General features: G+C 38.5%; 8 protein-coding genes across 30 annotated transcripts; 4 read left to right on the forward strand and 4 right to left on the reverse strand.

Moving 5' to 3' along the window:
- Positions 1–28,832: 28,832 nt before the first annotated feature.
- fnbp1b (formin binding protein 1b) lies at positions 28,833–91,025 on the reverse strand. 19 transcript variants are annotated; one of them, XM_030150064.1, is made up of 19 exons: positions 80,407–80,790; positions 71,088–71,203; positions 65,501–65,557; positions 65,258–65,405; positions 58,918–58,980; positions 56,802–56,906; positions 51,628–51,756; positions 50,735–50,881; positions 47,394–47,585; positions 45,670–45,858; positions 40,094–40,108; positions 39,769–39,804; positions 38,686–38,706; positions 37,754–37,863; positions 37,485–37,617; positions 35,900–36,021; positions 35,583–35,767; positions 33,883–34,041; positions 28,833–31,613 (listed from the first exon to the last, which is right to left on the reverse strand). In XM_030150064.1, the coding sequence occupies exons 1-19, from the start codon at positions 80,548–80,550 to the stop codon at positions 31,606–31,608; spliced, it is 2,079 nt and encodes a 692-aa protein (XP_030005924.1). In that variant the 5' UTR covers positions 80,551–80,790; the 3' UTR covers positions 28,833–31,605. The 19 variants fall into 19 exon arrangements, with proteins under 19 accessions (XP_030005924.1, XP_030005932.1, XP_030005931.1 ...); XM_030150072.1 differs by lacking the exons at positions 28,833–31,613; positions 80,407–80,790 and adding an exon at positions 90,580–91,025 and having other exon boundaries at positions 33,093–34,041; XM_030150071.1 differs by lacking the exon at positions 28,833–31,613 and having other exon boundaries at positions 33,093–34,041; positions 45,670–45,765; positions 80,407–80,791.
- Positions 91,026–97,340: 6,315 nt separating this feature from the next.
- Positions 97,341–114,149, forward strand: agpat2 (1-acylglycerol-3-phosphate O-acyltransferase 2 (lysophosphatidic acid acyltransferase, beta)). The gene is made up of 6 exons (XM_030149539.1): positions 97,341–97,757; positions 104,777–104,910; positions 108,877–109,052; positions 109,243–109,338; positions 110,686–110,758; positions 110,871–114,149. The coding sequence occupies exons 1-6, from the start codon at positions 97,582–97,584 to the stop codon at positions 111,026–111,028; spliced, it is 813 nt and encodes a 270-aa protein (XP_030005399.1). The 5' UTR covers positions 97,341–97,581; the 3' UTR covers positions 111,029–114,149.
- Positions 114,139–126,285, reverse strand: egfl7 (EGF-like-domain, multiple 7). Of its 3 annotated transcripts, XR_003936835.1 has the most exons (10): positions 126,083–126,285; positions 122,852–123,101; positions 122,065–122,187; positions 120,987–121,099; positions 120,365–120,460; positions 120,096–120,281; positions 117,607–117,683; positions 116,098–116,260; positions 114,745–114,836; positions 114,139–114,150 (listed from the first exon to the last, which is right to left on the reverse strand). XR_003936835.1 is itself a non-coding variant. In XM_030149537.1 (9 exons), exons 2-9 carry the CDS (start codon positions 122,929–122,931, stop codon positions 114,817–114,819), a joined length of 858 nt encoding a protein of 285 aa, XP_030005397.1. In that variant the 5' UTR covers positions 122,932–123,101; positions 126,083–126,285; the 3' UTR covers positions 114,354–114,816. The 3 variants fall into 3 exon arrangements, 2 of the variants coding, with proteins under 2 accessions (XP_030005397.1, XP_030005398.1); XM_030149537.1 differs by lacking the exon at positions 114,139–114,150 and having other exon boundaries at positions 114,354–114,836; XM_030149538.1 differs by lacking the exons at positions 114,139–114,150; positions 126,083–126,285 and adding an exon at positions 125,415–125,631 and having other exon boundaries at positions 114,354–114,836.
- Positions 126,286–163,402: 37,117 nt separating this feature from the next.
- On the forward strand, positions 163,403–169,030 carry tor1 (torsin family 1). Of its 2 annotated transcripts, none has more exons than XM_030148770.1 (5): positions 163,403–163,751; positions 164,660–164,925; positions 165,031–165,206; positions 167,389–167,516; positions 167,611–169,030. In XM_030148770.1, the coding sequence occupies exons 1-5, from the start codon at positions 163,553–163,555 to the stop codon at positions 167,853–167,855; spliced, it is 1,014 nt and encodes a 337-aa protein (XP_030004630.1). In that variant the 5' UTR covers positions 163,403–163,552; the 3' UTR covers positions 167,856–169,030. The 2 variants fall into 2 exon arrangements, with proteins under 2 accessions (XP_030004630.1, XP_030004631.1); XM_030148771.1 differs by lacking the exon at positions 163,403–163,751 and adding an exon at positions 163,999–164,319.
- Positions 169,031–171,310: 2,280 nt separating this feature from the next.
- On the reverse strand, positions 171,311–174,315 carry nsa2 (NSA2 ribosome biogenesis homolog (S. cerevisiae)). Its single transcript, XM_030148772.1, has 6 exons — positions 174,178–174,315; positions 173,334–173,521; positions 173,079–173,229; positions 172,715–172,894; positions 171,991–172,183; positions 171,311–171,610 (listed from the first exon to the last, which is right to left on the reverse strand). The coding sequence occupies exons 1-6, from the start codon at positions 174,178–174,180 to the stop codon at positions 171,543–171,545; spliced, it is 783 nt and encodes a 260-aa protein (XP_030004632.1). The 5' UTR covers positions 174,181–174,315; the 3' UTR covers positions 171,311–171,542.
- A 242-nt stretch (positions 174,316–174,557) lies between these two features.
- On the forward strand, positions 174,558–181,510 carry gfm2 (GTP dependent ribosome recycling factor mitochondrial 2). Its single transcript, XM_030148766.1, has 20 exons — positions 174,558–174,858; positions 174,946–175,030; positions 175,642–175,687; positions 175,777–175,874; positions 175,966–176,091; positions 176,169–176,257; positions 176,363–176,451; positions 176,552–176,612; positions 176,711–176,896; positions 177,000–177,080; positions 177,152–177,300; positions 178,370–178,510; positions 178,617–178,716; positions 178,800–178,986; positions 179,076–179,152; positions 179,245–179,383; positions 179,845–180,021; positions 180,824–180,939; positions 181,025–181,207; positions 181,298–181,510. The coding sequence occupies exons 1-20, from the start codon at positions 174,850–174,852 to the stop codon at positions 181,424–181,426; spliced, it is 2,268 nt and encodes a 755-aa protein (XP_030004626.1). The 5' UTR covers positions 174,558–174,849; the 3' UTR covers positions 181,427–181,510.
- Positions 181,511–182,719: 1,209 nt separating this feature from the next.
- On the reverse strand, positions 182,720–191,170 carry hexb (hexosaminidase B (beta polypeptide)). Of its 2 annotated transcripts, none has more exons than XM_030148767.1 (14): positions 190,841–191,170; positions 190,523–190,674; positions 188,530–188,595; positions 188,172–188,218; positions 187,968–188,078; positions 187,765–187,866; positions 187,030–187,162; positions 185,970–186,150; positions 185,793–185,879; positions 185,625–185,697; positions 184,148–184,328; positions 183,678–183,768; positions 183,120–183,224; positions 182,720–183,036 (listed from the first exon to the last, which is right to left on the reverse strand). In XM_030148767.1, exons 1-14 carry the CDS (start codon positions 191,098–191,100, stop codon positions 182,973–182,975), a joined length of 1,653 nt encoding a protein of 550 aa, XP_030004627.1. In that variant the 5' UTR covers positions 191,101–191,170; the 3' UTR covers positions 182,720–182,972. The 2 variants fall into 2 exon arrangements, with proteins under 2 accessions (XP_030004627.1, XP_030004629.1); XM_030148769.1 differs by lacking the exon at positions 184,148–184,328 and adding an exon at positions 184,693–184,867.
- An 8,629-nt stretch (positions 191,171–199,799) lies between these two features.
- Positions 199,800–213,392, forward strand: enc1 (ectodermal-neural cortex 1). Its single transcript, XM_030149727.1, has 3 exons — positions 199,800–200,178; positions 206,569–208,383; positions 211,377–213,392. Exon 2 carries the CDS (start codon positions 206,575–206,577, stop codon positions 208,348–208,350), a length of 1,776 nt encoding a protein of 591 aa, XP_030005587.1. The 5' UTR covers positions 199,800–200,178; positions 206,569–206,574; the 3' UTR covers positions 208,351–208,383; positions 211,377–213,392.
- Positions 213,393–288,358: the final 74,966 nt, after the last annotated feature.

Consider the following 288,358-nt stretch of genomic DNA (forward strand, 5'->3'; position numbering starts at 1 on the left):
TAATTCATTACAGATTACTTGTCACTGTTATTTAAAAGTAATTCTTTACATTACAATATTACTGTCTCAGAACTGTAATGCCTAACAGGACTCCTGTATTACATAGAAGATGCTCTTCATAATTAGCGCGTGCGCAGTAGAACCAAAATTCACTAGCATTTTAACATTTAATCTAATACTCCTGATACTCCTGACAACGTCTACAATTGTTTGGAAATGGTTCACATTACATTCAACTTACCTGAAATGAAGTGCTGACCGCAGACTTACACACGCTTTGTTCTTGGGTCCTCATAATCTGCCAAACTCGTCCTCTCTTCTGACCGCTTGAAGCCATTTTGTCGTCCTTTGTGGTTCCGTTTTATTATTTGGTAAAATGTAAAACTTTAATTGGTGATTTTTTTTGTTTGTTTGTTTGTTTGCGGTGCAAAAGGGCACACAGCTGCTCTTCCGCATTAAGGCTAATTGTACACACCTGTTTGTTTTCCCCTTCGGCTCCAACCGGATGTGACGTTTATGGGCGTTCCCGTTATTGCCGGCTGTATCAAGGTTTTTTTGTTGTTGTTTTGTTTTTGTTTTGTTTTTTTGTTTTGTTTTGGTTTTCATGTAAGTTCAAACAGGGGGCGCGGCACCAAAAACGCCGGTAGATAAGTCCGCAATTGATAAAGAATTTTAACTAGTCATAGAAACGTTAGCTTACCTTGTCATTGCTCATCACAGGGATCATGCTAATGCTAACTAGCTTCTGTAAAGCAGGGTTAGGCTTAGTGATGAGCATACGTCCATGTGGACAATGGACTGTCTCCTGCTGTCTGCACCCACTGGCTGAACACCAACAGGAAACAACTGTCCTGACGCATTTTTGATTCCTCAAAGTATTGCAGTATTGCTGTTTTTTTTTCTTCTTTTTTTTCATTTGAGCAATTACATTATGGGTGAAAAGTGTGCTGTAATGCAATCGCTGTTGAACATGTACAGAGTAAAATATTACTGGAAATTGATTAATAATGCCTAACACTACTGCGTTACAACAAAAAGTAATTTGTTACTGCAAGTCATTACTTTTGTAATGTGTTACTCCCAACACTGATCATAAACACACTCTCCTCTCATCCTTATCCTCTACTTTTATAAAGCCGGAAACCTAGTTATTTAATAATAATGCTGCGTTCCAGCCGTTTTTCAGCCCATAAGTAACGACTTCAAACCATGACCAACGACTTTGTAACATTCCAGGAAAGTCACACCAAACTGCCTGAGCACAAGGAATTGTGGTAGCTAGATGTGAACAAACCAGCATGGTGGACTGTTTGTGATGCTCATTTATAATCATTTCTATCGCCAAAGGTGCTGGCTCTTTGATTATTTGAGGAAAACAGAGGAGGAAAAACAGCACATAAGGCAAAAGGAGCTGTTCTACCTTTTATGTTACGTTATTTGTATATTTGGATGCGTATTTGGTATTAATTTATTAGTTTTAATAAACAATTTGCCGAAACACTGCATCCATTGGGGCCGCCATTGCTACGTGACCTCAGAACTCGGAACTGGGAGTACATCAGCCTAGTACGAGTTCACGGGTGTAAAGTCATGGGTTTGACTGCCATTCCAGTGCCTTTTCACCGTTAGAAAGTTGGAAAAATACAAGTTACAGGTTGCCTGGAATGCAGCATTAAGTATCAGTCATATTATAGTATAGATATGCTTAGACTAGGAAGGTTATTATTGTTATTAAGGAGAAAGGGTGAGAGTTTATAAGTTATACTTCTCACTCCTTTTCAAATATGTATTATGTGTCTTACGTTTAAGTGTTTTGTTTATTTATTTTCTTCTGTTTTGGCATTCATATTTGAAATAAATACATCAATCAATCAATCATTTATCTTTTAAATATTTAACCATGAAGTCAACTGAGAATAAATCCCTTTTTGAGGGATTCCTTGCCAAGAAGACACCCACAGTTTATGCAAAACTAAAACATGATAAAAATGTATAGAATATAATACAAATAAAAATGACAGACAAAAACAAAGATGGGAAAAGTTTTGTGGGACAAAATCCACCTAGGAATAGCAATTACACTCTTCAGTTATGTAGTTTCTTCATAAGGAAACTAAAGTATTTAGTTGCAGAATATTTTGAAGGTCATTCTGAGACTAAGGCACAAAATTAGAGAACACTGTCCTACCAAGTTCTGTTTAAAAACAAGACTCAAACTGCATAGAGGCTAGAGATACATGATAGGAAATTACATAAATAAGATTAGAGTAATGCTTTGTAAATAAAAACATACCGATGATGTTGTCTCCTAAAGCTCATCTTTGCTGGTTTCCACTGAACATAAACTGTGAAAAGTGACTTTAGTGGCTTCATTCATGACAATATGCTGCACTTGGTATCTCTGTCGTTGTTTTATTTACTCAATTCAAGACCATGAGCAGTTCACAATGGAATTTGATATTGGCCATATTAAAAACATAATAATAATAATAATAATAATAATAATAATAATAATAATAATAATAATAATAGTAGAAAGCGATTTGAGTAATAGATGAAAAAACTGAGCATTAAAACAGTGTGACTATAGCCAAAGGTACCAGAACAAAAAAGAAACACCACAGCTTAAATGTTGACTCATTTGTAAGTGTAACCAATACCATTAATAACAATGGCTGCATCACATCAGGGTTTATGATATATGTGAGTCAGGGACTGAACAAAAGCATCCTTAATGTCATTAGTTCCACATGTGCTCTTCATGCTTTTATTAAACTAATGTCTGTAACAAATGAACCAATAAAAACACTTGAAAATGTGGATCGTGTCCATGTACATCATAATATTTTTGATTGAAACAGACAAACTCGACAGTACATCACTGTGAGCTTGGCACATGACTCTTTTCAGAACTAGTTCACTGTGTTTAAAACAGCTGAGTACATCGATTTAACAACTAATCGCAGACTTTAATCAGATTACTCACTTTAGCCTTGAAGCTTAGGTTCCTAGCCCACCCACGTATATCATAGTCTGGCTCTGTAACTGATCCCCTTCTTCTATTTCTATAAAAAAAAAAAAAGTAGAAAAAAAACAAAACAAAAGACCTTATGAGGACACACAAATCTCAAAGCAAATGATGCCATCCAGCCCACAGACAATTGCTTTTTTCTGTTGTGATTAAAAATAAGACACAATCTTGGCTTTATTCCCTGTAAATCCAAATCCCCTCTCTGTTTCTTCTCTGCCGGGTGGTTTCACTACAAAGGCAGTGTGACGGATCTCCCATCTGAAGCTAATCTGCCCTGATCTGCGTGGCACCTTTGGGTGCTCTGTTGTACTCTGTTACAGCCCTAAATCAAATGAAGTTTTGCTATTCAATTGATTTCGTATATAATCTCTGATTCTATCTGACGCTAGGCTGCTTTCTCGTCCACAGTCACAGAGACGGCATAGAAAAAAGCAGAATCTCACCTGGATTTAGTTTCCTCAGAAAGTGAACAGAGAATTTGTGCAAAACCTTTTTCCTTAAACTTGGATCGTCATGCCATCAGATGGAGAAATCATTATGGTGCAGGGATGGAAGTAATAGATTAGATATACTGTCTATGCTGTAATGAACTAGAGTTTTTTCTGTACTTTATTGAGGCTTTTTTAAAACCTGTAATTTTCTTTTCTCTTTCAAGTGCCACTGAAACTATTTTTATTACACTGTAAGTATCTTTCACACTGGCACAGTATTAAGAAACCCAGACTTTTAAAAAGAACAGTCTGAAGTTAATTTACATTAAAGACACCGACGCCATCTGTGGCTAAACCGTTCAGTAACTTCTTAACCATTGATCATAGCAATCTGCTTTAATACTCGGGTAAAGTACAGTTTCTCAGTCTATCAGTGGTAAAACATACAGTAGTTCTTACTTGACATGGTGCAGAATTAAATCAGGGTTTATGATGTGTGTGAGTCACTGATGAAATGAGGAAATTACGATGAATTAATTCTTTAAATAAATAGAAATGTATTTATCTAAATTCTTTACATAAATACATTTCTATTTATTTAAAGAATTCATTCATTGCAATTTCCTCATTTGAGTCAATAAATACCTGTAACTAACTTAGGGAAGATTAGATAGGGGTAACACTTTAAAAACATCCGATTTTTTTTTTCTTATAAATTCATTCATTCTTAGACAAAGTAAATGTAAAATGAACTAGATGAAACTGAGGTTCTCCTGAATCAGACTGATAAGATAGAAAATGTAATAACCTAGTAAACGTCAGGTACCACAAGGGGGTGAAATGAGGGTCAGAATGAACTTATTCATCCAAGCCATCTGTGCAAAACTTTACCGATATGTACCAAATGTCGAAAAAACAGAAGTGCGTAAAGTTAGTTTTTCCATTAAATCACAAATGCGATGATTTGTTTATTTATTATCGCAAGATGACACAAGAAGTCATTCCATAAACATGGCAAAGAAAACAAATATCATGTGGATTTACAGATATATTCATTTTTATTATATATTACCCCATATCCTGTATTAAATAAAAAAAAGTAATTCTGCTCCCTGGTGTGTCCACACATGTTTCTTTTAAAACTCTACTTCGCTTGTTGTAACATCCGTCAACATCAATTTTTTTGTATTCACGTGACTCTAGTTGCAGAAAAAGGTCTTTCCATTGCAGTTTTGAGTGATATACCATTTGCATTACACCCAAAAAGACACCTCTTGCCAGCACAAAATCTTTTGATCAAAAAACGAGCTTTGGCGAAATTGTCATTTTTCCATTATGCTAATTTTTATGTGCAAGTTATATTTGCATAGTTTGAGGGTCAATGGGAAAGCGAGTAATGTAAAAAAAAAAAACTCTGAATAAAGGAGTATAAAAGAGCATAAGTTATCATAGCAGTTTTACAGTACATGAAAAGCAACTGAGTCTGTTACTTCATAAAATATTTCTCCACCGCGTCCTCATGTGTAAGTGATTCATGATGGACTGACATGATGCATCACAGTCAGTTTCTGGTGGCCCAAGACTAACGTAGGCGGGATGTAATGGACACAATATGCTTGTTTTATTGATGCAAATGTTCCCCTTCTGCACTTCTAAAGATACAGTGAAATTTTAGAATTTTTTTGAATTATTCCCCAGACCCCTTGTCAGTCATAGGCCCTCAGAGGTCCCACCAGAGCCACCAGGGTCCCGCCAAGACAGCATGTTCATGGCATGCAATCAAAATGAAATACCACAGAAGTGAGCTGGAGCTGCTTGTACAAGTAAATAAATCTGAACGGTCACATTTAACCCATAAAGACCCAGTGCTACTTTTGTGGTACCACCAAAATATGTTTTTCTATATTTAACGTCATTTATCACCATTTATTATAGTACTGTCCTCTATATTTTACATTTTTTAAGTGTAAATCATGTATATTTCTATATTTAATTTACTGATTATGTAGATTTTCATAAAAGCTCAGATTAAAGTTGATGATTATAATATCAGAAACAGAGAAAACTGAAGAAAAAGTGACTTTTTCAGCAACAATATCAATAACTGAACATTAAACAAGCGTATCCATCCACTGTCATTGATCCAACTCCATGGGTTTTACTGGTGAATCAATGTTGTAGAAGATGACGGTGTTTCCACGTTCACTACAGAGCCTCTGAACGTTCAAATGGGTCATATCTGATGACCATGAAGAGATGACAAATTGTATTTTACACCAATTATTTACATGTATTGATAGGATTAGTGGATCAACAGGTATTAACATCTTAGATCAGTAGATGCTTTTGGTCACCAGTGGATGTTTGGGTCTTTATGGGTTAAAGGAAAAATTCAAGCCAAGAAAGGCAGCGTTTTATTTTCAGTCTACAGATAGCGATGAAAGCAAAAGCAGTGCAATTTTAGGGATGTTTGAGACCATCATTAATGCATGGTGTTTGTGTAAAGCTGCTGCAAAATTAGCAAACATTGGTTCACTATAGTTTTATTTACTGAAGCTTGAGCTGCATCCATATGAGAGACATTACCTCTGATTTAATGCTGTGTTTATTTTTTCTCTACGTCCATCTTAGATTAGATCTGAGAGACCTTCACAGAGACTCCTCCATCTCCCACAACAACAACAACATAACACGCCCAGCAAATCCATTCGATATTTTACTTTGCATTCTGGAGGATGATAGTTCAGGGATAACTCAGTCAAATTTGAGAGACTTTTATTTGAAAAAAACTTTGAGATGTAGTGAGTTTCAGAAAATTGTCAACTGTGAGTTTGACCTTCCACCTTCCAAACTTGTAGCTTACCTTGAGTGGATTTTCAGTAGAGCTTTGACTGAGATATGAAGTCTTGATATTTTATTTATTTAGTTTCATTTCGTCCCATGTTAAAAAGAAATGTGATTTTTTTTCTAAATTTTGGAAAGTTTTCCTGCCCCAAATATAGCCATATGGAGTCAGTAACACACAAAAAATGACAATGATTTGTACAATAGTGTAGACGCTAGACCACAGGTGTCAAACATGCGGCCCGGGGGCCAAATCCGGCCCGCCAAACGGTCCAGTCTGGCCCTTGGGATGAATTTATGAAATGCAAAAATAGATATTAAGGAATTAACAATCATTTTAGTTCAGGTTCCACATTCAGACCAATTCAATCTCCAGTAGGTCAGACCAGTAAAATTATATCATAATAATCTATAAACACTCACAACTCCACATTTTTCTCTTTGTAAATGTAAATATTTTCATGTATTTACATTAAAACAAAGTACAATTTCACAAAAAATGTGAATAATCTGAACAAATATGAACAACTTGAAATGTTTTAAGAAACATAAGTGCAATTTTAACAATATTCTGCCTGTTACTAAATGTTATGTGTATTTGTAGATCCACTGTGATCTGTAAGTTATAATGAACATGTGGAAATGATAAACTGAGGCAGAGTATTGTTAAAATTACACTTATTCTTTCAGTTTGTTCATGTTATTCACATTGTTTGAAAGGACAGTTTGTAGATGTGAACATTTTCATTGTTGAATTTTACGGTTTTCACTGTATAATATAGAGAAAAGTTTGGAGTTGATATTATTTCTATATTATTATGTTATTATTTTACTGGTCCGGCCCACTGCAGATCAAATTAAGCTGAATGTGGCCCCTGAACTAAAATGAGTTTGACACCCCTGCGCTAGACTGTTGACAGACAGATTCCACAAAAAACATTATTTGAATTGATTTTTCCACAAATAAATCCACTTTTACTGAAGTACATTAACAATTACTACAGTAACTTCTGAATAAGTCCGCTGCGACTCAACCAATTGCATCAACCAAGAGCTGGCGAACATCCAGGGCACTTTGACCATATGTCCTCTAAGCAAACACAATCACAGCAAGCCCCATATAACTGATAGATTATCGAGAGGCCCTTTGAAACCCTTCCAAGCATTCTCAAGTAGCTGGTCTTGCTCCATTTAACACTTGACTGTATTTTTATATGGAAGAAATGCAGAAAAAAAACTATTGGTAAAATAAGAAACCAGCCATTCTGGTCTGTGACGCTTTTAAGACTTGAGCCAATATCAATAGTTCATATATTAACTTTTCCATGAGCAGAGACCTGAAGGGATGTCTCCTTTAAGAAGCCATTTGATTCACAAACATTTGTTCTACTCACATTGCACGCTATTCAGTTTGCATGTTGTTAGATTTCAACTTGAATCACATTTACCACATGCTGTAATTACCAGGGTACAATAGCTGCATTCATGAATGTTACAGTCCTGTGCTGGGAAAATTTCGTACCAGGTTAACCTAAGTGTGTTTCTACACCACATCACCTGTAGTAGTTTAAGAGAATGCTCACATTAGCCAAGCTCTCGTGAAATGTGTGAATGGAGATAAGCTTCCACAAGAAGAGATAATGAGGTTTTGTTTTTTTTTTCTAAATTCCTAACAGACAACAAAATAAAATATAGATCAGCTGCTGCTTTTGATATTCAAATACTTGGTCAAGACAGCCCACAGCTTTCTAGAAAATTGGCTGTCATGCTGAACAGGGGTATATCAAGTATTTGAAAAGTGTGGGGGGTGAGCTTTTGACATGAGAACCTTTTGTACCACTGAGCTTGAAAGGTAAGGGTATATTTGGCAAAGGATTGCTTAACAAGGAAGTTTGGATCAGGTTTATTGGGCTTATTTAAGTATTGACAGGTAACAACCACAGCAAAGTTCTCTGCTCCTCCTCCCTCTATCATTTCTTCATCCTCATCCTTTTTCTCAATCTGCACTTCTTCTGGTCTGCCTTCTTCTGGACCTTGTCTGCCCTCTTTTTCCTCCTCCTCATGTCTGTCCTTCTCATTTCTGGCCACATCCTGATATGCATCCTATCAAAACATTTAAAATGAAAAAGTGGACACACACACACATACACACACACACACACACACACACACACACACACTTTTTTATCACCTACATATTTCATAAATTTGACTGACAAAAACAAAACAAACATTACCCTTGGCCTATTCCATTTACCTTTGAGATTTCCTCAGACTTCTCTGATACTGAGGCCTCTGATACTGATGTCTCCTGCCTCTTCTAAACAAATGATTAATAAAGAAAAAATACTTTTCAATTCCAATCACTCACCCCAAATAATGTTTCATAATTTAAATTATCTTTCATGTGTAATGCTTTCAGCCTAATACCAAAATTTTCTAGTTAACTTACAGGGTATGTTGCAAAAAAGATGTCAATCTTCTCCTGCTTCTTCCTTTTCTGCATTCTGTAACACTGAGTATCCTATAAACAGGACAGAGCTGGTAATGGTGACGTTCCAGTAGGATTGTGACATGCTGTGACTCACTATAAACATGAATATTAGCCATATGAAAAAGACGTCAGAGTCTGAGTCTACAACATAACATCGTATTTTACGGCTCGTCAGTCGACTATAAATGAAGCTATCCTTTACATAGTAACCACGCCATGTATTTCGACATTCAAATATGAGCCAACAAACAACACATTTCTCAGTGACAGCAATTTTTGTGTCACTTCTCAAGTGTGATGTTGAGCTACCATGAGTACGCTCCTACTAGCCAAATCCTTCAGAGTCTCAAGGAGAGAGGTAAGTTGACTGCCCACACTGACGACAGTCAAACACTGTCACAGTGACAGTGTTGACAGTGTGACAGTGTCACTGGCTCTGCGCCGAGTCCAACAGGGGAATTTCCTGTGATTGGTTGATCGGTCTGTCACTCAAGCTGATCTGACCTATGTGTTTACTCTTTGTGCTTTGGGGTAGGTCCCTACTTAATTATTTGTTCTCTTTGGTTGATCCGTAGAATTTCAACATACTGGTAATTGGCTACTTTGGTTTATCTTGCGAAACGTGACGGAGATGAAATCGTCACTTGTAACACCCACATCCCCAACGTCTGTGATGCCCATGATGCTGAACATTCACAATCCAGTGCTTAATGTTTATAATCATTAGAAAATCCTTCACTGTTGGTTGCTTTACAGCAAGGCAAGGCAAGTTTATTTGTATAGCACATTTCAGCAACAAGGCGATTCAAGGTGCTTCACACAGGACATTGAAATACAACGACAAGGGAAAAAGAAACACATTTAAAACATTATAAAAGAAACATGTAAAAGGTGATTTAAAAACAGCAAGTAAGAAAACAACACATAAAACCCAAAAATATAAAAACACACACGTATTAAAGTAAGAGTTGCAGTGCAGAATTTCAAAAGAGAATATAAAATTTAAGTAAGTAAAAAGCCTTTTAGTCAAAGGCAGCAGTGAACAGGTGAGTATTTAACCTTGACTTAATAGAACTCAGACTCTCAGCAGACCTGATATTTTCTGGTAGTTTGTTCCAGATATATGGAGCATAGAAACTGAAGGCTGATACTCTTTAATGCACTTTCATGTGTTGTTTCATGTGTTTTTCCCTGTCTGTGCAAAAATGCTATCATGTTCATACACAGTCAGTACTGAAGGAAAAAACATGAACATTTCAGCACCTTAAATTATTAACTGAGGGGGAAAAATAGTGTCATTGCGGGAAAAAAATACAAGGCAAACTGCTCAAGTAAATATAATTCTTTGCATATGACATTCAACATGTCTGCTGGTGTGTGTTCTGCCTCCTCTTTATGGAAAAAAACAGCATGGAAACAGATGCAGAGATCCTGCGGCACATGAACTAAAGTTTGTTGAGACAGGAAAGTAATGTGCTCATATTTCCTACATTGCTGAGTAATCTCACAACACTGCTAAATCTTAAAGATGCTTGACATTTCTGACAGAGAAGACAATTCATCAAGAGGCACTTTGTTGAAGGATTCTGTAATATTAAAAAAAAAAGAAATAGTTTATCTCGGTCAGTAAAGAAGAGGAAACATATAATCCTGGAGATACTTCCCAGATGGAAAACTATGCATGTTTTGCGTGTGTTGTCTTTTAGCTGTCAGAAAAGAAATGTGGATCAAGCCTGCATAACCTCACCTGCATTAAAACCAAGGAGGCTGTCCTCTAGTCTATTCATGTCCAATATAAAGGCGCTGTGTGCTTGAGCTGTCTATTATAAGGTTTTACTCCAGTGAAAAAATAGTGTATCATCTGCATAAAAGCGGACATCATCCAAAGGAAATAAGAACAGCTATTTGGTCATGCCGACTTGGTTTGGCATTTTGTTGGTGTTTTATGCAAATCTACCCATAACAGGGGACAGTAAATGAATCACTGAAGGGGACATTTATTTTACAGGATGCCTGACAACAGCATTTTGTGACTATTAATTGTTACAGCAGGAAAGGTTTGGGTGCAATAACCATGACAGCTGCTTTCAGTAAAGGTGTCCCATGACATCTTTATTATTAAATACATCTGCACCCTCTCTGTTGTGGAAAAAGCCCTCTAAACAGTAAGTGTACACCGAGGACCTTAAGGCTGTGTTCACTTGTTTTCACTCATTCAGTTTAAATGTACACCAGACACATATTCAGTAGACGAGTGTACATGTGACTAATGCTCCTTTTTTCAGGATTTTCATGTTCACTTTATGTTTTACTAATGTGCTAACACAAATAGTTTATCAGGGTGCTTGAGCTTTATTCAAATGAAAATTCCAGACTTTTTCGAAACTGCTATCTTTCCCCCAAAACCTTGACTTTATGTACTTTTATACTTGTGTACTTGCTATTTTGGTTGAGATCATACCTGTTGCATGTAGTAGAAAAGTTAATTTTAATAAATGTATGAATGAATGAATGAATGAATGAATGAATGAATGCATAAGTCACAGTAAATTCTGTTTTACTGACAGAAACATTTTCAAAACATATGAAAATCTCAAAAGTGTAGGGTTATCACACAAACAAGTTTCACTAGAATCACTCCAGTAGCGACTGGTTAGAGAAATCATATCAGATTTTCTTCGTGCTTTCCTCGTGTATTTCTTTTCTTAGAATATTATGTACCTTTGAACACACTCTAAAATTCAACTAGGAGAGAAACCTTTTTTCCATATTTTATGAAGACTTTCACAAAAAATTCCAGACTTTTCAAAGTCTGGAAAACAGTGTTTCAAATTTCCACACTTTAAGGACTTTCAAGACCTGTGCAAGCACCCTGTTTATTTATGGCAACAACAGCACAAATAGAATTTACCTTTAATATGGTTTGTATTGTAAAGTTAGCACTTTTTTCCAGGAATCCCTTTGGTCTAAGTTTTTTTTATTTGGACCTCATAATAGATTAGCATTGGTCCATCTTTAAATGATTTTTCATTAATTTGGTTTTAGATAGAAGGCTTTAACCAAGCCAAAAGACAGTCAACATGCCCATTCAGTTTGATTTTCAAAGCTCCTGTTTATTGAATAAAACTTTTTCCCCCTGTTAGACAACTCTACTGTAATTTTGGTTCATGAATTTTAATAAGACTGCCAAATTAGTTTGTTATGTAATACTTAATGAAGTTTAATGCTCTACCATGTCAGAAAGTGTAGTGTCTTTGCTAGCATTTAGTATTAATTTACCCACCACCACTTGTGTTCCTACAGCTCCAAGAAAACAAAATGATGATACCCTCAAAACAAACTCCTGGCTTCAAAACAATAGTCCAAAACCAAGGGGAAACATCACAGCGGCTCTTTCTTCTTCTACACTACATTGTGCTACCATTAGCTAGTGTTAGCCACATGAGCTACTTTTCATTCTGACATGTCTTGTATGAAAACTGAGCTCTTACTAATATTATTTCCAGCCAAAGGCCAAGGATCTCAGCTCCAAGATGAAGTCAGTATGGAAGTATCATTAAACAACTGAGGGTCATTAGGGTTAGCTCTCATGACTGTAAAATTACTGCTACACAGTGCTTGATGAAATTTAATGCATTACAAAGTCAGTAAACTAGCATTTAGCATTAGCTCAACCATGACCCCTCAGATACTGTAGCTCTGGCCCCCTGCATTCCAGCAGCTCCTCTCTGTTTTTTGTTTGTTTGTTTGTTTTTTTTGGGTTTTTTTTTTTTGTCTTTTCTCTTTTTTGACCACTGTAACAGTACATACAAAATGGTAGAATTACAGTGCATACATTATACATTGCCTTTTATATCATTTTTTCCCCTTGCCCAAACCAATCTCAAGGCCCTCCAACAGGGGGCTAGAGCAGGAAAAACAGCATTGTAACAAAGTCTTTGTGCAGTAAAAAATCAATTAAGTACAAGCAGTAGCTCCTCCCCTTTTGTCCAAATATGATCACTTCCTTCTCCAAATGCCAACAGGGTGTTGCTAAGTGAGTCAAAAACCACTGGCTTTGAAACAGCAGTTCAGCCTTGAATAATATACAGTCTGTATTTCCAGCAAAGTAGACAGCCTTAGACGGACGAACATGTTCCTTATATTAAACACTTACCCAATTTTAGTCAGCCTCTAACAAGCTAAAGAGTTATCCTGTGTTTTCTTCAAGCTTGTGTCAAACGCCCGCACAAAGAGGAAGAGCAACAGCTGGCTTTTGATCCCAAGGTCAAGTTTTTACAGTGGGCTATTATAGCCTATATATCAAATCTCCACCCTCCATCTGACTCTCATACGGAACGGTAATAAGAAGCAAACCTTTATTTTAATGCATGTTCTCATTTGGTTTAAGCCGGGGTTTCATTAATAGTGCCCGGGGGGGAATCTAATCTATGATAGGTAATCAGCTCAGAAGCGAGACAAGCCCGGGGTAGAAAGTCATCCCGTGAATTAAGTGGAGAAGAAATGAGATTTGCTGTTCTACAGGCGCCTTGGGATTTCACTAGCGACAGGCGCTCTTAATTAAAGCTTGGTTTTTGGGTCATGTAGGGTGGAGGCCACCTCTCAGTAGGAAGTAGAGACTCCCTCAGAAGCTGGAGCATCCAGGTCGATCCAAGTGTGATTCATAACAGCAATCCTGAGTCATCTCGCAAAAACACCTATTTGGTCATGTCGCATTTTTGGTGTATATATATATATATATATATATATATATATATATATATATTTTTTTTTTTTTTTTTTTTTTTTTTTTTTTTTTTTTTTTTCTTCAACATAATTTCCCACAGGACACTATCCACCCAGCTTGTTAACTATGTTCTCAGAGGCAAAAAACAGAAATAATTGGAACATCTTGCACAAAATCAGAGAGGTGCTAACTTTATATTATATGTTCTACAAGTGCATGACTGTATATGATGGAATAGAACTGAGCTGTAAAGTTGTGTGTGTCTCCAGGGAGGTTTTTTCTATCTGTTTCCTATGGGTTGGGGAGGATTTTAATTATCCTGGGTTCATTGCTGGCTCCATATTTTTAATGTGGTGAGACTAACTCTGGTTGTGCGATGCGTTCTCTGTGGTATGGCTCTTTGGAGTCAGAGGTAGTCCGATGGTCTGGATGCTGGCCATGGCTGCAGTCACACCGGGTAGAATAAGACCTTATGAAATTGTCCAAAAATTACAAAAAGCAGCCGGGGTAACAGACGTTCCTTTGTCCTGTGGTGAAGGCATTCCTTACACTCATACACTGTGGTATTCACTGTGAATAACGTTTGTTTCCAAATGTCATTTTCCATGGCGGTATGTGTTTCTATGTGTGTGTGTGGGGGTGTGTGTGAGTGTGTGATTTATTGTGGGATCTAAAAGAGGATGATGACACTCTGTATGAACTGTCCCGCTGGTAAAAGTGTCACCCTGCAATCTGACCGTGTGGCTCAGAGCCACTGTTGAAACCAAATTACAACTCAGGTGGAGAGGTCAGCAGAGGAATGTCATTGTGGGCCAGTCTGTTCTTTTTTTTTTTTTTTTCCTGGTAGTGGGAGTGTCTTTAAAGGTGATGACTAGCTCACTGTCTCCCTCTTTCTCACAGGAACCTACATGTAAAAACTTCACAAAGAGGCCTTAACCCTTTAACCCCTGAGATATTATTCCAGGTAAACGTGCTTCTGTGAATTTGCGTCTGTGTCAGTGTCATAAAAGCTGCTGTGAGTATGTGTTTGTGTTCCTTTTCTTCAGTGGTTTTACTTTACTGTGTGTTTTAGAGTGAAAACAGGGTGGAATAACAGAAAAAGACAGATGAATTGAAGTTTGACAAGTTTTTGCAAAATAAAACACTCAGAATGTACATCAATAAGAGATTTAGGATGTTGAACATGAACTGAACTGGAACACATTTCAATTTTGGCCCAACAGTTTTTGAAGCTCTTTTTTTCTAAATCATCCAGCTGTTTTTTGACACCTGGTTAAACTCCAAAAAGCTGTTACAGGGTCAAAACTTGGTAAAAACACACACACACACAAAAAGAAAATTACAACAACACTGCAAACAATAAAGTAAACACAAAAAATCACAAGGAAAATGGTGTAAAAAAAAAAAAAAAAAGCCCAAACTCTATTGTTATAGTGAGTTGTTCTCACTCACTGCTCTGTATTTTACCCCTGTTACACAGGCAGTGGGGGGGTGCACTGAGCATGTTCAGATGTCTATAGAAAGAATAAGGTTTATTCTATCAGCATGTTTGGAAATTTCTCCTATTGAGCAAATGGTTGAATTTTTATGAATAAAATAAATCATACATTCCGAACGCTCACCATAGATTCATCAGGGGTTAAAGGGTTGTTATGACTTCTTTGTTGGTGTGTGAAAAGGAGACGTTAACCCGAAAATCAAAATGAAGATGGAGGCAGTGTAGGTGTGAAACAAACGGTAAAAGTTATTGAACAAAAAAAATTTACAAAGGATCACTAATGTGGAGGAGGAAGGGACAAGGGGGTTGTGCCAACCAAAATCCGATAAATACAATAAAACTGTGCGTAATCTGGTCCTACCCTGAAACCTGACTCCTGTCTAAAAAAAGAACTTAACCAAAAGATAAATACAGAAGTGGCACCAACCCTATAACCTGATGTGTCTAGACCACAGGTGTCAAACATGCGGCCCGGGGTCCAAAACTGGCCCTCCTAAGGTTCCAATCCGGCCCGCGGTATGATTTTATGGAGCGCAAAAATTACACTGAAGATATTAAAAGGTGTTGAACTGGTTTTAGCCCAATGTGATCTAAAGTAAAATACTAGTCTATTAACCCTACAATAAAATGTGAACAACCTGAAAATTAAGTACAATTTTAACAATACTCTGTCTGTTACTAAATGTTTTGTAGATCCGATTTGTAAGTTGTGTTAATAAGTTGACACATAATATTGTAGACATTCTTATTTTAGTGACACATTCCAAACTTCAAAATTTCAACAGTATTATGATTGTGTAACATTGTGTGTAATACACATGTACAAGGGATGAGTTGAGGCATAATATTGTTAAAATTTAGCATTTTTTTCTGGTTATTCACATCTTTTTGGTGAAAAGATAGTTTGTAAATGTAAATACAGGGTGGGGAAGCAAAATTTACAATGAACATTTAGTTGTTTTTTCTCAGCAGGCACTACGTCAATTGTTTTGAAACCAAACATATATTGATGTCATAATCATACCTAACACTATTATCCATACCTTTTCAGAAACTTTTGCCCATATGAGTAATCAGGAAAGCAAACGTCAAAGAGTGTGTGATTTGCTGAATGCACTCGTCACACCAAAGGAGATTTCAAAAATAGTTGGAGTGTCCATAAAGACTGTTTATAATGTAAAGAAGAGAATGACTATGAGCAAAACTATTACGAGAAAGTCTGGAAGATACTATTAAAGAAGAATGGGAGAAGTTGTCACCCGAATATTTGAGGAACACTTGCGCAAGTTTCAGGAAGCGTGTGAAGGCAGTTATTGAGAAAGAAGGACACATAGAATAAAAACATTTTCTATGATCTAAATTTTCTTGTGACAAATAAATTCTCATGACTTTCAATAAACTAATTGGTCATACACTGTCTTTCAATCCCTGCCTCAAAATATTGTAAATTTTGCTTCCCCACCCTATATTTGAATAATTTGTTTTTATTGCACTAAAATGAAGAGAAAAGCTTGGAGTTGTCATTATTTATACATTTTTAGGCTATTATCTTAATGGTTTTGTCCGCTTGAGATTGAATGAGGCTGAATGTGGCCCCTGAACTAAAATGAGTTTGACACCCCTGGTCTAGACAATAGTGATCTACGTGTAGGGAAGCATGTACAGGGTACCCCAACTTACCTATGCCCACAACCTCACGCCACACATCACTGATGTTAACTCTGTGTGACAAGCTGAACACCACAACCAACAGCTCCGACAGACAGACAGAGAGTGATCACTGCGGGCATGGTCCTTTTATAGGAGGGCCCTGGGATGTGATTGGCCACCAGCACTTTCCGCAGGTGCAGGCCAATCAGTCTGATGGCACCTGGAGAGCAGAGCAGACAGATTAGGGGAGAGAAAGGAGGAGGGAAAAACACCCACAAACATCCCTGCACTGCATCACTGCCTGGCACGTAACAGGGTTAAAGGTGACAACTAGCTCACTGTCTCTCTCTTTCTCACAGGAACCTACATGTAGGAACCTCCCAAAGAGGCCTTAAATATCCCGCCAGCTGTGAATGCTAATATGGAGATTATCAGGCTGGAAAATAAGCTTTCCTGAAATCCTAAAAACAGAAATGATTTAACATGAGGGGGGATTGTAATGGAATTGTAATCACTATATTAAGAGCCTCTGTCCCCTTTTGGTTCACATCCCACTTGCTGTAGCTACTTGTTAATCAAGTTGCTCCAGACCATTCAGAGAAATACTTTAAATTTCATGTGAACACAAATGCAGCAATGCTGAGCTTGCCACTCTGGAGGGGAGCTTTTCCGAGCTCAAGTTTTCCTTACTTAGTGGCAGCATATTTTCCACTATTGCGCCAAAGAATAAATGGGATCCATCATAATTTTTGCTGATGCCTGGGGAGAAAGAAAAAAATAAAGAAAAAAAAAAGGAAAATGAGACAGAGAAAGAGTGAGCGAGAGAGATTTTCTGCAAGGTTGTGAGGTGTTTTATGGTCTCTGACCTGCGGTTGTACGCCTTCATCTCTAATTAGCAACGACTAATTAAAGAGCAGAGATGAGTGGCTAGCAGCGGCCAGGCTCGCTGTGGGGAAAGTGAAAAGTATCTGCTGCCACGCCCCCCCGGGCTCAGTGTGTAAACATATAGCACACTTTGGTGGTGTCTTAACCTCCTGCTGTTACAGCTCCGAGAGAGTTATGACTGCTGAGATTAGTACGTGCCGTGAATCCAGTCAAGAGCATGTTCAAACTACCCTCAAGCTTATTTTTACTCACGGGCCAGATTCATCCTCCTTTATGATTTTTAAAATAGATATTTGTTGACAATATTTAGGAGTTTTTGCCAGATGGAAGGCTAACAGGGTCACTGTGCTGTTGACTTTCAGGGGTTTTATGTGCAGAATATTGTAGAAAACTGAGGCCCAGTCCAAGTATTATCTCAGCTCAGCCCACTTTCAACAGGACCCGGCCTGCTGACAGAATATCTATTCCAGATGGAGGGACCAGCTTCTCTCTGGCCTTTTTTTTTTTCCCCCTCCTCCATTTTTCATTTTTCTCACTTTGCACTAACCTTCTTTGCTCTACTGGCAACACTTGCATTCTGTTGGAAAATGTCATCACTAATGCCTGCTCGTGTTTTGCCGGAAATAATTCTGATGAGACGTTTTAATGGGAACGCACGTGACTGTGATGTGTAGTTAAGGAGAGCGGTCCAGTCCATCCGAGGGGCGGCTGAGTGCCGTTTGTTGACTGTGTCTTCCTTTCCCACTGTTCTCATACTTTTTGGACAGGATTCAACATATATTTGGCATTGAAAAGTTCAGCTAAGTTGAAGAACGTCCAGTGCAGGAGAAGGGGTTGCAGCAGGCCAGCAGCTGAGTGCTGTACAGTGTTGAAAGCTGTTTACTCATTCCAGGCAGGGCTGCCATTACAAAGACTCTGAATAATAACTTTGCTCATTTGTCCACCTGTACTGTATCTTTTCTGAAACTTCATTTGAGGATTTGGAAATGAGGTCCACAAGGCCCTCAGGGTCTTCTGGCTAACCCTAGAACATGATTAACATGCAGCCATATTGTTCTTTATCAATAATACTGTTTGATCAGATGCTATGAAAGTGACCTATTGATTAATGACAGATGTACAGTGTTGTGCAAGTTACTTCCAAATTGTAATCCATTACAGATTACTTGTTAATGTTATTTTCTTTCTTCTTTTAAACTGTTTTGCACTACGCACCGCTAATGAGTTGTATCTTTTAATTTTGTTGTACATATGTATAATGACAATAAAGGCATTCTATTCTATTCTTTAAAAGTAATTCCTCACCTTAAGACATTAGTCTCTGAATTGTAATACGTTACATAACTCCTGTATTACTTTTGAGTTACATGCAGTAACTTAAGTAACTCAGTAGAACCCCCCCCCCCCCCCCCCCCCCCCAGTACAAGAGATAGGAGAGCCTTGGGACGCCCAAATTTGCGCCCTGAAGTACATGTAGACGGATAGTTCAGTAAGTAACGCTACGGTCTACGATGTTTGAATCCCAGCAGGACCACTTGCATTTTTTTCAACATTTTGCATGTTCAAACAGGGGGTGCGACGCTGAGGACGCCGGTAGATAAATCCGAAATTGATAAAGAATTCTAACTAGTCCTTGAAACGTTAGCTTACCTTGTCATTGCTGATCACAGGGATCATGCTAACTAGCTTCTGTAAAGCAGGGTTAGGGTTAGTAATGAGCACACGTCCATGTGGACCACGTACAATTGTGCTCATAAGTTTACATACCCTAGCAGAATTTAGGATTCATTGGCCATTTTTCAGAGAATATGAATGATAATACAAAAACTTTTCTTTCACTCGTGGCTAGTAGTTGGGTGAATCCATTTATTATCAAACAAATGTGTTTGCTCTTTTGAACTGACAACAGAAACTATCCAAATGACCCTGATCCAAAGTTTCCATACCCTCGTTCTTAATCCTCTGTATTGGCCCTTTTAACATCAATGACAGCTTGAAGTCTTTTGTGGTAGTTGTGGATGAGGCACTTCATTTTCTCAGATGATAAAGCTGCCCATTCTTTTTGGCAAAACACCTTCAGTTCCTTTAAGATTTTGGGTTCTCTTGTATGAACTGCATGTTTCAGACCTCACCAAAGTGGCTCAATGACAATTAGGTCAGGAGACTGAGATAGCCACTCCTTCACCTTCACTTTTTTTCTGCTGTAACCAATGACAGGTGGACTTGGCCTTATGTTTTGGGTCTTTGTCATGTTGGAACATCCAAGACCGTCCCATGCGCATTCTGTCAGAGTACGTAAACTTATGAGCACAACTGTAGCATCTTCTGCCATCTTCACCCACTGGCTGAACACCATCAGGAAATAGAACTTTATTGCCGCATTTTTGATTCCTTAAGGCAGTGGTTGCCAACCTTCTTTGGCTCATGACCCCATTTTAACATCACAAATTTCTGGGGACCACAGACATTCAAAACTGAGACATGTTTTTTGCTAAAATTAATTTGTTTTTGATCATGTAATAGTTTGCTATATTATGTTGCAAATAAACATTAATTTTAGATGACATTTAGTCTATATAATGTGTATTATTATGGACGGAGGCAGAAAAGCCAGGTGTAGATTACTGCACAAAGTGAGAATTTTATTTTCCTTGGTCAGGATATGTACAGTCAGTCCAGCTTGGATTTACAAGGCTGACAATTAATACTGAACAAACAAGAACTCAAACTATGAATTGTGAAAGAGCTGCAGCATCTGAAACTGACCACAATGAACATTTGACAAATAAACAGAACCACAGTGCTGCAGTTTCAGACTCACAGTTTGTCGTGTCTTTTATGGATTGGGATTGTCTCTGTCAACTCACTATATATTTTTTATTAGCAAGTTTTTTTTGTTTAGTTTTGTTTTGGTTTTTTTTATCGATTACTAGAAATTTCAGGTGACCCCATTTGAATTCCAGGCGGTCCCACGTGGGGTCTGGACTCCAGCATTGAAAAACACTGCCTTAAGGTCTCATGGTCTTGCTGTTTGTTTGTTGTTGTTGTTTTTTTTTTCATTTGAGGAATTAAATTATGGGCGAAAACTGTGTTGTAACACAAGTGCTATTGAACATTTACCAAGAGAAATATAACTGTAATTTGATTAGTAATGCCTTACACTACTATGTTACAGCAAAAAGTAATCTGTTACTGTAATGCATCACCTTTGTAACGCGTTACTCCCAATACTGCAGACGCAGGACTAAAAAAACTGTTAGATTTATTGCAGGAAAACAACTTGCGCAGGGATCATACTTCTTCGCTACCATAACACACACATACAGGGCATGAGGTGACAGCCCTGATGCGTTTCGCAGACAGACGCCGGCCCCCACCGACCCTTAATGACGGCCCAGACCGGGCTGATCTCCAGAGGTGTGCTTTCCCCATCAGGCTGCCTCGCTCTCACACCAGCCCAGACAGGAACACACCAGTAATGGAACAGACAGAGAGCAGCAGGTAAAACACAGCGCCATGACCAGCCAAATAACAGGACGGTGACTCTATGCTCCATGTTTTATTGATTCTCTGAAAAAGCTCAACATTTTCAAGTATTAAAATAACTGACGTCAGGCATTTTGAGGTCTTCAAGTGCCAATGTGTTCCATCTATTTTTTGCTTGCCTAATGGGTTGTGGAAATTAAATAAAGGCAGTTGTAGGATGTTCTTTGAGTTTCTCCTTCAGCTTTAGGCCCATTTTAGGCCAGAATCACAGTGATGTCAGAGGACAGTGGTGGTGTTCAGTGTACCGTGAAGTCTCCAACTGTTTCAAAGAGCTTCATGAAGAACAGCCTGGAAGTCAAAGCAGAATACACCCCTGAATTTTAGACGTAGACTGCCAAACTGAGGAGCTGTCTCACTGGGGGCAACGCCGATATTTCAGAGTCAAAAAGTCATGTTTTTTTCACATAAACTAAGGCATTTTCACCTGAAAGTCAGAACCAAGGTCTGAACCAAGGATCATGTTTTTTTTTCTACAGTGGTTACAGTTGGTGTGTTTCAGTTGATTTGTGAGTGGACTTGAAATCCTTCCATCATCATATGGCATCTCCATTTATAGATGGGCATGTGTCCAGCACTGGCCTTCCATTCCATCTTTCATTTGCTTCTTTCTTCTTTTAATTTTGGTGACAATAGCCTCGTCATATCCAGGAGTGTTTCTACATTGTACATTTTTTGTCAGATCACACTGAAAAGACGGAATAAGGAAAGAATGAGGTGGGTGTAAAAGTGGCCTGTCTTTGACCCTTTTTGTTTAATGGTTCAGTGTGTGATATTAGGCGACATCTAAAGGTGAAGCTGCAGATTGATGACGCAAAAGACCTCATCTGTCGGAGCCAGGGTTTGTTTTGTCCATCCTGGACTTTTTAATAAAGAGGATTTTAACCCATAAAGAACCAGTGCTATTTTTGTGACAGTTCCCAAATCAATGTTTCTCTCAACTTAAGTGATTTTTCACCATTTATTCTAATATTATCCTTTGTATTTTGTGATTTTTCAGTGAAAATCAGGTATTTTTCTATATTCAATTTACTGATCATAAAATCTCACAGTACAGTTGAGGGTTATTATTATCAGAAACAGAGAAAACTGAAGACAAAGTGGCTTTTTTTTTTTTTTTTAAACAAAATATACTATTAACTGAACATAAACCAACTGTCTCCATCCACTGTCATTGATCCAACTCCATGGGTTTCACTGGTGAATCAATGTTGTAGAAGATGACAGTGTTTCCACGGTAATTATGATGCCTCTGAACATCCAAATGGGTCATATCTGATGACCATGAAAAGATGACAAACTGCATTTTACACTAATTATTTCATGGATTGATAGGATTCGTGGATCAGAAGTTATTAAACATTTTAGATCAGAGGATGATTTTGGTCGATGGCAGACGTTTGGGTCTTTATGGGTTAACTCTACAAATATAGTAGGTGATGGTAATGCTCCTTAACTCCATCCAAGTCCATTCTGAGCTGCTGCAGAAACTTGGCACTGTAACATGTCAGACTCTGTGAAAGTAACCTGCCTCATCTGTAGACATAAACTACACATTCTAAGGAAATAACAACCTAAATACTCTCATAATTATATGATTATACACAATTATTACCTCCACCAAGGAGGTTATGTTTTTGCCAGGGTTTGTTGGTTAGTTAGCAACATAACTGAAAAAGTTATGGACAGATTTGGGTGAAAATTTCAGGAAATGTTGATACTGGCACAAGGAACAAATGATTACATTTTGGTGGTGATCGGGCGGGGGACTGGAGGGGCAGATTTGATGAAATTTTCAAGAAATGTTGATACAGAAGGAACAAACGATTAAATTGGGGGGGGGGCTGATCTGCCTTGGTAGAGGTCTGCGCTCTCTGAGTGCTTTTCTAATATTATATTCCATTTCAGCAATTAGAATTAGAAGATTTAGTGCAATAGATTGGTGGCTCCCAAACATCTTGGGCTTTGACACTTGAAAATGCATTTATATGCTTCACTCTACGACTGATTCATTTTGATTATTTTTTATTAAAATTAGTATTTCATTTACAGAAAAAAACACATTTGGATGCAATCTTGACTTCAGGCAAAAATCTTTAATTTTAGATATTTAAGATTATTCCTCTCACTAGAAAAAAACAGTAAGTGATTTAATTAAATAACTAACTTCCACACATTTCAGTAGATCTTGCATCAACAGTACAATAAATCCCTCTTTAAGGAGGATCCATCGGCAGCTGAATGATAATCCCTCTTAAACCTGTAGAGATTGTTCTTTGACTTGTTTGGGTCTAATGACAGATGGAAGATTATTGTGAAGTAGGTTTAATCAATCTTCTGTGTGTGAAGCTGATAGCAGCGTCCTCTTTTTGCAGAATGGGTGTGTTGCTTTGGGACGACCGGTTCATCTTCAACATGACAAGTGTGCACTGAACAGCTCAATGTGTGGGATTAAAATGGAGCTGATGGGGTCTCATTCTGCCTGATGACCTGGTTTATGCGACCTGCTGTGGCATTTATCGCTAGTACCTTTAGAGCAGGGGTCTCAAACATGCAGCCCGTGGGCCAACTGCAGCCCGCCCAAGGTTCCAATCCGGCCCGTTGGAGGAATTTGCAGAGTGCAAAAATTCTTCAGTCAAGACTGTGGAACTCATTTTCGTTCAGGTTCCACATACAGACCGTGACTCCATATTTTCTTCTTGTTTGATGTAAAAAAAAAAATATTACACTATGCCTATAAATAATGACAGCTTCAAATATTTGTCTTTGGTTTAGTGCAAAAAATTACATTAAATTATGAAAATATTAACATTTACAAACTATCCTGTAACAATAAAATGTGAATAACCTGAACAAATATGAACAACCTGAAATGTCTAAAGAAAATGAAGCACAATGTTAACTGTTTTCTGCCTGTTACTAAGTGTTTAGTGTCTTTGTAGATCTGATCCATAATGCACATGTAGAAATGACCAGTTGAAACATAATATTGTCAAAATTGCACTTATTTTTCTTAAGAAAATTCTGTTTTTTCAGTTTATTCACATTTTTTTTTTTGTTTGGATAGCTCATAAAAGTAAGTATCTTCATCATTTAATGTGGGTTTTTGCACTAAAACAAAGACAAAAATTTGTAGTTGTCATTATTTATAGGTTATTAATGACAACTCCAAATTTTGTCTGTGTTTTAGTGCACAAACCCCCCATTAAATTATGAAAATATTTACTTCTATGAGCTATCCAAACAAAAAAATGTGAATAACCAGAAAAAAATGAAATTTCTTGAGAAAAAAAATGTGCAATTTTAACAATATTATACCTCAACTGGTCATTTATACATGTGTATTATGGATCAGATCTACAAAGACACTTAGTAACAGGCAGAACATAGTTAAAATTGTGCTTAATTTTCTTTAGACATTTCCCGTTGTTCATATTTGTTCAGGTTATTCACATTTTATTGTTACAGGATAGTTTGTAAATGTTAATATTTTCATAATTTAATGTTATTTTTTTGCACAAAAACAAAGACAAAAATTTGGAGTTATCATTATTTATAGGTTATTATGCAATTATTTTACTGGTGAAATTACCCTGAAGATATTAACCGTTAAGGGCATCAAACTCAAAAATAACAGCATAATAACCTAGAAATAATGACTCCAAATGTTCTTCTTGGTTTAATGTGAGAAAAATCATATGATATTATGCCTCTAAATAATGGCAACACCAAATTTTTCTCTTTGATTTATTGCAAAGAACATTAAATTGTGATATCCAAAATGTCAATGACCTGAACAAATATGAACAACCTGAAATGTCTAAAGAAAAATAAGTGTAATTTTAACAATATTCTGCCTGTTTTGTGTCTTGGTAGATCTGATCCATAATGCACATGTATAAATCATAAGTTGAGGCATAATATTGATCAAACTGTACTTATTTTTCTTCATAAATTTCATTTTTTTCCCCACTTATTCACATCTTTTTTTGTTTTGGATAGAAATAGTGTAATTTCATGTTATTTTTTGCACTAAAAAATTTGGAGTTGCCATTATTTATTGGTTATTATGCTATTATTTTACTGGTTTGGCCCACTGGAGATCAAATCGGGCTGAATGCGGCCCCTGAAAGAAAATGAGTTTGAGACCCCTGCTTTAGAGACTATGTCTGAGTATATCTCACTTGTTGATTTATGTGTTTAAATATATTCATGAAGTTTAAAAGCACCTTCGAGCAGTTCTAGCTTTTATCTAGAGACTCCAGGAAATAATATAAATGAGTAAGGCTCGTGCCACAGAACAAACTAATAAAATAAGTAAAGTGAAAGTAGCTCTAAATCACGCAGAAAGGAACAGTACTGTTGAGCACAACTGTTCATTTCTTAGAACTACAGTGTGGCTAAGGGTGCAAAGGCCAATTGGGTCTGTTTGAAAGTGCATTGTGGGAGGTGAGTGGCGCATCTGTCACACAGCATGCGCCTGCATTTTTCTACAAGGCAACTGATCACAGCTGCAGCTCAGGTCTGTCAAAGGGTCAGATCAATACATGTGGCTGCTGGGATCTTTGATGACCATCTAACAATAATAATATGCATGTAAAAACAACCAAGAGATAATATTTGTAACAATAATAATACTATGTGGTGTAATTTATTTATTTTTTTATTTATGTCTTGTCTCAGATGTTTTGTTCTGTTTTATATTGTGCAAAAATCTAAATTAAAAAGTTAAAAAACAAAAAAACAAAAACCAAGAGCTTTACTGAGGCTATAAGGGCATTATAAGTGAAAAGAGCAGCAATAGAGAGGATGTGGAATTTACAGAATTAAATATATCTGGACCCAGGACCGCCTATTATCTTAGTCCCTGCATTATTGCCAGAAAATAATTAAATAACACCAAGAAAAAACAGACAGGGAAAACCTCCTGGATAGTCCTTAGTATCCAGTTTCCCAAAGAAGCAACTTTTGATGGAACATGACTACCCTCTAGTGGCCAATAGGGGAAACTACAGTAAAGATCCTAAAAACATCCTTGTACTTACTGAGACCATAGACACTGAAACTATTAGGATTAGTATATTAGAGCTAGAAGCTGAATGTAATCATGAAACACAACAATACAATCTATTTTTACTGTATTTTCAGTAAGATTGCTGTTTGTGACAACTTTTTTTTTTTTTTTTTTTTTTGCAGGGTGCTGTAATAATATGTGGAAGCGTGGGTGTTATTTTTTTTGTTTGAAATAATCTTCTTGTGTGATCTTGTCGTCTCATGTGAAATAATCTCTGTATTAAAAATCACAAAGTTTCTTCATCATCAGGCTTTAAACTGTGATTTCAGAACAGTAGGAATAATTGTGGATAATTATAGTTAATTTATTATTAGTGGTGATTAGTGTCATGGGTTGGTTCTTGATTAGGGACTTGGTATTTGTTTTTGGGTTTTTTTTTTTTGTTTTTTTTTTTTTGGGGGGGGGGGTAATTCTGAATAAAGTGATCAACTGTTAACTAATGGGTGAAGTCAAGGGAAGGTTAACATCTAGTAAAAAAAATGAATAAATTACCATAATCTACACCAAACTTATATTTTTGGGTTGGTAATTACTTATATTTTCAGCAAAATGTATTTTGAAATGAGGAAAAATTTGTGAAAAAAAAAAAAAAAAAAAGAGGACAAAGTGACAAAGTTTTGTGCCGTCATTCTGGGTTCATCTTATAAACTCTCATAAATAAACTACATTTATTCCAAACATATTGATATTTGACTATTACATTATTTATGTCATATTCTAAGCACACAGTGTTTAAAATTAATAAATGCATATATCTATGTGAAATACATTTGAATATAATGTTTATTATTTGTTGTAAATATGTTAAATATATATATATATATGTATATGATACTGATAATTGAAATAAAAAATGTTTAATTTGATATTTACTTTTGTTGTCCATCTGTGACGCTGCCATTTGTCAAAACTCTTGCTATTTAGGTTTGATCAAATATTTTTTCCTCTAACCAATTATCAGGTTGTAAAATAGAGGGTTTATGGCATACAGTGAATACAGTTTAGGATGAAAATGTCAGAGGAACTTCACTTTTGAGAACTTTGTAATTCTTGCAAAAAATAGACGTTAATTTTTTGTCCATCCGTGACGCAGTAGTTTTTGATATTTTTCATTTAAAAATTTTACAAACTAAATTTTGCCCTTTGAGTATATTTAAGATGGCATTTAGACTTTTCCAATTACGTATATTTGTCTTAAACATGTCTGGTTCAAAAGCTATGAATCAAAAAGTAGTGGTCTGTCCATCTGTGAAGCCCTTGACCTCGCCCTAATATAGATTTGCATCAAAAATGAATATTTCAGAATAACTAAGGTGATTACCAAAGCGATGAAGAAAGTACAAGATTTCAGCGATGTTCCTGACTCGAAGGAATTGTAAGTAAGTACTTTAAGTCTGTTCTCATTTCTTTCTTTTGACTGTTAGGTATTGCAGCAGGCCCCACCAGGCTCCAAGTACAACATCTTACATTCATTTCTTATTGAATACAAGATGGAAAAAAAATTACAGCAAATAGTCGGGCTCTTCCACCAGGAAATCTTGAGCATCAAACACTTCATTTCCTGAATTCTGTTGAACTGAAACATCAATTTTTACCCTTCGTGTATCAGTTTCTGGTAGAAATTTTATGTAAAGTAGAAATCAGACACCAGTTGAAATTTTAAGATATAAAATAACCTTTCAGGGATTCTCTATCCTTCTATCTTCAACTCTTATTTAACTCTGCAGTCCACACACATGATTTACTCTTTTGTTCTAATCTTTCTAAACATGTGCTTTTCTTAATTTAATGCTATTTATAAACCTGAGATTTAATGTGTTCGATAAATGAATTTTTCAGGGTCGTACAGATTTTTCAAGGTCAAATTCAAGTACTTTTAAGGGTAATTTTCAAATTTTTCCAGCACAGCACCTTAACACTGGGGTAAAATACAAATCTCCAGGAATACATAAACTCATGATTATTTTTTTCACTTTTTATCCCATTGATGTACATTGTATTATGCTATAAACATATAAAATGATATTTCATAATAGCAAAAAGCTTAGAAATTAAAGAACACAAAGTTTTATCCAAAAAAAAAAGGGAAGTCACTGGGCATTTTTCAGACACACTCGCACTGAGCCAAAGGTTAAGATAAAAATGTACCTAGAATCAACCTGAGAGTACCTGGTAATTTTCTTTTTTGACATAAAGTTTTATTTTTCTAAATGTATCACCTCTCTGTAAGAAGCTTGGGCTTGTCATCTAACCTGGCAAAGTTAATATTAAAAATAAATAAATAAATCGCATCACAGGGTTATAATTTCAAGCACTTTAACTAAAATTCAAGCACTTTTCAGACCTTGAAAACACAAAGAAATTCCAGCATTTTCAAGGATTTCAAGCACCCGTATGAACCCTGATTTCTATATGTCACATACATACCTGTGTTTTGGGATGATGTTAGAATTACTGAAGCTGCTGTTTCATCCGTAACTGATAAAATATTGATGAAATCTATTAAGACAGAAAATGACACCTTATGAAACAACATTAAACACTCATATTGTGAATACTAATATCCCCTGCATCGGTCCCGAAACCTGTGCTTTTCATCATGACTATTCTTATGAGGAAACAACAACAAAACAAAGCAAAAATCAATCCATCACCATTTAGTTTCCAGGCATATTTAATTGGCACAGTAAACACAATACAAAGTATTCAGTGCTCTGAAACACAAGCATAGGCTACCAAATGGAACACAAACGAAAAAGTGCAAAAACACACCATTTGGTAGACCTCACAAAAGGAAAAGAAGTCTTACTTTGCAAAGCAGATAAAGTAATGGTAAGACTCTCAATAGTTAAAATAGATGTTTTCCTTTTTAAACTTTATTTATATATTCATATATATTCTCTCTAATTCCAACGCGTCGTTTCCACTGTCTGTACACGCAGGTTATTCTGGGGCATTGACTTAAAGGTTTGTGGTGGTCTCTGGCAGGTAGACTAGACACTATCACGCTACTGCTGCCTCGAAGCGGTGATCTGTGCCTCTTCAATATCAACTTATCGATGGTTTGAAGAAGAAAAAAAAAAAAATGTTGTTTGATATCTTGACATATCAAGAGATGGGTGGCATTAAAACAATCAGGGTTCGTCTTTAAAGTTTGATTACGATGCCACAGCAGGGATTTGGATCATTCCTTCCATCGAGAGTCCAGATGGTCATTATTTCTACCACTCCTTCATGTAAGAAGTGTTATAACATTTTGCATCGGATGAATATTTAACAATGGCTTCATCAACAACACAAAACAATGTAAATGTTATTCATATTTGCAGTCGGGGGTTTTGTTTTGTGTTTTTTTAGTCCCATTCAGGCAGAGTAGGCTACAACATAGATTTCCAGCTTTAAAAATAAACAAACAATAAAACAAACAAACAAACAAAGCAGAATCTCATCAACTTGTCAAATATAAAACAAAATTGTTAAAATCATGTATGTGCCATAGAGCAGGGGAATCAGTGGACATTATTTATGTCTAGTTTCACGATTATAAAACTCTGAAATTGCCCCGACGACTTGTAAGAAAATCACATCTTAATCCTTTTTCACATCAGCATCACTCTCTCATCTCTCAGTGGTTGAACAGAATAAAAAAAAAAAAAAACAAACCCAGTTAATAATAAGGCCCAAACAGGTTGTGTCGTTTCAGTCACAGACTCACAGGAAAATGTGGATCACAGTATATTTTCATATACAGTAGACAGGAAGTGGCCCGTCCCCACAGACATGAATGGTCGGTTTGATTTTCTGGGTGAACTTCTTGCTTGGACCGAGTGGTGTTGAACTGTAAACTAACATCGACTTGCATTAAAACACTCTGATCAACACATACGATAGTAACAAGTTTACATACATACCGTACTGTTTACTTACAGTATAACAAATGCACAAGACATCCGTGACCTACCTAGCATTCAGTAAAACAACATTTCGGGTCCCTATGTCGGCTTTTCTTGACAGTTTTTTTTTTTTTTTTTGCTTTTTCGGGGAACACTGTGAGGAGGAGGAGATCAGGGAATCATGCCATCTGAACCATCAACAGAAAAAAACATAAAGAACCACAGGCACTGAACCCAAACAGTGGCATTCAGGTTAATCCATATAGTCATGACCAGGCAATGAGAGTTAACTGAACAGAAAGGCTGGAGGAGGAGGCGTAAGCTGACCAAAACACCCCCCCGCGCCCTGCTCTGGGTAAGGGGGGAGGCGAGGAGGAAGACAGGGCAAGCATGCAGCACACACCACAACGCTGAGAGGCCCCCGGGCCCCCCGAGCTGTTGCAAAAAAGAGGGCTCAAAGCAGCCAAAGGGATAGATAGTCTGAGCTGCTTGAAGGTGGGTGGGTGGGGGGGTCAGGGAGGGGAGGGGAGGGTAAGTGAGAGGCAAGGAGGAAGGGGGAACGAGCGGTCAAGGGGGGGAGAGGGGTGTGGTCAGAGAGAGGATCAGACACCAGTGACAAACACAGGAAGAGTTGGATAAGAGTGATGGCGAGTGATCATCCTCCTTTTTTTTCCCTCCAGTTCTTCCTGGATATGTGGGAGTGGAGAAAAAAACACACGCACAAAAACACACACACACACACACACTGGAAACAAGACGAACAAACATGTATCAGATACGCAGATTTAGCACCTTCACTCTTCTCCGTTTCCAGTTGGGTTGCGACCTGCAAATATGGTTGTTTTAGTCAAGTCTCATGGGATTTATTCTGGGTCTGTGTTGTGCAGTCTGTGTTCATGACTCATACATATCAACACAGCGGCCGGATGGAGGTGGAGGAGGGAAGGGGGAGAGAGGGGGGTGAGGAGGAGAGGGCAACATGGCTTCCTCCAGCTGGTCATTTGTCGACGGCGCCCTCCCCTGTTGCTCCTGCTGGTTTCCGTCCTGTCTCTGACCACACCCTCTTCCATATGTGTGTGTGCAAAAGGGGCAAAGGTAAGGAGAAACAGGGCTGCTCAGAGCAAAAGGAAGCCAACAGCCACGTTCATGACGGCGCGTGGCGCAAGCGGAGTTAGTCACGTTAAAAAAAAAGCAAAGCAAAAAACAAAAAGCGAATTGTTTTTGTTGTCTTTGTGAGAGCTGTATGGGTGTTAAGAATGAAAAGGTTATGGGCACTACAATTTAGATGGATTTCTCTTATGGTTCACACCGTAGAGTTTCGAAGAGGAAGCGTTACGCTAATGATACGTGTTGTTTTTTTTTTTTTTTTTTTTGTTTTTTTACATAACGGTTTTTGGAAAATTGAGATGCGTTCTCTTTTAGATTCAGGTCATCTTTCACTTTGTCGCTCTGACTTTGTGAGCGTTTTGAGGAACACGGTGGGTTTTTTTCCTCCGAGGCTGCTTGCCCTGCCATTCCTCAGCCAGCCTCACACTTTTAGGAATCTGCAATTCAAAAAGGAAATACAAACAAACAAAAGGAAAAAAAAATGAAAAAAAGAAAAGTTAGATCGCTTTAATGGAGTGACAGACAGCAACCCAAATAATCAGATATGGAAGGGACACAGAAGTCACTACATATATAAAAGTAATTAACCCTTAAAGACCCAAACAACCACTGGTGACCAAAACCATCTACTGATCTAAACTGTTTAATACCTGTCGATCCATTAATCCTATCAATACATTTGGACGTTCAGAGGGTCCGTAGTGAACGTGGAAACATGGTCATCCTCTATAATACTGATTCACCAGTAAAACCCATGGATGGAGATGCTTGTTTTTATGTTCAGCTATTGGTATCTTTGCTGAAAAAGTCACTTTTTCTTCAGTTTTCTCTTGTTTTTGAAATAATAACCCTCAACTTTAATCTGAGCTTTTACAAACATCTATGTGATCAGTGAATTAATTCTAGGAAAACACCTGATTTACACTGAAAAAATGCAAAAATAAGGAGGAAAATATTACAATAAATGGTGATAAATCACTTAAGAAAAGTTAAAAATAGAGGAAAAACTTCTTTTTTCTACATTCACAGAAGTAGCACTGGGTCTTTATGGGTTAAAAATGACTCAAGACTGTGCTGTTTGTAATCTGCATATGTATGTATGTGTTGAACAATCTCTGGATGAGTATTTCAGCTTATTCTCCTGGTTTCCGTCTTGTATGAACGCGTGTTAAAATGCAGCTCTACTTTGCCAAATGCTGACATGACATGGACAAATCCCACCAATGCCACCGCATGCACCAAATGCTCTTCCATCACAATAAGAGGAGGCATGAAATGTATTGACGCAAAATGATATCCTGCACAACAAGAACACCATGCTGTGTCAGTAACGAGCCGTCAAAGCTGATTAGGATGTGTGAAAGGAGCTTCAACGGGCTTGTGTAATGACTTATGAAAGAGACGATTTGGGGCGACTGTCAATCTTAACACAAAGATCAGAAATTGGAGAAAGCACTGTAGAATCTTATTGTCTCTCTCTGGAGCGAAATGACACATAAGCCGTAAACACACCATGGTGCAAAGAAGACCCATGCATCAAACCACAAAGCTTTAACGTCAAGACCAGCTGCACATCTCAGCCCAGTCTCACCATAGAGCACAGTACAGCTAATTCTCAGTCCTTTATTCCTTTTACCACTGGCCTGGAAAAAAAGGACCAGAGTAGGCCAAAACTATCGTTATCAAAGGGTGGATAGAAAAGAAAAAAACATCTCAGGAAGTTTTATGTGTGTGTGTGTGTGTGTGTGTGTGTGAGTAGGTGGGGTGATGGTGGGGGTTGGGGGGTGTTACCTCCTAATTTTATCCACAATTTTATAAAAATGGACAAATATTACTTTCACATCCTGTTTCATGTTGTAACAGCACTAAGTTTATTTTACAGCATGCGACATTGGAGGGAAGCGGGGGCCATTTTTATTTTCATTTTATATTTTAACCTACAAAAATATCTTTCGTATGTATTCATATTTTACAGCAAATTTAAATTACATGTTCGGTTTGCATGATTGCACATGGAGCATGCTTTTAGGTACAACAAGTGACCAAAACACAATAACTGGTGCAATGTTTTGACTTTGCACTGAATGTTAATTGTCACTTCCGACGGCGCATACATTCACATCGAGAGTCTAGCGGTTTATCACCATACGGACTCGAGTATTTTATTCAGCATTTGGGTTCAGACTCTTAAATAAACGGTTTCGTCACTGGCTGAATAAAACCGGTTGAAAAAGAAGTGTGGTTATTTATTCATAACCTTAAAATCAAAGCAAAAACATGAAAATCAGTCAGCTACTGTGTGTTCAAATGTACAGGTGATCACCAATAATAGGAGAATGTTCCTATCATGCTGAGCTCTGAAGTACTTTCAATGGCCACTAGGCGGCACTGCGGTGAATAAGAGGTGTAAGACTGCAAACTGCTCTCCACCTCTTCTCACACATTCGCTTCTTGAACTCAACCCGGCTCAGCTTGCATTCAGTGCGATTTCCTAAAACATTTTTGTCCAAAAAAAAAGTGACTGTCCCAAATGTCTCGAGGCACACAGACAAATTTGATTGGTTCTTTCCTCCACTAGAGACAGGAAGTACTCTAAGGGTGTATTCTCTCGTCTGACCTAGAACAGCGACAGGCTTGTGAAGGGACGTTTCCTGTTACCCACGCTAACAAAAACACACTTGCTGAGTTAAATGTATGTCATAGCACCTTTGGCATTTGTTTCCAAAAAGACCTCAATGTAGGACGTTGGGACGTATCCCTCCTCGTCCTCGTTTCTGCGCACTCGTGTCCATCCGTCGCCTTTATCTTCTTCGATAACGTACAACAGCTCGCCTTCCACCACAGAGATAGTACCCTCGTTGTGACCTGCAGGAACAGAACAACTGAGTTTATTTCCATTTTGACTTTTGTTGACCTTCCTTCATGCAGATTATGGGGTTTGTATTTAAATGTTACATTTCCTCAAAAAAAAAAAAAAAAAAAAAAAAAAAAAGAGGAAACCAAACTGTCTCAACGTTGCATGAATCTTTGCACAAGTACACATAAGACTGGGTTCATGGATTTATTAATTGAGTTCATTCAGTGAAGTATGCTCAAGTTGATGCCTCTTTTGGAATTTGAAGAAACATCTGTGATGGAAACTATTAAAAAGTAATTCAGTGAAAATGGAATAACAACAAGAAACAGAATAAAACAGAAATAAAAGCAAGAGAAGGCGATTTGGGAAAACAGCATGGAAATAAAGCAATTAAAACAGCAAAAATTATTCAAATGAATCAGGTAAAACAGGAACAGCTGGAAGGAAAATGTGGAGAAAAGATTTTCATTTTGTTAAATATAAATGTTGAAATTGCCAATTTAAAGTTTTTTTGTTGTTTGCTGTTTTGCCGTTCCATGTTGCAAATGTAGAGCGATTAAAACTGACTTTACCAAAAGTCAGTAAAAACAACCAGCACCTGCAACAATAAAATCAGTGTGTGTTTAACAGGGGTCCATATTTAACCCATAAAGACCCAAACATTCACTGTCGACCAAAACCATCTACTGATGTAAATGTTTAATATCTGTTGATCCAGTAATCTTATCAATACATGTAGATAATTGGTATAAAATACAGTTTGTCATCTTTTCATGGTCACCAGATATGACCCATTTGGATGTTCAGAAGCTCTGTAGTTACCGTGGAAACACAGTCATCTTCTACAACATTGATTCACCAGTAAAATCCATGGAGTTGGATCAATGACAGCGGATGGAGACACTTGGTTTATGTTCAATAAATGATATATTTTACTGAAAAAGTCACTTTTTTCTTCAGTTTTCTCTGTTTTTAATATAATAACCGTCAACTTTACTCTGAGCTTTAATGAACACATACATGATGAGTAAATTAAATGGAGGAAAATACTTGGTTTTCACAGAAAAAGCAACAAAATACAGAGGATTATATTATAATAAATGGTGAAAAATCACTTAAGAAAGGTTAAATAGAGAGAAAATTTCACTTGGGAACTGCCACAAAAGTAGCACTGGGTCTTTATGGGTTAAAGAAAGAAACTAGGTGATGTAAATTCTGTATAAATACCTAAAATTACATTTAAAAAATTGCATAAAAACTGAAGGAGGACCACGCAGCTTTGGCACACAGTTCACACTGATGAGTAAGTCAATATGCACTGAAATAACTGCACAGAACAAACTGCTGGGACTGACTTAGGGTTAAAAAAATGCAGAGCTTTGAGTGATTACTACACTTGCACCTCTCCTCCTCCTCACATTTCTGTAGAAAATATCACACCCTGCTTCTCCCTGTTCAGAGAAATCAAATCCACCCACTCCACATCCACAACAGTCACACGCCTACTCACTAACTGATGCAATGTGAAGATCTGAACTTGTTGTCTTACCTTCAAATGGGTACAAGGCTTTACAGGTGCCGATGGTGGGCAGGGTCTCCTCGTCGTCAAACTCGTCATCGAACTCCGGCGTGGTGGACGTGGGGTTGGTGGGCGGGGTGGGGTTGGGGTTGGCTTTGACCTGAGTCTCTGAATTCTGCTCCTCTGTGTAGCTGCCATCCGGGCTGCTCAAAGGCCAACACACACACAGTAAACACACTGTGAAAACATAGTCTTACACACCCTCTGTTTTGGGATTTTTTATTATCCATGCAATGACGCTGATGTCTGACTGACTGAGAGTGTGTGTCTGGGTGAATATACCATACCTCTCTCTGTCCTGAGCACAATTGTTGCTCACTGTTGTGCTGTTCTGCGTCTCGTAGACTCCACTTCTTCTATGTGTATCGCTCTTGGATGGCATCCTTTCTTCTACTTCTGCTAACCAACCCTAAAACATCACACAATCATTAACCCTCGATCAGGAAATGACTATTTTTGGTAATTTCCACATATATTACAAGACAGTGACAGCAACAGTGAGGAAAGTGAGGCAACAATCTCAGGTCCAGTGTGGTCTCCAGGGCTTGTAAGGTCCACCACTGCATGAACAGTGAGTGTACCTGCTTTATTAGGTACCATGAAGTAATGGTACTAATGTAAGGAATGATGTTCAAAGGTGTTGGCAGGTGTCTGGATCAGCACTTATGTTATTGTAATGGTCTAAAAGTGATGTTCTAATGTTCTAAAATACATGTTCCTTTCACCTTACATGTGTTTTTCTTGTATTTTTCATATCAGAGTTTCTGCAGGTATCAGCAAATCTAACTTAATGCTTTTTAATGCCCTTTTCAATGCTACTTTAAACAAATTTAATGCCCACGTCCAGCTGCAGATACAGTTTTATATATAATTTTATGACCATCAACGGGCTTTAGCCAGGTTCTGAATAGCTCTTCCTCTAATCACTTCTGCTGAAACTTGCATTTTTCCAACATTTGCTAATATTCCCTCCATTCTTTTGCCACGGCATGAGCATGCTCACAGCACGTTGCATTCCACGTATCCGGTGTTGTGACTTCGTGTATCGGCCATAAACAATAGCCAATTAAAGGGTTCGACTTGTCAACCATCACACTATACTTCTGATCAAAATTATTAAATGTTTATATAATCAAAATAAATCGTGAATAAGAATGCTTTTTTTCCATCAAGTGTATTTAATTTTTGAATGCCTCTGGACATCATATTGAATGCTTTTTAATGCTATTTAAGGCCTTAATTTTCCATAAATCTATTTAATGGCTTTTAATGTTTTTTAACAGAAACCATGAATATAAACCTCTTAATTTTTTTTTTGTTGCCACTTATGGGTAAGGGACCCAATATGGTAACTTTATTGACCTTGATTTTCTCCATAACAATAAAAAATTTGGGAAAATTTCACAGAAGTAATAAAGTCTTGTTATGTCTTCCAAAAAGACACTAAAGCTGAAATTCTAAATTTCAGAGTATTTCTATGAATGCACTATAAAGGGTTAAGCATATGTTGGCTGCAGCTTTACTTTTTGTTTATCTCCCCATTCTCTGCATCAGTGAATCAGAAGTTGATGTTAGTATCTGGCACAGGATGAACTCCTCTGCCTCACACTTCATCACAGGTTGTCATTTATTTACAGGGTTAACCCAGGTCTTTTTTCTGGGACTTCTCTCCCCCTGGACCGAGCTGCCGCCAGCCCTGTCCAGCTGCACCGCATCTCTCCTAATATGGACGAATGGCGGGCCTCTTTGGCGTGACCCCAGCTGAAGACGTGTGTTTGAACCTCTGATTATTTACTGTCTCCAATAAACCAAGATAGCGTCGCCAACACTAACACTCACAGACATGAGAGCGCAGACCGGCATTAGACTGACCTCAAATTTCTGCACTTCAAACTGAAGCTTCTCGATGTTCTGTCCTATTTCTGATAGCCGGGGGTCTACGCTTGCCGGGTCTCCCATCTGAGGGTTCTTCACATACACGTCTTTCATCTTAGTTAGGGCGTCCCTGGAAGAGCAAATTATTAATGTCAGCACCAGTCTGAGACTAAGGTTGTAAATATTAAAGAGGCAAAAGCAAACCGTGTGTGCCTCCTTGATGCTAAATTTAACTTTTTTTATAGACTGAGGGGTGTTTCAGATACCTCTGGTCCATCTCTTTCTGAATGTCCTTATTCAGTTCATCTATCTTGCCCTGCAGTTTCTTCCTCCTCTGCTCAGGCGGCAGGTGGCTGAAGTCCTCTGGTCCGGATCCCTGAGAGATTAACCGAAGAAAACGACAGAGGAGTGGAGGAGAGAGAAGGAACAACCAAAATAGGGAAGAGATGAGAGAGAAACTGTTAGAAAAATAAAAGCGCCTCTTAATAATTTATTATTTATTGTTTTTGTGGTTTTTACTGGGACATTCACTACTTTGGTGCAGTATCTCCGTTAACTGTAAACCCTCTGAACTATGCTTCAGGGATAAATGGATAATAGCTCCACAAATGGAGCTCTTGTTCCAACACCATAATTCACCTGAAGGAGATACTGCAGCGGCTCTCTAGCACACATTTACTGAGAGCTGGGGTGTCTGTCTCTGGATAGACTTTCACCAATTCAGTCCCACGCCTAATCTACTACCCTCTGTGAATGCAACATAAATGTAATAAAGCGTTAGCTACATCCTATTACTGCTCCTATAGTGTTTCTGCTAATGCATCCGGGGATGTCTGACAGGAGTGTGTGCTGTTAAAAAGGAGACTGTGTGAGATGTTATTTTGGCAGGCTGTGGGGTCGGATTCCCTGATGAGGACATTTCCAGTCCGTAACACTGAACTGATGAGTCATATTGCTCAGCAGTCTATTTAACTTTCTGTATCAGTATGCTGTAACACTGTTTCTTTAGGCTTATTTCTTTATTATGCGTGGACTGGATGGGTCAAGGCCTGCAATTAGATCTCATTGAGATGGGTCACAGCTGCACCATGGGATAGATATACAGTACAATACTGCTGGATCTACACAGGCTTGAGGTCAGGATTCACTGCACATAAGCCAGGTCAAACATAGCAGCTGGTTACCACGGCAACCTTACCCTTTCTCCCTGCACACAACACTTACCGGGCATGCAACATAACAAACATCTGTCAGTCATCATGCAGGGACATGCACCTTTCTCACCGAGTACGTTTACATGCACAGTAATATTATTACTCCGAATATGGAAATGTTCTGTATTTGACACGTGTCATGTCAACATTTTCCATTTGGATATTCTGAACTAAGCTTTTTTCCGCTGGGAGCAATTTTCATCCAAGACGTGCGATATGCTGACATTACTCCAGTTTTCGGAGGATTCTTTGGAGAGGTAAACAGCATATTCATTTATGAGTTTTACAGCATTACTCCTGTTTATATTTCACTGGAGCAGAGACAAAGATCCTCTCAGGTAGAAATGTAAACAAGTCGACTTTTCTCGTCGAAAGGAGAAACACGTACTTTTACACATTATGAAAGACAGTATAAACAGATTTTTGGACATGAGCAAAAACCTTGACATTTTAATGCTGGTGTTTGAAGGAATTAAAGAGGGAGGATGTGTTCACACAGTGGAACACCTATATTAAACTGTGGTATGTGCCACTAAATATCAAAAAAAATGTTACGTGAATAGTCATTTTCGATACAGATGATGGCAACTTTCTCCTTTTTTTGAATTTAGCTTGAAAACTGAATATCACTGTGCATGTAAATGTAGTCAGTGACATATACAAACATCATGTATTAGTCTTTACATACTCTATGTAATCCAGGACAAATGAAAATACTATTATCTAAGTGAAATACAAAGTTAACCACAGACTAAACTATATCAATAACATCACATAATCTACAGTGTATTTGTCTAAGAATCGTTTTGCATCAAATCAAGCATAAATGTTCTAGTCAAATTCTAATAATTGTGTTTTGTTTTATACCATTTCATTCGGTTAGATTAGCAGGACACCACTCTACAAACATATATATATCAGCATGCAATGTGAGGACATGAGTGAGGAACTACTACAAAAGATTAGATTAGTACTTTTCTCACAAAGATATACAATTTGTCGAGACAAAGGACTACCAGACAAGACTACACAAACAGACAGGTAAAACATAGAGTAAATATGATCACCTCAATGAGATTCCGGACGTGGGAATTGAGTGTGATCTGCACCACAGAGACCACAGACACAGGTTGGGAGAGACAATTGACGAGAGCACAACCACAACATAAAAACAACAAACAATAAAACAACATAAAAAAAATATGAGACAACGACATGAATCTGAGGTCCATCGTTGTGTCACAGCAAAAACTGAATTAAAATAAAATTTCAAAAAGCACAACGAAAATATCACGGCGTACACAACGTTATTAACAATGTGTTACTGGGAGGACGTGACATGCGTGCTATGGTCATGCCGCTACGGTCGTGCGGTTATTCGGTCATGCTTACCAGCTTGAGAGAAAGCTTCATGGGGGGAGAGGAGAGAGAAATGGCGAAGAGCAGGAGAGAAGAAAGAGACAACAGACAAAAGTCAACATCCACAGAATAAAAAAAAAAGCCATTCTTCATTTTCCTACAGACAAATAATATATATATGTATATATAGATGGGTTTGATTTGTCAGACGTCACCATTTACAGAAAAGAGGGTATGTATGGTTTGTGCGTTGGCAGGTGGCATAAACAAGCAGCTTTCAGGAAAAAGTAATACAACGTGCCACTCTTTTCTAATGGTGAAGTCTAGCATTTCTAATGTAATGTATTAATGAAAGGTGGTAAATGTCTAGTTGGCAGAAACAGGCCAACCTATTGCAGAAGCATGAAGAAAAAGAATGGGAACAAAACGTTAAAGAGGGCAGATGAAAACTGAACTGGAGAGAGAAGTAGAGGGAAAGTGACAGGAACGGATGTACCCTTTACTTCTTCACCTCCCTCTGCTGCCAGTGCATTTACCTGAAGTGACAGCAGAGGGCGCCAGAAGCACGTGTGACATTGGCAGATCCACATGTTGACATGGAGGCGGATACTGAACACAGACAAGCTGGAGACAGGTTCTCTGACTGAACTCAACTGTCGGACAATAACACTGTAACTAGGAAATAACAACCCACATCCAAGCCTTTGATAGGTTTCATCTTAAAAAAAGGCCAAATGAAGAAAGAAACGTTAAAAAAAAAAAAAAAAAAAAAAGTATAGTAAGAGAAATCATCAACCATACGTAAAATAAAAGCAACAAAACAAAATATGTCAAAGCTCCTTTCAGGAATTTGCAATGTTCTTGAGAGGCTGTAGCGATTTTCTGAATACAAAGAACAGAACACAGAGCTGGTTAACAACCAATAGGTGGTAGAGCTGCAGCAGATGACTTATAATCCTGTTAGAGGCTCACAGGCTGGTGCACTGAGGAGTTCCACTTACTTTAGTCAACAATAAGCCAGGCCTCCACCTCCAATGGACACCTTATTATCACCTCGCTTCCCCTTGCTTTCCCACCTCCATTATTATTCACTGCACTTTGCATGTGTGAAGCATCACCCAAGGGGCAAAAAGTACCTTCATCTCACTTATCACTGAGGGAACTTCCCAAAAAAAAGATGAGAGCGCTTCGTAAACTCTGATCGAATCCAGCCTTAGGAAGACCGAAATTCTGACTTAATATTTTAAAGCAATATATGCAACATTTGAACTATTATATAATATTTTAGAATGCCTGACCTATGTTATATATTTCAGTGACTTTATGTATCATATTTTCTATACTAACATTGGCATTTGACACAAGTTGAGGCTATTTCATTATGAGATATAATTTAATGTGAACATCCGTCACTAAATTATACATTGGGTTTTGTGAATGTAACATTACCTCATCTGTAAGCATGATTTCTGCTTAGATTTCCATTGGCAATAGTGGTGAAAACGAATAAACTGATCCTGCGCTACTTCACGGCGTCATCTTTTAGTATGTCTTTTCTTATTTTTTGCTGATTGTTGGTATCGAAATAAAAATCTAACCCTTTCCACCCACTCAGACAAACACATATATACAGGTATATTATGGCTACAGTATGACACACCAGCACAAAGAAAGCCCTGAAGGGGTGAATTCTGGGTACAGTAGGCTGAACCCAGATCCAAAGTGTGACCAACACCTCACCTCATGTTACGTCCACCTGACAGCGAGTCGGAAATAGAGAGGAGGGGGATGGGATCGGTGGGATGAACAGCATCCTCACACCATTAACCCCCACCCTCCCTCCTCACTCTTCATCTCCCAGCCTCAGGTGCTTGTGACACTTTGTGAATTGACCCCCCATGAGAAAGCCCTGAAACAGCCGCAGGACACAGCGAGCAACAGGGAAACCTCAAGCTGATACATGTGATGTGGGATGAAGTCATCATCTTCTCCGATCATTCGTCCGGTTTCTAAACGTGTCAGAGCCATGTGATCATTACTGAGCCAGGCACAGACACTAGCCTCCTTTGTAGTGATTTTTTTTTTCTGTTTATAAAAAAACAAATGGTGCATTATTGATGACAAACAGTCTCCTCATAGAGACTGAATTTGTCACAAAAAAATATTATATCCTCTTTTGAAAAAACAAACCAAAAAAGAGGCGACTGTCTGCCTTTATCCATGGTCTTCACTTATCATACACCCACAGCATTCGATGTTTCATTCAGACTTCCAGGTCATAAAAAGCCACACCCCACGCGCACTCACTGCCCATCGCACACACTTACAACATATTGCCTCGCTTCGAAAGCATATGTGGGTCGGCCCAGAGTCCTCTTCATTAGCTCTTTGTGACAAATGAGCGAGCGTGGGGATTGCTGCTGTGGTGGTCGTCAGAGAGAATACAGCTTTGTCAATTAGAAAACACTACTGCCGTGTTAAAGCTCTTATACTCTTTATACTGCTAATTTGTCTGCAAAACACATCGGCTTTCTGTTTTTTTGTTTTCTCCCAGATAACACACATACAAGTGCACATACACAGTGGGTGCTGATGGATTGGACACATAATGTGCACTACACAGAGGCTCTGCAGGGGTAGACATCCCACTGCTGTGCAGAAAGACATGACACCCCACCTCCACAGGCAGCGCTAACCTAATCCCTAATGTAATACTGTGCTGTCCTTGCAGGATATGGGAGCATGCTTAAAAATTGAATATTATCTCTTGCTTTTTTTTTGTTAAATCTTTATAAGCAACCTTTCTTTCTCAAAATGAGCAAAGATACTGTTAAACTGGCGTTGCTAGTGAACAGGGACTGACCATATGGGTGCAGGCCTATTTGTAAAAGAGCTGGGGAATTGTTTTGACACTCTACCAGCAGCTGTTCAGAGACATTAGCCCAAACTGTCTGTGCCAGGGAGGCAGTGAGGATTGCTGGTGTCCCTGAAGAACTTCCTATTGGGTCTTTTTTTGTTTTGTTTTTACAAAATTAATTCTGTTTACTGGACAAAAGAAAAAGCAGCTACATCCCATAAAGACCCAAACATCCACTGTCAACCAAAAGCATCTATTGATCTAAACTGTTCATCCGCTAGTCCTATCAGTACATGTGAATAATTGGTGTCAAATGCAGTTTGCCATCTTTTCATAGTCATCAGATATGAACCATTTGGACGTTCAGACGCTCCGTAGTGAACATGGAAATGCCGTCATCTTCTAAAACATTGATTCACCAGTAAAACCCATGGAGTTGGATCAGTGACAGTGGATGGACACACTTGGTTTATGTTCAGTTAATGATACATTTTACTGAAAAAGTCACAATTTCTTCAGTTTTTTTTTTCTGTTTTGATATAATAATCTTTGACTTTACTCTCAGTCTTTATGAACATCTACATGCTCAGCCATTTAAATATAGGAAAATACACGATTTCTACTGGAAAAAATGCAAAATTCTGAGGATCATAGTACAATAAAAGATGATAAATCACTTCGGAGATGTTACATAGAGAGAAAAATTGATTTGGTAACTGCCACTGGGTCATACTGGGTCCTTATGGGATATTGCAGAAATCAACTCAAACATGTATATACATTAAAAACATAAACACATTATGAGACATGAAAAAGAATACAAACTAATTAATGCATTGTCATGAGATGCTAAAGGGACTACATGTGAATTAACAAAGGAGTCTTTGAATCTCAGCATTCCTTCTTCCTCTGCTTCAGTTGCTGAACTTTCACAACCGCCAAACTTTTGTTCAACCTTCTTTCTTTTGCCATGAAATGTTACAGTAAGGTCAAACTTCAATCGTTTTAATTTGTGTATAGCCGAACACAATGCATCTGATTTTACTCCACGTTTTTATCGCACTGCTCAAGAGCTGTTTCAGCACTTCCGCTTTCAAAAACGTGCACTTCCTGATAAATCAGTCCTGCTCTACAAAAAACATGCGCTTCCTCTTTCTGTCGGCCTTCGATCATTTCCTCTATGATACGCTTGCACACTGCACTGTGGTACTACATTGTTCTTTCGCTCTTTCAGACGTCATGTTAGCACCAATTCATTTGAATGTTTTATTTTTGAGAAAGCGCTGCCCTTTCAAAATATAAGTGTAAACAAAAACGGTACTTCCAGGGGTCCGGAAGGAACACGTGAGTTGCCACCCATTCCTGAGGTCAGGGAGAATCTGAGGGTGAAATGTGTTGCGGGAACAGCCTGACCTGCCCTGATGTCACACACTGGACATTAAATCAGGAATTGGTGATGACACCCACCAGGACTCCGGGGTGGTGCTGATAAGGCCGCTGTGTGAGGCCTCCAGGAAGCCTTTCTAAAATTACTCCAGGGGCCTCTCAGTCCTTATAGTATGACTCAGACACCCTGCTGCCATCTGTGATTCAAAAAGTAAGGCTTAATCATCATCTTTATATTCTTCTTCTGTTATGATATGCAAAAAAAAAAAAATAATAATAATACCCCAACTCAAAAACAAAACAGTCTGCCTCCAGCACAGACTGCAGAGTTATGTACGGGGAGCAACTGCAGTCTCCATGCCACTGCCAAGACTACTCAGGTATCTTGCTAATTTCTGTCAAAGAGGGGGCAGGTTGGTGAGAGGGGCTGTCACTGTGAGCAGAGTTAATATGAAGAATGAAGGGACAAGATGGACAGACTGCTAGTGAGTCAGACAAGTACCGTGGACTGATAGTTATGCGCTACAGAAGCATGCTAGAAGCAAAAAGGCTGAACACTGTATGAGTGAAGGGTATTTACTGATAAAGCTACCTAAGTCATAATACTAAGTTGAAAGGCAGCTCAGGAGAAAATATGAAAAAGAAGAGAACTTGTCTAATGCTGGTCTGTTTTTCTACCTATACAGTCACATTGCCTACATATAAATATACTGAGTAGGGTTGCAACGGTATGAGATTTTAACGGTAAGAGCATCATCTCGGCAAATATCATGTTTTTTAGCGTTATACAGTTTTAACTATCACTTACAGTAACCATTAATAAAATATTCTCTGGTTTCTTTCCTTCTCTATCAGGGTTTGAACCAAAGAAGACATTTGAGAACATCTTATTTTCTGCTGATTTGTGGAATAAACGAAAAGATAATCAACATGTTAATCAATAATTTAAATAAGAAAATGTTAGTTGCAGCCCTACAACAAAGACTTAATTAAAATGTAATCCATTTCGTATGTAAGGTCACCGTTTTCGTAATAAATATAATAAATAAGAAAAACAAAAAGTGTCTGAACAAAAAAGGTGCGTATGTGGCGTACATTTGAAAGTCTGACAAGAAGTTTTGAAATAAGAGTCACTTTTCTTTTTAATACTGATAGATATACCGCTGCAACCCTAATACTGAGTTACAAAGGTTAAGTTCAATCACTTGCTACAACAATAGTATGTAGGCATTATGACGTCTAGTACTGTGATGTGCAGACAGGTATTTGACCCCTCACCCATACAGTGGAGCAGGTATACAGCTTAGATACAGGTATACAAACACACATACATGCAAAGAGCCGCTGGGCACATATACACACTTACCCCTCGCCTCAGGCTCCGGAGGCAGTGCATTTTGGGTTTGGAGGTCATGAAGTCGTTGAGGCGGTGTGAGAGGGGCTCCTTTTGCTGCTTGGGAGACTGGGGGTCGTTGGGAACAGCAGAGGGTGAGGGCGGGGATGTGGCTGGGGGGGCAGGTGGGGGCTGGTGGGGGGACGTTAACAGGGACATAAGCTACCAGTAAGAGAGGGAGCCATGACAGGGAGGTCGAGGAAGAAGAGGAGGAGGAGGAGGAGGAGGAAGAGGAGGAAAAACATGAAAGAAAAAGAAGAAGGGAGCAAGAATCCAACATAAAAAAGGCAAAGGAGGAAAGGAGGAGGGAACACAAAACGAAATAAATAAGCCTCCTACAAATATTAAAAAATAAACACACAAAAGAAAACCCAAACATAACACAAAAGACAACTTAAAGAACACCAAAATCAAGTGTATCAGTAGTTATGAAAAACATCAAACACATAAAACATAAGAAAACAAATAAAAACTGTTAAAAAAAAAAGAAAGAAACAACAAGAGTGAGTAGGAAGCTGTAAATGTGTTAAAGCAAGCGGCTGCAACGAAGCAAACAGCAAAGACTTTCAGTCAAAGCGCATGCAGGCTTCCACTTTAAAATTAAGTGTTTCCCAATCTTATCACATGACAGCTAACCGGGACGAGATTTCACCAGATCCCCAAGGATACCAGCCGCTCAATTTGAGGTCATCATCAGAGAAATCTAACTCCTAATCGCTGCCCTAAAATATCTGACTGCATAATTTATTAACAAGTAGTGTTAGAGAGTGAAGCAGTGATGCGTTGAAGATACCCCGTAATGCGCATGCATGGCCAAGTGAGTCAGAAACCCTTCAGAGTCAACAAAGAGCTGCAACACTGAACCTTTTTTTTTAAAAACATCTTTTTGTGTGCTCCTGTTGCATGCATGTGTAAATACCTTTCTGTAGGGCTGTCTGAACTTCCAAAAGCTTGGTATGAAAACTTAATCCTGAGTGTTGACACTTTGTTCCAACTTTTCTCACCCACACAACACTGAATTACTCACTCCAGCTCTGATTCCAATCAGTGCCAACAGTGCAACCAGCCCATAAGACAGTCAGAGATCAGCTTTGTCACTCAGAAGCAGAAAACTGAAGGAGGCTAATGGAGGCTGATCACCAGTTGAGTTATTCGACAGAAGTAAATCTCATAGGGGAGTTATTCAGATCTGACGGAAAGTTAGTATGTTCCTGCCAGTTGAGTCCGTCCACAGATTGAAGGTACAGTGCAGTAGAAATGCATTAGTGTGTGTTATCATTATAGAAGGGAGGCTCCAAATCGGTGAGGGTGGTTGCCAGTAAATAACCAGCAAAGGGAGGAGGTATAGGGTGGCAAATAATAACAAGAAAAATGGCAATACTAACTGAAAATGTTTGGCTAAATAAAAAAGTCAACAAAAATAAACTAAATTATACTCCATTTATAACCAGTGCTAACAATGTCATTGCTTTACATACATAGACACTGAACACACACTTTACTATAGTGACTGAATTACAGTGACAAGACATTACAAACATGACACAGTGTTGATATGATAAAAAATTATCTCATCCCCTTCCATAAAAATCTTCCAAGTGAGGAGGACTTCTATAGATGACATAAAACCAGTCAGTGCTTTGCTGCACATTTGAGACCAAATGTGACTCTGAGTTAAGTGTGCTTTCATGTGTTACCTTGTTCTTGTTCTTAATGAAAGGCCACAGTTTGCCCTTGCTCTTGCTGGTGGACTTCTCTTTGACCTCTCTGGAGTTGGACAGGCTGCTTTCAGATGCCGTCCTCTTCATGGCCTGGCCGTAGTCCTCAAACTCCACATCTCCCGGGGGCTCGAACCCTGATTTGTAGGCTTCAACCACCTGCTTTGAGTCCTAGTGGAAGGGAAGAGTTTGGAGCAATCAGTGACAGGGTTACTTTACACTTATATGGAAATATCTAATAAGTAACAGATTGGGTTTTATGGGTCTCCTGTGTGTAGGAAATGCAGTATGTGACAAATACTACTATCACATACGTACATACATACATGCTGTGGATAACTCAGAGTTAGAGTATGTAAAAAACATCAGTACAAAGAACTTAATGCTTTTTACGTACTATAGATCAATCCCTATCGAGTTCTTGACACTCCTTTTAATGTTGTTTTTCTTATCGTTTTATGTAAATGTCTTCTAATGTGTTTTTAATGCTTCTTGTTTGGTTGTGAATGTAATGTGCTTGTCTGTATGCTTTTCTTTCATTCTTGAATTCTACACTCAAGGGCCAATTTATTAAGTACACCTGTTCAACTGCATGTTAATGTAAATATCTAAAAGGCAAACCAACAGAGCGGTGCAGTTCTCTGGGTGAAAATGCCTTGCTGATGCCAGAGGTCAGACGAGAAAGGCGAGACTAGCTCAAGCTGGTAGAGAAGCAACAGAAACTCAGAAGCAAAAGACGTGTTGTCCATTGAGAGATGCAGACATGACGCAACATGTCAAATATTGCAGCAACTGGGTTACAGCGGCAGCACTCAATGGCCACTGTATTAGGTACATTTGGTATTAGCTACTCTAATAAAGTGGCCAGTAACTGCATATTATTGCCTTTTATACACAAAAATTGTCAAAGTATTTCAATTAAATTCAACATATAAAATACCCATCTAAAATTTGTATCTCACAATACATGTTTTACATATAAATATTTTTGCTTTGAGTTTTTTGCTTTTGTTGGGGCATATCTGTCAATATCTGCAATAGTGTCATGTATACCTAGTGCATTTATTGTACATATAGATGCATTTCATATCAAAAGTATATATCATTTATTCATATATTCAAATTCAATGTTGCTATAAACACACATCGCATTTACGCATGGGAGTCAGGATGGATGTCTGGAGATAAGAAGCAACACAATAGTGGCCTGGTGACTCTGTTTGGACTTTTTCTCCAATAAGAGTTCATGAACGTGTCATAGAAGGAAAGGGAGGGCTATTCAGTTTGTGGGTCGCAGAAGAGAAAGGAAAAGACCTAAATCTGTCACGCAGAAGTTATGACAAAAACAGTGAGGTCAGGACACAGCCGGACTCATCAGACACAGGAAGAAGCACATTAATCAAGTGCATTGTGACTTGGCCTATCTGAGCCGATAAGGCCAGGGGTCTGGTTGGAGTTTGGATCAGGAGGTTGGGGATCTGCTCTTGTTCACTGTATACATGAGAGAAGAATGAGACAGGAAAGGAGAACGGGAGAGTGAGGAAAAAAAGAGAGGGAGCATGTAATGTGTTATATTCCCCTGCTGTTGTTTACTCCAGCAGCGAGTCACAGGCTGGAGTCATCTCCCTGGAGCTAGTCCATGCACACAGCGAAGACGTACACACAAACTACACATATGCAGTCCCTGGGGGTAGTCTTGATTTTTGTCATACGGCAGGCAGCCAACATGTGACATCTCAATATATCATACTACTTATCTTCTCTTTCACAAAGGGAAAAGCTGGCTGCTATTTTAGTGAAGTAAATAATGTTCTGATACTAAAGTGCACATCAGTGAGACAGAAGAAGAGTCTGAAAATGTCTCAGTGAATCTCAGGAGTTTAGACCAGTGTTTCCCAAACTTCCTTCTGGAGACCTACTTTATAAAATGACTAACCACCGTGACCCACTTCACAATAGGCCATATCTATAAATAGTGGGAAGAACAAGTATCTGCATAAATGAACGTTCGAGACCATTTTTACCACCACTTCTGCACCTTATAATATTATCTGGGATAAGTGAAACAGAGGAGATGTGTTGGAAAAATTGAACTATTGCTTTATAAATGTGTGGAATTAAAAACACAAAAATACACTGCACATCTGCTATGAATGAATACATGCATCCTGTTGTTGTTTCCTCTTGCTACTAAAATAGTTTAATTCACTGGAATGCACTGAAATGATTTTATACTGACCCAAATAAATTCTCCTACAACCCACCTATGGGACACAGTCTTTGGGAACTGACAGACTGTGGGAGGCACTTTGGTTAAGCTTGTTTCTTGGAAATGTATATGTATTAAACCTAATGGATCACAGCCACACCACAGTGGACATCCTTTGGTAGCAGGCTGGAGCTGAATTATTTTGAAGCTTTATAATGCATTACTCTGACGCCCCTACTCTCCAGTTCAAGAGAATATTTTCATTACAAAAGTAATAATTAGATTTGTGGAGTTTTTAGGTCAACAAGGAGACGCCCTTCCCAAATTAATCTGCAAATAGATGTTCGACTTTAGGAGCAGTAGGAGCAAGAAGAGCAGTGTGGATTTGTAATGTCTTTGTTTAATTCAATAGGTGGATTATTTTCTGCCTGTTAATCACTGCATAAGGTGACGTCATAGGTTGATCATTACATCTGAAATATTGATACGGCAACTTCCTGTTTCTTTTACTTGTTTTCTTTACACCTTAGCAGTGACTAAATGTTCAAGCACTTGCTACATGCAAACTGTGGATATTCTTTTTCCTCCCAGAAAAAATAAAAATGTATTCCATTTGTGGTGTCCACATGTGACCAGATTCACCATAATGGAAGTTAATGCCAGGTCTGGACAGGAATGATGTGTATGTTCAAGGATCAAGTTATTTGTGTAATCTTTTTTCTTACCATGTTCAGTGAGTATGAAAGGAGCTTTGGTGATTTTCTTTTCAGAAATATGAAGCCCTACAGCTGTACTTCATATGGGAAATCAAGCGTGTGGTGGTACCTTATTGATGTCTTACTATAAAAAAGGAGGCTGACACATAAATTGGATCATTTTGTTCAGCTTTTTACCCAGTTACAACAAAGTCCTCCTACAGATCTTTGCGGTTCCCAGGTAGCCTGTTTTTTCGTATATAAAGGCCCCCGAAGGGTAACAACTCACCAACACACTTGCTGCTCAAATTAAAGCCTAACAGGCAGGGTGTGGGTTGTGAGGGACACCATGGCTGAGTGAGTAATATGTCCCATGTGGCAGTGAGTACATATAGCATCTGAACGTGTCTACTCACAGACTTGGGCTCAATGGACTCTGAAGCTTTTGTCATTCCGTCTAAACATTTCCCCACGATGGGCAGCACCTGGCGGTCCACATCCGCAAACGTCTTCATGCACACACCTAACCTCTCGATTCTTTTCTCCTCCATGTCTTGAAGTTTCTGTAAGAAAACGCAAGCATATTTGTTTGTAAATACATGCTTCAAAGGTCTGTGAAAATGAAGGTTGGGTGAGCAAGGATTGGATTGAAAATAACACACTGTGAGCCTAAAATTATTAGGTTCGCGCTGCCAGAGCATCTTTCGATACTTAAATCTCTTACACACTTGTCATCAGTTTATGTATTTTTCCTTCATTTTGAAAAGGGACTACTAAAAAAGAGAAAACTTCGATCTTAGACATGTGAATCTGTCAAAACAGTCCACAAAATATTCCTTGGTTTGTTACCCTTGGTGTTTCCCACACATTGAAAATGTATCTTTAGTAGTTAACTGGTTTAACTATAACTACACAAATATACAAAACTGTGAGAGACATTGAAGTTAATGAGATCAAAGTTTTCAAAGAATCACATTTGCTTGTGTGTATATGTGTACATATACATATATATGTGTGTGTGTGTGTGTGTGTGTATGTATGTATGTGTCTGTACATGTGTCTGAAGGGGGTTTATATATTTTTGTACATAAGTATATTATGTCTTGCTGTACATAAATTTAACGAAGGTCCAGTACTTAGGGTGGGTGGGGTAGGTGGGAGGGCAGTTGGATAGGAACTGGACACAACAGTTTCATGTTCAAGCTGTATGTTTCTTGTTGTACATTTGAAAATTGAAAATCATTAAATGCAATACTAAGCTACATATAAATATAAAACTGAGGTACTGGATCAGTGAACTCATATTTACCTGAAATATGTTAGGGATAATCGTATAGTAATGTTCATTCTGCTCCTGGTTGAACTTTTGCAGGTAGGAGGAGTAATCGCCCTTACTGTCAGCAGCCATCTGGTGCCTCATCTGAGCTTGCTGTCGTGCCTGAAGAACGAAAACACACAAACATCACAGACACGTTCACCTCACTAAACCTCACAGCCCACTTATTAACACAGACATATGGGTTAATATGGGTTACAAACACACACACACGCACATAGCCAGAGTGTATAAACCTCTCAGGACACATCTGTGAGTACTTGAGCTCATGCATGCACATATACATACACATATTGAAAGCTTGTGAGTGCAAGGTCACAGGTGCAAGTATAAGTCAGGAAGCAGCAGCAGCAGCCACTAGTGTTAGACTACACAGTATATAGGTTAAAACAAACACGATAAAAGGGAGACAACAGCCTGCATGGGCTGTAGTAAGGATTTAGATTTGATTGCCCGCCCAGTCTGGCCTGACTCTAATGTCGATAATGTTGATTATTTTGAGCTAGTTCAGTCTCTGCAAGAAGAGGCAGGCAGTCAGAAACACAGCAGGAGCAGCCTATTACAGACCCACGGCAAGCAGATGGAGATGAGATTATCTCAGCTAGACAGCATGTGGGGTGTGTGTATGTGTGTTAGTGCAGCTAAGTACTCATATCTGTTTCCTCTTTCCATCACATCTAAGGCCTGTCCACCCACAAGGACAGTTTTTACTCAGTCATCTATAATAATGAGTCACCTTATGAACCTGTGATTATGAAAGCCGAAAGCAGAAAACTAACCTAACTGGCTGGGTGGGGCAGTAGAGGAAGCATTAGCCTTATACGTACATATTCCTGATGGGTGCATTTAAAAGATCTCATCCAGTTTTCACCCACACACCAAACTGAGGCATGACTTTAAGATTCCTGTCCCGGCCAATCTCTCACACTTTCACTCACACACATATGGGGAAGTAATAGATGACATAACCGCAGAAAAAGGGCGACATCAGAGCGGAGACACTCATCAGACACAAAGGTACGTTATTTCCAGCACATGGAGGGATGACAGATAATACCTCCCGGTGGAAAAAGATCTAGTCGCGGCCTACGAAAATAAAAGGAATGTGAAATCCAGAGAAAAGTTAAAAAGCAGTGACTCTGTGAGCATGCATTTACGGATGTGTGAGCTCTGCTGGTGTGAGTGCATGCAAAGCTTTGCCTATGAGTGTACTGAACGTGTTGTGAAATGATCACTATGACAACCTGACTATGTCTGTGGCCACATCACATCCTGCTGTCATTTACTGCAAATAACTGGCTTTGCACACACAGACAAATCTATCTATCTATCTATCTATCTATCTATCTATCTATCTATCTATCTATCTATCTATCTATCTATCTATCTATCTATCTATCTATCTATCTATCTATCTATCTATCTATTCTTTATTCAGATAAGGAACAAAAAGATGTCAGTGAAAGTTAGTATGAAAGCAACTGCCTTACGCAACATTTTCAACATTTCTCTTGTTTAATTGTTCTTACGTCACACATATTTAACCTCAGCATGAGAACGTGCTCAGCAAACAACAGCGAGACAAGCCACTGTACGGGAAGCAGATCACGGTCAGACAGGACAGGCGTGTGTTAACAGTGACCTGGTCGAGGTTGTGTGTGTGTCCCACTCTACGGGATTCAGAGGAGAATGAGTGTGTGTGAATCGAGACACAGGTTGAGACACAGTGTGTTCCCACAGATATAACAGACTCTCTGTCCACTGGACCTACCTTGTGGGAACTTCGCTTCAAGGCATGGCATAAAATAAATATACAAACACACACATAGAAAAAAAGGATTGTTAGCCGTTTCCAGCTAAACAAGAAGTTGCTATAGAAGCACTTCCTGGACCACCGGGCCTGTCATCACTCAAATGGGGAAGTTGGTATCACAGTAAACAAACAGAAACACCACCAAAACAGTGGTACTGTAAACTGCTGTTATATGCTGTTTAAGAGGGCAAAGCAGAAGAACTGGAGGGCACTGTGTGTGTTCTTTTCTGCTTTATAACCGAGGATCTCCTCAAAGCCTCGACCATGAGTATGTGTATATGAGTGCTGGGGGTCCCTTAAAGAACTGTAACAATCATTGTGGGTATCTGGGCTGTGAATCCAAACCCCAAATTGAGGCATTTGTTTGCCAGGAGGAGGAGAGGGAACAGTTAGAGGTTTGCTCCAGCTGTGGAGAAAACCACAAGACCTCAGCTCTACAAACGGCAGCTCTTTTGCATTACATGGAGAAACTGCAAAAACTTAAACTTGTCATAATATATAAATGTCATCTACTCTTTTTAATGCTTCTGACAGGCTACTTTGTTAAAATTGTGCAAACATCTTCCTCATTAGTAATTCAAAGGCAATTTTTAAATACAGACAGGACACTCATTTACAGAGAAACAAGCAACTTTGCTTACAAACATCCATCAAACTCTGCAGTTTCTTCTTCTCCTTTGTCTTTTTGATATGATTTACCCTTATAGAGCCATTTGTATGGCTTAGGCTAAGACAAAAATCCATGCAATACCCTAAAAAATAGTTCCTTACTGACAATGTTAAAACACACTACATGGAGTATAGATGCTTGATATGCTGCTGAGCTTAAGAGCTTTTCAAGCCAAGCGTTTGTCAGAGCACAAGTGTCTTAACCACAAGTTTCGCGCAACATTTACAGATACACAGGAAACCCCCCACACACACCCGGGCAAACACACTCACACATCGATATGCTCCTTCTGACATTCAACAAATTTTCCTGATTCTCGTTATGAAATCACAGTTGATATCACTTTTCACATCCGAATCATGGAAATGTGAGACGGTAAAATTAGGGCACTGACCATTGTGTGGCCTTATCATTTTTACTGTGAGCTATAGAGCTATGAGTAACTAAAGGGAATAAATGTTTCCCAGGAATCCAGCTCTGTGGTCAGAACAATACAGTAGGAAATGATGCATTATGTTTAATGGGGTATTAAAGTAACTGAGTAACCATTTGGATAGTTTGGTTGGTTTCCATCTTTCGACTGCACTTCTCATGCACTTAATCTAAACCTAATTCTTAAGCTTTTGGAAACTAGTGGTCATTACTAGGGATGAACAATGTGACATTTTCAACTCCACTACCAATTATCAACCTATGGATGATGGGCGGGTGGAGACCGGGGTCATTCTTTTATGTGTTAAGGATCATCAGGCTGGACATTACATATTTCTGTATATCTTCATAAAAAAATCTAATAAATATCTATGTATTGAAGCCATTGTCACAGCCAGTGCCAATAATACCAATGCAGCTGTTTGGGTCAGGATTGCACTACTACCTGACAATCATAACAGCTCAAAACATAATTCACATATTTCTTCAGGCTCTCCTTGTTCTCTCATTTTTGTGTTTTCCTCATGAGACATTTACCTGAGAGCAAAATATGCTGTATTCATCAGATAACAGGAAATAGATACTAGAATAATTATGTGCATGTACACAATCCTGACACTGGGATATCAGGATAGGATTAGAATATGTAATAATGTAAATGTTTACATGTAGAATCAAGTTGAAATCACTTTTTTGACGCACTGCAGCGCAACTGAACATTTTTCTTTGTGCAACCAGTGATACAATTCAGATTCAAATGAACTTAATTGATCCCAGAGGAAATTCACGAAAGCCTGCTAGCAGAGTTTTATTTCTTCATACTAAACTCTGTAATATGTCTTATATGCTTACATAAATTGCATAACTGTAATCAGAAACAAGCCCACTCTTGTTTCCAGACTAGTTTCTTTAACTGCTATGCCCAGTCTTTCCAGCTGAGTTCAGTGTTAGCCTAAGCTCATTGTGGCCCTTTTGGCTGTAGGTCCAGAATGCAGAAAGGCTCTTTATTCCAGCCTATATTTGCATAATAATCGGCTCTGAACTGTGTCAACTCCGAGCCTGAGATTTGTGCCAACAGCTGATGAAGCAGCAGGACCACGCGCTGCTGACCCATGATGCCTTGCGGCCGTGGGAGCTGTGTGGGTTAAAGGCTGGGACGCTGAAGGTTATTTTAATTGGTCGTGACAACAGGAAATGACATCAGCAACAGGCCAAGGAGCGATCTGGTTTACAAGTCCTGAGAATGAGATGATAGCTGGATGTGTATTATGGAGGATATATAATCACAGAAACCTAACCCTATAACACCAAACGTATCATATTTGATACATGAGTTTTGAAGCCCTCTACATCATCAGTGTATTTTCTTTCTTGAAAAACCTGATGGATACAATTAGATACCTGCAATACACGGATAATCCACCAGGGGGGAGGAATTCGTTCACGAGAGGCCTTTTCAGTGAAACTACAAGACTGTCATTAATGAGGAAGGAGGCAGAACTTTGCCAGTTTTGAAAAGGAATTACCAATTTGTAAGACATGTTTGTGTTACATTATGTTTTTGTTTGTTCAAAAATAATATTTCAGCACTGAGACCCAATGTGTCAAATATGACACAAAATTGAAACCCATACATGGAAACTGATATTTGAAAAGGACCAGAAGGACCGATAAAGGCTCCAGTTTCAAAGAACTGGAATTTTCTGTCAGTGATTTAATGGTTTTGGCTATACAGGGCTAACTATATATTTATTTCCATGACTATGAAAGGCCAACACAAGTCTGTGTTTATGCTAACACACAAAAACACATGCAAGCACCAACATGGACACACACTGTCCACTGTTGCTAAAGCTCATACACAGTGCAATGTGTTTGGTGGCTGCTTTACACTGATAATGAGCACACTGTCCTCCTATCAGCTTTGTTTAGCAGCACATCACTGTGGTGTTCGGACAATGCCAGCCTTTACACGCAGCTTCACGTCTCACATACACGCACGCACACACACACACACACACACACACAGTCACAGGATTTTTGCTGTCTTTCGATCTCAGTGGAATGACGAGTCAGGACTGGGGGGCATGGAAATGAAGAAGAGCAGTGCTAGGTGGGAGAGTGGTGAACAAGGCCAGGCAACTGACAGGTAAAGCTGTGTCTTAAGCATCGATGGTATGGCACAGGCTCGCGTGATTGGTGGTTGCTGCACAGGCATGAGATAACACATACCTTTTCCACATCTGCTTTAGTCACATTAATGTCAGCGTCCATCTTCTCAAAGTATTGCTGTGCTCTGTCCGCCTCTTTACAGTCTCTCTCAAACCTTCTTTTACACTGAAAAGAAAAAAAAAATCAAATTTCATTCATTCAATCACATACATTACACCAATAAGCAGTAAGCAGAAGACAGTGAATAAAATATGGACATCCTCCGCCGTCTTTGTAACTTGACCTTTAAAGAAAGCATTATAATGGACGTCACAACATGTACGTATGCGTCATATACATTTCAGTCACAGCGCTGTGTGCGACAGAGGTCAGTATTTGTCACTGACACAGCAATGGGGGTCTGTCAAAGTCTGCAGCCTGCAGATTAAACAAATGTTCATAGTGGTCATTTGTGAACAGAAAAACAAGCATTCATCCAGCCCTCTTTCGACCCTTCTAACTGAACAATCAGTGTTTGTTGGACAAACGTGCACTCTGAACTATGCCTATCTTCCTCACATACAATGGGATCATTGAACATGCAGAAAAGTTGAGGAGGACAAGGCAGTTTTGCTTCTCTCTCACAGTCTTTCTCTTCCCAGTCAAAGGGGCCAGGCGGAGATAAGAGGTAGTGTTCTGTTCAGTCTCTCTTTTAGCTCCTTCACTAAACAAATTAAACACACTCCAGGAGGTAGTCTTAACTTGCTTTGGGTAAAACATAGCAGAGTTATGGTACGTGCAACTGTATATCTTAAAACTTTGATTAATACAGTTGTGTAATAATGGCTATTACACACAACTAAGTTGCTGTAGGAGTGTATTCAGATCTTTGTGTTTTCTGTAATAAAATTATTGATGTTCATTATCTATTTCACACTCAGCAATAATTTGATATAGTAAATAATTTCACTCATCACTTACTTTGAGCTTAATGTTTACTTCAACAGTCACCCAATTATTATAAAAGCCAAAATAGCTTATTTATGGCAATGCCTATCTTTTAGTTTGTTTTTTTTATTTATTTGGAAGAAGTTCATGATACCACCTGATTAATGGGCAAATAGTTTTTTTCTGCTCAAGGCTATTACATCAGCCTTTAAAAATGGTTCAAGTTCTGTTTTTCAGCCCTGTGCTGCAGTGCTGGGGATTACCCCAAATAAAGACGAATTTCACAACATGGTAATATAAACTCTAAATATGATACAGAGGAAAATAGAACAATTTACCATAGAAAAATAAGTGTAATATTTTAGTTAATGTTCTTGACACTTACTGGTAAAGTGATCTGAATGTGATCTGAAGTTGTTCAAAGTCTGCTGTCATAGCTTTATAGTGTGTGGAAAACAAGTACACAAACTCCTGTAAACCTTTTTAATGCTAATAGAACTCTGTCATTGGCCTTGAAGTTGCTAGTTTAAAAACTTCAATGTTGGAAACAGCCCACTATATAGCACTCTCTGTATCCCAGTAAATTTGAATGGAACCCCTCCATCCCCTGATAGAGACAATGCAACTCTGTGGGAAACACTGTATCTGTTTTGTACAATTATCATACTTATAAGCTCTTTACAGTGTGTAAACAAGCTCAAAAAAATGTCACATTGTCACAAGTGATAAAAATAAGACGAGGTCCCTTAGGGCTCTTTACAGCGTCCTCTGATGACTTTTTTTTTCTTTCAGAAACCGACATTTTGATGCCTCTTGTAAATCCATTTTATATGACTGCAGTTTACAGATGCCTGATGCAGCATGAGCTTTGGCATCATGTGGGACTAATGAGATTGACCAGTCATCATGTTTAGTGTCACTCATTATTATGCCTGGAGAAATTTAGGTCAATCGACCATCTCTGGGTCATTTTGAATAAATAGGTCATGTTTTTATCCAATCAATCTGAAATGGGAAGCTTTGGTATAGAATGGATATTCCTATAGTACCTGACACAACATGTAACAAATGTAGAGGTTCCTTAATTTGAGACTCTTGTTATGAGTAAATAATTACACTACAATCCATTAATGAATACAATACAATAATAGTTGCATGTCATCCATACAGCAAAATTGCATTGTCTCTTGTATAAAAACTGCTCCATACACATACACACACATCCTTCCACTTTAATGGGGTCACTCACCGATTCCAGCTGCTTCCACGAGCTTTCAATGTGCTGCTGTGCCTTACGCCCATCATGGAAGTGCTGTAAAAAAAAAGAAGAGAAGAATGACATTATCAGCTATTTATCAAAAATCTTATGCATGTAAAAACAGGAGGCCTTGACCTTGACATACCAGGGTTGATAAATTATGCACAGTTGGAGTTTCAACCATATTACTATACTCCTACTATGACAGGAAAGTATTAATGAGAACTGTAAATGTAGGGCGAATTCCAATAGACACTACAGGAACATTAAATATTATGACGGCGTACCCCACTGGCTTAAATCTCAGAGATTTATACGAGCTGAAGCAGATGGCTGTAAGTCTATTTGATTAAAGAGCAACTAGATTGGATCCCTCCAGCTTCAGCACAGGTGCACCAATACTTTGCAGCTCAAAAGAAATGGTGTAATTTCAACAAAACAATACAGAAATACAGCTTTAAAAAATGAAGCGTTGAACTGAGCAGAGATTTCATCGAATTAAAAGGTCAAATACAATATAGTCAAGTGACCACTAATAGTGAAGCACAGCAGAACAGATGCTGCTTTTATAAAACTGCAGTCACATGTCATGTACTGAGCACTGTGCTAATAACACGGTTTGTTAAAAATTTTCAGCTGCATCATTTTGCCAATATGATACTGATTTATGAACAGAGTATGTGAAACAAGGAATATTTAAACAGTACCTGACAGCTTTGCAAATAGCGAGATAAATGTGGTCAGCCCTGTAAAGTAATGAGGCTTACTGACTCAACACACCACGAGATAAAACTCTGAATAGCCAGATTCTCTAATCTGGGGGGGACAGACAGGCCGAGATGGATTTTGGCACTCCTGTGGGTGGCATATTGAACAAAGTTAAGCGGCAGCTGCTGGTCTAAACTCCTACATCACATACGCTGTGTGTTGTTGTAAAAGGCCTCACTTAGCCTATCCCGCTGCAGGGAACTTGGCCCCAAAGGAGGATCTCATCTCTTTACAGATCTCCATGACATTCAGAGCCAGACGCCTGGAAGTGATTCCCTACCCAATCTAATCTTCTGCTAGTTTTAAATGAGTTTGCGATACCTTGTGGCCACATTTGTAGGGCAGGCAAATAAATTTTTTGCATGAAATCGAGGTGTTCTATAAAAGATTTACTTCAGATGAAAACAGCAGAGAGGCTAGACTATCAATGGGGTATCCCTGGTTACGCAGGCTGCGGAAGCTGAGGTCAGTAGCTGAGCTGAATATCGATGTTGTCCACTGCCATTCAATAACAAAACCAGGCTATTATAAAGAACAGAGAGCCGTTGCTTGTACTTTTCTGGCATTTCAAGCCTTTGGACAACACAAGGAAGTTCTCAATACTCTCAGCCAAGCAGGAGATGTGAAATTAAGGCCGTTAACATGCATTTCACCTGAACAACAATAGACGTGAGTATTTAGTGAGAATGTGGGCTGGCCTGCCTCAGGTAGTAACACTTCCCATTTTCCAAAGTTTCTAGAGAAGCTCAGTAAAATAAGGAAGTGATTCAGTGTTTCAGGGGAAGTATTGAAGCACTAACAGAAAATGGGACACTGTGGAGTTGCTGAAGTGGTGTCAGTGTGTAAGTGTGCATCTTGGTTTTTCAACTGTGACATTTAAATATTCGTTAGACAAGAACCTAAAAAAACCAAACAAAAAAACCCCAGCAAAAATATTAGAATTTCCACAAAGAGATACAATCTTTTTCACAACACACAACAGACTGAGTGACATCATTGTTACTGTGGAGCATTCTTCAAGCCAAATATTTGTCTCCATAACAACATTTCAGAAAAATATCCACATGTTGTCTGTTATCAACAAATCTTCCATCACTATTAAGATAAATCATGCTGACAACACTCTCTAAACAGCTCCAAGGTGTTTATAAAATCTAGCTGGGGAATGACCATTTACTGATCATAATTTTTGTTGTTTTTTACCAAATGAAGACGAGATGAAAGAGCTGATTCACTTTCAAACATTAGAAAAAATAGATAAATACAATTGATTAATAATAAAAAGAGAAACACATCCTTGTTTATGACTAAACATCATCTGTGATGCAGGTTTTTGGTATTGAAATTCACAGATCAGATCGCAGTGATATGGAATCCATGAGATACGCCTTGTTTTCCCTCCACACATCTCTCTCAGAAACATCATGTGAGACATCATGGGCTATTGCACAGATTTCTGACTAGACACTGCCATTCCCATTTGCCCAGATATTTAAAACAGATTCTGAACCCTCTAGACTAACTGAAACTATGTCAATATATTAAGTTTTATAAGAGTGGGACTGGAAAATATTATCACTGCCACATCTACATAATTCATTTTCATAGTCTGCGCTCTTATGCATCTCCTGGTGCAACACATAGAATCAGACTCCCACTGGATAACATAAATCGTGAAGCACAGCCAAGTCAAGGAAAGAAAAAAGGACGACAGTGGTTACTATTTACTCTCTCCTTTATCTGTTTCTGCTTTAGAGTGTCATCCTTGTAGCAGACACCACTCTGAGATAAAACAGACATGCTCTGTGTGACTCACATGTTGTCACATCCACCTCTGGGCCTGGTACGCATTACATTCACAGACTGCGCAATAAGCTTTGAGCAAAACAAAACAAAGACACAAGCCAAAAAGAAGGAAAAATCAACAAACAGGCAGAGGAAAATCGGCAAACACCAGCACAGTGTTTGCTCTTTTGACTGTGATGAGGTGCACTGGCACATCTGCATACACAGCTTTAACTGATCTGTAAGTCATTCATTGAGATGACTTGCTTCATAGGAATGTGCACCTGCAGTCCTGTGCAGTTGTCAACACATATATAATCATCATAAACTCTAAATAGCACAAAGGAGATCCAGGGAGTGGAGACATCTCCTAAAAGATTCCATTAAGACAAGTTCAGATCATCAAACAAGGGTGATAGAATTAGGCCTGTCATAACTATTGCATAATCGCCTCATTGTAATTATTACGCTAACGGTGCTAACAGTGATTAGTTTGCATAATCCTGATAACCATCTCCCTTCACCTGTATGATGGCAGTTGGGTGAAACTAACAGATATGACTTGATTTATTAATCATTTCCGTATGATATAATCAATTTCTATGACGTTTGCTGTAGTCGTCAATTTCAATACAGTCAAATCATCAAATCAAATTTTATTTATATAGCACCAAATCAAAACAAAAGTTATCGCATGACATTTTACATATGGAGCCGGTCCAAACCAGACTCTCAAGCCAATTTACAGAAACCCAACAGAATCCTCCAGGGGCACACACTTGTGACTGGTGACAGTGGTGAGGGAAGACTTCCTTTTAACAGGCAGAAACCTTGAGCAGACCCTGAGTCCTGCAAGATGGTTGTCTGCCTTGACCAGCTGGGGTAAAAGAGAGAGGGTAAAGGAAGAGAAAAGAGAGAGAGAGCTAGAGAGACTGGGGGAGAAGGGGGGAAGTAGGGGGAGACACATGGATGCAATTGACGCACAGATAACTGAACTAGAACTGTCAAAAAGTAGATCAGCTGGTGTTAGTATAATTACTAGAAACCAGAACAAAGATCCATGACTGTTAATACTACTACTACATAAAAGTATTAACAATGGATGTACTACTACTACGACAGTTAGTACAAATAATAGAAACCTCCACCATCTATGGAACTATATGATAAACACTATCACAACTATATGGATTGGTGAGTGATGACAGTGACAGTCACTACGGATTGAGACGTACATGATGTCACTGAAGGAAGATCCTCTAATCCATTCCGCCTGTCCGTTGCCTATTTGTCTTTCCCTTCAGCTCAAGAAGGGATGTGAGGCCACTCCAGAGACACACTGTTCTTACACAGTTACTAACGTCTTTCCCCTTTGCCTCTAAGAGATAAATGGGGTGAGTATCGTCTGCCAAACCCACCTAAAGAGGTTTTATAGCGCATTATGGTTTTCAGCTGACTTCTCTGTAAATGTTCTGATTATTTCCCAACCCTGCCAGCTGAATTAGATGTCTCTTTTTTCATTTTCTGGCTGGATGAAGTTGTCACATTGTAACAGGATAAGACAAGCAGAACTTCCTCCAGCAATGAAACACATTATCATACGTGCTGTAATGTGGTTTTATTTGGAGACACACTGATCTAATGCGACTGGACATCAAAAATGCATCTAAATGTTCAAAGTGGTGTATAAAAAAGCAAACTGAAGTGTTTCAGGGTATTTATCAAGCCTCATTACAGAACCTAAGCCCTGTGATCAGATGCTTGACAGAATACCAAACTTGATTCCTCAGCAAAATCACAGCCGAGATAGAATTAGGCTCCTGATCCCATATTAACCTAGCCTAGTATTTGTAATCGTATATTATAACTACTAAGTAATAAACAAAGGGGAAGACAGTTTATTATTTGATACATTACTGCCATTCCTTTATCATTTATATCTGATGTGTTGTCCTAACTTGATTGACCTACAACACTTTGGTACTAAAAAAACAACCTGCCTGCTGGTAAAATCCGTTAAGACAACATTCTTGGCCTCACCTCCCATGTTACCCTGTGTTGAGCTTGGCATGGGGGTCACTCAGGGAAACAGCAGAGGGAGGTGGGAGACTTACAAAACAACCCCACCGGAGAAACTAATAAGGTATTATTTCTTTCTCCTTCTGGGTCTGTACTGTGGATTTCACCTGTCCAATACAGTAGGCCCCTCACCCAGTCAGGAGGGGCGGGTTCTGACCCTCCTCTAATCCCACTGTCTGGGTCTGTCGGCACAGCTTTGTCTGACATAGACACAAATCAAAAAGCTACAACACAGACAACACTGAGTGGTGCTTAAATATTCATGTGAATGAAACCAGAGAGAAGACAAATGATGGGAAGCTGTGGAAGTCACGAGGGATGATTACTTTACAATTACAATATCACTAAACACTTTCACATGTATAAAAACGCAGGATTTTTTAACTATAAAAAATGCTTTAAACTAAAAAACAATGGGAACAAAAGGAGTTTAATGGGATACATTTACCCTCTGAGGGCACTGTTCTGACTGCAGCTGAGAAAGCATTTGCTCAGTGCTTTCAGATAAAATGATCTTCTGTTCTCGAGAGATACAGAACGTTATGAGGGGAAAACCCCCCGTGCTGGGGACACATGACAAGCTAGTCATAATATCTGCTGCAAAAAGAGATGCTGAAAAGAAAAAAACATTGTATGCTCTGGTTGTGGAAGAGGGGAGATAATGTGAGAGGCAGAAGAGAAAAAGAGATAAACTAATCTAATTAAAATAGAGAATAAATACAGGAAACACAGAATAGGGAAAGGGAAAAGTAAGAGGAAGGAGGCACATGGGTGTCAAAGTACCATCCTGCAGCCGGGTAAAGGCCTGACCAAGGACAATCCATGACAGGGGCCAAATTCAAAATATTTCAGAGACCATTGCCATGGCAAACTGAAGCCAAAAGAGCAAACATCTCTAGGGGAGCAGGATGATTCCCCTTCCGGTACGCTGGAAATCCCCCAACTCTGTGTAAGTGTGCGTGTCTGCTACTGCCCCAAATCAAATCGGATGCTGAATAACACAAGCTGGGACTTCCTGTATCAATGTAATGAACACAGCATCAATGGGGTCAGCAGTTGCACACATGAGCATATAGTCTAAAAACATCACTGTGCCTCTGACTAACCCTCTGGTTTTGGTTTTCCACTCCAGTTCCCTCAGCTGTACTTCCGTGACACAAGAGACCATGACAGAATTTTCAGAAAGTACTTTTTTCCAGCTGGGTAGCTCTCTCTTTGCTCCTCCACAGCTCTATAGATTTAATGGGCACCACACTGTTATCTGTGAATCATGCGCTGCAGGTCCATTGCTGTTCCAGATCACTTTATAATGGTGAGGAAAAAAGTGACTTCAGCAGTTAAGAATAGAGTGTGGTGCACCAATCTTTGTTAGTTGCTTTAAAAGAGAGAAATAAGCCTGTAATGATAGAGAGGCAATGACTTTGTTCCATAAAAAGGACTCAGCCAATTGCATTCTGCACTTCTGGCAAGCCTTTAGGTGTATCTATATTTATTCAGCAATGACCTCAGCTCATGGACCATGGAGTATGCTGGAGTATGCTCTTCTAGGCCAGTGTGTCTTTTCACCATTTTCTACACTAAGTAAATGTTTAATTTAAAGATGATGTGGATCGAGCAGCAAAAAGCCACCTATCTTTTTCTTTATACACACAGAAGCCTCACAGCTCAACATGATTGAAAAATATAAGCGATGTCTCACTGATTTTCTCTCGGACTTGAGCTCCTGCAGGTAGCGTGACAGCTCGCTGATGATTTGAGCCGTCAGGTTCTCGGCTATAACCTCGTGTTGACCCGCGTAGTCATTTAACTCATTAAGTGTCGTCAAGAAGGCTCGACAGAAGGTGTACCTGGCGAGACACGGGAAGTGAGTCAGAGCAAAAAGGACCTCAACAAGGCAATTGCATGGAAAGTGTAATGATCACACAACAGATCTGAAACTTACTTGCTCTCTTCCTCTTCTCTTGAGTTCTTCTTGGGTTGATACTTCTTTGATAAATTCCTGTAAGAATTGAGCAAGGTCAGTTAGTTGGGTTTTTTTCCAACACATTTCCTAAGAGCACAAAGATGGGTAGCACTGCCCCCATTTCCATTATATTTTCCTGACACTGCCCTTATGGACCTGCCAACGGATCATCCAGCACAGCATTCAATTCTGCAGAGTGCTTTCCACTCCTTCTACTACATCCCCATCCCTCTCTTCAGGTCATAAATCATCGCCTAAGGAGTATGCATGCAGCAGAGCCAGTCACCAGAAACAAGCATGCTTTTCTTTTGCTGCCATTGCCCTTGTTTTGACTGCAGCTGCATGGAGGTGGCACGAGATGGTTGCACAGTGGACAGAAAGAAACACGTGTATGGCAGAGAATATATCACTATAAGTGCGGTTAGAAACCATGCTGTGCCTTTTAACATCTGGCTCTACCACTTGTTTTTGTTGTATGACAAGGTACAGGACATGTCACGATCATTTCATGATGACAATGCGACACACTCACCAACTGACTGTGCTGCTGGTCTCTCTGATGAACACTCTGTCAGCACAACATAATAACATGTACTATGCTCTGATGGGTTTGGATGTACGTGGTATGCCTCAGCCTTTATAAATGCTTTGTCTAATTTAAGAGTATTGTTGTCAAGTTAAAAACTAACAAGTAAATGGTACACACAAGCAGCAACCAAAACAAATCTCATGAATTGTTTTAAATTTAAAGGGGTCATATTTTGCTAAACCCATTTTTATTAGTCTTTGGTTCATTTATTTGTGTATTTGGACCCTAATAGCTCAAAAAGTTTGAATTTGAACCCTCCAGGTGCTGCAAAGCTATCTTTATATTCATTTTGGCAAAATTTATTGTGGATTTCTACAACCTGTTTTAATTCCTTCTTAATTTGTTACGTCTATAACTAGTTACGTGACGACATTTGCACATATAAGGTCAAGACTCCCGACGAACATTTTGCCAAGTACGCCATAATTGTTTGTCAGCAGCAGCGGTTGTAGTCCACACTGAAAATATGTCCAAACTTCGAGCCAATTACCTAAAATGTTCAGTTGTTGGGTGAATGGGACAGAGCAACACAGCCAACAACCTGGAGGGGGCGGGGCGTGAAGTGGCTCATGTGCATTTAAAGGGCCAGCAATCAAAATGACCTTTCTGGTGTCATTACTCAGAAATAAGGTTGAAGATGTACCTGTGGAGTTGAATTAATGAAGAATTCAGACCCAAGCAGAGCATTTACAGTTCATGTAGACCACAGGGAAATGCTTTAAAATGCATAATTCCATTTTTAAAAAAAAAAAGCAAAATATCACCATTAAAAGACACAACAAATCACAAAGCAAGTGACTTAAACTGTTCTCATTCTGCTATCATTTACGGTTGCATTAGTAATTTTGCTCATATTTTAGATTAATTTCCAGTATTGTTGCAAACTTTTCTGTCAGATGAGCTATATGTAATATTTCTTAAGTGAAATATTGAGAAATTACCTAAAATTACAGTGGAGTTTTGGAATAAACAGTTCTAATGTTATGCAAAAGGTTTTAATTTATTGCCAAGATACATTCTGAATTTTTTCACAGCCAAGAGCAATGCAAAAAACCCAGAATGAAATATGAAGTTTAATTCCAAAATCAAAGCTTTTCTTTTGTGCTGGTGATTTTCATAATGAGGCTTATGAAAGTATAAAGTTATTACATAATTAGCTTTGCTAAGTTTCCATTTGTTGATCCACAGTTGAGACTAAACTGTGACAATTCTGACCTTGTTTGGACGATTTCAAACAGACCTTTAGTTCAGCTATTGACAACACAAACCGTAGAGAAAACAAAGGTTATTTGTGGTTTTACTGCTGCTGTTTTCTGACTAAAACAGAGCTAAGCTAACAGAACTATAATGTAAACTATCAGCTGATGCAGCAAGTGAAGAATATAAGACACTGTTATTTTCACTGACTGTCTGAGCTTTGTTTTGAATGACAAAATTTGATAATAACATAATAGAAATTTATGTAGAAAATTTGCTTAACACTGTATTGACTGAGTGATACAGTCTGTGGAGATGTAGCGTTGTTTTGGTAGCTGTCAGTGTGTTCTGGCATGCTACTTTTCCTTGATGTTGACATTTTGGTATATCAATACAACATCAATTGGAATTATTATTTTTAAGGCACACATTGCATTCACTCAGAAGAATTTTAGGGATTAATGACATTGTGCTCTTTGGTGAGATTATTCATTTCACATTTTTCTTGTTTCTGAGTGCAACATGAAAATCTACAACCTGTATCCTTAAAAAATGTATTGTGTTGATAATAGTTTAAACTTGTGTTTAAATACGTCAATAAGATAAGATCAAATTGTCAATGTCATTCGAATACACCTGCCCACTTCTACTGATTATACATTTAGTCAGGAAGTGGTATGTGCCCTACTTTTAAGATTATAGCACTGTGCTAAATGCCTTTGCTTGCACATGCTGTTAAAGAGCATGCTTAATTCCTGCTAAAGTAAATAATGCATGTGTTGAGGAAAAATACTACATGTAATATGTGTGTGCACTAAATCCAGCTTGCACTGTCCACATCCCCCACGCCTCTCCTCCCTAGTGGTGTTTGCACTGTTGCTAGGCAGATCAGTCTGTCTATCGCTCTCCTTGTCCTTCTCACCCCATCTCTAATTATAGCAGGAGCTCCCACTCACTCATTCATTCACTTGCAGCCAGATGTCATTTGTCACATTGTATTTGTCCACTCACCTCTATGGCACATTTAACTCATATGACAACATTTTGGTAGGGGCTTGCACTTAATTACAAGGATTAAACAAGCACAAAGAGATATCAGTTTGAACATATATGTGCATATGCTTCAGTCTATGTCTCTGTAAGATAACACTAGATACTGCAGAAACCTTGGTGTTTGTGTATATGTTTGTAAGCTACAGGAGAAGCAAGAAAGACAGACACTTTTTTCACCCTTATCCAGTCTCTTTTGTTCGCAGGGCTTTATTCCCACTGTGTTATGGATTATACCAGACTGGAATTTGGGGGAGGAGGCGGCATTAATGCATTGCCCTGCAATGACTAGACTGGAGCATTGTGCATGTTTACACCATTGCATTTGGAGAGGATTATTCATGGATTAGTGCTGTGTGTAGTTTAGTATGGTGCAAAAAAACGTTAAAAAGTAGAGTAATAGCCAAAGAAGACCATCAATAATCGAGGAATGTGGGAATGTTTGTATTCCATACAAATCCTCTACAAATCTTATGTTGCTCAATAAAAATGCAGAATGTCATTTACACAGCTGGTGATCAATAATATGTATTATCCTCCAACAAGACTGGCTCTACAGGCATTTTAAACGGTATTAAATGTTGACTTGTAATGTAAGAAAAAGCACCAGTGTAAAACCAAAACATTTAATTACCATCTAAAAAAGCCAGTATTAACAATAAAGGATCAGTGAACTAGCATATAATTATTTGAAATACAGTTTTTATTAATGTAATTTATTACATCTGTGAATTTCCTGTTAATACATGTTCGAAAAGGCCCCAAAAGACAGGAAAAAACTGAAGCCCAAAATCTGACAACACAAGAGGACAGATGACAGAAGAGGACACTAGATCAAAGGGCCAATTCCATTAGTTTATTAGATCTTACAGACCTGTATTGCCTTTGGTTTGAGCTTGCCTAATAGATTAAACCTGATTCTTGTGTTAAGTTGATTATAGGATAATTAGTCCTTAGATATAGTCAAGTAACACCATAACAAAGGCACACAGTGTGTTGAAAACCTAGAAAAACCTTATGACTCACACCATCCTCTCCTGATTGCCTCATTCCTGCTTCCTCTAACAAGTGTGCCAGTGTGCACGTGCATGTGTGTCTACTAGAACTACTAGAAGAAGCCCAATCTAACACTGGAGCCTCTGTACAAGCAAAGTGATATAAAACATCCACACTATATGCTGAAACAGAGACAGACGACTTGCTATGCTTCTGTCTACAACAATGTAAACCGATGCAGAATAATTGGATTACTAGATATCTACATATGTATGATATTGTATGTCAGGCTACTGGGGCATAGCCTATGTGTCCAAGATGATGGTTAGAAACCACAAAATACCAGCTGGAGCAGTTTGTATGAATCTGAAACGTTACAAAACATGTAGATATTTTCCATTTTAAAGATCTTAGTGCAACCTGCCAGGCTTTGGGGAAAACCTGTGGAGAGGGCATCAAAACCAATTGAATGACTAAGCTTGAATGGCAGATGCACTGACTGTAGTTGGTCTCAAGTGGGCTATTTTAACAGTTTTTTTTAAGTTTCTTTCCAAATCTTTGGACACACATATGCTAATAGTCCACAATGATGTGATGTTACACTATTTTATTGAAAACTGTAAAATTCTCCATGTAAAAACATGTGCACGAGTCTTCCACAAACTCAAGACAAATTAAAGCACATAGTAAATAAATGTATATGAGGGTCTATGATCCATTTCATATTTTAGCAAATATCCTCCTGAGACCCAGCAATGCATTTTTGTCCTCTGGAATGGACAAGAGTTTCACAGCTTAACTTAACATTTCTGTTAAATGTGAAAAGTTCAGGGGTGCCGGCATGTAAACACAGACAGCTAGTCCTATTATCTCAAGCTGACTTTAGTCTCCAAAAGAGGAGTGCTTAAGTCTCTGTGGGGTCTGTTGCTATGGGAATAATGGATTGGTATTGGTTAATCAGTATGAAATTGGGGGTTGGGGTGACTGCTTAAAGCATTAGCTATACTGCTGGGGTTCTTTAAGGATGAGGATTGTGGATTTTGGCTGGGTATCGCCTACTTAGTGGGTATCCAGAGGGCCTTAGGAGATGATGGCCTCAGTACAGGACTGCTCACGCTCCCACCACTGCCTTTGAAAATCACTGAGTGCATCAAAACAGTGAGTGTATTGAGGAAGGAGGGGAGGGGGGGAAACTGGGTCAGACCTGGGGTTGATAAAGCTGATACCTACTCGTCTCTATGGGAACACAAGCTCCACCCCCTCCCCCTTCAACCTGACTTCCTTTTGCCTGAAGCACAAGTCAGCAACAACAGCAGAGAGCCATGCATGAGGAGGGAGTCTAATAGCACAAAAGGAGAGAAAGACGGAGGGAGGGACGAGACATCCCTCCAGGTCAACAGCCTGCTTATCTAGTTGTGTATCTGCATGAAGCAAACCTGCTCCTCCCAAGAAAAATAACAGAGCAACTACCAAAATATGTGCACATTCCAATAATTAATATGACCATGTGGAGCATCCCCTGTGGGAGTTCTTGTCAATTTCGCCTTCCACAGGGAGGTCAGAGGTCAGGGTCAGCTACATAATGAGCTAGTAGATATTCAATCTCTCAATTCAAGGACACTTCAATAGGTCAAATCTTGTTTTTTTTCCCTCTTGAGCCATCTGGATGGAAAACAGTCAACCTAATTACACCCCCCAGCCGTATATGGATCACAAGTCAGTTTAGGTACTCACCTAATTTGTTTTGCATAGTTGATTTCGATCTCAGATCTCTCCTTGACAAATTTGGTGTACTTCTCAACAAATTCGATCCCCCACTGTGTATGTTTCTCCAAGTTGTCAAACTGATCCTGCAGGAAACAAAAGGACAGAAAATCAAACCAGATGACTCAATCGACAGTACACAAAAAGCGCAATGAAAAATGTGACCTACAACTGAGCAGATACCGTTATTGATTAGTACAATGAAAAAAAATACTGACAATCATGTCAAACAATCCAATGTACTAGGGCTATGCTGTTTACAGAGACTAGTAAATGTTGCAAATTTTGTTTTTAAGACTTCTGCTAATAATAGGTCTCATTTCCAGTGGGAGTATTACCCATCTGGCTCCCCTCAACCACACTATTTGTCCAAATTCGTGTTTGTTCTCAGTGACTGTTCAGGCAGAAGTATCTTGTTGTCCACTTCCAAAGATACAAGAAGATATTACAAACACACAATGAAATGAGTGATGCTTTCTGCATCACAGACAGATATGACCCTTTTGCAATTATTTTAATGTGCTGATGTGATAAAGTGAGTTCTGATACAGAAATGCATCGGGTATCCTTATGTGAGGTCTTTCGAAGCGGGTTAAGAGCAGTTCATTGTAAAAACAGGCACTTACAGCCTACATACTGATAACCAAATACAGCTGTTCAGACTGAACTCATTATTCAAGATTTGCTCATGACTTGTGAGGAAAAAATGAGCCACTAGTTGGCTGAGGTCACTTCTTTTTTGAAATTCATCAGGTCACGTTAACTTAAAGGAACAGCTATGATGATAGAACGGATGACAGAAACAAGCCACAAGCTATATTTACTGCTGTAGCTATATTTTAGAAACATTTCAAAGAAGAAACAAATGTGACCTTAGTGCAGCTCCAACAGGCTCCCATATTCTCCTCTACCATGTCTGGAGTCTTCTGGCTAATAGTTTCTTCAGCATGACATACAAAACCTTTCTAGTGTCTGCTCGCAAATGTTCATCTGACTCACTAAGCCATACGTACAGACATCTTCAAGCATCTCTGCACCAAATTCATTTAAATATGAAAGACACAGGAAGCGGTTGTGGTGACGAAAAGTTTGAGAGTTGTTCATATAGAGCTGTTGAGGCCTTTCAGGTACTTTTTTTTTAGTGTGGTGTTGTGGTTCAAGTTTGATAATGCTAAAAAGATTATTATAATATACTATTGTTGCTTTACTGCAGCCACACTATGACGTATATGAAGAGTGATGCAATCTTTTGAACACCTTTGAAATGCAAATTATTGTGTTCTCAAAGTGAGTGATTCTCACTTGAAGTACTCAGAGAAAACAATAGAGAGTGCTTTGAGTGAGAGGGACTTTCCAGTTTGCATTGTTAGTCAGTTTCAATGAGTGATCATTCATGAACAAAGCGTTGAGTGGAGGAGATAAAAGAAAACAATTAATGAACTAATGAATCAGCTTCTAAGTCTCATCACTGGCTTTTGTCTTTGCTCTCAGTTTCTCTGTCAGCAGAAACCTACTCTGTTAGTTTTGGCATAAGATGCTTCCCATCTCCTTGATGCCTAAGAGGAAACTCACTCTTACACCCATGTGCCAATTAATCCAACAAAAAAAAAAAGAACATCTGCAGTTATCACCACGCAGCAACAAAACAATCAGTGTACGTCATCGCAGCTCCATCATGTACATAAAACCCTCCCCTTTCATGCACACTCCTCCGCACACATAACTCAGATTACCCTTTTCTGCAGGGGCACCATCTTATCCACTCTATCCCCGTGTGGACTGTGTGTTTTGTTAACACATCCAAATCCAAAAAATGTGTATCCAACTTGTCCTCCTCCAGAGCAGCACAACAAAGGCTGAGGTTAGGTTAGTGAAGGCATCCGCAAGAACGTTTCCCAGGTATCCAAGCAGAGCAAGTGGCGATTACTGAGAGCGTGGCTGAGATGGGAACAATGTCCCCTGACCTCAGTCCCACGCAAGAACAAAGAAAATGGCCCAAAAAATGTAGCAAGCGATTCCAGACTGTCCAAAAAGGAGCGAGAATTCCAGAGAGCACGGGAGGAACTGACGCGGCGCTGGCTCGCTCGCAAATGCACAGTGAATCTGAGGCCACGGCTGCCCACAGCATTCAGGCTGAATGCTCCATCAGGCGTAAGGTGGAATAAGTGGGATGTGAGAGGAGGATAGTGAGAGAGTGCACAGACAGAGGGAGGGGACTTTGAAAGGGGTAGAAATGACAGAGGAGGCGGGATTACATGGAAGGGGATTAGATTTATGAGGTGGGTTGTTGGTGGTAGTGGTGGTGGTGGTGGTGGGGTGGCCCATAAACCCCAATTAATGGGTTATTTATCAAAATCTATTAAGAATTGTAAAAAAACAAAAACAAATGTGGTTTAAATGTGCAACATGATGAGTCATTCTGAAGTCATGAATGTTTACTGAGTATGAAAAGCCAGGTATAAAATGGAAAATTCATCAACAGAGCTTTTCCCCCAGCTACAATACGAAGAGCAAATTAATAAATTATGAGGTGAAGTGTGTGAGTGGGAAATATCAAAGAAAACAGCACATTACATGAAAGCGTGTCAGAAGAGTCTGGCAGTGTAAATCCAACTTAAATTACCCTGATGACCTTACACTTCTGAGAAAAAAACAAATTTACAACTTGTCTTTTAAAATGATAGTGATCAGAAAAACTACAACACTGAACCTTTTCCAGAGGTTGGTACTATACTGTTCAGACTGTAACATAATCGCCGATTATTGCTTTTTTTATGCAATCATAATAATAATCTCCAACCAGCTAAATGAAAAGAACAATAATGTCTTATTTGCTCAATAATCCCACAACAGACGCTTTGATATATTGGCCAAACATTGGGTATTTAACATTATTCATATGTGCTGATATTAGTCAATATAGTCAAATATATTTCACAGTTTGTCCTGTTTTTTTCATGAATTTCTATTTTTGAAGATAATATGATAAAGTGCTGAATCTTCACAAAGAAGATTTCTTTGTTGGGGAGGCTAAATAACAACAAAAACAAAAAGAAACAGAAATTAACATTGGTGTTGGCATTTTCTATCAGCCAATATTTTTGCAATATATGCATCCCAATTTCCCCATCATTTTCTCCTTTTCACCTTTTCAAGTATATTTTCGTAAAGGGGTGTGTATTTTTATGTTATTTATGAACAGTATGTGCATTAAATTAAATATTCCATTGTTACTTATATCACACTAGTACAGGGGTCACCAACCCTGATCCTCGAGGGCTACTATCCTGCATGTTTTAGATGTATCCCTCTTCCAACACACCCGATTCAAGTGATAAGCCTATCATCAGGCTTTGCAGAAGCTTGATAATAACCGTCAGGTGTGCTGGAAGAGGGAAACATCTAAAACATGCAGGATAGTAGCCCTTGAGGACCAGGGTTGGTGACCCCTGCACTAGTATAATAAAACGGACAGAAAAAAACAGTAATACCTTGATCTGAATTTATTTATTATATAGCCTAATACGATCAACTAAAACTTCATTATTGTAACAACCCTATTTTATACAAGTTTTTGTTTGATGCATAATTCAGGGTAGTGATTATGTTTGTATGCAAATCCTCCATCATGAGTTATCCTATCCACACAGTTGGCTGAACAGTTACTTCACTCATAATTTAGTCTGCACAGGACTTTTTTTAAACCTCCCCTTATGGCCCCTGCATACAATGGACTAATAACGCTTCCTCCTTCCTGTGCTTCCATTCTGTCATCTACTGCCTCTGACACCTGACCTGGTTCCTGCAGGAGGGAACAAGCAGGGGTCCCATCAGGAGACAAACGACCCCAACTCTGGATGTTATTTTTAGGGAGCTCTCTATGATGAACTATTGTGGTAGTACATGAAGAAAATAAATATAACTGTGCAGCTAAATGTTTTTTTTTTCTTCGTATTCAGGAAATGGGGAACTGGTTCAAACGCAGAACAAAGGAAACATTTAACAGTTACTAAATATATGTGGGTTCCCCATGTGCACTAAGAAAACAAATACATGCTTGTTTTAGCTTGAGCCTCCTGACCTCCAACCTGGTGAGTGGGATTATGGTGTATTTTAATGTGTTGAACTGCCAGTTAATCTGTGCTTATACACATAATTGAACGACAATACCAGATCAGCTGACAGCCCAGTAACCTGCATCACAACCATACTGACCGGTTTTACATGATCTTAGTCAAGATGAGTATCTACTACGCTGCATTAAAGATGAAGTGAGTTATTTCAGCTCATAACATAAAGACTATTAACCTAATTTACTTTTTATCTGTACTAAATATTCAAAGATTCTTTATTGTCGATTCACTAGATGCACAGAACATACAGAGAACTGAGATATTACTGTTTCTTTCTCACCGTGTTAAATGTCATGCATTTTTTTAAAAAAAGAGGTAAAAATAGAATAAGAATAAATAAGCAGTATAAAGAATAAACTACAGCAGAATATAAAATGTACATATCAATCTAAATATGATTTAATATGAAGACAAGGATCAATACCCTAAAGAGTCTGAGTACAACAGTAAATGTGAGCTCATTCCTATCTAGCATCCTGTTCTTCTTGTTTGAGCCACAAAAGGCAGTAGAGAGTAACTGCGGTCCTGTTACTGTCTTCAGAGGGTAAACCCAGCAGGGAAAATAGTATGCACATGAGTTATTATTTGTATTCTTTTCACACAACAAGGTAGACAAAAAAAGCAGACAATGGTATTTTTAATATCAGTTGGTTTTAAACTAAACATGGTGAGAGACTTACGTAACCATAACCTCAGTAGGGTCAGGTTCACATAAACCCCAGAACTAAGATGAATCGACAGACACAGCAGTAAATAAGAGCTGCTTGACTTTGCCGTTTCTCTTTTTAAGAGAAAAAAGACTAAGAGCACATCATGAAATCATCGACCAGGAACTTGAAAAGCAGACAGAGCCTTTGTTATTCTGCCAAACACACAGAACACCTGGCAGGTGGTGACTCCTCAACATGGTCAATGCCAGCAAAGATAATACGACTGCGCTGCAAAGTATTAAGACCAAAAAGCTCCTGGGGACACTTCTTGTTTGATTACAGCCTCGCCACCTCTGCAGAGGTTGGTTTCTTCTCTCTTTGACGATCACAGCAAAAATCAACGAAACACAGGAGGCGAACAAGAGCTGTGTCTTTGCTCAACTGAGCGGAATGAACAAATAGAAAAAATAAGATGAATTAACCATAAGCCATCATTCCTGCACACACACACACAATGCATGCACTGTTAAAAAATGATAAGAGGAAATACTTCCTCATCTCTCTGAAAGTCAGTTTTCAGAAATGGATAGACGGACAGCACAAGGCTTTTACTTGTTAGTCTACAGAATTTGCTATATGTGAATGCCACTAATATGTATTTTCCACACCCATACAACATTTCTGATTTTTTCAAATCAGAAATGTTATACCCCTTCATAATTATGCAAAATATTTGCAACTGTTTATCTTGAAAATCCATGACGATGATTAAAAGAAAACAGATCAGTAAAGAAGGTAATTACAAAAATCAGCAGTTGAGTTTTTAATGTTATATAATCATTGAATAAATTAATGCTGTTTGTAAACTACACACATGATGGCTCATAGTCTTCCTGTAGCTGCTGAAAATGACAAGAGTCTTCCTGTGACAAGTAACAGGAAGAAAAAACTCAGCATGTTTCAGCTTTTTCAGTTGGGTTTCATACTTCCGAACTTTATTCTGTACCTGTGGTCTATGAGTCTGTGCAGACTGTTATAGGAAACAGGCTGAAAGAAGCCAGGCGTCATGGCAGAGTGAGCCTAATCCACACAGACTGAGGGGACAGATGTTCTTCTGGACGGAGGACAAAGGACAAGAGGCCCTTAGATGCTTTTGTCTTTTTTAAGTGTTAACCAAGCAGGAGGAGACTCAGTGTTTCAGGATCTCTGATGGCAGTACTGATGTTGGTAAATCCAGGCTTCTGTCTGTTTAGTGTGATGACTAAGACAGAAGATGCTTTTGAGTGCAGCCTTTCATGTCACATGTCTACTTGAGCTTTCACAGTAAAAATTAATGAGTTATTTTTAGGAATCTCATTACCTTACCAAACTCACTGCAGTGAGAATGAAAGGGGTGAGCAGGGAGGTGCAATCATTTAGAACTGAATTGCCAATTCAGATATAAACAAACAGCCAAATTGTTCAAGCAAAAGTAGCCCTGCCTCATCAAAGACAAACGAAAAATGTGTAATGCTCTGGTTTCTATCTAGAGAAAATCCATAATTATTGCTTCTTACTGACCAATCAAGGCAGGACACAAATCACAGAGATGACTTAAATGAGCACCAGAGAGACACCAAATGCTGCTGTCGTCCATGAGTTGTCATGCTCGCGACAGTGGGCGTCCAGCAGCGAGGACAAATATTTAGGGGCGATGCCAAACCATCTCTGAAACACACATGAGGCTTTGTCCAAGAAAGCGTGGTTGGAACAATGTCTCCATAGCCCTTTGTAACCTCTGTGTCAGAGAGTAGTCAGAGGAAAAGGGACAGTGTAGCCTCACACACATAAACACACATATGCACACCCATAAACAAAGGCAGCAACTGACCATCATGTGCTGCTGAAAAGCTGCCCTCAGCTTTTACTCTTTGGGTTATTAAAGTTTGAGAGGGACTTATGAAGGCCCTCTGCCCGCCCACTGTAAGCGGGGATTTAACACTTGAATGCACACTATTTTCTCCTACGACAACAAGCAAATAAACATTTCACTTTTCCAGTTTGATATTCTGTTTTCCAGATTTTAAATAGTGTACATTTTTTCCTAAAAGCTGGACACACATCAGTCAGGTTTCCATCAAACTTTAACAACACTGAGACTGTTACAAAAATATTCATGAAGATAAACAGGTGTATATTTTACTGTTGATTTGAGCAAAACAGTTGGACTAAAAAACTAAGTAGTCATGTCATGCTATGTCAAGATTCATCATGACCTTTATGGGTGATAAAATAATCTTACTGTAACATAAAGTAAGAGTTAAGTGGCTGTGTAACTAGTTAGATGCAGCTTTTCATATAGCAATGTTCTACCTGATCTACCCCAGAAGTCTGATCCTGAATTTCATTCATTTAATAGGTTCTGTTTAGATTTTAGCATTTTTACCTTAGTTTGTGTAAGTTTCAGGCACATGTATGGGGAGGTTAGGGGGCCCTACAACAAGAAAAAGTCTATTTTTAAATAATAAATAGGGATACACCAATACCACTTTTTTCCAGACTGAGTACAAGTACAAGTACGAGTACTTACATTTGAGTACTTGCTGATACTGAGTACCGATACGCGTACTTAATAATCCCATTCCAGTTCTTAGTTCCTTTTGTAAATGTGCTTTATTGTCGTTGTCATTAGTCTGACTAGAAAAAAGTGCTGCTACTGACATTTAATGTGTTGGAATGAGCGTTTCTCAATTAATCCACCGGGGGCGCCGCTCTTAATTAACCATACTGGACAAATACCACAAAGAAGAGTAAAGTTTTTTTAGAAGAAGAAGAAGAAAGTCAGTAATAACAAACATGGAGACGACAGAGGTAACACTAATGTGATACTAATGCTGCAGCGTTTTCACTGGTAAGGTTTAAAAGCTTAGCTTCAGCAGGTAGAGAAAAGACAAATGAGCCGTAAGTTTTGTTTTCACTTCTGCTGGCGGCACGGTCCGCACCGCTCCGTACTCCTGCTGGTATTCTCATTCTGTTTACGCATCCACGAGCACCTGGAAAACGGATGGAATGTACGCAGACGACGGACAGAACGATGCGTCCGTATCTGTCTGTGTCTTTAATGTTACTTGCAGTCAGTGTTACTTTTATCACCGTCATTTATGTTGAAAAATCTCCACACTCTTCACACTCCCCACACATTATTCCACCGCTGCGTACCTGCTGCACTGAACTGTGAATGTCACATGGCCGTAAGTGGTATTGGTGCATTTGTATCGGATTACTTTTACAAGTACGAGTACACACACTGAGTATCGGAGCTGATGCCGATACTCGTATCGTTATCGGTGCATCCCTAATAATAAAGATAGAATTTGGCGTAAATTTGGAACGTTATCAGCATATTTACAAGCAAAAATGTGGAAAAGCTGGAACAGACCAAAAATAGACGGAATTTAAAAAAAAAACAACTCAATTCGGTGCTGCTCCTGAGCCTTATAATAGTCAAGAAAATGGTGAAATCTGAAACAATGCCCTTGAACTACTGATAGATTTCACACATAGTACTTAGCCAATGCCTTGCCTTCACATTCATCTTTGCAGTTCTTAACACATGATGGCATCCTTTTCACTATCTATTTGTTTGTTAAATCAAGAGTCATGCAGTCGCCTCATTAATGCAAACATTACACACATTTAATCATCTTCAGTCATTGTTTTTTTTTCACTGAATCCATTGCACCCTTTTATTGATACATGCATGTCTGTCTCTTTCAAGACTACAAATGTGCATAAGTTGAAACTCTTCATAAAACAGCTTGACAGAAACACACTTTATGACTGACTTTCACTATCACTGCTAACTATCAGCTGCCTGATGGAAAACATCCACATGGAAGAACATACACTCACATTCACATACAAACACACAGAAATATGAGCAGCTGTTTGGGGCACTGGGTGACCTTATGTGTAAAAGCTCTTGTTTGCATGCCATGTAGGTATTTTTAGAAATAACGCCTGTGTGTTGGTGTATGCACACGCGTATCATACCTCTGCACTCACAAAACATTTCTTCTGTCTGCCTGCTGGTGGATAACCCCTCTGCTATTCAGGGCCTCTGCCTCTTTCAATATCACTGAATAGTCTTAAACAGTATCATGTCTGAGTAGTGAGTTGACTCAATAAAATATACAAACGCTCTTGTGGTGGTGAAGCAACAGGAAATTGCTGCCTGTCAGTTATGAGTCACAGTAACTGGAAGGGTGGTCAACTCATTCATGAACTTTTACTGCAGCGATCGTTAAAGCCCTGCCCTTGTAAATGTCCAGTAAGTTGGCATCTTAGGATTTCTCAGTTTTACAGGGATGAGGAAATTCCTTTTATGTAATACTCAGACATTTCATGCCTCTAAGTTGTATTGTTCACTCTCTTTCTTTTGCCTGAATATAGCAGCCTATACATACAAGGTAGTGCTGCCCATTATTACATTAAGTTCATATCCCATTTACTTCAGTGCTCACTTACAGCACTGGTCATCTTCATCTGCAGCAGCACCTGCAGATATTCTTCATAAGGGCTCAGCGGCTCTTCCTTTTCCTCTTCCTTTTCTGATATTGTGGAGAAACTACTGTCCAAGAAAACAAAAAAATCACTTCTTCTTCGCAACATAGTCACGCTCTTAAAAACCAACAACACAGCCAGAAACAGACTCCCGGATAAAGTTAATCCATCAAACTTCTCTGATGCACAACAGAAAAATTAGTCTAGATCAAGCACAGGTCTTGTTAAAAGCTTGACAATTGAAGAGTTCATCCAAACACATCATATAGGCTGGTAGGGCCCAATCCAAAAACAGATTCATCTGATGAAGTAGCAGTAAAAACAGATGTTTTACCCAGAGGGACCAACAGAAATGTAAGCAGCACCAGACTTTGATGAAGTAACAGTTATTAATCTGATTACTTCACCTCACTTGTAACTACCTTCATCATCCAATAGGACTCTGCTATTTTGTGGATTATTTCTGCTAGGCCAAAAAATACACATCAGCCTTTGTTCCTGTTGAGCTGTTTTTGTTCTTTTTGGACGATAAAGCTCTTTAACGCTTATGTAACACATTCTCTGGATTAAAAGAAACGTAGAATATGCCTGTAATGAGAGGTCTGCTGCGACACAAGGCATTGGTTTCATTTACTAAAGGAGCCCACATGGCTGACAGCAGTATATGGATAAGAACACATGAAACAGGTGAAAATTAGTATAAGAAAATGGTCAAAAATGCACTGATTGTAAAAATATTCATATCAGTCAATATTAACCTTAATAAGTAGGCCTATCATGATATATACCGAGCTCAATTTTAGCCAGGAGTGAAAGTTAAAGAAAAAAATCAAACACTTTCTAAACCTCAGAACATTTCAAAACTCTATAAGTAAAAGAATCAAAGAAATTATAACGATAAAATGTGTAGTGTTAGAAAAAACATCGCATTGATGTAACTATCATTTTATTACCCTTCCCAACCTCTAGTTTACTAAAAATTTCCGCTGATAAAGTTGGTTTGCAACTTGCACTGAACAACCAACTTAAAGGAAGGTAAAACACACCACTCTAAATGATGAATTATGGTAGAGATGCCTCACCCTGTTAGTCAAATTCTCCAGATGTAAGGGAACATGCTATTTTAGTGCAAAAATCATATTATCGTCATCATCAAAACGAAACACAACAATTTCCAATAAAATCATGCATGACTCATAGCAATCACAGTATCAGTGAAATGAATTGCTATATGATTTTTACACATCCCTCAGCCCTATTTATATTTTTGTCACTGGGGATTAATGAAGCGAATCTGTATTGGTGTTTGCGAGTTCAGGCAGTAAATACTCACGCACAGCATGAAATATGTTAAGGGGCCAAATGCCATGAGTTAAAACTGACTTCAGTGTTACTGTAAAAGGCGCCGCTTCTCAGCTGTCCACTCAGAGCGTCGATGTTATATATGGTTCAGGTACTTCTCATGCCAAGGCATTCTAACTCTATGCTGCCAGGACATGTCTCATGTCTCAAGAACTACCATGACTTGTAATAACTACATGTCATAACAGTACCTCAATGATTACTATATTTCCTTGCCAGTAGGTGTCAGCCTTAAAATGTAATGACTGCCTCCATGGATCTTGTAGAGTGAGAAAAAAATAACATAAAAACAAACAGCACAAACATGTAATTAAGAGTTCCTGGAAGTGCATAAGAAACTTAATAAAAACACTCACATTCAGCTGAGTGTCTGCTCACAGTTTCAGTTCATAAATAGATCCCTAGGTCATTTTCTGTAAAAGTCTTGTGTGGCTTCTCTTCTTACGGTCAATCTTTACAGACTACAGCTACAGTTTAACAACTACGGTTTGCAAATGACAGGAGTCACTCATTTGTAGATTAGTATCAGACCATGTTCATCCGGCTCTGTGCCAACCTTGTACTACATTTATCTTTTGAACCACAGGCCACTTGTTTTTTCCAAACCCTCCACCTCTTCAGTTCAGCAGTCTTGTTGGAGTATTTATCCACTTAAAGGCTCATTTAGCTTAGACCAGGGGTCACCAACCCTGGTCTTCGAGAGCTACTATCCTGCATGTTTTAGATGCTTCCCTCTTCCAGCACACCTGACGGTCGTTATCAGGTTTCTGCAGAGCTTGATAATAAGCTTTTCATTTGAATCAGGTGTGTTGGAAGGGGGGACACATCTAAAACATGCAGGATAGTAGCTCTCAAGAGCCAGGGTTGGTGACCCCTGGCTTAGACAGTGCACAAAAGCAGCATAAAATGAGATTAGCCATTCAAGACCACTATGGCTAGTGTATGCAATGAGCAGGTGTGCTATTTTTACAGCATAGCTGCGGTACTTCTACTCAGTGTGAGTTGAAAATCCTTCCTGTAAATTAGTTATTACATCATCATTATCAGAAGGGAATGTATATGTCAGGTTTACTGGTGGATATTATCTCTAACACCAACTTGCTACTAGAAGTCCTCTGTTGTTTTTGTTTAACTGGTAAAAAAAGAGAAACACTTAATCTGCTAACAGCTCTAAACTGCCAACCATAGCTCTATTCACTCCCGCAAACAACAAAAGGATTTTATGCTGATGCTAAAATATTTACATTAGTTGTACTGGGCAGAAGAGGTTCCTCAGAGGATTTAGGATCCTTAAGTGCTTTCGAATCTATCATTAAATTTTGCTGAAATCTCAAGTTGGTTGCTTTTGCTGACAGTTATTCTGGCACATTCTCCAAATTGTGTGGCAGGACGTTCACTTCATGCTGCCATGCCACATCTCACTATGAGTAAAGATAACACAGCTAAAGAGACTGCCTGGCATGGAGAGGTGGTTACTCGTCTTGCTCCTGCAGTGGGTTTAATGCAGGTGTGTGACAGTTGCAGCCAGTGTTTTCTGTGCAGACATACAGTATATTGACAGGTAGCATCAACACAGAGGTATATCTGAACTTGTTATGTTAACGATGCATTGCTGTGTCAGTGAATGAGGCTACACCTCACAAGGCTACAGGAAATGATGGATAAAGTTTCAAATGCCAAAACAATTTACTGAAGCAGAAAACAACCTCCACTCCTATGCTAGATTTTTATTCTGAAATAGATATCCCACAAAGAACAAAACATTTGATACTGTATCCTACAGACTGGAGAGCATTAACACACAGGCACCATGGTAAATGTGGAGGAGAGCCTCCCAAATAATCACTGAAATGTGACATATGTCTTTGTAAGATGGAAAATCCAGTGTGAAAAAGCACAACCGTCTTCGTTGCAAAAACTCTGCTTTGAAGTAATATATATGACTACATCCATTAACATCAGTATCAGAGAGTCAGCTCATAGAGAGTACACACTAAATGAAAAACAGAGTAGAAAACAAAAAGAAGAATATGTAAGGGAAAGGATGAGATCTAACCTATCTCAAACAGGCTCTTAGCAGCAGGAGATGAATGTATGGTTAAGTGGCTAGAAGAGGTGGTTTATCATTTCACATTAAGCAGCATTTAAGTGCCTATTGAAAGGTTCACATGGCCCAAACCAGCAACGCTGAGCACATGTGGACTCTCGAAAATATAAACATATCAGGAAGCTAAGAAACAGTGGCAGCAGTCCTGCTGTTTTTGGGCCTCAGAAACATCCCCCGGCTTCATTGCCACACACGAACACAGATGGAGAACTGAGATAGCAGCAGCAATAAAATTTACACCAGCATCTTAAGCACCCTGGAACACATACAACATGAAATCTGTGTGTTTGCCTGCTTGTCTGTGCAAACATCTACACTGTCTATTCTAGTTGCTCTTTGGAGTTAATAAAACCAGTCCTCAAAAACTCTTTAGATTTTGAACACAGGTTTAGGTCTAAAGGTACTGCACTGACTGTAATGTAGGACATATAGTGTAATGCACTTGTCATAAGAGGATTTTTTGTTTCTACAGAAAAAAACCTGTTTTTTTCCTGCAAAGATGATTGCATGAAAAAAGGCCCAAACATCTTTGTTGCAGTCAGAAATGAAGTGATGCCAAATTAAACGCTTTCAGCATATGACTCTTTTTAATCAAGAGAGAAAACTGGATATGTGCCAGCTGCTCAGCTGAAAACATTTTGTTTCAGTCTAAAATGAGGGACTTGAAATGGTGAGCAGATTCAGAGCAGCAGATGTAACCTTCACAGTTCTCCACCTTAGAAAAATGCTATTCCATTAGTTTGAGAGAAACTCTACCCTTGTCAGAATAAAGTACAAGCATGCTAACACTATGTAGTACAATCCAGCAGTATTAGTACAAGACTCAGGTGGCAATATGTCAGAGCTCATGTGACTGAGGCCCAACAGCACCACAGTGTAATTTCTCTGGTCCCCCCAGTGATTAAAGGTTGACTGCAAATAACAGAAGAGGCCGTGAGGAGGCTGAAGATTAGAAGCTCCAACCGTCTGTGGCGGGAACAACTGAGTCACCTTCTCATGGACAAAATGACAAAACAGCTCTGACCTCCTGTATCCAAGACTACGGAAATGAAAAAATACCCTTGCAGACCAAAGACATTCCTGTGACATAACAGTATACTGAAAACAACAGAACATCTCAAACCACAGTCAACAGGAGACCTTTCCCACGTGAAAAGCAATTACATCCCTACCGCAAAGCTATGCACTAAAGACAATTTACTGGCATTCACCTGCACACTGCTGATTTGAATGTGTTTCATTGCCCTTTTTCTGCTCTCCACTCCCTGGGGTCCAGTCTGGAGTGGTATCACTGAGTCAGCAAGTGGGTGGTGACGAGTGAGTCAAAGTGGGGGTGCGGGGATGTCTGTTGCAGTCTCCCTAAGGTTTCAGTCTCTTGACCCTTCCACCCCCTCCCCGACTGACAGAAGGAAACAAACTAGCTCAGGTTTCTGTCCTGGAAGTGCCCTGAATGTCAAGCAAGCAGCAGGGGTGTTGGCTTGGGCCCCAAAGGGTGTCTGAACCCAGATGAGATACTACATATGACACTGGAGGAAATTCAGTCTAACACCAGGCTGCTTGGAGCTTGACATAAAACTACCAGGAGATCAGCGCTGAAATCTTGCTGCCCTGAATGCACGACTGAAATCCACACAAACAAGAACATGAGGTTTTAATTGAACTTTTCGGTCTGTGCCCCTCTGGGAAAGTCTGGAGCACCACTTAAATGGCATGAGAGAAAAAAGTTCAAAACCCGTCTCTTGACAGTGCCACGATCCCTTCTCAATTACACTCCAAGGTTGAGGGTCGACAGATATTCATGTGCCAACAATTACGAACCCTTGACAAACTGGAGCATTTGCATCTCAGGCTGTCCCCAATGGCAAGACAACTGCAATGTATTGACACCTTGACAAGACTGAACAAACAGAGACAGACCCTTACAATAAAGTAGGTTCAGGAAAGACCACACATGGCAGTACTGGCCTAAATGGTCATGATTCCCTTCTATCTTAACTTACCTTCAGCTGCTGCTCTTTGAGTAGAGTTTCTACCTTGTCCATGTTGTTTAATCAGTAACATGTAGGTTGGTGAATAGTTAGTGCAAGTATGAAAAAGGTAGCACTATTTCATTTCCCATATAAGCCACACAGGAGAAGTGAGAGACATAGCGAGTCATACAGAAAAGGTGTACTAGCTCCTCGTTTGACATGAAGTCACCGCCTTAAGTTCATCTTTTGCTTCTGTTAAGTCTGATTTTGCTGTGTGTAGTAAAAACAACTGTCTGTCTTATCCTACTTGTCACATACAATTGACCTGGTTAATGGCAACCTGCTCTCAAACTGCTAGCCCCATACATCTTGACACTCAAGCCCCAAACGGAAATACTGCTGAAATGTTGCGGTCTTTTTTTCAGACTTCCTACATTAGATCAAGCACAGCTAACTTGATTTGAAATGGCTTAGTTGATGTCTAACATCTCTATAGTTAGTAAAACAAAGGCCGTTTATAATTTCATTATTTTTTTTCTGACCCCTGTTCCACTGAGGAACAGTCACATGTTTCACCACATCTGACTTCCCTCTTCCTTGTTGCAGATGCACATAAAGCCACTTTTGGAGACAGAGCTGTGTGATTTTCAGTGCATGCTCATGATGCTGGTCCATTTACCATTTATGTAATGCTCTGAACAAAACCCAAAAAAGGTCTTCCCAAGTCATATAAGTAAAAATTAGAACTGGGCCAATTTGGTTATTTTAGTTCACTATTTTAACAATCAAGTAAATGTTTAAAGTGGAAAAAATGCAATATAGATTTTTAACTAGTTTAAGACATTCTAAAGTGGTAATCAATAAAAGGTAGAAAACAAAATAATCAGATCATTATTGCTGGCTATTTACAATCCCTATTAAAAAGATTTTTGCAATCAATAGTTAAAAAACAGTAGCGCACAACTGAACTCAGCTCTGTGTCACAAGAGTCCCAATGCAAGAACTGCATTTACACCATCTCCTTTGTTGATCATGTAACAAACAGAAGACAAGGCTGGTCAAAATGTTCATGCAGCATACATTCCAGAGAGGCTACCATTAGGAAAACAGTGAAGACTGTAATCAGTATTATGATACTTCACCAAAAGAATTCAGTATTTTGCAGAATATCAACTACCTGTGGCGCTTTGCTCATGATGACTCTCAGAGCAGGTTCACCATAATTACTCCTGTTTATTTACCTTATTTCATTGTCTGATTATGGATGCTATTTTAAATCACCTGAATAATACATTTTGATTGAGAAGAGCTCACTCTCAGCTTGTCTCTTCCTCTACCAAAGACTAACATGGGACTGAGGGGAGAATATCACCACATGGTCTCTTTGTGCTACTCCACCACTGTCATGTTCATGAGAAGTTGAGAAACCCTGCTTGCTTGCCTGTGACTTCACTTCCTGAAATATCACTTACTTTCCTGTTCACAGTGAGAAACAACAGGATAAGCTTGATAAAACATGTGGTGCCCTGTCCCTCATCTTTAATGTTGCAACTAACTTGCGTCAAAGATCAGAAACACTATAATTATCTTGTCCAAATTATTAGATATTGCCCTTTAGCAAGATCAGAAGATTCAGATTTGCCTGCTTTCATACAGGTATGCATGGGTTGTCACATAAACCACAACATCCTGCTTTTGCTCTGCATACAAGTGAGGGTGCTGCTGCCAGAGTTGAAGTGTTACGGTTTACTGTTTGATCTGGTTTGGGGAGAATATGAAAATAAGCTTTTAGCATGCTTCAGTGGCAATAACCACCTGTAGAGGAGTGCTGCACTGCTGCATGGAAAAGAAACAAGTGTCTGGATTGCATTCAGCCTGTTAAGGAAAAAGGAACGCATCTGGTTATAATACATTATTCTCTGCAAAAGCTCAGTCTCTGTTTAAAAAACTTGCAAATGTTTTCCAGACTTAAGATACACATGAAAGCCTGTACGTAAAAATGCCTGGAGGCTATGTTCGTTTTGCATGACTACCACGGCAGCAGTTTCTTAGTCAAGCGTCACAGTAGTAAAGCAGTAATACACTGACATCACTGCAAACAAAAAAAATGTGGAGTACTGGTGCTTTTTTCTGTGAACTTTGGACCAGGTAAATTACTGGAGAATTTAGAGGAGTGCCTCCCCCTCACTTTTTTTTTTTTTTCCTCCAAGCAAAAACACATCCCTAGTTTTAACTATCTCCAGACCCCCTTTGCTGCTTTGTGAAGAAGAAAAGTAACTCATAATATTGACTTTAGACTTCAGGTTTTTATCAGGGCCAAAAAAGGGCTCCATGCAAATATTCTGCGCAATCTGTGGCTGCAAAAGATAAATGCTAGAAGTGAGAAATGTTATGACGTTCAGATTTGGCTATAGATCTGTCTATGTATAGAAGGAATTAAAGGATGTATGTATGTATGTACACATAATTCCTTTGATTAAATTGCTCTAAACTGCAATGTTTGTTATTTCCTCTAATCCAGTGGTTCTCAAACTGTGGGACGGGCCCCCTAGGGGGGGCATGAAGGTTTGCCAGGGGGGGTATGGGATCACTCCTGGGGTTTTTTTTTCTTCAGGTTAGAACATGTAGCAGGTGGAACTAATGTTTTAGCGTTGGAGCACTCTGGACTCATTTTAGGGACGTACAACAAACAAATCTGATTACCTAAAATGTTCAGTTGTTGGTTGTATTAACAAACACAAGAGGCTGAACGGGACAGAGCAGCACAGCTTTGCATTTAAAGGGACAGCGCTCAAAACGACCTTTCTGGTGTCATTACTCCGAAATAGGTTTGAAGATGGACCTGTGGAGTTGAATTAATGAAGAATCCAAACCCAAGCATAGCATTTACAATTTATGTAGACCACAGGGAAATGTTTTAAAATGCATAATTCCATTTAAAAAAGCAAAATATCACTCCTTTAATGCTCTGAGATGCGCAATGTAAATGGGCTTGTTGCAGCCACTGATACTGTTCAAATGTTTATTTTTTTTTTAACCAAAATTTGTTTGTTCTAAAAAAAAAAAAAAGAGTAACTTTATTGTCATAGTTGTAAGATAATTGTGCATTTCCCTATTTTTATTTGGAAAAATACTGTCTCAGGGAGCAGTCTTGTTGAGTTTATTTGTACTGTTCAAGCAAAAATCTAAGTTTTTTAAAAATTTGAACAACAAATTATTCAAGGAAAAGCAAAAAGTATCATTACGATATTGATGTTTCTTTCAATAAAAGTTATAATTGTACAATTATTACAATGGTATGGTATGGTATTGCATGCCTTTATTTGTACAGGGACAGTGCACAACAATACATTGACCTAAACAGAGTCAGAGGAAATATGCTTGGTGCCAGTTTACAGCATAAGCGCTAATTTACACCTGTAGTAACTGGACAGGTTGATGGTTAAAAATAAATAAATAATGACAGAGTTTGGTGTATGTAAATTACAAGACCAATTACTAACTTACCACAGAACAAGGTTACATATGTGTCATATCAATCAAACAGTTTGTTGTTGGGGTTGAGGGGGGCCCAAAGGGGGAGGCCCACAGAAAAATATTGAGAACTAGTGCCCTAATGCAAAAAGCCATCCTTACACTAAAAGAAATACAGCAAGAGTGAAAGTAAACACAATGTGACCCTTCTCACAGGTTCAAATGCCATCTCCATGTAAAAACATGCAGGCAGACGCATGCATGTTTGCCCTGACACACACACACACACACACACACACACACACACACACACACACACAACACCACCATTCACACAAAATGTACAGTGAATCCTCCAACAACAGTCAGCACACATGCATCAGAATGACGGCTTTCCCACAACAAAGTAAAAACATGCGATCCCCTGAACAAAAAAACCCCCAACAACAGGAATTCCACTGCCTCAACCGCTTATTATCAGGTCGTAAAAATAGCTTGACACGGTCCTGTAATCATCATCACTATTACAATGCCATAGTTTGGATGTAACAGCATGAGTTTGTGCGTGGATATCTTCGCATACCAACTGATAAAACGTGCAGCTCGATACGGCGACTACCAGGTTTGTCTGCAAAGTGACATCATGGCAGAGGAATTTATTAAACAGCAGTGTTTTAGCACGCTTTGTGTGGAGCTCAATAGCACGAATTAACCTCGTTTGCTTCCTCTCTAATAAGCCCTGCTGTGTGTGCTCCATGTCATTTACCAGTTTCTTACACAATGCCACTTACAGAAAACAAGTGCCACTGGCTGCAACATGATGACACCCCCCCTCTACTGTCTGTACAACTTGGCACCGCAGGAATAAATAATTGGTGGTTATATTTTGAGGGGGTGTGTGCAAAGCGTGGCTTGAAATGCACAAATATGAAGGAAAATGGAGGGTGGCAGCTGCGGGGTTACACTCCCTCCTTTAGCAGCACCTTACATAGATGTATCATAGCAGAAATAGCCCAGCTTCAGTGATTATCCGTTGCAAATTAGCCCCCAGTTGGCTAACGTCACTGAGGCTGAACATCCACAAAGCGGCGCATACTCAAACGTCGTTTTAGCGGCAAATATGGAGCCGTTTGCGCCTGGTAGACACGGGTGTTTATTTAATGTGAGAACCGTTATGTCCATAGTGAGATATTTGAGTGGAGATACAAGTGTGTTGAGACTTACCCATAGCTCTGACCCCCAGCTCATGGTTTCAGTGCGATGTCCTCGGAATAATCCACAACTCGTATGAGGTGTTTTCACTAGCCACCGACGCAGACGTGATTTTTTTTTTTTTTTTTTTTTTTTTTTTTTTGTTGCCTTTGCAGTGTTCGCCTGTCAGGAACACTGCTCCCAAGGGTAAATAAAAAAAATAAAATAAAACGCCCGTCCAGCCCCTGTAGTTTTTCTACCGTTTCATCGTTGCTGATACAAGATGGCTATGAGCTGCGGCATAATCTTCAAACAGGATAGTCTCGCTATATGCAGCGCGCGGGCACCCGCCTCGACCCACTGACAGCTGCTCCTGCGCGCGCACAAGCAAGCTACAGAAGAAGAAGGAGAAGAAGGAGGAGGAGAAGAACAAGAAGAAGAAGAAAGCCTGGTGGGGGGTGTTCAATGCAGAGTTGTCCACTAAAGCCTCCACCAAAAACCTCCGCTCACTATCTCATATGAGCCCAGTTCTGAAATGAATAGTGGCGCAACATGGGGGTGGTGGGAGGTTCACAGAGGTCACCACCCATGGCAGATGTTTCATTGAAACCCCCCTTAGGGTTTTATTCTAACCTCTGGGCAAGCAGCCCCACTTTCTCCTGCTGTCTTTGACTAACCCATAAAGACCCAGTGCTACTTTTTGTTGAGTTTGTCTCTATATTTAACCATTTTTAAGTGATTTATCACCATTTATGTTAATATTATCCTCTGTATTTTGCATTTTTCAATGTAAATCATATGTTTTTCTATATTTAACTCATAAAGGCCCAGTGCTACTTTTTGTAGAGTTTGTCTCTATACTTAACCATTTTTAAGTGATTTATCACCATTTATGTCCCCATCATCCTCTCTATTTTGCATTTTTCAATGTAAATCATGTTTTTCTATATTTAACCCATAAAGACCCGGTGCTACTTTTTGTTGAGTTTGTCTCTATACTTAACCATTTTTAAGTGATTTATCACCATTTATGTTCCTATCATCCTCTCTATTTTGCATTTTTCAATGTAAATCATGTTTTTCTATATTTAACCTATCATCCTCTCTATTTTGCATTTTTCAATGTAAATCATGTTTTTCTATATTTAACCCGTAAAGACCCAGTGCGACTTTTTGTTGAGTTTGTCTCTATATTTAACCATTTTTAAGTGATTTATCACCATTTATGTTCCTATCATCCTCTCTATTTTGCATTTTTCAATGTAAATCATGTTTTTCTATGTTTAACCCATAAAGGTCCAGTGCTACTTTTTGTTGAGTTTGTCTCTCTCTATATTTAACCATTTTTAAGGGATTTATCACTATTTATGTTAATATTATCCTCTGTATTTTGCATTTTTCAATGTAAATAATATGTTTTTCTATATTTAACTCATAAAGGCCCAGTGCTACTTTTGTGGCAGTCCCCAAATGAACTTTTCCCTACTTTTGACCTTTCTTAAGTGGTTTGTCACCATTTCTTCTAATATTATGCTCTGTAGTTTGCATTTTCAAGTGAAAATTAAGTATTTTATTTTATTTAATTCACTGGTCATGTAGATGTTCATAAAAGTTCAAATTAGAGTTGAGGATTATTATATCAAAAACAGAGAAAACTGAAGAAAAAGTGACTTTTTCAGTAAAAGATATCAGTAACTGAACATAAAAACAAGTGTGTCCATCTACTGTCATTGATCAAACTTAATGGGTTTTACTGGTGAATCAGTGTTGTAGAAGATGACGGTGTTTCTACATTCACTACAGAGCCTCTGAACGTCCAAATGGGTTATATCTGATGACCATGAAAAGATGACACACTGTATTTTACACCAATTATTTACATGTATTGATAGGATTAGTGGATCAACAGGTATTAAACTGTTTAGATCAGTAGATGCTTTTGACTGTTTGGGTCTTTATGGGTTAAGTAATCATGCAGGAAGTTGACAACACCCCAGCGCCATGAGTTTAAACAGGGATGGATGAAGTTTTGAAGCTTGGAAAGCAATGTGACGAACAAAATAACCATAAGGGGAAAATTCTGCGTGTCACTACTATCCAAATAACTATCCTCCTCTTCATAACTGTAAAACGGATTTATAAATCGGTGTATCTTGTTGATTTTGTATGGCTGCTACCTTGTCCAGGTCTCCCTTGCAAAAGAAATTTCTGATCTCAATGAGACTACTGGTTAAAAAAATAAAAATCAAAATTATTCTTTCTGTTTTGATGATTGTATAGCCTTTGATCTAAAACAAACTTCTTCTAAAACCGATAGTGGCAGATTTGATTATATTTATAATGTCCTGGTAGACTTTTATACAGTGACACAGAGAAAGTAGATTTATACTGCAAATAGAATGGAATTGCTTGGGGAATTTCATCCTAGTAGATTTATTGACTCTTCACAGAAGATTAATAATTACTTCCAGACATACTGTGCAGGATTAAATGGGGTCACTTGCTGAAATAAAAAAAAATTGCTAATTTCATCAGTTACACCTGTCGCTTTCCTGTAGTGGTAAGTGACTTTACCTGCTGTGGAAGCACCCTAAAATAGGTTTGGAGAATAATTGACTCCAAAAAAAAAAAAAAAATCTGCAAAGAGCATTTGGTTGTGGTTATTTTCCCCAGTGGTTAATATAGTATTGGTTTTCACAATGCAAGGCAATCATGTATTTAATCATGTTTTTAGACACTACAATATCAACACTAACCAGCATCTGCTCCAGGTCTAAACATTTGAGGATATCAGCATTTACTAATATTATTATTGTTGTTAAAGGGTAATGAATTGTGTGAATGGATGCAACAACCACAAGCTTCCTACTGAGCATATTTAATGGTTAAAAAAAAAAAGTATATTACATTATGAATACTTTGGCAACACTGCCATCTAGTGGTACTTTATATATAAGACAGAGAGAAACCAGATGAATGACATGAAGTGCAGTCAATTTTGTAACTGTAAAAAGTTTCATAAAGTAATGCTGAGAAAGTACATTTATAAAAATTGCCTGTCATTGATTTGTGTCTTTCATCCTTGTAGATATATTAACTTTTCCAACACAGGGGATTAATAATTCTTTTCAGGCATAATATGCAGGAGTAAATGAGGGCACTTGCTGAAACTTAAAAGTAAAGCTTCAATGAACTTTCACTTGTAGCAGAATAACTTTCACTGCATGCTTTACTACTTTTACTGAAGGAAATGATCTGAACACTTCTAACTCTACTGTTTTGGGATATGTAGCTCAGTTCAGGACCAAAATCCATTCACACTGGAGTCTGATATTGGCCAGATTAAATAAATAAATAAATAAATAAATAAATAAATAAATAAATAAATAAATAAATAAATAAATAAAGTGAACAGACAAACAACACAACTAATTTTAGCAGAAAATTAGAAATGAGTGATGAGGCCAGAAGTGTGAATGTAGTCTGACACACCATCAACCAGTGAAACTTCTGGTCATTCTTTAGCTCATTTTCTATAAAGCTGTATTTAACATTCCTGCTGACCACTTACCAAAGTGAGCCACTGAGATTTTCTAAGCTTTTTCTCGCTTTTGCTCACCCAAAAACAATATAAAAAATAATTTAGAAAGGGACTTTAACATGTGTACTATGTGAATATAAATGCCCATTAAGTTACATAACTGATGTGTAATGATGCATTGCAGAGTTTCCTAATCAATGGGTATTGCATTATCACATAACTGTAAAATGGCTTGGAAACAACTGAGCTTGCATTTTAATCTCAGATTGAGAAATGTCACAACCTTGAAGAGTAACAGCCTATTTCACCAACAGAGGGCGCACAAAGACCTTTCCTGCTAGTGTTAAACACCCTTGAAATTTGCAAAATGCTCAATAAAATCAATGTTTTAGGACAGAAGCATTAAGAAAAACCAAAGAATATATTTACTAGTAATCACCTAGCTTATCAGTGTCAGTGATTTGAGTTTAAGATAGTCTTGGCTCACTCTCATCAGGGCAGTAAATGCCACCACATGAGATACCAAACGTCATTTCAGCAATTTTACCACCTGCTTGTAGATTTCCAGATGAGATCATTAGCCTCATTATAGCCTTACATCTCTCATACTGGCAGATGGTGATCAGTTGACAGCTCTGCCTCTATTCACCCAAGTGACGGACTGATAGAGGAAAGCAAATTCTGCATCATCCTTTGGTATGAAGTTTTTCAGTGGTTCACAGCATGGGTCCAGAAGGCTATGTAGTAATTTATACCTCTGTTAGAAGTGTATACACACCCCAGATGGTGGAGTTACACAGAGTCATGGATGTCACCCAAACATCTCAATCACTTGGAAGAACATTGAAACCCTTCCAACAGCATAAGCCCCATTTCATATTTAGACTGTCACTAAAGTCCTAATGTTTCACTCAACAACAACTCCTTGCTTACTTCTTTAGGCCCATTAATTTTAATGAGATTTTAGTAGCTGCATATTTTTAATAGAGGCAAAATCAGTAATTAAAATTAAAAACAAAATAAGCAATGACAGATCTGGAATTAAGAGTATCTTAGTTGTACTGCTAGTAAGAGTTCTCTAAAACCCTAAAATAAGCACCATATAAGAGTCTAAAAGATTTCTTTTGTGATTTATGCAATTTTTAATGAATGCAAAATGCTAGTCTACTTTTTCAAAGCATTTGTTTTGACAGGTTTTATTTTGCGGCTGAAGGAGCAGAAGTGAAATAGTGATGTGAAAGTCCAGTGCAATAAAAAAAAAAAAAAAAAAGAAAAAAAAAAAAAAGAAAAATTAGATATATGAAAGCTAACACCAGAAAATACACTTGACCAGGTACATGTGTGGTTTTCTCTGTCTGCATAAAATCCAATGTTTTTTATGTGATAACTATAAGGAATAACAAAAATACGCATACTCATACACACACACACACACACACACACACACAAGCAAATATGTATTTAATTTAAGGTAGGGTATAATGTCATTCCACAAAAGTCACAAAATACTTAATTAAATATCCCATGACCTCAACAGTGGGTAAAGTCATTACATTCATCCAAAATCTTAAGGGTTGCACCCGATATTAACAAAATCTGTGTGCCGAAAGGGTAGAATTGGGGGAACTTTGGCTCTATGACTCAAGCAAAAATATAAAATTAAGAAAAAAAACTAAACTAAACTAAATTACAGCAATTGTAAAATCCAGCAATTTTGGTGATAATCTCCAAATAATATTCTGCTGCTATAGTTTAAATTGGGAGGCAAAGTATAACATGTACCTCCCATCAGTGCTACCGCTAAACTACCTTTGAGCAAGTGAAGTGAATTCTGTGAAAATACATCTTGTCTTATTTACTAATCTTTCACATGTACAGGCCAATAAACAACGAAGTAACCACAAATCTATAGATTGTCTTGAAGTATTTGAGCTTCCATGAAAGATGATGGTTTGTTAACATACTACAATTTCACTAGCATGGCAGAGCACCAGTTTAAACACAAACAGATCTGACTCTCCTGCAGTCATTGTAATTTAAAGCTGAAATCAGTAGGCTGTAAACATGGTAATAGAGCTTTTCTCAATTAACATAAGATTATGTTGCATTAAGCAAGTGTTCCATGCAAATATATTCACTACAAAGCCCCACCACCCACTCCTATAATGCTAAATCTGCAGCCCATAAGTATTATCCACTTTTCTGTATTTATTTATTCACTTATTATTATTACTATTGTTTCTTCCTGGTGTCCACACAACAAGGCACACATTCATACATTACTGACAACAACCGACAATAACTGAAAAGTGCAATATTTCGTTCACAATTAATTATGGTATCACTTAAAACAAGCCAAACAACAACAGTTTCAATACAATAAGTAATTAATACTTGATACAGTGATGCTATTGCAATTTTTTAACCAAAATAAATCCCTTTTGCATAACAATCATATGTGGCCTCTTTCTGAATAAGACTGGTTGTATTCACACAGCCAAAAGGACAAAAAAGCATTATGTCATTCTTCATAGGTATTTATCAACATTTGCTGTAAGAATGAGATTGTAGCTGTGCAGTAGTAATACTCCACTTTCCTAAACACCATCCTTTCATCTTTGTCTAAATGCTTTTTAGTAAGGTTAGTAAAAAGCATCCAGTCAGAATGAGGGATTCCTGACTCTGACTGAATAAAAGGCTGTCCACTTTCAGACAATGATTAGGATCACTGTACATATTAAATCAGGATTAATGACTGACTGATCCTAATCTTCAAAATCATGTCAAGTAGAGCTCCTCAACATGGTTGAAACTTCATAGTAAAGGCCACTGGACAGTGTCAGATTATAGCCAAGGACTGGATTATCACAACTAATCCAATTATGTGTGTTTGCTGTAATCGGCTGTCAAACTGGCTCATTCTAAGGATAACCCTCTGCTGAGAGTGAATCCCCACTGCTTCATTATGATAGACTAAAAATAAAAGAATTAAATTAAATCAAAAAGACTAAAGTGGAAATAAAGGACAGATAAAGCTCAGATCAAGTGTCCTGAAAAAACCCTGATTTAATAAATAAATAAATAAATAAATAAATAAATTCATGCCTGTAATGCAAGGGGGTCAATGCTCTCGTTTTATTTTGTATAAAAATAGATCTGACCAAAACTGACTGTTTTTACATGGTAGCCTATCAGAAATGTAGTGGTCCAACAACCGGAAATGGCAAAAAACAACCAATGACGCTTTGACTCCACCTCATGATGCCATTTAGCAACAGATGAGCAGCGATACATGCATGTACATTTTGGTCAGCCAGGGACACGCATTACCGTCGCTGGTGTTCCTTTAGGAATACTTCTGAGTGTGTAATGTTTGTGTGGGTCGCGGTGCAGCCTCTTTTTGTTGCACCGTAGCCGGGGTCAGTGGGTTAGAGGCTTCCTGATCCACACCGCGTGTGTTATTGCTGGCACTGACTTTCAGCGGTGGAATCGCTATGGTTGTGCTATGGATGGTACCGCTGCTGCTGATACCACTCCTGATGTGGACCAGCAGCACGTTTGTTTTTTATTTCAAAAAGTGCTTTTACGTCGCCTGGATGATGGTACTGGCCTTGGTTGCAATTCCCCTGTGTATACTGAAAAGCGGCGGTAGAGACATTGAAAATATGAGGTGAGTTTGCTTGCGTAATAAATGTAGCTCACAGCGCCGTCTGACAGCTAGCCACCGTTAGCAAGCTAGCTGGCTAGCAGCCGTAGTTGATATTAAACAATCATAACGTTTGCTAGAAACATCACCGTTTTTGCTTTAACACTGGTTTATGTCAATGGCATGCTTTAGTCCAACAACAGTAAGCTTTAGCCCAACCACTATTCAAATAACCCAATGCAAAACGGGGCTTTAAATAAAAACTTGATGCATATTTAATCATGCATATGCTAACATTAGCCCCACTTGACACACAAGCAGTGAAAACACGTTAGCTGAAAGCGAGGATGCTAACTAACATTTAACGTTACGTCCATATTTAGTGCTCGCTGAGCCAAGTCACGACACGTTGTTAATCATGTTATTTACCATCATGAGAAAACAACACGAGTCTTTGATAACGGTAATTATTTTGGTCTTATTTTCAACAGGAATGTCTGTCGTCTTCCCTCCAATCAAATGCCACGGCGTTAGCAGGCTGTGGTGAACACATACCAGAAGTTGGCAGACTTAAAACACAGGGTTACTGTGTGATTTCTTTTAGAGCTGCTCATTTGGGCTGAAACGAGGGGAAATGATACAGGTTGAATCATTCCTATGCTTTTACTCTAAGTGGCAACAAACGTGAGTTTAGCCACACAACTCGAACTCTGAATTTGCAACTCAGCATTAAAGCATTGGCAGCACTAAAAATAAAAAGTGTATATTGAAAAAAGTTCAAATATTTACGTTTTTATTCCAGATTGCCACCTCTACCAAGACTGGAATGTGTATACCTTATGGCTTTCAGTGTATTGCAGTCTAAAACAATGCTTCTGTCAGTAACATTCCTCTAGTACACTACTGTAACGTTGACCCCTTACTTCACCACTGGAAGAGTTACCCTTATGTTCTACATGACCCACTGACCAGGTCATCTGACGCCTGCTTGTGGTGCATCTTTGGTGTCTGTGTCCACTTTGTAGAGAGGATGAGTTAAGTCATGTCCATTTAGACTGGACACAAATGACTGCATCCTCGTAATTACATCAGCGAAACAGATGCCAAATGGTAAGGTCTAGATTAGAAGTTGGATAGTGAATAGTTTATTAGACCCATCCTTGGTGCTGTGAACAGCTCACCTCTTGCTTGGCGTCGATTTGCTGACGGCAGCCCTGTCCGTTACAACAGCAAAGCTTATGCCTCACTGCTCTAGGAATAACTGTTTCACAGTCACATTAGCCATGGTGGTGGTGTCATGTTGCACCAGTGTGCCATTCAGTCAGCTCAAAGGTTATCTGGACCTGTTGACTGTTACAAAGTGACAGAATTGGGGTCAGACCTTGGTGTGAACAGAGTTTTGGATGCACATTTTACAGAGTCGCCAGTGCTGGCAAAAAGAACTCAATGATTCATCAATGACCACACAGTCTGTCACAAGCATTGCTTGTCAGACAAGCACACAAAGGCTGGATTCTGAGCTTGAATATACTTGATTCACAGCTGAACTGGATGACTTGAATGGAACACTGTTACAATAACATGTACCAGAACAGGTCTTTATAGTACACATGTCATTAGAATAGAGCTCAAATTACCATTAAAGCTTCAGTAAGTGATTGTTTTGATACGTCATCGGACAAAACTTCTATAACTATCTGTCAGTATATTGTGCTGGACTTCTGCTCTTCTTCATGATTCTGTTAACAGGCTGTTGAAAATCTACCATGTAATGCAAGATTTTTTTTGCAGCTGGCATGTTTTCAGAGGGAGTTAAAGATGTGATTGATTGCTGTTGAGATTCTGCAAACACGACTCAACTTGCAGAGGAAACATGGCATCTCCCATAACCAGAATATTTTGGCTTCACTTTTCCATTGTGGCAGGAAACAATGTCAAGTTATCTGCCTCTGCAGAATATTTAATAATTTGATTTGAAAAGGGAAGAGATGCAGAAAGAATGTGTGTATTTTCATATTCTGGTGATTTTCCTGGCTCATGCTTTTTTTTGTGTGTGTGTATTTGTTATAAATTAACTTTAATTCCAACACCAAGAAAAGGAAAAGACAGTTTTGCCTGTCACATCTTGCTACCATTGGCAGCAGATCCAGCATTAATTATGAGGCGGGATCTCATGACAACAGCTAAAGGACAGAGGCTGGTTTTCTCTCACAATTGCTTGAGCTCAGGTTCCTTACTGTGTAAAGGCTTCTTACATTCCCAGTACCAGTGTTTCTGACGGTGCAGAAATGTTGTCAGTCAAACCTGGGCGACTGACCTTTTAAAACCTATAGCTGAAACAACAGTTTGTCTTGTCCCAGCTTCTCTGAGTGAATGAATCTTTCTCTATGTCGTAATAATCTTGAAACTGTCAACCTGTCTTGAGCAACCTCCTGATCTTCAGCACCTGAGTCTTTGTGCGTACAGTGTTTTTAGGGGCACCAGGTCAGGCTTCCCGAATTTATCTGAGAGCAGCCAGGTTTCATAGAACAAGTAGTGGAATCAGAACATCCTAAATGTCACTACACAGGGACAGGTTTAATATTAACTAATTTAGAGTCTGTCAATGAAATGAAGTGAAAGAAAAGCTGAGTAGATTGGCCATAAAAAGAATTCTGCCAAGGCCATTTCATTCCCCTTGAACAATGTTACAATTGCTACAGCACTGACAGAGTTGTTGCATAACCAGTGCCTTTTGCACTAGGTTAAGTGTGTTATCACTGTACCATTGTGTTGACAGATAACTTGAAGACTGTATTCCAGTGTTAAGATTATCGGTGAAGCATTTATGTCCACATTTGGCTTCATGTGACACAGTAAGATGGCATATGGAACAAACAAGTTTGTAGAAGTTTCTGTTTTCTCTTTTTCTAACTTACCTACATTGCTTAATCCCAGAGAAAACTGAAGTGTCACAGCAATGAGCTGGGTCCAAAAACAGGACAAAAGCTCCCAGTCTTCATGTGCCAACCCTAAACTGCAGGTGAGGCCACTTTAGAAGATCATGCACATTCTGTGAAACATCCACTCCAGGAACATTTGACATGTTATGTGTGTGGTTTAACCAAAGTTTTAGAGTACTGAAATCATCATATATTAATGTATATGATGTTTACACTGCAAGATATTTGGTAGAGAAGTGGCTATTAGGTGTATTATTTAGATTTCCAAGCCCTTCACACAGGCACAAGTACATAAATTCAGTCCTGGTATCAAATGTTTATATTTTCGGCTGATGTATAGTTGGGAAATGCATATGTTTATTCAAGGGGTACATTTAGAAATGGTCTCCCCCACTTTGAAATATTGCATGAATATACTGAAAGCTCAGATGTCCTAGTTTTCCACTGTCATTTAAATGCAGCATGCATTTGTGGATCTGTGTGAAGCTGTGTGTGAAGACTCTCAAAAGTCCACACAAAAATGTGACCTGATACGGACTTATCAGGCGATCAGTTCACTCACATTTGCAATTCATAAATAAATGCAAAAAGGATCACACATATTTTCAGACGTTCTTATACTGAAAATGATGGCATGGATCAGCGCATGCATTTGTGAGCATCTTAAATTCTACACAAATCATCACAAGATAAACTTTTCTAAATATTTTTTCTCAGCTGTAGAACATACACTTAATAGATTTGAGACCACGCTGGGGCTTGTTGTTGTTGTTGTTTTTTTTTTTTTTTTTTTTTTTTTTTTTTTTTTTTTTTTTTGTTCAAATAGAAGTCATGCTCAGTGTTACCTCAGCCAGATAGCAATCACACTTTCAGGTCAAAGAACTCTGCACACAACAACACCTGAGCTGAACAGACCAGAGTAACCAGGAATGCTCTACATATTACAGTAGTGTTGTATAGTTTCCCCTATCACTGACTGATCTAATACCAATAGGAAGGCAACTCATTTTGAGTTTGTGAAAGGCAGAGATGTATTGTTATATTTACCATCTTAAGTCAACTGCACTCAATAGGAATGTATATATTTAGAGAAGTGTTAAGACAAGATAAGACTTTACTGATCCCACTATGGGGAAATTTAATGTAGGGGTTTGTTTAAATAATTCATGAGAAGGCACTTTTCTTTTTACCTAAATTGTTGCAAGCTTCCCCTTAATTTCTTTCAAATCGTTAATGTTATTTGCGCTCCAGTCAGCTGTAACCACTCAGGGCATCCTCAGATGTAAGCTGTTATTTAATGAGCCGTTGTTTCAGCCATATCTAAACTCTACAGGACCATCTGAAGGAAAGTGAAGTGTGACGTTTGTTTATTAGTGAAAAATCAGTTTCTTTACCCAAAACAGCCAAGATAAACCCATGAATTTCCCCTCTCCTTTTGTCCAGTTTATTTTCTAAAAGTGTTAATGACCAGTAAAGGCTTTCCTCGAGCTATTTATCCTCTGCAAAAGGGGGAAACGATTATTAACTGTGACATCAGGATAAATAATGACTATTGACATCCATTTAATGGGTTGCGCAGTCGTATGATTATCACGAGCATTACAGCAGCCTCAGTCACTTTGTTTCTTTCCTTCTTTAAGTATTGGAAATGATTATTAGAACAGTGATTACTGTTGTCTTCCACTGTTCACTGTTGGTACTAATCTCGGAGCCAATTATTCCCTTCATTATTTTCAGGAGGAGGTAGCTGAATGTATAATGTAGGCAGTTAGGGCTTTGCGTAAAGTTTAGGTCAATGAAAGATTAATTAAGCCTCAGTAGTTAGATTACTAACTTTAAAACAAAGCAGAACCAGGTGAGGTGAGCTTTGTTGTCACAGACAGTAATTATCGGTGGAGTATACTATTAAGAAAATGAGGGCAATTTAAGACCACAACATAAAGAATAACAGGGAGAGAGAGGATATGATTTGGTGATGCAGAATGGATGCTGTACTTTTTATTTATTTATTTATTTATTTTTTGAGATCATGATTTATCTGGCTGAGACAGAAGATGGAGAGTGACTCTGCTGTTTTCCCTGCGAGGGAAGGTCATTCAAGTTGGTGCAACAGAAGCCAAATACATGAGTTTGTGTGTGTTGCACAGGGAAAGAGCCTTGTTTATTCTCCAAAAGTATAGGTCCAGTTTTGCATGAACCATTACCTGAAAAAGGCCACAGTTTTGGACAATGTGTTATGGCTATGGGAACATTACCTGTGCTATATCCGTTACAATTCTGAAATAAGGATGATAATTTTACTGCTGGCTTACCACACTGCTCCAAAAGAACAAGAGGCAGGTTGTTAGATGATGTACTGGTAATGGCATGAAATGGCAAACAGCCTCATACACTCATGATTAGTTGAATTAGAGGCAGATTTATTAGTTTAAATATCAAAAAGTACAATAATAATACAATATTGGTGCTACTTTTAGGTTGTATGGTAGCCTGTGAAATTAGCCAAAAAGTTGTCAGATTACCATGATATGAATGAATGAATATTTTGTGTCATACATTTATGTGCCCAGCCCATATAGGCTTATAAGACACTACACAGGAAAAACTGCTGAGCATTTTTTCCAGAGTCAAAAGTTTTTTCCTCAAAAAGAGTAAATTTGGCTCTATATTGAGTAAATTTGGCTCTATATTGAGTTAGGAGAGCTCTACCCAAAGAGTAACCTTTATTCTTTCTAGAGAGGGACCAAATGTTATCTGAATAGAGTAAAGATTTTTTTCAATTTGAGTAAATTTTACTTAGGCAAATTTCCTCTGTATTGACTTCAAAACAGGAAAATGACCAACATATAAAGCATATACTCATCCCACCAAAAGTTATTTCAAACAAGGTCATTTTAGTTCGGAATACAGAGTTCTATATCTGAGTTTCCATGCACTCTCCAAAAATCTTGCCAGACTATAGCTATATTTCATTTCAAATAACCAACTCAACATATCCCCGTCAGGCATCCAAAACAAATTAGGCTTTTTATATTGAATTTTCTCAAACATAACAGTTCTGATATGATATAAAGGACAATAAAACAGAAAATGCCATTCATCCTCAACAACCCTTAAACCACATAAAACACATAACCTGATAATTGCTTTCTCTGCCACTTAAACATACACACAGTTTACTAGTGTGGACCTGTGCTTTACCTGGTCCGGTCTTTCCCGGAAGTTTGCCTGAGTGACAAACCAAGATGCAGTTGTCCGTTTGGTGCAACATAAGAAAACGTCACCCTACATGACCGAGTTGTGATGTAGATCATAGGTCGTAGCAGGTTGTTTAGTCACATTACAGCCTTTCCAAGTCAAGGCAGAGGTCATATGTCTTGTCGCAAATGTCTTCAGTTCAGAAACATTATCTCTGTGTCTGCGAAGGTCAACTTTAATCACTCAAGAAAGATAAACCATGAGTCAACGGCACTCTGAACAGTAAATTGTCCGACAACTATCACTGGATATTTTATTTATCAGGTTGAATAATGTTTATTTTGTACCTGATCACAGTTCACCTCACCCATTTCAACTGATTTGATATTGACCCGAATAACAAACTGCTGTACTGTGGCTCCCTACGTTCCTAGATGATGGTCGGATGAATCTATGCATTCACTTAATTTGACTCGTCTTAACCACAGATTGTCTCTGTTTACACTGAGATGTCGTACCTTCAGTTGCTCCTTTTCTTTCTGATATCAGAGGAAAACAGATGGGATATTCTCCTCAAAGCTTATTGGAGCATTGTAATTACAGAACCAGAGGCGATCCTTTAACTAACCACAAAACAAACAAAGCAAATGGAGATGTTGCACTTGGTTAATCCACCAGATGTCTTGTAGATTTAAGACTGTCTTGATGATATTTTGCCTCATAAACACAAGTCCTCTTGCAATATCTGAGCAATATTAGACCCAAACATTTAGCGGCTATGTACATTCCGCTCATACTTGAAGCTTTTCAGATTGGCTTGTATTTATAATAAGTAACTTAACGCTGTAATACGTCCAGTGACCTGTACACGTTCATGACTGTAATGAACCTTTTCCCCCTCAGGGTTGTCCGCTTCTTGGTTCGACACGTGAAGTACTTCCTGGGTTTACGATTCGAGGTCAGCGGATGGGAGCACCTGCAGACACAAGGACCCTACGTCATCATCTCCAACCACCAGAGCTCCTTGGACGTATTGGGTGGGTGTACTGTTTGATGTACAAATTGTGAAATTCTTGGCTGATGCTGATACTGAAATGTGTAATTTGCCGATAGCTGATACCAGTGTTATTATATTATTTGTTTTTGTTGTCATTTATCTGTCCATTTGTGCCAGGAAAACAAAGAAATTTTCTTTTAATATACCTTCATCACACTGTCTTTGAATGAGCGCTAATTCAGTCTTGCAAATTAATGATCCAACCTTTAATATAACATGATAAACAAATACTGTGTCTTCCACTGCCCAAGGTGAAATGACATCTTGTATGCAGGTAGCTGATATTGGCCAAAACCGATGTTTGACCAGATTTATTGTAATGACACTACACTCTCCAACTGTTTGATGTTATTTTCTATCCAGCTAGCAGATATATTGTAGTTTGTACCCACTGTTAAGACAGTTGGTGCATATCCGTCTATTTTTTTCTTTTTAAGTGCATTTTCAGTTTGCAAATAAAAATACCTCTGTGGAAACAATGAAACTTTGAGGGAAAAAAATGGTAATATGGAGAATTATTTAGTGTCTAATTATGTATGTCTGCCTTTGTGGTCCAGTAAAAATATGGCAATATTCACTGAATTAATAGAAGAATATAAATGACATTTTAGATGAAAACTGCAGTGAAATGCCACCATGTATGATGAGATGTACAAAGGCTTTGATAGGACCTGGACAATGTTACCCTGTCCAGACTTTTTGTTTGGGTGACTGGCAAAGTTATAAACCCTAAGGTGAGGAAGAACCAGCCCATAATAATTGCAATACTGTAGTGGGGTAAACTTGCATATATTTCATAGATTTTCTGAACATTCTGTTAAAATATGTAGTGCACTTGAATGGAAACACTGGTGATGCCTTTTATACTCTTTACTCCCACATGTTAGAATCAGAATTTAACCCACTGACACTAAAGCCCTGACCTTCAGGTTTACTTTGTGCAAGTTTACATGTCAGTGTACCCTGTCATTGTCCTTCTGAGCTTTTTAGAATGGAAGGGCAAAGCTACAACTTACATTATTCAGACGTATTAAAAGTGAAAGTCAGCTCTTTAAAATGACATATTTGGGTAAATGTCAACATAATTTGAATACATTTGTGCATCATTTGTTTAAAAGACTTTACCACTACATGATGTATCCTCAGCAACCTTAGAACAGTCTTAACCTTAACCTTTTATAATGTACTTTTTAATAATATCTGTTGTGCATTTACTCCAAAGATTGGGTTCAGCTGTACTGCCTTCAAGCAGGTCAGCCTGAGCTGTTTCACTCAAGAAGGTTTTTGACATTTTTGGCTGGGAAACAGCATTTCTCTGCATGACGGTGCATACAGACAGACTACCACAGGAGATGATGAGGGCAGCTTCTGAATTCCCTCACTGGTTTATGTGGAGCAGATAAAATGGACAAGTTGCACCTGCTCGGTGGAACGAACAAGAATTACTCATTTTCTGCTGCTCTTCATGTAAACCTGGCGAGGCGAGTCTCTGCAGGACAGTGTCCACATCAGAGTTTTTTAGAGTTAGACAGGTGTTGGAGCTGTCACAGTAGCCCAATCGGTTACATGATCACAGAAAATAAAAAAGATATGTATTAAGTAGAGGTCAGTGGGTAGGGGAGTTTTAAAGTCGAATAAAATAACCATAGTTTGGAGCAGGAAAAGGCAGAATAATCCATCTGTCAGCCCAAGAAAAACACTGACAGGAAGAAATAAACAATGTTTGACTTCATTAGAAACTGGATGACAATTGAACTGAACTCAAAGTAATGACTACTATGGAACCAGGGTTGGCATTTTTAATTTCAGAGATGAATTGTGATGGCCAGAATCCTAATGTAATCAAACCAGGGAAGCTCTACAGCTCTACTCTGCAAATGTCTTTATATTTTGTTTTTTGTAATGCTTATGTAGGTCACACAGACACTGGTATTGAAAAGATGCAGGTCTTATATTATAGATTTTTATGTTGTTGTTTTTTTTTTTTTTTAAAGCACTTTCTAAATAAAAGGGAACTCAGTTTTCTGCATTGCTTGTCAACCATGTGCAGTAATATAGAAAAATGAAAGATACTGAGAATCACTGCACAGTTGAATTGTCGACAGGTGAATTGTAATTGAATCAGTCAAGGCAGAAATGGGGCAATGTCATTTGCCGTAAAAGGTCACGACTAGCTCATTAGTCGCTCACTTGAGACGGTGTCTAATTTGATGAGGACTTGGACACATACTTTTGACATCATAGAGATGAAGGACTCTTTAATTGAATCACCTTTGGAGTTTGATGACTCTTGTGCTGACAGCCCATCTTACACCCACTGCTCAGACACCTGTCTGACCACAGAGCGCAGCCGTGCATCTGTCATGTTCCTGGAGGATGGTCGCTAACACGACGCAACCTCAGACACAGGCCGCTGAAATACAGGCAGAACATGAGGAAACTGATGACAAAAATTAAGAGTTAAGGGTCAACACTAACAAAGAGTCAAAAAGCTGAAGCTGGAAACACAGGACTGATTTTAGTGCGCTAGTTGCTGACCTGAATGAGCTCACTGACATCATGATACAGGAAACTGTCACTCCAAACTTAGGCAGCAAGGATGAAGCTGGTGACCTGAATATGTTTTACTGTAGGTTTGATAGATAGATGGTCCTGACCTGCTTCAGTCATCATGTACTGCTCACAGAAGTGTGTGTCAAAACATGAAAAGAAGTCCTGTCAGATATTTGATGCCCTGACCTGAAACCGAGAGGTATATTTAAAGGATACCTGTAGTGAATTTTCATTGCTATCTAATGTGATTTCAAAAGACCACGTATAATTCTAGTGGTTTCATCAGGTAACTTGCGTTATAGCCCGTTGTCAAGTACGTGTCAGTACCACGTCACTGCTTTGTCAGTCAGTCATGGTCAGCAACATGTTGCCTCCGTCATGAACTGTTCCAGGACTCCGTCTTTAGTACGATGGCGGAGTGCAAAGCTTACAAATGCACAAACAAGCGTGAACACATGCTTTCAACTCAATGTCGCAGTTGATCACCCGGAATCAATGATGCTACGTCACTTCTGGCCGGCAATGGCTGTTCCCCATAGGTTCTGCCCCCGCCCATAATTCACATAATTAAAAGGGCTTGTGTGGTTCATTTATGGTGATTTTATTTTTTTACTGAACTTGTGCCTCAGTTGCTTATAAGTAATACACAAACCACAATCAATGTCGTAAGTATGACCACTACAGATACACTTTAATACTTTGAATGTTAGGATCCATATAAAATCCCATAAATAGGACAGAAAATTGTTGTTTCTATCTTTGTTGCTTTGTATTTTGGAAGAGTGGACCTGTTTTTTTTTTAACATAGCCAGTCCTCAGCACCTTAAATCTCAGTGCTGTGGTACACTAATTTATCAGGGGTATGTTTTCTCTCCATCAGTGCCCAGGAGAGACTGTTTTTCAGGGCCAGTGAGTGATGAGGGCAGGCTCGAGGCCAGGGTAGTGACAGCAGGGGAAGAGCGAGGCATCTAATTAGCGCTGAGAAAACTCGGCATGAGTCTGATTTGGCGTCCAAGTTGCTATGCCGACTGCTACACCCAGCCATTTATAGCTGCTCATCCTAGAGCTGATGTTATCACATCTAGTGCTACAGCTGGGTTCATGCACTCTTTTCTATTAGTTTTTGCTTCCCTTTGCTCTGCTTTGTTTTTCCTGCCTCGATAAAGACAGATCTTCTGCTGTTTTCCACCTTAATAAACACACTTCGATTTCCTATCTATGAACATCTGCATATTTGTTATTTTTCATTATACTGTCACTGCATTATTACTATCACATAGAAATAGCAAAGCTCTTCCCAAACTATTAATTAGATGCAATTAATATTAGTTTGTTTCTGTTGGGTATTTTTTTTCAGGCTCTAACCAATGATTGCTTCTCTGTTTCCCCCTAGGCCTGATGGAGATCTTACCGGACCGCTGCACCATGATCGCCAAGAAGGAGCTGATCTACGCTGGCACAGTCGGCCTCATCTGCTGGCTGGGCGGCATCGTCTTTATCAACCGCAAGAAGACGAGCGATGCCAAAAGTGTCATGGCTGAAGCTGCCAAAACCATGTTGGACGACCAGGTAATCTGCAGCACTTATCAGCAGACATCGCACATTTTGTCAAGTGGTGAGAGACAAGGCCTGTTTTTATTATTACACTTTTTGTATCCACGGAATAGTATAAAAAGGTACACTATAAGTCACTTTAGTTTGACTCGTGGGCTTTTTTTGTGCATCATGTGGGATAATCCTTACTTTTTGACCTCCGTAGATTCGTCTGTGGGTGTTCCCAGAAGGTACGCGGAACCAGAGAGGTGACCTGCTGCCCTTCAAAAAAGGCGCTTTCCATCTGGCAGTGCAGGCGCAAGTGAGACTTTTACCTTTTTTTGTTACTATATACAGAATAGAATGAGTGAAGACAGTCCTACAATATACATTACACGTTTTAAGTCAGCTTCTCATATTCTGCCGTTGTGATTTATTCAATTAGTCCTGCTGGTAAAATGGTGCTGAAGACACTGGCTATATTCCAGCTCTTTCCTGTTTGCTAACAGTGCCTGGGGTCATGTTGCCGGCACTGTGCTGACTTTAGACACATGGGGGAGCTAGCAACCTTAAATAGTTCATAACCTCATGATTTAACCTTACTGTATGTGCAAATGATGGCATGCATGATCAGACTGAATCAGGCACATTTATTTGCAAGAAAGTAGGCAGAATAGTTAAGTCAGCTTTCACTGAGAATTGAAGTCCACTTGCATTATGTCATGTGGAGATTTTTATGACACAGCTCCTCATGCTACATTACTGAAGTGAGGGAGGGGCTAATTGCTGAAGTCGACTCACATGCGTGCAGGTGGGAGGTCTCTTTCCTCGAGCTGCTGACTCGTAGCATAGACTCGCAGTTCAAGCAGGTGGAATGAATTAAAAAAAACATTTTTGTTGATTGAATTCTGGCCAGAAACCACGACTCGGTCCACTGCAGGCGAAAAAAAACATTGTGGTGTGTGTGCTTGTATGTATGAGCTCATTTCTTTTCTTTTTTTTTTTTTTTTGGTTACTTGCTGTTAAAGATTGATATCAGTTTGAGTCCGTTAGGCACTGGAGCTGAGAGTTTACAAAAATAAAACCCTGCTGCTCCTAATTAGCAACAAACAGTACCTGTGCAGACTCTAACCCTGCTTGTTATGTTACACAAATAGTATTTGATGTAATTAGGAGAACTTTATTGTGTGTGTGTTGGCGTGAGGTGGAGGAATGGGTTTTATTTGCTGTCTGGAGAATAAATAGAATCAGTGTTTTGGCTTTTCCTGTTGGCTGTTCTTTACACATGAGACTATTTCTGTGTGGACATAGACTATTTCTATCTCTGTGTGCTTCTGCTGAGTTATAGTGCAGCCTCTTCCTTTGTACCCAGCCGACCAGATTGAGTGGAAGCAGGACAGCCCCCAGGGGGAGCCACGTTTGGCTCAGCCAGTCCTGTTGAAGGGCCACTTGGGGCCTCGAGAGAGCCACTCGGCCTCTATTAGCTGCAGAGGAGATGGAGATCACTTGTGTCGTGCTGATTTGGAGTGCATGAGTGTGATATATTTGTTCTGACGAGCGTTTCAGTCTGTTTTTCAGATTTTGTTGTGCTCAAATGTAACAAAACAGTCAGATGAGGTTAATAAGTCTTTGCTCTTTGGGCTCTATTGCTTCCTCTTCTGTTTTCCAGGTTCCCATCATACCTGTTGTGTTCTCCTCCTACAGCAACTTCTATCTACGGAAAGAAAAGCAGTTCAAATCAGGTAACTCAGTTTGACTATTCCCAATTTTCTTCATTTTTCAGTGAATATGACTCATGCAAATGTACTTTGGGTTGCATGAGATGTCTGACAATGAAGTTTTGTGCCTCTTCAGGGACCATCAGATTGAAGATCCTCCCAAAGATTGAGACGAAGGGCATGACGTCAGACGACGTGTCATCCCTTTGTGACAAATCCTTCGACCTGATGCGCTTGGCCTTCCTGGGCATCTCTGACTCCGTGACCCAGAGCAACGGGCCTTTGAGCCACTGAACACTCATCGTACTCATCCTCTTTTTCTCCAATGTCCCTGTCTGAGACCCATTCCTCCCCTAGACCTCCCCGCAGCCCCCAGGTTGTCCCATTACCTGGCCAGGAAACAACATGACACAGGTCTCTTGTCATGATATCTCTTCTTGTCTAGTTGACGCCTGGTCCAGTCCGCCTCTGGCCTGACCACACAGCACAGTCAGTCCCGACCCTCACTGTGTCTGCAGCAGCACCTGCAGTAGCACTGCTCTGCACGCCGTGAGCGGAGTGACGGACGGCAAGCCGAACAGTACGGATGTGTGTTGTTCTTCATGCATGCCTTTTGGATGGCTTTGTCCACCTTCATCCTTGCTTTGGAAGCCGTTGGCTTTGTTGTTGTCTTACTTTGTTGTTGTTCTTTTTTTTTTTTTTTGTACTTTTTTTGGCCTTCTCTGCTTTTTTTTCCTTCTGCCTTCTGTTTGGAAGATAAACCATGGCATTTTCTCTCTCTTCTGTTCATAAATGTCTGTGGATATTTATGTGTTCTTCTCATGCTGGCTTTGTTTTAGTTATCTTTGGATGCTTACACACACATTCAAAGTGGCCTACCCCATCTCCTTCCTTCCTTTCCTTTCAGTGTGCTCTTTCCCTTTTTGCATTCCAGTCTCTTGCCTAAAGACAAAAGGAGCGGGGTCTCCACATGCAGTACGGAGTGTGTGGAGGCGACACTGATTTCTCAGTTTTGGTCGCAATGAATTAAACTCTGTATCCATATTGGCTTCACAAAACTATGACCAATAGCTCCATGACATACTCCATGATGTCAAACAGCAAGGAATTCAAGGTTACAAGACACAGTGTATAACAATAGCACCCATCTGTACTGAATTAATGGACTTTTAAGTGGACTGATCAGTTTTCAGTGTTGTGCATTGTTGGTGTATCATTGTGCATTCTTTCAGTTTGTCTCTCCAAAAGATTAGAAGTAATCTGCTTTCAGCTACGAGCAAATGTCTTCTTGCTGTATTCTGTATATTTGCTCTATTTATTTCTGCATCGGACGATCTTGTTTTTGTTGTTTTTAAGGAGGGAAAAAAAAAAACGTGCTCACAGTTTTTCGCTCCTCGGAATGGATTCACAAGTGAACCTATCCAAGACGTGTCAAAAAGGTGATTTCATAAAGTGCAATGTCCAGCTCTTTTAGCATTACTGTTCCAAAGTGCAAAGCTTCCTGCTGTGCCAAGACAAAAGTGTTTTTTGGGAAGTTTCCGATGTAAACCCATTGTTATCTTAGAATGACCTGCTTAATGAGTCATCCACCGACAGATTTCACGTAACCCCAGTATCTAAAGTAGTTCTCAGCTGTAGGATGGAGGGTTAAACTTGTAAAGTTGTACAAATGATTTCTGCTTCTGTTAGACTGACATTGTTTTTCTTTTTTTATCTGTTCTGATTACCTTACAAATGTACTAATTACTAAAAACCAATAATACTCAAGTCTATTTACTTTAATGTACTCGCTGATTGGAAATGTGAATGGTCATCCCTATTTCAAGTAACGAAACTGGCTAACATTACTGTGATTCAGTCATTAGTATTTGATCTTGTACAAAGTATGGAAATTTTGGCCTTAAAAGATTGATTTGTTGTTGTTGTTGTTGCACTTTGGATTATGCAGATAGTTATACTTTTGTTAGTTTTTATTTTTATGTACGTACTGACAATGACCTCTAACCAGATAGAACTGATTTACCTGTTTTTATTTCACACCCAGGTCTTACATTTCATGGTATTCACTGCCTTTACTTGTTTTCAAACTGACTCGGCTCATCCAACACCATCGGAGAATGTATTTCCGCATTCAGGATACCTGTGTACTACTAATGCATCTTACTGATTTTATTTTTATTTTATTTTATTTTAAGTTACTGTATTAATGGACCAGTGTGTGGGATTTATTGGCATTAAGTGGTGAGGTCGGAGGTTGCTGTTGGTGAGTGAGGGTAAGAGAGCCCATAGTTGATGTAAAAAATGTGAAAGGCCTTCTTTAGAGCCAATGTTGATGATGAAATGGCAGACCTGGTAGGCAATGTGGCATCAAGCAACACAATACGAGGACTCTGCTCACTATGTAAATACAGAGGGCTCATCCTCATTCTCATTCTCAGCCCATTAGCAACTACTTTCAATACGATGACGAATATTTGATTTGTGTAGATCCTCCTAAATCCTACACACTGGTCTCTAAAATGGGATGTTGCCGTGTATACAGTTGTCATCAAATTCAGACGTATTTATTTGCGCATAAAATTTTACAGTACATTGATACTCAGACTGACTTGTTCTGCACAAAGAATTAACACATCGGTCTGATGTCTGTAAACTGCTGTTCATAGATGAGTGCGACAGTACTTGAACCTACTCTGGGCTTCAAACATATATTGGTCATTTATAGTGTGAAATACAAGCCCCTACTAATATAAATTATCTAATTTTTTCCTTTTTAAATTTTAATATATATTGAATTTTTCTCCTGTCTGTTCAAAAAAATTTAATTTTGCCTTTGCAGCAAGTGGCTTGAATGTTAAAAAGTAACTTCCAAATTGGTTTCTTCCAAAATATGAATTAAAGTATATTATACATTTTGCTAAATGAGTGTTTTATCCATCTATTTCCAGTTCATTTCTCAGTTCTTTTGTAATACAGATGTCTGATTTGTAAGCGTTGTGTCATGAGTTCCATCCGGTGGCTCTGCAACAACAGTCCTGCTGGTTGATTTCTGGGCTCTTGTTTACGAAATAAAACCGACCGTAAAAGGAAAAATTCAAAGCATCGTGAACCTTAATAAAGCACTTTTCCTGCTGAGTTTGGGTGGAATAATTGAAAAAAAATGGACTGATTTTCACCAAAGCTATTAAAAGTGTAATAGGTGGTAGCTTTAGATGGATATGAGAAACACAGCTGACATCCTACAGAGCCTTGTACGTGTGTGGTCCCTCCATATGTGTGTACATATGCACACATGGTATACGCCCATTATACTATCTAGTTAATATTGATGATGTAGTATTCTTGATTTCACCTATTCTGGGTAAACGTGAATGCCTTGCAAAAGAATACATACAAATAAATTCTCTTTTTCTTACCTGGTTGTGCGCCACAATGCCTGCTCTTTTCTTCCTCTGATTTTTAATAAAGCACATACTGTCCATGTATAACAGGGATCAACAGGAGTTGTTCAGTGTTGTGTTAACTTTGCAGACTCATCTTATGGAAAATTTGCTCCTCTCGTACATCGGGGAGGATTATTCAGCAATCACTTTATATCAGTGAGACACCAGGCATTTCCGATTGAGGTTTTTTATTACAAAATGTTACAAAACTAGGTAAAAATGTCTATTGGCGCATTGAGAAATAACTACAAGTAATCATAATTTAAATAGATAAATACAGATGTCCACGTCTGCCCTGGGGCTCAGACAGAGGACACAGCTGCACCGATGTAAAACACACAAGAAAAACAAAGTGGCTTATTTGACCTTTGACCCTCTGGGGGTTTGTTTCAGATTTAGGGATGATGTAATAGCAAAACGAACCCTGCCTCAGGTATTGTTACAGAAAAAAAATTAAGATTTTGACAGTGATTCAACAAGAGAAGAAAATGAACCTTTTGGGAATGGTGGAGGGAAAAAAAAAAATCACAGATTTGTGCGATGAGTGTGTCACAGCATAAGAAGTACACACGCCAGCGTAGAGTCTGTCATGTACTTGATAGGAGATGTCTCTGAAATGATTTGGGCCTCGTTCAGCGGTTAATTCTCCTGGCAAGAACCTGCAGGAAAGGAGATGTAAGAGGGTTACTGCAATGTACCGTTTTTGTGTGAGGATTGAAATCTGTTGTATACATAGTGGTAGCAAGTACAGAGAACGGACAGTTTGATTGTTGATTCATTGTTCCAATACCTGTCACAATTATTATATAACTATCGTACTGCAATTATTGGAGCTAACCACAATGATATTGCATAATTGTCAAAATCATCTCCATTCATCTGTATAAGCAGCTGGTTTTCACTATCAGAAATGTCGTATTTCCAACACTATTTCCACATCATTTTCAGTATTGGCATTTTCATTGAATAATACATTTATATGAGCTCTGTCTGATGTAATTTACGTCTAAAAAGCAAACACAAATGCAACTTTTATGTATTCAATAACATTAAACTGCATCGAAACTAGCGATATGTAAAATTCACAGAAAAATACCATTATTCCTGTTAAAGAATTTTTGTTCTTTTAATCACAATCCATTAAAATTCCCTCATCTCGACCATCCTAACTATCCCATCTTCCATCATTTTAGGAATTGACATTTTCAGAATTTTCCACTGTTGTTGAACTTTTATGATTACACGTCCTTCATGTAATTATTGACCTTAACACAATAAAACCAAATGTGATAAAGGTCATAATGTAATAAAATCTTATGCCTGCAACCAACAAAAATCCTTTGGGTCAACTCAGAGTATGCAAAATGGGGAGTTTAGAAAATTCTTGACATTGATTTTATATTTTGACATTTAGAGGAAACACACAGTGAGATGCTGCCTTCAGACGTCTACTTTATACTGCCCAGTGTATCAGTTTTCTGCTCCAGTGAGTACGACTACAGGGAGCAGTATTTAGTGAACCAAATAATCATTTGTTATATAATAATACAATGGAGAGAATTTGGAGAGTCACTGAAATGTAAGCTGGCTCCAATTATAACTGGAATAATAGCATCTTAAAATAAAGTTGATTCCTTCACTCATAGTCTGATCTGCCCTGATTTTAAAGTCACAGCCAAATATTATTATATTACAGACAGAAGATTTTATTATGTAATTGGATTTTTATTTTATGGCTTTAATAAATCGGATTTTATTACATTAAGTATTTGTTACTTTTGGACATTCTATTAGGTGTCTGATCAGTCTGAAGAATCTCAAGTCTGTTGCTGCTTTCCAGGGACAAAAACTGTCGAGTGTCCTTTAACTAAACTTCTATTGGACTTTGTTTTCGTCTCAGGTCAGCCTTCGGTCACTCACATGTCCCGAGTCGCTCCTCCAGGAAGCCGATCTGCTCGCTCAGGGAGTCGATGCGGTCTAGCTGCTGGAAGGAGTGGGACAACAAGGTGGTTTTCTCTGACAGGCCTTCATCGAGAGAAAGAGGGAAAAAGCTGTGGAAGGGAGCCAATGCCAGCTGCAGCTTCTGCACAGAGGAAAAGACAGGAAATAGAAAGGAAAGAAATTAGGAACAGAAAATAACTAAATGACTAACCTGGAGCATCATTTCCCTCATGTTGAAGCTAATCTTTACATACTCTTTATTTACCTCTGAGGCAGAATTCTAATAAAACCCTGAGAAAAAGTGCAAAAGCCACTGTGCAGGTCCAGCATTTCAAATAATCTGTGATTTTAGCTACTTTTGGAAAAGCTGGGGATTACATACAGGGTTCCTACAGGCTTCTACAAGTTAAATTTAAGACTTTTTAAGACTACTTAGAAGAGAATTTAATGCCTAATTCACAGCCATACTGGCAAAAATTTGTGACTCCTAGAATTCAGCAAAATATGTTTATTTACTCCAATGCCTTGATTCCCATCATTCTGAGTCATTTCTCACCGGGGGCTGCGAAGTTAGTGATAACTGGTTCCCAATTTCAATAGAAATTGTAGAATACAGTTATTTTATTTGCAGCTTGGACATTTCCTACATTTAAACACAGTACAGCGAACAAGTTTATGCCAACATAACTTAACACCTACCATATCAAATTTAATACATTTTAAAGACTTTTTAAGGTATTAAATGCAGATCTGTATAGTCAAGACTTTTAAAAGTCTTTCACATTTTTTGGGACTGTGCTAAGATTGTACCCTACTGGTCATTGGTGATAAAGATAATCTACAATATAATAGGAACAGACTTACCATTTGATTTTATCATGAATTACTTGGGTAACCTACCACACGAGATGAGGAAATCTGACCGATATCTTTTGTTAATATTATTAGCAGGGGCAAAAAAAAAGCCATAACTCGAAAATGGTTGTGCGAAAATCCCCCAACACTTCTGGACTGGACAACTGTTGTGAATGAAATTTATGACATAGAAAGACTGACCTTCTTTTTAAGACTCACTACTGATACATGTAAAAAAAAATTTGGGGGAAAAATGGAATGTGTATGTTAATCAAAGAAATCCTTGAACCTGTATAATCTTATCCTAATTTGTCCTGAACTGTGTATTTTGTTTATCTGGAGTTTGAACCTGGATGCTCAAATTGTTGTGGTCTGTCATTTTTTGGTTTATTTTGTCTATCATAAAATATGGAGATAAAAATAAAGTATGAAAAAAAAGACTTTTAAGACTTTTTAAGACCCCGTGGGAACCCTATATACAGCAACTTTTTAATATTCTACCAGCATACGAGGAGGAGAGGTGCTCCTGGTGAGCGAACCTGGGTGGTATCAGGGTAGGTGGCTTTTATATGTGTGTGTTTATATGTGTGTGTTTTACATTTGCGTTCATGTGTTTTGAGGCATCCCAGGTACCTTTTCCAGGAGCTCTACTCTGTTTCTCAGGCTCTGCACTTCCTCTGTCACATTCTCCACCAGGTTGAACCGTTCATCTGCACAAAAACCACACAAAAACAGACTCATCAAACTGGTGATAAAAACAAGTTCATGGAAGTAAAGGTAAAGTTGGTACAGATGGATTGAAAGACATGGTTGTTTTTTAATCCCTTTCCTCAGATCTAAAGTCTGTATCTCAGAGGATTCTTTCAAGCATCCTGCTCTCATCAATCCCTCTCTTAGGATGATTCATAGCCACTGCAAGGGTTCTAGAATACAAACCGGGAAGAGGTCTGTAGAACTGCAGGGAGGCCAGGGGGAATTTAGGGCACAGGGGGGAATCAGAGATATGGGAACGGCCAAAAAAGCTGATACACAAGCTGAAAGAGAGGTCACTAGAAATAGACGAGCGCCCCTTCATCCCCCCCTGCGAACACGAGTCGTCGCTTACAGGGGGAATAAAAGCGCACTGGATGTGACCCAGCATGTCACCGAGAACAGTCCAGGTCCTCGGAGCAGGATGCAAAAAAATCAGGAGCCTCTATTCTCTTTCTATGCTCTCGGCAGACAAGGCTAAGAATGGCTCAATCTCTCCCAGATGTGGTCCATTACTGAGACAAGTATGAGTTGAGAAACAGACTGAAGAGGAGGAGGAGAAGTGGGGGAACTGGCGATGACCCCCAGCAGACAGGGTTGATGAAGCTGGAATGAGAAGACTCAGCCAAGAGCAGAATGAAAAAAGGGAGGAAGAAAAAAAAAAAAAGATGAAGATGGAGAGACAGAAATCTGGTCCAGAACTCCTCCATGGCAGCTTTGGCAGAGGGTCAGAGCGATGGTCGAACTTCTTGGACCAATCAGAGCATTTGAAATGTGTTTATATTCGTAATCTCCATCAGCATACCTCTGACGTGTTCGCATGAACAGATAATGGAATGCAGCAAAACAAAAATCTCCACCGGCCTTGCATTTTAAGTGTGTGAGAGCTCAAGTCGAAACTGAACGCGCTCAAACAAATAACCCACTGTCACTTCCACTAAGGACAGAGATCTGTCATCTTTTGGCTGTTTTCCTCAAGGTTTTTTTTTCTTCTCTGCTTCTTCTTTGCTGATTCAGTACTACTTGCAAGGTCCACCAAAATCCATACTATGTAAAGTTAAGAAGTCAATAGTTTAATTCTGTGTGAGAAGTTTCATTTTGTGCTGATGTGATTTTTTTTGTCTCTGCAAAAAGGTGATTAACCCATTAAGACCCAAACAGCTACTGGCAACCAAAACCATCTACTGATGTAAAATGTTTAATAACTTCTGAACCACTAAACCTGTTAATATATTGAAATAATTGGTGTAAAATGCAGTTTGTCATCTTTTCATGGTCATCAGATATGACCAGAGGCTCTGTAGTGAACGTGGAAACACTGTCATCTTCTACAACATTGATGCACCAGTAAAACCCATGGAGTTGGATCAATGACAGTGGATGGACACATTTAATTTATGTTCAGTGTAATGATAGATTTTTGTGAAAAAGTCCTTTTTTCTTCAGTTTTCTCTGTTTATGATATAACCCTGAACTTTACTGTGAGCTTTAATGAACATCTACATGGCCAGTGAATTAAATACAGGAAAATACATTATTTTCACTGAAAAAAAAATGCAAAATAAAGAGGATAATATAATAATAAACTGTGATAAATCACTGAAGAAAGGTTAAATATAGAGAAAAATCCATTTAGGAACTAACAGAAAAGTAGCGTTGGGTCTTTATGAGTTAATAGGGAGGAGTTTGGAGCAGGGGCCAAACTCAGATTTACACTAAGATATTTCTTTTTCCAAACATTACTTGAACATGTAGATGTACACTTCGCTGACTCACTAAAATCCCCACAAGAGGACAGATTTTGTGAGAAGGTAAGTCTTCTTAAATGATGCACACATTCCCAAGTGAACAATAAACCTGACATAAAATAGGAATATAAAAAAGTGTCCCAGGGTTAACACAAACACTTGAGACATGAGGAGGAGGGGGGGGGGGGGTGTTTTGTTGCTAAGATACAGGAGGCACACACAAATGAAAATCAATTTTTTTTTTTTTTACAGCAACAATTTTAGGCAAGTAATGGAGTGTGCAGGATAGAAACAGGTCTCTATTAGCATGGGAGCTCTATTGCAATCAGATGTTTGCCTTGCTCATAGGACCCGTAGGAGTCATTATCAAAATCCAACCAGTCCCAGTCGCACCACACAAGGCCAGACCGCTAGACATCTGTCTGGAGTCAGCACCAGTCGCAGTGCATTATTACTCACGGTACGAGTTGAGAGTGGCATAGCGCGTACCAAAAGTAATAATGGGCCGCAAAGCTGGCTGTGTTCCTGTCTTCTGTCTGTACTCCAGACACTTAGCTGCAAGACAAAAATTATACTGTATGAACAAACGCAGACATATACTACATTTCTGTGCTGCGCATTTACCCGCATCAGTGTGACCACCCACTGTAGCCTGGGTGGAAGAGGGAGGAGGAGGAGGAGGAGGAAGGCTTTGACAGGAACGGCCGTCTCCTGCGAGCCTGAAGCCGTCCCTGCACGTACAACGATAGCTGCCAGCTGTGTTCACACACTCCTGGGCGCACGGCCGCCGCTCACTGCACTCGTCCACATCTGACACAGAGGAAAGACGTGAAAGTACAGTTTCAAAACACGCACGAGAATGTAGATGTGTGAGTGTTTGTTTCTGTGAATACCTGTTTGACACTGGAGTCCTGTCCAGCCTAGCAGGCAAGCGCACTGGTTGGGTTTTAAGCAGGTACCTCCGTTCACACAGGCTTGTCCACACACAGCTATGACAGACACATTTAATACATGGGAGCAGATATTTCAGTAATCTTCCCTTCTACAGACCCCTAAATCCTAAATATTTACCAGGGAAATATAGTATATGGCTGGGTAGTATCCTCATGAGACCCAGGAAGGTAAAAGTTTTGGCTTTTTTACATTAAATAATTGATTGCAAACAGTTTTTTCAGGTACATTTTTTCTTTTCATTTGCAGTGGGCAGCTTTTTTTTTTTTTAGTAAAGCTGTGAATCTCATGTCCACTAAAAAGGGTAAAAATGCATCTCAGGAGGATATTGCCCATAAGCCCTAGTCAACTAGACATTGTAACTTTAATTGTTGGGTGATGTTTCTAAGAACGTCCTATTTTCCTTGCTATTAAGTTATCACAAATCAAACCTAGTTATAACTTCAGCTGTAATTTCTCTGTTTTTGCCAGGGGTAATATGCTGTAATTTACCATTTATGTTAGGGGTAAATACTTACCAATAAGGGGAGTGTAAAATGAAGGGTGAGATTTATTTCAGCTTACCTTGGTTGCAGTTTTGAGAGTGAAATCTCCGCCAACCCGGGCAGCACTCTGGGTAAAAATGCGAAGGAGGCACCACTCTGCTCACCTGCCTGTACGCCACCGAATACACAGTCCTGTAGAGACAAAACACAGACACCCACAGTTAAGAGGGAATCCTGCTTATTAATAATGTTGTCATCGCCCCCATTTTTTAAGCGTGGTTCAGCCGGCTCGGTTTTCTCCTTGATGTGTCAGACTGCGAGATGAGAAAATGGGAATTTGGTGGAATATTGAAACCACGGACTGCTGACTTCCAAGAGTGTGTCAGAGACGAGATAGGAACGGAGGGAGGGAAAGTAGATGAGATGCAAAGTCGGATCATAAGTCTGAGATTTTCACTGGTTGCTGCCGTCTGAGGTACAGGAATGTATTTTGTGAAAGCTAAAGGAGCAAACTGCAAACAGCAACTATGAGGCCTGTAGCTGTCAAAGTGCATTAAATTTTGTGGTAAAAAGGAATGAAAAAAAGCCAAAGGGTGAAGTATATTTTGACGGCGAGGTAAGAGTTAAAAGAGAAAAAAAAAAAGATTAAAATGGAGGGAATGTAAGGGGGGGAGGGGGGCAAGAGAGCATCAGAGTTGGAGAGAGAATGGGAGTGCGTAAGTTTGGAGGGAGACGCAGTCCAAAATAAACACAACTGCGGTCTCTGTGGGCAGGCAGTTCATTTCCCGTAGTTACACAAAGTACTCGATATTTAGATTCCACCCAAATATGTGCCACCATGACCCAGTTCTATGGAAGATGTGTATTTATACATGTATGTGTGTGTGGGAGAAAGTCTAGATCTATTTATGACATGATCCACTTCTACTCCTTTCCCCTCCAAAACATGTCAGACATTGTTTACGCCTTAATGAAACAAACTTGTTGTAATTAGAGCACTGATGTGACAGTTACGACCTGCACCCGCCAGTAAATGCTCGACGGCAGACACACAGTTCAGCTGGTGCTTGCTAAGCAGGTTTTACTTTTTTTTTTTTTGGTTTTTTTTTTTTGTGATGAGTGTGTTTTGTGCTGCCGGGTTTGAGAGTCAGTCTTACTTGTAAGTGCTACAGAGGCGATGCCCCTGACACAGGGTGATGTAGGGCTTGTGCACCGGCTGGACGTATGACTCTGTTGCCATGACAACGTTGTGACTGAGTGCTTGGCCACACACTCTCCTCCTGTAGAAAGGAAAAACAGAAGGGAAAAAAAAACAGGGGACAACATTGAAAGTCACCTGAAGTATACACTTTTGGCTTGAAAAGCATTTAAAGTGTTAGTTAAGCTGAGTTGAGTAATTTCTTAAACATTTGAACATTTTCAGGCCTTAAGTGATCCTGTTCTGACTAAGAAAGCTTGAAATACTCCAGATTAGACCCTCAAGGGACTGTGTTAGTCACAGAAAAGTTGGCGTGAAGGCTAATTGCTACTGACTGACCCAGTGTAATCATTCTAGAAAGTGTCAGAGTTAAGACATGATCTTTGACCTGTTGGGTTCCACTTGACCTTTCTCGTGCCTTTCAGTTTATTTTGGTCTTTGTGCAAATCAATTGAAAATGACAAGATGAGCCTGCAGACTTCCTCATGCTGGCTTATGTCTAATAAATGGAGACAGAAGGGTAGAGCTTTAGTACTGAGTGAGCACTCTTAAATGTTTAAATGTCATTTGACCAATTTGTGTACTTTCGCAGTGGGTGAGACTGTCGAGTTCGGCTAAAACAAACAGGTCTGAGTGACAGCTGAAGTAGATATGTGAAGCTGAAGTCACTTTGCAGCTACTGAGGACTGGACTGACCTAATGACATGCCATAATAAACACAGGAAGTGTATTAAGTGAGCCGTTACCCGTGGTGAGCAAAGAACTGGGGAGTGCCCATCACATGAAGGATGAAGAGGGAGGAGGAGAGGAACAGCGTTTGGTACATTGTCTTCTTCTTTCCCACGTTCCTTTGCTCTGTCTCTCACACTCTTCTCTTCCAGTTGGTGCCAGTTGGGGTGGAGGGGGGAGAGGAGAGGAGGATGAATGGGTGGGGTCGAGGATCGCAGCCCTCACACTGAATGTGTCCGTTTTCACTGGGAGGATGACTCCAGCTACCTGCACAGAGAGAAACATGCATGCATGAGATGATTATTACCACATATTCAACAGATATGCAGCTCTGGTTTTTATCAAGCACTGTGAAGCAATACTGGGCTAAAAAAGAGAGGTGAACGAGGGGAAACATGAATGGAGTACAGTTCATTCCTCCGCAGCCTCAGGTCAGATGTACTTCCTTTGAAGAGTTGGGGAGAGAGGACACAGTAATAGCCAGTGTTGTCAACGTCAGCTGTGCCATGTCTGTGAGAGTAGATTCCACTGCAGAATCTTCCACAGGAACCCACACCGGCATTAGTGCCCATTAAATGAGCGTGAAAACCACCGCCCATCTATAGAAGTGCTGCCATTTACCATTAGAGGCTGGCAAAGGCAGATAAGGTAAAAGAGAGACAGCAGACCAGGTGCTCTTGAACTCTATAAATGAAAAAGGTGGAAGTCCTAACATCACCCTGAGAAATGAAAAACTGGCTAAAACTGCAAAGCGCTCATATTTTTATGCCAGGAAAGAACTTGAGCCGAGCAGTATAGCTCTATAAAAAGGAAAGACACTCTCCTGTCCTGGGTTTGGAAGGTCACAAACAAGTGGAGAAAAGATTACACTAGTCATACATTTCATTTTAATTAAAATGTCAGCCAACAATGAATTTTATGTAGACATTTTTCATGCTTTGGTCTTGTTTAGTTTTTTATGAATTACTAAACTGACATTTTAAAAGGTTCCCCAGAAATCAAATAGTTATTTTCACATTCCTGTGCTTTATCTCCTCAAGTATATTGCTTTGCTGGTGAGTGATTTCTTAATGGGTCGCAAAATGTAGTTGAGAACATTTTCACAACCAGCAGTAAAAGTGCGACCTTCACTGTTTGTGTTTTAACCTAAAGGTTTAGCCTCTCTTCAGCCTGTGATTTGTGTGGTAATGTTTTTTCCTAGGAAGCTAAAGTTCCCTACAACATTTTTGAGAGAGTGCAGGACTCCAACAGCAGCAGAAATATAAGGCAGATGTAAAAACACTACAAAACCTGAGCAGGCTTTACATGGAAGCAGCAAGACTTGGCATCTGTTGACGTCTGACAAAAGAGAAGCTGGACTATGGACTGGTTTCAGTGGTATTACCGCTGAACTTTACTGAACCACAAAGACCACACAAACACAGAAACAACCTCATATCTATGCATCAGTGTGTGTACACCGACTTGAGCAGTTACGGACCAAAGCAGGCTGCACTCTCACTGACCTGTGTCTACAGGACAAACACGCCTCTCTTCACAGAAATCCTCACTTATCACCTCGCACCATGAAAGATTATTGCATACTGTACAGGATTAGAGGAGATTCTGAGGCATCGTTCTACAGGGGAGCAATTACAAGGTGCAGCAGCTGTCTAGACCATCAGCCTGGACCTTCTCCTGGTCTGATGCTGGAGCCTACAGACACAGCTTTAACAGACCTGATACTAAACCCTTTGGGAAATCTCTAATGGGGCATTAAAGCAAGCCAGGTGTGATCACAGGTTAGCGGGACTGCAGAAGACTACTCAGTCATCCAGGTGGTGATGCTAAGCCCCGGCTGACAACGTGCATGTCTGTCTGATCTCCTGCTGGCTCGACGCCCAGAGGCAGGACACGCATATCCTATAAAACCTGTGTTCATTCACAAATCACAGCACCGAGCGGTGACTCTCAGTACAGCAAGGGGACACTTTAAAGATAAAATGTGCATATTTTTGCACACATGTGACAAGCAAAGATCATTAAATGTGACATGAGAAATGAAACAATAACTGGGCAGGGCTTGGGAATTCTTGCTGGATTTGAGTGTACAGGTGTCCATAATAATGCTTAGGATAGTTAAAAGACATAATTCTTTCATTTGGCTGCATAATGCATGATATGAAACAAGAAAAAACACGTTTAAATTTACAAATAACATCTTTGACCTCAGGTGCATGTATTCTTCTGTGTATCCTGGTGTGTTTTGAGGGCATTATTATCTGGCCTGTTGACATATTGGGGTAACTTGACACATTTTACACGTTCACCATGAGAGGGCGCTGTTTTACAGCACTGTACATATCTGGAGCAGTCTGATTGAAATTCTACATCCTACTCATAGCACCATCTCCGTCTCTCTCTCTAATGTATTTTCACTTCACACTTACATGTTACAGAAGACTAGTGAGTTTCATAATTAACAAGTAAATGCAAAAGAAAACATTTCCTAATACTGTGCAAAAAGCAGTGATGCTGGACACGCACCAAGAAGCCAAACCAACATCCAGGGCGCATGCATACATACAAATAATCACAAACCGTGCAATGGAAACTCAGCTTTCCTAAGATCAGTGTCCCAGAAACACAGATCCTACTGTCTAGTGCAGGGAGCGGAGAAACGACTCGACCACAGCTTAGTCCTGTTTTATCCCGTTCGAGAGTAAAAAAAAAAAGTCCAGTTATAAAAAAGTCCGCTACTAGTCAACTCAGGTTTGTCCTGGAGCTCAGACTGTCAGAGAGCATGGGGGGTGATGTAGGACCTCCTCCCTACTCCTCCATCTGGGTGTCCCGCAGCTCAGACAGCCTGGACTGGGGGGGACCCTCCCGTGACGTCAGTGTACAGACTAAAGGCTACAGACTTGTCCTTTTTCATTCATAACCTACTGATACCCTTCAGTCAACGGGCGGACTGCACACTGACGGACACGGCGGATCATGCTGACTCACCAGCCGTGATTTATGGAGGGAGCTGAATTAAGCAGACGTGTTCTGTTGGAGGAAAACTGCGGGAAACATGAGCTAGGTAATGGATGACGGAGGAAAAACAACATACATGACATGGCACAACAGAAAAACCAACACGAATTAAAAATAATACATACAAAGGAAATGAGCTTATTTTTTTCTGCGTCTTCACAAACATAAAAATAAAAAAAAATCATTTGTGTTAAATAATAGCAAATACTAAATGTCCCGGCATGCCTTACCCTCTCTGTATGGGGTCATCAGGTGCGTGTACGCGCGCGGACTGAGCGGCAGCCATGAGCGCGAGCCGCCAGGCCGGTGGGTTAGAGGACTCTTCCATGGTGCCAATGTCTTTTAAAGCTCGGGTTTGTGCTTTCAATAAAAAACCCCGCGGTTTAATTCTCGGTGCTCCCTGTGTGTCGACTGGCGACAAATGAAATGTCTTTGGGCGTTTTTCAGTTGCTTTTTATGCTGGGCTTCCTGTGGAACGCAGGAATTGGACGGACAATCCCAAACCGGAAATCCTGTGAGTGTTTGACGCTGATAAAACCTCTCTCCTGCACAAACACTCTCCATCCTGCTCAGACTTCTTTGGCGAATCTGATTTTGAAGCATTTTTATGTCCAAATTGTGCTACAGACGTCTGGAAGGAGCGGAGGGGGGTCAGAGTCCTGGTCCTCCTCACCCCATGGCCTGGTGCTGCTGTGGTAGTCCAGAGGAAAACCAGGGGCCAGCACCACTGAGGCCTCCAACCTACCAGTGCACTGGAACAAACCTAAATATCACCAAGTGTATCTTTACTCATTTTTAGTTAAAATATCTCATCACATGACTCATTACACAGCCCAACACAACAGAACCCCATGTGCTGTCAAATCTGCCTTGCAGACCAACTCCACTCCTGTCTTCTTTTGGTTTAATTCGTTATGCCTGATGAGTGTCATACCTGCTAATATTATTGCCTCTACATGTTTTTCTCTTTTTTTTCCCCTTTGTTTTGCTTATTTATTTATTTAATCTTAGATGGGGATGCATTGCCTGGGACTCTGTAGGGTGGGGGGAGGGATGGGGTGGGTATTGTTTTTTGTTATATAGAAAATCTAAAAGTATTGTTTTTTCTTGTAAGACTGCCACTTTGGTCTACCTTGACTTCAATATAAAGAATGTTTTTTTTTAAAAAAAAAAAAAAACCTCATCACACTTAAAATAAGACATAATCACCTAAAGAATAACTTTTCAGTGAGATGTAAGAACTTATATTTAGACAATAGATTTTTAAAATCTTATTTCAAGAAATCTTACAAGATAATTTTCACTTGTTCCATTGGCAGATTGTTTTTTTTTTAATTCAAGACTTTTTGGCTTAATTCAAGCAAAACAAAAAATGGAACAACTGAAAATATCCTATACTTGGTAAGATTTAGATTTTTTCCAGTGTACGATCTAACTAAAGCACTCATAGGCCCGTTGTGGCTGCAGGCACTGCTCATATAGGCTCCTGTTTACAGTAAGGTCACTCTCAGATCAAATCTGTAAAATTGCAGCTATACCCAAACAGCTGCAAGATAAGGAAGTCTGTCTTTCCTTCTGTAGTTTTGGACATTTTTGAATTATGTCACTAAACCTCCACTTATGTGTCTCTTGTCTGTTCTGTAGTAAAAAAAAAAACCTTTACATCTGCTACTGGATGAAAAACATGTGGCTAAATCAGGCACGCTGATTCCAAATCTGACATCAGTTTTTCCAGCGTGTCAGGATTGTAGGTTATGTGACCATGTTAAAAACACTAATATTCCAATCTTGTTACAGTGGCTTTTTTGTGTTTTTTCCAATATGAAAATAATATGCACTAAACTTCACTTAACCCATAAAGACCCAGTGCTACTTTTGTGGCATTTCCCAAATGAATTTTTTTCTATATTTAACCATTCCTAAGCGATATATCAACATTTATTATAATATTATCCTCCGTTTTTTCAGTGAAAGTCAGGTATTTTCCTATATTTACTAGTTCACTGATCATATAGGTGTTCATAAAAACCCAGTGTAAGGTTGAGGGATATTATATCAAAAACAGAGAAAAAGTGATGAAAAAGTGACTTTTCCAGCAAAGTTATCAATAACTGAACAGAAAACAAGTATTTCCATCCACTGTCATTGATCCAACTCCATTGGTTTTACTGGTGAATCAGTGTTGTAGACGAAGACAGTGTTTCCACGTTCACTACGGAGCCTCTGAACATCCAAATTAATCATATCTGATGACCATGAAAAGATGGCACACTGCATTTTACAACAATTATTTCATTGTATTAATAGATTTAGTGGTTCATTAGTTATTAAACATTATAGATCAGTAGATGGTTTTGGTTGCCCGTGGCTGTTTGGGTCTTTATGGGTTAAACATGAAGCCCAGTGAAGAGTAGACCTAAGTAGCAGAGCCCATTACCTTGCTATAAAGTTGTTCAGAAATGTTTCCGTCTCTTATGGGTTGTGACAGTTTCTTGCTGGAGGAACAGTGATCAGCATCATGTTTGGTTTGAAGTCCCTTGGTATCTGGTTTCCATTTCAGAAATATTTTGATGCCGTTTGCCGTGCTCATCACACACACCACCCAAACTGGGAAGGAAAAACATGGTACAAGAGGAGGAAATCTTTTGGGAGCTATTCTTCAACCCATCTGTTCATGTGCTTTTAGCATGTTCTCAACTAGTTTATCATGATTAGGTGTTAATTGTAGTGAGCTGAGCTTTGAGTGGAATATAGGATTGCGAATGAGTTCTTGAATCTGGGATCCAGCTTTCAGTTTTGCATCCCTTTGGTCTGCACCAAATTTTTCGTTCAGGATTTGAAAGACATCTGAAATAAGATCACTTAGAATTTATAACTAAAATGCTGGATTCATACATGGCTAATGCCTATTTTGTCTTGTGCATGACTTGAAATGATGTGGAGACATTTCAGATTCGGAATCAGTGAATCTGATTTGGGTAATAGCAGGTATTTTTCTCAATAGCAAAGTCATTGCTGAGCTTTTGAAGTTTGTGTCTCAGTCGTGTAGCTGTTTGCAGTTTGTATGTGGTTATGATGGGGTCTGTACCTAGTAATGGTTGCCGACACCATGTATTAAAGACAGACTGCTGCTCCTCTGCCTTGGAGCTGACTAACGTTAGTCTGACAACCAGGACGCATTTGTCATTCTAAGTATGTGCAAAACCAAACCACATACTCACAAAGTTGATTGTGCATGCAGACGTCTCCACACACGGGCATGTTCTGTGTGCACTTGTGTGTGCATGGCTGGGTGTTTTAGCTATCAGGAGAGTGGACTAGAGCTCCACTCAGATGAAACAAAGCATGGAATACTCCTCAGTTAACATTTCATTTTTAGAATCATAGTTTGAAGACATATTGCATGATTTATAGTCACATTTCACATCCCAGTTGGTTTCTGTTTGTTATGCACTGATGATACTGAACAGAATTTTGTGGTTTAGTCATTTTTATTGTTCATTTAATGCACAATATGACCCTCCCTGCAAACAAAAACCTATTTTCACTCCGATAACAAAGAGCCTACGTGCTGAGGCACCATGGGAACATTTTACATTGGGTGATGCAGGTGACCACGCATCAACACACATACCTTCAAGGCTGATCGCTCAGAGGGGTGCATTAAAATATAGGATGCAATATCGGCACAGGATTGTTTATGATTGTGGTTATATGTGTGCAAGAGAAATCAAAGTGGGAGGGTATCACTTTTTAAGGAAATCTTTTCATTCTTTGAAATCAAGACTTGGCCCACACAAGTAAAGTTTTGCTGTCCGTGTTCCAGATTTGGCCCAGAGAAGATGTGGGAGGGGAGAAAAACCGAGGCATAGCCGCACTTCCTCTTTAGGAGGAAACAGGAAAAGGCTGGAGGAGTGAGATTCTAGAGCCTGCTCCCTTGGAACAATAAAAATCTCACTTTGACAGGAAACGGATCTGCGTCAAAGAGGCCTGACAGATTTTGCTAAAGGGCAGTAGCAGTGACCCTAGATGGGGCATGAACAAGAGGGCAGCTGTGCCCAGAAATTGGCTTCAAAAGTAAAAGTTTTCATTTAAAGCCGTTAAACATAAACCAGCGCAAAAGAGGCACTTGTATTAATCCGCAGAAGAGGAGTGATGTAAAATGCTGTAATGAAAAATCAATGCCCAGTGAACATGGATGATAAAATGGGTGGTTGTAAAAAAAAAAAAAAAAAAAAAAAAAAAAAAAAGGAAAAAAAAGGAAAGAAAGTATATTTGAGCACAAGCAGGCCACTTGATGTTTTTTTTTAATTATACACCTTTGGCTTTTGTTTGTAGCTGTAGTATATGTTTGTGCAGGTTTGTGTGTGTGTCCATGTCTACATTGTGAATGCTATGATTTGTCACTCCCACTTAGTTTTTTGGTCCAGTGAATGCACAGCCACGGACCATAGTACATAGATCACTGTGCAACCCTTTGTGTTATTGTCTGTGTCATCACTTAATTCTTTCGTTTGCATCCCTCTGTAGATTGCACAGTCCAGAAAAATATTTAGCTCAAACTACAGATCACAAAGTTTCATTATTGTGCATTGAAATGTGTTTTTGTTGTAGAATAAACCATTGCTATTGACAAAGGGAATGGGTCACCGTTGATGGAGTCTACCATGTTTCTACTGAAGCTCAGGATGGATTTCCTCTTTTAATTTTTTTATGCTTTAGTGGGTGGCATCCAGTGTTAAGGTGCAGTGTGATCGTCATCCGTTATGTTTGGAGACCGAGGTTGTGAACAGGCAAAACAAAAAGCTGGCTGTAACTAGGGGTGTTAGAAAATATCGGTTCTGCAATATATACATCCCCCCCCCCCCCCACACACACACAAATATATATATATATATATATATATATATATATATATATATATATATACATATATATATATATATATATATATATACATATATATATATATACACAGGGTGGGGAAGCAAAATTTACAATATTTTGAGGCAGGGATTGAAAGACAGTGTATGACCAATTAGTTTATTGGAAGTCATGAGAATTTATTTGCCACAAGAAAATGTACATAATAGAAAATGTTTTTATTCTATGTGTCCTCCTTCTTTCTCAATAACTGCCTTCACATGCTTCCTGAAACTTGCGCAAGTGTTCCTCAAATATTCGGGTGACAACTTCTCCCATTCTTCTTTAATAGTATCTTTAAGAAAGTCGACATTGCTGTGTGATGTTCTATTGGTAGTATGTTCTAAAACGCCCCAAATAGCAGAATCCAGAGGGTTTAGATCTGGGCTAGAAGGCGGCCATAAACATGATTCCCAAAAATTGCTAAAGTTGGATTTGTTGCTGTTGTCAACAAGTGCTTTGGTGTTCTTGTGTAAGATTTTAACTTCAAATCATATTTTACTGCATTTCTAATGGTCTTGTTGTCTACCTCAAGTTCAATTGCCATTTTTCTCATGGATTTGGTTGGATCCTTTAGGATTTTGGATTTGAGAGCTTTAATAAAAGCTTTGGTACGTTTTTTGTTGCTTCCTCCACTTCCAGACTTTCTCGTAATAGTTTTGCTCATAGTCATTCTCTTCTTTACATTATAAACAGTCTTTATGGACACTCCAACTATTTTTGAAATCTCCTTTGGTGTGACGAATCACACACTCTTTGATGTTTGCTTTCCTGATTACTCATATGGGCCAAAGTTTCTGAAAAGGTATGGATAATAGTGTTAGGTATGATTATGACATCAATATATGTTTGGTTTCAAAACAACTGACGTAGTGCCTGCTGAGAAAAAACAACTAAATGTTCATTGTAAATTTTGCTTCCCCACCCTGTGTGTGTATATATATATATGTATATATATATGTATATATATATATATATATATATATATATATATATATATATATATATATATACATATATATATATATATATATATGTCAGGGTAGAGACTGCGATCTGGTAGGATCGGCGATTCTACCAGTAGAGACTCCGATCGTAGTCTCTACCAGTAGAAACTCCGATCAGAGTCTCTACTGGTAGAAACTCCAATCCGAACCCTAACTCCTAACCCTAACCCTAACCCTTCTACTGGCAGGATCGGAGTTTCTACCAGTAGAGACTCTGATCGGAGTTTCTACCAGTAGAGACTCTGATCGGAGTTTCTACTGGTAGAGACTACGATCGGAGTCTCTACTGGTAGAATCGCCAATCCTACCAGATCGCAGTCTCTACCCTTACATATATATATATATATATATATATATATAGATATAGATATAGATATAGATATATTTCATTTCACAATACTGTATCGATATTAAAAAGTGCTGTATCGATATTTTTAGGTATTTATTCAAATGCAGATATGGCGGAGGTTCATTTTTGGGTTTTTTCTTTATTGTTTATATCTTATTTATTATCATTTAACACTGTTTTATTAAATAATGGTTATTGGAGCATCCTAAAAGCACTTTTTTACTGAGAGGCAGATGTTAGTTCCTTTGTTGGGATTGTACAAAAATAATGTTAAGATGTTAGTTATGAACTAATAGAATATGAACATTTCAAGGTCAAGGTAAACTTTATTATCCCCGAGGGGCAATTTGTTCTACAGCCAGCAGTTTCACACGGACAACAAACCAACAATAAATACAATAAATTTGAACAGGATCTTAATCTGTAATGTCAGTAAAACATAATTGAAGTTTTAACACAGGAAAATTTAGAAATGTATTTAGTATTTGCGTATATTTCTGGTGTAATTCAATTCTTCCTGGAAATAATCATTATTTTAAAAAATTGTCTTTTTAATGGTATCATGATATATCGTGATATATCATATCATGATCCTAGTATTGGGATTTGTATTGTATCACCAGATTCTTGCCAGTTCTCACCCCTAGCTGTAACACTGTACTTAGTGTTTTTTGTGGCCACTGTAGATGAGGGAGACAGGGTTATTGAGTTGGTTGCAGTATACAACTTAACCATGAGATGTCATTAAATATTACATAGTGAAAAAGAAACTCTCCTTAATGTTTGTGAATAAGTCCTACTCATTATTATCATTTAATAAGATTGCAATTGAAATGTCAGTTGATCTGCTTCATCTGGACCATGTTTTGTAGTTTGAGAAGTTGTAGCACCACAAGCAAGCAACTGCAAAGTCATTTTTCTGATTCTTATTAACCAATTGTAGGGCTGTCATGATTTTGTATTTTGAGATTCAATTTTTTGTTGACAAATAATTGCAAATAACAATGTCATAGTAATTATGAGTCTATAACTGTACACATATACCCAATGAAGAAGACTCACAGCTTTAACTCACACCTGAAGAATAATGGGATACATCGAGATAATAGTACAAATAATGGTGAACAATGTGGAAATATTGATAAAATATGTGTTTCTCTTAACGTCATCTTTTTTACACGGATGAATTGGAGAGGAATATCATAAATCTTTCAAATAATTATGATATGATGATTATGTAAAAATCTGACAGACCTAATTGTAGTTGTTGCACTAATGTTTATGGCATTACTCTTTGCATTGCTGAGCCAAAAAGACTAACAAGAGCATAAACAAGATAACACAGGCACATTGCGAGACATTTGTAAGAAATCTTATGAATTTTTTTAATTAGTGAAGATGTTGTGTAATTAAGTGTTACTTTTTTCGACATAAAGTATGAAAGAAACTGCTAGAAACATTAAGAAAGCAACAGAGAGTTAAAATGTTTGGATTCAGTGTGGAGTGAGAGTGCTTAATGGTCACAGATTAGTCATCACCACTAATGGAAAAATGTACTGTAAGTGAAACGAATGAGCAGAGTTTTACTTAACTGCAGCTTTTAGAGATTCGATACTTTAATATGATGATGACATGCAGAGAAGTGAAGCCAGATCTGACTCTGTGTCAGGGGTGTCAAACATATGGCCCGCGGGCCAAAACCAGCCCTCCAGAAGGTTCAATGCGGCCCACAGGATGAATTTGTAAAGTGCAAAAATTACACAAAAGACATTTACAGTCAAGAGTGTCACTGAGTATTATTATTGTGATTTCAAATGTTTAAATTTTATGTTCTCATCCTGGTTTTTATCCCAGACTGTTTTTATCTTCTCTGGGTTTTCATTGTGTTTTATTGTTTTTATTTATTTGATCTTATTTATTCATTTTATTCTTTTACTTATCTATGCTGCTATACTGATGAATGGTGGAACACTGAGTACTTTTTGTCCTGTCTGGAAGCTCGATCAAGTACCTGCCTAACAGGTTCAATGTATGTCTTGCTGTGATGCCACAAGCAATCACTTCATCTGCAAACCAAATCTACCCACGGGTACAAATAAAGTAACCTTGAACCTTGAGTCTTGACAAGTTGTATTGATCCTAAAGTTAAATGCAATATTTTCTCTGTTACTAAATGTTTTGTGTATTTGTAGATCCACCATGATGTGTAAATGATAAACTGAGACATAAAATGGTTAAAACTGCACTTATTTTTCTGGTTGTTCATGTTATTTTTGTTTTTTGTTTAAGGATAGCTTATAAATTTCAGACTGCAGTTTTACTTTTTTTGCACTAACACAAATGAAAAAAATTAGACTTGTCATTATTTCTAAGTTATTACACGACTATTTTACTGATCCAACCCATTTGAGATTAAAGTGGGCTGAATGTGGCCCCTGAACTAAAATGAGTTTGACACCCCTGCTCTATGTGATTGTCTTTTTAGGGTTGTACTATAACACATTTGACAAATCCTCTCCAGTGTGTTGATGTTATGTTGAAAAGATAGTCGACTGCTGTGTTGCACTTCGACTTTGCTGATTCACATGTGACTGCGTTCCAACTAGTGTGGCAACGTGTGTCTGTGCTCTGCAAGATTTCCATGCTGAATGGCCAAACAGGACATCCTGTTGTCCAAGGCCTTCCACCACTACCATCTCCCCCTGTCACTCTCAGTATCACACTAAGCTGAAGCACACACTCCTCCAGAGTCCTCCTGGAAATAAAAGGTTCTGCACTGGTGGTTCCAGCACTTCCTGTAGTCCACTTCTTATAATTCAAAGCTGATGCTGTTCAATTTTAAGAGACCCTAACCAAACCAAATAATATCGTTGACTTATGTTGTCCTGTGTGCGTTTTAGTATGTGTGTACATGTTGTAATGTCCCTTTAATGGCCTCTCTTTCCGTTCTTCGGCTGCCAGCGCTCCTTGTCAGTCTGTCATCAACAGTGTGGAGAGATTAGGGAGTTTATACACATTCCACTGAACTCTGCATCTCAAAAACACATGTGACTCCTGATTGGCTTATTTACAATAGTAATCAAATTCTCACAGTCTGAGATAAATGTTTGGAGCAGTGACTATTTCCAGTGTGGTCCAGTGTCTCCACAAGATTTGTTCAGTGAGGTTGCAGGGGTGTTAAAAGTGGCTGCAGTAATACTGAAATATTTTCTCTGCCTTGTTCCAAAGTGCTTTAATGTTCGGTTCCCTCACAAATATTTATTGCCTAGACGCTGAAATGTCGCAGTAAGGAGCACTGTAACATGAAGAGCAATATCATATTCCTTGGCTATGATTCGTCTGTATGTTGGCAGCTTGTCGGATGGCTCGTCAGCAGCTTTATTTGGCATTCTGTTATTTTTTATGTTGGGTCCATAAGGGGTATACTTAGATTTCCATCTGGATCAGTATCCAACTTTTGCAAAAAAAAAAAAACTAGACAAAATGTGGAAGTGAGAGTGAGAGTGACATGACAATTATTACATTTCAAGAAAGATTAAAACATAAAACAATTTATGTTTTTAATATATTAAGACTCACCATTGAATTATGCTCAATATAAACAAAGTGCTCTGGATTTCAAAAGGAGTTTGTTGTGGGAATCTGATGGTTTAACCCCATAAAGACCCAATGCTACTTTTGTGGCAGTTCCCACATAAAATTTTCTCTCTTATTTAACTTTTCTTGAATGATATAACACCATTCGTTATAATATTGACTGCTGAATTTTGTGTTTTTTCAGTGTAAATCAGGTATTTTCCTATATTGAATTCACTGATCATGTAGATGTTCATAAAAGCTCGGATTAAAGTTGAGTGTTATTATGTCAAAGACAGAGAAAACCAAAGAAAAAGTGACTTATTCAGTGAAATATATCACTAGCTGAACATAAACCAAGTGTGTCCATCCACTGTCATTGATCCAACTCCATGGGTTTTACTGGTGAATCAATGTTGTAGAAGATGATGGTGTTTCCACATTCACTACAAAGCCTCTGAACATCCAAATGGGTCATATCTGTTGACCATGAAAAGATGACAAACTGCATTTTACACCAGTTATTTTCATGTATTGATAGGATTAATGGCTCAACAGGTATTAAACATTTTAGATCAGTAGATGAATTTGGTTGCCAGTAGCTCTTTGGGTCTTTATGGGTTAAGAAGCAGGGTCCACATGCCAAAGCAAGAACTGCAAAGCTGCGTCATTTGTGGTGACTTGGTTTAAAGTAAGCCAAGGAAAACTTTACTCCATAGTTTGGTTTAAAGAATTTCTTCTCAAAGATTAACAGTTGAAATGACTACAATATTATCAGCAAAGGGCCATAAATTAAAAAAAAAAGAATTTACATAATTAGGTGACTCGACTGCCTGGTGCCGTTGTTTTTGCCAAGCTGATAAACAAGCAGCATTTTCAGTTATAAATGATTCAGTACATGTTCTCAAACCCTTAATTCATTTCTCCCTCATTAACACTGTTTTGAGTAAAAGATATTTTGTCACTAAAAGATTTTTAACTAAAAGAAAAAAAAATCTGAAATGGTTAAACATTTGTACTGTTTTTTTTTTTTTGGTCGGTCACTTTTATAGATTATTGATGTGTGCCAGTCCACATCAAAACACTGAGCAGGGTGAAGCAAAGAGCAGGGGGTTACCGCTCTGCAGGGCAGCCATCTGTTCCTGAGCTGTCCACTGGGAGACAAAAATACTGAAATACTCCATTAACACTAAGACCACCCAACACATCCACAACTTTGTCCCAAGAATGGAGACTCAGCAACTTATAAACTGAAACGAAAACTGTTTTTGTCGAACTGAAATGGAAAACAGACAAAACAGAGCTAATAAGTACATAGTTAAACTAGAGACAAATGGGCTTAAGCAGTGGCGTAGGGCAGAAAAACACATTTTGAAAGGTCTGTAAGAAGAGGAGTGGTTGTATTTTTTTTCTTAGTCTTCATTTACTACATCCTAAATCAAATAAGGTTATGCCAAAACAATTATAAATACATAAAGGCTTATTTAATAAAATTAAAACTGCATCATGACCACAGGTTTGACATTATGGCTGACATGTACTAATAAAATAAACTAATATATCGTCCATTAAAATGAATAGCTGAGATGCACAAATCTAGACAAAACACCTAACATGAAAACAAAAAGGAATAAGGAAAAACAGCTTTTCATTGACTTCTTACTGCAGAATACAGATGGTCTTCAGCGGGCTATGGTCTATCTGATTTGACCTGTCTAGGTCTACGTATGGTTACACTCCTGGACGGCACTTATTCCCTGTATATTTGTAGCTCTAACAAGCCAGTTATCAGGTCAAAACATTTACGTGGTTTTTTATTTTCAAGTTTAATTTTAAGGAACTGTGACTGTCTTACTCAGTTTTCCCTCCCTTCAGATCTTGGCATTTTTTTGGCCTCCTCTCATATGGCTGTGCTGTCTAAGAAGAAAAAGAGTGTATTTAATGGAGCGCTGAGGAGTGGAGGTTATGAGTGAACTTGCTGTCAGACGAGCAGCGTGAGTCCATGTGATAATGAGAGGTTTATGAGAATTCAGCCCTGTGTGGGAGACCCCACCCTACCTTTTCAGTTAGGATGTACAGTAACTTGATTCTTATTGATGTGGTAAATTGATTTTTTTTTTTTTTTTTTGCTTGACTTGCACAGCTTGTGTGTAGAGCTGCATCTTGTAGAGTATCTCTTCTATAATGAAGCGTAATGCTGTTTGAATAGTGGTACATTATTTAGGGAGCCATGAAATACCAAGCCAGTGCCGTTACTTTCTCCTAAAGTCTTAATGATGGGTTCATTAAAAAGGTATCTTGCTCTGTAACCAAGCACAGATGGCCAAGAAGCCGTTATGGTATATCAGACAGAAACTCTGGAAGAGATTTATGTTAAACCACAGCTGAACCCCAGGAACCCTGTGCAACAGTCTCAACATTACAGCCATTTGATCTTCTGTCTGTCTTTGGTTTTACATGAGATCCAAAGCACCACTGTCCTTGACATCCATTTAGTATAAATGCGATTATTCAGTGTAGCTATGGAGAGCAAATCAAAGCAAATCACAACTGACAGCTTGTTTGGCATTTGTCTAAATGTGCCTATTGAACTGAGGGGTAAGACACAAGGGACATTAGATGTCTCCACTGACTGGAAGCAGTCACAAAAATATACTCATAACTTTAGTTTCTCTCCTAACAGTGTCAGTCATTCTAATGAGAGAGCATGGAAGTAGGAATCATGACCTCTCAGCCTCAGATGAGCCCAGCATGCACAGCAGCAAAATGTTCCAATAACGGGCCTGACAAATGGACCTCTCTCTGATGGGGCTCACAGCTACTACATGCTGCTGCACACACACTTTATGAGGCAAGGCGCTCTCATAACTATGTCAAAGACATTAGCAAAAGGGCCCTAATGTGCCTGTAAAGTGCGAGTGGCACTGCCCCATCAACAAGCTGTCTCCAGTTCAACATCTCTGATGGCACCGAGGAGGCAAGCAACAAGGGAAAGTCAGAGCAGCCTGGCATTAAGAAAGAACGGGAGGCAAAGGATGGAGAAAAAACAAGGGAAGATGGACTGTATATGAACCTGCATGACGGACACCAAAGGCATCTTCATTTAAATGTCTTTTTCATAGAAGTGACCCCTAATATGAAAATGTTACATAAATGAAAACACATTCAATGCTTTAGGTAACACTGTTGGGAGTAATGCGTTACAAAAGTAAAGCATTACAGTAACAGATTACTTTTTGCTGTAACACAGTAGTGTAAGGCATTACTAATCAATTTTCAGTAATTACTCATTACAAGTTCAATAGTGCTTGTGTTACAACACACTTTTAACTCATAATTTAATTGCTCAAATAAAACAAACAAAAAAAACAGCTAGACTGTGAGACTTTAAGGAATCAGAAATGTGGCAGGAATGTCCTATTTCCTATTTGTGTTCAGCCAGTGGGTGAAGACAGCAGAAGACAGTCCATTGTACAAGACAGTACATGGACGTATGCTCATTACTAACCCTAACCCTGCTTTACAGAAGCTAGTTAGCATGATCTCTGTGATCAGCAATGACATGGTAAGCTAACGTTTCTATGACTACTCTGAATTCTTTATCAATTGCAGATTTATCTATCAGCGTGCTTGGTGCTGCACCCCCTGTTTGAACATTAAAAATGTTGAAAAAAATGCAAGCGTTCCTGCTGAGGTTGTAGACCATAGAGTTACTTACCAAACTATCCGTCCACATGAACTTTGGGGCACAAATTTATGTGTCCCAAGGCTCTCCTATCTCTTGTATTGGGGGAGTTATTATTTGACTTTGAGGGGGTTGGGTACTACAGAGCATGCACCATTTATGACAAGAGTCTGTATGTAAATCAAAAGTAATACAGGTGCCCCTTAACGCACTACAATTCTGAGACAGTAATATTGTAAGGTAAGGAATTACTTTTAAATAACAGTAACAAGTAAAAAAAATGTGCATGCATTTTTTAAAATCCTCTAAAAACTGTTCAAGTGAAACAACTGGAAGAAGCAAAATTGCTGCATTATCCAGCATTTCACAACTTATTGACCTATGTACCTTTTGATGAGTCTTTCCATGTAGACATATTTTATGTAAATAATGTAACAAGGCCTAAATGTTAGGAATTCATGCAGAAAAACGAAAAGTTGTGAAACAGGAATCGGAAAGACATTGCTGTGTTCCACTGAAATCCCTCTGCTGCTGACTGTAGTTTCCTAGAGAGTCATTAGTGGGACCGAGGTCTTTGCTGGAGAAAAGCAGTGGATTTCCGGATGTCTGTGTGCAGAGAACTGGGCATCATTGACACGTCCCTTGAGATATACCCACATGCTAATAAAAGCCTGTAGACATACTGTTGGTGAGCAATGTATAACTGACATCCTGTCTTCACTAAAACAACACAATGGCTCTCCCAGGTGTTTGTGGCTGTGGGAACCCATTTGTCAAGCCAAATGTGGTATATTTTATGTTTATTCATATGTGACTCTTATATGTTACATATAAAGTGCATAGTACATCATTGTACAAAGTGCACACATACTCATACACACAGACACTGTTTAAGGGTTAGTGTTTATGTCAGTGCGCTGGGTTTTGGTACTGAATGCCTTTGGACCCTGGCCCGACACAAGGACAATCCTGCCACAGGATGTGAGGAGGGTGTGGTGCAGCTTTCTCATTCTCCCACAGACTCCGAGACACACACAGGACATACAACACATGCAGTTATGAATGGGGATCATGATTATAACTATTATAACTATAGAAAACTGGATTAAAGTGGACTAAAGTAGCTACAGAATCATAAGCCTGTTTTCTTGTTGATTGTCTTTTAACAAACTCATTCATTCACAAACACACACTACACACACTACACTACACACACAATCCTTTCCCACTTTAGCGCTCCCCTACGCAGAGGTTAATGAACTTGTTTTGAATTCTTTCACCCCTTGACAGGAACTACATTCCAAGCCTTGAAAATAGCGGCTAAAACAAAGAGAGGAAGTGATGTGAGAACACTTCCCATCGACTCCCCTCTGAATTTATCTCAATCCTGCAGGCTGGCTCACCCGCTCCTCCTGACCGGCCCCACCCTGACACGACTGAAGAAAATGCTTGAAGGCAGATTTGCTGCACAACGAGGTCAACCTTTATCCACACAGATCATTTCAGTTAACCCCAACATTTAACATCAAGCAAGAAACATCTTCCAATTGTTCCCTTCCTTTGATCCATGTCATCAGAGCCTTCAGTCATTCCTTCATTCAAAACCAACCTGGTTGTGATTATCTACCCTGCTCGGACCAACCTTTCTCCACAGTCCTGCCAAGTCTGTTGACATGAATTTATTGTTGGTGAGAAGTGGAGGATACATCTGTAACATTTGTCAGGGTGTATTTTGTGCTTGATTTAATGCAAACCTGCTGTGACCTCTGACCCCTGATTCATATGGCATTCAGCTGCAGGGATTAAGGTGGGCAACGGCATTGAGCAAATTGTCTTTGGCAGAGCTAAAGGAGAATATCATGTGTTGGGTTTGCTGCTCACAAAGCCTCTACTTTGCTGACTGTTGATTTGGTCACGATTCATTTGATTGTGACAAATGTTCATCATGCAAAAGACTTCTTTTAGCTAAATATGCAAACCTTGGCTGTTGTTTGCATTGTGGAAAATTGAATTTCTTCCATCCCAGCCACTGTGCATGTACAGTTAGATAACTATATAATGTATTTCCATTGTTGGTTACATAAGCATACAGTTCACATCTATAGTTTTAATGGATAGAAATAATTTGGCGAGGCTATAGCATGAACCTTTTAATGTTGATGTAATGGTTCGTCGGGCAACATTAGAAGGGGAATAAGGGGTGGGGGACAGGAAGCGTCATTTAGTTACTGGCCCAATCTCCAGAAGCAGATCTTCCGGTCGACGGGTGCTTCCCTGCGTTAACGTTACAATAATATATGACTCACGTTGCGGGCTGATAGATGAGGAGATGAACAGGAGGAAAGGGTACACTCAGATGGGTATACAAACCTGTGGTGTGCAGCAGCAGTGGAATTAGAAATCTATGATGTGCAAGAGCGACGAGGCCAAGAGGGTGGTCTGTTTAGACAGTAACATTGCCTAATTTGTAGCTAGCTCTAAAAACAGAGAAACTGTGTATAAGAGATACCTTCTATTGTGATTTCTGCAGGGGGGGAAAGTTTGCAAATGGACTTGCATTTGTAAGGTGCATTGTGAAGCCCTCCCAAAGAGTGAAACAGTGTTAATAGGTACAATACTCCTGACTCACTGCCTGCGTTGCTCCACAGGAGGTACATGAATGTGCTGTTGAACCCCACCATTCGTTTATTTTTGAAAATAACTCAAGAAAAATAAATTCAATTCCTCCTCAGTCTCCCTGGGTCTGGATTGAGTTGCATTCAAGGACACAAAACAAGCACGATGACTAGGTTTTCTGCTCCACGGATGCAAATATTCACATTTCTGTCTCTCCACCTCTTAATCATCCTCTCGGGTCATTGGCACCATCTGTGCCATTTCCCATCAGGTAATGCATACACTGAAAAACAAACCTCATAAGCAGCAAAACCTGCAATAAAGAGCCAGATGAAGTGCTGACATCCCATACAAGGGAAACCCCCTTTTAGTAGTTCAGGTTTCCCTCTCAGAAACTATTGGAATAGATGTTGCAGTTTTTGACTGGGAGTATGATTTAAAGATTGTTAATGTGAGGGATGATGACCCCACACTCTGCTCCTGCCCAAAGGACCATGGTTAGGTTCTCTTTTAACAAGTCTCTGCAGGCTCGTCCGTCTTCCCTGAGAGCCTGTCAGTCTGTGCTCAGGGATTTATCAGGCTGAAAAATGAACCAGCTCTTACATGAAAAGGCGCCATGTGAGGCCGGTAGTCACAAAGGAGCATAACATGACTGGAGATTCGCCATCATAGAAATGCTGCTCAGCTGTTGATTTACTTGAATTAATCATTTGAACTATATGTGAATCAAGGTTATTATCGTTAAAGAAAACTAACGAAAAGATGAAAACTAGAATTCTAAAAACATTTTCGTTAACTGGAATAAATAAAAAATAGAATTAAAAGATAAAAAAGATAACTAACTGAAATTGTATTGTGTGCTTACAAAACTAACTAAAGCATATAAAAATTATGGAAAAAAATTCCCTTTGTTTTTGTCTTTGTCAACGTCGGATTGATACGAAATCCAATCCAATCCAACTTTATTTGTAAAGCACTTTAAAACAACTGCAGTAGACCAAAGTTCTGTACAGAAGAAAAATTAAAACCAAAATAGAAGTATAAAATACAGAATAGATTTAAAGACATAGAAACTGTACAAAAAAAAAGTGCTATACAGAAGAATAAATAAAACCCAAATAAAAAGAATAAAATACAAGAGTAGATGAAAGAGCCATACGATTAAAAACAACAATATAAATGAAATAAACAAATAAATAGAACAGATAAATAAGAACAATAAATCGATGTATTTCCCTCAAGCAGTTTTAGCTGCTGGTACCATATGATATTTAATAGTCCATCACTTCTCGTCACTTGTCGTTTAGAGTCAGGTTTTCATCCCCACTCTACCTGGAAACATGGAGACTAAAGTTGGGAGAAAGCAGCAGAGCCCTGTATGGGATTTATTTGAATTCAATGGCAAAAAAGATAAAAGATATAAAAAAAACAAAAACTAAACTAAAACTAAACTAAAACTAAGCATTTAGAAAATAATGAAATCTAATAAAAACTAGCAAACCTGCTCTAAAAACTAATTAAAACTAACTGAATTAGAGAAAAAAAAAGTCAAAACTAAATAAAACTAAACTATAATGAAAAATCCAAAACTATTATAACCTTGACGTGAATCTACATTGAAGGATAAAACAGCCTAAGTTGGTGACACTTGTCCAACCAACCTATAGCTTCCAACTTTACTGAATATTATATGTGTGGAATGGTTTGTGTTACAGCAGTGAGGGGGATGGTGAGTTTAAACAGGAGCACAAACATCCAGACACACACTTAGACAGATGGTGTTTGACCATTGATCACCAGTTTGAGCAGAAGCTCTTATCAGTATCGCGGTCTGTTAGCAGTCTGCACTGACTCACTTTCACAGTTCAATCAAGACTCTGTGTTTGTGATTCTTTCTCTGTGTGTAAGCATGTACTATCTCGGTTTGTGTGTGTGTGTTTGTGTGTGGCTAAGGGAAAGGAGGGGGTCAAAGAGCAACAGAGGGAGTGTAAATGAAAAGGATTCCAGGAGTTGTAAAGTGTATAGGTTGCAAATGGCTTCAGCGACCTCTCACTCTCCATCTTCGTTGGGAAAGTCAGTGCATTTAACTCTTATCTGCAGCTGAAGCATTGGTGCGCCAACTGAATCCATGAGTGCGTCTTCACAGCTTTTAGTAGGATAGTGATGCACTGTGGGTACTGAGAGCACTTATCTGTCTCGGCCAGTTCCTCCACTTGGGCAGACGGTGTGAAAATCCTCTTTGGTTTTGTTGTTAATGTGATATTTACCTCCGTGAATGAGGTAATGTTTTTGTTACCCTTTTTGGTTTGTTTGTCTGTTCGCCTCTGTCAGCAAAAGTACTGCACTGATTTGCATTAAACTCATAAAGATAGGGCATGTGCCAAGGCTGAACCCATTACATTTTTAAGCAGAGCCATTAAAAGAAGCAGGTCTTGGATAAAGTGGAGTCAAATATAAACATGAACGTCACACAGGTTATCAATAGGTAAAGTGATCAAGACAACTAATTCTGAATCCGTGCGTTTACATGACAACTTTTATTCCTGGTTTAATCTGAATAAACACTAGATCCAATTTCAGATGCCCATGTAAACACCTTATTCCAGTTGAAAAAGAATAGTTTGGATTAAATTTAAATCCGAATAAAGTCACTGGTTTAATCCCCTTTTTATTCATCCATCCATCCATTATCTTCCGCTTTATCCGGGTCTGGGTTGCGGGGGCAACAGTCTAAGCAGGGACGCCCAGACTTCCCTCTCCCCAGACACCTCCTCCAGCTCTTCTGGGGGGACCCCGAGGTGTTCCCAGGCCAGCCAAGAGACATAGTCTCTCCAATGTATCCTGGGTCTTCCCCGAGGTCTCCTCCCGGTGGGACATGCCTGGAACACCTCCCCAGGGAGGCGTCCAGGAGGCATCCGAAACAGATGCCCGAGCCACCTCAGCTGGCCCCTCTCGACGCGGAGGAGCAGCGGCTCTACTTCGAGCTCCTCCCTGGTGGCTGAGCTCCTCACCCTATCCCTAAGGGTGCGCCCAGCCACCCTGCGGAGGAAACTCATTTCGACCACTTGTATCCGGGATCTTGTCCTTTCGGTCATGACCCAAAGCTCATGACCATAGGTGAGGGTAGGAACGTAGATTGACCTGTAAATCGAGAGCTTCGCCTCTTGGCTCAGCTCCTTCTTATCCCCTTTTTATTCCGAACTAAATTCTTCCTCGGACATGTAAACCCTTTATTCTGTTTGGACTTCATTCCTGCCATTCTGCACATGCTCGTTGTCTTGTCCTGTCGCAATGACACACACATTCTGCGCTGGCGGAAGAATATGCAATGCAGTCTAGTCAACCCAAACCGTTCCAGTGGGCTATTCTGATGGGATCTACCAGCCTCTAAAACCCTGAAGGAAGAGTTCATCACCTGTTTTTTTATTCATTCATTTGTCATGCACTAATGAGTTTGATAAGTGGGCAAATCAGTTTGCACTGCAGTGCACCGATTGCCTTGTTCTCGCAGCCCTTCCGTTAGCTTAGCTTAGCCTAGCTTAGCATAATCGCTTCATTCCTATGGTCAGATGTAGACAGGCTTTTATGGGTGGTCTGTAGTATTTTATGAGTGATTTTGTGAAATTCAGTCCTCCCTAATCATTAGTTTAGTCCGGTGGGGTCAATACGAACACAAATTGAGGCTCAAATCATGGCGATGTGACTTACGGCACTAATAAAATCTTGGGAAATAAAAACTAATGCAAAGCCAAAACGGTAAAGGAAGGGCTGCGAGAACAAGGCGACATGAGCACTGCAGCGCAAACCCTTTTGTTCACTTATCTACCTCATTAATACCTCATGTAAACCTTTATTCGGGTTTAACATTTCCATGTAAACAGAAGAGAAATACTTTAGTTCCAAATTAATTTCTTCTGGAAAAATAAATCGGATTTAAAAAACATCATGTAACCATACCCAATGAATAGTTATCATGAAATAATATTAGTTACCAGTAGGAAACTAGATATTAGTGTGTTTTTATTTGATTTAAACATTATTAATGTACGCTCACCCATTTACACACTGTTCTCAAACCTTCTGACCTCACTCATTTAGACAGGAAGTGCACCATCCTCATTATATGCAAGACGTTTCACTGAAGGATGCACTCATGAAGTGGCCTCCTAGTGCCTTTTGGTTTTAAGTTTTCGATATGTACAAAACAAGTTAAACTGGATGGAGTATGAGTAATTTTTTTTTTTTGTCTGTAAAATGCTTATTAATTTTAATGAATGTATTAATGAACCATGGTTCTGAAGATATATTTGCTTAAAGAATAGATTTAACCTGAAAATTAATTCATGTGCAATATGCTACATTTTGCATAAGTTATGAGTTAGTCTGCAGATTATTATTTCATACAAAACAAAACAAAATGATGATTCTTTTTTTACTCGTACTTTGAACAAAACCACATTATACTTTTAGCATACCTCAGTGATTATACAGCAGCCAATGATCATGGTGAAGTCACCTCTTAATGTTCAATCTTACTATTTTTCCCCCTTGGTTGAGTGCAATGACAATAGATCTAAAGTGAAGGACAGCAAAACCAAAACATCAATTAGAGACGTTAAAAGAAATGACGGATATTAAGTTGTTTTTATAAATATAATACTTGTATTCTTAATGAAGGGATTGAATGGGATGTTAAAAAGTGATCACAGCAGCTGTAAGTAATACATCTGCTTTAAAGAATCGCAGAAAAACACTCGGAAAGACATGTGATACAATGGTTATTTCATCAACTTGCCAGTTGTCAAAGCCCGCTCTGTTCTGTTAGTGGCAGATAAAGGACAGCCGATGAAGCAGGTTGGTGTAAAACTAGCCCTGCGTTTATTTGTTTTTCACCCCCACCTGCTGCGTCTTCCTCCTTTAATTTATTTTGCGTTTCCTTTTTTCATCTGTCACTCCTGTCTTTGGCAGGTTGTTCTCAAGCCCCCCTCACAGCAGGGATTCACAGATGGTAGATAGATAATCCACTCTGCTATCATATCTGTATTTCAGCTATACCCATTCAAAATGATCATTTTGACATAATTCGGTCATGCAGTTCGGTTTTGGCTGCAAAAGCATGTTTTTATATCCTTTTTTAAACAGGGAATTAAATGGGGTTGTGCCAAGACACCTGTTGGAAGACTCTTTGACCTCAATTTAGCGTGTGTTTATTTAGCTTTTAGACCCTGAAGGACGCTCACACACATTCACACACCCGAGTAAACAGACTGAAAGGCCAGTTACCTTGAAGGTTACCACAGGTGTGTTTGTCTGTTCCTGTCCTTTCACTGTTGCTTCTCCGTACAAACAGCTTTTTTTTTTTTTTTGTCTCAGCTGCCACTTTGAAATACTCAGCGGTCTTTGTTTGGTCATGTGACCCTGCAGCTCATTCAAATAATCAAACATATTAATAATCTCTATTATACTTTCCTGCCATGTAGCTTTTAAAACCACCATCAGTCTTGTTTTATGTGCCTGTAATGCCTTTACTCCTTTTTTTTTTTTTTTTATTGCAGTTACAGCCAAATGATTTTTAGTCCCATTTGTCATGCTTTCAGGCTCTTTAAAAATAATAAATAATTCCACCGTTCAGCCCCACTGCTTTCACAAATGTACTGGATTGATTAGCTCACACCAACTTGAGACTCATTTTGGAGCTCTGCCTCTCGATGTGGGAATGGAGAAGTGATTAATTTTCCTCCATAAACATAATATTACGTCCCAGAAGTGTTGTTCTGAGAAAAGTGGCCGTTCTTGTATTTGTTTTTAATAAAAGCTACAACTATAATTGATTATATGGTCCTTTACATTGATGAAAACCTTTTATCTTCTTATCATTTCTGTTCTTTCTTTTCCCTCTGTCTTAGATTATATTGATTTTCTCATTGTGTATTGCTTTCTCTATGTACAGATGTTATTTAGATATTTGTAGGGGTGTTTGAATACAGTATGATAAAAGGATTTTGGCTCCAGCCCAACCTGGATCTCATGGCCTCGTTTTTAGTATTTTGCAACTGTCAACCAAGCATGCCCCTTTTTTTTCATTTGCTTCTCACTCCCTGCAGGTTCCTTGGCATAGTTTCATATTTGCTCTGTTGTAATGTATCACTTATCATGAGACTGATAATGTTTGGGTTGTCACGATAAAATCACCTTTAAAGAAAATAGACTAAAACAAAGACCAAGACTTTGTTCTTCATACAGTGATATAAGATAAGTTGCAAAGCTTATTTCAAGAAAAGTTCGGACATTTTTCTAAAACAAAACATAGATTTTGATGCCTCTACACCAGGGGTCTCAAATTCATTTTCTTTCAGGGGCCACATTCAGCCCAATTTGATCTGAAGTGGGCCGGACCAGTCAAATAATAGCATAATAACCTATAAATAATGACAACTCCAAATTTTTGTCTTCATTTTAGTGCAAAAATCCCTATTAAATTATGAAAACACTTCCTTTTATGAACTTATCAAACAAAAAAAGATGTGAATAACCTGAAAAAACTGAAATTTCTTTAGAAAAATAAGTGCAGCTTTAACAATATTATGCCTCAACTTATCATTTATACATGTGCATTTTGGAACCGAACTACAAAAACACTAAACACTTAGTAACAGGCAGAAAATTGTTAAAATTGTGCTTAATTTTCTTTAGACATTTCAGGTTGTTCATATTTGTTCAGGTTATTCACATTTTATTGTTACAGGATAGTTTGTAAATGTAAATATTTTCATAATTTAATGTTATTTTTTGCACTAAAACAAAGACAAAAATTTGAAGTTGTCATTATTTATAGACATAATGTAATATTTTTTTCACATCAAACTGAGAAGAAAATGGAGTCATTCTTTTTTGTAGGTTATTCTGCTGTTATTATTTTACCGTAGATCATATTGGTCTGTGTGTGGAACCTGAACTAAAATGAGTTACACAGCCTTGACTGTGGAATTTTTGCACTTTACAAATTCGGCTGGATTGGAACCTTTGGTGGGCCGCATTTGGCCCCCGGGCCGCATGTTTGAGACCCCTGATCTACACTCAAAAAAGTGAGACAGATTATTGAATAGACAAGTAACACTATGAAAATTTAAAGGTTATCTCACTTCATTATCCCCATAGGGAAATTCTGTCTCTGCATTTTCCCCATTGTTAATTACACATGGCACCTAGCATTAGCGATTAGCATTAACACTTAGCACATTATGAGCAGTGCACAGGACGGACATGGTAAAACACTATACCGCCATGTTGCCTTGTTCTGTCTGATTCCATATTTATCAGATTAATTGGTAACAGGTGAGTGGATCATGATTGGATGTAGACGGAGCGTCAACCCAAGGATTAATCTTTGCAAGAATTGGCCGTGGTTCAACATTTTGTACTAAACTTTGTGAGAGAACTGTCAGTCAGTTCAAACAGAATATTTTTCAATGCAACTCTTTTACTGTTTCACAATCCACAGTATATACTTTTGTGGAAGGATTAGTAGAGTCTGAGGAAATTGCAATGTGTAATGTGCAATGTGTATGACCTTTGGCCTTCAGGCAGCTTTGCACGAGAAACCGTGGATTTACCATGATGAATATAGACACATTGGCTCAGGAAAACTTTGGAAAAATGTTGTCATTTAATATAATCCACCACTGCATCCAGACATGCAACCTAAAACTGTATTACACAAACAGGAAGAACTCTAGCAATTCTGTGCAGAAACACTGAGTTTTCTGATCTCATGCACTGTCTCACAATGCAAGTGGAAATATGTGCTGTGGTCAGATGACTCCATATTTCAACTTGTTCTCAGGAAAAGCAGATTGTATGTTTGAGGTGTCATAGATGAAAAAGACCGCCGAGACCATTAACAGTGAATGGTGTATAAGCGGCATCTGTGATGTTAGATAAGGGTGAGTGTGTTACCTTGCTGACATGTTTCAACTACGTCTGCAGTCTTCCTCCGAGCGTCATCTGATATGTGAACATGTGTCTTTTTATCAGGTGACCTAACAGATCTGTCAGAAACTGTCAGGCCAACCATGCCCACGTCATCTGGTGGTCTCTGGAGGATGGAGTCCCAGGTGTGTAAGAGAGTGTCAACCCCCCTGGTTCATAGAATTGTTGGCCCGCTTCCTGATCTCAATTGCCTCTTTTATCCACCTCTTGTGTTTGTTGTGTGAGAAAGACTGCAAACGTAGTCGAAACATGTCAGCAAGGTAAAACACTCACCCTTACTCACTTTGTCGTAAAGAATTGCTAATCTAATCTGACTATAATGCACGTTCTGTGTCCGTCTGGTGTCCCGTGTCCGATCGATGTTGCAGCACAGGAGGGCGTTTGTACGGGTTTTCCTCAGCCTTCGCAGGCCTGATTGCCGCCAAACTCGCCAAATGAATAGAAACATTACCTAACTATCTACTAGGCACAATTTTATGTTTGTATTCAAATGTTGTGAGGTACGCTGGGCAATTTTAACAGGGTCCCAGCTCACCTCGGACCAAGTCCCAGCTCACCACAGACTTTCACAGGCCTGATCGCCGCCAAATTCGCCAAATGAATAGAAACATTACCTGACTATCTACTAGGCACAGTTTTATGTCTGTATTCAAATGTTGTGAGGTATGCTGGGCAATTTTAGCCTCTCATGCTATTGTACAATGGCACCACGGGTACAATGTCGATAGTATGAGAAAATGACAAAAATGAACATAATCAATCTTCTAGCATCTGTGATGGTGTGGGTTTGCATAAGTGTCCTCATGACTGACCTGCATATGTGTGACGAAAGCACTGATGTGAAGCCATAGTTTAGATTTTTACAAATACATATAATGGTGCTATCAAATTCATCTATGATTTCTTCAGCCACGCCTCATTCTGCATTAGTTCCACTTCCATTTGTTCCATTAGTTCCTGCATTAGTTTAGACTAATGCAGGAACGAAGACTAAGATGCTTTACATTTTATAGGCAGTGGGGATGAAACATCGTGGTAATGAGAAAGATAATCAAACAATAGTCAGCACAGAATGTAAAGCAGCTGAAGTTGTATAAACTGCAAAAATGGGCAAAAAATGTGTTTCTTTAAGTGCAATAATGAGTTTCCTTACTTCACAAAGAACTAAAAAGTGTCATAAAAAGGAAGCAATGTAACACAAATATAAAGATGTCAGTGTTCCATTTTTTTCCTAAATGTGTTTCAGGAACCAAAATCTAAATTTGATATTTATGAAATACGAATAAGTTTAACAACATTGTTGAAGCAAATCATGAAATCACAGACTTAACCTTTTAAAGTATTTAAGAAAATGCCCCAACTCCTCTGGAAACGGAGTTTGTATAATAGTAATGAAACCAACAAATAAGCACATACTGGGCACGTGTAAAGTATGACTCCAGTTGGAAAGAATTGTACTCACTACAAAAGACAAAATTTAATTAAGTTAATTTTCACTTGTTCCATTGGCAGATTTATTTATTTATTTATTTATTTGCTTAATTCAAGATTTTTTTTTTTGCTTACTTCAAGCAAAAAAAAAAAAAAAATCTGCCAATGGAACTAACTAGTGAAAATTATCTTGATAAGATTTCTTGAAATAAGATTTTAAAGATCTGTTGTCTAAAAATAAGTTCTTATATCTCACTTACAAGTTACTCTTTCAGTGATTATGTCTTATTTTAAGTGTGATGAGATATTTAGATTAGAAATGAGAAAAATACACTTAGTAAGATTTTCATTTTTGCAGAGCTTAAGTTGTACTGATCCAGTCCTGGCCTCCCATGTCTCCTTTACCCTCTTATTTAGGCCGGTGGGACAGTGGGGTTTGGTAGGGCATGGGGGGGGGGGGAGTCGTCTGTGGGGCTCTCAAATGCCGGGAACATTCACCACCTGAGAGAGGAAGACTGTTGCGGATGTCAGGCATGAAATCACTTCCTGCCCAAGGTCTGAATATAGTCATGATTAGGTACAGAGGGGATGTTTACATGGTGGACTACAGGGGCTCCTGACACAATGGGGACAGCTCAGAGCATGTTTGTTGGATGACGGCAAGCATTGTACTGCACAAATGTATTCTCTGTCAGCGTCCAAGAAGAGGTCCAGTCAGTCCTTTGTTGGCCTGTATTGTCCTGCCACATGCTGCGATATGTGTGTTCCTATTTAGCTCTGGTTTCTGCTGGGTGCCGCAGGAAAACCACTTGTAGAACGAGCATTGCTTTTGTCATCATGTCACATCTGTAGCTGGAACAAGAACTTAAATACAACACGCTATCATTTCTCTTCAGACACTGGCAGCCTGATATTTACTTGGCTGCCTGCGGAAATTCATTCAGACAGACATTCATCTTGGCTCACGTTGTAATGTAAATGTACGCAGAGTGTTTTTCAATTACTTTCAGGCTAGTGCAGTTCAGCACAGACCTGAAAGCAGGTGTTCCAGGTTATCTGTGGCAATTGAACGCTTCCCCTCTCTCACTGATATGTCTGCTTGTATGACGGACTCATTTATTCATTTGTTCCAGAGTTCATAGCAGGCCTCTCATATGTCTGTCTGCAATGAAAAAAACCCCAGTGATGACAGAATAAAACCATACAGGAGCAGGGTTGGAATCACTGAGAAGAGGGATTTTATTACACTGGATATTTTGGGTGATTTCTACTATGCTTCTGCTAGTTTATAGATCATTTCTTGTTTTTGTGGCGTAGATAGATTAGTAAGCAAAACAGTCAGACCAGTACCTCATACAAACCAAAATGTACAACAGCACTTTTTGAAACAATATTTATTATAGGCTTTATATGTACTCTCACCCTGTCTTTATATTTTATGATTTAAAATGCTTAAAATCATGTAATGTTTTTTTTTGTTTTTTTTGTTTTTTGTATGTCAGGAGATTATTTTTCATTTCTGCTTATTGATCCACACAGCATCAAAAAATGGCATAGAAACCCGAAAAACATCGCATAAAAGAATTCCCCACCTGTCTTCTTGGGTAAGGGTCTGTCTCTCCAGCACTTTTCACATTCTGGTGTTCTTTTTGTCAACTACTTAATGCTACATACACTTAAAAAAAATCACATATTCATGTAAAAGCCACAATTTGAAGCGAAGACTAACAGTAAGAGAGACATGGACATATACACTCTTAGAAACTAGAAGCACTGGGAGAGCGCAGATCAGTGCCCCGGATTTGGATGAAAATTTCAGGAAATGTTGATACTGGCACAATGAACAAATGATTAGATTTTGGTGGTGATCGGGGGTGGGGGGGCCACTGATCTGCCTTGCGCTGTCTTTTCTAGAAAAGCACTCGTAGAGCGCAGACCTCCGCCAAGGCAGATCAGTGGCTCCCCCCACCCCATCCCTGATCACCACCAAAATTTAATCATTTGTTCCTTGTGCCAGTATCAACATTTCCTGAAATTTTCATCCAAATCCGTCCATAACTTTTTGAGTTATCTTGCACACAGACAGACAAACAGAAAATACAGACAAACCAACGCCGACAAAAACATAACCTCCTTGGCGGAGGTAATAAAGGCTCCAAAAGTGAACTCTCTTGTTCCTGAACAACCTGAGGAACCTGCTTTTTTTCTTTTGAAGAAGTCATGAAAGCATTGGTGTTAAAAGCTTCCCACGCTCTAATGTGCAATATTACAAATATTGAAGAACTGCTATGCATCATATCTAGCTGATCCATATTATTTTTTGTTTCTGTTTTTCATATTTCTTTATGTGAATGTGAATACAGTACAGTTTGTGATGACCTTTGTGTTGACTGTGATGGATATAATACACTGCCAAGAGTCGTGTCTGAGTCCATGAAACCATTACCCCCTACCTCATCGACCTATTTCAGCCCTGTGCCCCCTCCCGCACCCTTCTATCTTCCTCTGCTCACCTCCTCGCCCCACCATTCAAAGCCAAGCACCAAACCTGGGGGGACAGAGCTTTTTTCATCGCTGCTCCAACCCTCTGGAACTCCCTCCCACCTTCTATCCAACACTGCTCCGACCTCAACACCTTTAACTCCCTTTAAAAAACTCATTTATTACCTCTGCCAAGTGAGACGATGGAGGTTATGTTTTCATCGGGGTTTGTCTGTCTGTCTGTTTGTTTGTCTGTCTGTAAGCAAGATTACTCAAAAAGTTATGGACAGATTTTCAGGAAATTTTCAGGAAATGTTGATACTGGCACAAGGAACAAATGCTTAAATTTTGGTGGTGATGGGGGGGGGGGGGGCAGATTTATTGTTTGTTTGTCTGTCTGTTAGCAATATAACTCAAAAACTTCTGGACAGATTTGGATGAACTTTTCAGGAAATGTTGATTCTGGCACAAAGAACAAATGATACAATTGTGGTGGGGAACGGAGGGGGAAAGCAGATTCTGATGAAATTTTCAGGAAATGTTGATTCTGGCACAAAGAACAAATGATAAAATTTTGGTGGGGAACGGGGGGGAGCTGATCTGCCTTGGCATGGAGGTCTGCGCTCTCTGAGTGCTTTTCTAGTTTAAGATTGCTTTTAATGTTTAATTTTAATGTTTAATTGTTTTATATTCGTATACCTGCCTTTTGCACCTGCTTTTTATCTGTTTTAATGTGTTTTGGTTCTGTTTTTATCTCCTGTTTGTAAAGTGTCTTTGAGTTCTATGGAAAGCGCTATATAAATCAAATGTATTATTATTATTATTATTATTATTATTATTATTATTATTATTATTATTATTATTATTATTATTATTATACCTCAGAAGTGTCCTCAGTTGAGTCTGTGGTGTGAAGGTGTAGGTGGAAACTTTCACTGATAGTTCAGGGTTCTCTTATGGGAATAATCTTGTTGAAGTTTGTACTTTTATTTCCAAGAGTGTAGAGGAGAGGTTGGGTCGACATAAGAATGGATTTAGAGATCACAGCTTCATCATGGTTTAAAATGAAAGTATCCAGCCAATGAGACAAAAGCTGTGAGCCCCACCTGCTGGTGTAAGGAGGCAACACAATTCTAACTAACAACTGCACAGTCTTTAACAGTGTTTTCACCTTAATCCAGTTCCATATGTTGCTTTTATCCATTTGTTCCCCAAATCAACAATCTGCTCCTCTCTAAATATTCTCCCAGGAGTTCCTTCCATTGTTGACATCCCAGGAATGTGCTTTCACTGTGATCGGGTTCTTTAAGTGGCAGTGCAGCCTGAGGGTGGGGGTTAAGGCAAGGGTTAGATGAGGTGAACAGAGGGTGATTGGGGGTGAGACTGTGGTGGCAGTGCCTTCTCTTTATAGTGAGATTAGAGGCTGACCTACCTTCTCTGTTTTCCTCAAATGCCTCCTCAAGCGCTCACTTGTGTTAACGCTGAGTGAAGCAGCACTGGAGAAATTAACTTGAGTAACAGAGGGAGAAACGCTTATCAGTCACTCCACTTTAACCCACTAATTGTGCCTTTTGATGATAGATGATGAAACATTAACTATCAGATGCTGAGATGTCAGAGTCGCACCTGGTAACAGCTAGCTTTAAAACAAGATGGAGGATCCTTTTTTTTTTGTTATTGAACTAGTGAAAATTACAAACTCTCAACAAGGATAATAGTACAGTAATACAAATGAACATACATAAAATAAAGTACAAAAAATCATGAGGATATGTAAGGCAAGAGCAAAAATACATTGAAATACAATACAGTGCAATTCATTAGGCGTTTTAAATTAACGTATAAGAGCAGAGATGCAACAGAGAAGATTCTTTAACCTCCTGACCCAGAAAATGTCAGCAAAGTTCAAGCTTTTATGTTTTTTATTAAATAAGTGCCTATATTGGAAACATCATGATGCAACAGTTTTTTCAGATGCAGTTTTTAAAATTTTTATGGAATGTCCTTTGTGGTGGACAGTTTTCTTTTCTTTTCTTTTTTTTTTTTGTATAAAGTTGTGAAACTCTTGTCCACAAATGTGGACAGTGGGTTTTAGGAGGTTAAGTTAAAACAATAAATAACGAGCAATGTTCTGGCTTATTTTCATTGTAGTTTTGTTTTTTTTCTAATTTTCTTAGGGACAAGACAAATGTTTTAAATTCATTTGTAAATCCAAAGAAGGAGGGCTTGTTACTTCTCCATTTCGCACAGTGGATATGATATTTACCCAATAATAAAATTATGTTAATGATATCTGAAACAGATGAGGCCAAATTATCCATATAAAAAATAATATAATATCATTCAAAACATGGAATATCATTAATTTTTAGTGAAATCCAATTTTTTTTTATGTCTGACCAAAAACAGTGTGATGCAGGACATAAGAAAAGAGGATCCACATTTAAACCTGCAAGAGATTGTTCTGCCGTGGTTTTGAGAACATGCCCAGTCTTCCTAAAGTGAAGATACAGTCACTGAAAAAATGATTAGACCACTCTTGTTTTCTTCAATTTCTTGTTCATTTTAATGCCTGGTACAACTAAAGATACATTTGTTTGGACAAATATAATGAAAACAACAAAAATAGCTCATAATAATTTAATTTCAGAGCTGATATTTAGCCATTTTCCATGTTTTCTTGATGATAACCAATATCACTTCAGTTCTTACATCAATCGCTGTGACATTGTACTGCCAAAAACAGTGCTTTTAGGCATTCCATGTTTTCTGTCTGTTTTAGTCACATGATACACACAGGTGTTAGTACTTGATTGCATAACCATTGTTTATGATGACCTTTGTACATAGGAAATATTATGCAGAGGTCTCTCAGACTGTAAGTATAAAAGATTAAAATGTACAATTAAAATAGATGTCAGAGATAACCAGTATAAAAGCATAATAAAAGTAGTATAAAAACAATTAAAAGACAGTTGCACAGTGACTTGTAATAAATATCTAAAAACAAATATCATCCACAAATTGCACTTATGGATATTGCACATGAGAACATTGCACATTCCCTTTCCCTTTATAAGTGTAGAAAAAGCCTGCAGTATAATGCTAGCCTAAAATACATAATACAATTTAAAAAGCTGTGTATCCTTTTAATATCGCGTTTCATTTTCACATTATAGAGACTTTATGCTATTTGTTTTTGAAGTACCACTGAGCCTCAGGGCTATATGAGTTAGTCTGCTCTGTGCCTCGAGAAAAGTCCATTATTGTGTCATTTTAGTCAGACTTATATTTTCACACGCTTGCATTTTGCAGCGAGTTAGCATGCCTGATCTTGGGCATTGTTCACTCAAGTTTTCTTAGCAAACAATAATGTAATATGCAGAAATAATGTAATGCAGGGGTGTCAAAAATATGGCCTGTGGGCCAAAACCGGCCTGCCAAAGGTTCCAGTCTAGCCCGCAGGATGAATGTGCAAAGTACAAAAATGATACTGAAGATATTACCAGTCAAGGGGTCACATACAGTCAGGGGTCACATACAGACTAATGTGATCTCAAGTAAAATAACAGCATAATATCCTATAAATAACAACTCCAAATTTTCTTCTTGGTTTAGTGCAAAAAATAACATTACATTGTAAAATTGTTTACACAAACAATCTATCCAAAATGTGAAGAGCCTGAACAAATGTGTCCAAAAAATTAGTACAATTCTAGCAATATTCTGCCTGTTACTAAATGTTTTGTGCCGTTGTAGATCTGATCCGTAATGCATATGTATAAATGATAAGTTGAGGCATAATATTGTTAAAATTGCACTTATTTTTCTTACTTATTTTTCATAATTTCCATTTTTTCCAGGTTATACACATCTTTTTTGCTTGGATACTTTGTAAATGTATATATTTTCATTATTTAATGTTTTGGGTTTTTTTTGTTTTTTTGCATTGAAACAAAAAATTGGAGTGTTCACTATTTACAGGCTGCCATGCTAATATTTTGAGACCAAACTGGCTGAATGCGGCCCCAACATCCCTGATGTAATGCAACAATTTTTCATATTCCATAGCCTAGTCTTATTGAAAATGTGACTTACAAAAAATATAAGATGTCAATTCATTGGTTGATAACAAGAATGAAAAGTGACTTTTCTAAGTAGCTTTTGGCTTATGCAGAGGCTGAAAGAACCCAGTGTGGGGGTGTTTGAAGCTTTTCTTGCCTTTGTTTTTCACAGCTTTTCAGGCTGTTATCAAAGGATGCTCAAATCCCTCCTTTCCCTCTTCTTTATCTTGGGGCCTGGGCTTCATCAGGAGCCGTGACCCTGCCAATGTACCGCGTTCCCCTCCCTGAGGAGCCCCCCAGCGGAACATATAAGGAAGCTAGAGCTCTGATCCCACGGCACAGGGGACACCATCCACATGCTGCCACAATGACAGGCTGAAGGAGAGGTAGCAAAACACCAGCAACAGCAGAAAATGTATTTCTTTTTGTTTGCATTTTATATTGTGAAAACTTGTCTGTTGTTTTTTTATGACCTGGGAGGATTGGATCCCAGATATGATTCTCTAGTGCTGTATTTGTCACTGCTCTGTTCTTCACTCCTACTTATTTATCCCTGTAAAGTCCTTAGTTTGCAACATTATAAGATTGATCAATTTGTGTTATTTTGCAGCAAAGGTGTTTTTCATATATTCCCCTCTACATCAAGGCTTTAAGACAACAGAGAACAAACTGAACCCTGATGGAAACTCACACTGTGATCACATGTAGAAAACAAAAAAAAAGGAAAAACACTTGGAGCCAAATGACTAAAAGAGGAAGTGGAGCTGACTGAATTCTCAGAAAGTCTCTGTGGAGCATTCTCCATTTGACCTTGTGCCCATGTGGAGGATATCAGCAGGCCTTCTCCAGTGTGGCATCTCTCTTACACGGAATGAAACGGCTGATGAGAGAACACAATGGCTACTGGATGAAAAAATAATAAGATTGGAACGCAATCCTTTGTAACTGATTAAGGCCTTTTATATCTGATCACAATGCAAGTCTTCAAGACAGTTTTGTTTTCCAGACAGCCTCTGTACCATAAGTTAAAGATACATTGGGTATCTGTTTAATTTTTATTTATTTTGGGTTAGGGCTGCACAATATATTAAAAAGATATCATTATCGCGATAATGAAGTGTGCAATATTCATATCGCAAAGATGTGCAATAATTTTTTTTTCTTTTTTTCATGAACTTTCTGTTTTACACACCATGGGGTACCAGAGTGATTTTCTCTATTACTCTAACATGCTAGTTTTTCTGGCAAAAAACCTAAAGTAATGCTACTGCTGCTGGTTGAATGCAAGTTTACATGTTATTCATGTTGAAAAGATGTGAATATTTTCAGAGCACAACTTTGGGCAAGGCCTGAACTCTTATATTTAAAGATTTTTTTTTTTTTTTTTAATGCAGTATTTACCAAACCAGGCCAGCAATGGAATAGTGTTTTGTTAAAGCTCTTACATGGCAGTACTCTGGTACTTTTGTTATTATAAAATACATCCATGTCATTTACACATTGTTATATGTGAATAAAATGACTAAATATTCGACCATGTTTGTGTCTGAAGGTCTATGGTAGCAGCATCACCAGGTTCTTGGACAGAACTGTGTAACTGATTGTAGTAGTACAGTATTTTGTCTTAAATTATAAATAATTGAGTCAACATACAAATAACTGGCTCATTTTAACATTGTTAAGGAACATTTTTCTTTGTAGATGAAATTGGTATTTCTTTAGGTGAACGAGAAATATCACAATATTATCATTATCGCAATGCTGTACAACCCATATCGCATAGCACTAGTTTGGGCAATATTGTGCAGCCCTATTTATTTATTTTTTTTGCATGGGTTTTGCTCATCTTAAATAAACAATCACCAATGAAACTGAACTGAGCAATATTTATTAAGTCATTTATCTTTGGTGCTCCCTTTGAGCGGACTATTGTAAAGTGAAATATATCTAGAGAGCTTCGTGTGGAATCAAATTCAGGATAATACCAAACCATACCAACCTGGAAATCCAGTCAGTGGTTGATGCTGATAAAAAAAAAACAAAAAAACAATCTCTTGCACAAAAACTCTCCCAGATCTTTTGTGTGAATCTAATTTTGAAGCATTTTTCTGTCCAGACTTTGGTATAGACATCTTAAAGGGGTTCAGTCAGAGCTCATATAGGCTCCTGTTTTCTGTGGGTAAGGTCACGGTGAGATTAAATCTGTAAAATTGCAGCTTGTTATAGCCAGCTCGGTACATTTGTATGATAAGGAAGACATTTATTTTTCCTGCTGTAGCTTGTGTGTTTCTGTTTTAACTTTGAAGGAGGACTGGTCATTTATTGAATAATGTCAACCAAAAGACTTAAACTTAATGTCATATATGTTAGGCCTATATCAATTATTCTTAGTAGTAGTATTTTACACAAACGAATCTTAATCTCTAAATTCATTGTTTTACCTGAACAGAGTGTTTTCATGTACATCTGTCCTTCTATTATATCATAAGAATAACACTCCTCACTTTGCTGACAGTATATGTTTTCAGTCCTTCCAAACTTCTGGTGAATGATAACAAAAATGTGCTTTGTAGTGTACTTTTTTTTTTTTTTTTTTTTTTACAAAGGTTCTGTAACAATAGACTAGACTAGAATAGAATAGAATAGAATAGAATAGAATAGAATAGAATAGAATAGATCTTTATTGTCACTGTCACAGGAACAATGAAAATCAATTTAGTTTAGCAGCTCAGTTCAGTTTAGCAGCAAAACACTTAGTGCCAAAGATACTGTGTAAGAAAAAAATAAGAAAATAAAATAAAAATAAAAATCACACAGAGTATTAAAGAAAAAGCAGGACTGTGCAAAGTCTTCAGGATAAAATATCAATACACATATGCAACTAAAGTACTACTATAACTTCTGAGATGAACAAAATATGCCAAAATAATATACAAAAGCTAATGCTATATTACAGATGAGAGATTTGTACCCCAAATAGAATATATATACGGGCAGTAGTAAGAAGTAGTTACCGTTTTCTTCATGGTGTCTTTTATAAGACAATGAGACTGGGACACTGGGTCTAATTATGCTCTGTGATTTTCATGGATTACTTATATGTATAAACTGTGGCTTGGAAGTTACAACAGCTTTAAGTGTGATGTAGTTGCAGTGCTTCCATTTGATTATATTTCACTATGTCTTCTTATATAAACTTCCTAATTCTGCCTGGACTATAACAGTGAAATGTACACAGTTGGACCACCTTTAGCTGTGACTGGCATGTATTCCCCATTACTTTGCTCCAATAAACGAATGTTAAATCATAACATTTTTTCTGCCATTAATTGGGCGTAGATCTAATTAGCCGAAGCAGCCCCAGATCATAACATTGGCACAACAGGCTTATACTGTCGACGCTAGGCATGATGGGTAATCACTACATACACCTTTCTTCTCATCCTGGAACAGGGTCAGTCAGGACTCATCAGACCACATGACCTTTTTCCACTGAAACACAGCCCAGTCTGTATGCTCTCTATCAAACTGATGGTTATTTAAGAAATTAGAAGCTACTCATTGCATGTTAGAGTCAAAGAACGTCTTGGGGCTGAAATATTTTGATCACTGCGGTACCTATCAAATGGAAAGTTATTTTAGCTATTTAGTTAAATCTGCAGGGAAACTTTTTCAACCTGTGTATGGACAGCAAGTTCCTCTCTTGACCATTTAGCAACTCAGTGGGTGGATAGAAACTGCCCTCTAGTGGCAGCATTTCAATACAATTTAATAAGGGACAAGGCACTAGTGCAGGGGTGTCACACTCATTTTAGTTCAGGGGCCACATTCCCCCTAATATGATCTCTTGTGGGCTGGACCAGTAAAATAATAACAGTGAAAAACGTAAATTTATATTATTATAATGTTTACATCTACAAAGTTTCCGTAAAAATATGAACAACTTGAAATGTCTTAAGAATAACAAGTGCAATTTTAATAATGTTCTGCCTCAGTTTATCAGTTTATCATTTACACATGTGCGTTATAACTTACATTACTATTACAAATACACAAAACATTTAGTAACAGGCACAGTATTGGTAAAATTGCATATACTGTGCTTCTCTTAAGATATTTTCAGGTTGTTCATATTTGTTCAGGTTATTCACATTTTCTGTAAAAAGGATAGTTTGTTAATATAAACATTTTCATGTAATTTCACTTTTTTACACTAAAGCAAAGAGAAAATTTGTAGTTGTCATTTTTTTTATAAGTTATTACCTCTGCCAGGAGATATTGTGATTGCTTTGCTTTGTGTGTTTGTTTGTTAGCAAGATAACTCAAAAAGTTATGGACGGATTTTCATGAAATTTTCAGGAAATGTTGATACTGGCACAAGGAAGAAATGATAAAATTTTGGTGATGGGGGGGGAGCAGATCTGTCTTGTCAGAGGTCTGCGCTCTCCGAGTGCTTTTCATGTTCTAATAGTATTTTAACACCATTGATTGATAATATCTTCAGTGTAATTTTTGCATTTCACAAATTCATCCCACGGGTCGGATTGGACCCCGTGATGGTCCGCATTTGGTCCCCAGGCCACAGGTTTGACACCTTTGCACTAGTGGGATTTTTTTTTTGGTTTGTTTGTTTTTGGACAAAATTATATTGAAGATTAAACTTAATTGATATGTGTTTATTTATTATTATTATTATTATTATTATTATTATTTTAAAAAATATTCACACCTATATTTATTTTTCTCTAAAAATGTTTAGACCTAAAAAATGTCTTTTTTTTGGGTTTTGTTTTGTTTTGTTTTGTTTTGCCCAGGTTTGGTCTCTATGCTGGGGTTTAGGTTCAAGGTTTTATTTTATTTTGCTTATTTATTTATTGTGATTTTTTTTTTTGCTTTTGGACAAAATTATACTGAAGATTAAACTTAATTAATATGCATTTGATTATTATTATTATTATTATTATTATTATTACTGTTGTTGTTATTATTATTATTATTAAAATGGTCCACACCTATATTTATTTTTCTCTAAAAATGTTTAGACCTAAAAGATGTCGTTGTTTTGTTTAGTTTTGCCCAGGTTTGGTATCTATGCTGGTGTTTAGGTTCCAGGTTTTATTTTTGGGGGGTTTGTTTATTTAAGGACAAAATTATACTTAAGATTAAGCTTAATTAATATGCGTTTTTATTATCATTATTATTATCATTATTATTATTACTGTTGTTGTTATTATTATTAAAATTATTCACACCTATATTTGTTTTTGTCTAAAAATGTTTCGATGTCTTTTTTTTGTTTTGTTTTGCCCAGGTGTGGTCTCTATGCTGGGGTTTAGGTCCCAGGTTTTATTTAATTTTATTTATTTATTTCTGTTTTGGGGGTAGGTCCCAGGTGAACGTCGTCACCTTTGGACTCTTACGTCACCGGACGCCGTACGCATGACAACAGCGGCGTATCCGGCAGGAGCTGAACCCGCTGTATTATTTACTTAGCCTGCTTTGACAAACAGTTAGAAACGCTCAGGGACACGACACGACTGGAGGCATTCCTGTAAGAGGGGACAGGCGACAGGAGTGAAATGAAACCCCGAAAGCAGCACGTCGTCCTGCTGTGGATGCTCATCTGCTCCGGCCTGACAGAAGGGATCGAGCCCATCAGTACCAGCATAGCGGTGGGCATGGCTGCGGCTCTGACCGGCTTCTTAGCTAGCTACCCAAATATTCTGTACTACTTCCACGAGTGCTGTCGACCCGAGTGGATCTCATTCAACAAAACAGGTAACCGCAAACAAGGGTTAGCATTGACACATAGCTGTCTGTTTAATCAGATAACGCGATATTGTGTCGTTTGCTAAACATTGTCGGAGTGGCTGCATCCTACGTTAGTTATAGAAGTTCGTAAATCTGTCAACGTAACGGTAACTTGAACACACTGTCATTATTTTGCATCTTTTGTCTACTTTCCGAACTTGTTGTGCATGGTATGTACAGAGGATGTTGAACCAACCGAACCCCGCTTGTTTGTCACATGTTTATGACGTATGCGGAAGTACAGTTAGCAACCGTTAGGCTGTTAGCATGGTGAATTACTGAGGTGTTACCGTGGTTTTATTATTGTTTTTACGTGTAATAACTACTTATGCCAAGAAGTAATTGTTTTGGACGATGAAGGTTGCACGCATATATTTGTTGTTGCATGTAATTTTGACAGCCAGTGTCCTGGTAAACACGTTTGATCCGATCACAACAACCGTGGTGGTGGGAATAGGCGCTACATTAGGGCGAACGATCTACAAATATTTTAAAGAAAGTTGTAATCCACAGTGGATAGCCTTCAATGCAACAGGTAAGGATAAAGGATATGCTAATATGTCAAACTTCTGCTTTGTGGTTGTAACGTAACTCGTAACAAACCGTCGGAATCGTTCACGTGAACCAGAATAAAACCGAAATCATTAAAGCTAGAGGAGAGCAGAAAAACGGTGTCAGAGTATTCGAATGAAAACAATGCTTTGCTTCTCGCGCCACTATTAGATACGTTCAGTTGAATGCACTGCGATGGAAAGCCCTCTGATCCCAGATAAAGAGCATCTGCCGTATTTGATATTGGCATAGCTTTTGTGTTAATTGTAATAGGTATATGGATGCTCTGATGCTTGGAATGTTTTTCATTGTCTACATTTCAGGTCTGCAGAAAGACCTTGACAGCAAACTGTTCGGGCAGCACATCGCATCACGCATCGTCCTGAAAGCTGTGAATGGATTCATGAACAACGACAACCCAAAGAAACCTCTGGTCCTCTCTCTGCACGGATGGACCGGCACAGGGAAGAACTTCGTCAGTAAGCTGATTGCTGAAAACATCTACAAAGAGGGAATGGACAGCAGCTTTGTCCATGTCTTCACATCTGAACTCCACTTTCCACATGCAAGTGAAATTGAAACCTACAAGGTAAAATGTTGCATAAGTATTATTAATTTGATTCTTATTAGCTTGAGTTGAACTAGTGCATTTATTTGCATTTTTTTCATGCACATATGCTGTGCTTCTGTTTAGTCTCAGTTACAGCAGTGGATCAAAGGCAACGTCACCAACTGTGCACACTCCATGTTCATCTTTGATGAGATGGACAAGATGCACCCTGGCTTGATCGACAGCATTAAACCATATTTGGACTATTATGACAAGCTGGATGGAGTTTCCTATAGGAAGGCCATGTTCATTTTCCTCAGGTGAGACACTGAATGCATGCTGAGTGTGACATGGTGTTAGTTGTGTTGAAGCTTCCTTGTATATTCAGGCCTGTCTCTACATTTTCTGAGAGCAGTGCCAGTGCTGGTATCATTCTGGCACTATTCATTATCATTTTGAAATAGGGGGGAAAGGTTCTGGGTTATTTGGCTAGTTTGTATTCCTATAGACTAGGGGTCACCAACCTTTTGTCTTCTGTGAGCTACTTTTACCTAATGAAGTTGCTGGAGGGCTACTCTAATTTAGCAACATTTATTTACATAGCTAATTTTCGTACATATGCATATTTTGTATAATACGTTTGTAACATTGTGTTCTGTATTTATTTTGTTTGTTTATATATCTTTGTTTTAACATTTGCAACACTTAAAAAGTGTTAATATAAACTATTATTTTACTTTAAGAAAATCAAAAGTAGAAAAAAAAACAAATACAAGCATTTGCATGTTGTATTCCTAAATATTTTAATATTATGTCAAAAATCCTGAAATGGAATAATCCCGTCTATTTTTGTAGAATTATTAAAAACAAATAATACACACCTGTATGTGCATTTTTAATACTTCGAAATTGTGAAAAGGCATGTTGTCACTCACACAATAAAACTTCACCAGCATGTGCTGCTGTATTTCTGAAGGATTTGACCTTTTCTAAATTCACATATGCGGTCAAAACATATCAGTTAAAAACAGAACTTTGTGTACATAAATCCACCATCCCCGTCACTTCTACAGAGTCATCACACTGGAGTCAAACACAGAGGCACCTGTTCAGGTCTGACTCCAGCTGTCTGAGCGTATGCGCAGATAGTGTACATATGTTTGCGCTTGTCCAGGATGTGACCCACTTTAATGATGCCTCTGTTGAACTGGTCAGTTTAATAAACATGGACTGTTGGTTTTGGACTTTAGTTTTCAGCTCTTTTACCTTCTCTTCACGGAGGCTGATTCCCACTGGGGAATCTCCAGAAAAGTTGCTGAGATCTTTGATGAAGTTCCACTCCACATTGCATCTTTTACTGACTTCCAGAACGCGCCACAGATCAGACACACACACACCCATCTTTCACATTTGTCAAACAGAAGTCCGTGCCTCATTGTTGGTGAAAATAACTCCCTGACTATATTCAGCCGACATCGTTGCGGGGCTAAACCCACTACCTACCTGGCATCTGGCTCATCCTGGGCCCCGCCCCTCTCCAATGACAGGCAGCAAACCAGCGCTAAAGTTTGATTGACAGCTAGTTGACCGTTTCATCTCGGGAGGGGGACAGGACGTTTGTAATTTTGATTGGGTGGAAATTTAGACCTGTCCTACCAAATGATGATAATGAAATTTGTGTTCTTATATTAGTGACCCTTGGAGAGCCACCGGTAGATCGCGAGCAACGTGTTGGAGAACCCTGAACTAGTTCTATTTTTAGAACAGGCCTGCGGGCGACTCGCGTGGTCCCTGCGGGCGACCTGGTGCCCGCGGGCACTGTGTTGGTGAGCCCTGCTATAGACATATCACACTTACTGTGGGTGATGGTAATTGCAGGAGGCAGCAACAGGATGTTTGCTAAATGTTGTCCAGGAAAAACTGGTTTGGTGAAACATTTGTGTCCAGGGAAATCAGTCACAGTATTAAAAAGACTACATCCATGCAGAAGACAAGGCCACATAAAGATGTGTCTTTGTTAAAACTCAATTTCATTGCTGCATGGAGGTTGTCACTCTTCAACATAGTGAGGGGGATTTTTAAAATGGTAACAGATTTTGGAGGGAAGGAGAATGCTGACATAAATGATTACCAAGTAGAGGGCAGTACTCAGATACTACTGTTGGCAAAATACAACTGTGTTAACTGTGACCAATTTAAAACAGATGGTATTTTTGTGGAACAATAAATGAAGAAATATCTAAGACCAGTTTTCAGCCTTTTAAGTGTTTTCCCTCCACTTACTGCAAGGACTGAAAATCTGGACTTCACAGATGATTAAGCAAAAGAGAATAAATGATACTGAAATATTCTTCTGCTCTGAATAAACATCAGTAATGAGGTTATTTATATAATCAAATGTCTTACTACCAGCACACTTATAGTGTATTAGTAATTGGTTTGATAATTGGTAATAATCTGAGACAAAGGCTAATGTGGGTTTTTTTTTTGTTTTTGTCACAGCAATGCTGGAGGGGAGAGCATCATACAGACAGCTTTAGATTTTTGGAGAGATGGACGGGATCGAAATGAAATTGAGCTTCATGACCTAGAAACTGCACTCTCTTTATCTGTGTTTAACAACAAGAAAAGTAAGTAGACTGTACCTACTGTGTCACCTCTAGTTGATATTGAACCATCTATTCTATTAAAAAAAACTAATGAAACTCTCTTCCTTTGTCGTAGGCGGTTTGTGGCACACCAGCCTGATTGACAAGAATTTGGTGGATTTCTTCGTCCCGTTTCTTCCGCTGGAGTACAAACATGTCGTCCAGTGTGCCATGGCTGAGATGGAAGCCAGAGGATTTGACCCAGACAAAGATGTGGCAGACCAGGTCGCCAAAGATGTAATCTACTTCCCCAAAACAGAGCGAGTGTTCTCTGTCAAAGGCTGTAAGACGATAGAGAGCAAACTGGACTACTACATATGAAGCTAGTCTCCAGTGGAAACTACGTGTGATCACTATGTGCACTTTCAAAACAAAAAAAAAAAATAAATGCAAGACACTTTGGGCCAAATGACTTTAAGAGGAAGTCGAACTGGCTGAACTCTGAGAAAGTCTTTGTGGAGGTTTGTCTGTCTGACCTTGTGTCCATGTGGAGAATATCAGCAGGCCTTCTCCAATGTTGCATCTCACTTACACTGAATGAAGCGGCTGATGAGAGCACAGTGGCTGCTGGATGAAAAAATAATAAGATTGGAATGCTATCCTTTGTAACTGATCAAGGCCTTTTATATGTCAACACAATGCAAGTCTTTAAGACAGTTTTGTTTTCCTGAGAGCTCCTGCACCATACGCTAAAGACTAACAGTGTTGGGCAATCAGTACACGTTTTAGCCTTGTTTTTTTTAAGCTGTACTCATCGGTTTCCTGGAAGCACCTGCCTTAAATTCTTCTAATTTCATATCTTATTGTAGATCTACAGTCACACGTGTACATGCATTTCTTTACAGTCAGATTATTAGTGTCAGAGGCTGAGGGGGAGTCACCAAAACAGCTGTCACACTATTCAGATACACTGTAAAATGTTGTATATTGAAATTCATCTTGTTAAAATGCACATTTGCCATGTTTATCTTCGGATTTAGTACTGTACAAGTTGTATAGAGTACTATTATGTTATGACTGCACTACGATGAGTGTGTGGTTTAGTCTGAAAGCTACATGAAATCACAAGAGTTCATGCAAAAAAAAATGGTAAAGAAAAAAGTGGATTTTTATTCTTAAATTGTCATACCTTACAGAATACAGTTTTAAATTGGATTGCTGAAAGGTTGATCTTCATATTTGATTTTGTAAAAAAAAAAAAAAAAAAAAGACTCCCTCAAAGCAATCATCTGTACTGTATTTGTTTTTTTAAGTGAAAAGAACATCTTAAAGGGTCTGGTCTTAACTTCATGGAAAAATGTTTTTTTTTTTTTTTGTTTAAAATTTGACAAGACAGTTTTTAAAATCATTGCCATAAAACCCAAACTCTTTTCTACAGTGACTTAAAAGTGGATTGTGAAATAACAGTTTGGTGTGCTGTACAGCTAACACATGCAAGATCCTCTGCTGTAATCCCACACCAGAATAACAAAATCACAAATAAAATGTAAAATTTCTATGGTGTTACTGTGTCTAATGCTCACTGATGTTATGTCAAACAGAAAGGAGGCAACATTTCTGATATGACAATGATTTTGAAGCTCACTTAAGATGATTATTTGTAGACACTGTGCAAAGCAGTGTGCATCTGGACGATACAACTGCACAAAGAAGAAAAATTAACAGTGATCACTGGCCTTGATCAAAGTCTGAATAAAGCAACTGCTCTTTCCATGTTCAATAATTAGATAGCGTAGGCTTATTATTTATTCAAGATAACTGAGGTAATACTGTCAGAAATACGTGCATTCTAATATTTAATTTGTAAGCTGACGTGTATTTGCATAGTAGTCTGACTGAATTTATGCAGACAGTCCTTAGCCTATTTTAACAGTCTCCTCTTTTAAAGGGGTCGTATTTTGCTAAACCCACTTTTATTAGTCTTTGGAATATTTAGTTGTGTATTTGTGGACTAATAATTCCAAAAGTTTGAATTTGAATCCTCAAGGTGCTGCAAAGCTATCTTTATATTCACTTTGGCAAAAATCAAGTGGATTTCTACAACCTGTTTCAATTCCTTCTTAATTTGTTTCGTTTTATAACTAGTTATGCCATGACATTTGCACATATAAGGTCAAGACTTCTGAGGAGCATTTCTCCATGTACGCCATAACTGTTTGTCAGCAGCATCGGTTGTGGTAAAAACTGAATATATGTCCAAACTTAGAGCCGACTACCTAAAATGTTCAGTTGTTGGTTGTATTAAACTCAGTTGGCTGAAAGGGACAGATCCCATGGTCACCAACCTGGAAAGGGTGGCGTCATTTGCATTTAAAAGGCCAGCACTCAAAATGACCTTTCTCATGTCATTACTCAAAATAGTGTTGAACATGGACCTGTGGAATTGAATTTATGAATTCAGACCCAAGCATAGCATTTACAGTTTATATAGACCACAGGGAAATGTTTTTAAATGCAAAATTCCATTTAAAAATGTAAAATATCACTCCGTTAAAACTGATCATTCAGCTGCATCTTCCCTTTGCGCTCCAAATCAGTTAGGCAACGATCAAATGAATTGCAAAACACTTTTTGGAGGTGTGATCTGAACACAAACTCTTGCATCATGTGGTTGCTACATGTGGCAGGCAGAGAAAACATGAGGCTGAAATAGGTTTATAAACTACCGAAGTGTCTGAGGAGTGGAGTTGACTAGAAATCTGTAAAAATACTGTCACAGCACTGAGCATCAACAGACTATATTATTAAAGCCATGTGGCCTCTGTGTGTGTGTGTGTGTGTCTGGGGATCAGAGGTGGGTTATCCCAGCTCCATAGAGTAAAAGTCCTGCCATGTATTTGTTCCACCCATTCACCCACTGAACCAGCCCATTTTGATGAGCACAACTCCTCATCCAGGTCGATGGATAATTAGTGGAATCACCTGTGTTAAGTGAACAGGCAGAACCAATACATGGCAGGACTTTTACTCTATGGAGCTGGGATTACCCACCTCTGCTGGGGATTCACACAAACACGTTGCTACAATCACGTTGCTATGGCCAGAATGCTTTGGTGGTGACTGCTGGACAAATGCAGTACAGCATGCAAGAATACACAGCATAAAAACTACCACATCTAGAACCCATGGATCCCCACAGGTCAAAGCACTAGTGTGTCTTGCTTTGTCAAATGAGTTATCTTCACTTTAATCTGTCGACTGTGAGATTTTAACGTATATTTAACCTGCTGGGGTTCCAGGTCCATCTGTAATTATCCATCAAATCCAGAAACGCATCTGAAGAATCATATATAATGTAGGTCAAATCTCTGAGCAGTTTCCTGTTGAAAGTTGGAGAACAAAAAAAACTGTGCACCAACAGCTCTTTATGGATGAAGCTACTTTATGTTTACTTTTTCAATTTCAAGTAATGGGAGTCCTGCTTAATGAACTGATCCCATCATTTCTATGGACCAGTCTTTCTGCTCACTTGGTCCAACCTTTTCAACACTGCATTTATTGCATGTCTAGTAGTTTTAGATCTTTACACCCCTCAATAGTCTGATTGGGTTCATACTATCTACTGAAATTATAAAGATTTCCTTTTCTTTTTGTCAGACAGATGAAAAAAAGTTGATTTTTACCATGACATGTTTTGACCTTACACCCCTATATTCAGATTTTATGTAGAGCTACTGTTTCCATCAGTAAATGTCTAGTGTTTCAGCAAAACAACAAGTTATAGTAGTAAGTTAAGTTTTGTATTACATGTTTTATAAAGAACATAGAAAACCATGTGTGATGTCAAGTTTATTCATATCAAAGTTTACACAGTTATCAGCCCGTTTCTTTTTGCGTTCTTCTGGTACAACACCTGTAAGCCGCAAAGTACAATAACAGAAATCTTCCCGACGATTCCGTGATCCGAAGTCCATCGCTTTATGCATCTTCTCTGCTCCTTGTTGTATTCAGCACTTCTCATGTATGTTGGCAGTAATCAGTCACAGTCTTTTTTGAAGATCAACAGTCTTATACTAGTAGAACAGCATTAATGCAGCCATCATTCTCTGGGTTATTCGTCACCTGGGCATATTTACCTGTAAAGTAGAGAAACTGTGTTATTCACAACATCAGCATGTTTCATACAGGTATATATTACATTTATATTGAACTACTGACACTTAAAATATTCAACACAATACTAAATCTACTATATTTAACCATGAATATAGGCCTTAAAATCTAAACTGAACAGTGTAATTCCATTCCTAATCTATTCCTTTCATTTTAACATTACATGAGCTACTGTAAAACCATGTACAGCCATAAAATCAACTGTATTAAAAAAAATTACATGAACTCAAACTCATAGTTGTAAACATTGCTGACTTATTTCTAAAAAAACTAAACACCAATTACCTGGGTGTGTAATTACTGTCACTATATGGATTTGTGGAATCATAAAGACTGGACTCACCCCAGACGACTTTTCCTCCTTGTGTAACTAAGCCGAGCTCACTGACGTTGACCTCTACGACTGTTCCTTTTGTGATGACTCCCAGAGAGGTGTAGAGGGGTGAAGAAGGGTTCTTCTTTACTCCGAGGATGGGGAGGCAGAATGTGGCTTTCAGTTCTGGATGCGTGACATGAGCCTTCTTAAATCGCAAACCCTGAAGTAAAAAAAAAAAACATAAGAAAAAGAAATTACTTCAGTCTCAGAAGCTAAGGACATCCCTCAACATCAGCAACAACCAATTACTCTTGATTGAATATATACATTTTTATTGGATCAGAACAGGATCTAATGCTAAATAAAAAACTTTCCTCTGTAAAAAGTTAGTGCAACATCACAATACTACTTTTGTAGGATAAAAACAACAGAGCAAAAAATCCATGAGACTATAGAAATAAAAGAGCAAAATACGCATGTGAATATAGAAATAAGAGCAAAATAACCATATAAATATTTAAAGAGCTTGATAAACAAACAAGCAAAACAAAAAACAAAAATGAATCTCCGCCATGTCTGCATTTAAATAAATACCTAAAGATAACGATACAGTATCGTGAAATGAAATATTGTGATATATTGCAGAATCGATATTTTCTTACACCCCAATAATAAAGACATGGATAATAGATAAAAGATGACAAAGATCAACTGGAGCTCATACCTTACTGTCAAAAGAGTGTAATCTTACCATGGGTCTGATGAAACGCTCGTACTTTGGCGGTTTGCGGGTGAATCCATCGCCAACAAAGCAAACTTTTGTGACCATTCTTTTCCAAGCCTTCTTCTGTCTCTTTCCAGTTTTGATGACTTTGAGCACTTCTGTCTCCCCCTGGGCACGGACTTTTGGCAAAGGCACTTCCCATTTGCCCTAAAAGGTTAAACAACATTGCACAAAAACATGTAATTTCTACATTATTAATCCTACTGTTGAAATAAAAAGCAAAATGTCTTCAGTAAAGCTAGAAATCTTCACAATGCAGCAACAGAAAATCCAGACAGTCAAATCTATGACCTGGAATAGTGGATAACAGGGGATTCTAGTCAGTACTTACGGCTTTTTCTTTCCTTTTCTGTTTGATCATGTTGGAGAGGACCTTGGCACGAGACTGTCCTTCTCTGTCCAACAGGTACGCTGGCACTGCTCCCTCTGGGGTCTTATCGTCATTCTTCTGCTTGGTCTTCCTCTGTTCATGCATTTTGATGCTGCAAAGATACACATATTAGTTATTCTATCTATTTTGGCACACTTGCTTTTAAACTCAATTAAAAGAGACACACTTAATTTTCTTCTCTCCTTCTGTACTTACGTCTTCTTCATCTGGATCTTCTCAGCATGTCTCTGTTTGTGGTACAATTTGGCCTTCAAACCAATCATCTTTCTGGCTTTGTGGGACCTCTCATGGGCCTCACGACTCTCCTTCTTTCTTTTCCTCTCATGGTGATCCAGGCGGTACCCATGCCGCTTGCGGTGTAACTCAATGTGCTCGTTCTGAGGCTAAAGGATAGAAACATAACATGCAAATTAAGGCTGCACAATTTGACGAAAAAAAACTGTTGAATGTTGTGAAGAATACTTTAATTTGCAATTGCGATTGCAGTCTCGTTGGTACTTATCAAGAAAAATGCATGGATTAATGTTCATTTTTACAAGTGTGTATTTTTTCCGACCCCTACAAAAACTAGCCTGAAAATACACAAAAACTAAGCAAGTGACAATTTTGTTTGGTACAAAAACAAGTTTTACTTTCACGATAATAGCTACAAATAAGAGTCGTAAGTCCCCTGAACACTAATCTTAACAATTTATCAGTAATGTCAAACCAGCCAAACGTCAATAACGCTACCTAAACAATCGCATGTCTTATCTCGAGTCACCAATCTTCATGCAATCAAACATTAAGACAGCTAGCTCTGAGAAGCAGCACATATGGATAGTAAATAAATAAAGCATAGGGTAAACTTTATCCATCGTACACTTTATTTTAATTACATGGCTGTGAAATGGCTTTTAAAGGCTAGTTTTCCAACAACAGAGCATAGCAGCACGTCACCACGCCACATGTGAACTACAGCTAAAGCTAGCACAATATGCTAACAAGTTAAACAACCAAAAAAAGCCATACACTCACAGTATTAATGTTGGTTACTTACCATTTTTGTGTTTTAACGGTCAGGTGTTACAGGCAATACTCCACCAATGGTAAAAGTTGGCGAAGACGTGTAGTATTTGATGTTTTATCTCGAGGCTCGGGCTGTTCAGATGTTGTTTTCCCGAAGCCGATACTTAGAGGAAGTACGTCACTCTGACGTAGAGGGTTGTCCGTTGGCTTAATGTGAACGTCTTTGTGTTACGAAAGATTTAGCGCGACTGTGGTCAATATTATAGGACATTTTCACGATATATTATAATGTATTGTGTTCATAAATTATATGTAATATTATACGTAATAACATATATATTTTTTATTTTCACCAACATGGATGCTAGATGTGTATTTTTCGCAGGAGGAACTATAAATCAACACTGACGTATCCAGAGGATATGTTTTGAAGCTACGCCAAATGAAAGCGTGACATTTGACAGTTTCGTGGATTGTCCTGTTTTGAGGGTCATTTTTGTACGTTTAAAACCAACTTCAAAGTGTAGGTCTTTTTTTCAGTGTTAGCCATAAGAATGAGCTGACAATGATCCGGCCAACCTTTGTTTTGGATGTAATATTTCTCCATTATGGCTCACCTGAAGTCTCTTCTAATTCGGATGTATGAGCTTAGAAGATAAGGAGGTTACAGATACCTCACAGAGGTGTTTGAAAATTTAACAGGATGATTTGGGTAAGGTGCCATGGACCAAACTATGAGCAAATAGCGATAAGTTAAATTACATTGCACATTCATGAACGGGGTTGTTGTCATTCACAGGGAAGGTATGTGTTAGCTGTTGGGCGCCAGTTCTGCAGATGCAGAGTGAGCAGTCATATAAAAAGACAGTACAGCTTTCTCCCAGGTATGTTCTCATTCCAAATAATGGCAATGTGCACGATGTGAAGAAAAAAGTTAAATGGGTCAGTGAGCTAAAGTATAAAAAATGCTGAACTCAATCAAATGCATGCAGATGTACAGTCGTAACAATAACAGTGGTTATGCAATCAAGTAGTAATTCCTGTGTGTATCATGTGATTAAAACAGACAGAAAAGAAAACATGAAATGCCTAAAAGCACTGTTTTTGGCAGTACAATGCCATAGATATTGATGTAAGAACTGAAGTGATTGGGGTTATTATCAAGAAAACATGCAAAATGGCTAGATATCAGCTCTGAAATTAAACTCTTATGAGCTATTTTTATTGTTCTCATTATATTTGTCCAAAAAATATGCCTTTAGTTGTACCAGGTATTAAAATGACCAAGAAATTGAAGAAAACAAAGGGTGATCTAATAATTTTTTTCCGCAACTGTATATAGCTTTTTTGTTTATTAAGGCTGAACTTATTTTGTAAAATTTTGTGGAGCCGCTTTTAAGATTGGCCCATTTCACATTGTCAAATAGTATGTTGATGTTTCATTCAGATTCATATTTTTACTCCTCATTCTTTTACTCCATCCACATGTTAATAGATGAAGTCAAATCACTGCGGACTGTGGTCAACCCTGACATATCCAAGTAAGTAATAGTCCTCTGCCACTGTTTAAAGTAATTATTCTTTACCTTCAGGTGATTCTAAGATGTTAAAATTCACACTCTATCTGCAGGATTCGAAACATTGGCATCATGGCTCACATTGATGCGGGAAAGACAACAACCACAGAGAGGATGCTGTATTACTCTGGTTATATAAGGGCACTAGGAGGTGTGTAGAATGATACAAATGACCTGCGGACATGCTATAGGTTTATATTTATCATTCACTATGTATTTCTGTTCATCACCATTGCTTTCAGATGTAGATGATGGGGATACAGTCACAGATTTCATGGCTCAAGAGAGGGAGCGAGGCATCACCATACAGTCAGCAGCAGTCACCTTTGATTGGAAAAGTCACAGAATAAACCTCATAGATACTCCAGGTGTGTGTAATCTTTAAAATAATGGAAATCAGAGGCTGAATTCAAGCTAACAAGATTTTCAATGTGTGTTATTCCAGGACATGTTGACTTCACTCTTGAAGTAGAGAGGGCCCTTCGTGTACTTGATGGTGCTGTTGCAGTGTTCGATGCGTCTGCTGGTGTTGAGGTTTGGCCACTGGTTTTTAAATTGTTCTGTTTATTGATTTTTAAAATATGATTTTCTATGGAATTAATGCCTTATAATAACAGTTATATCTGTTGGCACCACCAGGCTCAGACTCTGACTGTTTGGAGACAAGCAGAAAAGCACCATGTTCCCTGTATCTGTTTCCTCAATAAGATGGACAAGTCAACGGCAGAGTATGTGACTCCAAACTTCACTTCTACACAACACAATTTTAGTTTTTTAACACTTTTGTTTTTTGTTCTCTTTTGTCCTCTTTTTTGTTTCTTATTGTAGCTTAGGTTTTTCCATTCAAAGCATAAGAGACAAATTGAAAGCCAACCCAGTTCTACTCCAGGTAGGCCTTTATTATGATAAGTGTATTTCATGATATTTATTTACATGTTTATGTCACCATGTAATTTTTTTTTTCTTTGAATGAATCCTGTTTTATAGACTCCTATCGGCAGTGGCAAGAACTTCACAGGCGTGGTTGACTTGATAACCAACCAGAAGTTGATATGGAAGCAGAAATCAGTGGGAGACGACGGACGTGCATATGAAGTCAAACCACTGAATGAGTTAGACGACGCAGCTGTCCTGCAGGAGGCCAAAGGGGCCAGATCAGCTTTAATCGAGCAGGTGCATACTGTAATATTTTTATCAAAGGTGACAAATTTAAATGTGGTTATGTGTGGATGTCGCTGATTTTCTCACCAATTTATGCTTCTGTTCCCATTCACAGGTTGCTGACTTAGATGATGAGTTTGCTGAGCTGTTGCTTAATGACTTCATTGAGAATTTGGATGCAGTTCCCTCCATCAAAGTAAGTATAATTTCATGACACCAAAATAAACCATATGAACACAGACTAAACGCTGTTGTGTTTGTCCTCAGCTTCAAGCCGCTGTGCGTCGAGTGACTCTGGCTCGTAAAGGCGTCCCAGTGCTCTTAGGAAGCTCTTTAAAAAACAAAGGTGTTCAGCCTCTTTTAGATGCCATCACCGCCTACCTTCCTGCCCCCAATGAGCGGCACCACGACCTTGTGTGAGTAAATTCTTCAAAACTAAACTTGGTGGTAAAAGGATTCATTACAGACAACGGCGTGGCATCTAGAAGTGAGAAAATAGAATGCAACCAAATTAATACCCCTCACTTTGGCTCCTGAAGACCTTTATTAGAGGCAGTGGGATATTAACTCTGGTCCACACTTAAATATAGTTGGTGATGGTAATGCATTTTAATGCTAGATTTGCTGGCCATAAAACAGAAATGAAAAACTGTGACTATAGAAACATGACGATGTAACACATGGAGCTGATGAGTTCTTCTGTGCATATTAACAGTTCATTCTAAGGTAACAAAAACATAACAATTATTCATATTTGGGTATACACAGGAGAAACTATTAACTATTTTCATCAATTTAAATGATCAATCACTTAGTCAAATTTTATTTACATAATACTACATCATAACAAAAGTTATCTCATGACACTTTACGTTTAGAGCTGGGCTAAACCAGGCTCTTAATGTTTGTTTAAGAGTGTTATACTCCAGCTCTGCAATTAGATCATTTTAAAGACCTCAAAATCACACACAGAACCATTAAACCATTGTCAAGGGACTACAAAAGGGATTTAGTAGGGACTACTAAAAAACACATGTCTTTGTTGACTAATCTGGGATTATACATATAATCTGCTATTCTTAAACTGGTTTTTAACTTTTTATGTTGCGGTAATTGTATGTAAGTTTTATATTCTGTTTGTTCATTTGTATTGTACTTATGTGCCTCTTGGTCAGATCTCCCTCAAAAAAGAGATTTTATTTCATGGGACTTCCTGGTTAAATAAAATAAATACAGAACCAAAAAGGATGTTCAGTTTTTGTAGTAAGTTTGAGAATAGGACACCAGATTGAATCAGACTTCACACCATTAGGGGATTTTTTATTCATATTGCCTTCAAAATTCAAATTAAGTTTGATTTGTAAAGGTCATTGTCATCATCAGTACACTCTGTCATGCAGTTATTTAAATAAACCAATACATTTGATAATTGCCCCACTGTTTGCTTTGGTCCTGTAAGCGCTGTTTGTCTTTATCACCCCACAGACAATGGTACAAGGACGACTTATGTGCTCTGGCCTTCAAGGTCCTCCATGACAAGCAGCGTGGTCCTTTGGTGTTTCTTAGAATATACTCTGGAACTTTGAAAGCACAGACAGCCGTCCATAATATCAACAGGAACAGCATGTATGTGGTTTTCGTTATATCTTGTTGTAATTCTGACCAATTCTGTGAGTCAAATTAAACTCACATGGTATTTACAACTGTTTTTTTTACTCCATGTTCTCTATAGTGAGAGGATGAGCAGGCTGTTGGTGCCGTTTGCTGATCAGCATGTAGAAATCCCCTCAATGCCGGCGGGAAACATCGCCTTGACTGTTGGCCTCAAGCAGGTAGAACATGACTTATACCTCATTTACTATTTTGAAGATTCTCCCGTTAGGAAGGTGATTCATGTTCTCTGTTTTCACTCAAGACAGTCACAGGAGACACCATAGTTTTATCCAAGGCTTCAGCAGCAGCCGCAGCTCGCAGGGCTCAAAATAAAGCAGACACAGGAAAAAAGCGTGGAGAACATGCAAGTGTTATTCTCTCTGGAGTGGAAGTGCCTGATCCTGTTTTTTTCTGCACCATCGAACCACCGACTATGGCCAAACAGGCTGGTCAGTAATGGTGATTATAGTTTTATATGTATTCATTATTGCTGGGCTGTGCTCCGTTAATCTTCACATACTCTTTTTTTTCTTGTCAGATCTAGAGAATGCTCTTAACTGCCTCCAGAGAGAAGACCCCAGCCTTAAAGTCAGGGTTGACCCTGATTCTGGGCAGGTAAGACCATCATTGGATTATCCACCACTTCTCTTTAGTCGGAGCATATGCTGCTGTGGGTCAACTTAATGTGTTGTACTTTCCTTCCTCAGACCGTTCTGTGTGGGATGGGGGAACTACACATTGAGATTATCCATGATCGAATAAGGAGAGAGTATGGCATTGAGACTCACCTTGGCCCATTGCAGGTGGCTTATAGAGAGACTATTGTCCAGCATGTTTCGACCACAGGTGTGACAACAAACAATAGTTTCACATAACATTTTTCAAGCCGTATATTGACTTATGAAGGGAATTCATTCAAAAAGTTCATACTCAATGTATTGGATCTATATAACCGTGCAGTGGCTACTTTTTCATTCATTAATTGATGAAAATTGAGAGATCTCCTCTGCTTTTTATTAAAAAAGTGCCTTAAAGTTCAGAATACAGCAGTCCAGGACATAATCAGATCCATATTTTCAATATTAGTAACTGGGTGTTCCACCTCAGAGTGAAACAGTTTAATATTTTTGCAGTGCATTCCAATTGGAGGTGTTAATATAATATTCACTGACCTCAAAATTGGATTCAATTTGATAATGATGCCCATATCATGATGCATCTTTGAACTGAGAAATATCCACACTTCTGTTAATTCTACTTTGTTTAGTTGTCTTGTGATGGATTTTTCTGTTTTGTGTGTGTTGCAGACACCCTGGACCGAACAATTGGGGAAAAAAGACATGTTGTGACAGTAGAACTGTCTGTCAGACCTGCTGCAGATGCGGGGGGTTCTTGTCAAGTGGAATTTGAAGAGCAAACAGTAGAGCTGTCACCAGAAATGAAAGAGGCAGTGGAGAATGGAGTGCACAGCTCGTATCTCCAAGGTACTTTAGAATTAAAGATTGTATGTGATCTTAAATTTAATGTTTTCTTGATTAACCCTGGTAGAAATGCAGGCATACAGCACCTTAAAGGGATCATATTTTGTTCAACCTACTTTTATTAGTCTTTGGTACATTTATTTGTGTATTTGGACCCTAATAGTTCATAAAGTTCGAATTTGAACCCTCCAGGTGCTGCAAAGCTATCTTTATATTCATTCTGGCAGTTGAGTGGATTTCTACAACCTGTTTCAATTCCTGCTTAAGTTGTGACGTCTATAACTAGTTATGCCATGACATTTGCTCATATAAGGTCAAGACTTCTGACAAACATTTCTCAGAGTATGCCATAATTGTTTGTCAGCAGCAGTGGTTGTCGTCCATACTGAAAATATGTCCAAACTTTGAGCTGATTTCCTAAAATGTTCAGTTGTTGGTTGAACAGGACAGAGCAGCACAGCCAACAACCTGGAAGGGGGTGGGGTCATGTGCATTTAAAGGGCCAGCGCTCAAAATGACCTTTCTCATGTCATTAGTCAGAAATGAGGTTGAAGATGGACGTGTGGAGTTTGATTAATGAAGAATTCAGACCCAAGCAGAGCATTTACACTTTATGTAGACTACAGGGAAATGTTTTGAAATGCATAATTTCATTTAAAAAAGCAAAATATCACTCCTTTAAACAACACATGCAAAACACACAATATGTAATCACAAAGAACTTAACACAAGAATAATGACATTGTAGTGGAAGAGTATAATTTAAGTGTTCTCTGATGCATTCATTTTCACTTTCCACATCCAGGTCCGTTGCTAGGTTACCCACTACAGGATGTCTCTACACTGATCCAAAGTGTCCATGTAGAATCAGGAACATCTCTGGCCATGGTGTCAGCCTGCGTGTCCCGCTGCATGCTCAAGGTAAACATGAAAAGGTTCCTCTGCCCTCGCTTTAAACCACATGGTTATCCGGACTTAAGCTACAGCTCTGTTTCTTCAAATGCAGGCCTTGAAGTTAGCTGGGGGTCAGGTACTGGAGCCTGTGATGTCACTAGAGGTGACTGTCGGAGAGGATTACCTCGGTTCTGTGCTGGGGGACTTAGCCCAGAGACGAGGAACTGTCAGGGACATCCAGAGTCGTCATGACAACAAAGTACTGCTTGCAACTGTGCCCCTGGCTGAGATGATGGTGAGTTAACAATCACATGAAAATAAAATATTTCAATATATTTTGACTGGAATGTCTTGCTTTACTATTTAAACCCATTTCCTTGTTAAGGGCTACTCCACCATCCTGCGAACACTGACATCAGGCAACGCTACCTTCTCCCTTGAGCTGGACTCGTATGAAGCTATGAACCTCCAGGACCAGAACACCCTCCTAAAAAGAATGTCTGGTCTGCTGTGATGTGTGGAGTACTGGGACTAGTAGCTTTGTGAAACTAATACCTGAACAGGCCTTTTCAGGATTTAGACAAAAAGTAAAAGTAAGGTAAGGTAATAAGTGAGTAAGGTAATAAGTGTAAATATAGACATTCTGGTGTATAATGTACATTACTGTCAGGTTTGAGCAAAGTTATAATGACCATCCATATGCAGGGAATCCATATAGCCCCAGTATATAGAGGATATGGCAAAACAGCATTAAAAATTATCAGGGATAGACAGGAGTGGCAAGGATTTGGTGTGTGCTCCATTTGTATTTTACATGTCTGGAACTCTTGAGCAGATGAGAGATTTACTGCACTGATCTTCAGCTGTTTTTTTTTTTTTTTTTTTAACAACTTCAAAGATAGGGTAGGAGATGTTTTCCTGGAGCATTTTTTTTTACTATATTGGTTAAAATCCCCTTCACACCCCTATTGCAACCAATTAATTAAATGCTCCAACACAAAAATCAAAAAAATTTCTGTGGAATGGACAGGACTGTAAAAAAACACCATCCAATCATTTTAACCGGCCCATTGAAATGATTGAATGGTGATATGTCTATCAAATTCAACTGCCATTTGTCCCTCCCCCTCCATGTGTACAATCAGTACAATGGAGGCATGGCTTCAGGGGGAAGTCTGAAGAAAGGGGTTTGGACTTTTGAATTTTGTGTATTCAAAATGTAGCTTGTTCAAACCGTTTTTCCAGGATCTCCTACCCTACCTTTAATTCAACACGTTTCTTATTGTTTGGGCTATATTTTGTTGCAGGGAATAGAGGTCACACTAAATACTGACCTTCATCTGTACAATCTATTTATTCAGATTTTTGACTGTGGTTTAATTCTGTTGACCCATTGCCTGTAAGTCAGGTGGTAAGTAGGGCAGTCATGGCTGTCTGATTGTTTGTACCATAAGTCAATAACAAGTAGAGTTAAGGTGATCAAACTCAGCAGTAACCCAGACTATGACCTGCCCCTTATTACCAAGTAATTTTGGGTCACGAGGTCAGAGTTCAAGGTCAGAGGAAGAAAAAAAAAAAATCATATTTTGTTGTGCATTTGTGGTCTTAAGGATGTTAATTTTCTTAACAGGTACCAGATGTGGGTCAGCAGCTCTTGAAGGCAGTCTAACTTTATCTGAATCAAGCCACTGATTATATACACTTATTATAACCTTGCTAAAAAACAATACTGAATCATTCAAAATAAATTATTTCTTGTACAGTTCTTAATTTTTTTTTGAGTTTCAAGCATCAGAGCTGCACACAGTCAAATCTCAACAATTTTATTCACAATCAGATACAAACATCCATTAAAAAAAGCAGTGCATTCATAAATTCAAAACAGTAAAATGTGATTGGTACGTCTACTGCAGATGATGTAAGAATGATGAGTTAAAATCTCTATGAAGGCAGTTTAGAACTCAGGTTGAAGTACATGCATGGAGATGTGTTTGCTTCCCTTTTTGTGCTGCTGCTTCCTCTTCCAGCGTTGCAGTTGTGTGTGTGTGGGTTTTTTTTTTTTAGACACCTTTGTATTCATGAGGACAGTAGCTGGAAAACAGCGGCTCAGCTGGGATGTCTCGCCTTTGATGAGGAAAGATAATGAGATGAGGAATATGCGTTTTCCAGAGTTGAATCTATGGTTCAAACACAGCGCAGATACTCACTCCACCATACGGCAGCGGTGTGCAGACAGTCTGTTGAAGGCGTCACTGATATCCGTCACATCCTTGGCACTCCACAAGCGCTCTGCCACAGCACTGGCACGAGGCCTGAGAGTGAACGTATAAAAGTTAAACCACTGGCTGACGTAACGGGTCAAAGTTCACAACAATGACCCAATTTAAAAACGAAGACAAAAATCCAGGCATTCACTTGGGGAAAATTTGAAATTGTAAAAAGCCTTTATTTCATGAGGGCATGTTTATCAATTCTTTGGGGCTGGAGTTAAAAACACACCGATGTGTGTCGGCATGAGCCTGAGGACCCTGACCCTGAAGAAGACTCATGCTGACACGCATTGTTGTGTTTTTAGGCCCTTATGAAATAAAGGCTTTTTACAATTTATAATTTTTCCCAACCAAGTGAGTGCCTGGATTTTTGTCTTTTTCTATTATTCACGCCCTCTTCATAGGCACCTCTGGTTTGTCTAATACCAGTAGCTCCCTGTGAAATAGTTTTTTGTGTTAATGATACATTTTTACTTCTGATAAAAGTTTACATACCAGAGTCTGGGTGTCAGGTTGGTAGCATCCACATACTCGCCCCATAAACAGGCCTCTCCACCGATCACAAGCTTCTTCTGCTCCTCAGTTCCTATTTTAAATACCAAAATTTAACATTTAATAAAAATAAGGAAATTGCAAACCTCATTAAATAGAAGAATAGGGAAAATTCAGTGTAAATATGAATGCTGATTCGTCTTAAATTCTAGAGTTCTGTTCATTCAACAGGCTTACACGTATTTGCACAGAGGTGACTAAAGATCTGCAACCAATGGGAAAACAAGGTTTGTGAACATCACAATATTATATACATAGTCAGAAGGCCCACTAAAAAGAAAATAATAATAAAGTCAAAGGCAGGGCTGCAGCAGAATGGTTGAAAAAAAAAACAATATTGCAACGGATTTGCCAAAATGAGCAGTATCAGTTTTTTCTCGCACTACAAATATATCAATCATGCAGACACAAACCCTTGAAATCCTGTGGATCGGCCTTGTAAAAGCCCTGCCAGTCCTGGCCGTAGGAGATACGGTTCAGGTACCAGGGAGTGGAGAGCAGGGTCTGGTACCCTGACGATGTAACATTTGCCATCTCATTCTTGTATTGCTGGGCGTTTCCTTTCCAGACGTGGATAACTGTGTCTGGTTTCAGCTACACAGCACACATACATAGAATTATCACTGTCAGAAAAATAATATTGGGGAAGGGGGGCGAAGATGGAAAGGTCAGCCTTGGTGCCTTTTCTTTTCCAACTGGCCTGATCCTACACAGTGGTAAAATGTGTACGCTGGCGGGTAACAGGAAATTCACAATGTCTGTACCACCAACCACACCGCCCCATGTTCACAGCACATCCGACACTCTTGCATCGTCACAACTGTGCATTTCTTTAAGCATAAGCCTGTTGAACAACATCCATTTGTGCCTTAAATTAAAAAACACTGAAATAATTTAAATTTCTCTAAAACATTAATCAATCAAAATAATTTCACGTCATTTTTAATCAAAAACTGACCATTGAAGCTCAGTGGTTCAACCTTGTAGTACTTCTGCCAGTCCTGGCCGTAGCTAATATAATCTAGGTACCATGGGGCGGAGAGGATGGTGGTGTATCCTGCTCCCGTCACCTTGTGCATCTCTTCATCGGTGGCGCCGCCGATCCACACATGTACTACTGTGTCTGGCTTTAGCTGGAATAGTTACAAGCTGCTGTGTTTAGGTTAGACAGTCAGGGAGGTGTTAGAAATGCAACAAAACGGAAATGAATAATGGAGCAATCAAAATTCACATGAAAACTGAAACAGGAGTTTTATAAGATCAATAGATTAGATAGTCAAGGGTGAAATTACTGATGGAAATTAAAATAATTAAAAAGCAGGACTGGATGATAAAAGGCTAATCATAACACAGACGAAAAATCTTTTTTTTTTTATGTACTGTGTTTATACTGTCAGCCAATGCAATACTTTATATTTAGATCTGAAAAATATTGATCATAATAGATTAATTGATGATTTGTACAATCTACCTAATCTTGCTCAACGGATGTACTGCCCTTAACTGAAAAAAAAAAAAAAAAAAATCTGATAATGGACTGGAGCGTCTAAACCACGGTTTTCGCTTATCAGATTTTGCATGTGCAAGTAAATGTGTCAGATCTGATTATTACAATTATCTGATTACTCGCAGTTACTGGATTTTTATGGTCACGTAAACAGGCTCAGTGATAAAGTGTTCGGACCATAAGGAAATTAAAGATTTTTTAAAAATCTTGCATTGAAATTCAGCCTACAAACTTAAAAGTCATGATTAGTCATTTGTAATCATCACTATCGACTTAAGTGAACAACCTATCATGATAAAATGTTTCTGTATCACCCAGGTCTATTAGATATTTCCCTCCAACAGGAGATGACTCTATTTGTACAATCATTTTTCATGAGTTACCTTCACACCATTGTCAAAGACCTCCTGCCAGATCATGTAGCCCTTATTGGTAGTGGAGACAATATTCAAGAGTCTATTAAAGCAAATCAGACAAAATAAAATAGTTAGTTCCACCTGTTCTATTTTCTTAGCAAACCAGCATAATGTTGGTTCAAATGGGACACAAACTTCTGGATGTAGAAGGATTCCAGTTTGCTGTAGTCTTGTCCGAAGCCTTGCTGCTCCATGAACTTCTGGATGTCTGGGTTGGACTTCCTGTGATGTGGAAGAAGAAAAAGTGGCTAAAATGATGAAGTATTTAGCATTTTAATGCAAATGGGGAAAGTTATGTTTTCATCTTCTCACCAGCAAGTAAAGTCCACCTCATCTCCGCCCAGGTGGATGTAGGCGTCAGGGAACACGGTGCTGATCTCCTTGAAGAACTGGGTCATGAAGTCGTACGTGGTATTCAGAATGGGGTTGACAGGCCCAAAGGCACCAGAGGGTTTGGAGCCGGCGTAACAGGGCGTGAGCAGATCGGCCTGGCCTGAAAGGAACATATATTTTATTTTTTTTATTTTGAATATAAAAAAACAAGGAAAAAAAAAAAAGTCAAAAGTATGGGATGAAGTACAACTTATACTCTCTTAAACTTTCAGCTCTCCCATCACCCTGTACGTTTAAACACAAACTACAACATTCCCTAGTTGACTGTTGTACGTGTTGACTCTCCCCTTCTGTTCTCTCCCCATACACTCTAGTAGTTATTTATGTTGTTTTTAACTTCATAGTCTGTTCACTATTGGTTGCAAATCTTGGATTCATCTGTACTGTTTTCTTTTATCCATTTTTCTGTTTTGTTTTGTCACTGTTTTTGTCTGTTGGGGCCTCTTGCCAGCCTATCATTACCTCTGACAGATTTTGATGACATTTTCAGGAAATGTTGATATTGGCACAAGGAACAAATGATTACATTTTGGTGGTGATTGGGGGGGGTGGGGTGGGGGTGATCTTCCTCGGCGGAGGTCTGCGCTCTCCGAGTGCTTTTCTAGTGGTAAATGGGAAGCTGTTCTCAATCGATTTTACCTTTTAAAATATAGTAATAATAATAGTAACAATAATACACTCCCACCCCCTTACCCCATCTTTTTCTTCTGTTCACAAAGTCCCACATCAGGTCCTCAAAGAACCTTAACAAATCTTACAAGTCAAAATAAATTCTAAACAATTCTGTACAAAATGCAAAAATATTAAACTTATCAAAAATAAACTGTCCATTTCACAGCCGTATTACGCACATAGATAGACTTCACTTCAAACATAAGTAGGCAAAAGAAATTCCAGATCCACACAACACAGACACATTTTTAAAGACAGACACTGTAGAATAGAAACTTTCTCTTCCAACAAAGCCTTTGAAACTCACCTTTGCCCCATGACTGTGTATGTCCTGGAGTGTCGTACTCTGGGACGACGCGAATCCCCCTCAAACGGGCAAACTCAATAACCATCTTCACATCAGCGGGGGTGTACACATGTGTGTATGGGTGATAAGCCCCCTGGAAAACAAGATTAATAAACTAGTTCCTCTACTGGATTATAAGATAAGTCTCTGGATGAAAAGCCTCACGTACTCAGACACTAAATCTTTTATTTTTTTTACTCGATTTATGTTATTTATTGCTTTTATCTCTTCACACTTGATTTGATTTAGTGATTTATTCCAAACATGCAATGAAATTTAACATATATGTGAACAAGCAAAACATAAATATGAATACAAAAATCAACAATCAAGACAATCTTAGAAGAACAGCACAATAGTTTTGTTTACATGCGCGAAAAGGGGTGGGAAGAAGTGAAAGTTATTTAATCCCACCCACTCTCCATAAAATATTAATAATATATATTTATCTCCCTCTTCCTTTTACATTACTCTTTTATATATCTATTCACACATACACACATACTCTTTTACATACGCGTTTCTTAATTGTGCTGGCAAAATATAAATAAATAATAAATAACTCACATTTACTTTCCTTTTTTTTTGCTAGTGTTTTTTCAAGCAACTGAGCTATTGTGACCAAATAATTTCCCTTGTGGATCAATAAAGTTTTTCTAATTCTAAGTCTAAACACCAAAAACTGATTCTACCGACCTTCTGGCTCAGCTGAGGAAATGTTCGGCTCAGGTAGGGGAAGGACTGGTCATCCACAATATGCCAGTGGAAGACATTGAATTTATTCATCGCCATTGTTTCCTACAAAAACAGGAAAAAAGGTAAAACTACTGAAAAATGTGCAATTCATTTTAAGTAAAAAAAAAAAAAAAAATCCAGATTCAAACTTCTGCTTGACATACCAGATTAGCCAAGATGACTTTGATGGGCAAAAAGTGGCGAGAGCTGTCCAGTAAAATGCCTCTGTGAGCAAATCTGGGGAAGTCGCTGATTGTTGTTTGATTAATGTTTTTCTGAAAAGACATTTAAACCAAGAGTTATACAGCCTGGTGACCCATTTTGGATAAACACAGCATATATAACAATTGAGGTTATCCTTCACTTACAGTTCCAAATTCATCTTTATAGACCAACTGGCTGAACGTTTCCAGGCCTGCAAACAAATAAACATTTTATTGGTAATAGTTTAACAATCAAAGATGTTAAGTTCTGGGACACTGATGCCATAAAAGATACCATAAATGTTTTACGCTGCAGGGAGTGTTGTCAAATCTGAACTGTGTCATCTTACATGAGACTCAGCATTTCTTCAGCTTTTGAAAGACTACACCTTAAACCATGAATTTTCAATGTAAGGTCTGTGTTAGTCTTCTAATCATTACTCTGTATTTAAAATTGTTTTGACAAGCGATCTAAAGTTGGTATCACAAAATCAAGAAAATGATCATCTCTTAAAAGTCCTACCATGCAGCGCTCCCCAGACCTTTGGTGCTTTCAGGACCGCAAACGGCTGATTCACAGTCAGTTCATCTGTGAACACAAACGGTCACATTGAAGAGCCGATCTTTTCAACTTAGAGCCAAGTGGGTTATGTGTTTATCAGTGTCTGTCTGTTAGTAGACTACTGTCAATAATTTTGAACAAAGACTCATGACTTGTGTGTTGCTGATGACAGCGACTACAGATAACTATATTTTGGCTGTTTGAGGTCAAAGGTTTTATATCTGGGCCACAGCTCATCTGTTTTTATTCTAATTTACAACATACATTGTGTAGTATAGTGTCATGGTCTTGCAAAGTCAATCGTCAAGGCCAGGATTTTTGTAAATAAGAAAAAAAAAGGAAAATTAAACTATATATTAAGATTGTGTGTGTGTGTGTTGCTGATGACAGAGACTACTGATAACTATACTTTGGCTGTTCTAGGTCAAAGGATTTATGTCTGGGCTACAGCTCACCTGTTTTTATTCTAATTTAAAACATACATGTATAGTGTAAAGGTCTTAGAATGTCAATTGCCAAGGAGATGATTTTTCTAAATAAGAAAAAAAAAAGGAAAATGAAACTACATATTAAGATTATGTGTGTGTACAGATGACTTTCAGAACTGCTGAGGTATGTGGTTGAATGTTTTATAGTAGATTTTGCCCCTATGCAAACATTTTCTTTATTATTCTGTTATGAGCAACAGACAAAAATACTAGATAGTTTATTAATCATTGGGGAAATTCAAGTATTCAGCAGCTTTGCATACAGCACCAGACGACATAACAGACAAAACAGAACAGGCAGGTTAGTAACCAGATTAACATTAAGGTTAGTAGTATACAGGGTGGGGAAGCAAAATTTACAATATTTTGAGGCAGGGATTGAAAGACAGTGTCTGACCAATTAGTTTATTGAAAGTCATGAGAATTTATTTGCCACAAGAAAATTGACATAATAGAAAATGTTTTTATTCTATGTGTCCTCCTTCTTTCTCAATAACTGCCTTCACATGCTTCCTGAAACTTGTGCAAGTGTTCCTCAAATATTCGGGTGACAACTTCTCCCATTCTTCTTTAATAGTATCTTCCAGACTTTCTCGTAATAGTTTTGCTCATAGTCATTCTCTTCTCTACATTATAAACAGTCTTTATGGACACTCCAACTATTTTTGAAATCTCCTTTGGTGTGACGAGTGCATTCAGCAAATCACACACTCTTTGACGTTTGCTTTCCTGATTACTCATATGGGCAAAAGTTTCTGAAAAGGTATGGATAATAGTGTTAGGTATGATTATGACATCAGTATATGTTTGGTTTCAAAACAATTGATGTAGTGCCTGCTGAGAAAAAACAACTAAATGTTCATTGTAAATTTTGCTTCCCCACCCTGTATACTCTAAAAACTTGCTAGAAAACTTTCTCTAAAAGTATTGCTAAAAAACTTCCTCTAAAAAACTTCCTGTGCACTAGGTCAAAAGATTGAGGTTAATTGCTGAGCATAATCTCTACATACAACTCAGAGATAAGAAAAGAGCAAGACAGCCAAATGATCAACTGCAAAGGAAAAAAACTACACTAAACACTGTTTAATTTTTTTTTTTTTTTGACTTGCCCAACTTTCTACTTTCACTGGCTTTATGTGGTGTTTACTCCTGTATAATAGGACATGCTTTACTGTTAAGGCCTGTTGTTGCAAATGTTCCATCATATTTTTCCAGGAAGTTCTTTAGGTACTAAATTCAGAGTCTTAAGCTGCTTATTGATGCCTGTATTCTTTCCTGGTCAGTAAAATTTCCTTTGAAAACCTATAAACTCTGAGAATGTTTATGTCCTTCTAAAGGCTAAAAAGACTAAGGTTGCCTCTTATGAACCTGTGCATAAACTGATCTGCAGGCTGCTGGTTGAGATACTTCCGCTTCAGTCTAATACATGGAATAAATGTGCAATAAAAGATGAAGAGGGGCCTCACATGACTCGTCGGAGGTCACACTGGGGTATCCGTCACATTCAGAGTCAGCTGATGTGATCCACACCTGCAGCTCTCCCAGCTCCGATGGGCCAGTGCGCTTACCTTTAGCCTGCCAGGACTTTTTAGCATTTTCAAAGATGTAATCATAATACCTGGACGGGAACAGAAAGGGAGGGGGAGTGTTGTTTATCACGAGTTGGCTGGTCCCTGAACGCATCACACTCGTTTCCCTCAAATGAAGTCGCCCACAAAACGAAAGTAGACGTGGAGAAAATGACACAGTGGCAAGAAAAATTTAGAAAAGTCAGATGTTCTTACCTCCTGTAGGCATTCTGCAAAAGGCTGCAGCTCGGCCCGGCGGATGACTCTTTGGCGTCAACTATTCTGAAGCTGGAGGTGGTCAACTTGAATGAAACATCTGAGAGCTGCACTTTCTGCGGCAGAGGCCACAGGGAGCCGTATCTGGAGGACTGGGCCACAAGCTCTACCTCTTCGTCGATGTCGTTGAACTGAAGCCCGTCACAGGATCGAGAGGACAGCAACAGCAGCAGCACAACAAACTTCAGACAGGTGAGCATGTTGAAGGAACAAGCACAAGTCACGAGACCTACCGAGCGCACAGTGGCATTATGGAGAGGCGGAGGGGCGGGGCTTAGAATGCGGAAGTGACTGGGACGGAGGCTTTTAAAGGGAAATCACCTGCAGGACCTGGGCTCTGTTCAGGGACAGTGAACACAGGTCAGGGGTGTCTAACTCCTTTGAGTTCCGGGTCCACACACAGCCCGTTATCATTCAAAGCGGTCCGTACCAGTAAAACAATAGCGCTTACAAATACTACTTATTTCAATATAACTTCTGTTGTAGTGTGGATGAGTGCTTGGTAAGAGTTAGTTCTATGTCAAATATCTACACAATTTGTACATTTAATTTGCGTATTGCGATTGTTCGGCCTATGGCTCTCACTCATTGTGCAGCTCTACAAAAATACAAAAATTAACACAACAAGGCCAATAAATATTGCCATACACAAGTTAAGTCAAAACTAATACTAACACAACAACCCCGCTGAACTCCTGCACATAAAAATAACACATTTACAACAACATGCTCACTACCCACAATACACTGCGGCAAACATGCCACACTATGTTTTAGAGTGAAAAAGATGAAAATGTTTACCAGAGGCGATTTCTCATACACTGCAAGGGAAGTACAGCTTCCCCTAAAATTATGAAAATTAAATGGTCAAATATGTACGGTTGTGTTGACAATTAATTTACTACAAATGTGTTAGAACACGTTCATCTGACAGACGAGTTCGTTCAGAATCAGCTTTATCACAAATCAACAGACTTGATGTTGTTCACTTCTCATACATTCCCGTTGCGCTGTTTTCTCATTCGATCTCTGCTCAGTGCATTTGCCCGTAGACGCTCAGCGTCCATGCACTTCAATGGGACTGAGTGGAACAGTTTTTTTCATTGCCTCAAAACTGGACGGTAATTGGATAAATGCCATGATGTTGTCCCACCCTCGGACGCTCGGCGTCTCTGGGGGTGAATGGAGCTGTGGGTGGATCTTGGCTGGGCTGGACGCCAGGCTTCCACATGCTGATTGGAGGATCAGTCGAAAGGCTGAATCCCATTTGATTGACAGCTTTTTTGAGATACTCATTCACTTGACAGAGTTCAGTTTAATACTGTTGCGTTTTCTGCTGTGAAATTGAGAGAGAAACCACTACGAAATTATTTGTTCATTTCTTGCACTGTAAATAAAACACTCATTGTACTTCCTTGTTTCAGTTTAACATAATTTCAGTGTTTTCTTGTATAGTTGGTACGAAAAGGTCACTGACCTTAAAAAGGAACAGAGGGCCGAATTTATGTTTAAATAACTTGACTTTTTTTTTTTTTTATGTAAGCCGACAATGAGCTTCCCCTCTCTGAAAGACGAGCAGCCGCCACTGATGTTTACATCTGCAAATTATCCTTTAAGAATGTGAATGGCATGAACAACCATGAACAATCTGGAATTTCTTAAGAAAAATAAGTGCAATTTCAACAATATTATGCCTCAACTTAACCCTTTGTAGGGCACTCATAGAAATACTCTGAAAATCAATATTTCAAACTTGGTGTGTTATTGGAGGACATAAAAAGATTTTATTACTGTTGTGAAATTTTTATTTATTTTTTATTGTCATGTAGAAAATCAAGGTCAATAAAATTACCATATTTGGTTCCTTGCCCATAAATGGCAAAAAAAAAAAAAAAAAAAAAAATCCATAAAGTATATATATAAAAAATACTAGAAAAATAAATATAACGTGAAAGGAACATGTATTTCAGAACATTTGAACATCGCTTTTAGAACATTAGACCAACATAAGTGCTGATCCAGACCCCTGTCCACATCCACATTATCCCTTTGAACATCATTCCTCACATTAGTACCATTACCTCATGGTACCTAACAAAGCAGGTACACTCACTGTTCTTGCAGAGGTGGACCATACAGACCCTGTAGACCACATTGGACCTGAGACTGTTGACTCACTGTTCTCATTGGAACTGCTGCTGGCACTGTTTTGTAATGTGTACTGAACGATGGATGTCACAGATTTGGCGAGGGGTGGGAGTCAGAGAACTGGTCAGTGTCTGGTGTGTCCTCACACAGTAAGACACATGTCCTTCACATACAGTTTTTGAGGTTATTTATTGTGTCCACTTCCATCCGTGTGTGATGTTACAGTGTTATAACAATGAGCTGTGGTCAGGTCAAGGCCCCTGTGAAGACACTGAGCATAGAAAAGCTTTAACAAGCAGCTGAAGACCTTGTTTAGACAGACTTTTAGTCTGGAATGGGTTTTATGACAATTTGCTTATGTTTTTCTGCCTGTGTTTGTAGCTGTGTGTCTTTGTCTATGTATTGTACTTCTGTAAAACACTTTGTGAATTCTTTCTGTGAAAAGTGCTTTATAAATAAACTTTCCTTACTTACATATGTATGAGCTTCCCTGAGATGACCTCTGTCAGTTTGTGCTGTGATTCCTCGGTCATTGAAACCACTTGTTTCCCCAGCTGTCTGAGTGGCTGTTTCAGATGATCTTGCAGGTGAAGATGCCTGATGTGGAGGTCCTGGGCTCGCATGGTTACACACTGTCTGTGCTTGAGAGACCAGGTGGTTGTAGTGTCAAATTATTTGAGACGACTTTGGAGATGACTTATGGCAAAGAATTGAACTTTGACTTCTCTTCTCTGGTTGACATTCCTGCTATCAGTGTGCCAACTGTATAGGATTCGGTTTAACTGGGTGATAAAACTGTAAGACGCATTTTACAGTGGGCTTTTTTGCAACCAGCCTGAGGTAAACTGAGGTAATAATGATACTGTCTAACACCTGACAGGAGGCCTGAATATCTCAGCAAAGCAAAAGGGCTGTGTAACAGATTTCAACAAATGTGTGAACAAAGTTTGAGAGGCATAAGTCTGTTGTGTACGTAGAAAAAGTTTTACATCATTGATTTCAGTCCATTGAAAATTGGAACAAAACCAACATTTTTTCTACTTGTGTTAACAAGATAGAAAATGATCACCATTTGGGACAGATGGGACAGAAAGGACTTCATAATTTGTACACATGATGCACTGGCATACTGGAAACAACATTAATGGAAAAGCTGAAAGTGATTTAAGTTGTCCAATCTGACAGATGGACATGGTTGCTTAACTTTGGGGCCACGTCCAACAAATGCGCATCTAGTTCCAGACTATAAAAGAGTGAATAATGATCTGTCCACATGGTGATGCTAGTTTTCCAGCAAAATATTAATGAAACCTCCTGATTCTAAAACTTTATATATATATGTATATATGTAAATTTCTTTTTCACATGTTCATGAACATAAAATACAACAAACAGTACAGCAAGGCCAGTTGAGAGTTACATTATTTAACAAAAGATATCCATAAATAATACAATAAAATACAATGAAACATTACTATTTCAACGCTCATGTCTTTGTTTTTAAATCCAATCCATTTGTCCCATTTTCTGTCAAACTCATCTCTTTTTCATCTTAAGGTATAAGTCATTTTTTTCATCACCCATATTTCCTGTACTATATCTAACCATTGTTTGTATCTAGGTGGGTCCGTAGTAAGCCAGTTTCTTGTTGTGGCCTTCCTGCCAGCCGTGAGAAGAATTTTGACCAAGTAATAATCTTCTTTCAGTACAACTATACTTATATTTCCCAAATATAAGGTGGAACAGTTCTTGGTAACCATATATCTTAGTATCTCATTTATCACAGAGTTTACTTTGTCCCAAAATGGTTCTTTTTGGGGGCAACACCAGATGATATGTGCATGGTTTGCATTTATTTGACCACACTGCTTCCAAAATGTTTGTTCTTTTAATAATTGTACAACATATATATTTTAATACATACGCAGTAGTGATATGAAATGACATTACTATGCAATCCCAGTAATTACACATCATTTCCATACTGGATCACAGATGTAAATGATACTCTAGGTTCTTGATGGTCATGATTTGCTAAAACAAAATGTCATAACCATACCTCCTCTCCTACCACACACTGAATCTGAGCACGAGGTCATCATTTATCATCTGATCATTCTCTCACCATTTGGTCAATAGTAGTTTAAACACAAATAGAAAACAAAAAACATTACTATAGTGTCTATGCTAACATACTTCTAGTTAAAGGCTGCTGATCCAACAACATTCCTTATGCTTCAGTGTTTCTGTGTGTGGAGTGGTAGGCCTACATGTAGTTCAACACTAAAACACATGACCACATAAATCAGACTTTCAGATCAGGTTTTACATGTTTTGATAATGATGGTAATTGCAGATGAGTGAATGAGGAAGATCATGCCTCACTCATGGTGTAATATTTGCACATTCCATAACCCATTATGTGTGATGGCAACAACACAAATTGTAAGTATTAAGAGTATTAGTTTTAAAAGTATTAATGTAATTCATGCACCTTAAAAACAAAATTACAGCTTAAAATGTTCTGCAGTTTTACCATGTCAACCTTCACACAGTGCCCCTGGTGTCTAAGTGGGTAAAAATATCTATCACTACATAACTTCACTTCATGGAAACTCCCTTCAGTACTCTGGAATCAGGATCGGTCAGGTTTTAGTTTGTAGTGTCAGTCATCCTTCATGACTCAATCATATGAAAAAGCTAAGAGGTTTTTTTTTTTTTTAATCATAATAACCAGTATTAATGACTATTGTAACCACTTACACAGCAGGAAGAACTCAATAGACTAAATAAATAATGTTAAACACATCTTCAGTTCTTCATGGTCCTTTTCTTTATATTATTTATGCTTTCATTAATTGATTATTTGTAAAGTGGAGATAAATATTCTCTACAGTACTGTACGTATTAGGCTACTTAAAGACAAGCTAATTAAATTATCCTGAATTAGTCTGAGTGATATTCACCAGCAAATTAATGATTATAATAATACATTTTGTGTCTGATGATGAAAAAAACAACAAACAAAACATTTTAATTTACCAGAGTAGTTTTGACAAAATTATTTGAATCTCTAAGTAAAGTTTTATCGAGAATTTTCTCAGTAAAAATAAAAAAAAAGAAGTAGAATTAACTAACTATTTCTGTGTTCTATGTTTTTTTCTTTAAAGCAAATATTTCTACAGATTCGTGTCGGTACTGTCTCTATCTACGCTGCTTAATCTGCAAAAACACTTTTGTCCACTAGATGTCTCTTTTGTCATACATATTGTCCCACGTTTTATTCAACTGCCTGCATTTACAGTATATGATGCACTTGAGAAAGGGTATGTTAATACTGAAAAAATAGAAATAAAATTACTTTTGTCTTAAAGTTATGGTTTACTACAAACAACAGAAAACAAAAAAACTGGCAGGAAAATAAGTTTTTACTGAACATTTTTGAATGGATTGTGATTAACTTAACATAACTGATGAAGCAAACTTACATGATGAGAATTAGAACAAAAAATATCATGCAGTTAAAGTTAAACACATCAAACAATTTAGAGGCAAAAACATGAGCAGTTTTAGGACAATTTTATGAAGCGTACACATAAATACTCAGACTTAAAACTACTTGACATCAGTAATTGACCACTACCTCAATGAGATTTTGAGATTTTGGCTTTTAACTCAGTGTGAGAGGTTGGCTTTTATTGTTTGAATATATAATTACTTTTATTACTTTTATTAATTGCTTTACATCTTTTATTTGTTTTTATGTCTGTGTATAGCACTTTGGCCAACTGTGTTGTTTTTAAAGTAATTTATGAATAAAGTTGACTTGACTAACTCATAAACTTCTTGGAAACTTTATTTTATTAATTCAACCTACATAAATCTTAACCTTTTAAAGCAATTCATTTTATGCTATTTTGAACTCAGCCATATTTGGTGGTTGTAATAAAATAAACTACAAACATGTTTTACATGTTGTTAAATCACATCTCATCCATCGTATCACATGTGTAAGTACATCCTTAGATGTACTACCAGTCAAAAGTTTGGACTCACCTTCTCATTTAAATGGCATGAGATGGACCACAGATGGCCAACAAGTGCTCAGCATCACTGGGAACTCCTTCAAGGCTTTTGGAAAACATTTCAGGTGACTACCTCCTGAAGCTCATTGAGAGAATGCCAAGAATGTGCAAAAGCAGTAATAAAAGCAAAATGTGTCTATTTTGAAGAATCTAAAATATAAAACATGCTTTGAGTTATGTCACACTTTTTTTAACTACATAATTCCGTATGTGTTCATTCATAGTTTTGATGCCTCCAGTGAGAATCTACAATGTAAATAGTCATGAAAATAAAGAAAAACCAGGTGAGTCCAAACTTTTGACTGGTAGTGTATATACACAAGTTATTGTTGCAGAAAAGAAAGGTTTCCTGAGACAGACATAAAACTCCAAGTCTCAACTCATCTCAACTGTATTCTAGGTCTTATTCCACAAACTTCAGCCCTTAGAACTCATGACAGTAGGCTGGTGAAGCTCTGTCTAATACATGCAAAGCGTCTTATAGCTAGACATTGGAAAAGTGTTGATTGTCTGTCGTTGAATTCATGGATTGCTAAACTCTCATCCTGCATAAGTACTGAAAGGCTCATGTACACAATTGAATGGAAAACTCATATCTTCAACAAGATATGGAATTCATTTTTAAAATTTTTATAATCAAGATCTGATATCTCATTATCACAACTTATAAAGTGAGACCATACCCCTTTTTTTTTAGTTAAATGATGTTTGATTATGTATCAGATATAAAAACAACAGTTTTTTTTTTCCCCCAACCTTTGTTTATTTGGAGTTTTGTAGAAACTGGGCAATACAAACATTGTATCATATGTGACACATTAACTGAAAATAAATTGTTGCACAGTTTCCTTTTTTTTTTTTGACATGCAAACAAACCCAAGAACAAGTACACCAACCTTCTCCATTAACAAAAACAAACAAACAAACAAACAAATCGGTCATAACACAAACAAACAAAACCAAACCAAAACAAAACAAAACAAAACAAAACAAAACAAAACAAAACAAAACAAAACAAAACAAAATAGCCAAAAAAAACTAAACAAACAAAAAAAAGGTCTTGAAAGGTTCACATTTAGAATATCGATGTGTTATGTGTTACACAAGGTACATTACCGAATAGAAAAAACAAAGAAGAGGAAAAGGTGGAAAAATTGCCATAAAGGTCAGTCTGGAACAAAGGGGAAATTTGTTTTCCTGACTAGTTGAAACAAAGGATTCCAGATTTGTGAAAATCAATGGATGTTGAGAGGTATTCAAGTCAGTATTACTTATATTGTCTGTCAATTATTATTTTATGTTATTTACTTTCACAGCTGTTTTAAAATTCAGAGGTGGTCTTTTTCGGGGAGCGGGGGCGTCGTGTCTCTGGGGATTTATGTTCAAGGAAGACCCACACAGTATTATCATTTCATGTCAGAAAATATATGTAATGTGTGAAAACCTTAATAAAGATACACTACCAGTCAAAAGTTTGGACTCACCTGGTTTTTCTTTATTTTCATGACTATTTCTATGTATGTGACTATGTAGATTTTCACTGAAGGCATCCGAACTATGAATGAACACATGCGGAATTGTGTAGTTTAAAAAAAGTGTGACATAACTCAAAGCATGTTTTATATTTTAGATTCTTCAAACTAGACACATTTTGCTTTTATTACTGCTTTTGCACATTCTTGGCATTCTCTCGATGAGCTTCAGGAGGTAGTCACCTGAAATGTTTTCCAAAAGGCTTGAAGGAGTTCCCAGTGATGCTGAGCACTTGTTGGCCATCTGTGGTCCATCTCATGCCATTTAAATGCGAAGGTGAGTCCAAACTTTTGACTGGTAGTGTATGTATTAAATTAAAAAAAAAAGTCTCAACTTCTTTTGTTTGGTCCCAGAAATACACCAGGTTCTCCTCTAGGTGTCCCTCATGTCCTATAAGAGGAAGTACTCCATGTATTACAGTATCTTCTTTTCCAATGAATTCCACCTTCAGTCATCCTTTTATTAACTGGCTCTGTATGAGTCAGTCATTTACGAGCATTGCTATAGGTGTAGGTGTGCTCTTCTACTATTATTATGAAGCTGTAACAGTAGTATCTGCTATTTGTCCTCATGAGACTCCGTAATCCACACAGGCACAACTACTGAAAACAAATAACAGGAACCTCACTGAGGAGTTTAGTCACAGCCAAACACTCCATTAACACTGACCACAGATGTGACTCATACAAGATGTCCAGATATAGATGTGGACCGGCGGTCCCACTCCCAGCCATACCCAAACCAAAAACCACGAGGTTTTTATAATCCTATAGAGGAGGATGTGTCACTGGTGAGTGGCTGAGACCCAGTCCAGCCTTATGTCTTTGTGTTTTTGTTGTTTTCATACAGAGACACAAGTCTGAGCTTTGTCACAAAAGCAGTGGGTGGGTGAAATTAAACAAAAAGAGAAAACTGATAAGATTATTGATATCTGAGTTTAATGATGATGATGATGATGTGTTGGGAATGTGGGGGAACTCCAGCCTTAGGAGACCAATGTTGATCCTCTACATCTTTTTGCGCACCCCCTCCTCTTTCTCTCTCTCTCCTCATTTCCTGCACGAGGTGACGGTCCTCCCTCCTTCCCAGTGTAAACACACCCTTTGATTTCAGTAGAGAGAGAGAGAGAGGGAGAGAGAGAGAGCGCAGGAGGAGGACAGTCACAGAGGAGCGGAGCAGCTGCGCCGTAGAAACGCCTCCAGATCCACATCCAGATCCACATCGACTCATCCTCGTGTTATTTGCGCGGAACCTTTCATTTATACTCCTCCGTGCAACTTCAGTGTTTGTTTGTTTTTTTATCGGATTTGTCTCTAGTAATAGAAAATTCCCGAGTAACGCGGTGTGTGTGTGTGGACAGGAACGCGGCTTCGATCTGACCGAGCCTTGACGGAAATAAACCAAACGGAGTTACGCTCCTCCGTGCGCCAGGGTTGCATCGTGGCTCTTTCTCAAGTGGCATGTTCGAAGGAGACTACGGGCACAGTTGAACTCCTGCTTTCACCCAAAGAGGTAACATTTCCTAGACACTAGTATTTTTTTTTTATTTTTTATTTTTATTGCATATTAATTGCAACAACTGTTTTTATTCTGTACTGTTGATGGTAAAACTCAGGCGAACAAAGCGCAACAGAAACATGTTAATGATAATAATAATAATAATAATAATAATAATAATAATAATAATACCACCCATAATAATCAGATTATCTATTATTACTGCAAGCATATTATTTCTCTCCATTTGTCATCTGGTTTCCTTGTGTGTTCGTGTAGTGGCAGGGTTCATATTTGCATACTGAATACTGAAGATGTTTGGAATGGTTTGACGGTGACATCAGGTGTGACACGCTTTTCTCCGCCTTATAAACTGACATTCAGTTGTAAGTAAGAGGTGTTTGGAGACTTCCCTATGTTAGACTGAGACTCTAACGCTGATCGATAAAGCTGGCGTGCCCCCCCGCCGCGTAGTCTCTTCTCCTGAATCTTGTTTGGTGTTTCCAAGTGGCAGATGTACTGTATAGAAGTGGCCCATATAGCCGTGGTGTTTACTTTTGAAGTCTCTCCCCTCCCATCCATCCCTCTTCCTGGATCCATGGTTGACTGTGAACACCTGGCAATGATTTTAGACAGACTGCAGCCAACCCAGGCCTTAGATAGTCCACAGGCTGCCTTTTTTTTTTTTTTACTGGGAGCTTTCTCAATGTGGCATGTATGTGTGCATGCATGTGCTTTCCGGTATGTGCCTGTGGATCTGTTTTGTGTGAGTGGATGAGGATGACAAGTCCTGCAACAGTCATCCACCAAACCCCCCCCCCCACACCATATTTTAGCTCCTCTCTAGGCTCGCTGTTGGGTTAGTAGAACCTCAACAGGAGACAAAGGAAACTGTAGATCATGGACTCTGGATGCAAATAATAAAATGATGTTTGGTTTAAATAAACATGATTCAGTGTCAGATGAATGACCCTCATGAGGCTCTAATTAACTCTGCTTAACCCATAAAGACCCAAACAGCCACTGGTGATTAAAACCGTCTACTGATGTAAATGTTTAATATCTGCTGATCCACTAATTTTATCAATACATGTAAATAATTGGTGTAAAATACAGTTTGTCTTTTTTTCATGGTCATCAGATATGACCCATTAGGATGTTTAGAAGCTGCATAGTGAACATGGAAACACTGTCATCTTCTACAGTACATTGATTCACCAGTAAAACCCATAGAGTTTGATCAATAACAAAGGATGGAGATGCTTGATTTATGTTCAGTTAAGGATGTATTTTACTGAAAAAGTCACTTTTTCTTCAGTTTTCTCTGTTCTGATACAGTAGGATATGAATTTACTCTGAGCTTTTATCAACATCTACATTATCATTAAATTGAATACAGGAAAATACCTGATTTACACTGAAAAAACTCAAACTAAAGAGAATAATGTTACAATAAATGGTGATCAATCACTTAAGAAAGGTTAAATATAGAGAAAAATTCATTTGAAAACTGCCACAAATTTAGCACTGGGTCTTTATGGGTTAAGATAATGCCTGACTCTGTTGACTTCTAGCAGCTGTTGAAGATGTTAATATTTTTTTTCTTCTCTGAAACTAAGACATAATTTGATATATGCAAATAAAAAGGACCAACACTAATATGAAGAACAGCAGATGAACTCTGGCTTATAAAGATCTGAGACGTGCCATGAGAACTAGTATTAGTGCAATATTGTTGTTTCCTTATAATGTGCATGTTATGTAACTAATTGCAGATGATAGTCATATGATAATTTTGCACTGATATGACTTTTTTACAAACTTCCTGTAAAAGCAGAACTTGATTCCAACCATAGCCGTTGGCTCATATCAGGATTCCCAACTGAAAATTAGTTTGTGGGAAAACAATAGAAGCTGCACATAGACTGTGATAGTCTGCTTGTCCCTTCTTTGAGTTGATTCCAATTTTTTTCTTTGATTCATTGATGTGATTGGATGTACAATTCAAGAGTCCAACCTAGTAGCGAATAAAGTCAAAAATAGTTGATTTTTAAAGATGTAACAATACACTCAACTCGCAATTTGATATGATTTATGGTACTGGGTTAACGATACTACTTTCTCACAATTTTTTTTTAACAGAATCAGTTTGCAGACAAATTAGAACTAAAAAAGATTCCTTTAATTATTTCTTAGACAAAAATTTTTGCCAGTTTGTTTCCTCTTTGAACCTATCATTCTCATCTTAGCCTTTAAAAGTCTATATGTTGACGTCTATATACAGTTGCGGAAAAAATTATTAGACCACCCTTGTTTACTTCAATTCCTTGTTCATTTTAATGCCTGGTACAACTAAAGGTACATTTGTTTGGAAAAATATAATGATAACAACAAAAGTTTAATTTCAGAGTTGATATCTAGCCATTTTCCATGTTTTCTTGATAATAACCAAAATCACTTCAGTTCTTACATCAATAGCAATGGCATTGTACTGCCAAAAACAGTGCTTTTAGGCATTCCATGTTTTCTTTTTTGTCTGTTTTAGTCACATGATACACACAGGAGTTAGTACTTGATTGTATAACCATTGTTTTTGATGAGTTTTGATGGTCTAATATTTTTCCATTACTGTATGATAGATTTACTAATAATAAATTGTAGCTGTTTGATCAACCCTCGGTGGCTCAAAGTTGCCAGATTCATCCAGACTTCACTCACGGTCCAACTTGATAATTATTGGAATCCTTTCATGGAGAGTAGGTTTTAAACCATGAGATGTTCATGTTTATCAGACCGTCATACTAAATTTCATGCTAACTTGTTAGCTCTCAGGATGTTTACGTGCACACTGTAAACTGTTTACTGCGAACCACTAGATTAAAGTCAAATCTGATTGAAGTGGTTCATGGTTTGCAGTAACCTGATGTCTGTGTGTTTACATGGGGTAATGTCCAGAGGGTTGTGTGGTACTGTATATGAAACATCCTTACATAATGAACTAATCTCATTGTGGAGCTTATAATGATAGGATCAGTCAGAAACATGTAGAAAACACCCGTACAAATGTTTTAAGAGAGACTCAATAGTCATTAAATAATGAGCATATGAAGACAGGATTTGTAGGACCTGCAGGGCTGGTTTCTAATCTGGGCCTCATCCTTAAATATGCAAATATAATAATTACCACATTCACTGTTCTTGTATTTGTTCAGCCTTCCTGGTTTTTCTGCATGAATGAGCTCATTACACCATAGACTTTTTCCTATTACTTGATAAAACGCTAAACTTACCTTACAAGTTACAAACTAGTACCTCCAGTAATTGCATTGGCGATTACATAAGTCATTAGATGGGTGGGAGGACAGAAAAGTTATTGACTCAAGCCTTTATTTACACAACAGATAAAATGCCGGCCTTCCTAAGAACAAAATGCCTATTCATTATCAAGATGAGATAATAGTGCTTCCTTTTCATTGTTAACTTATCATTACTCGGAAGTTAGATACATTTACCACGTGTTGTTTTAGCTGATGTTATTCAACCAACAACACTAGAGAGATATATAAGAAATGTCAACACATAAACAAACAGAAAACTCTAAAAATCAGCCAAAACACATGCTGTTCATAACCATATGCAAACCTCTTTAATCCTCTCTAATTTAGTGCCTGATTTATTAGAAGCACTTATTCAAATCAAGCCACTTACAACTTCTAATTACAAAACATGAGCTGTTTTTTAAGTACAGTGTCTGTGTATGTGTGTATGTGAGAGAGAGTGGGAGGTGCAGGTGAGAAAGCAGGTTAGGATATTCTCATTATAGCTGAGCCAGAGGCCAGATGATGATGGGTTGCCAGTTTTGTCAGTGCTGGAATGCAATAAATCCAGTTAAACCAAGGTTGCAGTTGGTTTTGTATCTCATCAGGTTGTAATAAATAATACTCTCACCCTCATCATAATTATGAAATACTGTATCACCTGGAAGGCCATTGTTCTAAATCTTATCCTCATACAGTTTAAGACTTAAAGGTGGAATGAATTCCTTATTGAGAAAGAAGTGCATCTGAAAACAGTGAGTCTGCCGTTTTGAGATTGTTCTTAGTAAAACATTTACATAATCGACCTTTAAATGATTCACACTGCCGTTTAGCCTTTTCTCCGATTTAAGCACTTTTCTGTTCGTATTAGATGTGATGTTTCTTCAGTTTTATGGTTCATTTTGGAATACACTGCATGTAGACTGAATGCCTCATGGTAACTTATGCCCCAGGTTTTATGTCTATAATAATGATAGCCACACCAAAGAGCCCGAATGGGAGACAATGAAACAAAGAGAGCTGGTTTAGGAAGTTAGTCGAACTCTAATCATGTCCCTGGAATGTCATATAAAGACCGGCAGCTAGGTATGAGTGGCGCTGTCACCCAAAGGCTCACTGAATACATTTGGAAGCCAAACTGGATTTTCATTTGTTCCTCCAGGGTATTGGCTTCATTGTATATTCATGAGAACATTCTGAGGATTTTGAGTCAGATGATGCAGCTTTAAGAAATATGGAAACTGTCCTATCTGCCAGCTGGCTTGTAGAGGACTCATTTATGGCCTCTCAGAAGAACTTCTGAACTCTCTGTAAGGCTTCAAGTATTACTTCATCAAAAATCAATCTTTTGAAAATCAGACACTCACCATCTGTGGGTGTTAAATGTCAAATGTTTGTGGCGTCCTGGATGATAGAATAGAGGAGGGGGGCTGCTGTCATCACATGGAGCCACTCAATTTATTCCAGTGAAGCAGAATTTCTTTAAGGAAAAAAACACCTGGAGGTTTTTGCCTTAAAAACAACTGGTCTGCACCATCCATTTGCCTTTTTATGCTGTTTCTCTTTGTTGTGCTATCAGCCACCTCAGCTCTTCAGTCCTGCAGGAAGCAGCCATTTGGCTCTGTTTGAAACTTACAAAGCATAAAAAAGAACAGTGACGGAATAGAAAATGCTGTTTTGAAAGGGATTTATGGATGTTTTCATACTTTTTTTGGCTTTGAAAACATGTCATTATTTGACTCCTTTGTAAATGAATTCAAGCTGACCACAGCTGCAGCTGTTTCATGTAAATGAGGAAATGTCTGACATTTCAGAACTATTGTTTGAGGCTGTTCTGATATATATACATATATATATATATATATATATATATATATATATATATATATATATATATATATACATATATATATAAATAAAACAGCATTGACGGAGAATCACAAATGTTAAGATTAACCTTTAAGGTAAGGCATACCATATTATTGGGAGACCTAGAAAGTGTAAATCTGGTCAACGGATTTGACAGCTGTGAATTTACTAGGTCAGCCAGGGACTTAGAAGAAATAGAGTGAGGGGAGTACTTGACATCTCTAGAAATTGGTTGGAATGAAAGTCAGCTCAGAGTGAGGACAGGGCAAGGACACTGAAGATGGGAGTTTTGACTTTTTGAAGGGAAGTGGAGTAAATTCTGGACGTTTTCCAAAGGCTTACGAGAGTCCCACTCTTTTCTTTTCTTTCTTTCTTTCTTTCTTTCTTTCTTTCTTTCTTTCTTTCTTTCTTTCTTTCCATATTTTTTGACCTCTACAAGGCAACTCCTGCTCTGCTCTGAAAGACTGTTCAGAGATGAAAGTGCTCTCTCTGTGAGAAGACAATCGTTATCTGCTTGACCTTCATAACGCCCAGGCTTATGCTGTTTTGCAATGTGTAATCACTGGATCTCTTGCTAAATGTCTGCCTATCTCTTGAGAAGTATTGCAGTACTCTTTAAATAGGGCTTGATGGGGCTGAACAAAACAATGCTTCAGCCTGAGCATAACGGCGTTCACATAAGCAATAATCACAGCTGAGGATTCAGTGAGTCATGGCAAATTATTGTCTCTCTGATTATCCATTTTATTTCATCATAGGATACACAACAAATGATGTGAAGCCTGCTTTTTTTTTTTTTTTATTTATAACTAATCGACCAAACAGTCTGTTCTCTGGTGTACAGCATAATATAATCTGATTTAATTTCATATTAATTGCTCTTAATGTTAGTTACCTACTATTTCTTTGCTTCAAACAATATTTTCCAAAACATGCTTACTAAATAATAAGAAAGGGAAAAGAAGCTAAACGCTAATGGCTAATGGATGAATGCTATGTGTTGAGTAGCTCAACTGTGCTTTGCATTCATGGTTTTCAAGTTACATTTTTCCAGCATTTCCTGAAATGTAACAACCATAAAAAAACCTCATACTGCACCCACTTCTTACATATTTCATGTCTTTTCCTTGCAGGTACCTCAGCAAAACTTGTAAAATATATAATGCAACACCAACCAAACTTTACCTCAGTGCTCTGTTTCTTCTCTTTTTATTTTCAGGATTCAATGAAAATGTCCGTGTGCGTCCATGAGAACCGAAAATCGCGAGCCAGCACTGGCTCCATGAACATCTACCTGTTCCACAAGTCCTCCTATGCTGACAGTGTCCTTATGCACCTCAACTCCCTTCGGCAGCAAAGGCTTTTCACAGATGTCCTGCTTCATGCTGGTAGCCGTTCCTTCCCCTGCCATCGTGCTGTACTGGCTGCATGCAGCCGTTACTTTGAGGCCATGTTCAGTGGTGGCCTGAGGGAGAGCCAGGCCAGTGAGGTGGACTTCCATGACTCCATCCACCCAGAGGTTTTAGAGCTTCTGCTGGATTATGCTTACTCTTCTCGTGTGGTCATCAATGAGGAGAATGCAGAGTCACTATTGGAAGCTGGAGACATGCTGGAGTTTCAGGACATCCGGGATGCCTGTGCTGAATTTCTTGAAAGAAACCTCCACCCGTCTAACTGTCTAGGTATGCTGTTGCTCTCTGATGCCCACCAGTGTACCAAGCTGTCAGAGCTCTCCTGGGGCATGTGCCTCAGCAACTTCCCTGCTATTTGCAAGACAGAGGACTTCCTCCAACTGCCCAAAGACATGGTAGTGCAGCTTTTGTCACATGAGGAGCTAGAGACAGAAGATGAGAGGCTGGTTTATGAAGCTGCTCTCAACTGGATCAACTATGATCTGGAAAAGAGGCATTGCCACCTCCCAGAGCTCCTGAGAACGGTCCGCCTTGCCCTGCTGCCTGCCATTTTTCTGATGGAGAACGTCTCAACAGAGGAGCTGATCAATGCCCAGGCCAAGAGCAAGGAGCTGGTGGATGAGGCAATTAGGTGTAAACTGAAGATCCTGCAGAATGATGGTGTCGTTAACAGTCCATGTGCTCGACCACGAAAAACTAGCCATGCGCTCTTTCTTCTTGGAGGGCAGACGTTTATGTGTGACAAGTTGTACCTGGTGGACCAGAAGGCCAAAGAGATAATCCCAAAGGCAGACATCCCCAGTCCCAGAAAGGAGTTCAGTGCCTGCGCCATTGGCTGTAAGGTGTATATAACAGGAGGAAGAGGCTCTGAGAATGGAGTGTCCAAAGATGTATGGGTCTATGACACAGTTCATGAAGAATGGTCCAAGGCAGCACCCATGCTCATCGCCAGATTTGGTCATGGTTCTGCAGAGCTTAAACACTGCCTCTACGTGGTGGGAGGTCACACTGCAGCAACCGGCTGCCTCCCAGCCTCCCCGTCTGTGTCGCTCAAACAGGTAGAGCAATTTGACCCAGTGGCAAACAAGTGGACCATGGTGGCCCCTCTGAGAGAAGGTGTAAGCAATGCAGCGGTTGTCAGCGTGAAGCTCAAGCTTTTTGCCTTCGGAGGCACCAGTGTCACCCATGACAAGCTTCCCAAAGTGCAGTGCTACGATCCTCAGGAGAACCGATGGACTGTGCCTGCATCCTGCCCCCAGCCGTGGCGCTACACGGCTGCTGCGGTGCTGGGAAACCAGATATTTGTCATGGGCGGGGACACAGAATTCTCAGCATGTTCAGCATATAAATTCAGTAGTGAAACATACCAGTGGACTAAAGTGGGAGACGTGACAGCCAAACGCATGAGCTGCCAGGCTGTGGCATCGGGGAACAAACTGTATGTAGTGGGTGGCTACTTTGGCACACAGAGGTGTAAAACTTTAGACTGCTATGACCCCACGCTGGATGCTTGGAACAGCATCACTACTGTGCCATACTCACTGATTCCCACTGCTTTCGTCAGCACCTGGAAACATCTGCCTGCCTGAGTCCCTAACCTTCTACCCATCCTGTTCCATGAGGTAAGTTTAATCTGCTTTAAATATTCTATTTATGACCTACCACCACTTTTACAACAGGATAGTTTGATATCCCAATATACAATTTTCTGTATTCACATCCAGCAGTAGGAGAAACGAATAGTACCTTGAAAAAAACATTACACATCCATTAAATTTGCCTGTGACTAGATTGTTTAAAGGTTAACAAATAAGTTTTAGTCGCAAAACTCAAATGCAGAAAGTAAAATGGCCATAACATTTATTAGAAGTATAATCATTGCAAGTAAAATCTACAGAATCATTAATGTATGGCGATACTAACTTATAAAAGCTATTATTGGATAAGAACGTAAGCCCATAACACACTGACATTTGCCGGTTCTCTAAGGTGTTCAGGTTTTTAGAATTAGCAATATGCTGACAGGGCATTTAGAGTTTTCTCAGCGGAAAGAAGGTAAAAGATCTTGAGTTGGGAGGGTTGGGGGATTGATGGGGTTACGTGCATTTGTTAAGTGAGTTATGAGGCTGTGGGGATGGGCCGAAGGACACAGAGGGTAATTGAAAGAGAATAGGATACTTTTATTGCTCCTGTGGGGGAAATCTCTCTAAGAAGGAAAAGAGGGTCTGCCAATTAGACAAGCCACACACCAGCAGGCTACAACATCCTGGCGAGGCTAATCCACTCTCAGTCGCCTTCCTTTGATGAGGTTATGGTCTTTACGCTGGGTGAGAGCAAGCCAGCCAGCGACTCACGCAGTGTCGGAAACTATTTATCATCAGTTACAAGTGGAGGTGACTGAGAGAAGTGGCAGCAGGGGAAGAAAGGAAGAAGAGTGTCAACCCTACCCCTGCTGTCCAGACATCATCCTTGAGAGTATGGCTCCCAAAAAAAAATTTATGGTCGGACTCTGCGGTTTCCTCTGCCTCCGTGTATGTTGTCTTGGCCTCATTCTAACCTTGCTCTTCCTGTGTGATGATAAACACGCCAGACGTATGTGGAGCATGGGTAGTCAGCTGGCAAACCTAATCTTTCGGCATGCTGCAGGGTTTCAGTCACATCACAGAGATCCAGTACCCCCTACACAAGCACACATACCCATGCACAAAGTCTTTTCCATTTCCCGTTTGTTGAAATTTCTGCCTGGCTGTCCAGCACAGCCCAGTTTCCAATTTTTCTCTGAAAGCAGTGCAGTGTCGCTCACCCACAGAGATACAGTGATGTTACTCCTTTCGACAGAATGAAATATTTTCAAGACTTATTATTCCTTTTCTTTTCAGTGACTCATCTTTAAAAGGGAGAGATTAGAGTGAAGGTTTGAACTATCTCTAAGCCAGTCCAACACAGTGCTCGCTGAAGGATATATAATCCTGCCACTAATTTAATACAGAATTTGTTTTTTGTGTGCCTGCCTGTCATGGCAACTGACAGTCAACTCTCAGAGAAAAATGTGGAGGAATGAATGGAAAAGAGGACTGACTGTTTAGGAATGAAAGAGGAAGGAAGTATGTTAGACCTCACAGAAGGAGATGAGAGAAAAAAAAAGAGTTTTTCCCAGGGGAACAATTCTGACTTGTGTGAGAATCCTGCCTTTCAGAGTTTTTTTTTTTCCAAAGAGAGCTTTAAGAAGGAGTGAGGAATGATGAAAAAAGTAAAGCAACACAGTTTGATAACAGAACCATATGTATGTTCATCTAAACTAAAGAAAGTAGTTTTTAAGACACCTTAAAAAATGCAAAATAGCTGTCTAATAATGTAATTTAGGTCTTATTTATGGAAGTTACCATTAAAATCTATTACAAATAAGTTTACATTTAAATATTGAAATATTATCAACCAAGTTAATGTAAATTTTCATATATTGAGATTTAATATATAACTTATTCTAAATAATCCCTAAATCAGTTCCAATCAATTACCATTAGCTAGTGCCTGCTAGCTAATGAGCTATCAAGCTATCTACCCGAACTCAAAAGCAGACCATAATAAAATAATTTGCAAACCACAGATTCAGTAGGGCTCGTGTTATACAAAATGTATCTTTTACGTTATTTGTATGTAACATAAAGCTATCTACTTTCAGATTTTGCCAACACATTTAGCATGTAGTAGCTAATGTTATGAGCTAATAAGTCTATCAAAATAGAGCTCCCTGCAGTCTAAACAGAAGCATGAGCAGTTTTTTAAATTAATTCTAGTAGTAATTGTGAATGTTCATTCTCAATAAGATGTGTGAGGATGTTTATTTGGACATTCGACTTATTACATCAATAACAACAGCAATCTCATGCATTTTTCCTGTTTCAATGTGACTAAGCTACACCATGAATGTTTAACATAGATGATGATGAAGAATGATTAATAATGCGATAACCCTGTAAATCTGAAAATACAGGTGAATTTATATTATATATGTAGATTTAAAATAAATTCCCAGGGAACCTCATGGTAGAATAGTGATTTATTTGAAACAGGACATTTCTATTCAACACAATCGGCTATGAAGTGACCACTGGTTGTTATTAATGCACTCATAACATGTACACTATGTCCTCTATTAGTAATAGTCAGGGAAAGGCCCAGCTCCAGATAGATAGCAGAGGATACTACATAGAAGGCTGTAACCTTCTGTGGTGTCCAGATAAGTACATTTTCAGCAAATCCTTTAAAAATAGACAAGTTGAAGTGAAATTCGAAGAGTTAAACAGAGTCAGATGTGGAAAATGTAGCAGGCTGAGGGCTGAGTGATAAGACGCTGGACAGAGACCAAACTGTACCAAGGAAACAACCTGATACTGTAGATATACCAAATGTATTCGTCTGACTGGAGATAGATTGTGGGCTCATAGCTTGACGTGTACAGTGATACACAATGGTCCTGCTCTTTTTTCCTCTAGATGTGCTTTTTTCAGGTGTCTTTTGAATGATTTGAAAGTCAGCGTTAAACTGTTTAAACACTGCATTGTTGACTTTCAGCTTGTTTGACAAGTTTTTTTCTTTTCTCTCTCTTCCTCAGATTCCCCTGTTTTGCATCATCTACTGGACTCCAACTGTGAAGAAGCACACATTTTCCTCCTCTTAAAGAGACTCTGAGCAGTGATGTACAGACATCCACATTCATTTTCCACACTGCAAAGATGCCGAGCCAGAAAGTTGTACAGCTGGACGCTTTACTGAAATGATATCATCTCTCATTTCTAAGAAGGAAGCTGAGACATACAGTAGCCCACGCAAACAAGCAAACCAAACAAACTCCTACTTACTGTATAAGGCACAAAATTCAACCTTGACTGCATCTGCCATATCAGACTTCTGCTTTTATTGTGCAAAAAATAAAAACAGAAAACATATCGCACAACTTGCAGCTTTCCAGTTTAGTTATGACAGGCTTCTGAGGATCTGTATCAGTGGTTTCTCTGAATAAAAGAAAAAAAATTCTTCATGGAGACTGCAATGTACAGCATGAAGGATGCTCTATATAGATCAAGGGAGGGAGAATGCAATGATTGGTGTGCTACGAACAGAAAGCCACTCAGTGTGAGTGAATCTAGCTGATTTATAAATGGCACAATGAAGGAGCAGATCTCCCCCCTTTATAACCCAATAAGCTCTTCTGTTTGACCCCCTCTTACACCAGTATCTTGTTTTCTTGCCTCGAAGACATGTTTCTAACAGCTCTGAAAAAACAAACCTTTGAGTGTTCCTCTTATGAAGGCTTTGGCAGTTTGTTGTCAGTGCGAGCCACGAGGGGCTGACGACCAGCACCAGCTGAGGTTGAGGAGGATGGGGAGCAGTGAATGACCAGGGGTCGTGGTGCCTCTGGGGTCATGACCCAGTGTGTTTGCTGTTTTGCAGCTATGCTTTAACGCCTGCAGAGCGCCGGTTAACTAACCCACTGTACACAGGGGAAGGCATTCAGTGTTCGGACTCAGCACTTCAGAAAGAGGAGACTGTCACATTCAGCACCAAATGTACACATAATGCTGTAAAACACTGGCTGTGCTTCTCTTATTCTGATAAAAGCTGCAGCTCACTTGCTGAGTCATAGATGAACTCTTTTTAGAGCATGTCCACTCATAGTGATTCAGTAAAACTGGCATGAACTCTTCTCTGTGGTCACAGAAATCTTGTCACCTTACCCTAAACTGAGAATTAATCAGTTTCTTTTTAAACTCGCTGCAATGTACTTCCTTAGTCTTAATTTATATGACAGTGATTACTCTGTTATGTTAATGTTTAATTCTATTTATTTCTTCTTTGCCTGCATTCATATGTGAATGTATGTTGGGGTGTGTCATGCATGGCCAGGTGTTGTGTTTTGATCTCAGTTGGGCTGCATTTTGCACAGATCAGTCTCTCCCTGGAGGAACTTGTTCTTTTAAAAGGGACAGAGGAGCACATCTCCAGGTGTTTTTAGTTAGGTCAAAGTATGGATGGTAAAGGAAGAATGGCTCAGATTACTGATGGTGTGAAGCAATTTAGACCACAGGGTCGCTGCCCAAATAAGAAGACTGAAGAGGATTGAAAGAAATATTCGTTTAACTTCAATAGTTCCATCCTGGGTCCAAACCTGCCTTAAACTGGCCCACCGGGTCCAAGCTGTACCGACAACACGAGAAGATATGAACCATAAAACGAAAATGGCTGCTGGAATGGTGCAGTATGTGACCCAGTAACTGCCAAGGACGTCACAGAGTAACCCTGACATGGTTAAGAATGTGACGGTCTTTGCAGCTGCCCTTAGGACAGCTGGGGCACTGTCACATGTGCTAACTTGGCACCTCAGGGTGTTAACCCTAAATCTTCTTCACAATGAGGTTGAGAAAGTGTTGAATCCAGTAAGCTGTGCATTGATAAGGGCAGACACCGCAGTGCTCTTCACCATAGTGTCAATGATTAATGAATATAAAAAAAAGTATAGAAAAAACATTGCAAGTTCCTCAAGACCAAAAAAAAAAAAAAAAAGAGAGAATGTCTTAACACTTGCATATGAAATACTTGGCAACTCTAATCAGTGTTTTTGTCTGTTCGTCTGTCTAGTTAACCTGAACATTGACGTTTTACAATTGAATAATAATGGGATCATTGATTTTTCATTGTAAGAGGTAATGTTTTGGTGGAACGTGTATATATTTTTTCAAATGTCTTTCATCATGGATCTGTGAATCAAATCAAATCTCAATAACCCCAGGAGTTTGCGCTCAGCTGCCACAAAATCATCCTTTAATTGGCAATTTTTAGTTTCAGTATAGACCCTTTTCACTTCATAATGTTGACCTCCTCCAACCACTGCTCACTGAGCACAGAGCCCCCTGGCACCAATCAGACTTCTTTTCCATAGAACACACGTTACCCCAGCAACAGCATGTAATGAATGCCCCTTCAATTTGCACCTAATTGCTGAGTGGCATTTCCCATTTTTACACTTAGCCTCCTCTTTTTTCTCTGTTTTATCTGGTCATTCCTACAGGCTCAGATTGCTACGCAGTATGCCGCTTCACATAAAGATGTAAATTTAGACAGAAAACACTGTCATCGTTTATCCGTTTTATTATTTTGTCATGTAAGAGTTTAATTTCTATTTTTTATGGCATTATTTTGTACATGTGATTTTTTTCACAATGTGAAATTCATGGCTAATAAACATAAGAGTTTTTTCCTCTTGACTGTAAACCACTGCCTCCTTGTCCTTTCACTGGCCAAATCCAGTTGCAGAGCTAATTTGTCTGTCGGCATGTGTTCATGAAATAGTGCAGTTTTAGAAAGTAAAGGAGCTTGAGTGCAGTGTTGGGCGCTTTCTCATTACTGCATGTTTCGCATATTTAGGCAGCTTTGGAATGAATTCAGCAGCCAAAGTGTCTTGAGGTATTTAAAGCAGTATATCATGCGTACAGCTTTTGTTCTGTGGAGGAGGGACTGAAATCATCTTATCTATGCCTCTGGCTTCTAAGCTTCCTGCACAACAACAGGCAGAACACAGCCAGATACTTTCCCATTCTCTGTCAAGTCACCTTGGCAACGGCAACCTTTATCTGCAAACTGTGGGGGCTGGAGGAGAACATGAAATCTTAAAAAGCACCTCTCTCTATTCTCCTCCTGGCTCCCTCTTTGCCACCCTCCCCTCTTACTTCCTACGCCCCCTCTTGCACTTTTCATCAGCGAAATGCATTGCAAAGCTGCTCGCCAGTCGTGGACCCCTCCTGCGTTCAATGCTCCCTGGTTTGTAACAAGTCTAACATCTCATTAGTGAGCAACTGCAGAGCACGCTCTCACTCGTTGCATTCCTCCAGCTCTGAGGAGTCCAGGTCTGTTCCCTGTTGACATTCTTTGCCCTGAAACGACTCCTTAAGGGTGACGTGGTTGAGAAACACCACTTTTATGGGATCCTGACCCTCACACAGTCACAAACAAAATATGCCCACTCTGGGGTTGGGTGAAGCTTGGGAAAGAGGCATTTCATTGAAAGCTGAACAACAGCAACAAAAAAATCTTATCTGCAATATTCAAGATAATTTTTTCCTTGTGAGAGACATTCAGTGTGTAATGTGGCTGTGCTGTGTGAGGCCCCTCAACTCCCCCGTGTGACCTAACAGTCCCCCATTAATCAAGACAGGAAGTTGAATTTCCTGTCCGCCAGGAAGTAGGTCTTATCCCCCATCCCCCTTAAGAACATACCCCGATGGTTCGACCCTTCAACACTGTGAATCCTTTGGGTGCTGTAAGCTTATGTAGAGCTCGGCTGAACAGACTAAAGTCTAGCATTTTGTGTGGGCAGTCTGTATGTGTGGCCAAGTGTGATAAAAACAATGTACCTACGTGTCACTGTCGCCTGGCAACGCAGGCATTAGCCTCAACTCAGTCATGCATGTGTGTGAACTGCATATGCACACAGTCATTTTCCACTGAAATTTAAAACTGCATATTAGTTTCTCATCCCTGTCAAAAAAAAATCTACACAGGGTATTTAATTTAGACAAAGGAGCATTGTCTATGGAAACTAAGATGAATTACAAAACGCTACTTTTACATTTAGTGAAGTCATGGAATGAGGGAGGATAATGCTGCCAGTACTTTTATCCAGAGATCTTCAAACAGCTCAAAAATAAATATTTCTGTATCTAGTAGTGTAAACCTGGCATAACTTTTCATAGAAATACAATTCCCATGCATCAGTACTGTATTTGACTTTGTCCGATACTTTTGGTGCTAATTAGTAGCTTGACATTTTATAATGGTCTTGTTTTGCCATTGTAAGCAGATCATTTTTGCAGACGCTGGCAAATAATTTTTAATGCTGAAGGATTTTGTTTTTAATATTACATATAAATGCCATTCTACATCCAAAGCTGAGGCTTTCCCTGTGGATTTCTCAGGATTTCATCAGTGAGGTAGAGGTGTAAGTAGGTGGTTTTGTTAACTTACACATAATATTCATTCCAGGGTGGAGCTGGTTTAAATGCTCTCAGACATGCTCACGCACATATTATGTTTTCACCTTGCATGAGCCTTAAGAAACCACTTTTCTTTGCTCTTAACTTACATGTCATTACCACCATATATTATTTTAATACAGCTCAAACTTTAATATAGGTGTAAATTCTGGACAAAAAAAAAGAAAATTCTGAACATGCCCTCACAAAGACATACCTTTCTGTCTTTCCCATCCACACATACATACACCGTGATCATGTCAGAGATGTTTTCAGAATGAGAGAGCAGTCCACTGGGCAGTGCTCGCTCTGACCTCTGAGTTACATCAGCATTCAGGCAGGCAGCTGAAGACCAGTCTGCCTCAGGCAAGGGGACTGTGTCAGGGGCCAGTGCGTCACTGTCAGATGCCCTGCAATGGAATTGTCAGTAGAGACCTTTCTGTGGTGAAGCTAATGTGTTGCGAGTCATATTTTAGAGCCAGACATTTTGATTTGTCAATTCTCCATCCTAGGAGGGTTTAGGAGGCTCAGAGAGAGAATAATATTCATAAATACATTTCAATTAGTCCAGGATCATGTGAATACAAACATTGTGTTTTTGTGACATTAGAATGAGCTGTTTATATTCTCCATACAGATTCTGCTATGCTGCATTGCCATATTTCTTTCTTTTTTCCCATTTTAGAAGCGGTAGCATCCAGCACTACAGTCCTTGACAGTCATGTATTATGGTTGATGTATGGATCAGTTAATATCCACTTAAATGGAAAGCCCAGAAAGGTCTAACAGGAGACTTCAGTGTATTTTATGGCATTCATTTCTAGCTAGATCCATTTTTGCATGTATCACTTTATGTAATATTAGTTAGAAATGCTTATAAGATGCCAAAAACTGAGCTTTTGTTGTTTTCTCATACAACTGTTTCAAAAACTTTACAGCCCTGCCTGGCTGCGCCTCTTGGCAGACTCAGGAGATAAAACATACAGAGTAATAAAAAAAAAAACAGTGTGTAAAACAGCTGAAGACAGGCATTGGATTTCAGGATTTTGACCGTGCATTATTTTTAAAACCCTACTGTATTCCCTCTAGGTCACAGTGAGTGAGCTAAAGAGTGATGTTTACTAGTTTTAGGGAAGTAAAAGTTGCTCTTTTGTTTGCCTCAAGATGCTGAAATTTCTGCCGCATCAGTTAATGTCTCATTCTGTCTATGACAAACACATCTTCATTAGTCCTATTTATCCTCAGCAGCGTGCCCCATCCCCCTGCCTTATCGTGCCAGGGCTGAATGAAAATGGATGAGAGGTAATTAAGCCTGAGAAGGGTCTCCTCACATGCACAATGGCTCTTGTCTTCTTTCTCCTTTCATTTATTTTTCCCCTGCCTTGTTCCCTCTTGTGTTGTACTTGTGTGTACTCCCCCTGACCTCGTCCTCAAATTTTGCATCCACCCCAGAAAAAAGATATCCCGTTGATTAGGTCGCTCTGCAGCCACAAGCTAATTTGCTGCTTAAACATCTCCTCGAGTGATTTTCAGTCAGATGAGGACATTTGGAGAGGCGTTGTAATTTATCGAACACCGGGGAGCACCGAATACGTGACTGACCTTGACTACCTGCCTCTCTGCTGCTTTGGCAAGAACACAACAGACCTTTGAGAGAAACTTCTCACGATGACTCAAGCTCCAACTGTTTGTTTACTGGAGCAGCTAGCCATGAGATGCAGGTATACACAACAGGAAACAATCAAAAAGAACAAGACAAAGCTGGTGCTACAATCCCTCTGGCTTATCAGAGTCAGCTGAAACCCCTTATCTCTGCAAAGAAGCATCAGGACCCGTCTTAATCCCCCTCTGCTGGATCCAGGACACGTCATGCTGCAAAGCTGAAGACAAGAACAAGCCAAGAGAGAAAGGCATTGTGAAGTTTCATTTTTTCAGAAAAAATGGTGGGAATGAACGGCGAAAGGCTTGGGCACCACTAGAGATAAGAAGACTGATGTATTTTGCTAAAGATCTGTCTCAGTTCCTGTGTTTTGAAAATGTAGTCAAATTTGTTCTGACAGCTGCAGATGCATGTGCCTTCCTGCTGCTTGAATCCAAACACCACTTCACCCTTTGGATATGCCACGTCTTTATCAGGCTTTTTCATGTTGATAAGGTGTATTTGGGGGTCATTAGCACATACTTATTAACCGCTTAGGGATGCTTTTAAGGCCACTTAGCTTACCTCAGCAATCTCAGGCTTATCTCATTGCTGAAAACCACAGAAAGATGAAACGCCATGCGGCTTCATAAGGTAGATGTAATAACAGTTTGGAGTGAGTCACTGCAGGCGGTGCGCTCATAACATTGTTTACGTTCCCTTTGAAATGAGGCTGTTGGGTCTTTTAATCAGTGTGGCTCAAAGGCATTTGCCCTGCAATTTCTGCTGTTATATGGATTTTCACTGGGGTGTGGTTTGAGGTCGACTAAGGAAGGTGGGGGGGTGGAGCAAGGCTGGGGATGACTGGGTAGGCCTGTTTCACTTTAAAGTACTAACGCTCCTGTAAGGTCTGTTAAACGGTAAACATTATTCTCTCCTTACGTGAAATGGAAGCCAAAACAATCAATTAACTCTCGGCTTCTAATTAAGGAAGGGAAATCACAAGAGAGGTAGTGGGTGTATGTGTGCGCTGTTATTTTCTATCTTTCTCTGTCAGCTGGCCTTTTCAAAAAGACAACGCAACAATACCAGAAGTGGCCTATACCACTCTGGCAAATGGTTTGCTTCTAGAAATGCTTCCAAATAACACATCTGGACCTATAATTTAGATAAGCAACATAAATATTGCACTGCAGCATTCTGTCTGAAAGCTCACAGAAGTTTCAACTATGATGAAAAGTTGCACTCATAATGCTTCTTCCAAGAAAATACAAGAGTACTCCATAAAACATAGTTAATGAAAACAAATGACAACATCTTTTACAATTTTCATCAACTATAAACTTCATAACAAAATAAAAGTAATAATAATGTGAAATATGAATGAATAAGCAAATAAAACATAATGTGGTTATATTAAATGACATGCAACCCCTCAGGATTTCACTAATAAGCAGCTTGCACTTTTGCTAAATGCATCCGCAATCCAACAAAAATGATCATAACAACTGGTATACTCACCATCAAATAAGCAGACCAACAAATTTTACAGCGATTTTGTCTCATATAAAAGATGGCAAATACCTTTGGTCCTATTGTCAGAGATGGATGCTGTCCCAGTCAATGAAACATCCTGTAGAAAAAGGTTGATAGGTCATAGTGTGACTGCTGCTATATCCTATACCTATTAAACAACCAGTAAGAATCAGTGTGAAATGACAAGCCAATCAACAAAACTGGTAACTCTATGTAGCAAAAAATAGACAAAGCTTTCTCTGTAAAATTGGACTCCTAAGTCACAACCAGGTCCACATTTTGCACCTCTTCCTTGACTTTGGATTTTTTATGTACATCAGGTATTGTCAGTGTGATCTTTAGTTGGACTTCATTGCTTATAGCTACAGCAGTACTGAAGACTTGTACTTTGACTTAGATTCAGTACATGTTATCACACAATCTGCATATACGTTCATAACCAGTTTAGATCCATGTCTCATAGTGTGGTCGGCGATAACGCTGTAAGACTGATAAAATCTCAAAACATTTAGGAAACCCAGGCTTTGCAGCTGGTTTTATTAGCTTCGGTAAACACTGGACTGAATTTTACATTGAACAAGGACTGTGCATTTTAGCTTTCATCATTTCATTGAAATTGTTCCAGGATGTCTTTTAGGCTGGTTCAGGCAGGAAAACCAATTTCATCAAATGATTAACCCTTCTATGTATGTAGTGGCAGAATTTTATAACTGACAAGAAAATATGTGTAGTTATCCTTTAATTTACTAAGAGTCAAAACGTAAGTGGTTCAATGTTTCATCTGCAAGTTTTTTCAGTTTATTCTCTGGAAAGAGAATAAGATTAATGTCAGCCATCAACTGTTTCATGAAAGAAATTACTTGAGGAACTATTTAACATTAAGCAGCAGCATTTTTGTCAAAACAAAGCCTGAAACCACAGCGACATAAACAACACAAAGGAATCAGAGATGAAGGAAAACTCCTCATTACCCATGAGTCTCCACAGATTGACCCACCCTGATCCTACCTGTCAGATAAAGGTCACCTCTGCTTTCACTCTGACAGGCATGTCTGTGCAAACGGCTCCAGGTTGTGTCCTAAATCTGCAAACCAAAACAACAAGGCCGACGGTAGGGGGCAAGAAAACAAAACAAAAAACCCCCCGAAAAATAATATAAAAAGAAAATAGCTGAGGGAATGGAAAGACTGGGTCTAACGAGGCATGCTCACAATTAAGGATGATAAATGAATTCATGCTGATGTAAGGTAGCTTAGTAGGAGCTAATGAATGAACGTGAGGGCCGTGCAGAACTTCAATTTCTCAGGCATTTTTACAAGAAGCCAAACTGTGGTTTGAAGTTGCATTTCTCACTGTCTTTCATCAATTAGGAAAACCTCCTTAATTAAACAGCGGGCTTACATATGGAGCAGAGGTGAGGCTGGGACAGCAGTGGGTGGGTGGTGAGGAGGGGCAGGGCAGGGCAGGAAGCCCACTGAGTTTGTAATTAGCGGAGTAATGCAGGACATCTGACAGCTGGTTAGGATTTTGACTGTTTTATCCTTTGCCTGCCTTCCCCCGTGGCAGGTTGTTATCTGTGGCGAAGAGAGATTTCCTTGGCTTCCAGTGACCCCCCAGTGAGTGTTCCATAGCCATATCTCAGGCCCAAACAGCAGGGGACCCCTAAACTTTTAGTATTAATCACACAAAAGGATTCCTCGCTCGACTCAGGCATGTGGTCCCCATTGGTGTCTCGGCAAGCATGGGTGAAGATGAAAGCCTGCGTCTCTTTCTTGCTCTGAATGTGCTGTGCACACGCCAACTCTGCTGATGAGTGTCCGCTTTTGTTCAGCACTGCATGGACCACACACGCACACACGTACATAAACACAGAAAACCACACATGCACTTGAACACACTTCCAAACACCCACAGACACACTCAGTTAACCACAGTCACTCAGACAGCCAGTCCCCAATGTGCTGTGAAAACTTTTCAAAACACCCAAAGCTCTGTGTCAGAAATGATGAAAACTGGCTTACATTTCAGAGGAGCTTTATCACACAGATTTGCTGATGGCTTTAGTGACCACATCAAACTTTTCATCTGCTGCTGTGCTTACAGATGTTTCCTTCTTTCCTCATATGGACTCAGAAAAGGAGATGGAACAATATGTTTGTCAAGAGAATTTACATGACGGAATTGTCTTTTCAGTGGGTAGTGGTAACAGTACAAACATGTTAAGTCACTATAGATGCACCGCACATAGCAAAAGCTGGAATCAGGACCGAATTTTTTATTTCTTACACATTGTCAAATCTGACATTTGAATAGTGGGAATCTGCAAAATATACATTTATGACAATAAATCACTCTGGGTGAGCAGATTGGAATTCTAACAAAGCAGGTCCACATATGGCACATGTTAGGGAAAATTACTGGTTAACCAGTATAGCATACACAAGCAACCTGTATTCACTGGGGGACTGTCTGGAAGGACTACCACAACAATGCATGAAAGCAAACAGAGCCACACCGAAGAAAACAAAATGCAGCATACAAAGCTTTGCTAAGAATCTTAATTAGCAGGAAAAATCTTACTCCACTGGTGATCTATGAACATCACAGGACTTTAATTGCTGCTAATAAGAGTATACGCAAGACAGAGCAACGAACGCTTATACAATCAGCAAATTCAGCAAACTGCATAGTGCTCTGTCGTGCTTAGCCTTAAATGTACAGTCAGTGGCAAAGGAATTAGCTAAATAGCAGTATGGGAGCAGAGCAGATCCAAACACAAGCCCTCCAGTGACTGGATTAGCCACAGTCCACTTTTTGTTAGGGCAGTAATTATAATTGGCCTATGCCAGCTACTTCTCAATCCTCAGACCTTGTCATCTTAATCTCTGCTAATCCTCCTTTGTGTTTGCAGAAATTAGTTTGTGAAGTGGGCTCAATCTAGGTCAATCCTTTGGGCACTTTAGAAAGAGTCTGACGGGGTTTGTGTATACGGGTGTGTGCATATGTGTGTGCGAGTTCCCCCTATGACAGATTTGATGGAAGGTTGCAAAGGAGGGAGGACAGAGCAAGGCTGCCATAGTGGGCAATGAGTTGGGCAAACACCTATTATCACCATTTTAATTGGAGATTAGTGGGAGGATTTAGCTGCAGAGTCTGTGGGGAGGCAGACAGCAGTGGGGGCTGGCAGCACTCTCTGTGGGCATGACTTTGTGTACCCTATATAAACCATCAAAAATGTTTATACCACTGTAGAGACAGAAAAAAGAATAAAGTCTATTTGAAGAAATGCTGAGAGGACTTCTTTCACCCTCGCCTTCTCTTTTTTTTTTTTTTTTTTCTTCTTGTAGGGAAAATAACAAAATAAAGCAAAATGACCAAAATTTCAAATGCAAAAAAATGAGTTTACCTTTTGACAAACTTGTCTGTAATATTCTTTTGGTGGATCTTTGAGGCACACATAGAAATAGATATAACAATGAGCAAAGGAAAACAGTTTTAAAATTATTTCCAGAAATAGTTGGGAAAAAAAAAAAGAAGGCATTAACGCAAATCCGGAAATAACAGTGAAGTTTGTTAAGTCCTATCCACACTGTGCCCTGGAAGTCAAATTGTTGAAAATGATAAAACTGCCCCTGCATTAATTTCTCCATGAGCCAACAAACCAAAGATTAAAATTAAAGACTGAAGGGCTTCCATTCGACACCAAGTGCACACAGGTTGAGTCAGCAGTGCAGGTGCTAATTGATAAGGGTTTTTATAGTATTATTATTTTTGTTATCTCGCAGGTGCAGCACCTTCAGGTGTTGCCATGTGACACTGTCATATGCCACCAAGGTTAAAAGTGGACGCTGTTTAATCTTGCATGTGTAAATTGCTGGAAAGTGTGTTGCCATGAACATTCGAGCATATAACCTTGGCCAGAGTGTGTTGGAGTGTGATAACGCATTGCGCCCTCAGTGCAAATGGCTAATAGGCAGCAGGGCTGAGGGGGATTCAGCATGATATACTGTAGCTTAACAGAGTTAATGTGCTTGAAAGAATGTCTTTTTATCTTGCTTATTTTGCCCTTTTCCCACCACTGTGTCTGCTCCAGAGCGCTTCCCACCCCCTAGCCTCTCATTTCTCACCGTCCTCCCAAGGAAGTGTTTCTCAACTCACTTATTTTTGCTGATGTTTGATATGTTTAAGCCTGTAAAAAGGGATTGCAGTGCCTTTTTGTTCAGCAGGCCAGTGTTGGAGCCAGATTTTGGACGCTTACATGGAATCCTATCTTGAAGAAAAGAAAAGACACTGTCTCCCCAGTGAGACAACACACTTAGACGCTACTTGAACCAAGAGTCGGGGGACTTTGACAAAATGAAAATCGTTTCTATATTTTCGAGTTGCCTTAGTGCAGTGTGAGGAAATCCCCTGTCTAATACCTACTCTGCAGTTTTCGTCTTAGCAAAAAGCCTCACACCCATTAATCCTAAGCAGATAGAGCATCATATAGCAGCAGTGATTGGTGAGGAGAGAGCAGAATTTTTCAAGCGCAAATAAAAATGACTGAAGTGTTAGGGAATGTGCTGTCTGGGGCTGTGGTTGTCTTCACATTTTATTTGCCTTCTGCCTTGTATACACTATAACCCTCCTCTGTTCATCATCCCTCATTTTTTTCAGTTTAACAAGAAAAAGTCTATAAATTAAGTGTAATGAACAGATGTCTGCCTTTAACTATGCACCTCCAACTCTGACACCGTCTCTCTGCATTTACATCCCAAGAGACACTGACCCACTTTTCAACTTTCAACTCTTTGTGACTTTAGTGAGCTAACAGCAGCAGCAGCAGCAGAAACTCTCCATCTATCAGATCACATGCAGGGAGGCCATGCAACCCCACTCCTCCCTCATGACTAATCAGCTGGAACAGTTTTTCCTCCCAAAGCACTGTGCACCACCCTGTCTCCCACAGACTTACCACTCTGGACTCATGATTTTACCTCAAAATATGCCCAACATCTGCAGACGTGAGGCAAGAACAATGAAGTTTAATGCTCCAGAAAAGCTGCACCATATCTGACAGCAATGTTTGTTATTAAAGGTGTAGTTCATCACTTTCTACTTTTTTTTTTTTTTTTTGGCAAAGAGCTATTGTTTTGTCCAGGGTTGATGAGTCGCTTCCAAGTTCTGAGCTTGTGTGGAATGTACTTTTAACTTTTTCTTACTAGAATGAAGTATTTAATCCACAACATTTGCCTTGTGCATACAATAAAACACAATAAAGACATGTATGCAATATGTATTAAAATTATGTCTGAGCCAAATCAGTTAGATTATGCTAACATCAACTAAAAACTATTTGTAAGTTGTAAGCTGATGACCTAAGATGCATTAAATATGTAAATTAGCTTATATTCACTGTAGTTAAGATGAATAATATGTAACTGAATTACCTAGCACATAAAACATTTATAATCACAATAATTAGTGTCAGTGGAAAGACTAAGTCCTGCCTGAACACAATAGAGGTTAAAGTTGAATTGAAAAAAAAAAACGCAGGAGTCAGCAGATGTTTAGCTTTGCTTAGCATAAAGGCTGGAAATAGGGGAGTTAGCTCTCCTCTTTTCTCCTCTACTCCATTCTCCTCTTGTTTATTCTCTCCTTATTTGTCCTTGTTTTTCCTTCTGGTCTGCTTATTTCTTATCTTTGTTGTTGCCTCATTTCTCCTTACCTCCCATTTCCTTCGATCCTAACTCCTCTCCTCATTTCTCCTCTCCTCTCCTCTCCCCGTTTCTCCTCTCCCCTTCTCATTTCTCCTCCCCTTGTTTCTCCTCTCCTCTTCTTATTTCTCCTCTCCTCGTTTCTCCTTGTTTCTCCTCTCCTCGTTTCTCCTCATTTCTCCTCTCCTCATTTCTCCTCTCCTCATTTCTCCTCTCCTCTCCTCTCCTCTCCTCTCCTCTCCTCTCCTCTCCTCTCCTCTCCTCTCCTCTCCTCTCCTCTCCTCTCCATTAGCTTGCTTTAAGTAATGCTGATCTGCTGACTGAGTCACCCCTTTGGCTCTGGTCCAGTCCAAATGAGCCCACTTTGGCCCTCATTTCAGCATGGATGGCTCCGGCCTGGCCTCGGTCCATTTTCGATGGAGCAGGTTCAATACCTCAGAGATCAGTCAAGGTCACTCAGTACTCACATTTCTCTTTCCTCAGGCAGATCATGTATTGTTTTTTGTCTTGGTCTATGTTTCTGACCACAGAGAGAATTGAATTTTTCTATGTCCTACAGCTAAATCCTAAAGACTGACATTCTTGTATGTATTGTATCCACGTTATGGAGCCAGTTTGATTCGGTAAAGCTCTGTGAAGCGCATCCATTTGCCCAGAATACCCCCGGGGCCCTCGGTCACTCTCTGTGAAATGACACTAGAATACTAATTGACCTAGAAAGGTGTTTAGCTTCAGAGACCTTGAAGCACATGGGCCTGCAGTGGACTGATTTCAATTTGACAACTGCATATTTACACATCCAGCACAAACAGAGATGCATTAGCATCTGTTTAGAGTCAGATTTCTGTTAAGTCGATAAATATAAGTATCTGGGTCACTGGTTCCTTCTGTCCTTCTGTGCAGGACAGGTAGATCAGTTAAAGGTTTATGAAAACAGCTTCCTCTTGTAATGTCTCATTATTAATAAACTTTTTCATGTTACTTTTTTCAAAAACATAAACCCAACTCCGTTTTTTTTTTTTTTTTTTTTTTTTTTTTAACATGGTTACAGTATGAATGCAGCTGCAGAGAAAAAAACCTATCCATCCGTCAATCTGGGTAGCAGCAGCTTCAGTGATATTTAGCTAAAAAATAGATAATAATTAGAAGCACTCGGAGAGCGCAGACCTCCGCCAAGGCTGATCAGTGGGCCCCCCCGTGGGCCCCCCCACCCCCGATCACCACCAAAATTTAATCATTTCTTCCTTATACCATTTCCAACAAACCCTGAAAATGTCATCCAAATCTGTCCATAACTTTTTGAGTTATGCTTGCACACAAACGATCAGTGGCCCCCCCCGTGGGCCCCCCCACCCCCGATCACCACCAAAATTTAATCATTTCTTCCTTATCCCATTTCCAACAAACCCTGAAAATTTCATCCAAATCTGTCCATAACTTTTTGAGTTATGTTGCACACTAACGGACAGACAAACAAACAGACAGACAAACAAACAAACAAACCCTGGCAAAAACATAACCTCCTTGGCGGAGGTAATTAAACAAAAAAAGGTGCTGAACTTCCCATAATTACCTCCGCCAGGAGGTATTGTGATCACTTTGCTTTTTTGTGTTTGTTTGTGTGTTTGTTTGTTTGTTAGCAACTTTACGGGAAAACTATTACAACCATCTTTACCAAATTGTCCCCACAGATAGGCCTAGGCCCTGGGACGAACCCATTAAATTTTGGGCCAAGTAGGACAAAGTTCAAGGTCACAGCAAGGTCACAAAATCTCAAATTTTCCTATCTCTCATCATTGAGCAATTTTCGAAAATTCATAAAAAATTCAAAACGACTCCAATTAGCCTCCAATTTGATACAGCCATAGCTTATAACAATATCTTGTATCTGGCACAAAATTGTCCACATTGACTGTGGAATGTGGACTCTGTGGACATTTCAATTTAACATTGAAAATCCCATTTACGACACATTTTTCATCATAACTCAACAACTATTGATTGGAATGTAATATAATTTGACATACACACGACTGGTACCAAGCTTCAACTTTTTCTGCCCTTTGGAAAAACCTTGAAACTGTTTAATTTAAAAAGAAATGGTCGATCCAGACATGCACACTGTCTGGGGTGCTTGGTGGAGGTTTGCGTTCTCTGAACACTTGTTTTGTACTAATTTGCTTCATGAGACCATCACTGAAATCCTTAGACTTGGTGTTTCTTATATATGGAGGAATACATTCACACTGAAGATTAAAATAAAACAAGAAAAAAGTCATGCTAACACAAAAATGTATATTCTAATTATTAAAAGACTAAATTAGTTATATTTCAAGAAAAGACCATAATGATGCAAAGGGGAACAAATAATATTTCAAGTAAAAATTCATCACTTCATGAGAATAAATGCCTAAAGACAGAGAAATGAGTAACAGGCAGTCTTAAAATTCTTAAAATGAGGAATGCAGACTATCTATTTAAATTGTGCTTTCGTATATGCTTCATACATAATTCAGTATTTTGGATGTAGAGTTGGAAACACTGTCACAGATTTAAAGTTCTGGGATTTAGCTGGAAATATTGACTGTTGGATTTTTTTCTCATAAAAAAATACAACTTTTCACTTGCTGAATTACAGCTTTATTCTCAAAATATCAGGTTTATATTTTTTAAATATTCAGCGTGGCCCTTAATCCTCCTTCATATTTATAAATATTTTCTTGCATCCTATTTTCTCAGCTCCACGGATGTGTTTGTTTTCTTTGTTCCTTTTCCCTGCTGTCTGTTACTGAGCACAATGTTGACATGACAAAGAAGCAAAACCTGATCGTTCCTCATGTATTTGTTCAACGTCCTAGTTTACACTTGATGTTTGTTTGATTTAGTCTAATGTTCCTATGAAATTAAATAGAAACAGGTACGTGAATCAGGACTATTAGACAGAGAATACCACTTGTTTCCAAGTAACGAACAATTACAGCATTAAAAATATAATTTCTGCAGTACAACTCTGAAAACTAAGAGTATGTTTGTAACATTAGGGGAAGGTTAATTTCACCTTTAAATTATGCGAACTGCCATTTTTGGTCATCATTCACAATAAGTACTATTATTGTGATGTTAGAACTTTGTTTATTGTATGGTGTTACTATATTATAGCCAGTGTTGGGAGTAACATGCTACAAAAGTAATGCATTACAGTAATGGATTACTTTTTGCTGTAGCAGTAGTGTAAAGCATTGCTAATCAATTTTCAGTAATATTTTACTCAGTACATGTTCAATATTGCTTACACTTTTTGCCTTAAGGAGACCTTAGGGAATCAAAAATGCAACAGGAAAGTTCTGTTTCCTGTTGGTGTTAAAGCCGATGGGTGCAGATGGCAGAAGACAGTCCATTGTCCACGTGGACGTATGCTCATGACTAACCCTAACCCCGCTTTACAGAAACTAGTTAGCATGATCCCTGTGATCAGCAATGACAAAGTAAGCTAACGTTTCTATGACTAGTTAGAATTCTTTATCAGTTGTGGATTTATCTACCGGCATCCTCAGCACAGTGCCCCATGTTTGAACATGTAAAATGTTGAAAAATATAAAACGCAAATTTATGCGTCCCAAGGCTCTGTTATCTCTTGTATTGGGGTTTGTGTGTGTGTGTGTGTGTGTGTGTGTATGTAGGTGTGTGTGTATGTGTTATTATTATTTGACTTTTGGGGTTGGGTTCTACTTCGCACACGCCATTTATGACAAGAATTACTTTTACACAAGTGGTGCCAGGAACAACAAACCCCGCCCCTTGCACATATTTTGCTCATTATAAGTAAATACGAAGATTTAAAAAATTCATAAAAAATTCCCAAAATGTAATGAGATCTTTTCTGGGTTGCAAGCAGTCAATTTGGTATGAATTCAACCAATAGTTTTACTGCTACAGACATGTGAAATTTCACCCATTGTAAGTAAATGGGGAAAAAAATAAATAAATAAATAAGAAAATTCATTAAAAATTGAATCTTTGACCTACTTTTCCCAAAATGTAATGACATGTATACCGGGTCACTGGCAATCTATAAACCCAATTTGGTATGAATTCAACCAATAGTTTTGCTGCTACAGACATTTGAAATATTGCCCATTATAAGTAAATGAGACAAAAAAAAGATTTTAAAAATTCATTAAAAAATTGTAACTTTGACCTACTTTTCCCAAAATGTAATGAAGTCTATTCTGGGTCACTGGCAATCTATAAACCCAATTTGGTATGAATTCAACCAATAGGTTTGCTGCTAGAGTGTTAATAAACAAAGAAAGAAAGAAACAAAGAAGCAAATCGAACCAAAACAAAATACCCTTTCCTCCCTTTCGGGGGGCAGGGTAATAACAGTAACCAAGCAGTAATGTAAAGTGTAACCAAAAGCTGCTGTATGATCCAACTACACATTAAAGAATATAATGCATTTGTTAAAAACCTGAAAAATGCAGCGAGACTTTTCTTTGTCTGGACATGGCTGGTGCCACACAGTAATGCTGGTACATGACACTGGAATGTGACTTAACCCAGATTTCAGTGTGTGTTTATCAGTTAGAAAAAGCGACATACCGCTTACACGACACACCTAAATACCTGCCAACAATCTCCAGGCTACTGCTCATATAAAGCTGGAAATTCCAGCCGTCACATTTCAGATGCAAATCAGTTTGTGTAGGCGCTGCTGCGAGGGGTCAGAGCAGACCGCAGGTTACAGTTTAACCTCGCTTACTAAAACAGTCAGGTATGGGCAGACCTGTTAGCCAGCCGCTGTCTCTTCCCCTGCGCTACATTTCCACACTAAAATCCTAACAAGCCTATTGCGATTCAGGAGAAGGCGTTTAATTTGCCCCGGAGCCAACATTTTTTTCCAGCATGTGTACACTGTAATGAGATTTCCACTGCTTTTCCTCAAGCTTTGAAACCATTCTTGCCACATTTAAATAGAAAGAAACTGCTCCTATTCCCCAGAAATAAAACTTTATGGTGAATAACAATAAGTACTGTTACTTGTCTGTTGGTTTTGCATCAGTCTACTATGCCTTGCTCCTAGCCCCCTGAGACAGAGACAATGCAATATAATGTCTTGTTTACTCATTACTGGTAGTCGTCTGCTGAGGAGAAATAATGGGATGAAATGAGCCACGCTGCAGCAGTGTGGGCAGAGCAGCTTATTGTCATTTGCTGTTTATTGGCCTTGTTTGGTCTTGAAAGTATTGCTAAATCCTCCTCACAGTTAAAAAGAGATGTTGTATAAATGGAACAAATCAATCATTTGTCATGAAAGACATCAGAGACGGACTGCATTGGCTCAGAAAACAGGCTATGGCATTGACTATAAAATGGTATTAATATGAAATATAATTTATCATCCCAACACTATAGCAAAACACTCATTTATCAGACAGATGGCCGAAAAAAATAATGACACTGCTCACAGGTTAAAACTCACTGTGATAAGAAAGACAAACAATCAATACTGCAGCTGAGTCAGAGCCATGTGATTTCTCCAAATACAAATTTAATGGTAGGAAATGATCTCCAGTTTGTATGATGTTAATATTACAACAACAGGTTTGTTTGTTGCATAATAAACATTGGTGTGACCTTTATAAAAACAAAAATTTAGTCTGTAATGAATTTTTGTACCACATCATCTTTCAGTTAACAGATGCAATTAACACATACGAAATGGGAGCATTTAGATTAAAACACAAACATTTTTTTTCAAGCAAATCTGAAATCGTCATCATCTTTAATTTGGACCGTTGTGTTTGTTTCCACAAAATGATTGCTTGGCTTTCACAGGTGTAAAATTGGTACGCATATGACAGAAATATTGTGTGGAATTCTCTGCAAACTGCACTGCCAAGATGCTCGCACCAATTTAATTTACATGCAAATTTTACTTGAGTGATATCTTATATACTAAAAAAAAGCCCTCATGATGAGACTACATTCTGACATATGTATATGATATTTTAAATCTAGTAATGGGGTACTGGAAGGTGTGTATTTGTATCTGTGTGAGATGGATGTTTGGTTCTTTAGGATGTTTGTATAAAATAAGCTTTGCAAAAAAAAGTGTGTTTATATTAAAGTGGACAGAATGGTCACCTACATTAGTCAAACCACAAAGATATTATCAATGCCCCATCAAAACATGTACTGTTTAGCTTTTTTTTTTTTTTTTACTTAGTGAATAAAAAGTTTTGATTTGTTAAGATCTGAATGGGGAAATATCTAAATGTGTAGAGTTAATGCAGGGTAAAGGCAAAAAGCAAAAGTAAACTGAGTTGTTTCATTTGATTTGACTGATAAAATCTTGTCCGATCAAGTGAACCTCTGAAATATATATATATATATATATATATATATATATATATATATATATATATATATATATATATATATATAAGTAAACAAAAAAAAGGCAAAAAGTTGAAGTCAGCGGATCACTGGAGGCTAATGAACAAAGCATTCTGTAATGAGCTTGTTTGTTTCTGCTGATATTATTTGCTCTTCCTAATGGTAAATTATGATTACGTCACTTCTTAAACAGGACTACAGTTGGGTGCAGTGATGCTGTTTCTTATATGTATGTCTGCTTCTTGTATATATAATGCTATGACGCACCAGAAGTCGTGCTTTGGATGGAGGCGGCTATTGAAAGATCTGCAGGAAAAGCTTATGTATCATCAGAAAAACAACCTCCCAGTGCTGAATTAGTCACACCAATACATCAAAAGTCACATTTGAAACAGCCCCTCTAACCTGATGTTCCAGGCCTACATCAGCCCCCTCCAGCCCTTGTCAGGGGCCCCATCTGTCATAATCACTCACATATGTTTTGGGAAAGGGCCTAGGGCTGTCTTCTAACCCAAACATGCTGAACCTTCTCTGATTAATCCCCCACAGAACAGCCAAATCGCATGATGCCTAACAAATACACAGCCATGACACAGTTGATTGGTCCAAAGTGAAGATGCAGACCCCCCAGTCCAGACCATATCGCTCATTCATAAAAATTAACGCATGAGAGGTGAATGTGTTTGCATCATGCAGACACCAGCAGATTGTTGATGTCTCAGAGGGATTGTGTGCAGTTGTGCAACACCCTTCTACATAAAATGGAAATAAAACGTGAGCGTCTTTACTATCTGACAAACCTGACGTTCATATTCAATGACAGAAAGGTCTTCATCAGTAGTGGCTCCTGACGCCTCCTGCCTTTTAATTGGATTCTGTATCCAGACCCTGGTGTTCTCCCACCTCATGTCTGACTGATTCACCCCCTCCTCCACACATAGTCACCTTTTTGGCTTTATTTCTGGGGGGGGTATCACCCACTGGGACTCCCTTACATCTAATTGTTAGCTCCCTGCTGTTTTCACATTTAAGGAACAAACAGGACTAAGGCTGGGGGATGGTGCACGCAGTCTGACTTAGTAGTTTCACTAAAGAGGTATAGTAGTGGAGCATCATTCACAAAAACACACGGCCTCACACTGTTAGTCAGGGTTTTTTCAATATGTTCTTTTGTTTGTGTCTACAATGAGAAGGAATGCATATAAGCTTGTGAAACACTCACCCCAGCCAGCGCCATTGTCATTCATCATCCTCTTAATCATCGTGCATATGAACAAAACTCCCCGATGGGAAACTCTGCCTGGTTTGACAATGTCCACAGTGATTTGCAAAATTTAAAAAAAAATCTTTATTATTCAAACAGTGCTTTTTTCAAACTCATAAATATAATGTCATATTTTTAACCCTTTATTGGGCAAGTGACTATTTTTGGTAATTTCCGAATACATTACAAGACAGTGTCAGTGTAACAAAGTTAATGTATGTAATGTGTGATTCCACTTGCCATTTCTCACACTGTTATTGTATTAATTACAATTTTATTTTATTGTTATTGAACGCAGCACCCCTGCTGACTTGGGTCATGCACCCCAGGGAGATAGCAACAGTTTTGCTGTGCTGTCTACCTGGTAGGTACACTTTTTTGTCAGTCCTGTCATTATTTTACATTATTTATTTATCTTAAATACTTCTGCCAGGTGTAACGGCAGAGGTTATGTCTTCAGTGGGGTCTGTCTGTCTGTCTGTCTGTTAGCAAGATAACTCAAAAAGTTATGGACAGATTTGGATGAAATTTTCAAGACATGTTGATAGTGGCACAAGGAAAAAATGATAAAATTTTGGTCGTGTTGGGGGGGTGGGGGGCTGATCTGCCTTTGTGGAGAGCTGCGCTCTCTGAGTGGTTTTCTAGTTTCATATTTAAGTGGTTGTTTTACATCATTATATTTGTGTAACGTTTAGCTCCCTATCGGCTGAGCATATTCTTGTGTGGAAGTGACTGTTTTTACTTATTTGTTCATAGCATGATTAACATGTGGTGAGTTAGCTAACTTACAATTTTTTAAATTTCAGTTTAACAGTGTGAGAACATGTTTGGGTATCACAGATGAGACTGACTGTGTACTCTACTGCCAGAAATAAACGGCCAGTGTCAGAAATGGTTCGGTTTCTGTCCTATTTAACACAATGTATGAACACAACCGCTACATCAGCAACAGTTACAGTGAAGACAGTGAGTCAACAGTCTCAGGTCCAATGTGGTCTCCAGGGTCTGTAAGGTCCACTTCTGCATGAACAGTGAGTGTACCTGCTTTCTTTGGTACCATGAAGTAATGGTACTAATGTAAGGAATGATGTTCACAGGGATAATGTGGATGTGGACAGGTTACTGCTTGGATATTTTTTTTTTTTTTGCCACTTACAGGTAAGGAACCAAATACGGTAACTTCACTGACCTTGATTTCCCACATAACAATGAAACAATTAGAACATTTTCCCAAAATTAATAAAGTCTTGTTATGTCCTGTAATAACACACCAAGGTTGAAATTTTGAATTTCAGAGCATTTCTATGCGTGATCTTTTTATCTAATTTTATCTAATTTTTACTGCTTTTTATACAGCTGATCCGACCTTTGCGATGCCAAACAAAATTTCGTTGTTCCCTATGTACAGACAATAAAGCTTCTTATCTTAAAGGGTTAACCCTACATATAAACGTCTACCTTATGTCATTGCACTAATGAATTAGTCATTTCACTTTAAACACTCAGATCCGTCCATATAAAAGGTCAACTGCAGCCATTTTTGAGTGCAGCACAGAGCTATGTATATCTGGTAGGAAAGTACACTTATTCTTCACTTCTTCTGTTCTTTTTTTTTTCTTTTTTATATTCCATATCTTGTGATGGACTCTGAAGTGGAAGGGAGGTGAGCTCTGAGTGTAAACCACACCGTTCATTATCTAACCTGCCCATCCAACACTCAGAGTGTGCATCACTGGTTCTAAATGTATAGCTGCAGTGGAGTTTCAATAATTCACTGCTGTGTATTTGTCAGAGTCCTGTTGTGTGCAGGAGAGTTGTGGGCGTTAATATTTGATGTCCTCCTTTCTATCTGTGAGCTGGTATGAAGCTGATGAATGACCCCTGTGCTTGTACGTGTCTGTGTTATTTATCAAATTAATAATGGACGGTGGGAAAAAAAGAGGGGCTCATCCAGGCCAGATCAGATACAGTATTCTGGATTTTTTTTTTTTTTTTCTTTTACTTTAAATGTCTACCAGGGTAATCAATTGTTAACAGACCTAGACAAATATTGAATAATTTATAGTATTGCCTTTAACCTGCAAAGGTTTGTCCATCACTTGAGCCAGGCTACTAGCTTGAACATGGAATCTAGGAGAACAAAACAAATAATACATAAGACAAAACTTTAATGTTCCTGTTGTCAGTCTTTGACAAGCATCACAAGATAAACTCCAAGATCTGGACTAATCTGCAGCCAGAAATGTGTTTGTGTATATAATGTTTGACCACGCTGCTGAATTGTTTTTTTGTCTTGTTGGCTCCGGTTGACGTACCAGTCCTGTGAGCTACGGCTACAGACCTGAAAAGCCTGTGGTATCAAATGATGTAAGGGTCGTGTTTCCATCTGACAGGCATGAACTCCCGATGAGCTCTGGTGTGACTCAGGGCAGCTTTCGTCTGCTAACCCAGTTTAGGTTTCCTCTCAAAATTAGTTTAAGAAGGAGGCAAATCTTTTCTGGGACGTCTGAAGGAAAATAATTTCTCTCTGTGGAGAATGATGGATGTGTGTGATAAGAGGAACTGCATCTGAAGTAATATGAGATACTTTTTTGGTAGAAATTTCTTGTGGAAAACAGTGAAAAACATCACCTCTACATTGCATCATACCCTAACCCAGTGGTTCCCAAATGTTTTTAGCTCTTGACCCCATTTTAACATCACAAATTTCTGGCAACCCCAGACATTCGAAACAGAGACTTTTTTTTTTGCTAAAATTAATTTGTTTTTGATCATGTAATAGTTTGCTATACTATGTTGTAAATAAACATTAATTTTAGAGGACATTTAGTCTATATAATGTTTATTATTATGGAAGGATGCAGAAAAGCCAGGTGTAGATTACTGCACAAAGTGAGCATTTGATTTTCCTTGGTCAGGATATGTACAGTCAGTCCAGCTTGGATTTACAAGGCTGACAATTAATACTGAACAAACAAGAACTCAAACTATGAATTATGAAAGAGCTGCAACATCTGAAACTGACCACAATGAACATTTGACAGATAAACAGAACCACAGTGCTTCAATTTCAGACTCACAGTTTGTCATGTCTTTTTATGGATTGTGGTTGTCTCTCTCAACTCACCATATATTTTTTATTAGAAAGGTTTTTTTTGTTTGTTTTTTTAAATCAATAACTAGAAATTTTAGGCGACCCCATTTGAATTCCAAGTGACCCCACATCGGGTCCCGACCCCAAGGTTGAAAAACCCTTTACATATAAATAGCTAACAGTGTGATCCCTTGGTTTTAACACTGCTGAGTATAAATAAATACAGTAGCTGTGGTTTCACTGACAAGTACAAAACATAACATATCCACACAATGAAATGACAATATAGCTGAAAAGTGTCAACATTTTATGACACCTCATTCATAAAATGCATTTCTGTGAATGTACCCGCACCTTTCATCTGTAGGATTAAAGGCGCTCCCTGCCAGCAATTTTACAAGATAAGGATGAGCAAACAAACGGCAAAAATCACGTTTGACAGCAGGTGAAGTGCAGAGGTACTTAATGCTTTCAAGGGGAATTTTCAATCATTATTTTGTATCATACTGAGTCTTCCCAACATCAAGACTGAGAACACCTCCCATGGAGAGACAAACAATCACACCTTTAGACCAATTAAGGAGCATGTCTTTGGATGGTGGGAGGAAGCTGGAGTAACCAAAGAGAACCATGCAGACCCAAGCAGAACATGCAAACTCCATACATCTGCCCCGCCCCCCACTGGTCGAGTTGTAATTGAACCCAGGACCTTCTTGCTGTGAGGCAACAGTGCTTACCACTGCACCACCTATTGTCTGTTCAGTGAGAGGTTAAGACCAGGAGAACCCGTTAGAACCAGTAGTTTTGCTAAAACACCAGATAGAAACTTTTCAGTGTCATGATTTCAGTACATTTCAGAGCTTGTACTTTTGTACTTGTACTTGAAATAAAGAGCCTGAATCAGTACTTCTACTTCTACCAAGAACATTTTATGAAAAATATCTGTATTTCTACATGAGTAAAGAATGCCTGGACATTTACATTCATTCAGTCATTCATTTATTTATGAAGAGACAATGCATATTAATGAACATATTTGTGAATAAGCAAGGTTATCTATTTGTCTGTCCTATCTTTCCTTCTTTCCTTCTTTCCTTCTTTCTTTCTTTCTTTCTTTCTTTCTTTCTTTCTTTCTTTCTTTCTTTCTTTCTTTCTTTCTTTCTAACTTAATTTATATGGCCAAAGCCATTCAATGTTTTCTGCCACCTCTAGTTAAGTGAAGCTACTACTAAGCTACTAATCAGGGCAATTCAGGAGTAATGTTCCATTATTCCTCAGTTCAATTGCTCTGCACAGTTTTTTTTTTTTCCTTTTTTAAAATTTAGTGCTAGACAAACATTGTGACAAGGGTAACAAAAAAATACAAGACAAAACATCTGGCATACTAATTCATAGACTTCAGTGGATACAAGTTCATAGACACGAGACAAGACAGAATAGTTCATAGACATTAAGCAAAACAAGGACAAGGGCTATTTACAGGTGAGTTTGTGTGTGTGTGTGTGTGTGTGTGTGTGTGTGTGATTATTTGCAGATCAAAACCACTGTTCTGCACATTTTTTTAGGAAAAGGACACATAGTTGAGAATGATGATTATCTAAGAGGGTCAAGATATTTCAACAGTGTACAAACTGTGCATATGTGTGTTTCTATTTCTTATTTCATACCAGTGAGTTTTAGGCAGAGTCACCATGTGCACCCACTCCACAGAAATAAAGAATCTGCTTCATAGCACATATGAACCAGTGCAACGAGTTGTCTTCACATGAAGGATGCATACCAGGTGTCGCTGTGTCCTATTTTCCATAGTTCTTAAAAAAGTTTCTATGTGCTGGGAATAGGCCAGATACACAACTAAAAGAGATATAATGATGACAAAAGGCCGTTTTCAGAATTCTATGACAACTTTATTTTATTGTTCCTCATTAAAAATCTATTTAAAAGTGTATTGAAGTCTGATGCTCTGATTTCTAGATAAGATGAAGATATACAGTACATGACGCTGATCCAGCAGGCCTATGTAATATAACACAGAAAAACAGTGATAAATAAACCAGTACTAAAATGTGTACACAAGTGTTTTTGCATATCCAGACCAATCTCCACTTAATTATCATTGTGCTACACTGTAAAAAACAATCCTGTTGTTTTTACAAAAAAACCTGGCAGCTGTGGTTACTAGAACAATACTGTAAAAAACACATCAAACCATAAACATATTTACAGAATAACATGTAGATTTAGCTTTGTAAACATGTAGATTTAACATTAGATTTTGGTGATATTTATAGGTTTAAAATGTTAAATTAACTTTTTTAAATTACGTTTTCACTAAACAAAGTATGAGAATTGTCTGTTATTTCAACATTATGGTCTTGCAATTTAAACGGCAACACACTGTTTTTCAATTTACAGTTTTATTTTCTTAAAACAATATAAATACATAATTTGTACATACAAATCTGGTTTTGTTAACATACTCTTCCTGTAAAAATTACACTATTTGATTTAATCATTAACACTAAAATCTTTTCAAATAAACAACTTTGCATTGCATTTTCACTTACAGGTTATTTATGTTGCAATTTTAGAACTTTTTGGTGTTAATTCTACAGTCATTTTTTACAATGTAGTGCTGTAGATGGGCCCAGCACCCTTTATTATTATTTTATTATTATTATGGAATATGGGTACAGGTGTGTGGCTAGTGGGTAAAGGATCCTGCCACAATGGCTTTGCAAAATAATGTTTTTTGGTGGAACTTGTACACATGAAAAGGCATCCTGTGGTTTTAAAAATGTCAAAATCCCCACAAAAAAACAAACTGGCACATAAAAGAAGATGTCTTTGTAAAAAACTTGCCATTTGCAGGGTACAGTTGTAGCACTGAGCTTGTTGTTCTTCCATGTAGCGTGGAGTTCTTTCAAAGCAATAACACACAAATAGGGGCGAACGACAATTCTGTCATTGTGTGATGGAAACATTCACCCTTATTCCTTATTCTGGTCGAGTATTTCCACTGAACCAGACTACACATTAGCACTACAAGTCCCATGACTTTCTGCTTTAAAGGTCATGCTGAGTGTGGATGCATAGTGTGTGTGTAAATAAAGTGATTTTTATTTATTTATTTACTGTATTTCTCAATTTGGATTTGCATCGGGTGCTTGATTGTGACATTCTTGTGTTGGAATAACCTGCTGAGACTAGCTGCTGCCAACATCAGCCTAGAATCCAACATGCAATGCTCCAAGTATATGAGAATGTTCAACTAGGGCTCAATAATAATATATGATGATAAAAAGACTGAAATTTGCACATTACTTTTGGCAGAAAGTCTCAGTGAGTTTTGTTGTTCCTTTGCTGTTTTGACTCTCAGCAGTTTTTTGAGCCTCGGCAGGTGAGTTAAATCTGTAGGAAAATTGAAAGTAGATGCTTCTGCTCGTGGTGAATGTACCACTGAGTTCAGATATTTTTGTTGTTGTATGAAGAATATGTGTATTTAAGCACATGTGTTGGGTTTGATTTTTTTGTTTTTGTGTGTATGATTATTCATACCTTGACAATTAAGTCCTTAGAAGAGAAAAAAATCACAACAAAGGTAAAAGAATATTTAACCCATAAAGACCTGGTGTTACTGTTATTTCCCAAATTATAATTTTTTCTCTATGTAACCTTTCTTGAGTGATTTATCACCATTTATCATATTATTATCCTCTCCATTTTTACTTTTTCCATGAAAATCAGGTATTAGTCATTTTACTGATCATGTATTTTAATCATCATGCTGAGATTACATTTGAGGGTTATATCAAAAACAGAGAAAACGTGAGAAAAAGTGACTTTTCCAGTCAAATCTATCATTAACTGAAGATAAACCCAGTGTCTCCATCCACTGTCACTGATCAAATTCCATGGGTTTTACTGGTGAATCAATGTTGTAGAAGATGACGGTGTTTCCACGTTCACCACGGAGCCTCTGAACGTCATATCTGATGACCATGAAAAGATGACAAAGTGAATTTTACACCAATTATTTACATGGATTGATAGGATTAGTGGCTGTAAAGTTATTATACATATTAGATCATTAGATGTGTGAGTGCAGCGTGTTAACTCACTAGCCGTGTACCTCGGAGTTCTTCTGTACACAACATGTATCAATAAACAAAGGGTCTGGAATTCAAACTTTTCTGTTTTTTGTCTTTACTTAAAACTTAATTTGATACAAACAACAGATTAATTCCTAAATTAAATTCCATGATGGTCAAAAGACTGTGATGCTCCTGGGCTCCAGACTTCCGGTTCCACTTCTCTTTCTTTACATTTTTAGAATCTTAGCAGCCAATAGGATTGCATCACACAATGACATCAAGACTGATGCTATTATTAATCAAACATTCATATAATATGCATATATTATTAATAAGAAATCAAATATAAATATAAATATGATTTTTTAACTGAAACACAAAAAAATGTCTCTAACCAGATGGCTTTGGTCACTGGTGTATATTTGGGTAAAAAATGAAACCAGTTCCACACTTCGCCTACATTTTTGCATATTAAATGTGATACCAGTTTTTATAGCTTGTGCATGTGCTATGCTTGTGCAGCAGTAACACACATTTTTAACAAATTTTTCAGAGAACTAAATGACTTTGTGTTGTTTAAGGCCAAAAAAGGAGCTAATGCTTCTTTGCACTTCATTAAGTTTTAACTCTGGTTTACTCTCATTTTGCGAAGCCCATTTGTGATAACACACTCTAATTAACAACCTCTAATTCATCATTGAAGCCAAATCACCCACAGTGAGGAGTTGGATTTGCTTAAAATACTTCGATCTTACTGTCTTAATAATTTACAGCTTTAAACTATTGGTTTTATGTTTTTGCCGTAGTGGTCTTGCAGATTGCAGAGTTAGATGTTTATCAGAGTGTGTCTGGCATTCGGACTTGGAAATTTGGACTTGGAACAGAATCACAGAGTCTATTTTCACACATCCAGGCAATTTGGATCTGTATGCCAATAAGTAAATACATCAACAGAGCAAAAGGACAGTTGACATCAATGCCAATATATAAGCAAGTAAATAAAAGCAGAACAGATGAAGAGATTTATGTGCACATGGAAAAACTGACATGTGACTCAGTTGTTCTCTTGGAGGATGTATTAAACTGTGTTCCATTGTCATAAAGCTCTTCGTTGTTACATTTGTCTCTAATATTTTCCCAAAAAGATGCCAGATATTGTAGTAGCTTGGAGGTTTTTGTTGCTGGGTGATTAATGTTGGAACACAACACCATTGGCACAGCATCAGGCAAATCTGAATATAATCAGACAGCGCAGATGACGGCAGGTCACAGGAAAAAGGAAAATACCACTCTTGAGCCCTGCTCACGTAAACACTCGACGCTAAATTCCCAACTATCAGTTTTAAGCTGCAATCTGTGTCTATAGCCCCAAAAAACAGAGATATGTTTATTTCAGTTCACTTTGCCTTTTTAATGCTGGTGTAATGCTGTCTGTGATTATCGTGTCTATAGTGTGACATATAATGTACAAATATGAGAATTCCACTGTTGCTTTTTGATTCAGAATCATTTCAGCCTCTGAGTTCCCAGTTTACAAATACACAATAATAAAACACAATAATACTATAGAACCCCAGATACTGCTATACACCCAAAACCTCCTAACAGGTCAAGTTTACCCCTTGCACCATTTCTAGTCCACAAAAATGTCCTTTTTTTTTTTTTTTTTAACCCATTTTTTTCACCGCAGAATATCTAAAGCCAAAATTTGAGGTTGTTTAATAATATCCTGCATGATAATTAAAATATAATTGAGACCCCAATCACTTTCTATTGATGTCTTCTAATGATGACAAATCAGGCTAAATGGAAATTTCTTTGGTTCATAAATCTCTGTTTCTTAATCTACAAATGTATGTAACATCTTATAATGGCATATCTTTTAGATCACACACTAAATAAATGCGCCTAGAAATGTATGCTCTGTCAGTTTACAAAAGGGATGTTTTCAAAAGGGATAGTTTACACAAAATTTGACATGATAGATAGATAGATAGATAGATAGATAGATAGATAGATAGATAGATAGATAGATAGATAGATAGATAGATAGATAGATAGATAGATAGATAGATAGATAGATAGATAGATAGATAGATAGATAGATAGACTATAAATTAGAAGTATAAAAAGCTCTGGGTAGAATCTAGAATCTAATAAAGCTGTAAAAACTAAGATTTTTGAAAAGGCTTTTCAAAGTGAAGATTTCTAGAAGTGTCTGGAAGATTTTGTGTGTTCTTATGGAAATAGGGAAAATGTGATTAGACACTGATGGCATCATATAGCAGCTGGTGCATGAGGGGAAGAAAAAACACAAAACTAAACTAAGCTAAACAAAAAAATCCAAACAAAACAAAACAACAAAACAAAAAACATATAGATAACAGTCCCCCAAGAAAAAAAAAGCTAGATATTCTCCTGTTTCAACAGATATACACAAGACAATTTTAGGCAAAATCTATGGAGCTTCAGTGTTTTATTAAGAGTAATGTGCAATGGATCTGCAGGTAAATTTGACCCATTGGCAGTTCTAGTGTTAAAATCGACCAGAAAATGCCTGACAATAGTGGCTTTTCCATTGGACATATATGCAAAACTTTAATATTTACTGACTGTAGAAAAAATAAGTGCGTAATGTTGTTTTTTTCCATTAAACCACAAATGCGATGATTTGTTTATTTATTACATTATTTATGACACGAGAAGTCATTCCATAAACATCCCGACAAACATAAATATTGTGTTGATTTACAGATATATTCAGTATTATTATATATTACCCCTCTATCCCATACTAAATAAAAAAAATGGTTCAGTTTCCTGGTGTGTCCACACATACTGCGCCATGTTTCTTTTAAAACTATTCTTCTTTGCTTGTTCGTCCATCAATATCCTTTTTTTTTAAATTCATGTGACTCTAGTTGAGGTCTTTCCATTGCAGTTTTGCGTGGTATACCAATATCCCCGAAAAACCACCTCTTGCCGGTGCAAAAACTTTTAATTGAAAGAGAGTTTTGTTGAAATTGTCATTTTTCCATTAGGTAAATTTTTTTGTGCAAGTTATATTCACACAATTTGAGGGCCAAAGGAAAAGCGACTAGTGACTGTAACACAACACAACACAACACAATTTTAGATGAAAATTATGATGCTTTATTGTTTTATTAAGCGTAACGTGTAATAGACCTGCAGGTAAATTTGACCCACTGGCAGTTCTAGTGTTAAAACCCCCCAGATGCTGGTTATAAAACATAAAATCTAAACGTCAGGCCCTTCTCAGTCTGTGACATCCTCCACTACCGTCTTAAAAGCACAACAATGAGGTTAATTTGGTTGATGTGATTGCTGAGAAAATGCCTGCCAATGACAACCTTCCCACTCTGCTGCTTAATAAAGTGGAGATACATTGCGGCTCCAGACTTTAATGTAGTTGGCTCCTATAACAGCAGCACTGAGTCTGTACAGCTTGACATAATGAGAGTAATCCTCTCCAAGTCCTTTACGTCTCAGTAAACCAGGCGCTCTGCCGTCATTATTTTCCACTGGAGCAACAAGCTCATCAGGCTTGGAGAGTCAACTGTTCACTGCATGTGTCTAATGGCTGCATGTATTTCCTGGTTGTTTTCAACGAGTAGAGGGACACACAGCAACTGGATAATGTAGCGTCTAAACTCTTTTGTTGGAGGACAGGGCAGCCCGGTGATTTAGTGGGCCTCCGCAGTTCTTGGGGCTGTAGGAAATTGATTAGAGGGTCTGAGGCCTGCTGGTGACACTTCATATATCAACTACATCCCCTGACAGCAAATCAAATAGGTTTAGGCTTAGACTCCTCTCTGGACAAAGCTTAAAGGACGATCAGCATTTTATTACTGTATGCAACGCTCCCCAGAGTTCGAAGCAAAGCCAAATAGAGTAAATCTAACAAAACAAGTGCATCTACATGTTTTAGATGGCATAAAAAACACAGCATTTGTCACTTATAAACTAAATCCGTAGGCTCTATCCTTATCCATTATGGGCTACGACATATTTTTAGCTGAACAGATATTAACAGTTCCTACTCAGTGGGTATGATATGCATTAAAATGTCATCAGCGTTACTTCACTCAGCACCTGTTTATTAGATCCAGACAACAGTGCTGAGCTCATTTAGAAGGTGTCATGTCTTCATGTTAACACACCCTGTGATTGTGAATGAAGAAAGGAAAGACAACATATGATTCACAAGCCATGCGTGAATACATTACCATCACCATGTGCACGTGTGCAGCACACTGAGTATTTAAGGCTGAAAGAAGACATTTAGACAAAGTACAGTGTTAGCAGGGAATGATGAAAATGAAGAATGAGAAGAAAGAGGTTCTTGATTCAGATCAAATTCATTTTATCCTCAGACAAAAATCTTTCATCACAATATCCTAAGCCCCATGGATTCCATGGATGACAGAATTTCAATTATATTGTTTGCCGTCGTGGTATAATTTGATATTATGTGTTAGATGAATTGGATTAAAATGAAATAGTGTTGAGCAAAAACAGAGGACTGTTGAGAAACACAGACATTTTCAGTCTGGACCGCAATTTATGCAGCAGATAGAATGAAGCAGCAATAAATTAGTTAATAATGATATTTTAATCCAGTGTTTTTCGACCTTGGAGTCACAACCCCATGTAGGGTCGCCTAGAATTCAAATGAGGTCACCTGAACTTTCTAGAAAATTAAAAAAAAAAAAAAAATTACTAATAAAAAATTTTCTTTAATAATTCAATATATATTTCATTATAATTAAAACACCACACTCTTTTCCTAATAAAATGCAGGATATAATATCTGAGAGGACATATCTTGATGGACCTGATCATGTGACCACATGCCTTACTATGCTTCAACCTGCCTGGACACAGTCGCAGTCAGAAAACTGGACCGAACAGAGAATGGAAAGATGCCTTCACCCACCTGGCCCCGCTAAGACATCTCCAAGAGAAAAATGTCTCTGTTTTGAATATCAGGGGTCACCAGAAATTTGTGATGTTAAAATGGGGTCATGAGCCAAAAAAGGTTGAGAACCACTGTGTTAATCAAAAGTACTAAATTCAATCCAACTCTATAATATGGCCAAACATGTTAAATATTTGGAAAAATTTTAGCTATATTTAAATATTTAGAATGCGGATATGTTTGGTTAACTTTTGGTCATGTTGCTAATTCAAACTCTATGGACAAGGTAAAGTTGAATGTTTTTTTTTGTAACATTTTCATAATATTTGCTGTAATTTTGTTCTAACACTTCATATGTTTCCCCTTGACTGAATAGTCTCTCTAAATATTAACTAAATGTATCCCTCATTCACATTAATGCAGGTACTTTGTAAAACATATTGAAATGAACTGAAGACATTAGTGTTACACCCCATTTTACACATTTGTATTATTGCAACGAACATGTAATAAACAGGCACCTGAAACATCAAATTTAGGTGTAAATCTAGGTGTATAAATTAATGTATGACCAGCAGTAGATTGAGGGGGACAGACCCGACATGCATTATGGACAAATCCACATCATGTAAAGAATACACTTCCACAACCACAACCAGCACTTAAGGAAACTTAAGTTTAGAACTTAACACTTGTTACTGCTCAGCTTCATGAAATATTAAAGCCTCTGCGTCTGCTGCGTCCTGTATTACATCCATGGACAGAAACAATGGTTTATCCCAGTATTTGTAACAAATTGTGTTAATTTTTGAGGTGCTGTGTTGACATATAGAGATAGAAATATTTTGTAAAACTAATATAATGTGACAATTGTTATTTCTTTGGAAAAATGTCTGTCAGTGTGGGAGAGTTAAATAGACAGTATACAATATACAGTGTTGTGCAAGTTACTTCCAAACTGCAATCCATTACAGATTACTTGTTACTGTTATTTAAAATCGGGTCATGAGCCAAAAAAGGTTGGGAACCACTGCCTTAAGGTCTCACAGCCTCGCTGCCTTTTTTTTCGTTTTTTCATTTGAGCAATTAAATTATGGGCGAAAATTGAGTTGTAATGCAAGTGCTATTGAACATGGACAGAGTCAAATATTACTGAAAACTGATTAGTAATGCCTTACACTACTGTGTTACAGCAAAAAAATAATCTGTTACTGTAATGCATTACTTCTGTAATGCATTACTCCCCACACTAATAATATATATACCATATATACAGAGTGTATCAAAAGAACTATACATTTTGAAACATTTTTTAATTTTTTGAATGTTCTTTTATGGGCGTCAGTCGGTAGGGGATTGGTGGATATTTATCCAAATTTACAGACCCAGGTTTTCATGCATGAGTGAGCAGGGGCAAATTGTGCAATCCAAGTTAAAACTGGTTTGCGTGAAGTAGCAGTGGGATTTAAATCCAATCAAAGGTCATGGGAGGGGACAATGGGCATCCATCTTGTTTTCCACACAATTGCTAGGTTACAGGATTAACACTTTGGCCACCATGTCAATTTCATTTCTTTACCCATGGCAGCTGTTCCTGCCTTTCAAAGTTAATTCAACTTGTTTAGGCCTGAAAATGTCACTGAGGACAGACCAAGTTAGGGTTAGGGTTAGGGGTAGGGGTAGGGGTAGAGTAAACCAAAAAAAGCAATTTTGTGGAAAACAAGATGGATGCCCACTGTCCCCTCTCATGACCTTTGATTGGATTTAAATCCCACCGCTACTTTGTGCAAACCAGTTTTAACTTGGATTGCGCAATTTGCCCCTGCTCACTCATGCATGAAAGCATGGGATTGTAAATTTGGACAAATATCCACCAATCCCCTACCTACAGACATCCAGAAAGGAAAATTCCAAAAATTATCAAATGCGGAACTGGGGGTAATTTGTCAAAATGTGTAGTTTCTTTTTTTTTTTTTTTTTTTTTGGATACACTCTGTATTATGGCAATATGAACTTTTGAATCCAAGTCTGTTTGCTTCTCACATAAAAAAAGCAGCAAAGTCAGATAGAATTCATAATGACTCACATCCCAAACTTTAAAATGAGTAAAATCAATCAATTTTCTTACTCTTTCATTATTCAAGTCCACTGGGTGTTATATAGGTAGACTTTTTTTTTTCCTACTGAATTAAGTAAAAGAGCAAAGGGATGATGTGAGAATGTATGAGTGGGGAGTCGGGCCCCACGGAGACAGAGTGAGCTGAGATGGAAATCTGGGGTGAGGAAGGGAGAAAGTGAACCTATGTAATCCCTCAACTGGGGCGTCGCTGAGCTGGATTCTTCTTTGGCCGAGCCGTGGCACCCAAGAAGGATCGCGCCATAAAAATGATACAGCACTGGGACTTTGGCCATGGCCAGGGGAGTATACATTATACATATCCCTGACTTCATTACACCTCAGACTGCACACAGAACACTGTCCTCTTCTCATCTACTCCCCCTTTATTGCCTCCATTTCTCAAACAGAGAATTCATTAGAGATTGACCGCGTGACAAGTGTGCAGAGCTTAAAACCACTTAATGGAAGCAGGAGATAATAGACACTGCTTTTTGAGTGTGTTTGTGTGTGTGTGTGTGTGTGTGTGTGTGTGTGTGTGTGTGTGTGTGTGTGTGTGTGGGTGTGAGAGAGTTGGGAGTGTCAGTACATGGGTGCCTGCGGTGTTGACTCTCCTATGCAACAGTCATGCAAGTTTAACTTTTTGTGTTTTATTAGCACACATCACTTCCTCATTCAGAGTTTACTTTTTTTTTAGCAAACAACGGAGGTGAGGGGACGCACCTGCCTATGATGGAAACATACACTGATAAGAAAGTTTTCTCCCACACACACCTTATCATGAGGCTGCCAGGCAACTGTGTGTTTACCTGTCGCACCAAATGCATAACCCTTTCCTCATCAAGTCAACCACTGTGGAAACACTGATCTGTGGGAACAGATTGCAAGCAGCATTTCTCATCCCAGGTTTGAATGGAGTGATTGTTGCATGGAGAAAACATGGCCCTCTTCTTGCTCATGTCATGTTCAGCATCAGAAGGACAGTGTATAAAGAAATAAAAAAAAAAAAAAAAAAAAAAAAGAGACACAGGAAAACAACTGTGAAAATGACATGACTAAATGCTTTCTGGGAAAAAATATTGTGATTTCTGAATCTATTTATTTCTTCTCATGGGGAACTGTGTGAAGTCAACCACACAGCTGGTGCTCATACTGGTTTACAGTAGAAGGTATGAGCTTATGATGACTATCTCGTCACTTGAACAATGTCATGATGATCTGAGATAAAAACTGGGCCATTTCCTGAATGATGTTTTCACAGGTTGCAGCAATTTGATCTGATTAACCCAGTAAATAATAATAATAATAAACAGATTTTATATGACTGACTGATAGTTTAGTCATTCATCCAACCATTATTTTAATCTCACTGAAAAAGCCTGGTGTTCATTTGTTGATTCTTTGAACTTTCAACTGATCTGCTGATACAATTGTCTTGATTTGTAATGCACAGGCGGTGGTTAGCACTATCACCACACAGCAAGAAGGTCCTGGGTTCAATTCTGCCTTTCTGGGTGGAGTTTGTGAGGTTTTTTTCTACCTCCGAAGACATGCACCTTAACCATTTATCAGGCCAGTGACTATTTTTAGGTAATTTCCACAAACATTTTTATAATACTATACAGTGATTCAGAGAGATTTTATAGAATTTTTGAAGCTGTAAATAGTGAATATCAGTGATTTTTGTCAGTTGGGGTATATAACAGTTGTTTTATTGCATGTGTTTACTTTTTAGCAAGTGCTGCTCAGATGTTTTATGGCAAGAGGAGGGAGACTGTTGTCTAACTAGAAAAGCACTTGGATAGCGCAGACCTCCACCAAGGCAGATCAGTGCCCCCCCCGATCACCACCAAAATTTAATCATTTGTTCCTTGTGCCAGTATCAGCATTTCCTAAAAATGTAATCCAAATCCATCCATAACTTTTCGCTAAAAGACAAACAAACAGATAGACAAACCCTGATGAAAACATAACCTCCGCCATTCCTTGGCAGAGGTAATAACACAATAAGGTTGAAATTTAGAATTTCAGAGTATTTCAATGAGTGCCCTCTAAAGGGTTAAAAGGTTAATTTGTCAATCTAAATCCCCCATAGGTGTGAATGTTTGTTTGTCTGTATATGTCAGCCCTGTGATGACTTGGAAACACATCTAGAGTGTACCCTACTTTTCCATATTACACCAGCATCCCCCTGACCCTCACAAGGGTCAGATCAGAAAACTAAATGAATTAAATGTACACTACCAGTCAAAAGTTTGGACTCACCTTCTCATTTAAATGGCATGAGATGGACCGCAGATGGCCAACAAGTGCTCAGCATCACTGGGAACTCCTTCAAGACTGTTGGAAAACATTTCAGGTGACTACCTCATAAAGTGTGGCTATTTTGAAGAATCTAAAATATAAAACATGCTTTTAGTTTTGTCACACTTTTTTCAACTACATAATTCCATTTGTGTTCATTCATAGTTCTGATGCTTTCAGTGAGAATCTACAATGTAAATAGTCATGAAAATAAAGAAAAACCAGGTGAGTCCAAACTTTTGATTGGTAGTGTAATATAATCCAAAATGCTCCAGATATGTGCAAGTTCAATTAAAATGTGCCTACCATAGCCTGCACAAAATGTCATTATCATCATACACACCTACAATATATAATTAAAATAACAACAAAATGAAGATACGTAGCTATAAATGCTGCATTATGACACTGGCAGAGACAATAGCTCTTACATTTCACTGTCACAATGTAAAGCATTTTATTGACACCAGGACAGATTGCTGCTGCAATGCTGTAGAAAATGGGAGTCCTGATAGACTTTCTGTCACTCCAACCTGTTAGACATATGACTTTATGTTAAAATGTTTGTTGCCACACCTTATTAAAAATTCCTGACTGTACAGGATGCTTCAGAGGAAAACAGTGGTATTGTATTTTTGGTTACCTTAGGTGTGACCTTACTGAAAACATGTCTCTTCCATCACAATCTTTACACTTGCAGTATGGTTTTATGTTTATGATCAGTTCTTTCATACAAATGTTGATAACATTTCCAGTAGTATGGGTTTCCTTCTTCCACAGAACCTGGCATTGGATGACAATGGCTCCTCAGTTATTAATAAGAATAAGAATAAGAATAAGAATAAGAATATTTACAGTACTACATGTGTATTTGCTGTGTGTTTCAGTAGATTGTACTGTAGATACTTTGCATCCAGACAACATGTGACTATATGAAAAAGCAAGAGGCTACACCAACTGGTAAAGACATGCGTGCATCAGTGTCTAGTTGGTTTACACAAGAATGTATCTGGATAAACAATGTGTTTGTGTTCTGACATACGCAAACACAATGGCATTTAACACCGAGGAGTCTTTTCATAGTGTCACTTTGTGAGCCATCTGTCATTGGTTTCAGAAAAGGTTTGTAAATGTTAAGAATTTTTAATAGTGTGCATGCAGACAGTGTGAATACCCTGTCCTGGATGTGTATATGAGAGGTGGATGAAAGCTCTGGGCCTGAGCTGACACTGACACAAGGACTGTGAGAACAAAGAGCTGTCTGGAAGGTGAGATCACTCCTTAAGACAGGGTGGAGCTGGCGATAGGGATTGCAGATGGATTTAACCCAGACTGACATGGTTAGAACAATTTGGTCATAACTCACACACACATGCACTTGAACCAACACATGCACACATGTGTAAGTGGTTTGTCAGTCCTACTTGAAATGAGCAGGGCCTCTTTCAGAGATACTTATCTGTGGAAACTCCACACGCTAGTTAAACACACAGTCCTCTCCCTGCAGTGCTCTTCCTTGTTAGAGTAACGGAGGGATGAGGGGAGACTTGTGTTGTGTTTTCGTAGGCAGGGAGCCCAGGCTGACCTCTGTTGGCATGCGGCCAGGGCGGAGACACTTGACTTAATGCAACATGATTAAGCGGTGAGGATATCCAGTCGAACCGGACTCCCAAACAGGGTCCTTCGACAGACACGACGGAACGAAAACACTCACAAACAATGATGTCTGCCTCAGCAGATCATAGGGGTCATTGATTCTTATGGGACAAGACGGTGGAAGGAAGGTATGTCCGTGACTTTTTGGCTCCTTCTACAAAGCAACCACCAGAGAAAACAGGAAAAAAAAATAGATTGAAAGAACAGATAGAGTCATTCTCTCCTCTGTCATGTTTTATATACAGTGATGACTGCAGACTTGAACTGCTGCAGCGCTCCATGTACAGACCCTTTGTGCAAAGACACTCAAAAATGTGCTTAGGGTTATAAAGGTTAATTACAACATTGAACCAGATTCCACAACATGTCCGAAAACCCAGCCTTTAGATAATGGAGACTTAAACTGTAGGACATTGATTGCAGGAGTGTAACAGGAGCAGTACCAGCTGTTGTGAGCAGCGGTAAAGTACGAGTTTGAATCTTTAACTCAGTGACAGGACTCCTAATGCATCTTGATGTTTCATGCCCAAATTTCTTTTCATCAGTTAGTAAAGGGTTGGCTGTTTCTCTACAGTGGCTTTGGGACTGCAGCTTATGTGTATATACATATATACAGTGTTGGGACTTACGTGTTACAAAAGTAGTGCATTACAGTTAGGAATGCACCGATACCACTTTTTTCCAGACTGAGTACGAGTACTTACATTTGAGTACTTGCTGATACCGAGTACCGATACGAGTACTTAATAATCCCATTCCAGTTCTTAGTTCCTTTTGTAAATGTACTTTATCGTTGTTGTCATTAGTCTGACTGGAACAAAGTACTGCTACTGACATTTAATGTGTTGGAATGAACGTTTCTCAATGAATCCACTGGGGGCGCCGCTCTGAATTAATCATACTGGACAAATACCACGAAGAAGAGTAAAGTTTTTAGAGAAGAAGAAGAAGAAAGTCAGTAACAACAAACATGGAGACAACAGAGGTAACACTAATGTGAAACTAATATTGCAGCGTTTTCACTGGTAAGGTTTAACAGTTTAGCTTCAGCAGGAAGAGAAATGAGTGATAAGTTTCGTTTTCACTTCTGCTGGCGGCACGGTCCGCACCGCTTCGTACTCCTGCTGGTATTCTCAATCTAGGTATGCATCCGCCAGCACCTGGAAAACAGATGGAATGTACACAGAGGATGGACAGAACGCTGCGTCCGTATCCGTCTGTGCCTTTAACATTACTTGCAGTCAGCGTTACTTTTATCACCGTCATTTATTTTGAAAATCTCCACACTCTTCACACTCCCCACACATTATTCCACCGCCGCGTACCTGTTGCACTGAACTGGGAATGTCACACTGCCGTAAGTGGTATCGGTGCATTTGTATCGGATATCTTTTACGAGTACGAGTACGAGTACACACACTGAGTATCGGAGCCGATGCCGATACTTGTATCAGTATCGGTGCATCCCTAATTACAGTTACGGATCACTTTTTGTTGTAATGCAGTAGTGGAAGGCATTACTAATCAGTTTTCAGTAAAATTTTCAATTTTCAGTACATGCTCAATAGTGCTTGCCTTACAATACACTTTTTGCTCATAATTTAAACTGCTCAAATGAAAAACAAACAAAAACACAGCAAGACCGTGAGACCTTAAAGAATCAAAAATGCTGCAGGAAAGTTCTATTTCCAGTTGGTGTTCAGCCAATGGGTGAAGACGGCAGAAGACAGTCCATTGTCCACATGGACGTATGCTCATTACTAACCCTAACCCTAACCCTGTTTTACAGAAGCTAGTTAGCATGATCCCTGTGATCAGCAATGACAAGGTACGCTAACGTTTCTATGACTAGTTAGAATTCTTTATCAGTTGTGGAATTATCTACTGGTGTCCTCTGTGCCCCGCCCCCTGTTTGAACATGTAAATTGTAGAAAAAATTGCAAGTGTTCCTGCTGGGATTCGAACATTGTAGACTGTAGCGTTACTTACTCAGCTATCCGTCCACATGTATTTTGGGGTGCAAATTCATGCATCCAAAGACTGTGTGTGTGTGTGTGTGGGGGTTCTATTGCGCACGCCATTTATAACGAGAGTCTGTATGGAATTCAAAAGTAATACAGGAGTCATGTAACGCATTACAATACTGACACTAATATTGTAAGGTAGGGAATTACTTTTAAATAACAGTGACAAATAATCTGTGACGGATTACAGTTTGGAAGTAACTTGCACAACACTGCATATATATATATATATATATATATATATATATATATATATATATATATATATATATATATATATATATATGTATGTATGTATGTTGAGACCAGGGCTATTCTACAACCAAATATAGCTGCAAATCCATGTCTATATCTCCAACATCAAGTCCAGGTGTGTAAATCAGTTTATGACTTGCAGTAGATTGAGGTCAGCACGGATACCTTTGGAAGATGGATCAGACCAGCATTATGGACAAATCAACATCACGTAAAGAATACACTTCAACAACCTGAAGCAACACTTAAGTTCATAACCAAGAATGCCGCTCATCCTCATGACAGATTCAAACCTCTGTATCTGCTACGTCCAGTATTACCCTCAGTGTCCACAGACTGAAGTCCAACAGAAACTACTGTGTGTCTGAGTGTTTGTACCAGTTTGTGGTTGTGTGGACGGAAAAAAAAATCCGACGGAAAATATCCATTTAGAGACGCTTGTGTCTTAGTGTAGACGGGGCATTAGAATTGAGACATTTTCCTCTACCTCAAAGTAAAGGTGAACAAATCGGAAAAGAAACCAATTATTCCCTAATGACAGCCTGTCACTGGCGAATAAACGCACTGTCTTCTTCTGACAGAGAGTAACTACTTCCTCAAAGCTCATAGTCCCTTACATCAACACCTACCAGCTGACAGCAACACATAAAAGAATTGAGATAAGGAACCATTATTCCTGAATTTACAATTGGAAAAAGTGAAAGTAAGCACATTGCTGCAACCAATTGTCCAGTAATGCATTGCTGCCCCAACACACTGTTAACACGTAAATGTTTATTGTGTGGCTTTAAGTGTTTTTCCAGATGGAAAAGCAATTCAAACCGTCCATGGGAGGAGTTTTACTTTCAGCTGAAAATACAAAGCGAATACAGAACAGATCCACTATCCACTTCAGCGAAACCTGGCATTAATGATGAATATTTTTAAGACAAAATATGTTTAACTCTTAAAATAAAGTGAGCTTGTCAACTCTTTCATTGCCATTTGCTTCATTTCCATTTGTACCACACATTCAACTCTGTCAACAATGTTTATCGAGCAAGTGACTATTTTTGGTAATGTCCGCAAGCATTAAATATGGGGCAGATCCTGTGCCTCAGTGAGGTCAAGAAGCATGTTGGTTTTTATAATATTATACAGTGATTCAGAGAGATTTTATAGAATTTCTGAAGCTGTAAATAGTGAATATGAGTGATTTTTGTCAGTTTATGACACAACAGTTGTTTTATTGCATGTGTTCACTTGTTTTTTGTTTTTTTTTTAACTTGTCTTATCCAGCATCATAACAGCAGAATGGTAGTCTCGCTGCCTTTTTGTGCTGAACAAATTTGCTTTGCCAAGGGAAACTTCATAAAGTATATGAGGCTCCCCTTGATATCTTACTGTCTTTATTATGAGTTTTGTTGAGCCACATTTCGATGCCGGACCTGACATGAAGGAACAGGGGGGAGGAGAAGAAAGGGGGACGAGAGAAGGAAAGAGTAAAGGGGGGAGAAAAAGGAAGAAGAAAGTGGTGAAGACCCTGACAAGAAAATATCAACAATACTAACAATAACAACCGTGGTGATAATTATAATGGTGACAATAATTAGAACAAGCACTGAGTAAACTGGGTAGAAAGACAGAAAAAAAACAAACAATAAAAATTACAATAAAATAAAATGAATAAGACCTATTAAATGAGGAATATAAGAAAAGAAAATATGAATAGAATATCATAAACAACGACAGCCCAAATAATACCAGCAACAAATCCACACAAACACGCACGGGTTTACTTTTTTAGCAAGTGCTGCTTGAATTTTTTATGGCAAGAGGAGGAAAACTGTTGTCCGATAACACACTAAAGTTAAAATTTAGAATTCGGAGTTCTTATATGAGTGCCTTATAAAGGGTTAAGGGTTCTGCAGCTGGATGGACTTATCAGTGTTTTTCTCTGAGTAAAAATCTCTCATGATTAATAGTCTTACTCCCATCATAGTCATTATTATCAAGAGTCAGTGATTCAGAAATAATACAATTTTTTGTCCTAATTCCCTATTTTGCTCTGATTAATGCATTTCAGTGTGTGGCAGAAGAGAAACAAATCCCAGCAACACAACCACCGCAGTGAAGAAAGTGTGGGAAAAATCTATTTAACATCAACAGTGTTTCAGCACGCAGCACCATGTGTGTATGCTATATCTCATTTAAGTGTATGAACGCATGTGTGTGGGGATAACACCAATCCGCCATCCCTCAACGCACACCCCCACCACCAGCAGACACAAACACATAGTCAACACTCAAGTATAACCATGATGTGATTTATGGGGCCCGTGCTGGACGTTGCTCTGCAGGGTAATGCATTAAGCGCTTATCTGCGTCTCCTGTAGAAGGCAGCCCTCATATCATTTAAGGGAGAGGAAAGCAGCCCTGTAAACCATCCCCACTGGAGATTCATACACCCACTGAGCTGCAGAGAGAGGGGGAACACACAACAAAAATACTCTCTTATTGATGGGAAGTCGTTTTGGCTGAAAGCACCGGGTGGGAAGAGTGTTTGGAGAAGCATGTGAATTGTAAAGTAAGGTCAGAGAACAGATGGAGCACTGTTAAAAAAAATACTTTGGGAAGCAGATAAGGAATGAAAGGTTATAGAAGAAGGTAAAATCGGTCTTATCTTTACTTGGCGAATCTTTGAGGATGCTTTGTGGCTTCAAAACACAGCCCGTAAAGTCGGATTCAATCTAATAAGCTCCAACTTAATCCTATCACTCAGGTTTTCCTGGAGTGAGGTGTTGGGTGAATACTAACGGAAACACGCATATGTTTCCTCTGACATGTTAAGCTGATGTCGGCATGCAGAACACTGACCGAGATACAAGATACTACAAATCATAAACCTTATTCTCTGTAGGAAATCATACAAATCAATGTTACACACTAAATCGAATGATGCTTATATAGTTCGTTTCCATTTGCTTCTTCACTGCATTTGTTGGCACATTTCTTCATTTTCTGGACACATGGCTGCAGCAAAGAAACAGAAAATGGAAACACATTCCAAATGATGGGTATATACTTCACTTCTCACACTCCATTTGTCCCTTCTTTATATTCTTTTTTTTGTAAAGCATCTTTGAGTGTCTTGAAAAACACAATCTTAGTAGAATGTATTCTTCATCTTCCTTTTTTCTTCTTCAGAGTACAACTGTTGATAAGAATCTCTAATGGGGGAATTATGATAAAATAAGTAAATCATTTGACAGGAAAGATAAATTGTGTGGTTTAACATTAATTTCTTACACTATCAAGAAGACTACAAAGAGAAGCCAGATAAGCACAGATTAGCATTGTAAAAAGGGTTTTTTTTTGTGACCAAGCATTTAAATGCTTTAACCCTCAAAGACCTAAGCAGGTGCCAGCGACCAAAAGCATCTACTGATCTAAAATGTTTAATAACTTTTGTGCTACTGATCCGATCAATACATTGAAACAATTCAGATAAAATGCACCTTCTGCAACCCTGAGTCATTGTTAAAACTCACAATCTGACAAATGGATGTGGTGATGGAATGATATATGCTGTTGAAAAAGTCTCTTGTGCTTCAGATTTTTCTTTTTTGATACAATAACCTTTTTTTTTTTTAAATTAACATGTTCATGAGTAAATTAAATAGGAAGAAAATACTTTATTTTCATTAAGAAATGCAGAGAATAAATGAATTAATAGTGATTGTTATGGGCACAGATGACCCCACAGTTGTTTTTCCCCTCTGGGTTAGGATCTTGGCCATAGGTGCTTTGGGATTATCAGGGTCACCTGCCATGGTTCCCTCACCTGGCTGTAATTAGTCAGGTAGGCTTTAAAAGGAGCTGGAGCTTCCAGCTCAGTTGGCTGTGGACTGTTTAGAAAATAACATCCCTGTGGTTGTTTGACATCCACCTCCATGTAGTTTCTGGTTGGCCATGGTCCATTCCTTTTGTCCTCCCCTCTTCTTGACCAGTGACTCTCATTTCCACACCAGAGTTTAAGGCCCATCTTTTCATGTCTTTATCTGTATGAAAGACTTAGTGGGTGACTGAGAATTTCAGTCTCCATTTAGAACCCCAAAAAAGGGCCCTACTTTGGGTTTCACCATTTTTTTTTTTTTTTTTTTCTTGGTTTTTGTGCAGTTTGTTTCCCAACTTGCGGCCCCGGTCCGTGTTCTGTTTGTTTTAGGGGGCAATGTAACGATTGGAGGCTCGTCTGGGATCTGAATGAAATAAGCCTGTCATTACACAGGTGTTTTATGCTTGGTGTCTTTTGATTTATTGCGTAGCTGTGAATCGCTGCACTTACCATCATGGGATTTGATTTGGAGTCTTTTGCTGCAAATCTCACTTGGGAGGCCCTCACCTCAAGTAATGAAGTGGACTTGGCACAAATCGCCCACCAGTTTGACATTGCAGTTACTGCAGGAGGTTGAAAAGATACTGTGAAGCAGGTTGTAGTAACTGGATTACTGGAGAAACATAATTTCTAAGGATTCTGAACCTACATCAGCAACTGAAGATGCTCCTGAACTGGCTGCAGAGGTTGAGTTAAAACAACTTGATGAAGCAGAAATTAGAGCAGATGAAGATGCAGTTAGCCTTTTCAAGAAGAGAGGGAGAGAGAACAAGAGAGCAGGCCATCCATATGAAGGAGTTGGAACTTAAGGAATTCCTTATCAGGTCAAATCTGCAATTCATTACCTCCACCAGGAGGTATTGTGATCACTTTGCTTTGTGTGTTTGTTTGTGTGTTTGTTTGTTAGCAACTTTACGGGAAAACCATTACAGCCATCTTTACCAAATTGTACCCACAGATAGGCCTAGGCCCTGGGATGAACCCATTTAATTTTGGGCCAAGTAGGCCAAAGTTCAAGGTCACAAAATCTCAAATTTTCCTATCTCTCATCATTGAGCAATTTTCGAAAATTCATTAAAAAAATTCAAAACTACTCCGATTAGCCTCTAATTTGATCCACCTGTAGCTTATAACAATATATTGTATCTGGCACAAAATTGTCCACATCCACTGTGGAATGTGGACTCTGGACATTTCAATTTAATATTGAAAATCACTTTTGGGGGGCGAGCTGCGTGGCGCCTGGTGGGCGGTGCCGTGCCGGTGGGTGAGGCTGCCTGTGTGGTGTCACCCTCAGTGGTGCGCAGTTATGCTCCTCAATTTTAATTGCTTGTATACACACCTCACACTTGAAAACACTGATAGGTGGGGAGGCGAGGGGGAGGGGGGGGTCTTCCCACACCCCTGTTTCCTGGACGCCGTCTGGGGCGGGGGGCCCCGGGAGGGGGGGGCTGGAACATTGGCTTGGGGCTCACCTGGCTGCATTGCTGGGGGGTTGCCGCCCTCGGATGAAGGATGTGTGTGCATGGGAACTGTGGTCGGGGGGGGGGCGGCGCTGGGCTAGCCGCTCTCTTGCCCGCCGCAGGTCGTGTTGGGACCGGGAAAGATGTATGTATGCGGGCATCGGGGGTGTGGCGGTTGCTGGTGGGGTGGTGGACCGCGGTGGGGTTCCTGGCAGCTGGTGTTGCCGCCCTGGGCTGCGGTTGGTGCTGGGGCTGCGCTCGGGTGCCGCGCCTTGGGGGGACTCACAGCGGTGCTGCTCGCTGCTGGGGGGAGCGGCACTCCGGATACACGTGTCTGGTGTGTGCAGGTGGGTGGGAGGGGCTGTTGATGGATGTGGGTACATGTGTGGGTATGTGTGTACATGTAGATGTGTACGTGTGGGCGTGCATGTGGGTAGGTGGGTGTATGGGCATGGGTGGAGGTGTTTGTGGGTGGGTGTGTGTATGTATGGGTGTGTGTGTGAATGGTCGAACATGTGGGATGGGTGGTGTGTATGTCTGGGAGTCAGTGGGTGTGTGTGTGCATATGCTTGTGCGGGTGAGTGAGGGACTGGGGTGTGTGTGGGGTTTGGGGGTTGGGCTTGGTGGGATGGGGAGGTGGGCCTCCGGGCCCCCAGGGCGCTTGGCTGTGGCATCGGGGTGCGCACTGGCCTGCAGCGAGTGGCGGTCTGGGCCGGCCTGGCCGCCCGGTGTGCTGGGTGGGACCCCTGCCCGGGGAGATGGGTGGCTCCTGGGCTCGTGGGGCTCGGGGGCCGGCGCCTTGCCTGCCCCTGGGTGGCCGGCCCCCGGCGGGGGGGTGGCGGCTGGCGTCCCTGGCCTCCTGGGGCCTGTGCTCGGCTGCTGTGGGGCCTCTGGTGGGGGGCCTCCCTCGACCATCTTTGGGGCGGGCACACTGTTGCCTCTCGGGGGGGGGGCGGGCTGGATCCCCCCTCTCTGTGGTGTCTGCTGGATGGCCGGGCCTTGGGGCCCTCTTGGTCGGTCCCTGATCCTTGGAGGGAGTGCGGTTGCGGTTGCATGTGTGTGTTCTTCACCTCAGTCTGTTTGCCTGGTTCACTCTGTCACAGCAGATGAATGTGAACAACTGATGTTGTGTGGATTTGTTTCTGGTATTATTTGTGTGAACGTGGTATATGATATTTTGTTCATGCTTTCTTTTCTCATATTCATCATTTAATAGGTCTTATGTATGTTATTGTATTTTTTTGTAGTTTTATTTTGTTTTGTTTTGTTTTCTCTTTCTTCTGCCCAGTTTACTCAGTTCTGGTTGTAGTTACTGTTACCATTATAATTATCACCATGATTGTTACTGTTTGTATTGTTGATACTTCCTTGTGAGGGTCTTTGCCACCTTCTTCTCTCTTGCTCTCTCCCCTTCACCCCCCCCCCAGGTCAGGTCCGGCATCGAAATGTGGTTCAACAAAACGCATAATAAACACAGTAGAATATCAAGGGGAGCTTCATATACTTTATGAAGTTACCCTTGGCAAAGCAAATTTGTTCAGCACCAAAAGGCAGCCAGACTACCATTCTGCTGTTAGGATGCTGGACAAGACAAGGGAAAAAGAAAAAAAAAAATAATAATAATATTGAAAATCCCATTTATGACACATTTTTCATTATAACTCAACAAATATTGATTGGAATGTAATATAATTTGACATACACATGACTGGTACCAAGCTTCAACTTTTTCTGCTGTATGGAACAACCTTGAAACCGTTTAATTTTTAAAAAATAGTCGATCCACACATGCACACCGTTCGGGGTGCTTGGTGGAGGTTTGCGTTCTCTGAACACTTGTTTCCAAAGACTTTGATTTAGCTCACAACAGCAGACTGGTACCCCCATTTAATGAAAACAGTGTAGATGAGTATTTTACACTTTTTGAGCAGGTCGCTGACACTCTGAAATAGCCAGAGGAGTTCAGGTCATCATTACTCCAAAATGTTTGGAAAGGTTAGATGTAGAGAAATATTCATTTGGAATTCACCAGCTTAGTAGATGTAAGTCTTGAAGGGTTAATGACCAGAGAAGCTCTCCATCTAGTTTTTTTTTTTTTTTTTTTGGCATTTTCCCTTTCATTTCCAAACCCTAAAGAAGGCTTCTGCTCTTTTCTCCCCAGCTCTTCTGTATTCATGTGGACACGTGAGTGAAAGAGTCAGAGATAGACGGAGCCATCCCACATTCATCTTTGTCATGTCTAGGCCCTCCTTCATTTCCTGTCTTGGCCTCACACTCCCTCTTCAACTCTTCCAGAGCTGCTTCCATGCGTGTTTCAGTGGTCACCAGAAGCACACACACAGCAACGCCACATATCGCTTAGTTCGTCTACATTCCACACAGAGATAAAGCTATAATTAGACTTGTCTGACTGCGTCCCTCAGGTACAGTATCCAGGCTGACCTGCAGGTTTCAGGGTTCAGACTACTGACCTGGTTGTGCTGGCTGGAAGTGGAGCAGATGTCTCCAGATGGTTGCCTGTACCTCTCCACTCTATCCTGGTAAACACAGACGAAGCAGATGCACGCTGGCCTCACAGAAGCAGTTCAAACATAAAACATAATTCATGTAAATCCAGTTGGAAGCTATTTCATTCTGTGCAGAAATAGAGTGGGAGTGAGCAAGGCAGTACAAGAAACTACAGTAAATGGTGCAGTACAATGAGCATCCCATCCCCCTAACTTCTGACAACAAAGGGGAATTGTGCGTTCCTCTTTGACATAATAAAGTGATAAATAATTAAGACGCACTTTTACTGGAATCCTCTGTTTCTAGTCTTTTTTTTTTTTTTTTTTTTGTATAAATCAGACAGAAAAGGTAACAAACTTTTCATGTAACTTTAGAAATGAACATGATTAAACTATTCTCCATAATGTAAATGAGTACTAATTTAACTGTTAAATACTTTGATCTATTTTTGTGCTGACTTAGCCTCTACATTTAACATTTTCTTAGTGATTTATCAACATATCTTATAATATTAGCATTTGCATTTTTCAGTGAAAATCGGGTATTTTCCTCTTCTTTATTCACTGATTATGTAGAGGTTCATGATAGCTTGGAGTAAATTCTAAGGTTATTATATGAACACTGAGGCACAAGAGACTTTGTCAGCAGAATTTATCATTAACTGAATGTAAAAATAAGAATCTACAACCACTGTCATTTATCAAACCACATGGGTTTTATTGGTTTTCATGTTCACTCTGATTTTAGTGAAAAGGTGAGAAACTGCATTTTACACTGCAAAAATCAAAATCTTACCAAGTGTATTTTTCTCATTTCTAGCCAAAATATCTCATCACACTTAAAATAAGACATAATCACCTAAAGAGTAACTTTTCAGTGAGATATAAGAACTTGTTTTTAGACAATAGATCTTGAAAATCTTATTTCAAGAAATCTTACCAAGATAATTTTCATGGGCTGATGCTGTCAGGTTGTCTTTGGAGGAGCGAGAGCTGCAGGAGGATCAGTCACACTCTTCTTACAAAATGACTGATCTCAGGGGTCAAAGGGCAGTGCTATAAAGGCTCGGAGAGGAATAAAGATGCATCAGGGTAGCGGTGTGGGGAAATGCAACGATTTATCCTTCCCGCATAAAGATGGAGGAGAAACAGAAGCACAATGGAAGAAAATAAAAACACTGCAAAAATCTAAATCTTACCAAGTGTATTTTTCTCATTTCTAGTCCAAATATCTCATCACACTTAAAATAAGACATAATCACCTAAAGAGTAACTTTTCAGTGAGATATAAGAACTTGTTTTTAGACAACAGATCTTGAAAATCTTATTTCAAGAAATCTTACCAAGATAATTTTCACTCGTTCCATTGGCAGATTTTTTTTTTTTTTTTTTTTTTTTTGCTTAATTAAAGCCAAAAAAAATCTGCCAGTGGAACAAGTGAAAGTTATCTTGGTAGGATTTCTTGAAATAAGATTTTCAAGATCTGTTGCCTAAAAACAAGTTCTTACAGTATATCTCACTTATAAGTTACTCTTTAGGTGATTGTCTTATTTTAAGTGTGATGAGATATTTTGACTAGAAATGAGAAAAATACATGTGGTAAGATTTTGATTTTTGCAGTGTACCTGAATTATTTAAATGTATTGATAGGATTAGTGGGTCCAAGGTTATTACGCATTTTAGATAAGTGGATGCTTTTTGGCTCTTTTGGTCTTTGAGGGTTTTGAAACAAGTTCAAGCCACTTTATGGAATTACAGAAACTCTCTTCAACTTCAGTTGGCATAGGTAATCCATCACAGTCAACATTTTTTGCTATCCTATTTTTTTGATGTAGTCATAGAGACCTTTTATAAAACTCTCTCTGCTGGTGTGTTCAAGGACACGAAGACTTGTGCTTGAGATTTGTAAAGCAAGCTGCAGAGAGGCTTTACATGTTTGTCAAAACTAGGTCACTGTGAAACGATCATGAGTTGATCAAGTCATGTCGAAACTTATGGCATTGTGCGCTTTGAACGGTTTTATAGCTTACGTAGAGAAGATTTCCTGGCAAGAGTTTTACCTGACAAAGGACTTGAAATTGTGCTAAAACCTCTGCAGGGTCTAAGCCAGTAGAATGAGAAGTTCTCTACACATAATTTGGAATGCAACCCATTTTCATTCGATGTGTTTGCAGAAAGTTTTGCAGCATTCTCTGCAACTTGTGCGAGGAGCTCGGATGCTTATGGTGTGCAGGGATTTAACTGTAGCCTTTAATGTCTGCTCGCCCATTGTGGTGATTCATACTCACATGACTCAGCTATGCTTGGAATTTTTTTTGTTTTTTGTTTAGAGCCCTTTTATTCCCAGGGCCACCTGATTCACAGCTTGAATGATTAAAGTAAAGCATCTCACCATTCAACAAAGGAGCAGGGTTTTTTTTTTTTTTTTTTCTCCCAGTACTTCCGCCAAGAATAACATTAAGTGTATAATAAAATGTTGGGTTCCTGCCTACATTAAATGGTGAGTTGATTGTACAAAAGTGCATATTAAAATGAATAATCTATGCACAGTGTTGCAGGGATGTGGGTAGATATTCACACAAAGAAATGTGCAACAAGGTTTGCATATGACCCTTGCACAGAGTCCTAAGATCGAGGACAGGTGATACGTTTGCAATACTAGATGCTGATGAAATAAACATGAAGGACTCCCACAGGACATGTAAAGCAGTCTGAGGCAACAGCATCTGCTCCACAGGCACAACACACAAACATGAACACAGACAGGCTCATGCACAACACCACACAAGGGCGTACACAAATACTAATGAAAATGCATCTAGTCCAGCACCTCCTGCCTGCAAAACTTCCCACGAACCACCACTGCTGATAAAACACCTCTGTTTCTTTTCAACATCATTAGACAAGTGTGAAATTGCAGATGGGGAGGAATGAGTGACAATGTACAGAGCGGGAACGTATTCTCAAAACATAGAGGAGAGCTGTTGCAGTTAAGTGTAATATATGTCCTTATATAGCATATTTAGCGCTTTAGATGTTTTGTTGTGTCTGGGTTTGCTCGAGAGTTTATATTACTGCCACCTGTAATGGGTCCCACAGGGAAACAGGAGACACTTACAACTATCGCCTTACTATTGTTATATACTGGAATACAGTTTCAGACAGTCTCCACTGGCAGGCTTGAACAAAAGTGTACACACTGAGACTTTGTACTGTATATACTATAGGGCAAAGGTGTCAAACATGCGGCCCAGGGGCCAAAACCGGCCCGCCAAAGATTCCAATCTGGCCCACGGGATGAATTTGTAAAGTGCAAGTTAGGGCATCAAACTCAAAAATATTGTAACAACCTATAAATAATGACAACACCATTTTTTTCCTCTTTGATTTAGTGCAGAAAACATTAAATTTGGAAAATGTTTACATTAACAAACAATCCTTTTACAATAAAATGTGAGTAACCTGAACAAATATGAACAACCTGAAATGGTTAAAGAAAATTAAGTGCAATTTTAACAATATTCTGCCTGTTACTGAATGTTTTGTGCCTTTGTAGATCTGATCTGTAATGCATATGTATAAATGATTAATGGAGGGATAATATTGATAAAATTGTACTTGTATGTCTTTACAAATTTTTATTTATTTATTTATTTTTTAAAGATTATTCAAATCCTTTTTGTTTTTTTTTTAACTTGTCATCCTTTTTGTTTGGATAGTTTGTAAATGTAAATATTGGCACAATTTATTGCCATTTTTTGAACTAAAACAATTTGGAGTTCTCTATTTATTGGCTATCATGCTATTATTTTACTGGTCCGGCCCACTTCAGATTAAATTGGGCTGATTGTGACCCCCAGAATAAAATGAGTTTGACACCCTTGCTATAGGACAAAAGCTCACAAGTTAACCTGAACACACCACAACCAGAGAATATTCTGTAGATAAAGGCCTTCTCATCCAACTGGAGACTAAATATAGAAGATAAATAAGGAACTGTAACAACACAACGGAAATGTTTATGAAGAAATGTAATCACAACCTCATTAGAATCACCATAGAGGAGGATGAATACACTAACAGCATGAAAACAAATGTGTCAATCAGCACTAGGAGGCAACTAAAGTGACTTGATTAAGATGCGGAAAATATCGTCATTAGCATTAAATATTTACCTGTAATATTTCAGGCTCTTAACAGCTAAAATATCAACCACTGCACCATTAACAGGACTTTTTTTTCCAGATTTAGAAGGATCTAATTGCAGAAAAGGAATATAATGTTTATAATTAAGTTTTCATCATGCTCTACAGAGTGCACCGTGACTCTGCAGGAGCTCAGGATGCACTTGTTTGAACTTTTCACATTATTTAGAGAGTAGCTTCCAGCGTTAAGGTGCTTGGTGGACCAGTGTTACTATCTCCTTATCTAAAAAGCCCAGAACATACAAAAGAAACACTGGCTCTAAGAGGGGAGTTAAGTGTTTTTACAGCCACTGTAATGGAAGGTGGTGGTGGTGGTGGTGGTGGTGGTGGGGGGGTTAGGTGGTTGCTGTTGCAGCTTCACAGTTTGATGACACTAAATATCACCACACAGGTAAAATATATTTTGAGCTTTTACAGTTCAGATTGCGACGAAGTGAATACCCCTTGCCTCACTCTGCCCTACATGATAAAAGTGTAAAACAAAAAGAAAACATGGATGGCGTCAATTGATTTTTACATTTTAGAATTTTTATTTATTTTTTAGCAGCTTTAGAAAAAGAGAGAAAACCAAACAAAAACAGAATTAACTAGAAAAGCACTCGGAGAGCGCAGACCTTCAACATAGCAGATCAGTCCCCCCCCCCGATCACCACCAAAATTTAATCATTTGTTCCTTGTGCCAATATCAACATTTCCTGAAATTTTCATCCAAATCCATCCATAACTTTTTGAGTTATCTTACAGACAGACGGACAGACACCGGCAAAAACATAACCTCCTTGGTGGAGGTAACTAGGAAAGCACTCAGAGAGCGCAGACCTCCGCCAAGGCAGATCAGTCCTGTTACAAACAAGATGTAGTAACTGATTCACATAAGGAGATTATAGCTATTGCTAGTTTCCATCTCCATTGGAGGATATAACAAGACTTCAATACTTTTGTGAAATTTTTCAAATTTTTTTTATTGTTACATAGAAAATCAAGATCAATAAAGTTACCATATTTGGTTCCTTCCCCATAGGTAGCAAAAAAAAATCCAAGTAGTAAATATAATAAATGCATGAAAAACACGCAAGGTGAAAGGAACATATATTTTAGAACATTATTTTTAGAACATCCCAATATCATAAGTGCTGATCCAGACCCTTGTCCACATCCACATTATCCCTTTGAACATCATTCCTTACATTAGTACCATTTCTTCATGGTACCTAACAAAGCACTTACACTCACTGTTCATGCAGAGGTGGACCTTACAGACCACATCTGACCTGTTGCTGTCACTGTCTGGTAATATATGCAGAAATAGTCACTTGCCTGATAAAGGGTTTTCCTGGAGTTACTCCCAGTAAAGTAACACAAGCTCAACAATTCATGCTTTTCAGGTGGTTTTTCACTAATGAAAACATAATTGTGTTCCTGCAAATAGAGACCCTTACCCTAATACAGTGAAGCTTTAACATCCTTTTCTCATAAATTCTTCCCATCATTCTCTCTCCCCCCTCTACATGGGGAAGGAATAAAGATTTACAAAAAGGAAAACCAAACAAACAGAATTAATAAAAAAGCCACTGTCATCAGACTAAGGTGTGTCTGATGACAGTGAGGATGCACCTTAACCCTTTATAGTTCACTCATAGATATACTGTGAAATTCAACATTTCAGCCTGAGTGTGTTATTGGAGGACCTAACAAGACTTTATTACTTTTGTGAAATTAAAAAAAAAAAAAGTTACATAGAAAATCAAGGTCAGTGAAGTTACCATATTTGGTTCCTTGCCATTAGTGGGGGAAAAAAATCCAAGTAGTAAATATAAAAAATACATGAGAAGCATGTAAGGTGAAAGGAACATGTATTTTAGAACATCCCAATATCATAAGTGCTGATCCAGACCCCTGTCCACATCCACATTATCCTTTTGAACATCATTCCTTACATTAGTACCATTACTTCATGGTACCTAACAAAGCACTTACACTCACTGTTCATGCAGAGGTGGACCTTACAGACCACATTTGACCTGTTGCTGTCACTCTCTTGTAATGTATGTGGAAATAGTCACTTACCTGATAAAGGGTTTTCCTGGAGTTACTCCCAGTAAAGTAACACAAGCTGAACAATTCATGTTTTTCAGGTGGTTTTTCACTAATGAAAACATAATTACGTTCCTGCAAATAGAGACCCTTACCCTAATACAGTGGATCTTTAACATCCTTTTTTTCATAAATTTTTCCCATCATTCTCTCTCCCCCCTCTACACTTCTTATGAAGAGATCTGGTTTTCTCCATTGGTTGCATCTCGCATTAATCAACTTTCTGTCTTCCTTATAATACAGCCATTGTACATGACAGGCTCCAGAATTTAATCTACGGCGGAGCAGTAAACGAGACACCCTTCACAGGTGATGTGACAGGACCTTCTATGTGTTGCGCTCCTTTCCTTGAACCACTGAGCCTTGCACATGGTCACTCAACTGGAATGGGTACGCCAGGACAAGGTCACCAGTTCAAACAAGCACATCTCATCAAACAACCTCGTGTCAAAGCGTTCAGAGTAAAAGGCTGCAGAGAAGATGATGTCTGTGTTTAATGGCCAAGACTGCTTTCAGCCGGAACACACACACAAACACACACATACATGTGTACAAACCGGCTCAGCAGGAAGGCATGTGAAATCTCTGCAGCTAAGGATGAAAAAGGGAAGAGCACAGGTAAGGTGTGAATGTGTCAGATTTGACTCTGGACGCTGGAGGCCAGTCTTACTGTAAACCTCCTCTGATGGATACTGTCAGTCTTCGAGTTTACTTTGTCGGCACAGGCGTCAAACCACTCTGGAGGTGGATTAGAATGTGTTTGAACATAACTTGCCCCCGGGGAAAGCAGCAATGAAGTGGATTTGGTTAATGGGAATCTGTCTATCACCATACCTCAACTGACTGTAAATTCAATTACAGCACTGCCTGCCTGGCTGCCTGCAATTATTTACTGATCTGGCCGACAGAGCTTTAAAATTCAGCTGTGTGTGTGTGTGTGGGGTGTGTGTGTGGGGTGTGGAGGGGCAGAGCTTAAGTATAGGGGTGGTGGTGGAAGTGGTTGTGAAGCATCCCTAGAGTTTATTACAATAGAGGACGGTCATGTGTCATTGCAGTTCATTGTGCTGCGGTGCCAGCGTCCCCTATGACTGCAGCTCCTTTGTCACTGACAGTAAAAGGAATCGCGGTGATTAGGCAGAATGATGCGCCTCTAAATTGGTTTCCACAAAGAAGCTCTTAAACTTGCACAGAAAAGCACGTGGATGATTTGTTTCCTCTTTGTTGTTATTTAAGTGTTTCTCCTAAACATCTGCTTAACCCTTTACAGGGCACTCACAGACAGAAATACACTGAAATTCTAAATTACAGCCATAGTTTGTTATCGGAGGATGTAACACAGGGTTCCTGTGAGGTCTTAAAAGTCTTGAATATGCATGACCAGTCAAAAGTTTGGACTCACCTTCTCATTTAAATGACAGAAGATGGATCGCAGATGGCCAACAAGTGCCGAGCATCACTGGGAACTCCTTCAAGACTGTTGGAAAACATTTCAGGTGACCTCATGGAGAATGCCAAGAATGTGCAAAGCAGTGATAAAAGCAAAATGTGTCTGTTTTGAAGAATCTAAAATATAAAACACAATTTGAGTTATATCACACTTTTTCAACTACATAATTCCATATGTGTTCATTCATAGTTCTGGTACCTTCAGTGAGAATCTACAATGTAAAAAGTCATGAAAATAAAGAAAAGTTTTGACCGGTAGTGTACAAATCTGCATTTAATACCTTAAAGTCTTTAAAAGGTATTAAATTTGATATGGTAGGTTTTAAATTATGTTGCCATAAATGTGTTCACTGTGTTGTGTTTAAATGTCCAAGCTGCAAAGAACGTATTGTCAGTCTGCTCAGTTCCACTCGTTCCAACCCGATAATTTATATTGAAATTAGGAACCAATTACTGCTAACTTTGCAGCCCATGGTGAGAAATGACTGAACAATGGGAATCAAGATGGTGGAGAAAATGAATACATTTTCCTAAAGTCTAGGAGTCACACATTTTTGCCAGCATGGCTGTGAAATAGGTATAAAATTCCTAGTAGTCTTAAAAAGGTCTTAAATTTAACTTGTAGGAACCCTATAACATGTCTTCATTACATTTGTGAAATTTTTCAATACTTTTTATTCTCATGTAGAATATTAAGTTCAATGAAGTTACCATATTTAGTTCTTTCCCTGTATGTAATGAATAAATAAATGAATAAATCCAATTAGTGTATATATAAAAAATACAAGAACAACACATGTAAGTAACACAACATAAGTGCTGATCCAGACCCCTGTCCACATCCACATTAATCCCTTTGAACATCATTCTTTACATTAGTACCATTACTTCATGGTACCTAACAAAGCAGGTACATTCACTGTTCATGCAGAGGTGGACCTTACAGACCCTGTAGACCACATTCAATCAAATCAATCAATCAAATTTTATTTATATAGCACCAAATCATAACAAAAGTTATCTCATGACGCTTTACATATTAAGCTGGTTGAAACCAGACTCTCAAGCCAATTTACAGAAACCCAACAGAATCCTCCAGGAGCAAACACTGGTGACTGGTGACAGTGGTGAGGGAAAACTTCCTTTTAACAGGCGGTAACCTGGAGCAGACCCTGACTCCTGAAGGATGGTCGTCTCCCTTGACCAGTTGGGGTGAAAGAGAGAGAGTAAAGGAGGAGAAAAAAAGAGAAAGAGATGGGGAGAGGGGGAGAGGGGGAGAGGGGGAGAGGGGGAAAGTAGGGGGGGACACATGGATGCAGTTGATGCACAGACAGCTGGACCTGAGATTGTTGCCTCGTTGTAACTGGTGCTGTCATTGTCTTGTGATGTGTGCAGAAATGACCAAAAATAGTCACTTGCCTGATAAAGGGTTCAGAAGTCCCCAAGAAATCCACAGTTGTGTACTTCACAGGTCTGTGGCAATAGAAATTGGATTTCGAGGCAGCAGGGTCTAAATGAAGACAGACACATTTGCCCACACAGTCACCACCCTCTGGTCAGGCTGTCAGCATCAATCAGTCTGCGTAATATTTTAATGGGCAGGGGTAATGTATAGCCACTAATCTAGAGACCGCTGACATCCCGCTGGCAGATGGCCAGGTGGGTTTCCCTCTTAAACTCTAGCCTTTTTCTCATTTCTGTTCCAGTGCGTCTCTTCCTTTTCTCCATATTCTCTTCTACCCCCCATTCTTTTTACCCTCCCTGCCTTTGGTCTCTCATTACATCCTTATCACAACTATTAATCTCACACAAGTACTTCACTCAGCAGGTCTTATTGTGAGAGCCACCTGCCCAGAAGTGGGGCGTAATGAATACGAAGATTGCTCCTTCCACATCAGCAACCCTCATTGCGCTTTTTTTTTTTTTCCCCCTTTTTTCTTTTCTCTTACGTACACCTACTATGATTTATATCATATGTCATGATCATTTTCCACACATTGACCTAAAACTTAAACTGTTTGTTGGCATTAGATAACGCTGGCATCATTGTATTTCCAGTTGAGGTACCGTGATGTTATAGAGTTTGCATAGCTGACGTAACTCACCAGTGTTTCTTGTCATAACAACCCGTGCCTTGGCCAGCTGGGAGGCTGGTGAAACAGGATGCCTACAATCCTTAAGCAAACTATCCTCGAGTGTGTTTTTCCCCCCACATGTGTCTCTAAAAATGTCACAAAAACAGGCATAATGACACTTTTGCTGTAGACTACATGTGTCCCTTATCTTATTTCAAAGACCTCTGAATAGCATGTATCTATACCACCACTGAGTGAAAACCATCCAAAATTCTAACTTTGAGAGACAGTAAAGAAAAGCGGTCTCGTTTTAAGCATGACCGCCGAGCATATTTTTTTTAGTTGTGTCGAGTGGGATTTCAAAGGGTTTCGTAAGACCAAACGCGGTAGACGCTTCTTTAGCCGCAGAATAACATGCAGTTCTTCATATGAAGTGAATACTCGAAAATCAACCAAAATTGGAATGATGTCTTCAGAGGCACTCTTCTTGTCTGTCTACAATTGAAAAGAATATATTTACTGCTTGTTGACGCCTACACACCCCTTATATGTGGCCTTTCGCAGACCCGTATATGCATACAATGTTACGTACATAGCATACAACGCAAAATAGCTCCAAACCCATTCTTTAGGAAAATTGCATTTCTCAGTCCAGTGTTATGTAAACACGCATGGATTTGTCAAACTCCTACAGCTCATTTAAGACGATGACTGAAGTGAGTCATTCTGTCTCTACAGCATCGAACTGAGAATATGATTCTTTCAAACACACGTCATTCTGAATCCTGTAAAACTACCTTTATTTATTCCACTGACGTTTATTTCTGTGCACGTATTTAATGCAAGAAATATATTTTTCACCATATGTGTGTGTGGACAGTATATTTCACTGATTAGATAGAACTTTATTGATCTTTTGGGCAAAATCCTCAGGAAATTGAGGTTCCAATAACAGCACAAACACCAAATATATACACACAAGAAATACAAGAAAATAGAAAAACAATAACTCTGAAAAGAAAGCAGTGTCAAAAAAACAGGCAGTCGTCATCATCTCTTTAATTGCACATATTTGTATTACACACTATTTTATATTTTTAATGTCTATATTTTATTGTAGTGTTTAGATGTAAGTGCACTGTCACTTGTAGAGACCGCCCGCAAATTCAATGCAAACCCTGTGTAATGATAATAAAGCCTAGTCTCTGTATAAAGGCTGTGATTCTCTGGTTTACAGATGTCCCTGAACTACTACTGTTAATATCGTTCATATTTATCCCCCTGAGACCTAGCTATACATTTTTTGTCCTCTGTAGGGGACAAAAGTTTGACAGTTTTACTTAAAAATTGTTGTCCATTGCAAAGGACATTCCATAAATAAATAAATAAATAAATAAATGCATCTGAAAAAAAACTGTTGCATTATGCAGTTTCCAATCAAGACAGTTTAATGTAAAAAAGCTAAAATTTTCACTTTCCTGGCTCTCATGTGGATATACATAATGTCACACACTGTCAATACTGTAAAACTGCATCTATTCACAATATTTTTTATTCTGCTTAGCTCTATTCTTATGTTACATTGTAAAATTGTAAAAATTTATATTGTATTTTCTTATCTTATTTTTAGTTTTTGTAATTGTATATTAGCTCTGTTCTCATTTTCTGTAGTAGTGGTGTTTTTTTTTAATATTGTTGCCCTGACTGGAGTAGGAATGACAGTAAATTCTTTTCTATTACATAGCCTACATACCATACATACCGTAACTACAGCATACTTCCTATTTTTACCAACTGGTGATGGATGCTTTTAGACCTGAGTAAAAGATTCCTTTGAGAAAGAATCAAGACAAACATTTTTGACGTAATGAACGACTGATTGAAAACCTCTGGCTATAATAGTTGCAGTAGGACTAAACAGTATATGCTCTGGTTTCAATAAGCAGCACATCAGCTAATTATCACTTCAGACACAGATTTGGGATCATTCTGTTGGTCTGAGCAGCTGGAGTTGGTGTAAGGATAGTGTGTACATTGCAGCATCAGTATTTATTTATTCATTTTTTTATAAGGTTTAAATGCATCTAAGTTCTCCCGTGTTATTAACTTCGCCCTTTTGGGGGGAAAAGTAGTTTCTGGGGAATAACTGAGCTGAATGCATATCTTTTTTTCTGACTGTCTACATATTTTTGCTTTCCTGTTTTGATTACACCCCCATCTCTGACATTTGCTCTGACAAATACCACCCACAGACAAACCTTCAAGGCAGTGCACAGACATGATTTTTTTTTTTTTTTGCCTTATTGAAAACTTTACAGCGGAATGACTGCATGTAAGTCCAACAGCCTTTAAGCTGGTATTGTGTGTTACCCTATGGAGGAGAAATAATGACAAGTAAATTGATGAGTCACTTCCCTACAGGAGCCTACACACAATATGTGGATTCTGATTATCCACTGAAATCAGTGACATATAGTTATAGATCTTGTCTTATTAATCACTTCATGACTCATATTTGTAATTATTTTTATTACCTCTGCCACTATGTTTTCAACAGGGTTTGTTTGTTTGTCTGTTTGTTTGTCTGTTAGCAAGATAACTCAAAAAGTTATGGAAGGATTTTGATGAAATTTTCAAAAAAAATGTTGATACTGGCACAAGAAAAAAATGATAAAATTTTGGTGGTGATCGGGGGCGGGGGGGGGGGGGGGGGGGGGGGGTTGCTCTCCAAGTGCTTTTCTAGTTCATTATATTTTTTTCTTAACAATTGGCTTGCACTGTACTTGTCTTAATTTTACAATTTAGTCATACACTATTTAACATTTTTGCATTTGTTGTATTTTTATGCCTTTTAATCTTACCCTCATTTACATTTTATCCCTCTTCTACTGATTGATTTGATTGATTGATTGATTTAGTGATTTATTCTGAACATGCAATGAAATTTAACATAAATGCGACCAAGCAAAACATGCATAATAATACAAATATCAGCAATCATAACAACCTTAGACAGAAGAACAGTGCAATAGTTCCATTTACATGCCCGGAAAGGGATGGAAAGAAGTGCAACTTATTTAATCACATCCCCTCTCCGTAAAATATTATTAATAACATATATGTCCCTCTTCCTTTTACATTGCTCTTTTTTATTTATATATCTATTCACACACACGCACTCATTCATCCATATACACATACATAAGTACACACGTCTATACATATACCTACAACATACAAGTACACATACACACATATAATCTTTTACCTATACGTTTCTTAGTTGTGCTGGTGAATAAATAAATAATAAACAACTGAAAGAAAGAAATATATACATAAGTATGAATGAATAATGGGTCAATAATGTAAAGCGCTTTGGGTGTCTAGAAAGGCGCTATATAAATCCAATCCATTATTATTATTATTATTATTATAAACAACGGTGAACATATGGTGACAATTAATAACCCTCATCCCTATATCTTGTGAAAAATATTCCCTTATATGGAGCTTCCTGCAGAGTAGATTTACCTGCCTGTTTTTATTTTTTTTATATAAACATCTATATGTGTTTGTGTAAAGCACTTTGTAACACTGGACTACACAGAAAATAAACTCTTATTATCATAATCATTATTAAATCTAATCTTGTGCCGTATGTTGTCCTTTAAACCAAATGCACTCCATAACCCCATCCCCCCGCTACACACCCGCTTGGTGGGACAAAGTGTGTGTTGTTATATGAGGGGCTTTAGATGTGTAATTACCCCAATCTACTCTGCAGGAAGCTCCATAAACACACAACTGCATACCTTCATGCACCTGATATTTACACTTTGTAGGGGAGCAGAGAAATTCTTCAAACCGGCGCGTAAACAGGAATGACAGCAGGTACTGGTAAATCTTTTGAAGCAGTATCGCAGAGTGAGATCCAACATCAGGAGGCAAAAACAAAAAAAATGTTTTACAGCTACACATATGCTTCATTAACTGTTTGCTTTAGCATGTGGAAAGAAATTAAAGTAATTATCATTTCTTCCACCCTCGTTCACTATGAGGAATCTAGGTCTTTTAATTGTGTGTCTACTGAGTGTATGATTCTGGTATTTGCCTTCTGATTTGCATATTAAGCAGTGCATGAAAATGGGTGACCTTTTCCTTTTGACCCTGAGGGTGATCGTTTACATTCCAAATTCACGTGAGAGAGGAAAGGCCGAGCAGAAAAAAAAAAAAAAAAGAAAGCAAGAGACAGAAAATTAAAGAGAGGGGGAGGTGCGGTAAAAGTAGCACAACGATAAATCACTGTCACCTTGGAAATCATATACACAATCATGATGACCTGGGCATTTTTTCTCACACTCATGCAGGGATTTACACAAGAAGGTTTTGGTGCACAACACAATGGAGCAAACATGTTTCTGCTTTTCAAAAGAAAGGGTCGATGATAAATGAAGTGTAGAAGAGAGAGGGTGAAGCCAGCAATCACATGAAACACGTCGCCTCAAAATGAGAGATCTGCAAAAGCAGGATAAACCAGTTGGTATTGGCACCAAACAAATCACCAAACGTTCATGCATAACAACACGTAGAAAAACAATCTGACACACTCATCTGTACACACACACATCTATGAAGCATTTTCATTTTAACGCTTCCAAGGTAGATGAAACTGAGAAAACATGCTCTCACATGTGTGTGAAAGAAACAACCTCTGGGAAGGATTTGCATTTATGAGAGATCAAAGTTTAAAGACCTGGCCTGACATACAAGCATTTTCCAGCTTCAGAGTCTTCATTCTTATTTAATCATTCCTTTCACAATCTGCTGTATGTGTGGGCAGAGGTGCATTATGTTATATTGCTTTTCACAGAGCAGGTTTGCAGCACTGATTATTGAAGGGAAAGAAAAAGAAAGATATCCAACAGAATTAATTCAGCTACTACATGTACTATCTATTTGATCATATAATTTATTCACTACAATCTGTATTAAATCCCAAAATCATTTATAAACAGTGTTAGAGTTTAAAAAAAAAATCATGAATCTCTTGAACTTATTAATTGTGAATCTCAATCAACAGTGGCCTAGTTGTTATAGTAACATTCACATTCTGAAGCATACGTTTCCAGGGAGAATCTGCATTTTAGGACTACTTGACTTTATCCAACTTCAAAGTGAATCTGTTCATTTGTTCTGCAGGACAGTACAGGGGTTGGACAAAATAATGGAAACACCTTAAAACATCAACAAAATATAATTTAATATGGTGTAGGTCCGCCTTTTGCGGCAATTACAGCCTCAATTCTCCGAGGTATTGATTCATACAACTTGTGAATTGTTTCCAAAGGAATTTTAAGCCATTCTTCAGTTAGAATACCCTCCAACTCTTTTAGAGACGATGGCGGTGGAAATCGACGTCTTACTTGAATCTCTAAAACTGACCATAAATGCTCAATAATGTTGAGGTCTGGGGACTGTGCCGGCCATACGAGATGCTCAACTTCATTAGAATGTTCCTCATGTCATTCTTTAACAATTCTAGCTGTATGGATTGGGGCATTATCATCTTGAGGTGAAGGTGTTTCCATTATTTTGTCCAACCCCTGTAGATCTTCATTTTCTTTGGTGAAATCAAGATTTTTTTTTTTTCTTCTATTCTTTGGCTCCTAATTTTTGCTACATTTTCTAATAAGGTGCACAAAAAGAACTATATAGAACAGCACATTTAATTGGAAATGCTTTCCATTTTCCCAGATTCACAGAAGGTACAAATTTCTTCAATTTGCAGTTATGTTTCATATTTAGAACATTATATATGAATGGCCTTATCCTTCAGTAAATTCATCACAGACTAATTGATCATTTGGTATAAATGAAAGTAAACATGAGGCAGGATTAATTTCTTTCTATTATGCCTGATTGATATTCACTGCAAAAAATCAAAGTCTTACCAATTGTATTTTTCTCATTTCTAGTCAAAATATCTCATCACACTTAAAATAAAACATAATCACCTTAAGAGTAACTTGTAAGTGAGATACAAGAACTTATTTTTAGACAATAGATCTTGAAAATCTTATTTCAAGAAATCTTACCAAGATAATTTTCACTTGTTCCATTGGCAGATTTTTTTTGCTTATTTCAAGATTTTTTTTTTTTTTTTTTGCTTAATTCAAGCAAAAAAATCTCAAAATGGAACAAGTGAAAATTATCTTGGTAAGATTTCTTGAAATAAGATTTTCAAGATCTATTGTCTAAAAATAAGTTCTTATATCTCACTGAAAAGTTACTCTTTAGGTGATTATGTTTTATTTTGAGTGTGATGAGATATTTTGACCAGAAATGAGAAAAATACACTTGGTAAGATTTAGATTTTTGCAGTATTTTTATTTTCTTCCATTGTGCTTCTGTTTCTCCTCCATCTTTATGCTGAAGGATAAATCGTTGCATTTCCCCACACCGCTACCCTGATGCATCTTTATTCCTCTCCGAGCCTTTATAGCACTGGCCTTTGACCCCTGAGATCAGTCATTTTGTAAGTAGAGTGTGACTGATCCTCCTGCAGCTCTTGCTCCTCTAAAGACAACCTGACAGCATCAGCCCATCCCTCGTGTCTTGATGTGGGAGCCTTGGTTTAAGTGCCTTCTGCATTAGCATTCCTCTGCATTCCTTGACTGGACTTGACATGGTGTCATGCCTGTGAATGCAAGTTCAACCATGTCCAAGGTGCTTATTTTTTCACCCACAAGATAATTTCCTTCATAAAAAAAAATAAACACAAGCTGCATTCCTAAATATGAGGTTAGAATATCACACCCACTCAATCCCACAAAGGAGCTCAACGTATCTTTGAAGTCAAATATGTGTTCCTATTTAACGCCCAAGAAATGATAGTGTGTGCTGAGCCTTTTTTACTGCTTTGTTAGTGAAGACAGTGTGACAAATCAGTGCAATATACAATAAAAACCAAGGTTGTTTTACTGAGATGAATATTTTAGTGTATAGGATGAATTATGACTCGTGTCTGTGGATGTGGGAATGCGGCGAGATGTTTACTATACAGCGAAGTTCTCATTCTCCAGTGGTAAAGTTTATAACCTGCTGGCATTCTTGCAGAAAGTAGACGCTGGGAAACATAAACAAAGAAGAGGTGCAAATGCGTGACAGATAAACAGACCAGTCCTCTGGGAGAAAAAGGAGTGAATGGGCTGACGGTTGAGGTGAAATACACATGCAGAGCCTGCGACGTGAGCATGAGGTAGTTACATGACTACTGACATTCAGGAGAAGGTGGACACTGCACAAGGCTGCACTGTTAGAGGGCAAGACGAGGGAAAGAAGCAGCTGTCTGCCCAGGCAGGCAGTGATACGCCTGCCCCCCCAGCTGTCAGAGCCTGGAGAAATAGCCAATTCACATACAGGACATTGGGTCAGTGTTCAAGGACTGATGGGACATCAAACCTCACGCCACATATTCAGGAAGGTGTGTGTGTTTTTGAAAACATGCATCGATCCGAAACACACAGAGCCGCATTTAAAAGCAAATGTATAAAGCACACACAGGCATAAGACTGAACATATGCACAGGAAAATACCAAATAATTTATCCTACAATTGCATAAAAAATGATAAAAGATTAAATAAACATCTAAAAATGATGAATAATGTTCCTTAGCGGCCGTTGCATCATCATACCGTGTGCATTATAAATCTCCTCCAGACATAGTATATGATGAAGTAAAATTATTCAAATGACATCCTCTTCTGCTGCTTATTTGAAGAACCCAAAACCACTGAAAATGAAACTCTGAACAGATTATCAGACATGAGATGTGTCTGGTAGTGATCCACTTGTTTCCACATCACATTTGTCACTAATGTTACAATCCTGCTTTTAAACACACAACTTCACTGAGTTTTATCTTGTCAGCATTAAATAAAACAGTTTTTGATCAGTTGAGCATATGACCAGTGGGAAGGTAATAGGTTACAGATTACTTGCTATTTGTAAAAATGCAATAAAAAATTTAAAGTGCATAAATCTTCAAGCTACCAGTTTGATTAATTAACCATAAGACATATTCCTTCACCAAATATAAGCTCTTGGCTATAATGTCTGTGGAATTGCAGATTGGCAGAGACTGGAGGATAAAAATTTTAATAAATATCTTATTTCTCATCCTTCCAATAGCTCTGCAAGAGTAATTTCTTGGTTTCCAACAGCTGTCAAAGATAACATCCAGACACTTGTTAGATTTTGACAGGAGGTATTGTAGTGATATGAATGGTGACAGAGTGGAGGACAACTTGGTCTTCAGAGAAACTGCTGCTCAGTCTTGTCAGGATCAGGCTGGGGTGGAGGGCAGGTGTCCAGATGGATATGTCGATGACAGAAGCATAATGTGAACAACACAGGCCAAAGCATAAAAATTATAAAGGACAGGGCTTATCTAAGAGATGGAAAAGAACACTTAAGACCGGATAAGTTGAGTTTACTTAAAACATTTGGGGAAACCGGTTGCCTTAAAAAATTTAAGTAATGAGTAATGAAAACTTGAGTGTATTAAACTTAAATGCTTGATTTGAATGGAATTGCTATTTTAAGTACAACACACTGAATACCAAGTTAATTTAACTTAAAATTTGTTGCAATGTCAATTGGTTTGTAAAATCATTAGGCTAAATATCAGTTCACTGGATTCGATTCCAAGCTGATTTTAATTAAAATCTTTTGCAATATACATCACTCTGTATAATTATTAAACCTAATATGCTGCAGCATGGATGTAAGTTTGACAGGGAGTTTGATTATTGTAATATGCTAGTACAGTAAGTGCTTTCATTTTAGCCATGTACAATGCTTTCTGTGAAACAACACAAGTTGAAGATTAACAGGAAAGCGATTGTTGTTCCTATGGCTCTGACTCATGGTGCAGCTCTACAAACTACAAAAACAAACACAAAAAAGCTAATAAACATTGCCATACACACATTAAATCAAAATTAACACTAACACCACAACTCCGCTGAACCCTTGCACATAAAAAGAACATCTTTTCAACAACATGCCCAATACCCACAATGCAATGCGGAGATAAAAAGGTGTGGTCGTGACCAAAACTTAGTGATTTAAATCCATTCAGTTTAAACGTTTTTGTACGTTCGACTATGTCTACAAATTAGTACAACTATACTTAACATTTTATAGTAATGTAATAAAACTTAAATCATTTAAGTGCATTGTAATTAAATACAAAGTCCAGGCTTACAGTGTACTTACTCCTCTATAATTCAGGGGTTTTTTTTTTTTAATTTAAACTTACTTATGTCTGAATTTACTTAAGAAACAAGAAAAAGAAAATCATATTATCCCATATGATGCTATTATGTCAGATTTTCTCCCATTGCTGCTGTTTGTTGGATCATCAACCCAACATATATATTTACCATTTCAACTCATAACAAGCTAATTCAAACCCAATCTATTGGATACAAGAGGAAGATTCTGCTTTTTTTTTTTTTTATGTCTGCTCCACAAAAATATCAATGATATTATCAATAAACCCACAGAACAGCAGATGTGAAGACTAATAGCCTGGTGATGATTGTGTAATGATTTTTCTGCTGTTGTTATCAGCTTTTTCTCTACAATAACTTGCACATGAATGAATAACCTATCCAGATAATATTTTGATTTTCTATTGTGAAAGTAAATTGGAGCCATATATCTTTTCAATGCAGAACTGTTAACACTTCATTGATATGCTGAAAATAAATGGATTAGTAAAGAATTAAGATACAGCAGTATCTCCACTGTAATGTAAATGAAAACACTGCAGTCTGTACATATCACAACAACACCTTTCGATTGATCAAACTGGGTATAGGATGAAAAATGTCTCATATCAGCTGAGCACATTCCAACAGCAGGTTGCAAGAAAAAGCACAGCTTTTGGTATTTCCTGAGGCGGAAGGCAATGCCAGTGAAACGTACAATGTGGAGGAAAAAGATGTTAGAGAAACCACAGAGGAAAAAATCAGCTAGCAGGGACAGAAAGATAAATGAGTGAGGTTTGGGAAGACAGCATGGAAATCTACTTATATTCAAACACCAATTAAGCTTGACTGCATTGTAAAGTGGGGTTTAACATCTGTCTTCACATAGTAGAAAAGTTCAGGAATAAAGTTGGAGACAAGAAAAGACACAGATGGTTCCATCGATACAGCAAACAGCAAATGGCTGTCAAAGATGTTGGTAACAAGATGACAGAGTCAGTGCAGAAAAAGTTTGAAAAAAGAAAGCTTTGGTTTAATGCAGTATATCCAAAATTTACAAATAAACAAACATCACTCTCTTTTGCTTCTCTGGTTGCCATCGGTCAATTGTAGTTTCAAATTATCAGATATATGCACTCAGAACTGTTCCTTTTATTCTTACAGCTCAGCGTCACCAGCACCTTGAAGAAAGTTCCAATGATTTGAATTAATTTTTTGTCAGAATATAAATAGAACTTATAGATTCCCAATTACTGAGTACTGTTCACATGAAATGTTCCCATCATCAAACACTTTTATTACAGTTTTTGCAGAGTCACTACTTTACTGGAATCCTGTTTACAAAAGCTCAAAGCACAATCATAAAACACTCTCACCACTCTTAAAAGCAACATAACCTCCAGTGAATGTGAAGTGAATGTAAATCTTTTAAGTGCTTCGTCCAACAATGTGGTTATTACCTGAAGTATGAGCCTTTTAACGTGTGTTTTTTATGTGTGAGTCATAAAAAGTATGAGAAATGTGGAATAATCTTTCGTGCAAGCCAGCTCCTGGGAAAATTGCCAGTGGCAAAAGCTGAATCTGCTTTTGAGGGCTTCAAACCAAAAAGTTTTCAAAGCCTTTGACACTCTGAAGCCCTCGCGATTGCCCTTAAAAAGATTTTGACGGCATACTCTGTCAGTCGTTTGATGGAATGAAAAGTTCAGCTAACTGCTGCTGGCCTCGAGACTTCTGGACTTGACTCCACACCCTCCTCTACAGTGCAGTGATGTAGTAAATAATGGACACCAGGAAGACTGAGCAGTGAGTGCCTAAGGCTGAACTGGCAGCAGGAGGTCTGAGGCTGGCATGACGCTCATGTCTGAGAAGACTACAGCTCCGATGTGAAGTTGACTTGCTTTGTTTTTTTGAGTTTTAAAAAAATGCTCGAAGCGAACCCAATGGCTCCTGTGAAGGTAACGATAAGAACACACAACAGATGTCCAAGTTTTCCAAACTGTCCACCAATTCTACTAAACTACTCATAGCACTAAATACAGTAAAAAAGTAGAAAAGCACTCACAGAGCGCAGACCTCCGCCAAGGCTGATCTGCCCCCCCCATCACCACCAAAACTGAATCATTTGTTCCTTGTGCCAGTCTCAACATTTCCTGAAAATTTCATGAAAATCCATCTATAACTTTTTGAGTTATCTTGCTAACTAACCAACAAACAAACGAACAAACAAACAAACCCTGGCAAAAACATAACCTCCTTGGTGGAGGTAAAAAAAACAAAACAAAAAGTCACTCTCACTCAGCCAGCATCCTTTATAGCAACAGTTTCTACATCAGAACATCAGCCTGAATCTCCTGCAACATTAAAGTGTTGTTTCAGTCTCATTATCCAGAGATGAAGCCAATGATTGTGTTTAAAGTAGTTAAGTCTAAGAAAACTACTTCCCATAAAAAAGTCTTTCGTCTAATTCCTCTTCTTTAATGAGAACTGGTATGTTTTGTTTTGTTTTGTTTTGGTTTTTTCCCCCCATAATTTCCACACATGCTATAAAAGTTAAGATCTGTACAAAACAAAAGCTTATACCAGTTTTTGTGAAGCTAGGGATGTGTTCACTCATCTAATAGTAACAGGATTGTATTTTACTCCAACATGCTCTTTATGTGTGTTTATACGCCTGATGCCAAAATACTATAAATACAGCTATTTTAAGAAAAATATTAAGACCTGCAGTAGACTGTTAGAGCTGCATAATTAATAGGATTGCTCTTGCAAAGTGGTTTTGTGCAATTGCATAAGCGCAGTAGTTTGCATTTTAAAGGTCCAGAGCGTAAACATGTTCATATTTGGAGAACTGTTCAAAACATGCAACATGTAACTCACTGCATTAGGAGTTATACATTTTTTATATATTTTATACACATTGAAGTTTGTATTTTTGAGTCGGTCAAATCCACCTTTGCACACAGAGGGGGCCTGAGATGACTATCAGTACAGACCAAACATGTGTTTATCACACAGCAGAGGGGGAACAGGCCCAGCATGGCAGGTGGTCTTCTATGGCTTATTATTTTTACCATATTATAGGGCAGTGGTTTGTCAAACATTTTACAGTGGAGTACCCACTGAAATATATATTTTAGCTTAGTACCCTCAACTCTCACTTCAGCATTTTTCATTGCAAAAACTAGGCAAAATTTGTTTGTGTCAAATGTGTCTGTTCTCCCAAACCCCTCTTCAGTTTTTAGATGTTTACAGATTGTTGTTAATAGAAGAGGGGATGCTACACAGTGGTAAACATGGACCTGTCGCAGCTTTCTGGAGAGGTGTTGCTGCTGTCAAATTCACAATTCCCCTATGTTTTTCTTAAAATGGTACCTTTTCCAAGTTCTCTGTATCCCACTGTGAATAAAATATGGCTTGATGAGATTTTCAACTAACCACATTCTGTTTTAACCCTGTTACAGTATCTTCTCTGGACTGCCTAAAAAGTCTTTCCGACGACTGCAGCTGATCCAGAATGCTGCTGCTCGAGTCCTCACTAAGACCAAGAGAATGGACCACATCGCTCCAGTTCTGAGGTCTCTACACTGGCTCCCTGTCTCTCAGAGAATAGACTTTAAAATTCTCTTGCTAACATATAAAGCACTGAATGGTTTAGGCCCAAAATACATCAGAGACCTTCTAGTCCAGTATGAACCATCCAGACCACTCAGGTCATCTGGTGCAGGTCTGCTCTGTGTTCCCAAAGTCAGAACTAAACATGGAGAATCAGCGTTTAGTTTCTATGCTCCATATATCTGGAACAAACTACCAGAAAATATCAGGTCTGCTGAGAGTCTGAGTTCTTTTAAGTCCAGGTTAAAGACTCACCTGTTCACTGCTGCCTTTGACTAAAAGGCTTTTGACTTTTTAAATTTTATATTCTCTTTCGAAACTCTGCACTGCAACAATTAATTTAATATGTGTGTGTTTCTATTTTTTGGGGATTTTATGTGTTGTTTTCTTACTTGCTGTTTTCAATCACCTTTTACATGTTTCTTTTATAATGTTTTAAATGTGTTTCTTTTTTTCCTGTCGTTGTATTTCAATGTCCTGTGTGAAGCACCTTGAATTGCCTTGTGACTGAAATGTGCTATACAAATAAACTTGCCTTGCCTTGCCTATAACACCAAACACATCATATTTACATCCGCCAAGGAGGTTATGTTTTTGCCAGGGTTTGTTTGTTTGTTTGTCTGTTTGTTTGTTTGTTTGTCTGTCCGTTAGTGTGCAACATAACTCAAAAAGTTATGGACAGATTTGGATGAAATTTTCAGGGTTTGTTGGAAATGGGATAAGGAAGAAATGATTAAATTTTGGTGGTGATCGGGGGTGGGGGGGCCCACGGGGGGGGCCACTGATCAGCCTTGGCGGAGGTCTGCGCTCTCCGAGTGCTTCTAGTTGATACATGATTTTGAAGCCCTCTACATGATCAGTGTGATATTTTTTCATGAAAAAGCTGATGTATACAATTAGATACATGCAATACACAGATAATCCACCAGGGGCAAGGAATCTGCTCATCAGAAGCCTTTCCAGTGACACTACAAGATTATCATTAATGAGGAAGGAGGAGGAACTTTGCCAATTTTGAAAAGGAATTACCAATTTGTTAGACATATTTGTGTTATATTATGTTTTTGTTTGTTCAAAAATAATAATATTTGAGCACTGAGACCCAGTGTATCAAATATGATACAAAATTGATACTCACACATGGAAACTGATATTTGAAAAAAAAAAAAAATATTAATAATAATAATAATTGGGTTGTTCAGAAGGACCAAAAAGCCTCCAATTTCAAAGAACTGGAATTTTCTGTCAATGACTGAATGGCTCTGGCTTTACAGGGTTAATTTACATTTTACACATTTTCACCAGCTTTTTTTGTAGTTAATGTTGTAGAAGCGTATATTTCAATGTCCATCCATGTTTTTTTCTTATTTTTTTCTCAGCGGACATGTATTGACACACGTATTTGCAGGTTGCTTGCATGCCTGTTAGTGAACACTGAGTGAAGTCTACACAACTTGCGTTATGGCCGAAGAATTCAACAGATGTTTTGGAAATGCAAGACAAGGCAGGCTTCAGTGAGCTTATCAGTAGCTTGAGGAAATTCCCCTGTTACATGGTTACATTCCTGGGTTGCCATCGATATGCATACTGCCTGTGAGCTGGTGACAGGGGAAATTGCCAGTAAACAAACAACCGAATCTTTGGATGGTAACACATGAGAGGGAAAGGGCCCTTGCACTCATATTGTGTGTGTATGTGTGTGGGCAGGCAGTATGTATTCATAGCTCTCTGCACTGCATTTGCTTCCTTATCTCCCATCGACACATGAGAGGATTCCCGGAGAGCAGCCGTCCCTTTGAAATCCTCCTAGCATGTTTGTTTATGTCAAGCACTTGCGTGTTTCAGGGATTACATCTTTTCTTTTCCTTTCCTGAATTCCCCTCCTTGTTCGCCTCAGAGGAATTCAGCACCGACTCCCATTTTCTCCCGACACACACACACAGGCATATTTATTAGCTTTGGAGAGCACGATTTCCGTGAAGAATATTAGATTATCAGGACAGTTTCATAGATAAAGAATGTACGCAATAGTACAGCACCTGAAAAACTGCAGACATATGAGAAAACAGGTGACTATTTAAACAGAACACAATCTGAATATTCGTATCCACCCAGATAACATCTCCATGTTTATCTCTTACGCTACATACATTTCTTTCTTTTTTTTTCTTTCTTTGCCTTGCCGGTATTTGGTGCAGCATAGTGTATTCTTCGATTCCTTCAATCATCCGTTGGGCTTAATGGTCAGGCTAATTAGGTCTTCAGAGAATACTGTTGTCAGACCAGTCAGACTTGTCACCGGAGAGGAACCCAGAGAGACCATTAGAGCCTCGATTGATGCCCACTAGACAATCACTGCAGGAGTTGTTCATTTCAGACTAAATGAGCCCCTGTAGCTGTTTCTAAGTATACACACAGAACGCCCCAAGTGCTGATGGTGCCTCTCACATTTATTAGTAGTCTGCTTAGTTCCCTGTTGGAAACTCTGTGTCCGAACTATCCATATACTCATTTGCATTAATAAATATATATTCTGAAAACAAAAAATCCAATACCAATGCGATCACTGGTTTTACCCGAGGGGACATTTCTATTGAACATATCCGCTGCACATCATCTGTCAGCTTTGTTAATTAGTTTTTGCAGCATCAGCAGCTATGAATCTATAACGTTTTAGGAAACTCTAAGCGCTGTGAAACTACGAGGCCAAAGTGAGCAATTAGTTCTCTCAGTACAACAGAGATAAACAAATCTATGGCTATTTGGCTTCTGCAAAGAGTAAAACAATGCACTGCAGTTCTTACCAAACCTATGAATAAATAATGCTTCGACCGAGGACTAGATGTACTTTTCAATAGAACCACAAGGCTCGTGATTGTTTTTAACAGATTTGTTAATAATTCAGATCTAAGACGCAGATGAATATATGTTGGGTTTTAGCCACACACAAACTACTTACAGAGTGGGACAGATTTAATGAACTTTGGGGAAAGTATGGAGTATCACCACACCTAACCATTAAGGTTAAAGAAGGGTCATGGTCTTAGTTCAGCATTAAAAAAAAAAATCAAAGCTGACTTGGAACATGAGATGAGATGTTTCAGCTTTTCCGATACTCAACCAAAACCACAATCCACTCTGAATCATAATAAAAAAAATATGAGAATACTAAACCTAACAAGGTATTTGTGCAACATTGGTTTAACCCTTTATCGGGCAAGTGACTATTTTTGGTAATTTCCACATACATTACAAGACAGTGACAGGTAAGGATAGTGAGTCAACAATCTCAGGTCAAATGTGGTCTACAGGGTCTGTAAGGTCCACCTCTGCATGAACAGTAAGTGTACCTACTTTGTTAGGTACCATGAAGTTCCATTTTCTGTTTGTTTGTTTTTTTTTTTGTCTAGTTTTGTTTTTTTCCCCTATGTTTTGGATTATGTTTGTGTCTGAAATAAACTAAACTAAACTAAAAAAACCTAAAAGTAATGGTACTAATATAAGTAATGATATTCAGAGTGATAATGTGTATGTTGACAGGTGTCTGGATCCAATCCAATCCAACTTTATTTGTAAAGCACTTTAAAACAACCGCAGTGAACCAAAGTGCTGTACAGAAGAATAATTAAAACCAAAATAGAAGAATAAAATACAGAATAGATTTAAAGACATAGAAACTGTACAAAAAAGAAAACAGTGCTATACAGAAGAATAAATAAAACCCAAATAAAAGAATAAAATACAAGAATAGATTAAAAAAATAAATAAAAATTAGCACTTATGATGTTCTAATGTTCTAAAAGCGATGTTCTTTTCACCTGATGTGTTTTTCTTGCATTTTTTTTTTCATCTATACTTCTTGGAAAACCCACTTACTAGTAAGGAACCAAATATGGTAACTTCATTGACCTTGATTTTCTACATAGCAAAGAAAATATTTTGAAATATTTATTTATAAAAAATATTATGCATATATTTATCCACATAAAAGTAATAAAGTCTTGTTAAGTCCTCCAATAGCACACTAAGGTTGGGAATTTTGGATTTCAGAGTATTTCTATGAGTGCCTATAAAGGGTTAATAACTCAATGTGTGGCTACAAGTACTGTATAAATATGCAGCATGTCCATTTATTATCATACCACAGGTATTTGTGGAGATTCTTTCCAGTCCACACTGGCTGCACTGATACGCCTGGTTATCTGGACTCCAGCCTGCACACTTTAACAGGTTTGTTTGGACAGAAATTCATAAGCATTTTAACCAATTTCTTGTTAATCGCACAAACAGTACAGGTGTAGAAGCTGCGATCCAACTGATAATTGTTCAAAAAAGAAAAAGAAAACCATCCAGTAAAATAAGTAACTAATTTTCTTTACACATTCAAGTGCCTTATGCAGTAGTTTGGTAACTCATGTGTGAAATCATCACTTGGGAAGAACCTTTATCACTGGATGAAATCTCTCCCCAGTCTGTCATTACGGATGAGTAGACGATTAATATTCATTATGAATACAGAACAGCTGGTATCTAAAGACATGGCGCTCACCAACTCTTCAAGGTAACATAGTTTTTTAGGGCAAATCTTCCGCTAACAGACACTGAAAGCCGGATGGTTTTAACCAACGTGGAAAGACATGTATTTATTTGCAAAGGTGTCACAAGGCTCTAATTTAACAACAACTATTAGTACCAGTGAAGGCAAAAGTACACGCTTTCCTTATTCTGTAAGTACAGATCACCTGTTAAAAAAAACGACATCTTTACTGCCATAAGAGTGAAAAAGTATAGGCTTTGAAATGTAGCATAATATTTAAATGTAGGCCTTTATTTCTTGTTTTGTCTTTAACGTCATGTTTGTCTCGTTGAATATGAATATCTTTAGTTCTGATTTAATGCAAAAGCCTTTATAATAAATCTAATATAATTTACCAAATTAAATTAAATCAACAAAAGGAATACATTGTAAATTCATAGACTACAGAAAAAATGTCATT

The sequence above is a fragment of the Sphaeramia orbicularis genome, chromosome 12 (assembly GCF_902148855.1).
Source record: "Sphaeramia orbicularis chromosome 12, fSphaOr1.1, whole genome shotgun sequence".
Taxonomy (NCBI): domain Eukaryota; kingdom Metazoa; phylum Chordata; class Actinopteri; order Kurtiformes; family Apogonidae; genus Sphaeramia; species Sphaeramia orbicularis.

Bases quoted from the DNA above. Each gene is read 5' to 3' on its own strand.
- gfm2 (XM_030148766.1), top strand. The intron at 176,613-176,710 runs GTAGGCCTTTAT...CCTGTTTTATAG, and splicing joins CCAACCCAGTTCTACTCCAG to ACTCCTATCGGCAGTGGCAA. The intron at 176,897-176,999 runs GTGCATACTGTA...TCCCATTCACAG, and splicing joins GATCAGCTTTAATCGAGCAG to GTTGCTGACTTAGATGATGA.
- enc1 (XM_030149727.1), top strand. From the start codon at position 206,575: ATGAAAATGTCCGTGTGCGTCCATGAGAACCGAAAATCGCGAGCCAGC.
- agpat2 (XM_030149539.1), top strand. From the start codon at position 97,582: ATGGTTGTGCTATGGATGGTACCGCTGCTGCTGATACCACTCCTGATG. The intron at 97,758-104,776 runs GTGAGTTTGCTT...TTTCCCCCTCAG, and splicing joins AGAGACATTGAAAATATGAG to GGTTGTCCGCTTCTTGGTTC. The intron at 104,911-108,876 runs GTGGGTGTACTG...GTTTCCCCCTAG, and splicing joins GAGCTCCTTGGACGTATTGG to GCCTGATGGAGATCTTACCG.
- hexb (XM_030148767.1), bottom strand. From the start codon at position 191,100: ATGCTCACCTGTCTGAAGTTTGTTGTGCTGCTGCTGTTGCTGTCCTCT. The intron at 188,219-188,529 runs GTAGGACTTTTA...ATTTGTTTGCAG, and splicing joins GGTCTGGGGAGCGCTGCATG to GCCTGGAAACGTTCAGCCAG. The intron at 186,151-187,029 runs GTGAGTTTCAAA...TGTTCCTTTCAG, and splicing joins TACACAGTCATGGGGCAAAG to GCCAGGCCGATCTGCTCACG.
- nsa2 (XM_030148772.1), bottom strand. The intron at 173,230-173,333 runs GTAAGTACAGAA...GTATCTTTGCAG, and splicing joins AAGATCCAGATGAAGAAGAC to CATCAAAATGCATGAACAGA. The intron at 172,895-173,078 runs GTAAGTACTGAC...TTAACCTTTTAG, and splicing joins AGAAAAGGAAAGAAAAAGCC to GGCAAATGGGAAGTGCCTTT.
- fnbp1b (XM_030150063.1), bottom strand. From the start codon at position 80,550: ATGTTGCGAAGAAGAAGTGATTTTTTTGTTTTCTTGGACAGTAGTTTC. The intron at 58,981-65,257 runs GTGAGACATCGC...TTTTTTTTACAG, and splicing joins TCAAGTCCGAGAGAAAATCA to CACTTCCATGATGGGCGTAA. The intron at 45,859-47,393 runs GTAACACATGAA...TCTTACTGGTAG, and splicing joins TCATTAAGAACAAGAACAAG to CTTATGTCCCTGTTAACGTC.
- egfl7 (XM_030149537.1), bottom strand. From the start codon at position 122,931: ATGTACCAAACGCTGTTCCTCTCCTCCTCCCTCTTCATCCTTCATGTG. The intron at 122,188-122,851 runs GTAACGGCTCAC...TCCTTTCTACAG, and splicing joins CAGTTCTTTGCTCACCACGG to GAGGAGAGTGTGTGGCCAAG. The intron at 117,684-120,095 runs GTAAATGCGCAG...GTTTTTGTGCAG, and splicing joins GGGTGGTCACACTGATGCGG to ATGAACGGTTCAACCTGGTG.
- tor1 (XM_030148770.1), top strand. From the start codon at position 163,553: ATGAAACCCCGAAAGCAGCACGTCGTCCTGCTGTGGATGCTCATCTGC. The intron at 164,926-165,030 runs GTAAAATGTTGC...GCTTCTGTTTAG, and splicing joins GTGAAATTGAAACCTACAAG to TCTCAGTTACAGCAGTGGAT. The intron at 165,207-167,388 runs GTGAGACACTGA...TTTTTGTCACAG, and splicing joins GCCATGTTCATTTTCCTCAG to CAATGCTGGAGGGGAGAGCA.